Genomic DNA, 288,358 nt, shown 5'->3' on the forward strand with positions numbered 1-288,358 from the left:
CACAGCCAACTATCCTAGCAGCAAGACACCAGCCAATAGGCTCAGAATACTTGCTTAATGAAGCAATCCCCAGCAGTCATTTCTGACTGGCTGACAGGGATCTCATCATCGCCATGGCGGGCCTAAGGGCCGAATGCCTGGACTTGGCATCGAACCCCGAGGCCCGCAAGGAGTACCAGGCCGTGGAATGCGGCCCATAACCTACAGTTTTGATTTTAGAATAGTTGAGGTTTCACGGGACATTTTAAAACATGACGGGTTTAATCGCTGCGAAGCTGTACTGTGATAATTGGGTGGCCCAGTTTTAAGTTGTAATGTTTATTTTCGTGGGGAAGGTATTATAAATTAACTTTAATTTCGTGTGTGGAATCCAGCCTTGTTAGTTATGACTTGAGGGTTGAGTTTAGGTGAACAGCGGGCCTTAACTGTTCAGGTGTCACGTGCTTTTATTTGTAGAGTGTGGTCATCTTAGATTTAATGTGATTTCGATTTATATTTAAAATGTTGATTCAGTTTTGATTGGTTTTAGTTTTGTTGGTGTGTGGCTGGACGTGTCAGAGTGTGTTGTGTGAGGCTATATGTTGTGAGCGTTAGGGCGAGATTCCCAAAACCGTGGGCCACTGACCCCCTCCCTTCAGCGGGAGAAAGGGCTAGGCCGGCGGCACACACGGCTGGCTCGCAGAGTACCTAGGGCGACACAGCACAGCAGTCAGCAGTTCTGCTAGCTGCAGCACTGCGCCGCGCGGGACTTGGTGCAGCTCAGGGCGGCTGCGGCTTGGCGTGCCCTAGGAGTCGAGCGGCCTCCTCTGGAGTAGCAAAGGCCGCCCTGAGAAGGCCGGTGGGGCGCCCAGTGGCCGGCCGAGCGCAGGGCTGCTTCCACCTCCTGCACCGCCACCCCGGCCCTCCTGCCGCCCCGAAGGACGACAAAGTGCCAGGGCGCGCGGTGCCCCCCGCAGCTGTAGCTGGGGCCGCCTCCTCCCCCCTCTCCAAGAGGCGGTCAGCGTCGCTGCCGAGGCAGCCGCCGGCAGGGCTGCTGTCGCACTCTTGTTAGCTGTGCGAACAGCCGTCTGTGTGCCTGCATGCAGGCCTGAGGCTGGGGCGGGCGTCTGGGTCCAGGCGTCCCACAGAGCCGCGGTCTTGTTCGTCTGTGTGCTGTTCAGGCTGGGCTGGGCTGGTTCAGGCTGTGTGCAGGTGTCTCGGAGCTCTTTACGTGATGTATTTGCTGTCGTTGGGGCGGGCTCCTGAGCAGTGGCCGACTCGACCGCTAGCACTGTCTCGTCACCGCGGGAGAAACCGCCACGCGCACCGCCTGTTCGTGAACTATCATCAGAGGCCGGCAGGTGTCAGCGAGTGCCATCAGGGCTCGCATTTACGCTGCGGTTCGCATGTAGATGATTGTCCATTCCGGCCGCGAAGCATATAGAGCGTAACTGAAGTCCCATAGTTGATCGTGGGCCGTCAGTAGCGACAGGAGTTCGTCCCTACTGCGCTCGGGGTGGTTGACCTCCGCGGCGAACAATGGACCCTCGCATCCTAGGGGCGCGCAGGCCTCGTACCTGGCCTCAAACCTCAGCTTTCTCTTGGCATTCGGCATACCTGCGGAGCGGAGAGACAACACGTCTCCTCGCGCTGGTGGCTAGGGCTCGAATGCACCAGCCAATAACATCAGCTGCCAGGTGGTCTGCACGTCTGTCATTGGCCGGGGCGCAAGCATCGCTCCCGCGGGCTGTGGGACGGGATGTGCCCTGCGGCCTTTTGGGTCGCCGAAGGCTGGCAGAGCGCGGGAGCTTGGTGAGCTAACGCGTCGCGGCGCGACCTTCAACAGACTCGTCGTATTTTGGGGGGACAGAAGGTTTGGGACCCCTCCCCCCTCGGCCATTCCGCTGCTGGAGGTGTTGCTGGAGCCGAGACTTCCTACAGGCAGCTGGGTTGGTTGACGAGTACAGTCGCTCGCCCCCAAGGGCGCATGCGCCCTGGTATCGCAAGCCAGGACTGCGCAACTCTTAATAATGCGGGCAGCAAGGCCCAAGTAACGAACCCTTGCATGACCTTGCTTGCTTTAATGCATGTTAGTTGACCACTGCATGGCCCAGCCCAAGTCTTTACCTGTATCTGTGCAGGTTTTTTCTGGGCTTTAGTAGCTAGCATTGGCTAGGGCGACTGAAGGACCATCAGCCATGGCATGAGTGGCGGCCATGACTTACCAAAAACCCCAAGTAGCACAAGATGCACCTGACCTCTCCCGCATGGTTTAAACCCGACATGTTTAAGGTGTACAGGCAATAAGGCTTTATACACGCTTAGGTCCCCAGCTAACCTGGACCCTGCACACTTTTAGGTTAACTTATGCCTTATGCTAAGGAAAAAATATTGTGTCCTCTATCATTCTGTTTGTGCTTGAGAGCGGGAACAGATGTCAGCTCCCGAAACGTCGCAACTGTCGTCTATGGAAGCCTACTGTGTTCGACTGTGTTGTCGCCGTTGTGTTGTCCAGAATATTTGTTTACTTTCATCGCTGGGTTAGCCTGTGCGTCTGTTTAGTATCATCGTTGAGTTCTCTGTTTGTCATTGTGTTGTACAATGTTATTGTTGTCTTTATTTACTGTCCTGGTTGGCCCACTGAAGCTGTTTGGATTGTTATAATTTTTTTTTCACTAATTCCTTCTATGGAATTTTTTGTGCTGTTTATGTTTTTAAAATTTTGAAATCGGCTGATTTTGGCTTGTTTTCTGTGTGTTTACATGTTTATCTTGTTTTGAATATTCATCCTTTTTGTCAGTTATTGAGGTTTCTTATGACATACAGTGTAACCAGCAAACGCGTTTGTAAAAAAAATCAACTTTCCTCATTGCAAGAAAAATTCAAAGAGCTTGTTATTATTTATTGTAAAATTTGTATCTCCGAAAGTTTTATGTCAATAGAAAATTGAAGTTGCAGCAAAGCCACGTTTACATTTACTGCATTCCGCTCCTAAATTTTGAAACATTTGGTAGGATATTTCCCAGACTTTCCCCGGTTAAAAATGATATCGGACCATACCGAAAGGTACTAAGCGTTGACTATGCAAATAGTATTAGTACTAATATAAATATATTTTAATAAACCTTTGAAACATATTTTCGTAGCCCGGAAACGCCGACCTACCTTAAGTAGATTGGCAACGAGCTAAGTAAAGTAATTTCTTGTTTTTGTGCCTGCGATTTAATCAAGACTAAGGTATGTTGTTTCTCAGCCTTGTTGAGTGGCAATTATAAGAAAAGGAGTGATGAAAATGTACATTTAAAGTTCTGACAACGACTCTTGTACACAAATAACTATGCCACAAAAATGCTGAGTTCAGTGTGAGGCGAAAAGATACACGATAAGTTGAAAGCGGAACTCGAGCAAGCCACCCAATTTTTCGGACACTTAGTGTACCGTTGTCATTCTCGTAGTTTAGGCACAGATAATTAGTTGAAGAGAAATCTAAAATTAACATTGAAATTCATCTTGCAGCAGAAAATTTTTGTACCATAATAAAATTTTTGTTTTGACAAAAATATAATTTTGTAGTCTTCAGAAATAAATACTAAATATGTGTGATGAAATTGTCATCACAAAAGCCACTTAAAATCACTCACTCTAAAATAAATATAAAACTGTTAAAACTAATGCGAATATATTGAATAACACTGAAAAACTCTTGATACTGTACCATCGTGAAATGTTCCGGAGCAGTTTGTACAGTGTTACAGCGAAATCCCACTGGTTTGCAGTTTTTATAGAAGTTTAATTTTTAATGTTTAATTGTCATTATAAGACAGTTTTGTCGTCAGAAAACCAAATAGTTGGTGTGTTTTACACGGTAAAATTTTTTATGACAGCCACATCGAAGTTTTTTAAGTGAAACTTCTTTACAGTCGGCAGGGTAGGTCGAGGTAATGACGGCATCAGAGTGTAACAAAAAGTTCCGTAACGAGCAAAGTGTAACGCGCAGAGCGCTGTGGAAAGTATAACGATCAGGAAGAGAGTGGCGTAACCGCATTATTTGGCCCGATGTTCGTTCCCCTTACATTTCTACAGCGACACCGAGCAACTGGATGTTGCGAAGCCTTGTGGCTGCGAATTTGTCAAATCTCCATTGCAAATGTTTTTTTTCTGAAGACTGTTAAAACTACTATAAACTGAATTTTCAGGATTGATAACACATTACTTACACATAACCTGTAATTGTATTATTCTAGCACTAACAATAATTTACCTCGAATCGCGAATAAATCATTATGTAGCTATCAAGCTATTTGTCGGAAAGACATATAAATGGCGGCAGCAGCGCTGCTACAACACGTCTGCGAAGTTTCACTTGTAACGAGCGTGGTGGCCAGTTGCCCATCAGTTATTATTATTTTTTTTTTTTTACAGTGAACTCGACCGATTGAAACAGGCGATTTTCGCGGCGAGGTTGGAAAGAGGCGGAGGTGTTACGGTGACCTCGAAGCTATCGACCCAATGAAGGGCACGTAATTTCAACCCCTCCCACTTTTGAGCCCCCTCCCTCCTCCCTAGTGGGCCGTGGTGGTGCCTGGCGCCTCCTCCGACACGCCTCATAGGCGCCCTCTCATGGCCGCACTGTCCCTAACGAACTAACACCGACATTCCTGAAGTGAAACACGTCTGCATATGGTGGGGTGAGCCGAGACGAATACTCATCACAGCGTAACGAAAAAAATTGCAATACTTGTAGCACGCGTGGCAGCCGTAGTTGAATGACATAGAGCGAGGACACTTTAACATATTTCCAAAATGTCGGGTTCTAAACTACGTTAATCAACTGACTGCGAAAAATTGTAGTAATATTTTTGCTCTCGGGTCCACGGGCGCTCATGTGGCGAGGGTTGCGGCTTCGAGCCGCACTCCCTCATGAGTCACTTCTATGAGCCTCTGGTCGGTGCTCAAGAGCCCGTGTGGTCGGAGGTCGCGCAGCCTCAAGAGGTTAGGCAAGGTCGCATCTAGCATAAATTACGAGAATATTAAAACAACAATGGAATATGAACGATTTGGCAGAAATCGATGGGGTTGGTTTTGTCGGCTAGATATGTTCATTACGAAGACCTGAATGTACAGAAATAGTCAATACAGTGTATAGCTTAAAAAAAAGGTTGCATTGAATTTTCATAATTGCTTAAGACCAAAAAATACAGAAAAATTAAAAATAAAGCTGTAAAATGATTAAATTTACATATAGAAATAAAATATTATAACAAAAAATATATATTACAATTTTAAGCTAATTTTGATTTATTTAAACATTCTTTAATGCAATTGTAAAAATATCATTGAGATACAGTTCGTTATAATTGTGGTTATCATAGAGATTTCTCTTATTTGATTGTATTAATATTAAAACCAATTTTTTAAATATTTGTTTTAATTTTTTAATTTCAAGACCTTATTTTGTGAAAAATGTTTGAATTATTAAAAAAATCTATACGTTTAATTGACTATTTCTGTAATTGCCGGTCTCCGCAATGAAAATATATATTCGACAAAACCAACACCATCGGTTTCTGTCTAGTCTTTCAGATTCCAATATTGTTCTCATATTCTCGTCATTCATGCTCGATGCGACCTGGCCTCTCGTCTCAAGGCCTCGCCTACCCGGACACACATGTGGCGTGCACATCTTCAGATAAAACCACGTGATTTTGAAACCGCTCAAGATATCCAAGTGTTGTCTGTTTACAAAAAATAACTGAGAATACCCTGAGGGCGGATGAGTAGCACTGTTTCCTGCAGTCGTTTCTAAACTGTATTTTTACGAGTAAAATGTCTGAAACGCGTTTTTTTTTTTTTTTTAGATATTGTTTAGGCATGAAACACCCAGTACAGATACTTGAAAGCACTCAAGTGCAATGCATTGCACCTTTAACTTAATTTTTCCGCTGTATGTTATGGTTACCACTCTAATATCATATTTGCCCTATCAACGACGAGAAGACTGCGCGCACAGTTCAGACCCTTGTGCGTAGAGGCGAAACCATGCTAGAAGCACCAGCGAGCTTCGCACTTAGCCCACCTCCCTAACACAAATACACTCATGACCAGGCAGGCCTCTTAAGCCGTTGTACGTATCTGTGTGGCGCAAAATCCTATCAAACACAAAAACACATAAAACTTTCAGTACCCTATCAAATATGTATCTAACTTTTTGAATTCATATTAAAGTTCTTTAAAAATTTTATCAATTCACCCGGGAAGAATATTATAGGATGTTCAAGTACCGGTGGATCATTTTGCCAAGTTTTTGTAAATACAATTCAGGTAGCTTGAAAAAAACAACATAATATGGTCTAGAAAAATAAAAAATAAATGGTTTCACTCCATTTACTTACATAAAAATCTTGTTATTTAGTTTTCTTTTAAGGATTTATGCCTTTTTAAAAGAGGTTATTAGACGGATACACACCATGAAAAAAAAGGGGGTTGTCTGGAAAATTCGGTTTACGGACGATAATTTTACGTGATAACGTCATAAGAAAACATTGATGAAAAATTGCATTCTATTTAATTTTCAAATATTATTTACAGTTTTGGCAAATTTAATTCAAATAATTTGTTTAAATATAATCCCGAACAATTAGTTAAAAAGCCCGCCTTAACCTGTTTGATATTATAGAATATTTTCCCGCACGGTGGTTGGTCGGTTCTTGCACGCTCGGCTCAGGCGGAACGTGACACATTTTTGTGCGTGCAGCCGGCGTTAATCGATTTATAAGACGTTATCACGTCAAAAAAGTCAAATTACTGAAGAAGCATGACGCAAAATCCCTGTTCGCATTGCGTGATCGAGAACTGAACATACAAGAAACGGATGTTGACATGCTTGTCACTCGGATCCAACGCCGAATTTTGGAACGGAAGGTCTTAAAACCGAACGAAAACTGTTACAGTTTTGGCTCGTCTATCGACTCTCAGCCAATGAATTCTTAGTCGGCCCTGATGTAAATATATAATTTTTATACACCATCAACAGTGCTTTTATTTCAGCCAGTTCATGCACGCTTGGAAAAAACAAACTTTCGAGAGTAATCACAGAACTGATACATGTTTGTTTTTGGTATCGGCAACACTGTCTCCAATTAAATTAAGATTTATAGAAGAGATTATCGCCTACCAATGAGCTTCAAACTTCAGTATAGCACTCGTTCACAGGCGCTGGGTTGGTTTGTTTGTTCGGAGTGTTTTGTTTGCAGACTCCCAAGTAAACTCGTCAGTAGCGAGTTCCAGGATGACGGTTTCAGATGGCGCCTAAAGCTTAGGCAAGTTCAGTTGACGAGTGTTGTGCTGGTTGCCTATAGAGTTAACCGTAGGCAAATCCATTTAGCGATGACGAAAATGTACTACAACTGCAGAAAACTGTAGCATTTCGAAAGGAATTAATTGATGGCTGTAGAAAAAATATGTAATTATATTCACCATCTCACTAATAACTGCTTCTTCTTCAGTCTAATCTGGGACGTAATAATAGGTTAAATATTATTACTTTCCAACAATGCACTTCCAGGTTTAGAGTCTTCAAGACTGTTACGTTAAGTTAAGTTGTAGATAATGAGTCCTTTTGAGGAGGAAACAGTTTTCTGCTGTCTTTCATTAAGATATTTAGTTCTTTTTAATTTTACTGTACTTCATGCAAGCGTTCTTCTCTACGACTACATTTATTCGTTAGAAAGAATTAATGTATTTATAAATGTCCACCAAGTAGCTAGAATTAAACTTTAAACTATATATTGGTTGCCAACTTAAAATGAACATTGCTCATGAAAACAGAATTATCAGAAATATTTCACTGTCTCTAAAAAAGTAAAAGGCTTTTGAACTTAAAATCGAGGTAGTTCAACATAAATTCCTGTGTCCGATTTTGAATGGCAGTGTCACTGTTGTCTAACCGTTTCTTTGGGTTGGGATGAACATATTTCGTTTATATAATTATAAATAAATTTAAGGTTGGTACAATTACCTTATTTTATTGTTTAGAATGGGCATTTATAATGTTTTAGGTATTTAAAAAAAAGGCAGTCATGGGGACTGTCAACAGAAGTGAAAACTTAAAACTTTGTTTTTAAATGTGTAATATGACATCATTTCTACGTCAAATGTATGCAAGAAAATGATTTTGGTATTATATCACTACCATGTCGGTGATGCGAACCCTTAAGTTTTGCCCTTATCAATTATAACTTTAAAATTAGAATAAATTCAGTTTCATCTTTTAAAAAAACTTAACTTCATAGATAATCAACATGGCCATGCGGTTAAAGGCACATGTTTAACAACCCAGAGGTCAGAGCTGTTATGGTTCGAAACACAGCACTTCCAATGTATTTTGTAAAAAAAAAAAATTTAATTTAATTTGTTGCTAAGGACCACAACAACATTAGCGTGTAATGGAACATCGACCTTAAGTACATGAGGAATAGCTATGCTGGCACTCTATTGGAACAAACAGCAGAAACAAAGCTTTATATTCTCTTACAAGAACACCGGGAGACATATCAAGCGTATCGGTGTGCCAAATAAATCTTTTTGATAGCAAAAATATTCTTGAATGATTCTTATGGACTTTAAAAGTCACACAAATATATAGTAGCAACTTTAAAAATAACATTATCATTTTGAGATAACACCACCGTTAATCCAATATTTTACCATTATTTTAGGTCTGTGTATTTAGCATTGGCTGATGCTTGGAAGTTCACGGAATGAAATTCCGTCCACCACATCTTTTTTAAAGACTTTCTTATATGACTCATTATTACATTTTAACATTGTAGTTAAAGAAAATCATGTTATTACTTATTTGTTTAAATAAGTGTTATTATAACTTTAAATACACAGCTCAGTCCGTTGGATTGGTTATTTTACGCTAGGTAGGCATATCACATTATTTTTTACTGACAATAAAAATAATATTATAAATATATTTGAAATGGCTGATTGGGTCTGCGTGAATATTGTATTTACATACATACATACAAAGAATAGTTTTATGTTTGTTTGCATTTTTTTCCAATTTTAAAGTTTTATTTCGAGCTTGATGAAATTTTTCACTCTCAACCTTCAAAACAATAAGAATGTCACATCTGCATAAGATTCCTAAAAACCACCCCCATTACTCTTTCTCGCACCTTAAAGTGGAATTTTGGTACTTCTTGGTGAAATGTTATACAACTGACGATTAAAATAAGAGGAATATCACTGTCTACATCTAAATGTGAAAAAAAAGTGTCTACAACCTGTATGGAAACAAAACTAAATGAGATTCTGAGTATGAACTAAATAATGACGTTACATATCTACATTTAATTATTTTAAATATTAATCCTTTTTTATATATAAAAGTGTTTTAAAAGCTTTTTGTAAATATTAAATACTAATTTTCTAGAATAGTTGGCTCCAAAATTTTTTTTAAAAATTCTGAAAACATCTTGTATTAATGATTGCTAAACAGCGTTGCTATATTTCAAGTAGTTTAACAATAGTTCACGGTTTAGAACAGTTTATACAGTTCGGTTAGCTACATTTCAAATGATGTATATTGTTGTAAATGGTTGGTTAGTTTAATTTAGACATATTAAAAACACTTATTGTTGTTTTCCGGGGCATTAGTACTAAAAAAAAAATTGTGGAGTTTTCATATATATATATATATATATATATATGTATGTATATATATATATATGTTTCATTTGAGCATCTAAATTAGGAAATTAAAATTTTATAATTTTTATCATGTTTTACGGAATTATTAACAAAATAATCGATTTACAAAAATTCAAGTTCAAAGATAAATAAGTTTAATTGGTAAAAGTTGCATGATCTTTCTCTTTCTCATTTTTACAGATAGTTCATTTTCCATGATCATAAAGTCAATATATTTTTGTAGATTATGAAAACTTATTTCGATTATGAATCAATTGTTTTCATACAAATGTATGGAGTGTCAATTAATTACTCCACGACAAAAATATTTCAGACGACAAGATAAAATCTGTGCCGAGATCGCCTATTGTAATACAAGGGAATTTGAATTTCTCGGGCGTTCTTCAGGCTGAGCCACTAGGATCACTGCAGTCGGGTGTTGCTAGCGTTTCCCATTTTAAAATGCACGAGTTTCCTATGTTTTTCTGTTACAATATTTGATATTAGTTTGGTGAAGGTTTTCGCAAACTAGTTCAGCGTTGCAGGTTGTCGCTCTCCGAACGGTCACTTCAAATATAGTTCAAATCATACAGCTGCCTGTGCTATGAAAGCGGTAACAAAATATTGTAGAAAACATGAGGTATGCACAAACTAAACAAACTATTAAGAACTATTTATAGCCAGACACAGAATGTAACAAATTTTTGACGGAATATAAGAAAAAATATTAATAAGTGACAATTATTTTACACAAACAAATGAAGTGGTTGAATATAGTAAAGCCATATATTTACATAATTGGAAAGTGTTTGCTACTACTTTAAGATAAATCATATAATTTGTGAAGTACTTAATGACTTTTCTTCATAATCGACTCGTTGTTGCCAACTGCGAGGGAAAAGTGGGGTAATAAAAGCGAACCGTATCCCTTATCCCCACTCGCGCAGTCCTGTAGTGGGTGCAACTAGCTAGTTATTATTGGCAAATGTCGTGTTGCCCACGCGGCTTGAAGGTATACGTTAGGGTGGCGTGCGTACGTTTTGACTTTCATGAAACATGCCTGCAGATATGCGAAAGGACATTATTACCGCTGAAGATTGAAGTCAGCTAAAATTATTCCTTGTTTGCCACATTTCCTGTTTTGCGTTTCTGCTGCGATAAGAAGCTTGCAAACAAGCGGCGAGAAGGGTTGTTTTAATTCAACTTGGTGGCTGTCCACTGATACGACGTCGGAGTGACTCTTCACTGCTGGATCAGCGGGACGCAACGATGGAGGCTGGCTTGGAACAGCTTGATTAACATTTCATTAACTAAATGAAGATACAACCACCACAAAAAAACGGTAGTCATGTTGAGGATTTATGACGGCATTTATCTATTTTTTAGAAGTTTTTTTTCCACTTTATTATACAGAAAAATGTATGTGTTTAAAATCGTTGATTTTTTAGTTGAAATACGCATGATCATTTTCGAGCTTCATTGGCCAATAACGATGCGCAGCTTCTGCAATAACAAACATTAAAAGTTCCAAATTTCGGAAACTGTGAATATGAGTTTTTCATTTTTCATTTTTACATGTTTCTGTAAATTAACTGTGCTGGAAGTAAATTACAGTAAATTTTTAAATTTCTAACCGTGTAGATCCTTTAAGTGTTTGCATTCAAATAATTACTCGAAATGTTTCTCGTTAATAAATGTATGTGAAGGGGGAAAAAATGGCGAGGGGGGGGGGTTGGTAGAAGTTACAAAGATTCTTCGTATCGACGAGCCCATTTTAAGACAGGAAATCACACTTCTTAGCTAAACTCTAAAATGATCATGTGTTTTACAATGAACATATCCACCACCTTTAAACTCACACATCTTTCAGCAGGGGCGCAAATCTGTAGGATTTGAAAGGGGGCCGCAGCCCGCCGACTTCTGCACGTTGGGTTAACCGATACGTCATCTCTGGATACGGTGCTTGTATGTTGTATACTGTCCACATTTTAGCATACATGCATGCAATAAGCAGAAAACTTTAAAATACACAGAAAGTTTTCCATAAGACATAGTGTTGACGTCATCCCGTTTCTCAGTCGCGCTGTTGCAAGTGCAGGCAGGCCCCCTCAGAGAGGGGCTTCTTCATTCCAGGGGGGCTGCCCCCTGCCCCCTGCCTCCGGGATCGACGCCCATCTTTCAGTATAATAAACTTATACTTTAAAAAACTAAACAAATAAAACGATTTTATTGTTGAATAAACTAAAAATTACAAGATAAAATTTAAAATTAGATTTTTTTTGTCCAACAGCCGAATAATGGACAACAACTCTGTATAAATAAAAGCGAGGGGTGTTATCTTCTTTCATTTTTGTAATGACTATTTCCTAAACTATATCCTAAAAAAAATCTTAACGACTATATCCTAAAATCTTCGTATTGACTATATCCTAAAATTAGTGACAGAACATCTGTTAAAAATAATTTTGTTATTACTGATAATAAATTTAAGACAAATGATATCAATCACCCCATTACTATTTTTTAAGTTCATATTGTTTTTACTTTAATACTATATTAATTTTCGTACATAATACATCCTAAAAAAAAGTGATAGAAAATTAAGACAAATAATATAAAGGTCCCACACTTTTAGTTGTACAGAGTTGGGTGCATTATTTGACTGTTGAACAAAAACCTAAATTTAAATTTAAATTTTTAATTTTTAGTTCTTTCAACGATAAAAGCGTTTTTTTAAGTTGTTCTAAACTATAAGTTTATTTTATTCTTTTTAGTCTCAAAATAAAACTTCGGCATGTTTGAAACAGTTATCATTACCCATTTTGTACTTTATTGTTTACCACAGCATATTAGCACTACAGCACTACTACAGAACTGCCGACATTAACTAATTAATTAAAATTAAGACTACAATGGTTTTAGCTTGCCAGTTAAAAATTATTATTAAATTAAATAGCAAACGTTTATGGTTTTGAAAAACTAATTTGAAGGAAGACTGATCTAAATTTGTGAGTTATAGTTAAAATGAAAGCTCTTGACCGTCTTTCAAGTATAAGTCTACAGGCTTGAAACTCGGCAGGGATATTCTTTACAGTACACACACATTAACTGTGCGTGGTTTTTTTCCTCCCCTAAAATCAGCTTCCAAGGCGGGTTACGGGAGCGTTAAATATTTTAGGGCTTTAACACCACCCCTGCACATTTTCCACCACAACCCGACCTATTGGATCCGAAACACTCCCAATCAAAAAAGAATAAATGTTTAAAATTTTCGAAATTTAGGGTCATTAACCCCTCCCCCCTTCGATGGGGAGAAAATCGATACCCGGGAACATTTTCCACCATAACCCGCCTCAGGAACACTCTAAATGGAAAATAATATATTTAAAAAATTTTTAAATTTAAGGGTCTTGCCCCCCTTCCCTTCCCCAGGCACATTTTCCACCATGAGCCGACCTTTTTGGTCGGAAACACTCCAAATAGAAAAAGCATTGATTTTTAAAAATTTTTAAATTTTGGAGCTTTAACCCCTTCCCCTCCTTTGGGGAAAATGCCCATCATGCCCCGACCTCACTGATACACAAAAAGCATGGTTATTTTACATAGCTTGAAGTTAGGTTCTTTTTACCCCCTGACCCTTAAACACTAAAGTCTTTAGTTATCAAAATACTGTATTGTCACAGATTCTTATTTCAACACATTCAGACGTCGAAAAGTGAGTAAAAATTGAATTTAAAGATTTTATTACATAGTCCATTCATACATACATACATACAATTCAAGCTAATAAAAGCGTGGTAAAAAGGCTAAAAACACCTACTGAAATAGACGAATACCCTTTTAAGTCTTAAACATGTCTGTTATTAGAAATGTAGTCTATTTACTATAAAATTCGTGCGCGAGAGTATTATCTTAGTGCTCGATCGTTAAGAGTGTCGGACTACTGTAGGCCTACATGTTTGGTGGGCGTTCTCGTGTGCCGACCGGTTTTCTCAGGGTGCTCTCGTTATCCTCGTCAGTACATTCGGTCGCTGCTCCGTTCCGTCTCTTGTCCGCCTCTAGTGCCCACGATACGTTGAAACGTATTTTCCGTCGTTTCCTTAATTCATTCATTTATTACTCCGCCAGACGCAACATCAGGCTTCAAAAGATAGGTTTGTTCCTCGCCAGAAGTCATGCCAGACGTGCCTGAACGAGCTTCAAGTCTGGCATGATAACTGAATAAAACACGAAATTACATGTTCTCCACACAAATCACACGAAGGGGAAAAAAAAGGGTTGTTGCCACCAAATATTTTGCGGTATTAAGTCCCTGTCACACTGTCAGATGTTCGTCTCTTAAGTATATTTGACAATAAAGTTGGAAGGGAAACTCGAAGAAAATTCTTCCAATTTTATTCAAAAAATAATGTTGGACAGATAACCTAAAATATGTTTTTAATCATGTCACATCATCAAAGTTTACTTTTAGACTAAGATGTCTCAACATTTTAAATTTTAATCTAATTTTGTAATTTAAGCAATGCATCATAGTACTCGATTGAAATTTTGAAATTCTTGTGTTTTTTGTGCATTTATTAAATTTTGAAACCTCTATAAATTTAACAAACGTTAATAATATTCGTTACATAACGAAAATAATGTTCCGTAAATTTTTTAAGATATATATTATTATTTTTACATAATAAATTATTTTGCATACGACATTCATATTAACATTAGGTATTTTAGTTGTTTCAAATGTATAACCTCTTAAACCACCCATTTTTTCCTTGACATTTTAAAGATTCGTTGTGATGGACACGATTCTGATTGGTTGCTTCTGTCCAAAATCCAATAATTTTATAACCCGTTCTATATGGAAAATATTTGATGAAATCTCAATTCGTCCAAACTGTCAAACAAACGTGGCATTTTAGTGACGTTTTCGGTGACGTCATAACGCTCCAACATTATATGATCAAACATATTGTAAGTCATTATTTGACCAAACATACTGGAAGGTGTCGGAAGCGAACGTTTGACATTGTGACAGGAGTAGTATATAATAGGGCATACTAGATCTGGGTTCTGGGTGTGGATTGAAGATTGTCGGTCCGCCATCTTGGATTGTGACGTCACGGCGGCAAAAATTCCTCAAAATTCCTCAAAAATGACTCAAAATGACTCAAAATTTCCCGTTTTAAGAAAAAATTTCCCGTTTTCGAGGGAAAAGTTCCCGTTTCGAGGGAAAATTTCCCGATTTAGTCCTTAAAAATCCCAACGGCTAGAAATGTCCTGATAGAGGCTTAAGCATCCTTAACTCAAGCCTCAGTTAAGCCTCTATCAGGATGTGACCTTGACCTTTGACCTTGACCCCGACGGCCATCTTGGATCCACCATCTTGGATGACGTCATTTCGTTTTCTCGAACATTCCGGCATTGTGTTATCGGCCATTTTGAATTATGACGTCCCCGTTGCAATTTCCGTTACAGCCGCCATCTTTAAATTTATTATCCGATTTTAATGAAAAAAATTTTAAAATTATAAAAAAATCAAATAAAATTTTTTTTAATAACATATTTAAAAAACAAACATTTACAACATGGAGCTCGGAGTCCTCGGTTCGAACCCGACGAGTGCAAAAAAAATAAAAATGGCGACCGATCCTTCCCTCGTGGTGGGTGCTGGCAGACTGACTCCCGCCACTTTTTATCATCATCTAGTATGACGTCATGGCCGCCATCTTGTCTTCGATGCTGGAAGCCATCATCATTGTATCGTCGGCTAGAGTGCGCCGATGACATGTTAGTTTAATTCGTATCCGCTAGAGTGCAGTAATCATTTATTACTGTGACACCCGCCATCTTGTCATTTGGCCGCCATCTTGAAAATCCGTAATTATTTAGCTAGAAATTCGGGAAAAGTTCCAAAATTCATTAAATAAATCACTCATTAATTTACATATTGATTCGATCGATTCCCGTCCTCGGTTCGATACCCGATCGATGCAATAATGTTTAATCTTATTTAAAAAATAATAATTTCAATATACCATGTTCAACATTCGTAAAGAGTCTCTAAATCCTCTACGACCACCATCCTATCAGACATCAAGACCACCATATTGGAAATGTGTAATTTTAATGCTAGAGATCCGGGAAAAAAGTTCAGAAATCATTAAATAAATTTCCGATCAATATACTGATTGATTAGATCGACTAAGGTCCTTGGTACGATCTAGGATGATGCAAAAAAATTAAATATAACATCAATTTAACATAATAGTAACAGGTTCGAGGAATTAAACACCGCAAGTTCTTTTACAAACATAATATTTATTACATAAATTCTATTCTACTACAGGATCACTTACGAAAGCCAGCAATCTTATAATCATTTAGTTCCACAGCGGTGTGAAATGACTAATTCTTAGCTCCAATCGGTTTATACTAGACAGAGTCCAGCCAGAACCTTTACAGACATAGTCCACCTCTTCTTGACAGAGTTACTGGATACCGTTTTTAACAGTTTGCTTCACATCGTTAGAACTGTAAATTACTGCAGCCGATGTCTTGAATGCACACTTCTCCACTTTGTCATCGAACGGATATGGCTTTCCATATATACAGTCCAACCACAAGTTATATTTCAAAGGTCCGTTTGTTGCTACATCATCAGTAAGCTGATTGATTATCTTCTGTCTGATATCGTCAAGAAAATTACAAATGTCCTTCGACTCACCGAACGTATTTAGATAATAGTAGTCTTTCAACGTTCCACGAAATGCAGACTGCGCCAAGTAGAAGCCATTATCGTTCACTTGTCATGCTCCGAACACAGTCTTAGGTTTAGTTCCATGTGCAGACGTCATAACAATCGGTTGCCGGGCATCTGTTTTTTTGGTTGTACGCTTTCGTGTCTCCAATCTAAAGCGAGGAGTCTAAATGTCGGCAGGTAGTTCAGCAGTAGGAGCACAGACTCCACCTTTACATTTTTTTCGCATGATGTCGCAAACTGTCAATTCGAGTAAACCATTTAAGGCACTCATCACATCGAAACTTCATGCGAGAAGGATTCTTCGTGCATTTGCTCCGCTCATGTCTTCATGCATCATGGGAAAATGCGAACGACGTAACACAGTAGCTGCAAGGATACCGTGGTGATGAAGACGATCCTTTCATACCCGATCCAGATACAGGAGTTGCAACATTAGTACCATTTCCAGGCATTCTCTTATGCACATCGATGCATCGTTGTTGCGCCGAAACCTTTACTTTCTGCCGCACAGCAGGACCTTTGCATGCCTTCATGTGCGTTTTCATATTATCTTTTCTGGCAAACTGCTTATGACATTTCTCACAAACAAACATTTTACGATATAGGTTCTTGGCACATTCGCTCCTCTCGTGCCGCCGAGCATTGCTGTTGTTTGAGAAAATCTTGTCGCAGTAACAGCACCGATGTTCGCTAGTTGTCAAATCAGCATCCATTGAAGTCTCCATCGAGGTCGTATCGTCGATCGTCGTGGTTTCCTGCACATCCAGCTCAGTAGTCATTAAGCTATCTTCTGCTGGTGGTATCACATCTGTTGAAATCTCCTCCAATGTTGACGTCGTCGTCGTTGCCAACGGGATCTGCTCCACCATTGTCGTCGCTGACGTCAAGGTTCCCGTAGACGATGGTACAACGTCCATCGAGTTCAGCGTTAAAGTCGGTAAAGATGCCATCGAGTTCTCAAGAACAAGTAATTACGCGACTTATGCACCAGATGAAATAATCTAGGTGATCCTTACACCGTCGACGACAGTAACAAACTGAGCGACCTGCTGTCTAGGACTCGCTTATATACATGCACCGGATGGAATAATACGCAATTCAAATCAAGAACCATTTACTATAATACTAGAGTCAAAACAACATTAAAAATAGAAGGACCATCAACGAAAAGGCAGCACATTTGGAAGCACCGACAACAAAAAGGCAGCACATTTGGAAGCACCGACAACGAAAAGGCAGCACATTTGAAGCACCGACAACGAAAAGGCAGCACATTTGGAAGCACCGGCAACGAAAAGGCAGCACATTTGGAAGCACCTACAACGAAAAGGCAGCACATTTGGAAGCACCGACAACGAAAAGGCAGCACATTTGGAAGCACCGACAACGAAAAGGCAGCACATTTGGAAGCACCGACAACGAAAAGGCAGCACATTTGGAAGCACCGACAACGAAAAGGCAGCACATTTGGAAGCACCGACAACGAAAAGGCAGCACATTTGGAAGCACCGACAACGAAAAGGCAGCACATTTGGAAGCACCGACAACGAAAAGGCAGCACCGCCAACGAAAAGGAATCACATTTGGAAGCACCGACAAAGAAAAGGCAGCTACGCCAACGAAAAGGAAGCACATTTGGAAGCACCGACAACGAAAAGGCAGCACCGCCAAAGAAAAGACAGCACATTTGGAAGCACCGACAACGAAAAGGCAGCACCGCCAACGAAAAGGCAGCACATTTGGAAGCACCGACAACGAAAAGGAAGCACCTTCAACGAAAAGGCCGCACCGCCAACGAAAAGGAAGCACATTTGGAAGCACCGACAAAGAAAAGGCAGCACCACCAACGAAAAGGAAGCACATTTGGAAGCACCGACAACGAAAAGGCAGCACCATCGACGAAAAGGAAGCACATTAATTTATCATTGACTCCAATATTCATTGGCTCCAATATTCATTGGCTCCAATATTCATTGGCTCCAATATTCATTGACTCCAAATATCCATGAGCTCCAATATCAATTGGCTCGAATAGCTCCAAAAGGTTCCATCAGCCTTTTGGCTTTAACAGTCTTTTGGCTCCGATAGTCATTGGCTCCAATAGTCATTGGCTACAATATTCATTGGCTCCAATAATCATTGACTGCAATATTCATTGGTTCCAATATTCATTGGCTCCAATATTCATTGGCTCCAATATTCAATGGCTCCAATATTCATTGACTCCAATATTCATAATCCATCAGTCATTGACAACTACAGTCTTTTGGTCCCAAAAGTATTTTGGCTCCAAATATATTAGGCTAGAATTCTTCGAGTCTATGAGACCACATGGCTACGAGTCTAAAATGATCTAGCTGGTTACGAGTTATACATGGCTTGCGAGGCTACAGAGCTACGAAGTTTCTAGTACACAGGTTTACATGACTGCGAGGATACAGGACTACAAGTCTGCAAGAGTACTTGACTACGAAGGTACTCGTCTACATGACTCCAGTTATCGCATCTGTCTTCGATGGAATTTTCTCTTTTGCTACATCTACACCATCAGCATTATGTTATAAGATTACAAAACTACTTGCTTACGTAGCTTCAAGTCTACGAGGCTCCAATACATCATGACTACGAGACTACGAGCCATGAGGTTACGAGACTATGCGATGGCAAGTCTTCAAGGTTACGTCATCGCGAGGCTATAGGACTACGAAGCTTCCAGAACGCATGGTTACGAGAATGCATGACTAATTAGCCGCATGGCTACGAAACTTTATGTCTCTAACTGACTACAATAGCACTATTCAGTGGTGAGAGTTAATTTATTTCATGCAAAGGTACTTGCTGCAAGCAGTTCCGCTTTTCAACATCAGATGACGTCACGTTTTGCTTGCAGGTAAAATAATATTTATTTTATGCGGGTTGCGGGTTGTTCACTATCGATCGCATAAGAAGAATGGCATCGATAGTCTTCAAGGAGAAGGAAGTTCATCCTTCCTGCTAGTGCTTCTCAGATTTCTCACGGTCCGCCATCTTGGATTGCGACGTCACGGCTGCCATCTTGGATGGGTGTGACTTTGACCTTTGACCGAAACCGCAGGAATGATCGCAAGCACACGGATTAACCATCATAATATTGGCAAGAATAATCAGGAGCACACGGAGAAAAACGACACATGGTTTCTTTGATATCATAAAATTACAGAAAAAAATATTTAAAAATAAAAATAAATTAATAAAAAAATTTAAAATAAAAACAATAAATACATACACAGATTCTGCTAGCTTGTAAACTTATCATTGTTGAGCAAAGATAGAGTTCTAGTACAATCCAGAATTTTATGTATTTTTTGTTTTTATTTTAATTTTTTTTATTAATTTATTTTTATTTTTAAATATTTTTTTCTGTAATTTTATGATATCAAAGAAACCATGTGTCGTTTTTCTCCGTGTGCTCCTGATTATTCTTGCCAATATTATGATGGTTAATCCGTGTGCTTGCGATCATTCCTGCGGTTTCGGTCAAAGGTCAAAGTCACACCCATCCAAGATGGCAGCCGTGACGTCGCAATCCAAGATGGCGGACCGTGAGAAATCTGAGAAGCACTAGCAGGAAGGATGAACTTCCTTCTCCTTGAAGACTATCGATGCCATTCTTCTTATGCGATCGATAGTGAACAACCCACAACCCGCATAAAATAAATATTATTTTACCTGCAAGCAAAACGTGACGTCATCTGATGTTGAAAAGCGGAACTGCTTGCAGCAAGTACCTTTGCATGAAATAAATTAACTCTCACCACTGAATAGTGCTATTGTAGTCAGTTAGAGACATAAAGTTTCGTAGCCATGCGGCTAATTAGTCATGCATTCTCGTAACCATGCGTTCTGGAAGCTTCGTAGTCCTATAGCCTCGCGATGACGTAACCTTGAAGACTTGCCATCGCATAGTCTCGTAACCTCATGGCTCGTAGTCTCGTAGTCATGATGTATTGGAGCCTCGTAGACTTGAAGCTACGTAAGCAAGTAGTTTTGTAATCTTATAACATAATGCTGATGGTGTAGATGTAGCAAAAGAGAAAATTCCATCGAAGACAGATGCGATAACTGGAGTCATGTAGACAAGTACCTTCATAGTCAAGTACTCTTGCAGACTTGTAGTCCTGTATCCTCGCAGTCATGTAAACCTGTGTACTAGAAACTTCGTAGCTCTGTAGCCTCGCAAGCCATGTATAACTCGTAACCAGCTAGATCATTTTAGACTCGTAGCCATGTGGTCTCATAGACTCGAAGAATTCTAGCCTAATATATTTGGAGCCAAAAGACTTTTGGGACCAAAAGACTGTAGTTATCAATGACTGATGGAGCCAATGAATATTGGAGTCAATGAATATTGGAGCCATTGAATATTGGAGCCAATGAATATTGGAGCCAATGAATATTGGAACCAATGAATATTGCAGTCAATGATTATTGGAGCCAATGAATATTGTAGCCAATGACTATTGGAGCCAATGACTATCGGAGCCAAAAGACTGTTAAAGCCAAAAGGCTGATGGAACCTTTTGGAGCTATTCGAGCCAATTGATATTGGAGCTCATGAATATTTGGAGTCAATGAATATTGGAGCCAATGAATATTGGAGCCAATGAATATTGGAGCCAATGAATAATGAAGTCAATGATAAATTAATGTGCTTCCTTTTCGTCGATGGTGCTGTCTTTTCGTTGTCGGTGCTTCCAAATGTGCTTCCTTTTCGTTGGCGGTGCTGCCTTTTCTTTGTCGGTGCTTCCAAATGTGCTTCCTTTTCGTTGGCGGTGCGGCCTTTTTGTTGAAGGTGCTTCCTTTTCGTTGTCGGTGCTTCCAAATGTGCTGCCTTTTCGTTGGCGGTGCTGCCTTTTCGTTGTCGGTGCTTCCAAATGTGCTGTCTTTTCTTTGGCGGTGCTGCCTTTTCGTTGTCGGTGCTTCCAAATGTGCTTCCTTTTCGTTGGCGTAGCTGCCTTTTCTTTGTCGGTGCTTCCAAATGTGCTTCCTTTTCGTTGGCGGTGCTGCCTTTTCTTTGCCGGTGCTTCCAAATGTGCTGCCTTTTCGTTGTCGGTGCTTCCAAATGTGCTGCCTTTTCGTTGTCGGTGCTTCCAAAAGTGCTGCCTTTTCGTTGTCGGTGCTTCCAAATGTGCTGCCTTTTCGTTGTCGGTGCTTCCAAATGTGCTGCCTTTTCGTTGTCGGTGCTTCCAAATGTGCTGCCTTTTCGTTGTCGGTGCTTCCAAATGTGCTGCCTTTTCGTTGTCGGTGCTTCCAAATGTGCTGCCTTTTCGTTGTCGGTGCTTCCAAATGTGCTTCCTTTTCGTTGTCGGTGCTTCCAAATGTGCTGCCTTTTCGTTGTAGGTGCTTCCAAATGTGCTGCCTTTTCGTTGCCGGTGCTTCCAAATGTGCTGCCTTTTCGTTGCCGGTGCTTCCAAATGTGCTGCCTTTTCGTTGTCGGTGCTTCCAAATGTGCTGCCTTTTCGTTGTCGGTGCTTCCAAATGTGCTGCCTTTTCGTTGATGGTCCTTCTATTTTTAATGTTGTTTTGACTCTAGTATTATAGTAAATGGTTCTTGATTGACTTGCGTATTATTCCTTTCGGTGCATGTATATAAGCGAGTCCTAGACAGCAGGTCGCTCAGTTTGTTACTGTCGTCGATGGTGTAAGGACCGCCTAGATTATTTCATCTGGTGCATAAGTCGCGTAATTACTTGTTCTTGAGAACTCGATGGCATCTTTACCGACTTTAACGCTGAACTCGATGGACGTTGTACCATCGTCTACGGGAACCTTGACGTCAGCGACGACAATGGTGGAGCAGATCCCGTTGGCAACGACGACGACGTCAACATTGGAGGAGATTTCAACAGATGTGATACCACCAGCAGAAGATAGCTTAATGACTACTGAGCTGGATGTGCAGGAAACCACGACGATCGACGATACGACCTCGATGGAGACTTCAATGGATGCTGATTTGACAACTAGCGAACATCGGTGCTGTTACTGCGACAAGATTTTCTCAAACAACAGCAATGCTCGGCGGCACGAGAGGAGCGAATGTGCCAAGAACCTATATCGTAAAATGTTTGTTTGTGAGAAATGTCATAAGCAGTTTGCCAGAAAAGATAATATGAAAACGCACATGAAGGCATGCAAAGGTCCTGCTGTGCGGCAGAAAGTAAAGGTTTCGGCGCAACAACGATGCATCGATGTGCATAAGAGAATGCCTGGAAATGGTACTAATGTTGCAACTCCTGTATCTGGATCGGGTATGAAAGGATCGTCTTCATCACCACGGTATCCTTGCAGCTACTGTGTTACGTCGTTCGCATTTTCCCATGATGCATGAAGACATGAGCGGAGCAAATGCACGAAGAATCCTTCTCGCATGAAGTTTCGATGTGATGAGTGCCTTAAATGGTTTACTCGAATTGACAGTTTGCGACATCATGCGAAAAAAATGTAAAGGTGGAGTCTGTGCTCCTACTGCTGAACTACCTGCCGACATTTAGACTCCTCGCTTTAGATTGGAGACACGAAAGCGTACAAGCAAAAAAACAGATGTGCAGAAACCGATTGCTATGACGTCTGCACATGGAACTAAACCTAAGACTGTGTTCGGAGCATGACAAGTGAACGATAATGGCTTCTACTTGGCGCAGTCTGCATTTCGTGGAACGTTGAAAGACTACTATTATCTAAATACGTTCGGTGAGTCGAAGGACATTTGTAATTTTCTTGACGATATCAGACAGAAGATAATCAATCAGCTTACTGATGATGTAGCAACAAACGGACCTTTGAAATATAACTTGTGGTTGGACTGTATATATGGAAAGCCATATCCGTTCGATGACAAAGTGGAGAAGAGTGCATTCAAGACATCGGCTGCAGTAATTTACAGTTCTAACGATGTGAAGCAAACTGTTAAAAACGGTATCCAGTAACTCTGTCAAGAAGAGGTGGACTATGTCTGTAAAGGTTCTGGCTGGACTCTGTCTAGTATAAACCGATTGGAGCTAAGAATTAGTCATTTCACACCGCTGTGGAACTAAATGATTATAAGATTGCTGGCTTTCGTAAGTGATCCTGTAGTAGAATAGAATTTATGTAATAAATATTATGTTTGTAAAAGAACTTGCGGTGTTTAATTCCTCGAACCTGTTACTATTATGTTAAATTGATGTTATATTTAATTTTTTTGCATCATCCTAGATCGTACCAAGGACCTTAGTCGATCTAATTAATCAGTATATTGATCGGAAATTTATTTAATGATTTCTGAACTTTTTTCCCGGATCTCTAGCATTAAAATTACACATTTCCAATATGGTGGTCTTGATGTCTGATAGGATGGTGGTCGTAGAGGATTTAGAGACTCTTTACGAATGTTGAACATGGTATATTGAAATTATTATTTTTTAAATAAGATTAAACATTATTGCATCGATCGGGTATCGAACCGAGGACGGGAATCGATCGAATCAATATGTAAATTAATGAGTGATTTATTTAATGAATTTTGGAACTTTTCCCGAATTTCTAGCTAAATAATTACGGATTTTCAAGATGGCGGCCAAATGACAAGATGGCGGGTGTCACAGTAATAAATGATTACTGCACTCTAGCGGATACGAATTAAACTAACATGTCATCGGCGCACTCTAGCCGACGATACAATGATGATGGCTTCCAGCATCGAAGACAAGATGGCGGCCATGACGTCATACTAGATGATGATAAAAAGTGGCGGGAGTCAGTCTGCCAGCACCCACCACGAGGGAAGGATCGGTCGCCATTTTTATTTTTTTTGCACTCGTCGGGTTCGAACCGAGGACTCCGAGCTCCATGTTGTAAATGTTTGTTTTTTAAATATGTTATTAAAAAAAATTTTATTTGATTTTTTTATAATTTTAAAATTATTTTCATTAAAATCGGATAATAAATTTAAAGATGGCGGCTGTAACGGAAATTGCAACGGGGACATCATAATTCAAAATGGCCGATAACACAATGCCGGAATGTTCGAGAAAACGAAATGACGTCATCCAAGATGGTGGATCCAAGATGGCCGTCGGGGTCAAGGTCAAAGGTCAAGGTCACATCCTGATAGAGGCTTAACTGAGGCTTGAGTTAAGGATGCTTAAGCCTCTATCAGGACATTTCTAGCCGTTGGGATTTTTAAGGACTAAATCGGGAAATTTTCCCTCGAAACGGGAACTTTTCCCTCGAAAACGGGAAATTTTTTCTTAAAACGGGAAATTTTGAGTCATTTTGAGTCATTTTTGAGGAATTTTGAGGAATTTTTGCCGCCGTGACGTCACAATCCAAGATGGCGGACCGACAATCTTCAATCCACACCCAGAACCCAGATCTAGTATGCCCTATTATATACTACTGACAGGGCCTCAAGAAAAATTAATTGTTAGTCTCATGAAAACCATTTACTAGCGACAAAAAAATATTGCTGTCACTAATAATCTACTTAGTGGACCTTACACAATTGTGATGATGTCAACAAGGAAATATTTGTCTTCACTGAAAAATTTTTAGTGGCAGGAACAAACAGTATTTTTTTTTAGTGCAGCTGCCGAGCACGCCCATGGCTCATGCTGGGATCGCAGCGGCGCGGCGGGCGCGATGCGACGCACGCGACGCGAATTTAATATTTCTCTATCAGGCACGGTCAGCGCGACAAAACCTGGCGGAGACGGAAGTACTTCCTGACTGTAGAGAGGTTTCCTGTGTAACATCTTAGTTCTAGGTATACGGCAATTTTTTTGGGAGTAATTTCGTGAATGGAACGGAAGTCACACGGATTTGAAATGTGTAACCACGGTGCTGCCATCTGTGACAAATGGCGTGAACCTAAGTTCACAAAGCCAAAGAGAAAATTTATACTATTGACTGTTGAAAATCAATTTCAAATCCGGGGTTTAGTATATTGTTTTAAGTCTTTTTCGCTTTTATCGGAACCGTTTTCATGATATATTTTAAACATTTTTAATTGCAAATAGAATGACTCCATAGTCGACGTAGCTGCCCCAACAACGAATTCTAGCGGCTGGTGTGGAAACTACGTGTGATTCGAGTCCAGAAATATAGTTGTAAACACTATTTGCTTATATGTATCATGTCCGGCATTATTTTAAAGAATTCTACGTTAAATTTGATGTCCGAGTTTCGTATTATAAATGTATTTGCAACATGCGAGCTCATGAATTGGCTCGTCACCAAGGTTATATGTTACACATCTCCTGTGTGCTGAAAGACTCGCTCACATTTCTCGCTTTTATTTATTCTCGTCACGTCTAGGGCGCGATGTCACTGGAATGAGCGCGAGAACTTATCCTCGACTCAGGGCTGGAGGGGCGCAGGTTGGGCCGACACATTCCTTTATGGCACCTTCAATATGTCTATGATTTATTTAATACAACAATAAAAGTAAGTTTAGTTTCTATACACTGACAAAAATTTATTCAATATTGTAATTTTAACAATGTAACACAATCAACACAATATTTTTTTATATATTGTGTTTCTATTGAAAAAAAAAACATTATTATGTAATTATATAGACTCAGTAAGTACACAGAGTTTTATATAATTTATATGAAAATTTCACACAAAATGTACACGTTTAAAAATAAACTATACCTGGCAGGTTTCTTGCTGTTAGAGGTTTTTTTTTTTGGGGGGGGGGGGGGGCGTAATGGGGGGAAGGGTGCACCAAACATAATTTGTGTCCTGACTAAGAACAGCCTAAATCCGTTGATTGTTGATTAAACTGGTCCGTCAATATCAAATTATTACTAAGAAATAATTAAGGGTTTTGTTTACTAAATCCATTTGGAAAATCTGTAGAACACGTTTTACGTTCAATGAATTTTCGGAATAAATTTTTAATTGTAGAAATTGATAGATAGCTTCTGTGTATAGGGTAAACCTTAGTAATTTCTTGGCGGTGGTCAGTTAGTGACACATTTAATGCGCTCACGGAAAAACCAACAAAACCCAAGCTCCCAACCCCAGCTACATAGAAACTGTCTGCCCTTGACCAAGTGTTCTTCCTGGACCATCCGTCTAGTCCTGCACTGAACCTGCCTGCTTGACTATCTAACACCGCATGAATGAGCCCTGGGTTTTCCCTGTGCCAACGCATGTTTTATCTGGGCCCAACTTTCTAGATCTAAGATAGGGCAGTTAGTCATGGCATCAATTGTTGCCCCATGGCTGGCCAATCTCCGAACAAAGCACACGATGCATGCTAACCTTTCTGCATGGCTGAAACCCAACATGATTAGGCGTGAAGACTTCGGCCTGAGAGTCTTTCCCAACCCAGAGCCCTTCCAAACAAATACACTTAGTTTCAGTTAGGTTAGAAAAAAAATTGCTCTTTCAATTCGATAGTTCGTTGATAGATAGCGCGGCAGGTCTGTGTCCGGACTTACTAACGCGTGGTTCCCCACAACCGTTCGTTTAAGCAGAGTTGAGTTGTTTTGTCCTTTGGATTTCTGAGATGATGTGAGAAATGCTATTTACGTGTGTCAATGATTAGTTTTTTTTTTTGGAAAACTAACGAAACAAGCAGGTTACTGTCTTATGGTAAAATCATAGTAGGCCTTGCGAATGCAATTATGTTATATACCTATAATTGTTTGTTACTGTTTTCCACGCGGTTGTAATATAAAGTGTTGACAATGATGCGATGCGTGCTGTTGCGTCGCGCTGCCGCGGCTCAGCACTCCGCGGACAAGGACTGGGCTGGGAAGGGGGGGGGGGGGGGGTCCGTGGAAGAAGTTTCCCGACAGCGAGCAGCGCCGTGCGCAGAACGCGAGATCAGCGAATCAAATTGCAAATGAGCGCGCGGCCGCGGTGCGGAGGGGTGTTGGTGAAGGGGGGAGGCAGTGGGTATCCGCCGCGTCACGCGCCACCTCGCTGGCGGTGCCAGCGGCATTCGCAAACCCTTTAGGAGCGTGCCTCACGTGACTTGTCTCGCAGTTCACAGTTCGCCAGAAATGTTGGGAGCCAGCGATAGGGTACGCATTCCTAAACACTGTCACTCGCCAGGCATCGCGTGGAGTTTGTTTACGGACCTCGACTACCACGCGAAGTTGTTTGCAAACGCTGTTGGCAGAACAATAGTAGCAGAAGTATTCGCAGACGACTGGCACTACAATTTGGGAACTGTGTAATTTGTGACAATTTGCTTGACACTGTCTACAAATGTATTTGTAAATACAAAAGTAAATTATACGTACGTTACACTACCACCCGTTAAAGGTATTATTCACGTCATTAATATGTATTGGTAAGAAATTCAGGTCGCAATTATTTCATGTAGGATGAACTTTTCATAGAATCAAAACTTTCTTAGATAGCGTAGTATTTACTTGAATAGCTTTCAATATCATGATTAATCATGGTTATGTGTTGTGAAAATTAAAAAAAATTAAGCTACCTATAAAGTCGAAGCAATGTAGTCATAGTTATTAGCTAATAGAGGTTATAATATTTTTAAATTTATTGAAAAAAACAATATTAATTTTATTCAGTTCTAATATTGAAAAAAAAAATTAAAAAAATTGCATCATTTGATTATACGTATTTGTGGGATATGTATCGAAATAAAATATCTTAATAGTAACTTTTGAGGACATTTCAAGCCTCTAACATTTTTGGAGGACTAAAACGAGAAATTTTTCCTTAAAACGGGAATTTTTCCCTTGAAATAGGTAATGTTTTATTTTCTGATGTTTTGAGATTTTTACGGATTTTTTTTTCCAAACCTGGGAAATTTAGCGACTTTGTGCGAATTTTGGGCATATTTTGTTAAAATTTGAGTCTTTTTATTTTTTTCCGAATTTTGAAGGTCTAAGTCAAAGTTCAAGGTCGTCCAAGATGGTCGCCGTAATTTCACAATCCAAGATGGCGGACACTGACACTAACACCACGCACCAGTACCAGCCGCCGGAGGAACTATTATATACTACTAATGTTTAATTCAAGCATAATGTTATAATTAATTGAAAAGTTATTTTGTGTTACCTTGCTTATTAACATGGGCAGAAAATACTGGAAAGCTATTTAGGGATAATAAATTTAGCCATTTGAGGTGCCTGAACAACCAAAGCATAAATTTCCGGATAAGATACGAACACAGTATTACTGCGAACATTATTTTGAGGTGACACAGTTGTTTTCATGTAAATGCACAAAGTCACATACTGTAAATTTACGTGAATATTTCTTTTTCATTAAAAAAAAATACAGTGTATGTATTTAAACATACATATTTCTCTAACTTAGTTACCAGTATTTCAACTATTAATTTGTTTTAATGAAAAAAGTAATATATTACTGTAGGAAACAGCATACTCAATAAGTCGGTAAGCATGCGGCACGTATTCAGTTCTGAATAAGAAGTATGCGTGAGCTTAAGCATGCGAAGTTGATAATTGTTCAATACGATATGTGTAATTGAAATCAGAGTATCGGACGGATTCTGCTTTCTGATTGCACACGAACAAGTCGTGCTTGAGATGTGATAGGGGTGCTGTCAGACGGAAGTACAGTGAGTCGTTAACACGGGCGTGAGAATCACCACAATTATAAGAACAGCGCCTCAGAGATAACGGTTGCGGAGATAAATATCCTGGAGGATAAACCGACCTGACAGCAGACTTCACAAAGGTGAATCACTTAACCAAGTGTCACGTTCACCATGGCTCGCCATATTCACTCGCTGTCCACCTTTACTGATACGTTTTGTCATGACGGAAGTTTGCAACGGAAATAAACAATTTTTTTGCAAGTAGCTGAGCCCTCGACTTTGTTCGTGAGAATAATTTCAGAGAGACAGGTTCATGAGCTATTTTACATATCGGAATAAAATAATTGTTCTAAATGTTACGTCACGAAATCAAAATACATTTGATAGTTTTTGCGTAATGCTGTAACAATTTAGTAGACAGGCAGGCTAAATGTTTAAAAATAATTGCTTCGGCCTCTATAACTCCTTATTACTGCACTTAAGGAAATGTTTGTTTGCCTCAACAATAAATTTATGTGTATATGGGAAAATAGAAACACACAATTGATTTAAATAAATGTTTTGCTGTAGAAAAGATTTGGTTGGCCCGACAAAATAGTTTTGTCAACTCAACCATATATTTTGTTAGGGGTAAAAAGTAAAATTTTGGTGACCCATCAAATTTGGTATGGCCAACCAAACCTTTTGTTACATCAAATAAATATTTGTTTCGCCATATACAAACAAATATTTGTTTGTCTCAAAATAATCTTCTCTGTGCGAATGAAAATATATTACAAATATTCGCCATTCCGTTACAGTTTTAACATGTATTTATATTATTGGGCTTATGTAAAATATGTCCTACATTTTAAGACACCTACACAGATATCTCAGTTCTTTTCCATAAAAAAAAAAGCTGTCTACGCAAGCAAGTTTACTGACTTTAAGGCTAGACTGTACCGCCGTTTGTATACCCTAGCTGATCTTTTATATGTTGGATGTCGGCACGATAATAGGCTTCTATCCGTGCTTGGGAGGATTTAGTGGAAATAAGGGCGTAGAGGCACACTTTAGACATATGTGTGTGTTCATATATACATTTAATACGATTTTTTGACGTGACGTCTAATAAATCGATGAACGCTGGCTGCACGCACGAAATTGTCCCACTACGAATGTCCCACTACGAATGACCCACTACGGATGTCCCACTACCGATGTCCCACTACATGCGTTTCGAGTCCAACAGAGAATATGCTAGTTAAAAGAAATTCAAACCAATATCGTGCGTGGAATAATATTAATTTAAACCATCTGAATCGATTATTCTCAAAATGGACTCGTGGTCGTGTGGCTAGCGTGGATGACTTCCAATCCATAGGTTATCGGTTCGAATCTCGGCAGCTGCGAATTTGTTTTGTACTTGTAAAAATAAATACGTCACACGCAACATTTCAAAAGTAATAAATATGAATTAATGAATGCAAATAAAAGTAAATTTATTAATTAAATTGTACATTTCATTTCACTCCTTTGTATCCATACAAAATAGTGATAATTCAATAAAATTGATTCAATTTTATACATAAAAGTATGCAGAGGTAGATTTTATCATACAAAAGATGGAAAATTAAAAAAAAATTCTTCCTCAAAGAATATAATATTTTTAATGCCTAAATGGTTTGGTTGCAAAAACCTATTACGGCTCAGTGTCAGGCCGAATATGATATTTCCTTTTCTTCTGGATCAATAATTTCATCAATGTTTTGTTATGACGTTGTCACGTAAAACTATCATCCATAAACCGACTTTACAGACAACCATTTTTTTTTTTTACTTACGCCTTTGAAGTTTTGGACTTTTTGTCATGGAAAATATTCAAGAATGTTTCGTCAAACAAAACCTACTGTGTTCGTCGGTGCTGTAGTCGTTGTGTTGTCCAGAATATCTGTTTAGTTTCATCATAGGGCCCAACTGTTCGACATGAGCTGATTTATGCTAGTTCTCTGTGGTTTTAAGTTTTCATTCTTATTTTTAGTTTCCATTCTTGAATTTTATGACAAACTGCAAAACTAAAATGGTGCAACTATACAAACAATTCTCCATTACGTGAATTATTTAAAGAACGTTTCATATATAACATTCATAAAAAATTATGAGAGTTAAAGAGGTAACCTAAGAGAAAGAGGCTGCGTATAAATTTGTGAAGTAGGTGGGGGAAGAAAGGTAGATACTTGTGATGAATACTTGTGAGGGCATTTGTTTGGGCTTGAACTGCTTTGGATGAGAATAAAGCTGATTGATGGAAAAAATGATTTTTTCACTTGCAAGTAAAACATTACCTAGAAAAATTAAAAGCTATTTATTATTTCACACATTTCTGAGGTCGTGACTTGCTATGAGAAACCAGGAGGAAAAGGGTCAAGATAAAGTAAGGTTTAATGTCGCATGGTAACGCGTAGAAGCTTATGGCATTGAGTCCTTCAGGCTCATAGCGGGCTACCTAACACATGCGCACCAACTCGATGCTCGTAAATTTAAGTCTTGATGGAGAGGGGAGGGTAGGGGGTTGGGATTGATCCTGCGACCCTAGCTACGTACGTGTGTAGCTTTCATGGCTTCCGAGGATATATTTACCGGCAAGGATAAACTCAACATACCAGCGTTTATACGTGTTTCCTCTTTCAGTTTATCTGTGCTGCATTCGTTTGCGATTTATACATTCAAACTTGAGCAATTGTTAGGACAACTTAAAAGGGAATTGGAAATTCTTCAGTCTATGTTATATTATTTATAAGTTAGACTTTGTAATGTATACAATTTAAATCATATTGTTGTGTCTATTCTGGCAATTACTGTACATAGTTCTTGTGAGTAAGCCTTGAATGCTTTATATATTTATGATTGAACGTACATTCTGCTTTAACCTGAAAAGGAATACACTAGAAAATTTAAGATAATACGTTTCACAGCAACTTAAATGGCCTCAGGTTGAGACGCAATAAAATTTACTTTCACAAGTGAGCTGAAAACATATTTCGGAGCTCGCACTATCGTTTAAGATTGAGACAAAATCACGGTTTAAAAAATAAGCGACACATTTACTTTCATTTCCAATTATTTTCTTAGCCTACACTTAAGCCATGGTACAATAACATGGACGAAAATATGTAGGATTCCAGGGGTGGCCGCGAAATTAATTTCCACTGTTGCGATTTTGCAAGCGCAAGCGGACTCCCTCAGTGACGTTATTTACGCCCAGGGACAAAATTATTATGAAAACTACGTTTCTACATTCCTAGCATGACCATCAAACAGCGAAACTTTGTTGCTTAAACCAAATTGCATTGAGTTTAGTGAGATTGACCAAAATATATTATCAACCTACGTCATGAAATGAATCTCGGACACAATCTAAACAAGTGTCTTGGAAGGCGCATCACCCTCAACTAGACATCTGTGTAACTACTGCGACATGCTGCACGAAGGCATGAGATAAGTAAATGTGCGAAGAATCCCTCTTGTAGAAATTTTCAGTGTGTTAAGTGTAAGCTTTGGTGTACTCGCATTGACAAGTTCGAAAAGACACTTGGAAGACATGCGAAGGCGCAGGTCGCTTGCCTGCCGAACAGCTTGTGAATGTTTAGGCGCCTCAGTTCAAGCTAGAGGTTCTCATGCGCACAGGCTCCTGCACTGAAGCAGATCGGCAGTAGCCGTCCGCATCGTCGTCTGCTCATGAATCTACACCTAACACTGTGCTCGCCGCGTCACAGACACATGATAATGGATTCTACTTGGCGCAATCTACATTTAGAGGAGTTTTGAAGGACCGCTACTATCTAAATACTTTAAGTGAGGCTAAAGACGTTTGTACTTTTCTTAGTGATATCGAGCAGAACTTAATAGATCAGCTTACGGATGATACAGCAACATATGAGCCTTTAAAATATAACTTTGTGGTTGGACTTTATACATGGTAAACCGGAGTCGCCCGAGAATCAAATGAGCAAGCGTGCTTTCAAGACATCGGCTGTTGCAATTAACACTCCAGACGACGTGGAGCACTCAGTTAAACAGAGTATCAAAAACTCTGCATGGAAGACGAATAATACATGGGTAAAGGATCTGGTCGGACACTAACTTCGGCGAACCGTCTGGAGCTGATATTTAATCATTTCGACCCACTACAGAAGTATGTGTATATTTATATGCTTATTTTATGTAAAACTATGTATAGTAAATATTTGGTACATAAACATATGTTAAATATGTAATGATTTTCCCTTAATTTTACCTGATTAATATTTTAACTTACAACTGCAGATATAATTTTAATGATCGTAATAAAGTATATTCTACCAAACCTATACTGAAATATGAATCTTTTGTTTGGATGTAAAAAGAGCAAATATACTGACATATGTAGGGATATTAATAATAAAGGTTTGTACATGTATAACACATATATTACTATTACAATAAATAAGTTATTTATTTAACATTATTATGTTTCCTAGTTCAAATGTCAATCGAAAAGAAAATGAGGAACTGGGTTTGAATTTAAATAAAACGAAGAAGTATTTTTTAATTAAAGTTGAATAAATACTAATATAATATTTTCTAATTGATAATTTTAAATTTTATCTGTGATGTCAAATGTTTGGTGCTTATTCTAGTCTTAATAGTTGAGTGGCCTGAGCCTACTACCCTTGGTATAAATTATTTTTAATTAGTATTTAGTATGAGCACGGTTTTAGTCTTTAAGCAAATTATGAAATAAACAGAACTCTTTGGTATGCAAATTCGACTATCGTAAATAACGTACTAAATGATGACTGTCGAACTAACAGTACTAAACAAATGAATAATACATCAGCATACTCTAGCAGGGAATAAATAATAAAAGTAAGGCTTAGCCTATGATTATACAATTCAAGATGGTGGTTGTATATATGAGATGATGGGGAATTGAAATACAAGATAGTGATAGAGTAAATGAAATGAGAGGAGAGAATTATAAAATTAATTACAAGATGGTGTACTTATAAGTGAAATGGGAGAGCATGAGAAAAATATCCAAGATGGTGGATGTATGAGCGAAATGGAAGCAAAAGACTATGATTAATATGGAGAGGTGAGTATGGTGGTGGCGATGTTAAAGGTCAATCCAAGATGGTAGGAAGGTCTAGAGTTCAAAATGGATAGAAATGATTTAATCCAAGAGGGAAGCAGCGATGTCACAGGCTAAAGCTGATGATGACATAGTCCAATATTACTTAGGTTCAGATGACTCTGGTGATGGTGAAATAGTCAAAGATGGCGGTTGGAAATGATGTAATACTAGAATGCTGCATAATAATTGGAATGACATGGCATGAGAAAATATTAACCCAAGATGACAGTAGGAAATGACGTAATGCTAAATGGCCGGCCGGAAATGACGCAATTCAAGATGGCGGAGGTGAAGTCATATTAGTTGGTGGTTTATCTGGTGGAGTAATGGAGAGTATTAAACCATTGTGGAGAGAAATGAGGAGACTTAGAAAATTACGTAGTAAAAATAATTTTAGAGAAATTTCGTGGGAAGCGGAAAAAATTTAGGGACAAATGGGGAATTTTGTGGTGAAAAACGGGAAAATTCTGGGAAATAGGGAAATTTCGGGGAAAGTGGTGACGTCAGAGGTCAAATATCATGTATCCGAAATCCGGATCCATAATCCACTGCGCTTGGACTTACATAATCTAACTATTACTGATATCCGAGTGGTTTCAGTTTATGAAAAGCATTTAAGAATACGCTAAGAGTGTATGGGTATCTCGGTTTCCAGATTTCGTTTTTAAATTGTAATTTTAGAAGAGTGAAAATGACTAATAAGCGTGTGTTCATAAACATATTTTTAGAAACATCCGGTATGGATACTTGAAAGTTCTCAATGAACTTGCATTATATCTTTATATTCATTTCTCCGCCATACCATGTAATGGTTACCGCTGAAACATCATAGTTGCCTTTTTCACGACGAGAAGACTACGCGCCAGTCCACAGCCTTGCACCTAGAGGCGATACCGCGCTAGAAGCACCAGCGAGCGTCGTATCCGCCTCGCTGACACAGATACGCCCCTGACAAGGCTGAACCCTTAATGTCACGTTTTGCAACTGCATCCTTTCTTGTTACGATAGTCTCTCCTGAGAAGTCTTCCTGGAACCGCCCCTGAGCCATGATCGTCAACCATCGTCGTCACACGTGACATGATGACACCTCTGCCACTATCGAGTCTTGTGCACCGTGCACCACGATGAAGCAGTCGTAGTACGCTCATCCGCCATTAGTTGACAGAACCATAACTAAACATAGTTTTCTACTGTTTTTCATTAGTTTCGCATGAGGGTATGAAAGAGTTCTAAATGTTGCATAAGGCATAAACCAGGCCATATTTCTACTAGGCTACTTTATTTTACGTTCAATTTGAACCTATAACTAGTAATAAAAATTACAAATAATAATAATAAATTTAACTCAATCATAATATTTGGATTTCCAAGAACTGTACAATTATTGTTAATATGCACCAACACGGTAAGGTTGTGACGACCTAGATAGCTACCCTCCTCCTCCACACGCGGGAGCTTTTCTGCCAGCTGGGACAAGCAGTGACACTTAGCCACGAGTGTAGGGACTTATTACGTCTCTCCTGGCTACAGACTTCAGGCGACGCAGCCAGTGATTCGCCTGGTTCACTCGGAGCCTGAATGAAGGCTCACAGGCGGCAGTCGCTGGCTGAAGCGCCTCTCCCACGAGTCCACGAGTACAGCGCCTGCCACGGCAACAGAGCTGCTCTAGCGCCCAGACGCGCGCATGAGACCGTTTCATAAGGCGGTAGTTCGCGCCCGCAACACGAGTAGTGCTCACGTGCTGACATAAATCCATCCGTGTCCAAGCAACTCGGGCTTGGCCGTTCAACAATTCAAACTTGAGAAAAGAAATCGAGCTTCAGATATTTTGCTGTTAGATTTACAGGCCTTTAGGCACCACTTTAGACACTTCCATTTTTCTCAACAATGTAATTCTGTTGCGAAAAACTCCTTAGATGAGAGTCTTTAGTGAAAAATTAAAATAATACACTTACATTGTATTTATTGCTAGAGCCATAATTACTTAACAGATTCACTGGGTAGCAAAGTAGACTCGAAGCACGTATATATCGCTTCTCGTTGGTGATTGGACTACAGTGCTCTTGAAACACCCTTGTTGATTCTGAGCTGGTTATAAACAAGATACCCGAACACTTGGAACTCGCCAAAAGGATACGACCTGGTAATCTACTAATGAGCATCCTAAAAAGACTTAAATATCTATAGGCAATTTGAGTCTACTCTGGAGGAAAATATTCGATGCTGTAGTTATTCTTTACATCGAATCTAGTTCATATCAAGATATTCTGACAACTTTTTCCAGATTTGTAAATGGGATGACAATGTCGACTGCCTCCAACAGCTGTTACAGTCATTGGGTTCAAAGTCATATTTGAGAGGAATCTCGCATTGCCTTATCCTTCATGGAAGGAACTTGTGAGAGGCACTTCGACTTCCCAGATATTCGCGCAATGTAAAGTTGGCGAACGTTGTTAGTTACAGGTGGGTTTTATCGGGGTATTCCCATTTGCATTGCTTCCTTGTAGGAATGATATAACGTCCCCTGTCTGGGGACAATGAATGCCCGTCAAATTCTCTCCCTCAATACTTTTTTAGAATCATACCATTAGTTTCCATGCGTTATTATTTTTACTATCTTTTTTTCTGTTCGAAACTCTTGACAACGATGGATGTTAACACTTTACCACATTTTCTTTGTGTAAGGCTAAGCAACCCTGGAAAATATATAATTAAAAAAAGGTTTAATACATTTTCCTCTTGCTGTGACGATCCTACATGAAAAACCAAGATAGCCTCGCATATTCTTTTCACACTAGGCTAGACTCAACTTGCGTGTACATAGCGAAACCTCTTTACAGTGCCCATTGGTCGATATCAAGGTCGCATCGTTTATCATGTTACACATGAAGTCTACGCCTTGTTTCTTTCTGTCTCGTAGTGCTCCAATGCGTGTCAAGAGCACTGTCGATCATTCGCTCTTTCAATTATCTCTAGGATAGACTCCGTGATAATCTATATATTCGGAATAACTACACCTGCTCACTGACTAATGACTCGTGAAACCTGTTAACTGGAAAGCTTGTGATTTGATAACTCCTTCGGCAAGGGTTATTAATTAGCTCAGAGTCCTTCGACCAAATGTAGTTCAATCACTGAAGCAGCAATAAGTGAAACGCGTTTGGATTCTAACTTACAGCAAAATGAAACTGCTAATTTTTACGGTATCTTTCATTGAAGTAACGTGAACCTTTCAAGTCTACCTCGCAACTTAATAAATCCACGAAATCATCGTGACTCTATTTATTGCATCGTTCCGTGACCAAGAATTCTCAACATTTAAATCGCTTGTAAGAGCTTTTTCTATCCCCCATCTGCTTTATAACTCGAGAGAGATGAACTGGATTGCGAGTGTTCAGGGCTGTGAAAGTTGCATGGAGAGTTCTTCTTTGGTCGGAACTGCCCTCCCCACAATGCACCTCGGTAGTTCCGGAGCGAGCCACGGCCAGGGCGGAGGGCTGCTTACTGTTCCGGGTCTCTCTGCAGGCTGCCAGGCGGCGCTTACGTTCCCGGGAGACCACGGCGTTTCATGCAAAACTGTTTCGACAAGGAAACACTCGGAGAAGGTTCCTTTTATTGGAACCATGAACGACCAAGACTGGACTGGGGACATTTTAAAAGCCGCAAACAAACTTAAACGTGCGTACTTTTAAACATATTTGAAAACCACACTCAGTGACCTGCCGCTGGGACAACGCTTTGATCACGACGACATACACACATTTCCACCTTAAAATTTACGGAGAACATTGGTTACAAATTAACTAATTTATCTTATGTTCGTACATTTACAGGTACTAAGTTCACCTACTTTTAATTGAATCTACAGCAATAATCGTAGTATGTTAACAAAACATTCAAAAACTTGTTAATACGCCTGAAAAAACACTGATACTTCTTCCACGTGTGATTTTATTCTCGAAACAAAACTCGGTTTGTTTTTACGAAAATCCAATTATCAGAAATTGAGAAAATCTCTTCGTTTATTTGAGGTGGATCCTTAGTTGAAATGTCCGTAAATTTACTGTAAGTTCTAACAGTGCAGCCTGTATGTGTGTGTGCACTCTAAATCTGAATCAATTAAACGGTAAGATCTGAAAATTATGCCAAGAACTTGTTAGTGGCTGGTAAATCAGAGACTTCGCTGTAAATCTGTGTCTGAAGTGGGGAAAATCAAATTTATAATCAGTGTTAATGACTTATATGTAGAGACCTGCAAAATTCGCGGATTCATTCGGTGATAGGCTAGACTTCAAACACATATACCTCTTAGATAATTTTGCTATTGGCTTACTGTTCATCTGGACGAATCTCAACCAGTTATAAACCCTCAACCAAAGAAGGATCGAATTACAGACAAACCAGCTGAGACGACTTACAAGTCGGCAGCCAATGAACTTGCTTTATTTTCCCGAGTGTACAGGGGTATGTGCAGTCTATCCTGAAGGCCATCGAAACCGCGAATTTTGCAGGTCTCTACTTATATGTGAGCGGAATACACCCAGTTAAATAAATTACAGCATTCCTTAGATTAAACTGAAGCAGTTTGAATAGTTTCGCAGTCAAATTGCACTGCTTGGGAGCGGTTTGAACTGTTTCAAGTAGAGAGTGTGTGTTAGTTTTCGCCGGGAAACGCCCGGACCAAAGTCATATGACTGGCGCAGCGAGGTCCCTCGTGGAAGCCGGTGTCTGCGCAGATCTGCCTCGGGCACACTCTGTGTTCCCGGCCGCAGGCGGAGGACAGACCCGTGGAGTGCGGGTGGCGCATGCTGATGACGACCTCCGAGCTTCTGTGTCGCAACCACGCGCTGTTTTATTTCCGAGGGGGGTCTCACGTCGCCACGTCCCCCCGCGGTGTCAAGGACACCCCTGCCCCTGCAGCCCCGGCCGCGCTCCGGAGTGCCTCGCAGCTTGTTCAAGTCGAGGCCCGAGGAGCCGTCATCACTTGGGCGTGGTTCGAACCTTGGGTGGTTTGTTTTGTTTTCATTATTCCAGATATTAATGGGGAAAAAGCTTCCGAAATGTGGCCGAAGAAGTAAAGTTGTATGCATTTCCCGGGGCGTAACCAGGGGGAGGGGGTTTAGGGGTTCAACCCCCCCCCCCTTCTTAGCCCCAAATCTTTAATTAATTTCTTATTCATCACTCAAACAAATTTCATATTAAAATTAATAAAATTTAAACCATTAGAATATTTAAATTTAAGAACCGAAAACTGCTAAAATAGCACTATTTTACACCCCCGGACCCCCCGCTTTAATACGGGGGGGGGGGCATGTTTCTTAACACCCCCCCATACACAAATCCTGCCTACGCCACTGTGAATTTCCCAGGTACTGAGCGTTCGTACATTATCTAGACAAACATTTTAATCATTTTTTTTTGCATGACGTTGTTACAAATAGTAAATAACTTACTAAATATAACTGACGCCAAAAAAACAGTAATTTGCAACATTCATATCTGATCGCTCATTAGGTATCCTAGCGCTAGTGATTGTTACCTTGTTAATGGAGGCCGTCTGCAAGAGAAGCCATTTTTTTCCTTATTTGGCCGGGCCATTCAGGACGCGTTTACTTGCGCACTGCATGGCTGTGATTGGTTTGTTGACAGTATAACATGTACCTTAAATAAACCCAGACAACCACGAAGCACAGACAATTGCTACACAGTTCTAACTTCTAACTCACAGCTGTTCTGGAAATCTTTTCGCCGTATAAGTAGTTTTGAGGTAGGTTAGTTTTTGAAATGTTTCCCTATGCGTTTCCTGGCGTAGAATAGTGGTCGCTGTCCCACAGCTGAAGCGAGGTGGCGAAACGACACAACATCAAAACTCGCATTCCAGAGGATCCGGGTAACTAGATCCGATCATCCTAACTTCTGTTGTTCTCGGTTCTCGTGAGGTAAATCCTAGGGAGGTGTGCCAAGACGTACAGCTAAGGTAGCGAATAAACACTGCCTTGTTGGGATACAACCGTCACCTATATATATATATATATATATATACACACACACACACATATACTAGCTGCAGTACCCAGCGTTGCCCGGGCTGAACACAGGGTGAAGGGGAACTGTTTAGAGATCAGATGTAGTTAGTAATTGTCTTCTTAATTTGAATGTCAAGTGTGCAAAATAATTAATATCACTTTCAGATCCCGACAGACGTTGTTCTGCTAGTTTATAGTTATTTACCTGGTCTGTATGTAATCTAAACTCTATAAAGCAAAATAGAAAAAAAACTGAAAAATAAGGAATTACAAATATAGAAAAGATTCCATTATCTAGCTAATGCTCGGCGTGCATTGCAATGCCTCATTCAGTTTTGTTTTGTAATATGTTTGAAGTAGTTACACATATACAAATAATCTATCCATGTCTCTAAATATATATTTATCTCTATCTACATCTATAGTCCTATATATCTAGTATCTCTCTATTTGTATTTATCTCTATATCTACATATATACCTCACACTATCTCTATGTATTCTATATGAGGGTACTGATTGCTTCGTTGTTAATATCACACGGGTGTTTTTTACTTGTATGGAAAAATCAAGAATGATGAGGCATCTAGTGCGTGGCAACAATGTTAATAGGCAATAGGAAATAAACTTCTAGCGCCTGCGGCATTGTCAACACACACTTCGTACGTGTACTGCATGTTGTATCTAACCCCCTCCAACGCATTTGATTCTTAATTGGACTTTTAGTAAGGATCCCTAATGTTATTGATAATATAATATAGCCTATAGCCTTCTTCGATAAATGTACTATCCAACACTGAAATAATTTTTCAAATCGGACCAGTGGTTCCTGAGATTAGCGCGTTCAAACAAACAAACAAACAAACAAACTTTTCATCTTTATAATATTAGTATAGATACACTTTAATAGTACTAACAAGAAATAATAGCAATTTAAAAATTACTTGAGTAAATTAGATAAGCGGTTATATTTTTGTGCGATGGTGCTGCTATCTTTAGTATTTTTGCCGTAAAAATTTGTATCGATGGTTGTGAAAGGTTCACTAGAATGCATTGAAACCAGTTTCTAATCTCGCGCAGGGCACCGTTTATTAAAACGGTTGTCGATTTTCTTTTCCTTACTGTGATTCAGTGTGGACACGTTCTGGAATACGGCGCCTTAAAACTCGTCGTAACTTGCCTTTCTTAATTTCAGTAACCCCCTCGTAGTAACTGGGCAGCTCTGTACTCGTTGTCCGACTCCTCTAGCAGGAAAAGCCCCCCCCCCCCCCCTCTACGAGTCCACGGCAGGATTCAGACGTCCCAGGCTTACATCTCCCGGATAAGTCCGCGACATCCAGTCTACACAGACGGGCACACAAGGACTTCACTTCAACTCGCTGCTTCTGCCGCAGACTTTACTATGCGTGTACCATTAATAAGGCACATAAATACCAGGGATTGCCACTGGCATGCATTCATTCTCGTCGGACAACTTCGCATACCGACGCAACCAACGTAAACACGAGTTGCGTAAATTCGCAAATCACAACAGGCTGTTATTTTCATAAACACTCTTATGTGTTAGTCCATAGTCATGTTCACAATACGTAAGCGTAACTGCACTTACGTAACTCGGCGTAAGCCATTCCGGGGCATAGTACTTGCTTAAAGTCGTGTCTAGGGACGCCGCCACCAACTACTGCCAACCACCGACAAGCACAAACTACATCAGCCGCTACCAAACTCTAGTTATGCCCTGTATGCCCTTATGTCCAACCGTATGGGTTAAGTCTCATGTCGTATACTCTGCGGTGACAGAATGGATAAGTCCCACTCGGACTTGGAATTTCTCCAACACCTGCTGCAGTGATTCAATTCTATACATTGATATCAGCTGCATCACACTGAATATAGTTTTATCACGCAGACAAGTGGCGTCACGCCAGGACTGAGTGTTCCAGCGGCGATCGGGAAGCATAAGGACGTGCGGCGAGTCGGAGCGTCGGGGCGGGTAGCGACGTTCTTCTTCGGCGGGCGACTGCCATCCAGCTGCCCTAACAGGGGGGTTATACACTCGCCTTGTCGGCCGTTAGGGAACCTAGAAGCTTCTTTCGAAATATTTTACACCCTCGCTACATTGGCCGCCTTCCGCTGACGTCACAGCCGTTGTCGACACTGGAGCTTTTTTTTTCTCGCAGGTACACTTTTTTCTCAGCCACGTTGCGGGTTGCATACTCCACAGGCTTCCTGAACTGCGCGCTTAAACAAGAACCAGTAACACGGTAAGACTCATCTTGGCAAAAAAAAAAAAAGGGGGAGGTCACCTAAGGAGATAACATATTTATAAAGTTAATTGCACAAATAAATCTTTTCCACACTAATAAATATATTCCAGATACTTTAAATAAAATAAAAGAATTATGGCAGTGTCAGTCTATAGCCTTTACGAAAACTGAGGAGAAGACAAACACAAGGAACGTTACAACAATTACGTAGCGTCACTGATGCGTCATTTCTACCTCTTCCCTGTCGTCTTCTCTTTCGGTTACAACTAACATAGATATAGAGAGAGGAAGGTGTACAGATAGAGATATATATAAAGAGATAGAGTGAGGGATATATTTAGATTTATAGAGATTTAGAGAGATTTATAGATAAAAACATAGATACATAGAGATATATATAGTTATATGGAGAGCTGTATATAGAGATATATAGACATATATAGAGTTATATAAATAGATAGAGAGATTTTTAATATATAGACAAATATAGTGAGATATATATAGGGGCATATAGAGAGATGCTTTGTATATGGGTACCTACTTCTAACAAATTATAAAAAAAAATCGAACGAGGTATAGCAACGCATGCCGGGCATCAACTAGCTTTAAATAAATCTGATTCGTGCCGTGCGTGTGCTGACGACCAGTGTGCGCATACCTTTATCTGGTGGTGCAATGCACGGTCTTGAGTCCAGACTTCTATGCTTCAGCACTTTCTGCAATCCGGCACCAATCACACTCAATTATTTTTTGATTCCGGCTGTTTCCTTGGCCGCCAGGTAGCATTACTGCTGTGCCGGGGTTTTTAGTTCGCTCAGAGTCTATCATTGCTGTCAGTTTTCATTACAGTCCTGTGTTTCCTTTTTCCAGTGGATCACATCATACATTTCACATGTTCAGATTTGGTATTCCGTTTAAAACCATATTGACTTTTGATATTCCGGAAGTTATCGCTAATATGGGATAGATATAGTCTGAAAATGTTGGATTAAAGACATTTCATTGCTTGGCTTGGTTACACACACTCGTACCTAAGAAACCAATGTCTTTCGTTAAATGGCTGCTGCAACATCATACCCTCTTTCCGGGTTGCATATCATTGGCCCGTTCTTTTGAATGATTCTTGCAATAGGGAAGACTAATTAAAAATAATTTCTAGGACACATTCAATTGCTTGTTTACACTATATCTCGTATTAATACCTCGCAAATAGACAACCTGATGATAAAATATAAACACATGAAAAACAAGCCAAAAAGTTATATTCCTAGGCAGTACAGGGAGTTCACAGAAAGTAATTAAGTCAGAAAAGTTATAGCACAGGCGAACACAGTAGGCGGACAACGACGAGACAGTTGCAACAAGAACAGTAGATACAGACAACAAAGCGACGAACAGACGAACGCAAAGATGATACTAAACCCATATTCTGAACAACACAACGATGGAAGCACAGATGAATATAGTAGATATTCTACGACCAAATATTTGCGACATTTCGAGGATTGGTATCTGCTCCCTACATGTGATGTAATTTTGTCTGACCAATTCCTTGCTCGGAATTCACTGTGTAATCTGGGCATTTAACATTTGAAATCAGCTGATTTTAGTTTGTCCTCCGTGTGTATTTGTTTTAATTTGTTGTCCATTCTTGAGGATTTTTTTTGTATTATAATCAGTGTAAAGTGGTGCATGTTCACGTAATTCATTTTACCGAATATATTTGGGTCATAAATGTAATATAATTTTTTCCTTTTTAGCTTCCTGGGTGTCAAATACTCGTGATCCATGAGAGTATAATTTTAAATATGTAATAGTATTGTTACGAGTGACATACAAATTTATTTACTAACAAATAGTTATGCTATTAATTAAATTATAGCAATTCAAATGTTTGTCCAAAAACTAATACCAATGTCATAAGTCCACTATTTACTCTCCCCGCTGGCGCTCGGCTCAACAGTGGCTCTCGCTGCTGTTCGTTTCTTACCGCACACCTCGGTCCCAACTCACTGCTGCGCACTTCTCGCTCGTCCGCGCCGCAAGACCGCTCCCCGATGCACCAATCATCGATGATCCGATCTCCGCTCCCGAAGGCCGTCACTCGTCGCCCGCTATCGCTCGCCAAGGGAGCACTCGCCCTCATAACTTCACTGCCCGAGGATTCGCCGGTGTCACCACAAGCCTCTGACACACTCTCCGCCGGAGTTCGGCGTCGTCTTGTGTGACTCTGAAGTCCCGTCCTGGAAAAGTCTCGTACGTAGCCCTCCCCGACTTAACACTCGAATGTGCGAGAACGATGGCGTCCTAGTTACTCCACTTCACTGGAAACTTGTCGAACACTCGAGGGGGTAGAGAGAAGCCGCTGCTAATCGGATCACCGGGTCGGTGGGAGATGGGCGGGCGCTACCGTCGGCTGCCTGGCCAGCCTTGTCGCTAGCCGCGTCATAACAGTATCCATTTTAGACTAACTACAAATGCTAACGCGTGTTTAGCATGTCTCGACTTAAGATGTAGTGCATCTGTTGTCTTGCCCCTCCGAAAAAGTATATAATAGCCGGTCCGAGCCCTGGAATCGGGAGTGTGGAGCCGGAACCGGTGGCCGCCATCTTGGTTTTTTACGGTACGGCGGCCATCTGGGATGACCTTGACATTAAAATTTTTGTCAAAATTTGCAAACATTAACCAATATGACTCAAAACTTTCAGTTTTTAAGATGTTCACCAAAATATTTGAAAAAAAAATGTGATGATTCAAAAGTGTCCGTTTCAAAAGTGTCCGTTTCCAAAGTAATTTCCCTTGTAAAATCCAGAAAATTTTTTTTAAAAATTTTCAAAGTGTTTTTGCAGCTAAAATAACTTATCTATAGTCCTAAAAGTGGTTTAAGAATCCTTTAAAAAATTAATTCAAGCCCCTGAGCCTGAATATGAATACACTATTTTGAATTGTTAACATTTTTGAGGATTCTTAAGCAATTTTTTTATACTTTTAGTTCTTTAAAATTCTGTTGGAATCTTTGATGGGAAATATCTCCTTGAAAATGGAAATTTTCGAGTTTTCACATTTTTTGAGATTTTTGGTGAAAATGTTATTTTATTTTAACTGAAATTTTTTTAAGTTATACTAGCAATTTTTGGGTCAAATTTGGCGATGTTTTGCAGACTTTGGCAAATTTTTAAGTTCAAGTTCTAAGGTCAATGCCAAGGTCATTTAATAGAGCCACCACGACGACACAATCCAAGATGGCGGTTACCGGCTATGGCTCCACACTCCGACTTCAGGCTCAGACCGGCTATTATCCACTATTCTCCAACACTACATCCCCCATCTTAGCGCCGAAACCTGGGCCGCAGTTACAGACCAGATTCCGAGCTTGCAATCAACACACTGACTCAGCCCTGCCCTCTTAACTCTGAATAACTATTTCGAATCAGTGAAAGAATAGTATAGAATAACCGAAAACTCACTAACAGGTAGATCAGAGTTTGAGGTGAAGAAATTCACTGTGAAAATAGCGGGGATCAGTTGACGATTCAGTTTGTTTAAGCCACTGGATTTAAACTTAGATATTCACATCTTCAGGTGGTTCATTTTGGATAAATTTGGAGCAGTGGTTTCCTTTTTTCAATTTTAGAGTGTATACCTACTCGGTAGCTAAATATTTAACATTCTTTATTTTTTTAACTCAGTATCACATAGCTATTTGTTTTACTTCAATATTTCCACCGTAAGCTTGAGGGTTTAGTGTTAAATGCTGAAGTACTCACTAACTCCACCCTGCTGTGATAAACGTGGCGTGACGTCACCCAAACAAGGCTCACGGCATCGGCGAGATAAGCTCAGTCGTCGAGAGTGTTTCTTCTGGAGTCTCGCAGCTGTGTTATCAGTAGGTACTGGAAAAAAATCGCGGTTTCAGTGATCTCTAGGATAGAATCCGTGATCCTCTATGTACTCGGGAAAATTTCACCTGCTGTTTGGCCAGTTACTCGTGACACCCGTTAACTGGCATTCTGTGATTCGATACTTCTTTCATTGAGGGTCATTCATCGTCTCAGAGTCCTTCACACAAACTCTGGTCCAATCACTGAAGCAGCAAAATGTTAAACCCATTTGTATTCTAGTCATTCGCGAAATTAAACAGAGGAATTATTCCGGTCTCTAGTTTTCAGCGCAAGCGCTCCGAGCGCGGATGTAGAAGGCTGTTCGTGGAAGCGTAGGCGAGACGAACCACTTCCCGGGGGGGAGAGGGAGGGTGAATATTCCACTTCAGCCGCCGCGCCGCCTCCTTCTGCCTGTGTTCCGACAAAAGCCGCTGATTGCTCCTTCGAGAGAAGCCCGTCTTCACGCGTCCCATTTGCAGGCTCCTCTATTCTTACGTCGAGAATTTGTGATTGGCTGCTGAATTTTTCTTCCATTCCAATGAATACTTTTTTTTTAATTATGTGGCTTATTATTATTATCATCCACGGAGTTCAAATGAGCAAAACAAAAAAAAATAATCTGTGTTTACCACATGTCATTGCCAAAAACTGGAGACCGGAAAAATTCGCGGATTCATTTCGCGATAGGCTAGACTCCAAAAACCTTCATGATGATTCAGTGATGGGCAAACCGTTTATCTGAAGGACTCTGAGCAAATGAAAAACATTCAACAAAAGTAGTATCTTATCACAAGAATTCATGGTAACACGTGTCACGAGTCAGTAGCCAATGAGCAGGTGTATTTTGTCGAAGTACATAGAGGATCGTGAAGTCTATCCTAGAGGTAATTCATACATATACTGTAACGTATTGACAAAACCTTCCAGTGTTAGAAATTGGAGCGGAAAAAGTTCAGAACAAAACTTTATTTTCGTGATTCTCGGTACTGTACCTCGCGATACCGTCAGAGATATTTTCGTCAAGGTAACTATTCGATGGACACGATGACTTAGGCTCTGGTATCCGTAACTTAATCAGTTTATGCTTCGGTACTTTGAGGCAGCAATACCTAGGGACTGGTTGGATTCACGGGTTTAGTAATGGGCAGGATGTACTCCACAGTAGTCTGTACACTCGGGCAGAACTATTGGCTGCTTAATGTGTGAGAGCCTCGTTTGAGTTGGGCGTGACTCGGCACTTTTTAGTGGCGGGATTGCTACACTGTAAAAAAATTTGTACTTTTACAAGGAATGTACTTGGAAACTCAGTTAACAACGATATAACTTGTAAAATTGCAAGGCAGAGCTTCGTACCATTTGCAGTTTTACAAAGCTCTGCATTGCAGATTTACAAGTGATATCGTTGGAAACTTACTTCCCAAGGATTTTCCTTGTAAAAAGTACAAAAATATTTTACAGTGTTCTGGCACAGAGATCTCCGATTTCACTGTGGGTGAATATAAATAGCCGCGATAATTTCACGTTTATTAATTTCATAATTTCATTGGTTAGCAAAGTAGACGTGAAGCCCATATACATCTACAAAAATTTGATGATTGGACTACAGTGCTCTTGACACGCCTTCGCGACCTTGAACCAAATACAAACAAGAAGTGGTTACCCAATGAAGTGTAACACGCCAAAATATGTGGCCTTGTTATATCCTGGCGTGAAAAAAAAAAAAATCCCGAAATTTTCGGGAATCTGGAAAGAGGCCATGTAGTAGACAGGTACAAGTGTCTGAATTTTAACCATGGATTGTCCTGCTATTCAGCAATACATGCCTACTAAACTACTATAAATAATCATTAAATCAATCTGTATTGGAACACTGTAAATTTTTTGTTGTACTTGTTACAAGGGAAATCCTAGGACTATCATTGTAAAATTATAAAAGCATTTTTACAGTGTAGGGATCAGACAAATTCGCGTTATTGTTAGCAAGCTGTTATATATTTTGATACCCTTAGATAGTATGAGTCACGTTGCTTTTTTAAAATTTGGTTGTTCGCAATAAGTAATATGAATGTTGTATATATTTATTCTGCCACGGTTATTATGAATGTTTCTGTTTCAATGGAATATTATAACAGTTTAATCTAGACTATTTACAACGAATCATAAATAAAATTGAAGGTAAACTAATCTAGTTTTTCTTACAAATTTCCAATATGTGCACTTTGAGTTGTACGACACACATCCAACTTAAAGTCCAATTCTTTACACACTTTGGTTAACACGTCCAAAGTAATGGAAGCAATAGCCTCTTAAATCCTGTGTCTCAACACTGGCAAAACATTAGATAGCGGCGGAACGTAGACAGTATTTTTATAAAGCCCCAAAGAAAAAAAAATCGCATGGCGTTATGTCTGGTGAACGTGGAGGCCAGCGAAGAGATCTCTGTCGTCTCGACCATTACGACCAATCCAATGGTCATGGAATTTGACGTTCAACCACTCTCGTACAAAGATATTCCAATGTGGAGGGGCTCCATCCTGTTGCCAAATAAAGTTCACAAGTTCACCCTCTACTAATTGGGATAATGACGTTCAGGAGTCGACATTTAGCGTATGTGGCGCTGTAAGCGAGAAAACAACAAAGCAGTACGTGCGCATGCGCTTATCTAAAACTGATCTAACGCGTGGCCACACAGAAAGCTACGCTATGTTCGCGATGTTGTCTATGTTCGCTGCGCCAGGCTGCCAGACAGATCAGTCTAGTTCGCGATGTTGGAGAGATGTAGGTCGTGGGATTCGAGTGGTGAATCCGACGACGATAATATTCTGCTGGCTCTCGCAGTATGTAAATGTAAAACAATAAATGGGTTTAAGAAGTAAATTTAAAAAGAATATAATTTGGAGAATGTCATCATTTCATTAAGCAAGTGGGTGAGCATGAAACCAAATTTATGTATTATTTCATAATAAAAACAAATCAGTTTGATAGCATTTTATTTCTTATTAAGAATAAAATTGAGAAGAAAAATCTAAATTACAAGGAAAGAATTTTAGCAAAGAAAAATTGACTATTTGCTTGAGGTTAATAAACAATGATTTCATTCCAATATAATTCTTTAACGATTAATCGTCAACGGAATAAAAGGAAAATTAAGAACAATGGGAATTCACACCAATATTAATTATTATTACCTTAACACACAACATTAATGAACCTCCTTTGAAATCAATTCCCAATCATCATCTCACATATCTTGCTTTCTATATACTTCTATCGATTTATTCCATAAACATGGATATTTTCGTACTTCTTCAATGATTTTTTTATTCAATATGTTATTAATTTAAACAAACACATAAATACAGCTCAAATCCGCGCGGAAACATGTTTTTGTTTATCTGCGCATGCGCGAATTCAGCGAAGTTATTAGAAAAATAGCCGAGAACCAAACACCTGGCGAGGTCGCCAACGTAGCGAACACAGCGAACACAGCGAACACAGCTTTGTGTGGCCAGTGACACCTAAGATGCAGCTGGCTATATTTTACTCGCGGGAACATAGCGAGCCTAGCGTCCTGTATGGCCGTAGCTTTACTCTTTAATTGTGATCGTGAACCAAAACTCTACAACACTTACTTAAAATTTATGACTGGGACATTATTCTATGGTAACACTGTATTAATGTGTTAATTAATGTGTTAATAGACACTTCCTGAACGACTAGAAACCAATCATACGCTGAACCAAGGAATCAACTCGGAGGGTATAGTGCGAGAGCAGCCACTTAACAAACTATACTGCCCTGGTTCTATTAAATAATGTGGACTCTAGCCTGGAGCCAGATAAATAACACCAATTCCACAGGTCTCTATGTATTGGCTAGCCATCAAATTAGTGATCTGCACAATTCAGGTCATTTTTTTGGTGCCAAGCTAGGCTAGGCTAGGGTCCGCATATTGTGCATAAACAAAACAATGTATTTCTGCATTGCGTTCATTGGCTGCGGTCACACTCTACCTTCTGCCCGAATCGCATTTTGGTTGGGTCGAATGGATTATCGTTAGAGACCGGAAAAATTCGCGGTTTCATTTCGGGTTAGGCTAGAATCCAAATGCGTTAAACGTTTTTTTTTACTACATCAGTGATTGGACCGCAGTTGGAAGGACTTGGAGCCAATGAAGGAAGTGTAGAATCACAAGCATCCCAGTTAACAGGTGTCACGTGTCATTAGCCAAGAACAGGTGTAATTTTCCCTAATACACAGAGAATCATAGAGTATATTCTAAAGGTAATTGAAAATGCGAATTTTTTCTGTCTCTAATTATCGTTATTTTATTTTTCTCTTCCGGTTTTTCAGAACGCGTCAAACACTTGATTCGATGAAAATGCCATTTAAATATATAATAGTAATAATTTTCTGCTGTATCCAAACGCGACGTTTGCAGGTTTACAATATATGTTCTTTAAATGATTCATGCAATGGGGATTTTTGGTTTTAATACAATTTCTTGGACATACGCCATTGCAGTTTTGCACTGTTTTCGTGGGAAAAAATCATAAATGCAAAATAAATTAAAATGAAAACACAAACCGTCAGAAAACCAGTCTAAATTAGCTGATGTCAAACAGATAAACACGACGATGAACCTAAACAGGTATTATGAACAACACAACGACAGCACATACTAATACATCCAAACTTAAATATCAGACAGCACAAGAATTCTGTGGAAGGAATTTAGTCATAAAAAAATAAAAACAGTACAGACGAACACAGTGACAGTTTCAACAATAACAGTAAATGCAGACAGACAACAAAACCTGTACAACGCAGATGTCATGGATAACACAACACCGACGAACCCAGTAGGTTTCCCATGAGAAACAGTGCAAAACTGCAATGGCGCATGTCCATGAGACTGTATGAAAGGTAATGATGGTAGCTCGTTGAGAGGCAGAGTCGTCCCCCCCCCTCCACCCCACCGGTCATGACGGGACTCCATTGTTGAAGGAGCGGCGGCGCGCCTGCCGTCACGTCGCCGATAACACACAATGCAGCGGCGGTTGCGCAAAGTCGGGCCGAGATGGGAACAGTGTTGGCTCTCGTGTCGACATCCCCCCCTCCCTCCTGCAGGCCCTGACCCTCTGGCGCGGTCAGTTGCGCCAAGACGACCCTCGGCGGTCACGTCGCCAGCGGCGCTGCCTCGACCCGGAGCCTCTGCCAGCCGCGCTCGCCCCGATGCAGGGTGTCGCGCTCTCGCACCGGCAAGGTGAGCGTCTGTAGCACACTCTCGCAGCCCAGTGTCGTGTACGTAGTGATGCAAACAAATAGCAAAACTAAGAAACTGAAAGACGCCATATATCTTTCAAAGGTTTTTAGACCATAACTATTTTCTGATTTCGTACAATTACTTGGACATACGCCATTGCAGTTTTGCACTGTTTGTCACGGGAAAAAAATTCACGAGTGAAAAAAAAAATTTCAAAAAATGAAAACATATACCTATCCACAGAGAACAAGTGTAAATCAGCAGCTGGTGTCAAACAGTAAAACCCAACGACGAACCTGTTTGAATGTGTTCGTTCGTCTATGCTGTCATCATTGTGCTGTCCCTAATACTTGTTTAGGTTCAGTGTTGGGTTCTATCTGTTCATCAGCTGATCTAGGCTTGTTCTCTGTGGGTGGGTGTATGTTTTCATTTTTTTAATTCTTATTTTGCATTCGTCAATTTTTTTTTCCATGACAAACAGTGCATAATTGCAATGGCGTTATGTCCGAGAAATTGTATTAAATCTAAATTCGCCATTACATAAATCATTTAAAGAACGAATATTTTCTGTTTAATATGTGTCAGAATGTGAATCTCGTTAGCCATGGAGTTATGAATAGTCAGGAGATGGAATGCTGTGACGTAGTTGAAGTCACGTTCTAACTTCACCATCGCCATAATGTCCCGTTCAAAACATTGCAGAAATGGTGCTTGATAACGTCACGTGATGGTTAGTTAGTATGAATTAGAATTACCTTCTTTAAAAACAGTCACTTTAATAAAAAATAAAGTAATTTAAAACTATTTCCTGAATGTAAACACTCAGTTTATCCAATGTTTTGATCGTTTAACCAATATGGTAGAACAATTACTTGAAGAGGGGGGGGGGGTAACTGATTCACACATTTATTATATAATCATGCAGACATGGCCACGTTTTGGTTAAAGCATAGTGTGTAATTCAATGGAATGCCTTAAATTAATAGTGTCTGTCTGCTTACAAATAGTTTCCACTCTAAAGTCATCGGCGTTTAGAAGACTATTGGATTGATTTCAAGGAATGACTACAGCTGTAATAATACTCTCAATAGACAATATGTTGTGCCATTCTAAAATTATTCTTGATGCGTGATCATTGCCTTAACCGAAACTAATTTTCAAATCTAAGCGAGAAAAAAAATGTATTACATAAAATCTGTTGAAACCAACATGGTGCCCCCCTCCTCCCAATAGTGAACACTAACTCATCACGTTTCAATAATAATTTTGTCGATTTTGAAAGAATGTTCACCTGTTAAAATCTGAATGTTCCTTGTAGCCCTTGTCAAAAAATTCTCACCTTATCGTAATCAGAATGTACTTAAGCAAATCAAATAATTCATACGACAGACACAGAATTATCTGTTTGTAAATTTAGAGACAATGTTTGCCTTAAAAAAATACAGATTGTCTCAAAGTCATTGTATATATTTTCAAAAAAAAATATTTTAATACGTACAACATACTGCATATGTTACAATTTTGATCAAGAAATAGTAATAAAAAATTGGTTTCGTGTTTTTTTTGTAAGATCCAAAATGTATCAAACCGACGTTATTAATTAGCAAGAGTCGTGAGATCGTATTCGGCACGCTGAAAATATTTTCTGTGAAGCAGTTGTGCGCTTTAGGTTTACGTGAAAATATCACCTTTAAGCTATAAGTTATTGCTTTCTCCCTTCTCCCGTTCTTTTAAAAAAAAATTGACACTGATTTGATAGGCATTTTGTATTGTGTTGAACAAATACAGGGAAGGTTATCGAAATAAATGTTTCGTTGCGGGAGAATGTTCGGCCTTTCAAGAACGCGGCTTGTAGCTGAGCCAAGCGAAAGCAGAGTTGCGTGGAGAGAAGTACGCGCGGCTGCGAGGTGGCGACGGTGCCGGCGTGTTGCAGGGCGCATGGCCAACAGACTGGCGGAGCTGCCCCCCGTGGGGGTGGTTGCCGCCCCCGTGAGGGTCACGGTGCACTACCGCCCCCAGCAGGCCGCCCCCCGCCGCCCCGCCGCCCGCTACACGCGCAGCATCTCGGACCAGCTGGACCGAGCCGCAGGTACGTGCGCAGTAGGGGGGTGCGGTCCAGGGGCTGGCGGGTTCGACTCCCATCCCGGGAGTTCTTCGTGCATTCAGGACTGGGAAGGCAATGGCATACTATCGCTGAATCATCCTGAATTGACAAGCACAGGGACGTAACGGCTGTTATCACTGTGGCGTTTCGCCTTAATTTGCCACATTGTTTTTTTACGTTACTACTCCCAAATATTTTAATGGAATAATTATGCTATATCGACAAAATTCGCGGTGGTTGTAGAACTACTTTCAGTTAAACATAATCCATATCCTTAGTGTTCTCTCTCAAATATTTTATTGTTTACAGTAAAATTTTTTATTCTGCTCCGACTTCAAAGACCAGACTTTGGAAGCGCTTAAGTCGTATTAAGGGTTCCAACTAATTTTGTCATGAAGGACCCGCAGTCGAAGTTTGTTGGTCGAATTCAGACTCGTCTTTTATAAACAAATAATTTTTTTTTATTCAAACAAACTTGTTTTTTTCTCTACGGCTCAGAAATTGCTATCAGCGCCACCCGACCCTCCATTTCAAGAGCAATAAACGTATCATGCGTAAAATTGGTTTTCCATCCGTGTACACTAAACGTAAAATTGTAACTTAAATTATATCAAACTCCGTGTACTTACCAGTGTTTAAGTGTTCGTTTTATTTCACGGCCTCTTTGCAAGAATGCCCAAATTCACTAGAAAATGAATAATAAATTAAAACTACCATTGCATACATGATTATTGATAATGAGTAAAATCAAATATTAGTTCATATTGCGTAATATTTTTTATGTGTAACATCGTAGCTCTCAGTATACGGTGCTTGGTAGTAGTAATTTAATGGATGCGACAGAAGTCGAATGAAACGGAAATGTGAAATCACGGTGCTGCCATGTGCGGATGGCACAAAAGTTCACAAAAGCCAAATTAAAACTTTATAGTATTATCTGTTTTAAAGTAATTTAACAGGGTGGATAAAATTAATTGTTGAAAATCAGGTCCAAAGCCGGGGTAGAGTATTTTTTATAAGTCTTTGTCGCTTATATCACAACCTTTTATTATATAGTTTAAATTGTCGGTCTGATAATAAAATATTTCAATATTCAACGTAGCTGCTCCGGCAGCGATTTCTAGCGGCGCGTGCGGATACTAAGTGTGATTCGAGTCCAGAAATTCAGCTGAGAATACAAGTAGTATATAATTGTAGGTCCGAGTCCTGGTGCCGGTACAAGCTGTCAGTGTCGGTGTCCGGGATCTTAGATTGTGACGTCATAGCGGCCCTCTTGGATGACTTTAGTCTTGACCTTTGATCTTGATCAAAATTTCCAATAAATTACTCAAAATTTGCCAAAACATTCGACAAAATTTGCAAAAATTCCAGTTTTTAGGAAACAATTCCTGCAAAAATCTCAAAAGAATCATAAAAATCTTCTTTTTTAAAGGGAAAAATTCCCTTTGTTAGTCTTCAAAAATTCCAGAGGCTTGAAATGTCTTTAAAGGGGCTTAAATCCCTCAACTTCAATCCTCCAAAAAACCTCTGAGGAAATTTGACTCAGATGAATAGGATGTAATGGCCATCATTTTGAATTATGACTTACCATTTCAATTTTCGTTATGGCCACCATTTTGAAAATCCGTAATTGTTATCAGAGAATTTTGAGAAAAATTTAAAATTTATAAAAATTATAATAATAAAAAATGTAATAAAAAATTATTCCGCCATTTTGGATATAAAGTTACGGCCGCCATCTTGAAAATCCGTTTTTAACTATCCAGAAAGAATTATATTTAATAAAAAATATTTAAATACAATTTTATAACATTTTAATTTAAAAACGTTACATACGTCATAGAGTCTGCGGTTCTAACCCGGTGTGAGGGGAAAAAATACATACGGAGAAAAACCAACAAAATATTGACAGAAATAATCAGGATCACACGGAGAAAACCAACAAAATATTGACAGGAATAATCAGGAACACACGGAGAAAACTAACAAAATATTGGTAGGAATACTATTTCTTGGCAACTGGTTTCCAAATGAATCTTTTGTATAAGTACAGACGTTTTTCCTTTGTATAGCAAGAAATGAACCAATAGGAAAGTACATGTAGCAGAACATACATAGTGCTACTACGAATTTTAGCCTGACACGAAGTGAATCCACGAAATGTCTGTGAATCTTATTTAGTTTATAGACTGCGCCGCAGATATCTTGCCACATCATGGGCGAGCCCGGGGCAGTGTCAGCCGACGAGCAGACTGAAAAGGCTTCATCAGGTAGAAATAGAGTAGCTAGTCTAGCCTACAGCGAATAGAATATTCCAAATAGTGGTGGCTTTGCCATCATTAAGCTGGAGTCACAATGCCACGACCAACACGACACGACAAATCCGATTAGGTAGGCCTAATCGTACCAGCACGACATAGGTTAATAGCGTAGAGTCACAACACTACGACAACATATGGATGTCAGCAAATCATTCCAAACCAAATGCGTCCATAAAATGCAGTATATACTTAATGCGCCAAATACAATATACTGTAGACCCTATAAGAATATTTTATTTCCTGTTGATAGCCTCAGTGCATTACAATTTAACATTTACACAAAGTGAGATTAAGTTTATTTTATATACAAGGAAACAATATATAGATATGTTGATAAGGGACAGAAAATAATTCTGCTGTTAGCTATACTAAAATTAAAAATAGGCGTAATAAACAATTGAAGTCACACAACAAATGTGAATGTGCACCCAAACATAAAACGAAATTGGTTTTTTCAGCACAAAGATTTGCCAAGTAGATAAATATTTTTGAAATTTAGTTCTGTAAGGTTTTAGTTTTCTTTTCCGTCGTGCGACACGGCACGACGAAATCAGAAATAGAATCGGCTCTTTGCGGACCGTCGGGACGCGTATTTTGACGTGATGACGTCACGGCGACCTTGTATTTCATTGGCTGCTGAGCGTGTTAGGCCTGTCATGTCGTGTTTGTCGTGGCATTGCGACTCCAGCATTAGAGCCCGGGAAAATACGGAGATTGGCTTCGTGACAGGCTAGAATTCAAACCTTTGAGCTGTTCCTTGATATTTGCATGCAGTTTATCTGGATTAATTTGATACAATTATAAAACCCAGTTTAAAGAAGTAGGCCTATAGAAAAAAAAGCCCCTGAGCTTAGAGCCAACAAGCAGCACATATTTGCTTAAATATTCGTAGAAGTGTGGAGTTTATCCTAGAGTCAATTTAACTCGCAATTTTTTCTACTTACTAACAATCACGAGAGGTAGCAATTTTCCGCGAAACAAACTGAGTGTTTTTACCGGGCAGTTCCAGAACTCGTTAACATCCACACCGAATGGCTTAGTGATTCGTTAGCTGACAGCAGATATAAATCTGAAAGAAACTTAACCGACGGCGAAACACAGGCTCTCCTATAATGTTAGAACGCAAAAAATATCTCGCAATCATCCCGTAAAAATGTTTCCGCAACTAATCATCAAGATGGGGCCTGAAAAATTCGCATTGTTATTGCAAACGATCTTTTTAAATTTACTGATCCTTATTATTGAACTTTTGGTATTAATTCTCAAACTCCCCACAACTTTAAGTGTCAATAAAAAAAAATAAAAAAACACGTAGACCTGAAAAATTTGAGTTAATATTCGGCTGGAATGCATACTATTATACGCTTGAAATGATTTATATTTGGGCCATAGGTAGGGGCAAAACATTTTCGCTAAAAATAATCTGAACGCCTAATAGACTGCAACAAGATATAACCGCACCAGCAGTTTCTTCCTTGTGGTTGGCGGCCGTCTGCAAAAGAAGTCCTTTCCTTGTTTGAACGAGCTACTCAGGACGGGTTTGCTTCCGCAAAGAATTACTGTGACTGTGTTCTAACAATGGACATGCACCTGAAATAAACCCACTCAATAACGAAACACAGACGACGGACAGTGTTTTAACTGAGTCTCGGAATATTTTCGCGAAATGTGCATGCCCCTAGCCGTAGGTAGTTTTGACACGCTTCTAAGGACAATAAATCAATAAAATCACTGCAGTGCAATCCGGCTTGAAAGTATGCAGCCAATGGACCGCATACAGTCTTAGTTGTGTATAAGTTTGTGGAGTTTATCCTGAAGGTCTAAAATATAACGCGAATTTTGCAGGTCTTTACTAGAGAAACACAGGTCCAGGTCATAGGCAACTAGAAAAGAAAGTGTGACGATTACGTACAGGTTTGTGGTCTCATTTCTGGCAACATGAAATAAACACAAAATTTGCAGGTCTCTGATAATCAGTAGCGACATGTAATTTTGCGAATAAATCTGACCGCCCGCCAGACAGCAATAAGTATGGGCAGGCATTTTTCGCGAAAAAAATCTGAACGCATATTAGACTGCAACAATATATTCCCGCAGCAGCGGTTCATTCCTTTCGATTGGCGGCCGTCTGCGAGAGAAGTCGTTGCCTTATTTACCGAGTCACTCAGCACGCGTTTGCTTCCGCACTGAATTACTGTGATTGGTGTTGTAACACTGAACATGGACCTGAAAGAAACTCACTCAATCACGAAACACAGACGATGCTACAGCGTGTTTTAACTTTCAGCTACGCTTAGAATGTTTTCGCGGAGATTGCACGGCCCTACCAGTCGGTCAAGTGAAGGAGGTGCGCAGCTGACCGGGGGAAGTGTCCGGCCGCAGGGCTGAGCACTGGCCCTCGGAGGCCAGTGGCTGGCTGCAGGCCAAGAGCTGCGACTCGCTGGCACGCAGTGGGGAGGAGACTACGTTGTGTAATCGCTAGAGACCCGTAAAATTCGCGGGTTCAATGACCTCCAGGATAGACTCCAATATCCTCTACACACTCGGGCAAATGCCAACTGTTCATTGGCTGCTGACTTGTGAGTCGTCTCGACTGGGTGGCCTGTGATTCGACACTTCTATCAGCGAGGGTCTCTAATTGGCCCTCAGTCCTCCAGATTAACAGTGAACCAATGACAGAAGCAAAACTAAGGTATAATTATTTGAATTTTAGCATAACACGAAATGAACCCGCGAATTTTTCGGGTCTCTAGTAATCGCCACTCTATGTTTCGTCAATATACACCCTAGCAAATATTCTCTGGTAAATATATATATATATTTTTTGGTCTTGTTCACGAAATAATATTGGTGTTAATCATCGACGTACTTTCCGCAGAGCCATAGAGAAGCTAAGGACCCGGGGGCAAAAAAAAAAAACTGTCAGGCCCCCTCCAAATTACTTAAACTACAATTTTTTTTGAAACCTCACAATTAAAAAGAAAAATAATTTAAAAACTGTAAACGTTACTCTGACGATAACTCTAAAACGTGATCTGTGCGTGTAGCTAGGGACCTCTACACACTTGAGTTAATATCCGCATCTTACTGGCTGCTGACTCGAGAGTTGTGGAGACCTTCTAGTCCGTTTTTCGACACTTCTTCGGGTAACCCGTGGGCCAATAGCAGAAGGATCGCGAAGATATATGCATTTGAATTTTAGCCTATCGCGAAATAAATCTCTACTATAGACATATTTGTAAGTTTTAGTAGGTATGAATTATGAAGACAATATACTTGTAATTTGCGTTTTATCAGGATAAACCCAAACATTAAACAAATCTCGAAATTCAACCTTCCCCCCCCCTTCCCACACTGGTGACTGGGCCCGAGGGATTTATTCTCCCCCCTCCCCGGCCTAAAACCCTAGTGGTAGACGCAGAGGGGATAGGGGGATGTATAAAACAACCCCCCCCCCTCCCGGAGTAATGAAAGAATTTGATTTTTTCTAAATATCAATGAAGACGGTATGTTACTGTATGAGAAGCCACGTCGCATACGGCTACTACTGTAGGCCCGTATGTCAGTGTGTTAGTGTCAATAGTAATGTAAGTTTTTTTTTAATTCACATGTCCAAAATATGAATTTTGCATATTTTTATTTAAAATACCGCCGGAAAAAAAATGATTGAACCCACCACTGGTTGGCCTGTGTGTTCGCGGGTTGAGTGGGAGTGCTCCTGTGCAGGGCTGAGGTACGTCGGCGCGCAGGATGGGGCGCGACGCGTGAGGTTCGAGCTCCCGCCGGCGGGCGGCAGCACCGGCGCGGCGCGGGCAGCGCCCCAAGTGGCGGGCGTGGACAGCTGGCTGCGGTCGCGGTGCGGCGCGGCGGACGGCAGTCGCGCGACAGCCACGGCGACGGCGGGCGGCGCAGCGAGGCCGCACCACGACACGTCGCGCTACCGCAAGGGCACGCTGCCTCCGACGGAGCACGCGGCGGCCGCCGGGCCCCTGGAGGCGGCGCAGGCCGTCATCCGGGCGGCGCGGGACGGCGACGAAGAGGCGCTGACGGCGCTGCTGAGGCGGCCCGCCGGACAGCCTCAGGCCGACCTCAACTGCGTGGACAGCAGCGGCAGGGTGAGTGCATCGGGGGTCACTTGGTCGCAGGGCAGCACTCTAGCGCTGTTCCGTAGGGACTCGTCAGTTTTGAAGACCCGGTTGGTCGCAAATCTTTCTAGTTTTGTTATCACATTTATGATTGTACTGCAATTGATTTGGAACTTTTGTTATACAGCCTTGAGTCAGTATGTAATGACTAGGGACATGAATTTTTCGCGAAAATATTTGGGGACTAGCTGAGAGTTAAAATAAAAATAACCGTAGCATCGTCTGTGCTTCGTGATTGGTTGAGTTTCTTTCAGGTAGGTAGATGTCTACTGTTGTCACTCGAATCACAGCTATTCAGTGTGGAAGCAAACGAGTCCTGAATGGCATGGTAAAAATAAGTCAGTAGTTTCTCTTGCAGACTGTCACCAACTACGAGGAATAAATGTTTGGGCGATGTTACCTTCGTATAATCTAATGAGTGTTCGGAATTTTTCGCGAAAAATTCATGGTCCTAATAATGACCAATCATCAGGAAAGTAAACAAAACACCCCCAGCCCACTAGGAGAAAAGGCAGTTTTTTGTACACAATGAAACTATCCAAACGGACTTTGAAATATAATGAATCCGGGGAATTTCCTGTGACTTTTAATAACTGTACGCTCTTACAGCACGCGCCAGCGGCGAGGCGACAGTTTCCGCACGTAGCTCCTTGCAGTCAAACCCCGAACTGCGTTCCAGTTACTGTCACGCCAGCCAGGAAGCGATCTGACACAGTCCGGAGCGACCGGCATTGCTGGCAACACACCGCCAACCCACCTGGACGTGACAGCAACGTTTCAAAACTGCACAGTCTCTCTCGACGCCTCATGCACTCCACGACCCACGACGTCTCTGAAATGCTGGTACAACTTCCCTTAGCCCGGCACTAAAATAATCGACGAGATGCCCACATTTTGTAGTTTCCTGGATACAGTTCCACGTCTCACGGTATTATGCTCCAAGAATCGGGTGTCATACTGTCGGTGGCGGGGGCCGAACCTCTGACCTCGGCTTCCTCAAGAGCTCCTTCGCGCGCGGCTGATGCTGGCCCAAGCGAATTATTAATATTTGTCATTATGACTTTTATTCCTGATCAAGCCCCCGACGTTTCGTCATCACAGCGCTCAAGCAAAACTCAAAGTCTGACTCTCATTTATGCTTTCGGTCATGTAATGATCGTGAAGAAACATCATAATATTTATAGCTATTGGATGACAGGATTAGTCAGAATTAAACCTTAAAACTTTGGCTGAGGGTATTCACTAAAATATTATTTAAAAACTAGGCCCTATACAAATTATGATCTAAAATACTTTCCTAGGCTGGTATACGCGTTTGAATTTGAAGATATATAGCTTTTTTCTTAGATAAAAAAATTAGCGTCGGAATAAAATTTAATTAGAAAATTTTTGACAACATCCGGAAAACTTGTTACTGTTATAAAATTTCTTCATTGAAACAATTGGTGGTAACACCTTTATTTTAAATTTATTTTTCTGCAGTGATGTTAATTTAAACGTAATTAGTTCATTTTTCAGTGGAGGAAGCAACGTTGCTACGTTTAAAGTTTTATTTCTAGTTGAATACAAGTATAATAGGTCTCCGCTGTCACGTGCGTCTGAGTGCACAGGAGGGCTTTGAAGCGCCGCCGAAACCAACCCGACGACTGCTGCGACAGCCAGTTAAAAATACAGCGTGCGGAGATCAATGCGCGCCTCAGAGACAACGTTACAAAGGAATGCAGAGACGAGCTTGTGCCGCGCAGGTGAGCATGACGAAGGCCTCCGGAAGATATTCTCAGAGCCAGACACGTCTATTATTGCCCGCGAGGCGAGGGAATATCCTCTTCCCCTCCCAGACACTTCCAGAGGGTGGCTTTATTCGACTGTCGCTCGTTGGCACGTGCCGTACTCTGTGGAGGAACGGTCTTCTATGGAGGAACAGTACTCTATGGAGGGATTATACTCTTTGTAGGGATTGCACTTTCTGAGGGAATTGTACTCTATGTAGGGATGATACTAGATGTATAGATTGTACTCTATAGAGAGATTGCACTCCCTGGAGGAATTGTACTCCATGGAGGATAGTACTCTAGGAAGAGATTGTAATATATGGAGGAATTTTACTTGATGGAGGGATGGTACTATATTGAGGGATTGTATTCTTAAGGAGGGATACTACTTTATGGAAGAATTGTAGTCTATGAAGGAATGGTAATCTATGAAGGATGGTACTCTATGGAAAGATGGTACTCTATGGAGGTATTGAACTATTTGGAGGTATTGAACTGTATGAAGTGGGAGTTATGACCTCGACAGATATATTTGTCTCTCTCCGGGCACAAACTAATTAATTTTAAAGAATGTAGATCGTAGTATTTCGTGGCCATAGTCACTAACTACACTGGTCAGAATATTTAGATCAGACAAAAATAAGAGACAGTGGTCTTCCCTCACTGTTGTTGCTTGTAGGTGGCATTGACCTTGCCTTCTGCGAACATTTCCTTTTGGAAATGAGTCCATAGACTGGAAAAGACACTTTGCAACACTCATTGGTGTGTGCTACCTCAAGTGGTGTCTGCCCAGCTGCCCTCCTTCCTATGGCTCTGCAATCCCAACTGAACGCTATCGTTACCGACAGACCATTGGAACTGACAGCAGCAGCACACACACTTCCCCGCTGCCCTGTGACGTCACCAGTGTAGATGTTACTTCATGTCTGTGAGCCGTGAACTCGTTTTCGGGGCATTAAACGTTGCTTGTTGCATATACCTAATGCTGCTGAAAACACATCTCGTCTGATCCCCTAATTATGTGCTTCGGATCTCATAATTATTTTGGCCAGTGTACGTCTTGGCTTCTGGAAACGATGGTGTGCTCGACGTCTTGGTCGCCATGTTGCAACTTTCATGAACACGTGCCAGAATAACATGCGTTCAGTTGTTACTCTCTCTTGAATATGGCTGCAACCAGTGCAGAATCGTCGGGCACACTATCATTTCCACAGACGTGTCTACAACCCAGAAGCCAAACAGTACAAAGTGTGATCAAATAATACGGCAAATAATATTATTACGAACAAAGTAATAATCTTACATCAAATTTCAACAAATATCTCCTTCAAAATACTCTCCTTAGCTAGCTACACTGACGTATCTCAATATTGATTCCATTATATGAAGTATTTCTGGAAGTTATTTCGAAAGGGGCATCATCTGTGGCGGAAATGGTGTCCTAAACGTATTCCTTTTAGAACATGCCATTTTTCTGGTCTCCGTTACGCAAACAGAACGTAATGTTAACTCGTTCAAAATCAATAATTAGAGATAAGTAGGGCCATGCATTTTATCGCGAAACGATTTCTAACCATTAAACATCATCTTTGTTACGTGATTCGTTGATTTTTCTCAGGTACATGTGTACTGTTAAAACAAAAATCACAGTAATTCAGTGCGGAAGCAAACTGTCAAATAAGGCAATGGGTTATTTTGCATTCAGCCACCAATTACAAGGAAGAAATATCTGGTGCAGGCATACCTATTGCAGTCTAATGGGCGCTCAGATTTACCCGGGGGAAAAAAATGCTTGCCCCTAGAGATACGGAAATGTCGCGCGTTCATTAGAATGCAAAATATCCACACTCTCGCACTGTGTTCGTGATTTGACCGCAGTTATTTGTACACGCCCCTCTACAACCGTGAGCCAACAATGCCTAGCTAGGAGGGAAGTAAGCGAATCGAGTAGTCCGACTAACGAGGATCAGGGACGTTGGAACGTTTTCATGAGTGGAGGGGGGGGGGCGAAAAGATGTATCACACTTACCTCAGTCCTAGAGCGGGAGGTCCGGGGGCCCTCCCCCGGAAAAATTTTGCATTTTAGATGCAAAATTGTGCTTATTTAATGAGTTTCCGAACCAAAATATTAAATATACCATTCCAAGAATTTGATGACTTAGTATGTATTAGATATCGATTAAAATATCGTGGGTAATGGGTGACAAATAACCTAACCCATTTTATCTACCCCTTAGCTTCGGTCTTGGAATTTAATGTCAATAGATATTTTTTTGGTTCCTTAACCTGTGAACATTGGTAACTTGAACATATTATTTCTAATCAATGTGATCACCAATGCAACGTTTGTAACTAATGGTTGAGAAAAATACTACTAGGACCAAACATTTATTCTGGGAAAAGGAGGGGGGGCGAAATGCTACTCTCGCCCCCCCCCCCCCATGCATAACAGCACGGGGGCAACTCACCCCTGCTGCTCCCCCCCCCCCTCCTGTTCCGACGTCCCTGACGAGGATAAACATTTTCTCGCTAAGAAATCAACCAATGGGAAAGCAAACATGGGTTGAGCTGGACGCACGTTCCCATGGATCCGTGTTGAATCCCAGCCCGGCCTCCCGAGTCCACTCCAGGGAACTGCTGGTATGGTCCTCAACTGTCGGGACTGGAAAACTTCGCGGGTTCAATGACCTCCAGGATAGACTCCCTAGACTCCACAGTCGAGCAAACGCCACCCGTTCATTGGGTGGTGACTTGTGAGACGTCTTCACTGGTTGGTTAGTCTCTGATTCGACACTTCTCTGGGTGAGGACTTCTCATCGGTCCACAGTACTCCTCAAAAACTGCGAGAAAATTGCAGCCGCAGCACGATGGTATCAGTATTTCAGGTCTAGCCAATCGCGAAATGAATTCACGAATTTTCCGGTCTCTAACTATATGCCATCGCTAGTTCATTTTGCAGTATGCCTGGTATGTGTTTCATGGTGACCGTCTTAATTAACTTGCTATCGAAGAGATGTTATGCTTCTATAAGATAGTAATTTTTGCTCGTGATTTTAAGAAATTAAAAATTAAGCGATGAGTAATTCTTACTTAATGATTTTATCAATTTAATTACTGTTTATTTAAAATTTTTGTGTAACTTAAAGGTCAATTTATATTTCAACCCTAGCATAAACAAAGAGCATGCAATCATTTGGTAAACAGTTTTGATCTCACCGCTTGTCGTAAAACTGTTTAGTATTGCGATATCATTCGTAAATCGATAAAAATTCGGTTCCCCAAAAAACCTGGCCACCTGAAATTTTTAAGAGTTTTGAGAAAATCCTAATATTATTATTTATAAATGATCTAATATAAATAACAAGTTTTACGGAAAAGATGGTATAAAAACGGTTAGTTCAAAATTTCTTAACACATTATTCCTTGCTTTCAAAAAATAATGATAGGATTGAAATTTAAATGGGCTATTATGCTTCTCAAAATTATTAATTAACTTTTATTTTAGAGGTAAAACCATTTATATATTTTACTGTATATATATATTATTGATTGAATTAAAATTACCAGAAAAAAAGTTATAAGTGCAAAAATGATTTAGGAAACTTATTTCACCATTCTCCCAAAAAAAAAAAGTACAAAGTATGAATTGCGACAAAAAAATTACCACGTAACGTAATCTAACAATATCCACCAGGATAATACCCCACGAAAAAACTAACTCAATAATCGTTGTTTACATCAGCTTATTTTGAATGTTACTTTGGCATATTGTACGCCAATGATGTGTCTGTGTGCAGAACACAAGACTCTGATTGTGTCATTGATTCTTTAACAATTTGCTGACATGAAATTAACGCCCGCTTGGAGTAAAATCCTCTCTGCTCTTCAGTTCCGCGAACCACAAAATACCTATAATTAATTTATAACCCTGGCAGGTTCGTGGATTATACGGTCGGACTTAATTTTTCTGTGAATACTACATCCTACATCCTTGATCATTAGTTCATTGGCTGGCATCTTTATGAGCTGCACTAGCGATGTTGACTGAGCTGAAAGTAAGTAGACTGTTAATTTGATGATGATGGAAGGGACTGAGGAATTTCGTTAATTCGTCTGGCGACAGGAAATACTCCAAACTTTTCCATGCCAATGACCCACTATCCAATGAACATGTTATTCAAATGTATTTAAAACTGTCTCCAGATCATAACGCAAAGTTTTGTCTCTCTATCAATCGATATGTAATTGCTAGAGGCAGGCATTTTTCGCGAAAAGTGTGAACCCCTATTAGACTGCAACAAGGTGTAACCGCAACAGCGATTTCTCCCTTCTGATTGACGGCCGGCTGCGAGAGAAGTCGTTGCCTTGTTTGACCGGACCACTTATGACACGTTTGCTTCTGCACTGAATTACTCTGATTGATGTTGTAACAATCGACATGTACCTGAAAGAAACTCACCCCATCACGAAGCAAAGTGTTTTAACTTTCAGCTAGTATTGGTTTATTTTCACGAAATATGCATGTACCTAATAATTATATATGTTAACTGGCTTTCGAATTCCTTTTAGACAAGCAGAAAAAAATAAAAATTCATTGTTAAGCATCGTCATTGAAAGCAAGATCAAGGGAAAGCTTTACAAATATAATTTTAATTTACAGAATATGAAAACCCCAGTTAAGTATAACTGTTGCGCCCCACAAGTAATGCATGCAAACGTAAGGTCTGCAAGTTAACCTGTTTGTCTAAGAATTGGAACTCGATTGATATTTTTTCCAACCTAACTTAACCTAAGAATATATGTAGGAGTGGTTCGAGTTAGGGAGGGACCTACTTATGTGTGTCTTAGGCCAAATCCTATACGCCTAGTCATGCTGGTATAACCACGCATGGAGAGGTTCGCATGCATCGTGTGCTTTATTCGGGAATTGGCCAGCCACGGCAGCGATTGTAGCCATGACTTACTCCAATAACTTAAACCTATATTAAAACTATTTTCAGTTGGGTCCAGGAAAAACCTATTGGAACACGGCATAGCTAGAGATCGAGGGAAAAAAAATACGCGGATTGAATTTGCGATAGGATAAAATTCAGATACCTGTACCTTTAAGTGTTGCTTTTGCTATTGGCTCACTGTTCATCTAGACGACTCTGGACCAACGAAGTATCGAATCACAGACAAACCAGTGGAGACTGCTCACAAGTCAGTAGCCAATGAACTTGTGTTATTTTCCCAAGTGTACAGAGGCCTGTGTCATATTTTATAACGAAAGCGCGAATTTTTCTCGGGTTTCGGTGAACAAAGAAGCGAGTACCTCGCGAACTTTCTGCGGGTAGCCTATACCTTTTCTGACGAAGCCCAACGCGCGCCGTGTTAACTTCTTGCCGGCTCATTGGTGCGGCTTTCTTGTGCTGTTCACGTCCGCGGCGGAAGCTTGTACTGCCTCCCTTTGTTTCCAGGCAACTCCAGTCGCTAACTTCACTACTCTCCAACTTCAGCAAAACTTTTTGTTTACCTCTCTCTCTGATTATTTTTGCTTTATTTCTTGGAGCACTGAAAACCCACAAAATTACATTAATTAAAAACTCCACTTTGTTAGTGACTAAGTTACAAACCTATCTATAATAACTGTTTTCATGAAACCATTGCTAGGGCCATGTAATTTTTTCAAAAAAAAAAATCTAAACACTCAGTAGATTGCAATAAGGTACGCCAGAGGTCTCTCTTCCTGGTGATTAGCAACCGGCTGCAAAAGAAGCAATGGCCTTATTTGGCTGTGCCATTCAGGACGCGTTTGCTTCCACACTGAATGGCTGTGATTCGTGTGCCTGGTGTAACATGCACCTGAAAGAAACTCACCCAGTCACGAGACACAGACGATGCTGCAGTCTTTTTAACTTTCAGCTATGCCCCGAACTACTGCTGTTTCCAAATAGGAGGAGAAACTAGTCGTGAATTGATGTCAGAATATTTTCAACGCTAATACAAACTGGTTATTAAAAAATAAATAAATAAAATTTTGGTGGTCATATGTTTATGACCTGTTTACTAGCAATATTTAATTTCTACGCGTTCGTGTCGATTGATCAATTTACAACAATAAATACACTGGAAAAAAAATGTGTAGAGCAGTTGACTGGTTATCCTACCAACTATGGTCACATTTCTACTACAGTGGCCCACAAACCCCTGGAAGGATACAAACATGTAAGGACTGAGCGACTGCTCTTCCTCTAAGGATGCACCGGCGATCCTGTAAGAGTCATGGGAACTATTCAGAAGGTAACAAAAATGGCCGACACCCTTGAAGTTGCCCTTTTATGAATCCTTTAGGCGAAAGTTCAATTTAAGAAGGTATTCGGAAACAGCAAATAGTCCAATATTGATTTCTCAATCTACAGTAGTTCTGTACGGGTAGTGATGTCGTGCTAAAAGGGGTTCTGTCATTCTGTCTCGTCGTTGTCAGCCTACTTTGTTTGTCTGTGCTGTAATACTTTTCCTATTAATTTCTTTCCACGGAATTATCTATGTTGTCTAGGCATTTAACATTAGTTATCAGCTGATCTTGGTTTGTTTTCCGTGCGATTATTAATCATCTTTGTTGTCCATTCTTGAGGTTTACTCTATGTCATACAGCGTTGCAGTATGTGCATAATCATTTTTAAAATCATTCTTACCCATTGCGAGAATAATTCAAAGAACGGGTCTGCCAAGCTATGCACCAGACAAAATAGATTCTTAAAGCGATAATGATTTGAAGATAATTATATTTTTGACACAGTAGAAGGCAGCTTGCTTTCTCCCTACTGAGGAATAACTTTTGCTATTCACGGCTCAGTTAACTGATGGAAAACTGTTGTTGGGCCACACGACGTAGTGAATGTCTTAATGCGTGCTAATAGGTATACTTACAATTTCCTCATCCCCTACCTTTCTCTGCTTTAAAATCATTTCTAAAAAAAGGCAGAAATGTATTTTACTGAAAAAAATTACGACTGCTCTTTTGAATTGGAATTTTCAGTTTTCTTCTTGCAACTAGACATGGGCAAACTGTGAATTCCAAGTAGCGTCCTATTATTGTTATTGCTACCAATTGCTACCTGTGATAAAACTTTTATGTTTTAACAGTTGTGATAGGAAATGACACAGAATATTCATGTGTGGATGTTTCTTAAGATGTTTATATTTACTCTATTGAATTTAAAAATAGGCAATAAAGTGAGCTTTTCTGTTAATAGGAACTACAAGGATCGATTTCTCGGGTGCAAAATTTGTCTATCGTTTTCATTAAAATTGTTGTTGCTGTTTTATATAATTAATTTACAAGTACAAGAATTACTCACATTAATGCACCGAACTTTGGAACTGAAAACATAACCACACTCAATTCCAATGGCAGGTTACCAGTTACAATATATGTTGCCAATATTGGGTAATAAATCGCCTAATGTTTACTCACACAATGCTGTAAAAATGATAGTAGATTACCGTTAACGATTAACTGATACTATTTCACAATATCAGGTAATAGCTATGGGAAAAGCAACAAAGTTTCATTGAGTTGTTTTACAGTAACTGTTATTTACTATATTTTCTTTAACATATTGCCACTGTTATTTTCACATGCATTTTATAAATTAAAATCGTTGAAATTTTACAGCCCATGTATATTTGAAACGTTTCTAGTTTAGTTTATTATGCTCGAGAGAAAGGGGGCCTGTACTCTTGGCTCGTCCAGTGAGATTGTGGTCACTGTCGTACAGATACTAGAGGTAAAGATTTGAAAAAAAAATTCGCGGATTCATCTCACAATAGGCTAGACTTAACCTCGTTCACCGTTATGCTACTTCAGTGGTTGGACCTGATGAAGGAATCTGAGCCACTGAAAATCCTTCAATAAAAGAATTATCGAATCACAAGCATCACAGTTAACACATTTCACGAGTCAGTAGCGAATAAGTAGATGTATGTTTCCCGAGTACATAGAGGATCGTGAAGTCTACCGTAGAGGTCATTGAAAACGCGAAATTTTTCCAGTCTCTATCCCCGACTCTTTTAAAATAGTACTAAGCCCTGTAAAATATGGTATCGCCAACTAAGGAGTAAGATGTGGCTAGCTGGGATGTGTGAACTGCCGAGGCATGTTTCTTTTCACAGAACAACCGTCTCTGTTTATAATCATAATGACAGCCCCTTCAAATGCAACACAGCTCGCGCCAAGGTCGTTTAAGGCGTCGCCTAGTCAGGGGTATATTTGTGTTGGTGAGGCGGGATGATAAGTGCGACGCTCGCTGGTGCTTCTAGCGCGGTGACGCCTCTAAGCGCAAGGCGCGGAGTCTTCTCGTCGTACACAGCGCAACTGTGAGATTGCAGCGGTGACTGTGACATTGTATGGCAGAGAATTGAAGGTAAATCGTTATGCAAGTGCTTTCAAGAATCTCTATTGAATACCTAAATATTATTCTGAAAATACGTCTTTAGCAATTTTCACCCTTTTAAAAATACATTTTTAAATACGAAATAAGGGAAACAGAAGTGTTCATCCGCCCTCAGAGTTTTCTTAAATGTTTTTTGTACACAGACACCACTCGGATATCTCGAGCAGTTTTTAAAACGCGTGGTTTTCTCTGCACACTGTATGTGCACCCAGGTAGCTGGGCCCTTAATATGAATTCCTGAGGCTCTGTGGTTCTGTGAGCTGTGATAACAGCTGTTTATTTAATTTATTTTGTAAAAAAATATATAATTTTAAAAATTTACGGGTTTTTTGTTGTAAAAATGTAAAAAAATATGGTTAGCTTCCTACTTGTTTATATTGCCAGTGTCTAAAGGCCAGCCGACTGAGTTAGTTCCGCGCGCTCCCACGTGTAGCGCGAGACGCAACCGTGCTGCATGTACCAACGCTTGTCTGTGACGCCCACCACGGGCAGCCCACACGCTGCTTCACATATGCGAAGTAGTGACCGCCGAGTGGCGCGCCGTGTGACTGACGACCGCCGGCCCGTCCCTCTGCTGGCTCCTCGGCCGCGGCTCCTGCTACACCCGCCTTCTAATGATATCCCGTGACTGTACTCTGTCAAGCCTCTCCACCTCCCTTGTCTGGACACACACGGGGTGCGCAGAGCTTCAGAAGAAACCACGCGATTTGCAAACTGCTCCCGCTACCACAGTGACGTCTGTTTACGAAAAGCATTTAAGACTGTGCTGAGGGCTGATGAATAGTTCCACCTCCGTATTTCTTTTTCAAAAAAATATTTTTAGAAGAGTGAAAATGGCCGACACGCGTTTTTTCAGAGTAATTTTTAGACATGGAGACGGTCAGGAAAGATTTTTGAAAGCGCACAAAGGGACTTTCATTACAATTTTATATTCATTTGCACACCATTTAATGTTATGGTTTCCGCTCAAATCTCACAGTTTCCTTAGAAGATTGCGCGCCAATTCAGAACTTTGTGCTTAGATAAGACACCGCGCGCCTCACTAACACAAACACACAGATACACCCCTGACTAGGAGGGTCCCTTAATTTATGGATCGGATCATACTCATTACACAAGAACGAAAGTTTCGCTCGTGATTCGAACTCGTCTGAACGAAATGGGTAGGAGCTTGCCCCTTTTAATTGGAAAGTGTCCATGAGCTAGATTGTAATAAAACTCTGTGGATACCCCCTACAATTAGATAGGGAGAGGGGGGCAATACCCCAAAGGGGAAAACTGGACAGTAGGGAGAGCGTGCCGACTCTGGAACATAGGCGAGGGGGGAGCGGGGTAATCCGGGGATTATCCCATTTTTTAATGGTTTTTTATGCATTTTTTATGGTTTTTTATGTGCAAATCCAGTTTTTTATGCGCTAATCCAGTGGCTAATCCGCAAATCCGCAAATCCGCAAATCTGCAAATCCGCAAATTCGTAAATTCGCAAATCTGCTAATCCGGAGATCCGCAAATCCGCAAATCGCAAATCCGCAAATCCGCAAATCCGCCATTTTGTATTTCTAGAAATTTCCACCAACTTCGAATCGTGACGTCATGATTCTGTGTCGTCTGCTGGAGGCCGCCATCTTGATTTCTTCTGGCCGCCATCTTGTTTCGTCTGCTGGAGGCCGCCATCTTGATTTTTCCTGGTCGCCATCTTGTTTCGGCTGCTGGAGGCCGCCATCTTGTGTGACGTCATATAGTTCTGTTGGTCGCCACCAGGTAGCAGCAGGTATTATTTTATTTTAACTAAAATATTTTCAGTGCCGAGGCTGGGATTCGATCCATGGGACGTGAAAACGTCCAGGATGTCGTGGTTACGAGGCGGACGCCTTGACCACTAGACCACGAGACCAATTGGAATATGGTGGAATAAATAATCTATATATGCTACGTACTGACGGCAAGTTTATAATAAATGGGGGAGGGTGTTTTTGTTTTCCTTAATGCATACCTAAGGCGCCACATTTGAAATTAAAATTATTATACAGCCGCCATCTTTAATTCCAGCACAGACTACCAGATGGTGCCAAATTCAAAAATTAGTTGCCAGAGGCGCCGCCATCTTGGTTCTCAAGTTGGCTGGTAGATGTCGCTAGTACCGCGCGCCAAATTCAAAAATTAGTTGTCAGAGGTGCCGCCATCTTGATTCTCAAGTTGGCTGGTAGATGTCGCTAGTATCGCGCGGTAAATTCAAAAATTAGTTGCCAGAGGCGCCGCCATCTTGATTCTCAAGTTGGCTACCAGAGTGTGCCACCGTCGCCATCTTTATTTCATATTTCAGCTGCCAGGGCGCAGCACCATTCGATAGGTCGAATGCTAATCGATATATTTACTTTTATTTCATATTTCAGCTGCCAGGGCGCAGCACCATTCGATAGGTCGAATGCTAATCGATATATTTACTTTTATTTCATATTTCAGCTGCCAGGGCGCAGCACCATTCGATAGGTCGAATGCTAATCGATATATTTACTTTTATTTTATATTTCAGCTGCCAGGGCGCAGCACCATTCGATAGGTCGAATGCTAATCGATATATTTACTTTTATTTCATATTTCAGCTGCCAGGGCGCAGCACCATTCGATAGGTCGAATGCTAATCGATATATTTACTTTTATTTCATATTTCAGCTGCCAGGGCGCAGCACCATTCGATAGGTCGAATGCTAATCGATATATTTACATTTATTTCATATTTCAGCTGCCAGGGTGCAGCACCATTCGATAGGTCGAATGCTAATCGATATATTTAGTAACAAGTGTTGCTACCAGAGGGCGCGATATTTAAATTTAAAAAAATATTACAACCTTTAAACAATTCTCCGCCATCTTGGATTCAACAGCCCCACCATCTTGGAAGCACATGATACACCCAAGGACTCGTTCCAATACATGCACAGAGTGCACCGAAAAGATTGTTCCCTTACATGCACAGAGTGCACCATATTGAATGATCATGATATGTGTTCCTTTATATGCATCAGAAGCAGGCATAAGAAATTTTTTCTTATAGGCATACTTTAGTGTTAGCTTTCCTGTAATGCATTTAATAATAGTGTAAGCTCATTATTATTATTTAGTGATAGTGAATTTATAACTATGATGTGTAGTCTCATTCTCTTCATCTCGACGTGGCGGAAGATTCTCTGGAGTGTAAGCTGAAAAAAAAAAAAAAAAACTTGTGTTTGAATTTATAGTGGTATGCTGCTTTCCACATCACCTTAGAGACTATGTCTCAGGAGGTACAGCATTAGATGCGTTAACTCCTTTTTTTTATACATGGCGAGTTTCCCCGAGAGGCCTATTTTCCATGTTTAACAAGGGCGCAAGCATTATGCTTCACCGTCACTCTCTCCGAAGCCGCTGTCCACTCCATCATCTGGCTCCACTTGCTCTTGAGCCTCCATTACAGCTTCAAAGCATGCTATAATACCGTTGTAAAGGTATGTTAGAAACTCGTATTCCTCTGGAAATGCAGCGAACAAATTGATCGCGGAGACCTCTAGATGGTGTACTATCGCATCTATATTCATGCCGATGCAAGCATGAAGCGCATATTCAATGCAATCGCGCATTTCCTCAAAAGCAGCCATGTTCATTATGGAATTGTCAGAGACAGAATGAAGACTATAGTTGACCTGGTCTTGACGGAAAGATGACATGCAACCCCGATGTCGCGCTACACATTCCAATAAGGCGCCCAGCGCGGGCTGACGTCACAGCTTGTTGATCCCAAGCTGCAGAGTGCTGGGTCGTGTTCAGGAAGTAGTCCACACATTATAAATACATTGCAGGAATAGAATCTCAACAACAGCCCACACAAACGATTCCATAGAATATGCTTCGATTGAGAACAAGCAATAAGGTAAAATAAAATGTGTATATGTAATCTTAAACTCCCATATCCTTTCTCTTTACCCATGTCCTCACGGTATCGGGAAACCCCTTCCAAGACACCTGTAATATTTCACCACGCTTTCGATGAATTTTATTTACCAAGTATGTATCGGGGTATTTTGTAATTTGAATTTCTGAAGCATAAAAAACACCTTGTATTTCATTTCCATCCATATCACTCAAGTTATACACACGCGGAAAGCTGGACCTCATAGCTGTTACTTTAAACACTTCGTGAGACCAATTCGGTGTAAACCCCTTTTCAAAAACTTTCTTGTTTCGTGACACGCGTACATGATCCCCCACACGAGCCTTAGGTTTTCTAGGGTCAATTGTCTTTACATATTTGTAAACACTTTGTAGCAAAGAGTCATCCTTCACTTGATTCGGAGCCATGCCAATGGTGCGGTGGAATCTGTTATTGTAGACACGTAGAACTTGTGGTAAAATTTTAAGCCACTTATAATTTCCTTGAGCTGAAAACTCGCGAAAAAGCAGCGATTTTAGAGATCTATTAAACCGCTCTACCACACTTGCTTTAATCTCACTGTGAGTGGAATAATGATTAATATTTTTTCTTTTCATAAGAGCTCTGAAAGTTGAGTTATAAAATTCTGTTCCCGCATCACTTTGAATACTTTTAAAACTTCCTGCTTCTTTCAAAATACTTCTCATGGCAGCAGTAACCATCACACCTGTCTTTTGTTTAACTGGAACTGCATAAGCACGTTTGCTGTACACATCTATGGCAGTCAGGATGTACTTGTAACCACTGTTCACTTTACTGTATGGTATCATTTCTACCAAATCAATCTGTAGTAAATCATGGAGTCCATATGTTAAAACCCTTCTGCGAGGAAATATAATACGTTTGCCTCGGTGAAGCTCGTATGCAATCCCACGCTGTGCGTCGCTCATTTTGCAATGTATCCTGATTCTTGTAACTCTTCAAGTATCGAAAGGATTTCGTTATTGTGTCCGGTGTGGCCAGAAGCCTGCGAGGCCATTAACAACCTGAGTCGATCTACTATCTCATTCGGATCATTCCAATAAATGAACTCTCGTTTACGACCTAAATCCAATGTTTTATGTAACAATCCACTTCCTCGTTGCTGCGAACCAATATGTGGAAACAGTTGCTTAATGATATCAAATTTCGCATGTGACGTGCTTTTATAGAGATTTGTTGCAGGATCATTCTTTTTAAAATAAGCATTTGTAAGCTCTAGTAGATTACCATATTGTTTAAGGGCCGATTCCGAGTACGTATGCGGCTCTCTGCGAAATAAAAGTTCAAATAAACCAGGAGCAGGTTGTATTAGTTCATCTTTAACGCGAATCATATTGTTATCGTGAAAATGGTTTTTTACGCATTTTTTATGGTTTTTTATGTGCAAATCCAGTTTTTTATGCGCTAATCCAGTGGCTAATCCGCTAATCCAGTGGCTAATCCGCAAATCCGCAAATTCGCAAATCCGCAAATTCGTAAATTCGCAAATCTGCTAATCCGGAGATCCGCAAATCCGCAAATTCACAAATCCGCAAATCCGCAAATCGCAAATCCGCAAATCCGCCATTTTGTATTTCTAGAAATTTCCACCAACTTCGAATCGTGACGTCATGATTCTGTGTCGTCTGCTGGAGGCCGCCATCTTGATTTTTCCTGGTCGCCATCTTGTTTCGTCTGCTGGAGGCTGCCATCTTGATTTTTCCTGCTCGCCATCTTGTTTCGTCTGCTGGAGGCCGCCATATTGATTTTTCCTGGTCGCCATCTTGTTTCGGCTGCTGGAGGCCGCCATCTTGTGTGACGTCATATAGTTCTGTTGGTCGCCACCAGGTAGCAGCAGGTATTATTTTATTTTAACTAAAATATTTTCAGTGCCGAGGCTGGGATTCGATCCATGGGACGTGAAAACGTCCAGGATGTCGTGGTTACGAGGCGGACGCCTTGACCACTAGACCACGAGACCAATTGGAATATGGTGGAATAAATAATCTATATATGCTATGTACTGATGTCAAGTTTATGATAAAAGGGGGAGAGTGTTTTTGCCTTCCTTAATGCATACCTAAGGCGCCACATTTGAAATTAAAAATCATTATACAGCCGCCATCTTTAATTCCAGCACAGACTACCAGATGGCGCCAAATTCAAAAATTAGTTGCCAGAGGCGCCGCCATCTTGGTTCTCAAGTTGGCTGGTAGATGTCGCTAGTATCGCGCGGCAAATTCAAAAATTAGTTGCCAGAGGTGCCGCCATCGTGATTCTCAAGTTGGCTACCAGAGTGTGCCACCGTCGCCATCTTTATTTCATATTTCAGCTGCCAGGGCGCAGCACCATTCGATAGGTCGAATGCTAATCGATATATTTACTTTTATTTCATATTTCAGCTGCCAGGGCGCAGCACCATTCGATAGGTCGAATGCTAATCGATATATTTACTTTTATTTCATATTTCAGCTGCCAGGGCGCAGCACCATTCGATAGGTCGAATGCTAATCGATATATTTACTTTTATTTCATATTTCAGCTGCCAGGGCGCAGCACCATTCCATAGGTCGAATGCTAATCGATATATTTAGTAACAAGTGTTGCTACTAGAGGGCGCGATATTTAAATTTAAAAAAATATTACAACCTTTAAACAATTCTCCGCCATCTTGGATTCAACAGCCCCACCATCTTGGAAGCACATGATACACCCAAGGACTCGTTCCAATACATGCACAGAGTGCACCGAAAAGATTGTTCCCTTACATGCACAGAGTGCACCATATTGAATGATCATGATATGTGTTCCTTTATATGCATCAGAAGCAGGCATAAGAAATTTTTTCTTATAGGCATACTTTAGTGTTAGCTTTCCTGTAATGCATTTAATAATAGTGTAAGCTCATTATTATTATTTAGTGATAGTGAATTTATAACTATGATGTGTAGTCTCATTCTCTTCATCTCGACGTGGCGGAAGATTCTCTGGAGTGTAAGCTGAAAAAAAAAAAAAAAAAAACTTGTGTTTGAATTTATAGTGGTATGCTGCTTTCCACATCACCTTAGAGACTATGTCTCAGGAGGTACAGCATTAGATGCGTTAACTCCTTTTTTTTATACATGGCGAGTTTCCCCGAGAGGCCTATTTTCCATGTTTAACAAGGGCGCAAGCATTATGCTTCACCGTCACTCTCTCCGAAGCCGCTGTCCACTCCATCATCTGGCTCCACTTGCTCTTGAGCCTCCATTACAGCTTCAAAGCATGCTATAATACCGTTGTAAAGGTATGTTAGAAACTCGTATTCCTCTGGAAATGCAGCGAACAAATTGATCGCGGAGACCTCTAGATGGTGTACTATCGCATCTATATTCATGCCGATGCAAGCATGAAGCGCATATTCAATGCAATCGCGCATTTCCTCAAAAGCAGCCATGTTCATTATGGAATTGTCAGAGACAGAATGAAGACTATAGTTGACCTGGTCTTGACGGAAAGATGACATGCAACCCCGATGTCGCGCTACACATTCCAATAAGGCGCCCAGCGCGGGCTGACGTCACAGCTTGTTGATCCCAAGCTGCAGAGTGCTGGGTCGTGTTCAGGAAGTAGTCCACACATTATAAATACATTGCAGGAATAGAATCTCAACAACAGCCCACACAAACGATTCCATAGAATATGCTTCGATTGAGAACAAGCAATAAGGTAAAATAAAATGTGTATATGTAATCTTAAACTCCCATATCCTTTCTCTTTACCCATGTCCTCACGGTATCGGGAAACCCCTTCCAAGACACCTGTAATATTTCACCACGCTTTCGATGAATTTTATTTACCAAGTATGTATCGGGGTATTTTGTAATTTGAATTTCTGAAGCATAAAAAACACCTTGTATTTCATTTCCATCCATATCACTCAAGTTATACACACGCGGAAAGCTGGACCTCATAGCTGTTACTTTAAACACTTCGTGAGACCAATTCGGTGTAAACCCCTTTTCAAAAACTTTCTTGTTTCGTGACACGCGTACATGATCCCCCACACGAGCCTTAGGTTTTCTAGGGTCAATTGTCTTTACATATTTGTAAACACTTTGTAGCAAAGAGTCATCCTTCACTTGATTCGGAGCCATGCCAATGGTGCGGTGGAATCTGTTATTGTAGACACGTAGAACTTGTGGTAAAATTTTAAGCCACTTATAATTTCCTTGAGCTGAAAACTCGCGAAAAAGCAGCGATTTTAGAGATCTATTAAACCGCTCTACCACACTTGCTTTAATCTCACTGTGAGTGGAATAATGATTAATATTTTTTCTTTTCATAAGAGCTCTGAAAGTTGAGTTATAAAATTCTGTTCCCGCATCACTTTGAATACTTTTAAAACTTCCTGCTTCTTTCAAAATACTTCTCATGGCAGCAGTAACCATCACACCTGTCTTTTGTTTAACTGGAACTGCATAAGCACGTTTGCTGTACACATCTATGGCAGTCAGGATGTACTTGTAACCACTGTTCACTTTACTGTATGGTATCATTTCTACCAAATCAATCTGTAGTAAATCATGGAGTCCATATGTTAAAACCTTTCTGCGAGGAAATATAATACGTTTGCCTCGGTGAAGCTCGTATGCAATCCCACGCTGTGCGTCGCTCATTTTGCAATGTATCCTGATTCTTGTAACTCTTCAAGTATCGAAAGGATTTCGTTATTGTGTCCGGTGTGGCCAGAAGCCTGCGAGGCCATTAACAACCTGAGTCGATCTACTATCTCATTCGGATCATTCCAATAAATGAACTCTCGTTTACGACCTAAATCCAATGTTTTATGTAACAATCCACTTCCTCGTTGCTGCGAACCAATATGTGGAAACAGTTGCTTAATGATATCAAATTTCGCATGTGACGTGCTTTTATAGAGATTTGTTGCAGGATCATTCTTTTTAAAATAAGCATTTGTAAGCTCTAGTAGATTACCATATTGTTTAAGGGCCGATTCCGAGTACGTATGCGGCTCTCTGCGAAATAAAAGTTCAAATAAACCAGGAGCAGGTTGTATTAGTTCATCTTTAACGCGAATCATATTGTTATCGTGAAAAAATACTTCCGTGTCCCCTAAAAACCAGCGGTTATGTCGTTTAGATACACCATAGGTTCCATCACCAGAGCGAAGGTTGTAGCTCTGCAAATAAGACTGCACTCCACCTAAAGAATCATCATATGGAACACCGTGATGTTTTAAAGGAATAGCGTTCGAGTCATCACTGTCGCTTGATTCTAAATATTGTTTCACAGTAGCTTCTTCCGCAGAATCCTGCTTCACAGTATCGATAGACTGTGCGAGCGATGTAGTAGGTCCAAGTTTATCCAAACGCGAATTAACAGACTTGAATATTTCTTCATTAATTGCATCCCTCTCCAAACGAGCTCGTTTGGCAAGTAGATACTTTGCACGAACATTTTCTATGACGCGCTCCAACTTACTAGCCTCAAGAGACATGACTGCAGAGTTAGCGATAGCATATCACCCTTTTATATACAACTAGCATCAATACGTGAGTGATCTAGGCATGTCTAGAGCTTGATGGTTTTGGAGGTGCTGGTTTTGGAGGTGCTGGTTTTGGAGGTGTTGGTTTTGGAGGTGCTGGTTTTGAAGATGCTGTTTTTGCAGGTGCTGGTTTTGGAGGTGAAGGTTTCTTAGACAACACACCGCGAGAATATTCATCAGGAGTAATCGTCAAAACACCAACACTGCGATTCATTTGTGAAAGCTGTTGTACAATTCCAGCATTAATTTTCAATACCATCTCAACCATGTTAGCATTTAGTGCATCATTTAGTTCCTCTATAAATGTTTGTGCGAATAAATCTAACCTGCTCTCCAACGAGGTGCACATATCACCCAACTTTGTCGACACAGCTGAAAGACTTTCATTTAATTGAGCAATTAAATGCTGTTCTTTAGCCTCCATATTGCGCAAGAACTCCATAATCCCCACTTGCACATCTCTTGTTACAGTAAGTGATCTGTTGATATCTGTAACTTGTCGTGTCATACCATCAGTCATCGAATGCAAAGCATGTGTAAAAGCCTCGCTTACTGCGTCAACATACTTCTTATTAGCAGCATCACCATCTTGTTTAGGATCACCAACTCTCTTCAAATGTTTCCAGCTTAAGTCGCAGTCCCCTTCACGAGTAAACGTCATGCATGAGTCGTGCGATCGTTTAAGTCCACCACCACCGAACTTTGACATCATGATTCATGAACCTATCACAATAAACTGATCAAAACCACATCTGTAACGCCCTTTATGTAGAGGAAAATCTTTAGCTATCACAATGAAACCATGCTCATTAGGACTGTTCCAACAGTGACCGCAAAGAGTTTTAAATCTCTCAAAGCTCATATCTGTACCGACATGGTCGGAAAACACATGTTTTAGATTAAGATCGTCCATTTTAAACAAAATTATTAGATTACAATTATCTCGCACTAATTGCTTTCGGGTTTGGGTATAAGTTTGTACCAAGTAGAAACAGTCGATCTTGTGGTGTCGCCCCATAGAATAATACTTTTGAACAATGCTTTGTTTATCACAAGCAACATCATCGAAGATTAGCACAGAGTTGGGGAGGGCTTGACTGGGGTCTAAAACATCAGCATTTTCTCGAAATTTAAAAAATTTCACTCCCCCGACATTTTCCAGCACATGGGCTAAACGTTGATATTTTGGTTGTTCTAGGGACTTGCTATATAAATACACATTCTCAAAACGTATCCCATTGGGGTGTTCTAGAAGTGAAAGAATAAGACAAGTTTTGCCAGAATTCGAAGGACCTGACACTATACACCGTATGGTATTTGGTAACAGAGATCCATGACGTTCTTCAGTTTTACTAAACACATCATCATCAATTAGTGAAATTGGTAAAGCGAGCTGTTGTTGAACAACCTCCATTCTTAATACTAAACCTAAACACTATAAAACAGTCATCCTTATAGTGAAACCACTCAGTGTCTTGATATGTCTTGTATGAGACGGAAGAGAGGTTCAGGCTTAGTTAATTCTGTTATAAATAAGCTACCATTCGAGGCACATCTTCCGGGCTACAATTTCTGTGGACCTGGCACGAGACTAGCCGAGAGACTAGCAAGAGGTGATCGTGGTGTGAATGCACTAGACGAGGCGTGTCGTCTTCACGATATTGTGTATGCGAATAGTAATAACTTGGCTGAAAGACATAAAGCGGATAAAATATTAGCTGACACGGCCGAGAAGATTAGAAAGTCTCCCGAAACTAAATTTGGACAGAGAGTATCCGCGTGGACCGTTAACAAGATTATGAGAGTGAAACGTAAGCTTGGTGCAGGTTTAAGATTTTCATCATCATCAAAGAAGAGAAACCGTAAATCTGTCAGGAAAGCCCTGGGGAAGAAGGGTGGTCTATTACCATTTATATTTCCAGCACTCGCTGCATTAGGCAGCTTAATTGGTGGAGCTGCGGGTGTTGCTAAAACTGTTTCCGATGTCCGGAGTCAGGCACGTATGCAAGCGATAGCACGTGCAGCAAAAAACGGTTCAGGACTTTATCTACGCCCCTACCCACAGTCGGGTGGTGGGGGAAAGCGAAGAGGAAGAAGAAGAAAGAAAAATCGCGGGAGCAGGAAGCGATAATCAAAAACTTACCAAAGCGAGCTCTTACAAACCTCGAGTTAATGAAGGCGATAAAAGAATTGAAAATACCATACTTTAGACAAATATACATGCGCGATTCGCTACCTAAGAAACCATTGCGTAATGAAAGTGCTATTTTGAATCTAGACTCATCCAAAGGACCGGGAACGCATTGGACTGCTTATGTCAAGACCGGTCCTAACGTTGAATATTACGATAGCTTCGGAGACTTGCCTCCACCAGTGGAACTGATACGATATTTAAACAAGTGCAACATAACCTATAATTATGACAGGCAACAAAAGTTGCATTCATGGAATTGCGGTCACTTATGCTTAAGATTTTTAGTATCAATATATAAGAAGCATTAGTGTTATCATAAGCCACATATGCGACAGAGTGTTTATAGAGAGACCACACACAACGCGAGACGCAGTGTAAACTAGACAAAATGTCAATAACATTAATTTTAACTGGGAAGAGCTCGATTATGAGAACCTACTACTTCCCTCCCTTGCAATTGGATGGAGAGTGGACAATGGCATTGATCGATCTGACAACATATAACTCGATACCGAACATTGATGAAAATAATCAAGTTTTTCGATACATCGCAAACAATGAACATCATGAAATGAAATTACCAACAGGTGCATATGAAATAAGTGACATGGAAGCTTACATAAAACAGAACCTACCTGCAGATTCAACATTTCTATTACGAGGCAACCCCAACACCTTACAGTGCATAATGTTCAGCAACAATATACATGTGGATTTTAGTGGAAAAAATACATTAGGTGAAATGCTTGGATTTTCTTCTCAAGTATACAAAGCAGGTGAGCTGCATGAATCGACAAATCCTGTAAATATATTCCCCGTGAATGTTATACGAATTACAAGCAATGCTGTGGGACACACATACTTGAATGGTAAATTAAACAATACTATTCATGAATTTTCCCCCATAGTACCTCCGGGATATAAGATAAATGAACGACCTACCACGCTCATTTATGTCCCAGTTACCGTTCAATCGATATCGGAGCTCGACATTCAAATAGTCGATCAGGAAGGACGCTTAGTTAACCTAAGAAAGGAAGAAATAACTCTAAGACTGCATTTGAAAAAACAATGGGAGTGAAATATTTTTCTAAGCATAAATGGAGCGGATCAGGTGTGTCCTTATCCAGTAGACGACGAGACATCAAGCGGCTAACATCTGTTAACGTGAGATTCCTTAAAAAACTTGGATTTAGAGATTATCCTCATGGAGAACACCGTTCTTGAAGTCGAGCAAGCACCACAATTTGAGGATTCTATTTCAAAAACTGAACTGCATATTTACAAACCATACTTAAATGGACCCTATGCCCCCAACTCTGAAATCCGTATAGTGATTCAAAATCATGATGCATACACAAACATCTCAAAATCCTTTTTGCGTATACGTGGAAAACTCGTAAAGGCAGGCGGACGGAAACCGGACCATGCAAAGATTATAAACAATGGTGTATTACATATGATCAATCGGATAGGATTTGAACTGAACGGCGTTCTTATAGATCAGACCAGATCACTAGGAGTGGTATCTACAGTGAAGAATTATCTTTCACGAACTCGTGATGAATACGCCATCATGATTTTTCCTGGTCGCCATCTTGTTTCGTCTGCTGGAGGCTGCCATCTTGATTTTTCCTGCTCGCCATCTTGTTTCGTCTGCTGGAGGCCGCCATATTGATTTTTCCTGGTCGCCATCTTGTTTCGGCTGCTGGAGGCCGCCATCTTGTGTGACGTCATATAGTTCTGTTGGTCGCCACCAGGTAGCAGCAGGTATTATTTTATTTTAACTAAAATATTTTCAGTGCCGAGGCTGGGATTCGATCCATGGGACGTGAAAACGTCCAGGATGTCGTGGTTACGAGGCGGACGCCTTGACCACTAGACCACGAGACCAATTGGAATATGGTTGAATAAATAATCTATATATGCTACGTACTGACGGCAAGTTTATGATAAATGGGGGAGGGTGTTTATGCCTTCCTTAATGCATACCTAAGGCGCCACATTTGAAATTAATATCATTATACAGCCGCCATATTTAATTCCAGCACAGACTACCAGATGGCGCCAAATTCAAAAATTAGTTGCCAGAGGCGCCGCCATCTTGGTTCTCAAGTTGGCTGGTAGATGTCGCTAGTATCGCGCGCCAAATTCAAAAATTAGTTGTCAGAGGCGCCGCCATCTTGGTTCTCAAGTTGGCTGGTAGATGTCGCTAGTATCGCGCGGCAAATTCAAAAATTAGTTGCCAGAGGCGCCGCCATCTTGATTCTCAAGTTGGCTACCAGAGTGTGCCACCATCGCCATCTTTATTTCATATTTCAGCTGCCAGGGCACAGCACCATTCGATAGATCGAATGCTAATCGATATATTTACTTTTATTTCATATTTCAGCTGCCAGGGCGCAGCACCATTCGATAGGTCGAATGCTAATCGATATATTTACTTTTATTTCATATTTCAGCTGCCAGGGTGCAGCACCATTCGATAGGTCGAATGCTAATCGATATATTTACTTTTATTTCATATTTCAGCTGCCAGGGCGCAGCACCATTCGATAGGTCGAATGCTAATCGATATATTTACTTTTATTTCATATTTCAGCTGCCAGGGCGCAGCACCATTCGATAGGTCGAATGCTAATCGATATATTTACTTTTATTTCATATTTCAGCTGCCAGGGCGCAGCACCATTCGATAGGTCGAATGCTAATCGATATATTTACATTTATTTCATATTTCAGCTGCCAGGGTGCAGCACCATTCGATAGGTCGAATGCTAATCGATATATTTAGTAACAAGTGTTGCTACCAGAGGGCGCGATATTTAAATTTAAAAAAATATTACAACCTTTAAACAATTCTCCGCCATCTTGGATTCAACAGCCCCACCATCTTGGAAGCACATGATACACCCAAGGACTCGTTCCAATACATGCACAGAGTGCACCGAAAAGATTGTTCCCTTACATGCACAGAGTGCACCATATTGAATGATCATGATATGTGTTCCTTTATATGCATCAGAAGCAGGCATAAGAAATTTTTTCTTATAGGCATACTTTAGTGTTAGCATTCCTGTAATGCATTTAATAATAGTGTAAGCTCATTATTATTATTTAGTGATAGTGAATTTATAACTATGATGTGTAGTCTCATTCTCTTCATCTCGACGTGGCGGAAGATTCTCTGGAGTGTAAGCTGAAAAAAAAATAAAATAAAAACTTGTGTTTGAATTTATAGTGGTATGCTGCTTTCCACATCACCTTAGAGACTATGTCTCAGGAGGTACAGCATTAGATGCGTTAACTCCTTTTTCTTTATACATGGCGAGTTTCCCCGAGAGGCCTATTTTCCATGTTTAACAAGGGCGCAAGCATTATGCTTCACCGTCACTCTCTCCGAAGCCGCTGTCCACTCCATCATCTGGCTCCACTTGCTCTTGAGCCTCCATTACAGCTTCAAAGCATGCTATAATACCGTTGTAAAGGTATGTTAGAAACTCGTAATTCTCTGGAAATGCAGCGAACAAATTGATCGCGGAGACCTCTAGATGGTGTACTATCGCATCTATATTCATGCCGATGCAAGCATGAAGCGCATATTCAATGCAATCGCGCATTTCCTCAAAAACAGCATCTTCAAAACCAGCACCTCCAAAACCAACACCTCCAAAACCAGCACCTCCAAAACCAGCACCTCCAAAACCATCAAGCTCTAGACATGCCTAGATCACTCACGTATTGATGCTAGTTGTATATAAAAGGGTGATATGCTATCGCTAACTCTGCAGTCATGTCTCTTGAGGCTAGTAAGTTGGAGCGCGTCATAGAAAATGTTCGTGCAAAGTATCTACTTGCCAAACGAGCTCGTTTGGAGAGGGATGCAATTAATGAAGAAATATTCAAGTCTGTTAATTCGCGTTTGGATAAACTTGGACCTACTACATCGCTCGCACAGTCTATCGATACTGTGAAGCAGGATTCTGCGGAAGAAGCTACTGTGAAACAATATTTAGAATCAAGCGACAGTGATGACTCGAGCGCTATTCCTTTAAAACATCACGGTGTTCCATATGATGATTCTTTAGGTGGAGTGCAGTCTTATTTGCAGAGCTACAACCTTCGCTCTGGTGATGGAACCTATGGTGTATCTAAACGACATAACCGCTGGTTTTTAGGGGACACGGAAGTATTTTTTCACGATAACAATATGATTCGCGTTAAAGATGAACTAATACAACCTGCTCCTGGTTTATTTGAACTTTTATTTCGCAGAGAGCCGCATACGTACTCGGAATCGGCCCTTAAACAATATGGTAATCTACTAGAGCTTACAAATGCTTATTTTAAAAAGAATGATCCTGCAACAAATCTCTATAAAAGCACGTCACATGCGAAATTTGATATCATTAAGCAACTGTTTCCACATATTGGTTCGCAGCAACGAGGAAGTGGATTGTTACATAAAACATTGGATTTAGGTCGTAAACGAGAGTTCATTTATTGGAATGATCCGAATGAGATAGTAGATCGACTCAGGTTGTTAATGGCCTCGCAGGCTTCTGGCCACACCGGACACAATAACGAAATCCTTTCGATACTTGAAGAGTTACAAGAATCAGGATACATTGCAAAATGAGCGACGCACAGCGTGGGATTGCATACGAGCTTCACCGAGGCAAACGTATTATATTTCCTCGCAGAAGGGTTTTAACATATGGACTCCATGATTTACTACAGATTGATTTGGTAGAAATGATACCATACAGTAAAGTGAACAGTGGTTACAAGTACATCCTGACTGCCATAGATGTGTACAGCAAACGTGCTTATGCAGTTCCAGTTAAACAAAAGACAGGTGTGATGGTTACTGCTGCCATGAGAAGTATTTTGAAAGAAGCAGGAAGTTTTAAAAGTATTCAAAGTGATGCGGGAACAGAATTTTATAACTCAACTTTCAGAGCTCTTATGAAAAGAAAAAATATTAATCATTATTCCACTCACAGTGAGATTAAAGCAAGTGTGGTAGAGCGGTTTAATAGATCTCTAAAATCGCTGCTTTTTCGCGAGTTTTCAGCTCAAGGAAATTATAAGTGGCTTAAAATTTTACCACAAGTTCTACGTGTCTACAATAACAGATTCCACCGCACCATTGGCATGGCTCCGAATCAAGTGAAGGATGACTCTTTGCTACAAAGTGTTTACAAATATGTAAAGACAATTGACCCTAGAAAACCTAAGGCTCGTGTGGGGGATCATGTACGCGTGTCACGAAACAAGAAAGTTTTTGAAAAGGGGTTTACACCGAATTGGTCTCACGAAGTGTTTAAAGTAACAGCTATGAGGTCCAGCTTTCCGCGTGTGTATAACTTGAGTGATATGGATGGAAATGAAATACAAGGTGTTTTTTATGCTTCAGAAATTCAAATTACAAAATACCCCGATACATACTTGGTAAATAAAATTCATCGAAAGCGTGGTGAAAGATTCCAGGTGTCTTGGAAGGGGTTTCCCGATACCGTGAGGACATGGGTAAAGAGAAAGGATATGGGAGTTTAAGATTACATATACACATTTTATTTTACCTTATTGCTTGTTCTCAATCGAAGCATATTCTATGGAATCGTTTGTGTGGGCTGTTGTTGAGATTCTATTCCTGCAATGTATTTATAGTGTGTGGACTACTTCCTGAACACGACCCAGCACTCTGCAGCTTGGGATCAACAAGCTGTGACGTCAGCCCGCGCTGGGCGCCTCATTGGAATGTGTAGCGCGACATCGGGGTTGCATGTCATCTTTCCGTCAAGACCAGGTCAACTATAGTCTTCATTCTGTCTCTGACAATTCCATAATGAACATGGCTGCTTTTGAGGAAATGCGCGATTGCATTGAATATGCGCTTCATGCTTGCATCGGCATGAATATAGATGCGATAATACACCATCTAGAGGTCTCCGCGATCAATTTGTTCGCTGCATTTCCAGAGGAATACGAGTTTCTAACATACCTTTACAACGGTATTATAGCATGCTTTGAAGCTGTAATGGAGGCTCAAGAGCAAGTGGAGCCAGATGATGGAGTGGACAGCGGCTTGGGAGAGAGTGACGGTGAAGCATAATGCTTGCGCCCTTGTTAAACATGGAAAATAGGCCTCTCGGGGAAACTCGCCATGTATAAAAAAAAGGAGTTAACGCATCTAATGCTGTACCTCCTGAGACATAGTCTCTAAGGTGATGTGGAAAGCAGCATACCACTATAAATTCAAACACAAGTTTTTTTTTTTTTTTTTTTCAGCTTACACTCCAGAGAATCTTCTGCCACGTCGAGATGAAGAGAATGAGACTACACATCATAGTTATAAATTCACTATCACTAAATAATAATAATGAGCTTACACTATTATTAAATGCATTACAGGAAAGCTAACACTAAAGTATGCCTATAAGAAAAAATTTCTTATGCCTGCTTCTGATGCATATAAAGGAACACATATCATGATCATTCAATATGGTGCACTCTGTGCATGTAAGGGAACAATCTTTTCGGTGCACTCTGTGCATGTATTGGAACGAGTCCTTGGGTGTATCATGTGCTTCCAAGATGGTGGGGCTGTTGAATCCAAGATGGCGGAGAATTGTTTAAAGGTTGTAATATTTTTTTAAATTTAAATATCGCGCCCTCTGGTAGCAACACTTGTTACTAAATATATCGATTAGCATTCGACCTATCGAATGGTGCTGCACCCTGGCAGCTGAAATATGAAATAAATGTAAATATATCGATTAGCATTCGACCTATCGAATGGTGCTGCGCCCTGGCAGCTGAAATATGAAATAAAAGTAAATATATCGATTAGCATTCGACCTATCGAATGGTGCTGCGCCCTGGCAGCTGAAATATGAAATAAAAGTAAATATATCGATTAGCATTCGACCTATCGAATGGTGCTGCGCCCTGGCAGCTGAAATATGAAATAAAAGTAAATATATCGATTAGCATTCGACCTATCGAATGGTGCTGCGCCCTGGCAGCTGAAATATGAAATAAAAGTAAATATATCGATTAGCATTCGACCTATCGAATGGTGCTGCGCCCTGGCAGCTGAAATATGAAATAAAGATGGCGACGGTGGCACACTCTGGTAGCCAACTTGAGAATCACGATGGCGGCACCTCTGGCAACTAATTTTTGAATTTGCCGCGCGATACTAGTGACATCTACCAGCCAACTTGAGAACCAAGATGGCGGCGCCTCTGGCAACTAATTTTTGAATTTGGCGCCATCTGGTAGTCTGTGCTGGAATTAAAGATGGCGGCTGTATAATGATTTTTAATTTCAAATGTGGCGCCTTAGGTATGCATTAAGGAAGGCAAAAACACTCTCCCCCTTTTATCATAAACTTGACATCAGTACATAGCATATATAGATTATTTATTCCACCATATTCCAATTGGTCTCGTGGTCTAGTGGTCAAGGCGTCCGCCTCGTAACCACGACATCCTGGACGTTTTCACGTCCCATGGATCGAATCCCAGCCTCGGCACTGAAAATATTTTAGTTAAAATAAAATAATACCTGCTGCTACCTGGTGGCGACCAACAGAACTATATGACGTCACACAAGATGGCGGCCTCCAGCAGCCGAAACAAGATGGCGACCAGGAAAAATCAATATGGCGGCCTCCAGCAGACGAAACAAGATGGCGAGCAGGAAAAATCAAGATGGCAGCCTCCAGCAGACGAAACAAGATGGCGACCAGGAAAAATCAAGATGGCGGCCTCCAGCAGACGACACAGAATCATGACGTCACGATTCGAAGTTGGTGGAAATTTCTAGAAATACAAAATGGCGGATTTGCGGATTTGCGATTTGCGGATTTGCGGATTTGTGAATTTGCGGATTTGCGGATCTCCGGATTAGCAGATTTGCGAATTTACGAATTTGCGGATTTGCGGATTTGCGGATTTGCGGATTAGCCACTGGATTAGCGGATTAGCCACTGGATTAGCGCATAAAAAACTGGATTTGCACATAAAAAACCATAAAAAATGCGTAAAAAACCATAAAAAATGGGATAATCCCCGGATTACCCCGCTCCCCCCTCGCCTATGTTCCAGAGTCGGCACGCTCTCCCTACTCTGGACTTAGAATAATTTTCACAGCCGATAGTGATTGTGGATTGTGTTTAGTTGTGGTGTGCGTCTTCTAGGGCATAACAAACCTTTGAAGATTCCCTGCACGCGGTGTACTACGGGTTCGTCGCCAGGTGTCCTCGTTAATCTACGAGTACTTAATTTTCTTACATTGAAAATGAAATTACAAGAATATCTTGCAGCATTGATGAAACCTTTAAAAACATGTCTAAGTCTACACTAAATACACTTTTATTCTTTCTGCGTGCATGCCTACCTTGTTTACAACGAAACCCGCGACTCGGAAGTCAGAGTCAGTCGCAGTACCTGCAAAAATCCAGGGATCCAGAAGTACATGGAACTCTTGGTAAGTTTTAAGTACTCATTTTTCGTTTAAAAGTTTGTAATGCTACTGTTATTTCTACTTGTGTGCCTCTGTAACTATCGACAGCAAAATTTCTTGCATTGGCTTGGCGACAGGCATGTCCTTCGACGTGAGAGGGGGTGTGGAAAAAAAGGGGGGCGGGTAAGTCCCAAGCACCCTATTTATTTTCAAAATTATTTTTCAATGCAAGAGTTTACCCAGAGAGCAGACGAATTTACATGTCTATTGCTAATAGAATTCATTGTTGGAGATCACAAATATTCGCGGTTTAATTTTACGATAGGCTAGAATCCAAATGCGTTAAAAATTTTTACTGCATCAGTGATTGGACCGCAATTTGTCTGAAGGACTCTGAGCCAATGAATAATCATCAACGAAGGAAGTGTAGAATCACAAGCAACCCGGTCAACAGGTTTCACGCGTCATTAAGCCAATGAGCAGGTGTAATTTTCCCGAATACATAAAGTATCACGGATTACATTCTGAGGTTCATTTAAACCGCGAATTATTCTGGTCTCTATTCATTGGAAACCTTACAAGTTACGCAATAAGCGCAGGTCACATTTGGAGTTATGGCCTCTGTAACGTAAACAGTCTTCATATAAGTACATTAAGTTACCTGTCTGAACATTGAAAAGAAGGGGGGGGGGGGGGGGTTGAAAAACTTATTTGCCTCCGGGCCCTTATTTTTTCTCGGTGGGACTGGCGACCAGTACAACTCAAAAACACAACATGTTTATTTCGAGACTAGTTGCGAGTTAAAAAATTGTCTGTAATTCGTGATTCGTTGAGTTTCTTCCAGGTACCTGACTACTGTTAGTACACGGATCACATCCATTCTGTGCGCAAGCAAACGCCTCCTGATTGACCTATTCAAACGAGGCAATATCTCCTCTCGCAGACGATCATCAGCTACAAGGAAGAAATCGCTGGTGCGGGAATAAGTACCTTGTTGCAGTCGAATGAGCCGGCGGAATTTTTTCGCTTAAAAAAATAGGCTAATAATGAGAAAATATTAAAATCATTTGGCGCAGCCATATGCAATCCGGACATAAGGTAACCATGACATTGTTTTGTTTATGCGCAAGTGTTTGAAGAACCAATAATAAATAAATCAAGACTAACATCAGCGTCAGCCGAGTAACGGTTTTCTTTCTTCTAGGCTGTGGAGTATGGAGTATGACCGGATACCCAACGGCACCACAGAGTTAGCTGTTCTGCGCTTGCTGCCCAGCTCGCGCGCGAGGTGTTATCTATCCGATCAGAGCTCCATGTCTGGCGTCGACCTGGTCGCGGCTCGCCCCGGGTCGGGTGATTGATCGGCGGCCCGCGACGCCGACTTGTTGCGCGGACAAATGAGCCCCGTCGCCGCGTGTTTACGAGACCCCGCTCCGATTTATGATGTCTCCCCCGCCCCCGACACTGCCTGTCGCGTGATCTCCATCGCCTTCGTGATTTATACCTGGTTCGTCGTAAACTCAGCCCGGCGACCCGCCCTCGCGCTGTTAGTGGGTCGCGACCACACGTCACGTGGTTCACACCTTTTCACGTTTATAACAATTAGGAGTTCTCAAGGAGCCCTTTCAGGATTATATGTCTTCAGATATATGTATATATGAATATCAATATATTTTTTTTACCCATAGTTTACCGTAAGTGAAACTATTTTTATTCTGAAAGATCCAATGTGTGCCGATACAATGACACCGATTTTTTAAAATTATTTATTGATAAACAGTATTTAATTACGTTTCTGAACCATTTACGCTTTGAGCTGCTCAAGTATGGTACTGAATTTGAAAACAGGCACTCTAAAATCATTACACTCTATGACGTAGAATGAACTTAAACGAACTTTTGATGTGTTTACAAATTATAAACAGGAACTGTACCAACAATGATTATTTAAAAAAAAACAGTAAATTTGCAGATATTTTTGAGTTTTGAATAAAGTGTCCACATGTGATTGTTGCGCCTTGAGCCGTGGCGCCAGAGCAGATGAACCAATCAGAAGGCATTATTTTGAACCAAACTGATGTGAAGAATTTCATATGTAAAAATAACCTTCTTAAATCAACGACTGAAATGGCGTTATTTGTATGAGAAGCACTGTAAAAACTGGAGAGTGGTAGCCAGCACAGATAACATCCATCATTATTTTGATTCTCAGGGTGTTCTGCAAACGTGTTAGCTATTGAGGTAATAAGGAAAGTACTAGAACGTATTGTACTTAGGTGTGATATATAATATACGTAAGTACCGTAAGCTCCTGACTTTACCATTGGTCTCTATTATTGTGACGGTCACAAGACGCCAATCATAACTGTGACTTGAGACGTCATATCCAAAGATGAACAGAAAACTAAACTGTGCTTTAATTGAAACAACGTAACATTTAAAGTGTGATAGCAATATTTATATTGACATACTGACTTGAAGTTAAGATTGTCGTTCGTAATCACAGTGGTCTTGGTTGGACATTTCCCGTGTTCACCACTGAGCTGGCCAGGCAGCCTGAGTGACAGTATCAGCTTGTGAAGAAGAACCTAATTTCTAAGTATTCCAGTACAACAGAGACAATTGTGTCCAGATTATTAATAAACTAGAGCTGACACTGAAAACTTGGTGATTTTATTCGATACAGTCCACTGTTAACGCAATTTATCAAAAGTTAAATTAGCTAGCTATTTTCATATTAAAACTGATAAATTCTGGGGTGTGTTTTACAGTACAGATCGTACTGGCTTTTGTTTTGTTCACTCTAATTGGTACATATAAATCAGTTCGAATCCCTTATTTGCAAGTCTGTTTATTTTTATTTTGTGTCACTCATTGTTAATTTGGCGAACTCAACATGTTTCTTGTTTGTATTGACATATATATATATATATATATATATATTTGACATATATTAGCGGATGAAATGTTATTGTTTTCAGCACAAATAACTAAAATAATAATAGTATAATTTTCCTTACAGCAGTATATGTGCAGCATTAATAGTAGTGAGCTGTAGCACAACTGCTTTACCATTTGCAAAAGAAACGCAGGTGCAAAGATTATTTGAGGAGCTAAATACTATTGTGAAACATTTACAAAGTGCAAACGCCTAACACAGCTTTGCTGTCAGAGTTTAAAACTAAATAATAACAAATTTACACAACATAATGGGTTAATAATTTTTGAATAACATGTTTATTGCGGAGTTTTATAGGATCCATTAGAACATCTAAGGGCCCCGAAGCAATAAAAATCAAATTAATTAAAGCCTTTTAAAGGAAATTAAGGAAGCGTACGAACCCTGTTTTTTTAAGTTATACTTCTTTAGGCGCGTTATGAAAAAATGATGAGAGTGAAATTTTTAAGATGCAAGCGCATCACTGTAACACAAAATTAACAGGTTGAAGCTGCCCGCTAAGCCGCTAATTAATTCTCGAAAAAAAGTTACCAACAAAATAAAAATAGAACCTCTATTAGTCGCGCAAATTGGCACGCTCGTCGCCTCTGATCACTGTTTTCATATTTATAATATTTATCCACATGTTTCTAGTTTCTACATTCACAACACGTGTTTTAGTTTCATACAAGTGCGAATTATATATGTGCTAATAAATTATATTCAGTAGTGATTTAAATTGAATATTTTGATTAATATTATTTACTATTCGTAAATATTAGTAAAAAAAATGGTGCCTTTATATTTTTCAAGTGCTCCAATATAATTGAGGTTAACTATCCGTATGTATTAATTTATTGATATATATTAAAATATTATTTAATATAATTAATACTAAATATTATTAAATTATTAATGTTAAATATTTATTAATGGTTATTTAGTATTTACAAAATAAAGAAATAAATTTAATAGAACATTTAAAAAAAAATTTGTGATAAAAATTAAAATCGAACATAAAATTAAAAAATTAATTTTTAATTTTTATTATTAAATTGAATAAATAATAAATATTTATAAAAAGAAATGAACAAAATTAATGAAAACTTTTTGATAAAAATGAAAAGTATATATTAAATTAAGAAAATAATAAATATTTAAAAATGAACAAATTTAAATTAAAATTTTGAATTTATTATTAAATTTATTTATTTTCTTTTAAAATATTAAATTATCAATATTAAATATTTAAAATAAAGAATCTTATAATATTTATTACAAATTATGTCACATATATTTATTTTTCTCTAAATTTTTTTATTTAATTTTTCAAATTTAAACTGAACTTTATTGACGATGTTCACTATCTTTTTCCATTCCTTTTATTATTTTATTGTAATTAATTATTTGCATGCAATTAAAAACTATTTTTTAATGATGCCAAAGAAGTATAACTTCTCACGCGCGTACATAAGTACACGCACCCATTTTTTTCTTCTTTTTAGCCTGTACCTCAATTGGTAAAATCCTGCAAAAGTCGCGTTAGAAATCCGGGAGTTTCGCAAATTCGTTTGGCGTCAGGTTAGAATTAAAAGTCTTGCGTGTGCTCAAGCCATGTTTGCTTTCTCATTGGCTGAGTTCATAGCGGTAACATTTTTGCTCTCGTTAATCGGCACTGCCTGATTCCTTTATACCTACTTCTCTCCAAACTAGGCACTGTTGGCCCATGCTCGTAGAGTGTGCAAAAGTTAAGATACAATCATGAAAACAGTGAAAGAATATGAAAGTTTGCATTCTAACTTGCAACCGAATGAATTTTCGACATTTCCCTATCTCTAAGTAACGCTCTCATTTGGAGACAGTCTAAAATGGGCACCACTATACATTCGAATAACATTTTCTTTGGTACAGGGTTCTTTGACGCTACCGGAAATACAGTAAGATAATGAGTGAAGTTATTTCACGGTTTCATTTCACTCCAGGCTATAGACTCAACTTACCTATATGTATTAACGCCTTTTAATAGTGCTAATTGGTTGAGAGCAAAGTCACGTTCTCTGGCGGGTTGCACGGGATTGGATAGCCATAACTGGCTAAGGGTCGCTAATGGCTAGAGACCTGTAAAATTCGCGATTTCAAATCCCTAAAGAATAGACTCCATGATCCTCTATGCACTCGTGCAAATTACATCTGCTGATTGGTTACCGACTCGTAACACCTGTTGACTGAAATGATCGTGATTCGCTAATTCTTCTGTTAAAGATTTTTCATTGGCCCAGAGTCCTTCAGATAAACTGTGGTCCAATCACTGAAGTAAAAAATGTCAAAAGAATTTGGACTCTATCCTATCGTGAAATGAATCCGCGAATTTTACAGGTCTCTACCAATGGCGTGTCAAGAACACTGTAGTCCAATCATCAACGTGAATTACATGTATGTGTGCTTCAATTATTCTTATTTATCCTGTGAACCCGCAGAATAATCTCGGTTATACTAACCAGTAGAGGCATGCATTTTTCGCGAAAATATTTCGAGACTATCTGGAAGTTAACACACTGCAGCGCCGTCTGTGTTTCGTGACTGGCTGAGTTTCTTTCAGGTACACGTCTGCCGTCAGTACACCAATCACATCCATTTATAACGCGTCATGCTTGGCCTTGTCAATTGAGGCAATTGCTTGTCTTGCAGACTATCACCAGTTACAGTGAATACATCGCGGGCAATGGGCGGAAGTCGAGAAAACATCAAATTCATTTGTCGCAATGATGTGCAATCCGGACAGAAGGCGCGAGAGTCTGCAGAAGCGGGGGAGCTGAATTGTTGCCCCTTGGAAGGGCAGCCCTTCAGGATTTTTCTGACAGTGGTTAGTTTAGGTTAGGTTAGGTTAGGTTAGTTTAGGTTAGGTCACTTTACAAACTAACCACTGTCAGAAAAATCCTGAAGGTCAGCCCATCCAAGGGGCAGCATTTCAGTCGCCCCGCAGAAGTGAGCCAGTTGACGCGGACTGGAAGCAGTGCCCGGGCTGTGGGCGGGTACAGACCCGCCGTCGCGGGATGTCGGGGGCCGACTGGGGCTGGCTGGACTCCAGCTCTCGCGTGCGTGCTCTGGCATCATCGGGGACATTCCGAACCCGCTGTTCCCAACGGCACCAACAATGCACTCCTCAGTTTTCAACACAATCAAATCCGAGATCTTTTTTTTTTCATTTTTAATTGGCTACTCCCAATTTTTAACATTCCATCCTGTTTCTAGTCCATCAGGGCGGGCGTTTCACATTAGCCGTGATTCTATGATCAAGCTTCAAGCACATACAAACTTGTAAAGGCATGCGTTCTAGCTTGTCTACAAACTACAGCGCTGATATTGCACGTTTCTAATCATTATGACTAGCAACAATTGTATTTTGTGCTTACTGGTAAATGTATTTCACATACTTTTTTTTTCTCCTTAGGGTATTAAACAAGAAGCGAATATTATAAATAGTTAATTTTTCATTTTAGGTTTAAAAATTCTTAAATAAATGTATTAATTAGTATATAATGTATGCGTGAACATAAGTAATAGCTCGCAGTGGACGGAGTGTACGTGACCAGAAATGGCGGTCATTCAGAAGAGAGAGCGGCGGCTGGCGGACCGACAGTAGCAGTGTTGCTGGAAAAGTCCGGATTGCGTAGCAGACGTAGACTGTTGAAAAAGGGGGCGGGGAGGAGGATTTGGAGTGGTACGAAAACTATCCCAGTTAAATAAGGAGTCCAGAATATCAAAAATAATTGCCCCTTTAATTAATGACGCTTTTGTGATGTCTTGAAATGTATTCATGAAAACTAGAGTTTTGACTGATTTAAAAGAGTAAGTACTACTAGATTTTTTTTAAATTATGCACTACAAAAAATACTAAAAATGTAATAATAATAACTTTTATAAAAAATTACCGACTTCATATCGAAGGTAAGGCTTGACCCAAAGTATTTTTTTTTTTGCTATATCTCCAGTTTTTATTTGTATCACAGGCGGATTATGGGAAGGACTAACACTGAAATCAGAGAATAGAGACAGGAAAAAATTCGCGGATTAATTTCGCGGTTGGCTGCTTTCGCTGCTGGATCACGGTTGTCTGGAGGGTTCTGGTCAATAAAAAAAAACCTCAACCAAGGAACTATAGAATCACAGACAACCCAGTTGAGACGCCTCACACGTTAGCAAACAAAGAACTGGCTTATTCTTTTGACTATACAGAGGACTGTGCAGTCCACCCTAAATGTAAATGAAACCACGAATTTCTCCAGTTCATATCACGGAAGCATAGTGCACCTCACCAAGGCTGCAAGGTGGACTGGGTATACGTGACGGAAGATGACCGTCGTCCGGCAGACCTCGCTCGAAGGCGGACTGAGTGTAGCTGCGCGAAGCGGTGCTGCCAGGCGGACTGGGTATGAGTGACGGAAAATGATTCGAAGGCGGACCGAATGTAGCGACGCGAGGCTAGGCTGCGCGCTGGATCACACAGGCGCCACTCACCGGTGTTTATGGCGCCCGACGGAGCACGTGTCCCGGTTAACCCCACTCGCTTTCCTTGCACTAATCCACAGAACAAAGGCCAGGTCAGCCGACTGCAGCCTGCGGGGATGAGCGTACTGCGAGTACCTGGTGCCGTTAATACCCGTCCTTCCTCTGGTCAAGGCGAACGTGCTCAGCTGCGATATTACACGGCCATAACGGTAATTTAATTTATTGGGTTTTGTGTTTAAAAACCACGAGCAGAAAGGTTAAAGGTATAGTGATAAATTGGTGCTGAAAATTGTTATGGCCAGTTGGCGCCGTTGCGAGTGCTTTCTCGAGCCGAGGTCGAGTTCGTTTACGAGTTTAGCTCGACTCACCATCTGTTGCGCCTTTTGAGATCACCGCTTGACTAGAGACTTGTAAAATACGTGGCTTCAGTGACCTCCAGGATGGACTCCAATTTCCTTTGCATACTCGGGCAAATCTCATCTGTTAATCTCACAGAAGCCGCACAAACGTGCGTATGTTAAAATTTTTATCAATCGTGAAATTAATCTCAAACGCATTTTTAAAATCCGCTCGGTATACGGCACTTGGTGGGAGTAATTTCGTTAATGCGGAGGAAATATTTAACAGGAAGTTGCTGTCGACGGAGCTGCTATCTATGGCGGATGGCGCGAACCAAATTCACAATTACAAAGGGAAACGTTATCGTATTACCTATTTAATTAATTTTTACAAGATGGGCATTAATTAAATAATATTCCTTGTCGAAAATCAGATCCAAAGCCAGGGTTTAGTAATTTATCAAGACTTTATCGCTTTCATCGAAGCCTTTTCATAGTAGTACAAAATTAATGTGTGTGCTAATCGAATGGTTCGATAGTCGAAGTGCTGTTCTCTGCGCATAATGGTATCAAATCAATTTTATTTACCATTACTGCAGCGAATACTAGCTGTGGGTGGGAAAGTACGTTTTATTCACGTTTATAAATGTACCTGAGAACATATTTTGTGTATATTTATCACGCTTCTGGGCAGCCAGGCAGCCAACCACATCGCTCTGAGACCTTCGAAGCGCCGACCTCCATCGCACCAGAGCCACAACCAGTCAGCGCCACACTCTCTACCCCAGGATTTTTGGAAAAGGAATTGGTAAGGGAGGGGCATTCAGAAGATGTCAGTGCTGAATATGTGTGTTTCTATGGTTCTGGGGAGTATGAAATACGCGCGTCTGGGGGATTCTCCCACGGAAAAGTAATAAAATAAAATACAAAATATTTTAAAACGCATTTTTTTACTGCCTGAGCTCTTGAGTGCTTTTATCAAAATAGAAATTGTTAGATAAAAATTCTCACTTTTGAGACGTAGATCCGTACACTACAATTGATAGACGAATTTTACTGTCCTACTACGTGTTTTAAAAAAAATGTTAGAAGGCAACTATCCAATGTTTCATGTTCACTGGTCGTAAAGTGAGTCATGTTTTAATAATTTTAATCTGGTTAAGGAGGTGCATTATTATTGGAAAATAAAATCTCGTTTTATAAAAGGGGGGAGGATTTGCCTCACCCGACTGCGCCCTTGTATGCATGCCTCACGCGACCAAGCGCGGGTACATGCGTGTCACTGCCCGCGTGCAGCGACGGGAGCACGCGACTCGCCTTGTGCAAGGATACGTGTGTTATTGCAGCAACATCTGAAGAGCCGTCGGCTGTCCCTAGCTCCAGTGTTTGCTTCGTCGGCAACTTACTGCCGACACACGTCACTCCCCTCCCCGGGCAGATTGCGTCGGCCCGTCCTTTGAGCACTCCGCGGGCCGTCACTGGCCCGAGGCCAGGCCAAGTGTCGCCCCCCGTTCACCCTGTGTTCACTTTGCACTTACGAATAACGTTGGTTACAAATTATCCATGGGTCTTCGTACATTTATGAGCACTGAATTCATCTACTATCAACAGGAATTATCTCGGTATATTAACAAAACATCCAGACCTTTTTAAGTCCACAACCAAATGACTTTTATTTCTTTCACGTGTGTGTTAGCCTCTCAGGAACGCGCATAATTCTTCCTCCAGTATTGAATGGCCATGAATGACTGGCCACTGAGTGGCCCGCAGTGAAGGTGCAGACTGCGCGTCGCGGGCTCTTCTAGAGAGCTGCCTGCAGTCGCCGGGGGCTCGGGGTTGCTCAACGAGAACTGGCCATGCGCTCCGCACTCGGCACGTTCTCCAGGTTACGAAACCCGATGGCCTATTGTCTGCCCAGGCCTCAAGGCGGCACGTGATCGGCGTATCGTGAGTGGTAGGCATGCATTCCAAACGTTCGTCTCGCCAAGCTACCAGTTCACGTCAAGAGTGAACGATTTTAAGAAAACCGCGCGGATTCGTTTGAAATGCCAAATGTAAATAACCCACGCATCACAGTTTACATCACGTGCCTAGAGACTGGAAAAATCTGCGGTATCGATGACCTTCAGTCCTCTGCATACTTGGGTAGATAACGCCAGTTCATTGGCTGCTTACTTGTGAGTCGTCTCAACTTGTTTGCCTGGGATTCTATTTTTTTTATGGTTGCTCATTACCCTAGATCCATCCGGATTAACAGTGAGCCAATAATAAAAGCAGCTTAAATTCTATCCTATCTCGATTTGAATCCGCAAATTTTCCCGGTCTCTAAACATGACTTTGACAGTTAGAGAGGCAGATCACGAACCATTTGCGTGGGTTCTCACGGAGAAGACGAACACCAGTGTCATCGTCATTAGTCTTCGCCCTCCAGTTTGAAGTACGCTTAGTATTTGGGGATTTGTAAATTGCGGGCTGAGAGGAAAATAACGCAATTTGTGATACAAATTGACTTAATATTTGTAGAGGCGCGAGGTCCGAGAGCAAAGCGGACTCGAAGCACGCACGCACTTGTGTTGCCGGGCTGACGCCGTGGGCGAGCCCGAGTCAGCGACGAGTGAGTGGACGGCAGTCCTCGCTACGGCCTCGGCCGCCGGGCGCACGCGCGACGTGTAGAGCTGCCGCCACCAGGGTCGCGTCTGTTTACGAAAACCATTCAAGAGTACGCCGAGGGTGGCTGAGTAGTTCTGTTTCTGGATTTCGTTTTCTAACTGTATTTTTATGATAGTGAAAATGTTTTCTACAACGTGTGTTTTCAGAATAATAATTTTTAGGCATGAAATATTCGGTACAGATTCTTGAAAACACTCTCTAGGAACTGGCATTACACCTTTATACACATTTCTATGTCACTTAATGTAATGGTTACCACTCAGGTTTCATAGTTGCCCTATATGCACGACCTCCTGGGGTAAAAAGGGGGAGTGGGGGAGGGAGTGGCCAGTTGCTCGTGGGGCGGAGAAGGGCGTATGTGTGCATAAGATGTCTGTCTCATGACAAGGAAATTGGCAATCGAATATTCTCACCCTTAGAGCAATCGCTGAGACTCGAGCTCCAAGGCTCTCTCATGGACTACATATGTATATAGGCGAGGCTCCGGAAACAGTGGCGGCGTGAGAAGTACACGGGCGCCATATTGGCTGTCGTTTTGGTTGATCTTCACTTTCAAAAGTCCCCAAATTTTGACTCCAAAGTCCCCCAAAAAATTACTCAAAATTTGCATTTTCGAGGGAAAAATTCCCTTTGCCAGGGAAAATTTCCCTTTTTTATTTCCCAAAAAAATTTAGGTAGCTTGAAATATCCGCGAATAGGCGTAAAATTTCGTAAAATATGGGCCTTGACCTCAGATGACCTCAACGACCATCTATTTCCATAGGCCACCCCCGGTATACACCACCTTGGTATCGGCCAATCAACACGCCAGAGGGATAGATGATAGTTGAGTGTAACAAGTGTAATACACAGAATAATCGTGCCTCTACTGATAAATGTCGTGTACGAATTCAAGTACATAGCTAAGTAACTGCCACCCCACAATATTCACTTTTCCTTGAGGTTGTAATAGAGTAGTTCTGACGGATCTAAAAAATGTTGGTCTCTAAAAATGGAATTAGCCATCTAAACAGGTTATTAATATCAATTTTCATTCCAATTGAAATATTGTTTCAATCCCAGCAAAAATTACAATCTGATAATGGTCAATATTTTAAAACTTTGTTACAAACTAATGCATATACAGTAGTTTACTTAATTATTTTTTTTACATTTCCTTCATAATATTTGTTGAAATTTCGTTATAAAGCAATATATATTCAGTACATATTATGTTAATACTATTTTTAATTAAAGTGAAATTAATTTAGTGTATTCTAGTTATTTATGTTTAGTAAAATGTAATCTACAAAAGTCTTTTCAAAATGGTGCCGTTCTTCACCTGGAAGTACGTGAAAAGTACACAGATCGTTTTTTTTTTAGCATACCTGCCTACTCCATTTCTAGTTCGGACAGCCCTCGTAATGTAATATTCTGGGGGACAAGCACACAAAAGTATAACTGTCAGGTGAGTTCGCACACGGCCAAACTTTCAATTGGATTGAGGCGATAAAGTCGTACCTACCTCCAAAACGAAGTGTTATGGAGGGACTCTAGTGCTCCAAAGTTGGCACCTCTGCTTGCGGGTGGAGGCACCACTGTTTAGTCCGCGCGCTCTGCTACCCTCTGCTACCCTCGACTTAGGCTGGGTTTACAATAAACAATAATAAGCAAATACATAGGAGGCCATGCACACGACTCTGCCCACGACGAGTACGAAGTATGTTCGCAATTGAAATATTACAGTTAATTTTAGACAATGAAATTTCGTGAAGCATCCGACTATTATTTATTTCCTTTTTTTTTACAACTTTGATAATAATTCACTAAATTAAACAGGAAATTTAGCACTCACAAAAGCAATCTTGTGTGTGAGTGCATCTAGTCTACGTGCAGTATTTTGACTAATGTAAACATTTTAAAAATGTAACAATTGACAAATAAATAAATAAGTAAATAAATAATAACTTTAAAAAACTTACATTAGTTCTTATAAAGTTGAAAGATAAAATTTGCAATTAATTTAAATACGAGATTAAGTATAACATTCTTTCAGAAAAATATCTATACATACACAGAAAAGTAAAACATTTATATTTAAAGGAAAAAGAACAAATTTATAAGTTACAACAGTATAAAGACCTTGCTTAAATGTTAAATAAATCTTATCATCGGTAAAATCAACCAACAAAAAATTGGCATATTTTTTCATTGTTGTTACTGTTTACTGTTGGTAGTATTAGTAAATACCTGCATTATCTTGTGACATCTGACCAACAGTTTGGGAAAACAGTTTTTCAACATATGAAATAATTGGAGTTTTGCAAAAATTTTAGTTAACAATCATAACCACAAAACTTTTTTTTTGTATTTTGATTTATTGCTAATGACTTTTTGTAAGTAATTACATTTATTTATTTTTAAAGCAATAATAACGTGAGCATTGTATTATCTCGACAATTTTTTGCCACAAATTGATTGAAAAATATAAACAGTTCTCAAGTCGCACCAAAATGACACATTATTGTTCTCTCACTGGCTTTTCCCCGGGAAGGGGGGGGGGGGGGCATTTGGAGGAGTGCTGGACTGGCAGAGTCGTTTTTACTATAGATATTTATTTGTCATCTAGTTTTAAACAAAAATATTTGTAATAGTGGAAGTAACTTGTGATGGCGTGTAGAGAAAGTTTTTGGTTTGGTTGCTTTGAGAAACAAAGGTGTGACCCAAGATGAGTTCTTGCCCCGGGCGGAAACTAGCCTAGATACGTCCCTGGTGATGCGTCCGTAACAAGAAGTAAACGAGGATGTTCATTTCCCTCGAGTGCGCTGTTGGGAATCAGTAGGTTCGAAAACATGGCGGCCAAATCTTGTGCACACGGCCTAATGTTACGGTCACTGTTAATGTTATTATTTGCGGAGTGAACCCAGCCGCACTGGCTGTCGACCCTGGAGTAATCGACAGGGAGTAATCTAGTTTCTGTGTTCTGCGGGCTGTCTCTCTGCTGTCGCGAGAGGCGCAGCTGTCAGGAGGGGGGGAGACTAGGCGCCGTGTTTCCGGCGGCGCGGCTCTGTAACAAAGTTTAGCCCGCGTCTGTTTATCCGACCAGAGCACACTTGTCTCGTGATGGCATCACCACTTCACGCACGTGTGCTTGTTTACAAGAGGAAAAAGGGGGGGGGGGGGGCGAGCGGCTTGTCAGAGGTGGCACTCCACGAGTACAGACCGGAAACATTCGCGATTTCCTTTCGCGGCAGGCTAAAATACAAGTATGTACCTGCACCTTTGGTCTGCTTCTGCGATTGGCCCGCAATGTGCGTGGAAGACTCTGAGCCAGTAGGAAAAAAAACACAGAATTGTCGAATCACATAAGTCCAGCTGAGACATCGCTCAAGAGAGCAGCCGATGAACAAGTGGCGTATGCCCGACCAGGTAGAGGATGGTCAGGAGCATGTATTCTTTCACAAAAAGATTTACAGACTAGCTGAGAGTTAAAATACTGTGTTTCGTGATTGGGTGAGTTTATTTAAGGTAAATGTATACTGTAAGGACATTAATCTCAGTAGCAAACGCCCCAAAGGATGGTGAAGTCTATCCTAGGGACATTCTTCCAGTTCGTAGACATGAGCTATAAAACTTTACCACAAAGACGATCATTTTTCGGGAATGTGAAAGCGTTAAACAAGCTCATTTTAACTTTTAACTATTAACTTGAAAAATCTCACGGTTTCGAATATCTGCAAGAGTGATGGACTGGACAGATTTCTGTACCTTACACTTTAAAAGGAAAAATACAACATTTTAATATTGATTGATGGTTACTACATTTTTACAAATTCGTTTCTTCTGCTCCTAAAGGTTTGTTTTTACCTGATAATCATTCAAGACATATCAAATTATCTTTGTGAAATCGGCACTAACGTGCAATATAGTGCAGTTTTATCTGTTGCCAGCATATTAATTCGGGTAAATCATTTGTGATTGTCGGCACTTTGGATTTCAAACTGTTATAAAATGCGTCTTGTGATTTTCTTTGGAACACAATTCTGCGTCAGCACTCTGATACAATAACAGGTGTTTTGATGCACCCTAAAGCAAATTCTCTGTAACTAGGGGCATGCATTTTTGGCGAAAAAAATCTGAACGCCTATTAGACTGCAACGAGCTATATCCACACCAGCGGTTTCTTCTTTGTCAATGGCGGCAACCTACAAGAGACTCCATTGCCTTATTTGGCACAGCGACTCAGGACGCTTTTTCTTCCACACTGAATTACTGTGATTGGTGTGCTGACAGTAGACATGTTCCTGAAAGAAACACACCCAATCACGAAACACAGACGATGCTATAGTGTTTCATTTTTCAGATACTCTCGGAATCTTTTCGCAAAAAAATTGCATGCCACTATCTGTAACCAAGCCAGAAGCATGTTTGGACACGGGCTGTTTTTTTCATTCACTGACCATTCAGCATGCGTTCGAGTGAGTAGGTATCTAGTGTTTACAAGCCTAGCCTGTCAGTTAACAACGCGACTTAAAACCTACAGAATGTATATTTTGCGAAACGCACATAGTTTTTTAAGGGGGTAGTAACCTAAATAATTTTGCTTCTATTATCTCGTATTTTTCCACATGTTTTAAAATAAATTCATTATATAAACATATTTAATTATTATAAAATATTTTTTATAGAGAATATTTAAAGTTTAATGGTTTTTATGCCAGTCCTATAACGTGAACTGAAAGGATGAAATCATGTTGTAAACGAATTTGGATTAACTGTCTTATGTAGCCTCCTTCTTTATTTTTATTATATAGATCATGATTCAATAAAAATTTAGTTTTCCCATATAATAGAAGCTTGGGTTTTTCAGGATTTTTGAGAAAACCTAAGTTTTATTGATTTTCAAACGGTAGGCCTCTACTAAAAATAAGTAGTTTTAAGACGAAGGCTACATACGAGCGGTTAATTCAGAACTCTAATCCACATAAATTCATGCTTTCAGTAAATGCTAGGATTAACATAAAAATTTGCCCTTAAGTTTATAAACAACAGTAGGTAAATAAGGATTTGTTTAGTATAAAAATCTTATATATAATAAATATGGTTGTTTTATGAATTCATCTAAAATCATGGGCAAAAGAGAATATTGTAAGCCAAGTACTTCAGGATGCTGCCCTCCTGAGCACGGGCGAGTCGTGTCACGTGACCTCGGCGCGGTGGGAGGCAGACACGCCGTGGGAGCGGGCGACGGCGCAGAACCCCCTCCCCTCCCCCCCCCCCCCCCCCCCTGTGCTGGAGTAAACACCAACAACATCGGCAACTGCTCGCACGGCTCGTTCCGCGATCGCCCCACGAGCAGGCCTGGCCAAGCCTGTCAGTTAACAACGCGACTTAAAACCTACAGAATGTATATTTTGCGAAACGCACGTAGTTTTTTAAGGGGGTAGTAACCTAAACAATTTTGCTTCTATTATCTCGTATTTTTGCACATGTATTAAAATAAATTCATTACATAAACATATTTAATTATTATAAAATATTTTTTAATAGAGAATATTTAAGTTTAATGGTTTTTATGTCAGTCCTACAACATGAACTGAAAGGCTGAAATCATGTTGTATACGAATTTGGGCCTCGGGGTTCCACCGACAAACTTACACTGCACGTCCATTACGGGGGGGGGGGGGGGGGGGGAACAAACATGCGTTACGACTTACGGTCTGAAGTGCTTACCAAAGGTTTCTATACGCCTTTCAGTTGGAGCTGAACTTTTCTTTTCTTCTCGCAAATAATATATAAAGTATGTCAGGTGGAATCCTAAGTCTTGAAGATGTTAAATTCGACAAAGTTCTACATCCACCACGACATTTGTCGCAGTCAAAGGAGATTTTCTTTGAAATATATGGTGGTAAAAACACTGGTAAATAATGGTTTCTTCTGGAAACATGTTCAAGGTTGTGGACTGTGGATGGACTGAATGACATTGTCCTGACGTCACTGTGGCCATCTTGGTGTCAAAAGTTCCTCAAAATTTCTCAAAAATGACTCAATGTCCCCAAAATTCCTAGAAATGTCCCTATTTCGAGGGAAAAATTCCCGTTTTGATGGAAAACTTTCCGGTTTATTCCCCGAAATTGTCCCCTTAAAGGCTTAAATTCCTCATTTACAAGCCTCCATTAAGCCTCTGAAGTGGATCTTTGTCCTTGACCTCGAAGGCCATCTTGGATGACGTCACGTCCACCATCTTGAAAATACGTTAATATTAAGCTAGAAGATCAGGAAAAAAGCGAATACATTATTATTTTAATAAGTAATTTTTAGATGATTTTTTTTTAAATTCTTCCCGAATATCAAGCTTAGTAAGTACAGATTTTCAAGATGGCGGCCAATACTACCATCGAGATGGCGGACGCCACGGTAGTAAATAATACTGCACTTTAGTGGGTAAAATTTAAACTAATATGGCTCCAGCACTCTCTAGCAGACGAACACATTATGTCGGATCCAAGATGGCGGCATCCAGCAGATTCAAACGAGGTGGTCGTCATGACGTCATACTGGTTGATGTAATATATCCTTGACACTAGTGGTGGGCGGCTTCCGTGGAGGAAGGAGCCATCGCCGTTTTTAATCGAATGACCTCGTCGGATTTGAACTAACGCTCTCATAAGTACGTTTTTTATTAAAATTTTATTAAATGATTTTTCATAATTTTTTTATTTATTCCCAAAGAAAATTTGCATGTGTGTATATACATATAAAATTATATTGCACACAAAACTAGAGTGAAAATGGTAAAAAAAAAACATTGGCCTGAGATATACACCTTTTACTTAGTATATTTAATAATCAGGTTTCAAAAGGGCAGGAATAACCAGGAATTGTTAGGAATTTGGAAAATGATTGGTTAAAGTTGGTCATTTACTGGCACATTTAACTCAAGACATATATTGCACTTAAACTGAGGGTTAAATATAAAGTCTATCAGCGAGAAAAATAGAGTCTTTTTAATTTAGAATACATGAAATTTCAGAATACCAAACGGAAGCACTCTCTTTGTAATTGTTGAACCAATCATGTTTACATGGTAATGTCTGTTTATAGTTTTTGGATTTATTATTAGTTTTAATCTCCTGGGAAATTTGTCCAGTCATGCTTTAGCGAGAGTCCTAATAAATAAAAATAAAAATAAATTTAAATGAATTTCTATAAAAATTATCTCTCTTCACCTTTACAGCGAAAAGGCCTCCTCAATTCATAATATGATTGAAACCCTCTGTATGACATTAAAAATATTCTGACAAATAATAAAGAAGCGAATTTCAATTAATAGTTTATGTTTTGAAACACAATATTTGTGTCGCTTGAATTCGAAGATGAAACTAAGTTGCAACCACTCGTAATATTATACAACTAGGGACTGGATAAATTCACGTGTTCAGTGACTTTTGAGAAGATTCCACAATCCTGTACGCACTCGGGCAAACGTCACTTGCTCATTAACTTCTGTCTTCTGAGTTATGTTAGGGGGAGAGTAAGGAAAAAAACCATTCCTTGGTGTCAACCGTTTTTATGTCATAACAATTTTTAGTTTTTAATGTCGAAAACTTGCTTTCGTTAAGGCAGAGATCACTCATTAAGATATTTTCTAAGACCACAACATAATGCATATTTGCAGTATCATCATAGTGGTAGCCATTTCCAAAAATGAATTCAGTTCTTAGTGCCGATGACTTCACAGGGGAAACTATTTGAGTCGCTAGTCACTACTAACTTCAGGCATTGCATTAAATTATATTCTTCCTTTAAACAAAGCCAACTTTTGAAGAAAAGAAAAAAACGATAAAATTTTTAATGCCTAAAAACGGCATCGTAAAGTAATCACGTGGTAGTAAAAAAACCAACACCCTCCCCCCTAAATAATAGTCCTTATCGAATGAATATACGAACAACTGTTAGAAGAATAGTTACGGGAACGTCGCCTCTTCACCCTTATCAGAGACACAATAAAGATAAAGGTGCTTTTAGAATTCTGCACCGACATGTTCATACTTAAACGGATCGTGAAAACTCCCGTTTAGATCAATGCTATCTACGGTCGCAACGCAAGAACAATAAGACCTATGTACTGTATTTCTGACATCGTAAACAAACGTCTCTCGGAAATTCTTAGCCGTTTTCAAATACCTCGTGATCACAGTTTGGTTCTTCAGACAGCTTCGGTCAGGGAAACAGGTTCCTGAAAGACGGGTGGAAATATTTGAATAAAACCGCTTATTATTCCCGAGCATGTGTGGCATTAAATTTTATACTTCAAAAAATTTTTCTTGCGTCTGAGGTGTATAATTCAAAAATGGAAATTAATACGATGATTTTATCTTTTTATGTTGCAATGGAATCGAACCATCGACCCATCTTACGAGTGTCACGCGGTATTGATCACGGCCACACAGGGACATACATTTAAATTTTTGGCAAAATTTATTTCTACATCTAGAAGTGAAATACAAACTGGCGTGTGAGTAAATTATTAAAGGGTTTTAGAATCTGAACATCGCAGTGGATTGAAGATACAAATAATTTTTAATGTGGCGTTCTAGGCACCGATAAGGCGCTGAATTATCTAAGTAGGTCGGAAGTTGAAGTTTGCTCTTAGCGAACTTAGATCATGGTAGTTCATCAGTGACGCCTTTTATTTTTAAGCCTTCTTCCAACATACGCGTATCATAATATTTTGTCGGTTACGTTTAAGATGTTTACTCCGCTGTTAGCTACAGGCAATTTCCTGGAATAAACATAGAGTAAATCCTAGTATACGTTTGTTAGCGAAACGCCAAACATGCAGACCGTGTTGTACAAAAATACGATTTATGTTTTTTTTTAGATTTTTAAATCACTAACAAATAGTTTTGTTGATGTTTTAGTGGTGGCTACAAACCCGTAAGAGATAGCAAAAAAAAAAAAAAGACATGATAGCGGGAACTAATGTCCCTCGAGACTTGTTTGTGCTGCACGAGACGGCAGCCAAGCCCTTGTTAGGGGCTTATTCCCCCACTCCAGCTGTCTGTGCGGACGTGTTCTACCGCCCGTGAGGCGTGTTGCGGCACACTGTGCCCCCTTCACCCGGGGTGTTCTTCCTGCGCCCTCTCTGTGAGCGCCGCCGGCAACCCAAAGCTATATAACTAGCCACTCCTCCCCACACTTTCACCCATAACCATCGCGGAGAGCGGAGGGGGGGGGGGGGCGTTACAGAGAAGAGGCTGTAAGTGGAGCGCGTCATGAAATACGGCACAGCCTTGAAGTGACGTACCGAGGAAACTCTCGCTAGGTGCGAGTATCAGTAAGTGCATGCTGTTAGCTCACAGCTGATCGCGTGGGTTTGTTCAAACATTGCTCGTGTTTGCGAAACATTGAGGAACTTGATGCGTGCTAGTCTGGATACTTCTCTAATCTGTTTTGAAAACTAGAAAAGCCTACCCGGAAAATTCGTGTTCGCTCATAATTGAGTTACACGTATATTAAATAAAAAATTAGCATAATAATAATCTATTTGTGTTTCTATTTCAGGCAATGACGGTACCTATCGCCACCCGAATAAAAATAAAGCTCGTATAAAGTTATTACTGTGTCTTCCAATAGCACTAGTAGTATGTAAATGGGCATACTGGCACTGGCTTCTGGCTGTGGTGCTTGGTGCTGGTCCGCAATCTTGGAATGTGACGTCATTTTTTGACTCAAAATTTCTCAAAATGATTCAAAAATGACTCAAAATGACTCAAAATATCCTGTTTTCGCGGGGGAAAATGTCCGTTTTGAGAGAAAATGTCCCCAAAAAAATACCATCGGCTTCGAAATTCCTAAAAACTGCTTAAATTCCTTAGCGACAAGCCACTCTAAGCCGCACCTTGTCAATTAGGATGTTATGACCACCATCTTGGATTACAACGTCAACGTTGCAATTTTCGTTATGCTCCGCCACCTTGAAAATCCGTAATTTTTATGCTATAAAATCGGGAAGAAAATTGAAAATCATAAAAAATTTAATTAAATTTAATAAAACTATTTTAAAACACTGTTGCAAATTTTGTTACGGTCGCCATCTTGGAGTCTAGAAACATTACACATTTCGTTACGCTCACCATCTTGACCGTGTATGACATAATCGTTGAGCGTTTCGTTACAGACACCATCTTGGATTCTCTCAAAACGGGAAATGTTTAGAAATTTTGAGTCATTTTGAGTCTTTTTTGAGTCATTTTTGGGGATTTTGAGTCCAAAAATTACGTCATAATCCAAGATGGCGAACCAGCACCAAGCACCACAGCCAGAAGCCAGTGCCAGTATGTCCATTTACATACTACTAGCACGGTGTGGTTAGGAACTGAATAGCTTTCAGTGTAAATAACATTGTAGACGCGGCGTTCAAAGCAAGGCTTGACGTGGCGTTGAAAGGTTCATCTCTCATCAATCATCTTCTTTTACATTTCTTTAGCCACTCAGTCAGCATACGCTACTTCATAGGGAATATATTTGATGAATACGTAAGACGATAAATTCCAAATGACTAGGAGCAGGCATGTTTCGCTAAAAAAAAAAAAAAAAGAACGCCCATTGGACTGCAATATGGTCTGCCCACGCCAACCGTTTCTTCCATTGCAATTGGCGGGCGTCTGCAAGAGAAGCTATTGCCTTATTTGACAGGGCCATTCAGGGAGCGTTTGCTTACGAACTGAATTATTGTGATTGGTGTGCTGACAGCAGACATATACCTGAAAGAAAATCAACCAATCACGATACACAGACGATACTGCAGTGTTTTAACTCTCAAATAGTCTAAATAATTACGCCTCTATAAATGAATGTCGAAGAGTCGTGTTGATGACCTTGTTTGTTTATTATCGATTGGTTTACAAACAGCAGCAACGAGTTTTGTTCAAAGAAACCAGCGACTTCGTTCACGCATTACCTGGTTCCCGTCCACCGGTATTTAAATTTATTTTGTTTCTCTGCTCCTGCCACTGCATAGCATTACAATACTACAGTGTTTTGCCTAAGCTCCTGCTGTTTTTATTAACTGGCGCATTATTTCCTATCCCAAGTAACTTGCACTACCAGTTAAATAGCCCCACGGAATGAGAAGGCGCGGGTTTAAGACAGTGGACTCGCATTGTGGGGAACCGGGTTTGAATGCATCCTGATTTATGTTTTCCTTATTTTCACAATTACTGGAATGGCTTCTTGCAATAGGCCGAGGTCTATCCCTTCCCCCAGGATATCTGGTGTGTAAAGCCTATCGTCTCTGATCACTTGAGCCACGACTGTTCCACGGATTCACTTGATAGCAAAGTAGACTTGAAGCACATATACATCTGCTTCACGTGGGTGATTGGACTACAGTCATTCAGTCAGATATAAACAAGGAGAATAAGTGGTCGCCCTATCACCTGCAATCCGTCAAAAGGGGTTGTTCTTGTTATCAACCAGTGAACGCTCTAAAACGTCTTGGCTGTTTATAGGTGAGTTTAGTATAGTCTGGAGTGTTTCATTTTACGCCAGAAATAATCGTGGTTCTGGCAGTGAGTAGGGTCCGGCATTTTTCGCTATAAAATATGAATCATTTTAGACAGCAACAAGCGGTTTCTTCCTTGTGAATGGCGGCCGTCTACGACGTCGTTGCCTTATTTGACCGTGCCACTTAGCACGCTGTTTCTGTTTCTGTTTCCGCACTGAATTACTATGACTGGTGTTATAACGGTAGATATGTACCTGTAAGAAACCCACCCAATCACGAAACACAGTCGATGCTACAGTGTTTAGACTCCTGCCACTGAGAGTTCCGAACAGACTCGGTGACACCGCGCCCGGGGCTACTGACGACCCCGCTGTCTCCGGCACTTGGAGCTGGGGCGGAGGGGGGCGGGGCGGCAGATGCCGTGGCGGCCAATGAGGAAGCGAGTGGGCGGCCGGCGCTTCTCCCGCGGGGACTCCCTGCGCGCGACGCTCGCTGCTCCTGGCGCGGGCTGCCAGACTTCAGTGGTAACCGCTACAATACATGGCGGAGGAATTAAGATAAAGCAGTAATGGGTGCTTTCATGTCTAAAAATTAATCTTAAATCACGCGTTTCAGTCCTCTTTCACTATACTAAAAATACAGTTCAAAAACAAAACCCCGGAAACAGAACTAACCATCTGCCCTCAGCGAATTCCCAAATGCTTTTCGATAACATACCCCACTCAGATTTCTGAGCAGTTTCTAAATCGCGTGGTTTCTTTCGAAGCTTCGCACGCCGGTGTTTCTCTGCTCATCTTCTGTGCACTATGAAGGAATCAGGCTCGCGAGCCAGAGGCGGCTCGTGCGAGGCGCGCCGTGGCCATTAGGGGCGCGCTTCTGTTTGCCCGGAGCCGCGGAGGGGTGCTGCCGTGACGTCACGCGCGGGGCAAACACCGCCCCTCCCGGCGGGCGGACAGGTCAGAGGTCGGCCTGCGGCGAGTCCATTGCCTTTCTCAACTGCTGTCAGTGATCGCTCTCACACGCCATGTTCGTTTTTAAAATCATTTTCTTATTTTGCTCTTGCTGGAATTTAAACTCGATGATCCGTTGCCTATGTTGTGCTGTCACAAATATTTTCAAAAAAACATCCACCAAGTGTAATATAATGGATGTGAAATCCCGCGCAAGCTATAATAATTACAAAATCTGGATCGGATTTTGCACCTAATATATTTCTCTTACTGAACTTCTGATAAACAATATTTGTGACTAAACAACAGGTTATAGTAATGACAATAACATGGAAAGAATCAACATAGCGTTTGAGACCGAGCCTAAAAGATGTGCTATTGCTAGAGACCTGCAAAATTCGCGGTTTCGATGGCCTTCAGGATAGACTGCGCATTCTCCTGTACACTCGGGCAAATAACGCAAGTTCATTGGTTGTTGACTTGTAAGTCGTCTTAGCTGGTTTGTCTGTGATTCGATCCTTCTTTGCTTGAGGGTTTATAATTGGTAGAGATTCGCCAAGATGAACAGTAAGCGAATAGAAAAAATTATCTAAGAGGTATATGTGTTTGAATTCTAACCTATCACCGAATGAATCCGCGAATTTGCAGGTCTCTAGCTATTGCAAATCCACGTCATTATTTCATGTTTTATTGCAAATTCCAAGGATGTATTTTTGTGCATGCAGAATGCCAAGCATCAAGGGAAACAGGGAAAACCTGAAAAATTTAGGAAATTTTTAATGTATTCAAAATTAGGGAACTGTCAAAAGAGGGGAAAATGTTAATTCAGGAAATTTAAATCATTTAAATTAGATTAGACCATAAGTCGCAAATAAGTTTTCAACTTATTTTGTTGTGATGAACCCGCAGTCGAAGATTGTCGGTCGAATTCAGACTGTAGGTATTTATAGTTCGGTCTTTGTTGCAATGCTGATGTGACAAGTATTTTCGAGAAGAACTGTATTTCTGGGCACGTGGGGCGAACTACATCTGTGACGGTCCTCTGGGTGCGATGCAAGACAAAATCAGTTTGTGCATGAGTTCCAGGATGTTTGTTTGTGTGTGAATATTTTTTCCAAGAATTCGAGAAATCAGTAAGTGCGTTTTGACTAACGAAGTGTTAGTAAGTTGTTTTCTATGGAAAAAATTACATTTTCTGATATGTGAAAAATTATGAAAGCCCTGAAGAAGTCAGGAAAAAACGAAGGCTTTCTGTTTGTGGTTTTTTCTTGACTTTTAGAATAAGCATTGAAAATTACTTTTTGTTGTTAGTTTTTGCACTATATATATATATATATATATATATATATATATATATATATATATATATATATATATATATATATATATACGTTGACCACTGTTTTTAAGAAGTCAGGCAAATGTCCATTAATTATTAATATATTCCCCCTAATTAAAAAAGTCATAGTCAATCGTGAAGTATAAGTTATTTCTGTTTATTTTCACATCTTGTTGATGCATACAAATTTATGTTTATATATTTACATTTTTGAAATATTTATTCATAAAAAATTGCATAAAATAGGGTCTTTTGGCGGCGTTATTACAGCTGTAGTCATTAAAAAAAGTAATTCGATAATGAACGCCAATGACCACTCAGGGGGGATAAAACAATCTGCAGCCGCCAGACACTGTTAACATTGTAGTCATATTTCATGACAAGCCTTGTTTCCAGCAAAAGAAGGTGAATTTCAACAACTCAAAGCTTTACTCAAAGAAAACTTAAAATAAGAACAGCAAATTGTCAGCGTGTCGCCTCGTGGCTGTTATATTCCGCACCGCTGGCAATGTTAGCATGGCCTTCACGTGGTATGCTTTTGTAATTAGTATACTTGCACGGGTGTTCACACTCATCTCGGTTTCCTTGTCCACTACAATCTACAGTGGCAGCCATTTTGACTGATAATCGTGTCTGTAACATCACTTTTTTTTCCGGAGGTGAAACTTTTGGTGTTTTGATCGTTCAGTCAGGCTGTCGGGCTGTCTTCAGATCGCTGCAAGCACACATGCAGCCACATGCTTCACTCATGAAGGGTCCCTCGGTGGTCATGGTAGCTATCGCGTCTCGCTCATACGGTTCGAGCACTCACATTTATGAGCTCCAGCTCGTTTTCTAAGATCTTCAGACTCCGCTATAATTTTGGAGTCTATGTCGCATTAAACTTTTTTGAATGAACGTATGATATAAAAATTAATATAGGAGTTTTAAAGAAAAGTATCATTGGGAAAATTTTTCTGTTATTCACTCTAAAAGTGTTCTTCAGAACAGGAAAAATTTTCGAGTTGTACTTCCACGGGAACTCACAAATAAACTTTATGGACGTTTTGTATTCAAATTGAACCAAATAAAACACACTTTCTTTCTTTGATTACCGCATTTTGACTAGCTTAACATTTTAGATTTGCAGGACCCATACTTCTACCAAAAGATAGGAAAAAAATAGTTTTTAAACAGTAGGTACCTACCAATCTGCAGAAAATAAATTATTGTATAATGAATTTCAACCTATCTTAAATTATGTACATTTATGTTGGTAATAGAAAACAATCGGAAATACATTTGGTTTTTTTTTTTTTTTTTTTTTCAGAAAATCTTTCCTATTAAAATTTTCCCACCCAAATCACTACATAAAACATTTACTTTTTTTCGTTCATCATTCTCTTATTGCTAGAAGCAATTTCTAATTTCAACTATCAACTGTCGACTATCAGACTACCAAGTAGTAAACTACGTCAATGTCTACCGTCTGCGATTCTCTTGCCAGCGCCCAAGCAACTCGCTCGTCCGTTTGTAAAGCCTACTAGAGTGGTCACTTGGCATGCAGATAACCTGGTTTCTCCGAGGATGCCGGAATGACCTTGAGCCAGACTTCCTGCACTCTGCGCCAGATCTGCCTCGGTGCAGAGCGGACGAGCTGCTCCCATCTCGCTAGGGCGATTCGGGTTCGAATCCCGACGAGTCCGATATCGGACGGAAACGTAATGATTTTTCCCCGAGCCAGTAAGCATTATCGATATACTTATTCTTCATCCCTTCCCAACACACCAAATTTCACGGTAAATAGGTTTCAGCATTTTTGACGAAAATAATATGGTAATTAGTAGAGACCTGCAAAATTCGCGGATTCATTGACCTCTAGGATAGACTCCACAGTCCTTTAAATACTCGCGGAAATGACACATGTTCATTGGCTACTGACGCGTGAGACGTCTCAACTAGGCTGTCCGTAATTCGGCACTTTCTTGGTTTAGTGTTTCCCATTGGCTCACAGTTCCCCGGATAAAATGTGGGCCAATCGCAGAAGCGGTACGAAGGTATAGTTGTTTTGATGCTAGCCAATCGCGAAATGAATCCGCGAATTTTTCATGTCTCTAGTAATTAGTAGCCAAACACACAAAGAACACTATAAAACGTTACATTGCATTTATTATTATTATTATTTTTTAGTTTTAAACACTAATCTGGCTTCATTTTCTGATTAACCTAAGTAAATTAGCCCTTAGTCCGGATTGTGATAAACACGAAAGTTCAGAATTAATTTTGTACGTTCCACAGAAATATTTTGGGAAATAACACACAACAATGCAATTATTTTCAAAACAACAAATTTGTAAAGTGACAGCGTGTTTGCTTCATAACTGTGAAATCACAGGGACTGATTCGAAGTTGATTCGGTGTAGATTCCCCCCTTGTTTTCCTCATTTGCTGGCACCGCCCCGCCCGCGACTCCCGCCAGTGTGCAGGTTTACCCTGGGAGGTGCGAGCAGTCGCCGCGGACTGCCCCGCTCCGCCAGTGTGCAGGTTTACCCTGGGAGGTGCGAGCAGTCGCCGCGGACTGCCCCGCTCCGCCAGTGTGCAGGTTTACCCTGGGAGGTGCGAGCAGTCGCCGCGGACTGCCCCACGCACGCAGTTGTCCCGCTTCGCCGGCGTGCACTCGTCACCCCCCAGCAGCCACGTCGCGACCACGTCTCCTGTTGCTCTTCCGACTACATAACTGTTCCCAATGTCGTCAAGCATAAGCACTTTTATCAAAATTAAAAAAAAAATGGTTATATAACGAGCATTAATAAATATCAAAACGAGCCAGTAAATTTTTGATAAATGAATCGAAATCTTAGAAATGGTAACAGAGAATTATTACTGACATTTCCTTTTTATCGTACATTTATTATTTTTAAAGATCTCGAAGTCAGTGACTTTAGATGGAGGACTTAGACTTGCTCCCTTACTTATCCAAGGGGAGGCTAACACGATTCTCAGTTATAACTCCAACCATGGACCTCAACTCTGACCCGGCCGGTTATTTGGTGCTTTTATAGTCAGAAAACCAGATTTGATGTTTTATACTTTTTTTGCCGTAATTCCAATTTTGTGTTGTTTATCGAATCATTTTATCACATGGCGAGAAATTATATTTTCTCAATATTTGATAACGTGTTACACTCTGGCATTCTCTAGAAGGATTCAGTCTGCAAACATCGGTAGGCTGTAGCTAATTATTTCACGGAGGTGCCTACAACTGACATGGCAATGGTACCAGTTCATAAGTTTTGATTTCAAAAAGTGGCCAAAGATGTGGCATCATTACGAAAAATTCAAAATACATTAAAAAAAATTATTTGTATTTTTTTGGTGGGAAGATCATTCGCTTCCCGCTAAGACGGCAGGTAAAAACCCATACATTTCCCAAGAGGAATACGTGGCGGACGTTTCTGTGAGCTGGCGGGTTTTATTGGTAGAACTTCCGTCTCCTAGATCAATGCATATCATTGTTGCTCCATCCCATAACTCCACACCTCACCCGTCCATTAGGACTGGAATGTCGACATGGCGAAAAACCAAATACACTACAGACTTACACCGGACAGCTCCAAGAAAAACCTGGCGTTGTTATCACGTCAGTCCGCTAGATGGCAGAATGGTATGCCCAGTATGAATAATATAGCTGCTTAATGCACGTGGAACCAACATTATGACAACAAAATCAACCTCATTTTCTTTTCGAAAACATATTTTTATTATTACACAGATATATAGGGAAAAATAAACTTCCAGTGCTACAAATTTTTTAAAACGTATTTAATCATGTTTGACACCATAAAAACATATTTCCCAAAAATTTACACCTCTATCCGGTAGGTTATTTCTCACTCTCTCACATGTGTTGTTAGTATAGAACCGTCTGGCATTTAGTTTCTAGTGAACAGAATGGCCATAAAAGAATGTCTCAATCTCAATGGTATATCATAATAGTTTAATTTAAACTATTTGCAACAAATTGAAAGTAAACCAATCTAGGTTTTCTTACAATTGTACAATATGTGCACCTTTAGTTATATGGCACACATCCAACCTAAAGTCCAATAATTCCTACACTTTGATTAACAAGTCCGGAGGAATGGAAGCAATAGCCTCTTCAATCCTGTGTCTCAACTCTGGCACATCATTAGGTAGCGGCGGAACGTAGACAAGATCTTTTATAAAGCCCCAAATGAAAAAAAAAAACGTATGGCGTTATGTCTGGTGAACGTGGAGGCCAGCGAAGAGATCTCTGTCGTCTCGACCATTACGACCAATTCAACGGTCAAGGTCTTCGACGTTTAACTCTCGTACAAAGAGATTCTAATGGGGAGGGGCTCCATCCTGAAATTACAGATTCACTCTTAGCAAATTGCAGAACACAGAATGCCTTACGCTCAGGATTCACCATTTTGAATAGGTGGTGCTGCAAGAGAGAAAAAAAAGCAGTACTCGCGAATGCGCTTATCTAAAACTGTTTGAGTTCATCTTTAATTGTTAAACTTCAACCAAAAATCTACAACACTTAAAGTTGATACTATTAAAATTTATAACTGGGACATTATTTTATGGACCTACTGTATTTAGCTAAATCCTAGTGTATTCAATATCCTCCTTGCGGAGGCAAGATGCAGCCCGCCTGACGCGCGTGCCAGGCAGGTCGCAGCCACGAAGGACCAGCCAATCACAGCCGCGCAATCCACACCTCCATAAAACACATTGCTCGCTATGCAGCTCTCGTGTGTCCTTTTATGAAGTGAAATAAAAAACAATTGCAGAGCGTAAAATGTTTTCTGAAAATCTTCCCGGATGCATGAATAAAATGGTAAAAGAGGATAAATCCGGCAGACAGACAAGTGTTGACAACGCGTATCGATTGTCACGCCAGCCTGTTAACCATGGGCTGGAACCACGTGGTGTTCTAGTTCTTTGTTTACTAGCAGAGCACGCGCGGTAGACGTGACCGGAATCATTCCCCCCCCCCCCCCTCATCATTCACGACAGTGCGCTGCGCTGAGCAGCTGGTCGCAGCTGGTGCTTGAAACACATGTGGATATATGTACACTATTTCTGAAATACTCGGTTTCCGCTGTGTGTAACACGCTCTAACACGTCTTTACTTGCGGAGTGGGTTGTCGCAGCGTCCTGAAGAAAATATTAAATTAAATAATGTATTTTTTTTTATTAAATAGTGAACTTATTGGTTTCAAAAATTCACTTAATTTCAGAATAAAAGATTTACGAACAATACACATAACGCGATGATGTCTGCAGATTTCAGATAGCTGTAGCAAACTTGAATGAAGAGGGCCTAGTGGCGCCGCCTCCCCCACCCATCCTCTTGCTAGCCAATCAGAGATCACCGTGCCGACTTGAGCTCTCCCCAACTGAGTTCCCCCAGCAGTAAGCTCTGTCGTGCTCGTCAGCAGTCGCAGTAAGTTCACGGAGCTGCAGCGGAGAATACGCCTCGAGTGAACAAAGGGTTGCTCGCAGTTGCAAATAACTGAATCTTCGTAGAAACCACCCCAGAACCCGACTTCCTTGTTTTTTCCCATAACCTAACTTAAACTAAGTGTATTTGTTTGGGAGGGGTCTGGGTTAGGGAAGAGACTAGGTGCGTCCCAGTCCGAAGCCTTTACGCCTAATCATGCAGGGTTTCAACCATGCAGAAAGGGTAGCATGCATCGTGTGCTGAGTTCGGGAATTGGCCAGCCATGGCAAAAATTGATGCCATGGCTAACTGCCCTATATTAGATCTAGACTATAACTGGTTAAGTTGGGCCCAGGTAAAACCTGCATAAACACAAGGAAAACCCTGGGCTCATTCATGCAGAGTTAAATTATTGCAAGCTTTAAGCAGGAAGGTTCAGTACAGGACAAGAAGAATGGTCCAGGAAGAAGAGTTGGTCAGGGGCAGACAGTTTCTACCAAGCTGGGGTCGGGAGCTTGGACCTTTCGGCCCGCATTGTAGCTTGTGCACATCTGGATGTGTACCAGTGAAGCATGCGCCCCTGGCGGAGAGCGACTTCATTCGTATGCTTAATTAAAACTATGGAAAGGAAGATGACGTTGAGTGCACATTAATAATACTTATTGTAAGTTAATTTACGTTAATCATCGCGAACTGGAGCATCGGGTCTCGCTCCAGAAGGAATGGAGCGGCAGGTTTCCTGTCGCCAGTAAAAGGCTGTCGGCAGTTTGTGAAATTATCCAGTCTGTCATTGCGAAACTCTAGCTCCAGCCTTAAGCCACGAGTTGTTGTGTCGGGACTTCCTTGCTCTCTGTTCAGTTATTAGCATGGTGGTAAACCTGTACGTGGGAGGAATCTGTAGGCTTAACCGTATTCTAGAAGCATGTATTTTTCGCGAAAAGATCTCTAGACTTGCTGTGAGTTAAAACACTGTAGCAGTGGCTGTGTTTCGTGGTTGGTTAGTTTCTTGCCGGTGCGTGTCTGCTGTCAGCACAAGCATCACAGCAGAAGCTAACGCGTCCTGAATGGCTCGGCCCAATAACGCAATGGTTTCTCTCGCATACGGCCGCCAATCACATGGAAGAAACCGCCATACATTGTTGCAGTCTAACGAGCATTCAGAATTTTTCTGTAAAAGTACATGGTCCTAAGTATTGTTAACAGCCTGAAATAATTCTTATGATTTTTTGTTCAAAGAAAGTAAACTTAGTGTCCGTAAATTTACGAAAATATAATTAAATGTACTAAGATCACTGGATAATTTGTAACACGTGTTCTTTCTTAAATTTAAAGTGAGATTGTTTCTAACAGTGTAGTAAGTGTGAGAAAATTTGGCGTTGGTGAAGGCTAACGTTTATAGCACTGCATTACAAAAATTAAAATAATTTTAAGTTGAACCTGGGGTTGGTTAACTAAGCATCGAAGATAAAAGTTGGACAGAGGCAGCCTTGGAATACGCTGTTAATGAGGGAGAGACGAATATTAGCGCAGAACAAAAGGACGTGGTATGTTGCGACCAACCAGTGGGTCTAAAGGGACGATGACTCGAAAAGCCTGCTCATCACGTGAGGTGCTCGTATTTTTACTTCTCGATGGTTGGTAGGGTGACCTGCTGGCGGGGACTTCAAAGAGGACGCGGGGCAGTACTCCAGACGGTTGTTCGGGATTAGATTTACAACTGTCGGAAGGTCGGCTTCGCTGTCTGCTGTTCGGACAGTGAAAGGAACTTTTACTGCGAGCATGCACCTCTCTCTCCACCATCCTTAGTCCTGGTTTCCCGCCGTCTGCTCGGGAAATGGCATGCTCGTAAAACTGCAGTTAAGTAGTGTGCGGACTATACAGGGCATCAGCCTCTCACTGCTTCGAGCGCTTAGTAAACATACCGCGCGGTCGTTCTAGCGCAAGGATTGTTTACTACGTGTTTAGAAACGCCTCGTGAACAAGCAGCTGGCACGACATTACTGATGCGTGGATTGCCTAATATTTCTAATGTAAATGGTATATTATGTATTTTTTTAATTTGCTATATTTTTTTTGCTTCGAACATATACTAACTGGGTGTTCATTTTTTTAATATACATTTAGAAGTATGGAAATAAAGTTTTCCTTAGGGAAACGGTTGTCTTTATCCCAATAGTTTCGGTATTTACATAGTTAGGGCAGTGATATTTATATTTAAAAAAAATGTAAATCCTGCAAAATTTATCATATGATCGTCCTGTAACTATGCAACCACTGATCTATTCGTAACATATGTTGGGAGTTTTTGTGTAACTAAGTGCCTTATATTTTTTTAAGTGAACCTCAGTATGATTTAAAATATATTGCGTCAGACACTTTTTAATTTTATTGAATACAATATCAAAAGTTTTTAACAATTCTGGTAATCATCGTAATACGATTGAACAAGTTATGAAAGTTGTGCGTTGCTAGTTGTTACTCTGTATATAATGAAATTCAGGTCGTATAATTGAATAAGTCCTGCACGTAATGCATTGTCAGTTGCAGGTCTGTTGGTAATTCATTTTACTTCTGCATTAAGAGGATACATCACACACGGAAACCCAGAGTATAAGTAGCAAGCTACGAGTGCTTTGGCGGAAAGGGCAATTCCTCCGCCCAGCTCGTGCGTAGGCCTGGTGGCGGGTCCGCAGCGACCTGACATTCACCTGGGTTGACCTGGCGGCCACTACTGACGTGGGCACAGCCCCGCCCCTATCCAGCTCCCCCCTCCCTTACTCGTATCCCTCCCCCTCCCGTTCCCCGAGCGAGAAGGTCGAAAGTGCACTCACAGCGTACCCATGGAGGTCACAGTCCGTCTCATCCTTGGATTGCAGTGTGCATTTAAATTGACATTTACTTTCTGTTTTCAGTGCACAATATGTGTTACTAGCTGCAGTACCCGGCGTTGCCCGGGCTGAACACAGGGTGAAGGGGACCTTTTTAGAAATCAGATGTAGTTAGTAAATGTCTTCCTAATTTAAATATCAAGTGTGGAAAATAATATACATATATCACTTTCAGATCCCGACAGACGTTGTTCTGCCAGTGTATAGTTATATACCTGTGTGTATATATATATATATATATATATATAGATATAAATTGGTGGTCTGTATGTAATCTAGACTCTATAAAGCACTATAGAAAAAAGTTGAAAAATAAGAGATTACTAATATTGGAAAGATTCCATTATCAAGCTAATAATCGGCATGCATTCCAATGCTTCATTCAGTTTTGCTTTGTAATATGTTTGAAGTAGTAACACATATACAAATCATAAATCCATCTCTCTAAATATATATCTTTATCTACATCTATATATATCTATGTATCTCTCTATCACTATTTATCTCTTTATATCTACATATATGCATATATACCTCCCACTATCTCTATCTCTTCTATATACTTAAATCTCTATATAGCTCTATACATCTATATATCTATTTATCTAACCCATTTCATTCTCTATACCTCGCTCTATCTCAACTTATCTCTCTGTCTCTCTCTATCTCACTATATATCACTCTATCTCTGTCTCTTTTATATTTAAATAAATTGTGTCATGCGTGTGCACTTATACAACAAAAACAGACGAAGTGCCGTTATATAATATGAAATAAACACATTTTTTGAAACGATTCGTGCTCCAACTATTACAAAATAGTTATACCGTCTCAGAAACCTTTCATCGCAATCGGATGAATGGTATAGGAACGCATACGGTACAAACAAACGAATATTAAAGACATGACAAACGCATCAAACGATGGTGCGTTAAAAATTCAAGGCAACTCTATCTATTGACGAAGTTAAGAACAAAACTATTATTAGCGCCTTTATTTTGCTAGCCGCTGCGAGCTCCACTAAGCGGGCTGGTCTAACCAAGGAGTAAAATATGAATTTGCCAGACCTTACTTTGTGTATGATCGTGTGGCAGACATAGAGAAATGACACTCACTATTTGTATGTCTATGACCTATGATTTTTTTCTGTTATAAAATGAAATTATCACTTTTTCACTCCCTTAGAAATGGAATTTCATATAATATGTGGTCTATGTGTTAATCCAGGTTATGAGCTCGTTGTAGGCCAAATTTCATCCAGATCCGTTCAGCCGTTCTTGCGTGATTAAGTAACAAACATCCATCCATCCATCCAAACTTTCACATTTACAATATTAGTGGGATTACCACTGTCCTTGTTTGAGTGTGCTCTGTTGCCATTTATGTATATCCAAAGAGAACAAAAGTTAGAGACAAAACTTTATTATGCAATGGAAATTTTTAAAATATATTTAAAAAAATGTATTTTGCTAAGGAAACTTTGAATGAGAATTTTAAAACAAATTTCTTGTATTTTTAATTAATTAAAAGCATCAATCTGATGATATACCATTCTTACTTCTAAGGAAACGTAACTTATATACGTCATCTTAGTTTCTATCATTTTTGTCATCAAATTTTTCAAAATTCTTTAATACAAAAATTTTAACTGTTTGTATACAACTTCAATAATAATGTCAAAAGATACGATTTTACGGTGTATGAAATTTAAAAAATAGTAAAATATAAATTATATTAAATCTTATAATAATTATCGTTGATATAAGCAACAATAATTTGAAAGTTAACAAACCAGGCAGTATAAATCTGGTAACAGTGGGTGCCGTCTACTCAATACTGCAATCTAAAGTGAAACAGACGATAGTTAACTTACCTTTCGTTTTGATACAGCGAATAAAGGTTTTAAAATTGGTCCTATATTTTTCGTTAATGCAGGAATCACAACAGCGCAACGTACGCGAACACGTCAGCAAAACACAGCACGCGTTTTTCACCCGCGCGACCAGCCAAAATAAACGATTATATACAAAACGTTTCTGGTCATTACACGTGCATCACACATACATTTTTTACGAGTTTCCTAAATATATATATTTGAAAGAAATATGTTAAATCCAAACTATACATTTAAACAGGGAGAAAAAATCACTGATAGATTTATTAAACAAAACCTTTATAAATATACGAATACTAATCATATGCACCAGTTATACAATTCAGACACACATTTCAGTAATCTCGCGCTGGATGGATATATAAAATATTTTTAATCGGAAAGGCTGTCGCGCCCGCGAATTTTGTCACACTGACGTCACAGATGTGTCGGACGTGATTGGCTGAGAACTTGTGTTATTCGCGTTGCGCGCGCGGCAATATGCGATTACTCGCTTGCACTGCTGTGTTAGGCAGATTTCGAAGAAATACTACCTATTGTAGCCATTACCATGGTCCGACTTTCGGAAAATAGTTATATAGTTTTTCGTTTCATCATCCATGGACCCCAAAACCACCGTGAACAAAAAGTTTATATATACGTGGTCGTATAAAATTTTTCTTTGCACCAAAGTTTAAGATAATATTAAGATGGTTTAAAATAAATACAAACTAATTTTATACTAGGAAAGTTTTCAATTTTTTTAAATTTCAACCCATGTTTTTACGGTAATAATTCGTTTCATCAAAAATTGTTTCAGCTAAAGTTTTAGATGAAGATTAGTATATGATAGTATATCTATTTTTAAAAAAAGTAATGATTATTTTTTACTTTCAAAAATTATTTTCACCTCTTGCTGTATTGGTTGGGTAAACAAAAATTTAATTTAACATTCATTTTAGTAAATATTTAGACACTTAAACAAAAATAAGAATAGGTTCGATAGTGAACCGAGTTGGGAAAGTTTTATTTATTTTCTCATTCCAACCCCAGATTTTTTTCAATCCCTTGCAATAATGGATTGTTTTTACAAAAAATGTTTAAAATGTTTATATAAAAGTTATCAGATTTACAAACAATTCGAACGGATTTGATAGTGTGCCTACTAAGGGAGTTATGAATTTTTTTTTTAATTCTGCTGCTTATTTTTTCAATCCCTTGCAGGAATGGTTCGTCTAATCGAAAATTGTTTCAGGCAAAATTTTTAGATAAAAATTATAAGATTAATAAACAATTTGTACAAATTCGATGTTGTGCCTACGAAGGAAATTTATTTTTATTTTTTTGTCCTCCAGCCCTTTTTTTTCAACCCCTTGCAGTTATGGTTGGTAGTATCAAAAACTTATTTAGACAAACGATTTTGTCATTACTCCTACGAGTTATAATACGTTCAAACGGATGTGATATTTTACATATTATGGGAGTTACAGCGAGTTTTCTTTTTTTTTCAATTAATTTTCCCCATTTCTACCTTTTTGGTCGGATATTGCCCATTAACAAACTCGACCGAGATTTTCACTGCTAGATTTTATTTTATCAGTTTGGAAGTAATTTGTGAAATATGTCAACAGTTATCGTGTCCAAAAAATTGTAATATATATATGTATGTATATATATGTATATGTGTATATATATACACATAAACCTTAGATTTGACGATGGTTTTGGGGTCTATGGACCATGAAAAAAAAATTATATAAAAACATTTTCCGGAAGTCTCACCATGGTAACGGCTACAATAGGTAGTATTTCTTTGAATTCTACCTAAAAACTATTATATTTGCGCCAAGGACTCAGTAGCAATGCTAGGAGGAACAGGTTAGCAGAGAGAAATGAAAACGTTTCACTGTAAGCGCATGAAAACTGAATTCATACAGCGTTACAGAGTCATTCAGTGAGTCAGTAATGAGCGTATGAGACCACGGGAGTACATTTTGAGCAGTCTATTGATAGTTTTATATTTCTGGAATTCAAATCCCCCAATGGCAAACTCTTCCCTCGCTAACGGACTTGCTCCCTGATGACGGAACACGTCTGTGACGCTGACGCGCACAGCTGGTTGCGCAGGTAGAATGTTCCTACGCGGTGGCTGGTTTGCCGTAGCAATTGGAGCCCGGCGCAAACACGGTCGCCTCGTGACGTCACGCCCACGTGTCCCCGGAGGGCGAGGGAGGGGGGGGGGGGGGAGTTTGCCGATGGCATTACCGCGGGCCGCGCGCCCTGCAAACACTCCTGGCGAGCCGGGAGACCAAAGGCTCACGCCTCTACACTACATCATAACCTACTGATGCGTGAACCTCTTAGCTCCCGGTGCACGGCATTTGGTTGGAGTAATTCCGTGAATGGGAACGGAAATGTGTAACCACTCCATCTGTGACGGCCAACGCAAACCAAAGTTCGATAGAGACAAAGTAAAACTTTATAGTATGACATGTTTAGTGGATCTGAACACGATGAGCAGTATTTTAATAAAATTACTTGTCGAATATCAGGTCCAAAGCTGAGGTTTAGAATTTTTTTTTCATGTCTTTTTCGCTTTCATCGGACCCGTTTCGTTATATAGTTAATCCTTTCATCTGCAAATCGAATTAAACTGTAGTCGACGTAGCTGCTCCGGCAGAGAATTCTAACGGCGGTGGCGGGTGCTGAAACTACGCGTGATTCGCGTCAATAAATATAGTTGAAAACACAGTTCTCGTATATTCATCACGCTCGGCATTATTTTCTAGAATTCTACGTTAAATTTCGTGTCCGAGTTTAGTTTTATAGGTTTATTTGCTACATGAGAACACGCGAATTTGCTCGTTACCGAAGTTAGAAGTTCACATATCACTGGCGAGCACTGAAAGACAAACTCACTTTTTTTTTTTACTTTCAGAAAATTGGCTTTTCTCCAGATCAACCAATGATTTAACCAATAGTTATAAAACTTCAAACGAAATACAACTCATACATACTAATATTATAAAGATGTAAAGTTTGTTTGTAAGTTTGGATGTAGGTGGTAATCTCTTAAACTACTGATCATATTCTGACAATTGTTTCACTAATAGGAAGCTACATTATCCCTGAGTTATATAGGCTATTTTTTATTCTGATAAAGATATGTTTTCAGTAAGAAATCACAATAACTGTAATTAAAGTTAAAAAAAAATAGCCGTCTCGTTAATTTGTCTATATATATAAAAATGAACCCCTATTTCTCCTGGTCATGCTACAACTTGAGAACGGCTTTGCCGATTTCATTCATCTTTTTTTAAAATGTTTTCTAATACTTCGTAGAAGGTTCTTACATTAAAAAAAACTAAGAAAATTGCGCAGAAACTTAGAAAATTTAAGAAAACTTAACGATTACCTTTATTATAATTTTTTTTAATTTAACCTTAGCCCCAGATTTATATACTCTTTGCTCTTTGGAAGGCGGTCGAACAGCTCATTCAACACTAAAATTGCCGTTGAACATGCAAGTTAATGAAACTCCAACTTACAACCTTTCGAGGAATTCTGCGATGGCCAAAGTGTTTCAGCAAAATAGATTAATCGTTTGGGATGAATGCACAATGGCACACAAAAATTCTTTGGAGGCATTAGACCGCACAATGAAAGATTTACGAAACAACCAAAACCGGTTTGGTGGAGCGATGATTCTGTTGGCAGGTGATTTTCGACAAACATTGCCAGTGATGCCTCGATAAACGCCAGCCAACGAACTTAATGTATGTTTGAAGTCGTCCATTTTATGGAAATACGTCAAGACACTAAAATGAAATATGAATATTCGAGTCGTATTACAAAATGACGAATCTGGTGAAGTATTTTCCAAACAATTGCTCGATATTGGTAATGGCAAAATTCCTGTTGACACATCGTCTGGAAAAATTACATTCCCTGCAAATTTTTGTCACTTTACTGAATCAAAGACCGAACTCATCGAGATGGTTTTCCCAAACACTTCAAAATTACAAAAATCATGTTTGGTTAAGTGAACGTGTTATATTGGCTGCAAAAACGTTGATGTCAACGAAATTAATTTTCAAATTCAAAGTAAGATAGCTGGCGAATTGATGACGTACAAATCGGTTGATTCCGTTACTAAACAAGATGCTGTTGTCAACTATCCAACGGAGTTATTTAATTCCCTGGAATTGCCCGGACTACCACCTCATAATTTGCAACTAAAAATCGGATATGTAATCATAATGTTACGAAACATAAACCAGCCACGTCTTTGTAATGGCACTCGGCTTGCGTTGAAGAAATTAATGAACGTCAACGAAGCCACAATTTTAAAAAGGAAGTATAAAGGCGAAGACGATTTGATTCCACGCATACCTATGATTCCGAACGACATGCCATTCGACTTTAAACGGTTACAATTTCCAGTACGGCTTGCATTTGCAATGTCAATTAATAAATCGCAAGGGCAGTCGTTAAGTGTTTGTGGCATTAATCTTGAAAAACCATGTTTTTCATATGGCCAACCGTATGTCGCCTGTTCCCGTGGCGGAAAACCATCAGCATTATTTATTTACGCGCCAGGAAATAAAAATAACTATGTTGTGTATCAACAAGCATTACAATAAACAATATGTTATAGAGATAATAAAAAAATACAAACATAATTATACAATATCAAAATATACAACAATAGAAATAATTATTATTAGTAGATATAGTATTCCAGTTTGAATTGAAAGAACAGTACAACAGTAGTATAGGATAGCCGGTACGGGCACAGGCGCTAGGCGCTGGTGTATGGTGGCGGCTTCTGCCTTGGAATCTACATCTCCGATGACGTCACGGTTTCTACCATTTCTCGAAATCTGATTTGTAAATAAAACTTATAACTTAAAGGTGTAGAAAACGTCACCACTGACAGCCAAAAGTATAATAATAAAGTCATGTAATTAATCATGTCAAGTTCGATAAAAAATGTCATTGAGATCAGTTGGAGCCAAATGAAGATGGAGCAGATGGAGCACTTGGAACAATTGGAACTTTGGAGCTCTTTGAGCAATTGAAGCTTTGGAGCCAAAAGACTGTTGGAGTCATAGACTGATAGAGCCAATGACTATTAAACTTTGGAGCTGTTGGAGCTGTTGGACATGTTGGAGCTTTCGAGCTGTTGGAGCTTTGGAGCTGTTAGAGCTTTGGAGCTGTTGGAGCCGTTGGATCTGATTCAGCATTTGGATCTGTTGGAGCATTTGGAGCTGATTCAGCATTTGGAGCCTATTGGGCATTTGGAACCGATTGAGCATTTGGAGTTGATTCAGCATTTGGAGCCGATTGAGCATTTGGAACTAAAGACATTTTTATTTTTCTTGAGGATATCAGGCAGAACCTAATCAATCAGCTTACTGATGAAGTAACAACGTACGGACCTTTAAATTATAACTTGTGGCTGGACTGTTTATATGGTAAATCGTATCCGTTCGAGGACCTAGAGAAGAAGTCCTTTCAAGACATCGGCTGTTACAATTTGGAGCTGTTGGAGCTGTTGGAGCTTTGGGCGCATTTGGAGCTGTTGGAGCTTTGGAGCTGATGGAGCTCTTGGAGCTGTTGGAGCTTTGGGTGCATTTGGATCTGTTGGAGCTGTTGGAGCTTTGGAGCTGTTGGAGCTTTGGAGCTGTTTGAACTTTGGAGCTGTTGGAGCTGTTGGAGCTGATTCAGAATTTGGAGCTGTTGGAGCATTTGGAGCTGATTCAGCATTTGGAGCCGATTCAGCATTTTGAGCTAAAGACATTTTTCTTTTTCTTGAGGATATCAGGCAGAACATAATCAGTCAGCTTACTGATGAAGTAACAACGTACGGACCTTTAAATTATAACTTGTGGCTGGACTGTTTATATGGTAAATCGTATCCGTTCGAGGACCTAGAGAAGAAGTCCTTTCAAGACATCGGCTGTTACAATTTACATTTCTAATTATGCGAATCAATCTGTTAAACACGGTATCCAGAAACTCTGTCAATAAGAAGAATACTACGTCAGTAAAGGTTCTGGTTGGCCTCTGTCTAGTATAAACAGATTGGAGCTTAGAATTAGTCATTTCACACCGATGCGGAACTAAATGTTTTTGAAATTGTTAACATTTACAAATGTTTCTGTAGTAGAATAGAAGATATGTAATAAAATGTATATTGAAAAATAACTTGTGCTGTTTTATTTTCGAACCTGTCACTATTATGCTAGATTAATGTTATATTAATTTTATATCGTCCAGGGATCGAAACAAGTTTCGTATCAATCATTACTTTAATGAGTGAATGTTTTGATGAATTTTGGATTTTTTCCCCCGAATCTCTAGCATTAAAATTACGTATTTTCAAGATGGCGGACATGACGATAATTGATACAGTGGTGACATAATTCAAAATGTCGGGTGTGGTGTAAGATGTTTTTATTACTTTTTATTGAGAATTTTTTAAATATATTAATAAATTACTGGTTTACTCCCGCCGGAAATCGAAACGAGGACCTAAATCGTTTAAATAACTAAACACTTGAGGTAGGCAATTTTTAAAATATTATTTGGAATTTTTTCAGAATTACTAGCATTGAAATTATGGATTTTCAAGTTGGTGGCCGTAACGAAACATGCAACATTAATAGGATCCAATATGGCGGACGTAACAATAAGTGCAACAGTGGTTTTTAAGTAATATTTTATTAAAATTTTATTATTCAATTCGATTAATTAATTTTTCTAATGATTTTTAAAAATTTTCCCTTTTCTAACATAAAAATTACGGATTTTCAAGAAGGCGGACATGATGTCATACTAGGTGACGATATATATATACTTTAACATAAGTGGTGGGGGTCAGTCTGCCAGTAACCACCATGGAGGAAGGAGCCTGTCGCCATTTTTTTTTGCACTCGTCGGGTTCGAACCGAGGACTCCGAGCTCCATGTCGAAAATGTATGTTTTTTAATTTTTTTATTAAAATTTTATTAATTGAATTTTTTTAAATTTGCAATAGGTGTGGGGCCTATTAAGGGTTGGAGGGAGGCCAGAACCTGGCTAGGACTGGGGTTTACGTGATTGGAGCAGTTAGGTAAGCAAGGTAAATGGTTTCAGGTACACAGACATTTTATTCAAATTCAATATTAATTCAAAATTCGTATTACGTTAACATTTCTGATAATGTTAAGCTTAAACAATGCAAGGTTGAATACATAAAGTGAGAACAATTTCTGACAAAGCGAGTTAATGGGTAAGCCGGCTACACAGTAAACGATCCAATCAACGATCGTCAAAAAGAGACATAATTTCCACGAATGAAGTTATATTACAAAAATTGAATTTACCAAACTACTGCAAAGTGCAGGTACAAGAAAGAAATAAGTTACATTATTCTTTAAAAAACTTTAACAAACAAATACGTGCGACGACGTCTCAGGGGGAGACAGTTACAAACAGAAAAACGGAAGCGAAGGTTAAGTTAAATTTAAAGCAATAATCCAAACAATTTTTGATGGTGGCGGCCGAAAAGGAATTTAGACAGAACAAATTCAAACATAAATGATTCTACATTAGGGTGAGGGCCACCGCCTCAATGACGACTGGAACCAACTTACATTTCTCCCCTGAGGTCGCACACGCACGAAGATTAACTAGAAGCTCTCGGACTACATGCTAGTGAAATAACAACAGGTCAGCTACTGCTGACAACCAAGCCTGACAAAGTCAACCAGTAGAAGAAGGCCCTCTACATGGCTGCAGCTGAATTTATAAACTCGCGCCGCAGCGCGCGCATGCGCATATTGAAAGGGTGGGGGAACGAGTACAAAACGAACAAACACTAGGAGGGGGGGGGGGGGCGAAAGGAGGGAGAAGGATGAGGGGAGCGGAGTGCCGGAGGCCCGCGATGACGCGCGCAGTTCAAACTTAGCGGGCCTAAACGCTACAAATTTTTAAATTTTTTTCATTAAATTTGGATAATAAATAAAGATTTTAAATATGGCGGCCGTAACGGAAATTGCAACGGTGACGTCATAATCTTAGATGAAGTCAGAGGCTTATCGGAGGCTGTAGACATGGATGCTTAAGCCTCTTTTAGGATTTTGTGTTATTTCTAAGGCAAAAGACTTTTGAGGTTTTTCGAATTTTTGTGGAAGAAAACGAGAAAGTTTTCCTCTAAACGGTAATTTTGTAGTCATTTTGAGTCATTTTGGAGTCATTTTTTAGTCCAAAATGGCCGCCGTGACGTAATCGGAGATGTAGATTTCAAGGCATAAGCCGCCACCATACACCAGCGCCTGGCGCCTGTGCCCGCACCGGCTATCCTATACTACTGATGTCTCTCGCGTCAGCTCTATACTATAAATATGAAATCTAAAATTTAAATTCTCGATGCTCGAGCTGTTGATTTTAGGTACCTGAACAGAAAGAGAGGGAAAAAAAAAAACGAGGAGAAAATAAAAACCGAACATGTACGAACGCTACCTCGGAATTAAATAAGCAAGTACAGTTTTTGTTGCATTTATCTGTTTTTTGAAATTTAAAAAATTCTTGAAGTTATAATTTTCATGTTTTTATTTTTAATTTTGACTTTTTTAGTTATTTATTTTTTTACATCTTTATGAAAGTTGTACATGTTACTTATAACATCCATAAAAATAAATAATACTCAAATTTGGCATATATTATTACATTTCATTTACCAAAACCTTGTTACTGAAGCTACTTAAAGTTAAACTAACATAACTTTTAAAGCAGGGATCCAAAAGTGAAAAATAAGATTATAATGGATTTGTTTATTGCATGACTAATAATATCTTCCTAGTGATGACATAGTGTCACATTTGAATTTTACCTTTTGTCATTGTTTTATTATTACAATGCTATTTATAAAAAATTTAAAATCTCAATGTGAAATTTTGAAAGTCTAATTTTCTTATACATTTCACTGTGATTTATCAGATATTGTTTACTTTTATTTACTTAGGTACTTTGTTTTTTACTTTATGCTTTTCTAGTAGGCCTATATGTAAATAAAACATGCACTAAAAAACACCAATTTTTTTATGTATTTAGGACTTACATATTTGTTTAAATTGTTCATACCAATGGCTAAATTGGAGGTTTAAAATTTGAAACTTATATTTAAATAGACAAAATAAATACTTTGGGCGAATTTGATTGCATTTCACGTCTTGACTTGCATTTTGGTGTTTGTATAGCAGTTTTCAGGAGTGTACACTAACTAATTCATTTACTTTGCTCACTGTCTGCTTTGAAATTCCTCCCATTTATTCGTGGTAATGAGAGATTTTTAAGAACTAAGTGCTGAAAAATAAGGGGGGGAGGGAGATATTCACCCATCTTTCCAGCCACGTATGCCTTTGTTGATTTTATCGCTATTCAACATATAATCTAGTCTATGGTACTATAAAAAAGCTTTGTTGGTCTAAGGGTGCGGTTAGACAGAATGCCAAACTACTTCCAGTGAACATGTTTAAAAAGGTGAAAGTGTATGGTTACACGGTAGTTGGTATAATGTGTGTTCAACTCCAAAACCAAATGTCTACTATCATCGAATGAATGTGTTGTGAATCCTATTTATTTTAGGAAGTGTACCTCTGTTAGAGAATTACCGTCAGCATCATTTTAAAACAATAAAATATTTACCTGTTGATCCTTACATTCATCAGCTTGCATTTTTTGCAAAAGACTTTTCATACTCTCAACACTCAACAGCCAATCAGAGGCTTGTATAGAAGAGATATCATTTTGAACTACTTTGCCAACATGTTTAGGTTGAGTGAGAAATTGCTCCAAACCAAACATGTTGAGACTGTATGTAACTGCGTACAAAAGTTGAACATGTTTACCTGAAGGAGTCCTGTGTGTGTGACTTTGCAGTAACTCATCCCCTATATAACACCTTCCAACTAAAATGACAGGCCAAGTAATTGTTGCAGACGGCGGTGAGCCACGCGGCGTCCTTCGGCTCCGTGGCGATGCTGGAGGCGCTCCTGCGAGTGCCCGGGGTGGACGTCAACAAGCCTGACAAGGAGGGCAACACGCCCCTGCACTTCGCCGCGCAAGCAGGTGACCGCAGCAGCCGCGCGCGATTGGCCGGCGCTCAAACCACCACTTCCAACTCCACCTGTGTCCTTCCACTGCTCGTGGACACAAGCCTGGGTCAGGAGCATACGCAGAATTTAATACTGTGAAGGGAGATGATTGGATGGGGGATAGAACCATTGTTACCTCTATTTGTCTATTTGCTTTTAAATTCTTTCCATTTGGTGGTAGGAAAGATAGATTTTTATAGGATTTGTTTTTTTTTGGAGGGGGGGGGGATAAATCCTCCCATTTCCCCACTTCCCTGTGTATGCCACTAGCCTGTGTCGAGTAACTTGTGTTCACAAGTCAACTGTGTGAAACTTGGGAGTTGTTACAAAAATTTTTGCTTAATTATCATACTTTGTACGTGTTTTATTTATAGAAAACAAATACAACGAAATTTCATCAGTCACTTTGAACCAGTACCATCAAGAGACACCACGGACCTGAGGGAAAATAAATTTGTTTAAATCCCTACAGTTAAATAACGGGGATCTGCTCCCCCATCCCCCCCCCCCCCCCTTACTTGCTCACTCTCCCTCTCAACAAATTTTACAACTTTAAGAACTCATGAACATTTTTCAGTCACTGCCAAATTGAATGAATGTATATTAGATAGTTTGAGTGGTGAAGACTTGAAATTAGTCTGTTCCATGTCTCACTGGCAACATCTTATCTCTTAGTGGAGCAAAATGGCTCAGAGGTTAGGGCGTTCATAGAATAAGCCAACTTTATTTCATATTTCATGAATTTTATAATTCCCTGGTCTGTATGAATGTTTTTACCGTCACTGAACTTGCTGTAAAAGATGAAAAATATATATAAGTAATATGCATACATAAATAATATGGTTGAATGTACTACAGACTAATAAAAATATAGATTTATAGTAAATCATTTTCAGCAATCAGTTTTATATTTGGCCATAAACATATGTGGTGAGGGCGTACCGGTGTTAAGGTTTGAATACTGGTGGAAAATAATGGGCGCCACCAAGTGAGTGGGCACGTGGACCCAGCTTGAATCTCTAAGGGCACTTGCACACGCTCCGGCACAACCGGAGCCGGAGTTGGCACCGGCACCGGAGGACTCACAAGACAACAGTTCCTTATGTAGTGCCGCACACGCAGTCCGGGCCGGCAGGGAAACGGGACCTCGATAATCCGGACTACCTGCCCGGCGCGGAGCTGGGCAGGGGAGTGGGCTGCCGTCACAGCAGGTACCTCAGTCGCTCGCACAGTGCAGCAAAGACTTGTGAGATGGCAGGGTTCAGGTACGACGCTGTGACGCTGATTGAATTGGTAGAAACCAGACTATGTTTGTGGGACAAAACCAGCGATAGTTTTAAAGATCGCACAGAGAAGCAGAACGCATGGCTGGAAGTGTGCGCTATTTTGGAACCTAAATTTCATGACATGGACAGAAAACAGCAAATAAAAATAGGTAGGAAGTACAATATGTACAACCTCCTGTTCCAAACAGGGCACATGTTTCTACAGCGGATGCTGAAACCAAACTACCGGCTTGCTGGTGCGTGTGCAAGGACATCACTGCCGGCCAGGGCGTTATGTGGCCCGTGTGCGGCGAGATATTAGCCCTCCTGATTTTAACTGCAACACCTATTCCTAACCAAGCCCGCTATTAGCGTCGGGCACACTTCTAATTAACCGCAGTGGGCTCTTAGGGCGTCCCACATGCCACTGACTGGTTAAGGACACACATGGCCCCCCGAACACAAAGACACGTGACTCAATTAAGTTGGTTTTTATTTACACACGTTACACGCCCTTACACAATCCTTCCTTGATACTGTTATAAAACGCCCGAGGCACGAATCGAATTAGGTGAGGAGGCGAACCACGCACGTGGTCGCCTCAAGTTCTTACTTCTTACACGGATGACTAAAAACTCCGGAGAGTAAATAACTATTAATTAAGCAGTCTCTCCGACCGAGAGAGGCCCCGAGGATAAAAAAATAAAACGATTTGAATAAATTACTTAACAGAACTACTTCTCGGTGAAACAACGGTGATGTCCTCGGGGTGTCTGCAGAGACGTCCGCTCTCGGCCGGCTGTAGAAGGAGACTGGGGAGAGACAAGGGCTTGCGGAAGGCAACATGGCGCCCTTCGCGCCGAACACAATTACCGTTAACATCATAGTTATTGCGTGCCCCGGGTTATTATTGAAAATAACATGAACTCTTTATAAAAATTAGTACATCACATCCATGACCAGACTGTCTGTAATTAGTACTTATAAGTATGGTAGAAAACAGTTTAAATCAAGTTGCATGCTAGTTCCTCCGTCGCCCGCTAGGGAGCGTCCTTGTCCGTGCTTGCACGTATTTTATTACAAAAACATCATAATTTAAGTAAACAAAAGACACTCGCATACATAGCCGTCGTGACACAATTTTGGGGCGAAAGAAAAGGATTACAATAATTATTAATACATATAGGGGTGCGGCGCACTGCAGCTAAGCGCCCTCTTGCTGTAGTTCGTGGCGCGCAGTTTGAATCTCACACGGCTACGTACGTCACGACACAAATGCCGGGTAGGAAAGGTGGTGGGAAAGGGAACGGAGGATGATCAGGCTCGTGGGGCGAAGCCCCGGCTGACGTCAGTGGAATTACTTTTCGGTTGGGGGTAGAACCTTTTTGCCTGCTGGTTGCTTTCAAATTCTTTTCTTTTGTTGGTGGAAATGGTAGATATTTTATGAGATTTTAAGATTTTGAGGTGGGGGGTGGTTATATATCTCCCCCCCCCCTTCCAAAACACATGCACCTGTTTTTGGGGTACATTTTGCCAATAGATTTATCAAAAGCAGCTGATGCTATTAGCCATGATGTGTGTGTTTGTTTACAAAACAGTCCCTACAGACGTGTGCTTTAGTTGTAATGTGTAGTTTGTTGCACAGTTTGCGAGTGGTCAGTGTACGGTCCGTGCTGGAGGAGACCGGGATGACAAGGTGTGGTTTGTGCGCGCAGGGCACGCGGAAGCCATCAACTTCCTCCTGAGCCGCTGTCCCGGCATCGAAGTGGACGCCAGGAACAACCTGGGCTTCACCCCGCTCATGAAGGCAGCACTGCAAGGTCGCACCAAGGTCGCCAAGCTGCTGCTCTACGCCGGTCAGTACTGCCAGCGTGGTCTGGCATCACTTGCAGGGTTCATTGTTCCACAACATCCCGTACTGCCAGCAGCGAGGATGGTTGTGAGTGAGGGAAGAGGGAAAGGTTGATTGTCGTAACTAGTTGCTATTAACACTACATTTTTAATTGGTCTACAGCTTTTTGCCAATGACCAGATGTAGTTTTAGTTTCCATTATTATCATAGTTTTCTGAATTTTTTTTAAAGTAGTAATATTATAACCATGCCTTACCAAGAAGCTCTCCAACAGAAAACCGGTGTGTAACCGTCTGTGCCACAGAGGCATTGGCATAGCTGTGTTCATAAAGTTGGGGGGGATAAATAATGATTTTGATGTCATGGAAACCCATTCCCCTCCTACTAAGACGGCCGGGGGTCCTCCACCGGAATATTTTGATTTTAAAAGTGCAAAATAGCACTTTTTAAGCAGTTTTTGTATCTAACCATTGGATACATCGATGTTAAAATTATTATTGTTTCCTTAAGATAAAATTTGAGAGTGAAGGAATTACAAATAAAGTTGGGCAGTATAATATTATAAAATAAAAATATCACAGTCTAGAAAGTTGGAGGGGACAGTCCCCTCCACCCAAAAAGTTTATGGGGACACGTCCCCCCTGTCCCCCCCCCCCTGGTGCCTACGCTCCTGCACGGAGGTTAGCATTATCACTAAAGATTGACATTTAAGAGTGAGCGATAGTAAAAATTTTTTCTGCAGATTGGAATGAAATTTTAACAAAAGTTTTATTTAGCTACTGTTGTTGTCTGTACGTAGTTTCGAAATTTTTCATAACATTTTAATTGAGATATTAAACATTAAGTTTTAATAATTCAAAGCAGTTTTATACAGAATTTTAAAAAGTCTCGTGTCTGACGCGTTGACTATATATGCATGTAACCTTCTTGTTTACTAAAATAAAATTTCGTGTTAATAGGTGCATAAATTCTATCATAAAATAATTAAATTATAAATATCTGCATAATGCAGAAGTGCAGTCTTTTATGAAATCGCCTCTTACACGTTACTAACATATTGTAGAGAGATGGGATGAAGCCCTTATAGAGACAAAGCACCATGGATATTTGTTAAGGCTAAAATATGTCGGAGCTATATCTGGGAAAGCCAAACGAAGATCAGTTAATATTACCAATTTTTCACACGTAGCGAGTGCAGACGTCTGTGAAACTATTTCCACATAAGTTCGTATTCGACGAATCAAAATGTAAGTTAAACTATTATACAGTAGAAAGAATACTGCATCGTTTGATACCTAACATATGTCTGTGCACTGCCTGGAAACTCTAATCGAAGGTTAGTTAAAAGTCCAATTTCGCGTTGTTTTTCGAATTTTACACGCAGCCGTTTAAAAATAATACGCGCTGAAGAGCCCTGAACAGTGCTGCTAAGGATTGAGCAGCGGGAACTTCCCTGAACCAGTTACTACCTGCTCGTGGTGGGGTCTGGCGAGACCGCGCTAAGCCGCTTATCTCTCTTCAAGATCAGGAAAGGGGGCAGTGCCTTGTTACCTGCCTCTTTCTGACCACTGAACCATGGAAGTGCAGAGTGTATCAGTGCTGTCGTTCAAGTTCCTTGTGCCAGCTGAAAGAAACTTGCATCAACAACTTCTATGTTCAATTAGATAATTAGTAATCATATTGAATTATTTATAATTAATTTTTATTAACGTTACCTTATTTTTCCCTGTTCACTTACAATTTTGTTTATCTCACACGTCTGCCTCCCTACTCTCAGTACGCCTTCATGGCCAGTGACAGTAAACCTTGTTATCATTAAAGCCCGTTATGTAATGACACGGAAACGTAATCAAACCGAAACGCATCTCGTAAACGCAAGACGACCATTTACGGTACTCCGTCAGCTCGTTCTACAGAGTACGGATTTCACAGAACATAACAAAACTTGCGCCAATAAGCGTAAAAAATACTGACGTCAGCAACATCATTGTAAACAAGATCAAACGTGAAATTTTAAACATGCATCGGTTTTTATGTTTAGTTTGCGTTGAATTGTGCATGATGACTTCTGTTTGATGCATTTAACTAGTATAACGGCTTATAATTAGAGACGTCTGAATTTCGCGAATAGATTTCGTGACTGGTTGTATTGCATATCACTGCATCTCATATTCACGTAACTGATTAGGTGCTTGTTACTCTCGCGCGTCTGGGCACTTAAATATATATATGTCAAATATCGTACCACACGTACGGTAATGTATGATTAATCACTTACTGTAATTTTTACATCTCGGAATGCATTTATACACAACACATTCGGCTTCTTTTTGATAAAACTTAAACAATTAGCTTGTTTGTATTTCACGGTAAATTTATCACTGTACTGAAATGTCACTTTTGGTTTTAAATAAATAAGTTTTATATATCACACTGTATAAAAACATAAAATTGTGTGAATTAGCACATAACAAACAAGGTAAACAACCTAGATTTCATAAAATCATTTCTACATCCACCGGTTTTAAAGTCACGATGTATGTAGACTAACCGACATGCCGAAGGCATTACTTGTTGGAATTTCGCGCTTAATCTAGCTCTAAAACTAAATATTTCCATTCGTTAAAAGTGTGCCGCAAATATGCTTCTGTTTGTTTATTGACTTTTTTTTTTTCACTTGAGCCATTATCATTACCCAGCCTTTTTTCGCCGTTCAAAACTGGTATTCCCGAAATAGAGGTGTACACCAAACTAGACTTTTTTGATATTCCAGACAGAAAAAATTACGTCTTAAATAATAAAGCGGAAATAACTAGCAAATACATAAATATCGTATGGGGAAGGTACCTAAGGGTAGGGTATCGTACTCCGAGTGCAGACTTGTTATTGGGCGCCTGTAGACATCTGCGTGCCCTAAGGGATGAAAGCAATGAAGCCCTGCAATGGCGAAGCGCTTGAATGAGTGGGGCGGTGGAAACGGGAGATCCCCGAGAAACCCCGCCAACCACGAAATCGGAACGATTCCTACGTGCGAAATTCCGGGCTTCTGCCCCGCTGGGATCGAACCCATATCGCTTAGGTGGGAGGCGAGGGGTCTGACCCATCGACCACCGCGGACCCTAATATTCAAAAACAAGAATAAAATGGACATGTACATGGTATACGTAGTGATAAAATAGTGCATTGCTATTAGCTGCATGGAAGAACGCATGTACAAGAGTTCGGCATTGCCCATTTCTCCATCTCTCTTACGCTTGCGGATGCGAATATGTGTACACTTACGTGTGAATGCTGAACGAACTTAAAGGGTCTTACGTTTCCCTTTTCGTGATACGTATACGTTTGCGTGTCACAGTCAAACGGGCCTAATCATTACTTGCATAGCTGTTTCATAAATAAGTAGTGTTTCTACTAAGGGCGCTTTATGAATTATTTTTAATAATTCGCCCTTATTTTTTAACCCCTTTCAGAAAACGTTTCTCTAATCCAAAAATTTTTTAGACTATCTGACACGATTTACACTGATTGTTAGTAGGTAAATTTAAAGTAAATGCTACCTTTTGTAGCCGAACCCACGGTGTGAATTATGGGAAATTTTTATATAGTTTTCCGTTTCATGGTCCATAGACCTCAAATACAATTTGTGGACACGATAACTGCCGCAATTTTTTACCAATCACTTCTAAACTGATAAATAAGTTCTGACAGTGGAAATTTTCGATCAAGTTCGTTAATAGACAATATCTGACCAAAGTGGTAGAATTGGGGAAGGTTTTCCTAAAACCCGAAAAATCGCTATAACTCCCATAATATGAGAAATATCATATTCGTTTGAACGTATTAAAATTTGAATTTTGGTCTTAGCTATTTTTTTATACGACCAACCATAACTGCAGGGGGTTGATAAAACAAGGGTTTGAGGACAATAAAAAAATCATAGCTCCCAATGTAGGCACAACTTCGGATCTATGAATTTTTGTATTATTGTTATGATTTTTATCTCAAACGTTTGTCTAAAAAATTTTTGGATTAGAGAAACGTTTTCTGAAAGGGGTTAAAAAATAAGGGCGAATTATTAAAAATAATTCATAAAGCGCCCTTAGTAGAAACACTACCAAATCCATTCAAATCTTTGTTAATCTTTTAATTTTGATCTAAAAATTTAGTCTAAAGCATTTTTTGATTAGACGAACTGTTTTAAAGGGGTTATATAAATATGGGTTAGTTATAAACAACCATTACTCCCTTAGAAGAAACACTATCAAATCAGTTCAAATTTTTTGTAAAACTTATAATTTTGTTCTAAAATTATTTTTTACGAGACGAGCCAATATTGCAAGGGGTTAAAAAAACAAGAGTTGGAGAAGGAAAAAAAAATCATAGCAAGGGCACAACTTTGGATCCGTACGATTTTTGTATTAATTTAATAATTCTAATCTTAAACTTATGTGTAGAAAAAATTTTGATTACACAAAAATTGCTGCAAGGGACTGAAAAAAGAGTGGTATAATTAAAAAAAATTACAGTTCCCTTCTTAGGCATACCATAAAATCCGTTCAAACTGTGCTTAAATCTTATAATATTCATCCAAAACATTTTGTCTAAGAACATTCTTGATAATACAAACCATTGCTGCAAGGGGTTTTGAAAACTTTGGTATGGAATATGAGAATAATTAAAAGATCTTTATCATGTACTCTATGGAATTAATTTTTGTTTTTGTTTACATTTTTAGTGTTGCAAATCTAATGACCTTGGTTGCAAATATTTTTCTAAGTAAATTTTTGTTACAAACCATTACTGCGTGGGGTGGGAATAAAAACGATAGAAATATAAAAATGTTATTACTTTTTTAACAAATATTTTTATAAAACTTTAGAAACTTTTCCTAAAACGTTAAGCTGAAATAATTGTTGATAAAAAGAACAATAAAAACCGAAGTTGGGATTATAAAAAAAAAACCTAACCTTAATAAGTATCAATTTAATCGAATTTTATTTTTATTACCTTTTTTTAATATTACCTTAAACCTTTGTCCAAAGGATATTTGTGTACGACCACGTATTAGTGGCAAGGATGAAAAGTAGTGTTTGAAGGTTGAAAACAATTACATAACTACTTAGTAGGTACAATATTAAATTTGTTTAGACATTAAATGCTGAATGTATTGAGTTGTGAAAAAACATTAAAAATAGTTTCGCTGTCTGGAATGCAAGAAAATGTTTAGTCGGACATTTTTTAATATTGGGTAAAATATCTATAATAGGATGTTATGCACATTAAGGTTTTAAAATGTGACGTGGCCGGGGGTTGTTGTTCGGATGTTAGGCGGTAATTTAATGGGCGCCACCACGTGTAGGGGCACGTGGACCCGGCAAGACTCCGATCCCAGGGCGTGACGTCGCCCGTGTGGAGACGTGACTCGTTTCCCCCTAATACTGCCTATGTAATAACCAGACCTATAGCCCGCTCTCAGCGTCGGGCACGCTTTAATCCCTACCGTGGGCTCTTAAGGCGTCCCACACGCCCCTAGGTACTCGGGTAACACACACGTGGCCAATCACAACACAAGGTACGGATCCGGGTTTTTATTGGCCCTGCATACACACAGACACGATAACTCCTTACACACTCCTAGTCTCGTCGTTTAACAGTCAAAAGCCTTACGGCGCAATAGGCTTAGGTGAGGCCGGCCACCACGTGGCCGTGCTAGAATGTTCGCGAAGGTTTCAAGTCCCGTTACCGGAGTTAACAGCTATTAATCAAGCAGTCGGCCCCGGGGATATACGAAAACGTTTTAGATTACTTACGAGTCGACAGAATTACCGGATCAGTTGAATATCAAAGTTAAAGTCCCCGGAGTGCGGCGTGCTTCCTACCTCGGTGAGCAATGGCCGTCGGGGTGGCTAGACAATGACGGAGGGTACCGTTATTCGGGCCGTATTGCGCCGAGGCTTACTCAAGAAAACCCTAAAAGCTATTCTTTAATTTCTTACATATAATTATAAAATATAAGAATTACATTAGAAATTTATTATATAGTTCTAAATAAAAGATGAAGATCGGTTTTACATTATGGCCTCGGCAAGTCTACGTCTCTGGCGGCCTGCAGGATATTTCATCAATACACTTAAACTTTACGTTAATTATTGAAATGACAAATATTATAAAAATAACAGGGGTGAAAAAGAAAAGCGAATTACAAACATCCAATTACTAATAATTTAGGGGCACGAAGCACTGATTCTACTGCGCCCTCTTCCTGTGGTTCGCGGCGCTCTCACACGCACACACACAAATGTCGGCGGGAGATTCAAACGTCAGGGAAGGAGTGGAGTGGTGGGGTGTGATGGCATATCGAGCTGGGCGTAGCCCCGGACGATGTCAAATGTTCCAGGAGTTTCTAAAAATCTTCAAATCACTTTCACTTTGAAATCTACGTACGCCTGTAGGCTTTGTTGAAATAGATTGTTTATATCTATTTACAGATGCACACGAGATAGTAACACAACTGAATCATCCAGTGTCAACAAGTTACCAATTCCAAATTAATATGTTTCAAAAGGTATCTAATATCAATACAAACTTTTAATATATTATCTTCGAAATATATCTTTTGACTTTTTTTTAAATAGATGTTTCCTAATGCATAATGATAAACACAATAAAAACAAATTTAATTGGAAAATTAGTCAATTCACTTTGAAAAAGTTAATGCATAAAGTGGCTAACTTACATTCTGCACTTAACGATTCAAATGTTGTTAGGTGGTTTACATTACCTGGAAGACATATATTAATATTATACAAATTGAAACCAAATAACAAAATTTGCTTCTTCGTTTTGCAGATGACGTGCCTCATAACGTATATTTTCTTTGAAATTCTATCCAAATCGGCTGCAACAAAAGACCTAACTATAAAATGTGTTCAACAATATTTTTGTTTTAAATTACAGCATTTTAAAACAGATGTTGAAACTTATAGATACATCAAGTCACGGTTAGCTTTTTTAAGGCCTCGTAGGTTTATTATATATATTTAAATGAAATTATTTACATTAAGAAGATTAACGGATATTATTGTTGGCAAAACAGTTCACAATTATACTGACAAATTTGGACGTCGTTTGACTAAATGGTTTTTGATTTATGGCGAGTTGAGTTTGACAGATCAGAAATAGCGGACGCGCAAACACACTCCTTGCGCCTTACACAGCCCAGCTACGTCGCAGGACGAGTTCGCTCCCCCCTCCCCAACCTTTCCTGTTTTGCTCTTCATAACGGCCCAACCCTGCCCCAACCGCTCTAGCTAGACACAGTGACGGCAGCTAATCCTGCTTGATTGACAGCAGCTACCCAGCTACGACAGTGCCCTCTATGAAAAGATTCTGGAACTGTTTGCAAGTCTATTTCGTGGCCTCCGTGGCTCCTCCACGATTTTGTCATTTCCTCCTTCCGCCTCCGACCAGTCGCTCACTCTTAATTAATGATGTTATACATAAAAAGAGTCACCATTTAGTTTTTTTTTTAAATTTCATGTTCAATACATACCTTTGTTTCTATTATAGATTACTGTATATCAAGAACATAAACTAGTCACACAATTCCAGGTCGTGTTTTACAGAAAGTAGGGATAAGCTGCAGATGTACCGTCAGTTGGGGTAACATTAGCCCTTTGAGGGTAACTTTGGCCCAAGACAAAATAAATGTTAAACCATGTTACAACTCTTCAAAATATTTATTAGATGTGATGATACATATGTTACATATACAAAAAAAAATGTTAAATCATGTTACAACTCTTCCAAATATTTATTAGATGTGATGATACATATGTAACATATGTAACATATGTATCATCACATCTAATAAATATTTTGAAGAGTTGTAACATGGTTTAACATTTTTTTTTGTCTTGGGCCAAAGTTACCCTCAAAGGGCCAATGTTACCCCAACTGACGGTACCTAACTATTTTACAGTTCAAATAAATCATTATTCTCACTTTAAACCAGGTCAAACCATAATGTAATTATCAGTCAGTAGCTTTTGTAAGATAGTCTCATCTGGCCCCAGCAGCTATTAAGTTCATACTAATCTCCTTTCAGTTCACACACACACACACACAATTTTATGTTTAAAATTTAATATGCTGTTTTTGGGTTCATAGTTTTTAATATTCCAATTGTATATCACTCTCAACAAGTAATCATTAAGTGCAATTATTTATTGTATTGCCTACAAGTCATTTAAGCTATTAAAATACAAATGCTACAACGGGAGATAGAGGGAAAATGCTTAATTTCAGCATGGCATATTGTGAATTCACTTTATCTGGTTTACAGTGTGCAAAGTATACTGATATTTACATGATAAAACAGTAAAATAATAATTATTAAAAATAAATTTTTAAAAAATGTAAAATTTCACATTTACATTTGTTTGATAAGCATTATTAAAATTCAACTTTTTTTATTTTTAAAATTCACAACTTACATAAAAATTTTATTTCTTCTAAATGTACCTACACTGTTTATCTAAATTAAATTGGAATGTTGTTGAACCAGAAACAATACTTGGTTCTTGTATGGGTTAATGTAGGTAAGAGTTAGCGATGATGAATGTAGAAGGTGACTGCCGCAGGAGCGTCTCCCACGCTGAGGGACACCGGCAGAGGGCTGCGCGCGGAGCAGTGGGCTCGCTTCTGCGGGCGCTACGTGTGCGCTGAGGTGATAGAGAAGCACGCGCGCCACAAGCTGCTGGACCGCTCCACGTCGTACGGGCGCTGGGGCAGCGAGCCCGAGATGGCGGCACGGCTGCTGATGGGCGCCCACGACCCCGCGCCCACGCGCCCAGGGTTCCGCTCCAAGCTGAAGAAGGCCTTCAGGCCGGGCGCGGCGGCCGCGGAGACGCCGCCGAGGCGCGGCTACTCCCTGGTGGGGCAGCTGACGACGGCAGTGCTGTGCGCCGGCAGCGCGGCGCTCCCGCCTCCCAGCGTGCCGCCCGCCATCAAGTCCGTGATGCGCCCGCTCAGCGTGCCACGCCTGCAGGTGACACTGGCTGGAGGCGAGGCGGTCGAGGCCGTGGAGGAGAAGCAGTTGGCGCCGGCGCTCGACGCCAAGAGGAGGAGCAAGAAGAAGAAATAACAGTTACTGGAGCCGCCACGCGTTGCTGGGTCTGCACACAGACACTTCCTGTGTTGACTGCCCGACACACACTCAACCACGCGCTCCGTTCCACAACACTGCTCCTTGTCCCGTCATCCCTAACTCAGCATTTGTAAACATAAACCAATTCTCTTACAGGTACCAAAAGTTATTACTAAGTTCATTAGACATCAGAAATTCAGTGCAAAAATGTGTTGAATTATGTATTTTCACGTAGGTACCAATATACGTATATTATTTTCCACTTTTAACTTAAAATATGACACACACCTACCTTGTTATAAAAATCTACATGATCCCAGGGAAAACATACAAGCATTTACAAAGCATATAAGAAGTACATCAGTGAAAGGTCTGATCGCCGGGCTTTCTATGGTTAAACTCAGTCTTTTATCAGGCATCACCCAGGCAGCTCAAGTTTAGAATTTTCTGGGTGGATTGCAGCGTTTACCTTGACCTTCAGCTCACATTACTGCGCAGCGAGCAATTTTACTTTGCTCAGTGTGTATCATTGCTGTCTGTATTCATTTTAATAGTGTTTTCTGTTTTGAAAAAGGTTTACTTTACACATTTAGTACTCTCGTTGAAGCTATATTGACTTTCGATAATCCAGCAAAATCACTAATCCTAATCCATTGTGGCCATTGTCTCGAACATGCTGGATTTAATAGGTAACTTCCCCTCAACAAGTGATGTGTCAGTCCATAAGCGTATTAAGTAGATTTTTTATTTATGGAAAGAAAACGTGAAAATATAGATTATTGGTTTCTATGTGACATAGTGTTTTAATTGCTGAACATGGTTTTAAAATTAAACTTATTTCATTTGCTTAAAATGAAATCAAAAGAAATTCTCCTCTTTAAAACTACTATCATATCAATGAAATTACATGCATTCTTTATTCAGTTTTTACACCCTGCTCAGCTTCTGAGTGAGATGTGATGGAAAAATAATATTTTAATTAAAGTGACCTCAAATCAAATTTATCCCAAAAATATTCAACCATACAAGAACAGACTTAAGTCTTTTGGCACATAAATTTTGCTCTCGAATTCAGCTATTGCTTGAAAGTGTTACTAAAACTTATCGCTATCTGTGTATCGCACAGCCTCTTTACTACAAAATTCTGAGTTTCAAGAGAAATAACTTAAACATGTGTCCTTAGCTATTACTAGGGATGAATTTTTCTGAATTTCAATAAACTGAAATAACTACAAAATTATCATGTCAATGCACCACGTAGCACTGAAAAGCAATAAAATCATGGAATTTTAACAAAATTTAATTTAAAACACAAAAGTATAAACTTTTACTATATTAAATTCAATGAACGTTATTTATTCGTACAAAGTTTTAACAAAATGTAAGGAACTAATAAATAGGCAAAAAATAATAAACTCTCTTGGCTTTTGAAGTGGAAGCCACATTGAAGTGGTTAAGTAGTTTGTACATGCGGCATTGCGGAGAGGAATTTTGGTACAATCTACTTCAATGAAAAAATTAATTTTTAATTTTTAATCTTTAATTTTTTATGAACTCATATTTATTTACATTACCATTTGTGGATTTGTCAAACACATAGATGTTTACAGATTTAGTTGTATAATTCCTAGTAAATCTGTCCTAGACATCCAAATTATTATTCTTTATATGAATAAAAAAAAAAAATCAAAATTTTGTTTTTAAATATGAAATCAACCAAATAATTCAAAAAACAATAAAATCTCTTCTACAGCTGGCTATCACATATTTGGTACTTTTCAAAGGATGAACTAGGACAGGCTTTCCTTGAAACAATATCATTATTGAGAAACAAGTTGGTGTGTGTTAGGCAACGAGAGTGTCAGTGGTCGCTCTGTGGTGAAAACAAGTTGCATCTCGACAATGGGCAAGACCGATGGACAAAGTTGAAGTCTTCTTGCAGTAACTTTGTGAAAAGCAACAGCTTGTGGCTCGCAACAGGAAACCGGTTTGAAACACGGTTTATTGAGTTTCAGAAACGTTGCAGCTATTGCTTGTTCACAAACAGTAGTGGACTTTTTATGATAAACTTTTAAGATCTTGCATTTAAAACCTTTAAATTAACATGTAATCAAGGTATTTTGACTGTATGGAGTAATGAATTTCTATAAACATTTAAAAAATGTACAGTAATAAGATTTGGATAGAAGCCAGATATTTGTGTACAGTTTGTGATGGAAATCTCAAAATGCACATCAGAAATACTGTCAGGATAACTTAGATCTCACAGAAATGTTCTCAAGTCATTTTATTAGTAACAATTTTTTTAAGTTAACTTTTCAAATACAAAAATACCAAATAATATAAATTCTAAAATGTTTTTTGCAGGTTTTCATTATTCCAGATAATAAAACTATCCACACCACATTCTCCAACACCACCATTAACATTAAATACTTCCACCAGTTTAAACACCTTAAAATCCTTCCATTCTGCCAGATTCTGAAATAACATAGCACTTGCACTAAACATTTAGTGAATGTTACGACTGCAAATAAGGACCTTTTCTCTCTTTGAAACCACAAGTGAAAATGTTGAGAATAAGAAGCTGAATATTTCTAACATCTCAAAAGGAACAAAAAAAAAGTTTAAAAAAAATACGTTCCTTTAGAAGTAAAACTGCTCTGTTATGGTATGCACAATCATTACTTGATTCATTTAACAAAGGAATTAAGGGACAAAACTATAAACCTACTTAAAAGTAAAAGGTAATCTTGTACATGCCACAGTATTTCAACATGGCTCACCAACTGCAGTCAACTACCAAGCAACGTAAAAACATTTGAGTGTGTGGTGAAACAAACAATGTTTGACTTAATGTATTCTACTCTTGATGTATATAAATTTTTTTCTAACACTGAACATAGTTATTCAAAGAAAACCTACTTTCTGTAAATATTAATGCACATTTGTTAATGTTACATTCAGAACAACTGAAGTTTACTATTCATACGTATGTATTTTTTATATTATGCATCAAATTTTGCATAAAAGTTAAAGTTTTATTCTAATGTGTGAAAATTTCTACACAAAATGAATGTGAAACAATTTGAGTATGTATTACTAATAGATATATGAAGAAATTGTACGGCTGAAAATGTATCTTTTCTATGTTGTATACTATAAAAGACTGTATTAAGACCATGGCTCTTCCTTAACTGAATGTGTTCTAATTTATTTCAAACCATTTGATACCAAATTATATTCCAGCATTTTATTTTACCATAAATAGTCAAACAGCATTGTTTTGGAAGCTGTTATGTCGGACTGCAAACAGCAACTTACTGCGCAATACAATCCATTTCACAAAAAAATATGATTTTTTTTTAACACAGTTACCATAAAACAGTAATTAAATGAGCTTATACATATTTAAAACCTAGTTATTCTCACATCTCGTTCATGGTAGACAGGTAAACTGTATTAGTGTATTTTAGTTAAGCAATAATACAAACAAATTTTCTGCATATTTACTCTGGAAACCGGAACCATATTTTACAATTGTTTATTTTATTTTTGAGTTGCAGCATCTGTTTCATCACAGATTGAGATTCATACAGCACGTAAACTGCTACTGTGTCACGTGATGGAAGATTGATTGTTATTTGCCATTGCAACTATCACGTTCACTTCTTTCAATGGCCATCGTGTGACTACATGTGATGAAATGAATACAAATAATAGTTTGTTTCAAGTTCAAATGTTGCAAATAGTGTTTTGGATCATACAAACAATTTTTTCCCGCCACTCTTTTGCAAGACAGTAGTGAAATAACTTTGAATACTAGATGCATGTTTAAAAGGCAGAGTATTGGTCACATATTTGATTATGCGGTCCCGTTAAAACATCTAAATTAGGTATATCACACAAATGACTTATCCTAAACAGTGAATGCTGGTATACTAAACACTCGTGAGGTATGCTATGCTAAATGTTGGAAACCGATTGAATATTCTTGAATATTCATTATTTTTATGTGTTGGTATTTGACATTGAAATGAATAATAAACTATTCAAGTTTGTATTCAAAAAACTGAATATTCACACAGGCCATACTATAACAAACTGACATTTTAAAACTAAACAGACAAGTCTGTATACTGCATGGAATTCTGGGAAACTATGTGATGTGTCGGTTCTACTTTTTTTTTTTTTTCCAGTTATTGGTTTGGTTCTTAAAAATCAGTTCCCAGTTCTCGGTTCTCTGTTTTAGGTTAATCTCCACAAAATTTCAAGTCACACCAAAGATACAGTATGGCCTAATAAATGGTGTATTTGTATTTTTTAACATGACTCATCAGCACCATACTTTACCATAATCAGACCATAAACAAGCCACCCAGCCCCAAGTAGCACAGTTGTTTCTCATGTCACTAGATGCAATTATATAAAAAATAAACAAATCCCTCTTATACCCTACTTACAAAAAAATATTTTCGGAGAACCAAGCTAATTTTAAGACCTATTTATAAATATTTAATAAAAGCAAGTAGATATTTATATCAATGAAATAATGAAAGGATTCCTTGTCTTGCAAAACCCAACCCCTCAGAATACCAGAATTACTTATTATTATTCTCATTGGGTCATTTCAATAGCACATCTGTGGCTGGAAAAATTTGGTTGACTGGGTTGGAAGTGCTAAGACTGGTGTGACCAGGCGTGTCAGAAAGGCATATGAAGGGAAAAACATCTTATTGGAGAAGGGGGTGGGAGTGACCATATGTACCAGTCTTGTGGCCTTGAAGGCTTTTAGAGCGAGAGCAAGTGGACAGAACAAAGGAAGTTTTTGTTTTTGAGTGCTGAATCAACATGGGCCTCCAAGATATATGGATATATTTTTTCTTTTTTCTTCTTGCTTGAAGGCAGCTTCTGCCATTCAGTTACATCAGTTATAGTTATTTTGATATGCTTTAAAAGTCTTGATAATCTAACATGTTTCATAACAATGAAACACAAAGAACAAGTAAGTTATATCATTTTTCAAATGCTCGTCTGAAACCGACTAAAATATATCTCTGCATCCCACTGTCGTTCCAGTGCTACGGTAATAATCTGCTGTTACATACCAAAATTTTAGGTAGAGCATACAATAATCTGTATTACCAAACACACATAGTGTACCATATTATTTGATGCAATGAACTATACATATGGTTCAGCATACCATTGCTATGATGCATTCGCACTTGTGTTAAGATTAAAGAAAAAAATTAAATAACTAAACTTTAGCGGATATTTGTGAATAGATATAAAAATTCGGGATTAAAATCAGTTACAAATAAGTTCCTGAGTGAATCCAAAGTCAAAATACCTTTTAAATCATGTTTAATTTTCATCAAAAACATTCCTACTGTTTAAAAGTGTTTGGTGATTTACTGATTTTTCTCAAATTCATCAGACACAATATTGCCAGGTCTCTATAGCCTGGCAAGATACTTGTGAACCTGCGCAGACCCCAATTCGTGGCGTGACGCACACTACCGTCACGTGATAGCCGCCAGGGGAAGTGGAGGGGATCAGTTCCGCGCTTCACTCGGCTGCGTGAGGATTGCGTCAGCGCGTCATGCCGGGACCTGGATTACACGGTACAACAAGCGAGCCTATCCCATCAACCTCGGGAATTAAGTCGAACCTTATTCCAGGACGACCCTTGCGAGGACAGGCGCGTGAAATTGTATACAACGTTGCGACGCATCTGAAAGAAAAGAAGTTGCTGTACGGTTTAAAATACAATGTTACTGAAGCGACAAGTGCTGCGACGGGTGTGTCTGAATCAACGGTAAAAAGGATTTTGGCTGAGGGGAAAGTAAAAAGTAAAATTGGTCTGAACTTTTTAACACCTACTGGCAAAAAAAAAAAAAAAAAGAACGCAAAAAACGGTTAGAAGTCGACGATTTTACGTGTGGTGCTGTGAGGAGAAAAGTGCATGAATTTTACACTGTCAGGAAAACTGTTCCAACTTTAAATAAATTAAAGACGGCTTTGCGAGATGATGGTGTTTTGAACTGCAATAAAGAATTTTTGAGAAAACTGTTAAAGAGACTGGGATTCCGTTGGACAAAGTGTCAGTCAAGGAGAAGGATTTTGATTGAGAAGCCTGATATAGCAGCATGGAGGGGGCGTTTCCTACAAGAAATGCGCAAGTTTCGAAACGATGGTCGTTCAATCGTTTATGTAGATGAAACGTACATCCATGCTACCCACAGCGTTAGTTCTTGTTGGCAATCGGACAATGACCTGGGTGTTACAGAGCCAATCGGGAAAGGCCAGCGTTTAATAATTGTGAATGCAGGAGGAGAGGAGGGATTTGTACAGAATGCATTGTTGATATTCCGGTCAAAACAAACAACGGGAGATTATCATAATGACATGAATTTCGAAAACTTTTCGAAATGGGTTACACATAAACTGCTTCCAAATTTGCCTGAAAACTCCGTCATTGTTCTCGACAATGCAAGTTATCACAATGTACAGACAAATAAGAAGCCGACTTCTGCTAACACCAAACAAGTGATTCAAGAGTGGCTAAAAATAAACAACGTATCTTTCGCCTCTGACCTAACAAAAGCCAACCTACTATTACTTGCGAAACAAGTGCCCACTTCCAAAACTTACAAAATTGACGAAATCATTGAAATGAACTCCCACGAAGTAATCAGGCTTCCACCCTATCATCCTGATCTCAATCCGATTGAGTTAGTGTGGGGATATATTAAAGGATAAGTGTGCGAAGAAATATCATCCTCACTCGAAGACAAGAAGAAATTATGTGAAAAGCTGTTTAGTAGCTATTCTAAAAAGCAATGGAAAGCATGCTGCCGGCATGTGGAAAAAATCGAGAATGAATACTGGAACAGTGATAGGTTATTAGATACTGAAATAGATAAGATTATTGTTAATCTTGAAGATTCTACAGACAAAGATTCCTCTAGTGAAACGAAAAATGCCAGCTTCACATCAGACTCAGATTAGGTGAATAACATAATATAATAACTATCTAACTATTAAAATATTACGTTGGCATCTTAAAATTATGTATCTATAATCAACACGCGTTTTTGCATCCAACATTAGTGACGGAAAAAGTAGTGACAAAACGCAAATGTTCTGTATTTTACCTTTAAGAAAATGCTATTTTTGCAGAACCCTTAACCAAATGATAATTTGATAACCAAGCCTTCAAAGAGAGAGAGTAATTTTAACACATGCAGCATTTTTGTTTACGATAATATAGTTTTTTTCACAGAGAGGTTTTTATGACTGCAAACAAATAGCGTGACTGTTAGCATGCTGATGTTCTGTTAACTTGATTTATTTTTGTAAATAAATATGTATGTGTTTGAATGATTTGGACATGGGTTAACGATGTAGTGTATTTTCCAGTTGTGATTACATGATGCAGTTCATGTGTTATAACCCTTGTGTCGCGTTCGTGTAAGACGGGCTGACACTCCATCGCCTTGATTTGGAGGGGTCGCCACGCCTTCCCCTCCAGACACTGTCGTTGCGCTAAGGGGTGGTAAAGGGGAAGACAGCCCATGCGCGCAGCGATAAGAGAGACGGTTCAGATTTAACTTTTCCCCCTATAGTTATAAGTGATATAAAGCTGCAAACGTTGAAGGTAATGCCTACAGTTAATTAGTATTAGACAACTATAAATCATGGTATTTTATTTTTCTGATAATTTTTAAAAGTTTATTGGACCTGTGTTATTTTTCTATAGGTCTACTTTCATTTTGAAATGATCATCCCTGTCTGCTAGTGAAAAAAGTGACAAAAAAGGTTTGGGATCTCAGTACAAAGAACTCTGTTTAGGTACATTCTGAAACTTCCTGTGGGCTGCCTTTCCAACTGGGCAGGCTAGCGGCTAGAGCAAGGCAGTGAAGGAAGGGAACTGACGACTGCCCTTTTGTCGGTGTCGCCTGCAATTTTCAAAAATTTACCAACCATTATCTTGTCACATGGGGTTTCAAGTGGAATTAAAAAGACGCATGTGTGTTCGTTGCCCTCGATATACCAGGAGTCTATTGTATTTTCACTTTTATGCTTTCCACGGCACCAGTACTGACATTCTTTTTGCAGTTCTTGATGCCAGTTCGCAGAGATCCGGCAGAACCGAGAACGACCCATCACTAGTATAAGCATACGTAACTATTTAAAACTATCACTCTACCTAACCATGTTAAGTTTACATTCATTTGACACAACTAATCACTGAACCCTAATAAATGTGTTTTGTTGCAAGAATTTTCCAGTAATTTTCTAGTAAACTCACATAGAACATGTTCTTTAAATGATTCATGCAATGTGGAATTTTGATTTAATGCAGTTTTTTAGACATACGCCACTGCAGTTTTGCACTGTTTGTCATGGAAAAACATTGTCAGACATCAGCTTATTCAGTCGTTTTTTCTGCAAATTTTTAATCTTCATATTTCCTATTTTTTTTTTTTTTCTCCAGAATCCTTCCATGACAAACAGTGCAAAACTGCAATATCATATGTCCCAAAAACTGCATTAAATAACATATAACTAGGGCCCCCTGAAAGTGGTAAATAAAATTTTCAGATTTCGTCATTAAAAATGAGCAAAAGCGGTGTTAAAATTCACTTAAAAACACAAAAGCGGTGCTAAAATTCGCTTAAAAACACAAAAGCGGTGCTAAAAACGTGAAGAAAAAAAAAGTGTGCGTGTTACTGTAAATATATGTGATATTATTTAAGTTAAATAATTTTACTTTAACCTATTCATTACTGAATACCCTAAACAAATAGGTTACATATATTTATATGACAAACTTTTGATTTGGTCACTGTGGAAAGTTCTTTACATATAAATTAAGTCTTGTGAATGACAAATATTGTTCACATAATTCACAACAAAGAAATTAAAATATGTATTTTCAACTTCACATTAAAATATTCCAAGTTTCTGTTAAAAACAGCAACGCTTTAAATGTTTGTGCCGAAGTACTTGGCAAGCATCAATTCAATATTGCTGGCTTTTAAACCAGTCCGCAAATCACTAAAAATGTGTCCATATGCAGAGAATGCCCGCTCACTGTCCACATTTGATGCAGGAATCCACAGCACTGAAACTGCTTGTGTCACAAATGTTGGATGTCGCTCACGAAGACCTTGCAAAACTTTCAGGACATCAATGGTATGCCCTTCTGCCAAAATTCCAGCAACTTGCTGCTGAAATGAAAGATAACCTTGCAGAAATTCTGTTTGAGTTAGTGTGTTCATCAGTGGGATATGCTGTGTGCATGCAAACAACTTTTCATTGACAGTGTTAGTGGGAATGTTTTGAACACCAAACAATTTGTCGATGGCACTGAAAAAAAATTTAGCAGTATCTTTGTCCTTCAGACTTTGAAGTTTTGTAAGACACTTCAAGCCTAAGCTCTTGAGGTCTTCCTTCACAGTACACTGTTTAACTTGTGTTGGAAGTTTATCAATTGCAGCAGAGGTTTTTTCCCTGAATATGCCTCTGCTAACCAGCAAAAAGTTGTTCTCCAAGTCGGCCAACATTGAGTACAATTTGTGACTGAGCAAATAATGGGATCCTTCAAGTTACACAATGTTCTCAATAAGTGTGGAGCAGTGTTCTACGAGGAACTGTGCAAAGCATATCACAGTGTCACGCATTGTGATACTCATGTTACTGAAGTATTCTGCAGCACTACCACCATCATCTATCTGCTTGAAGAACTCAATCAAGTCTTCAAGGTACTCTGCAATGTACTCAACCGAATGGAACCATGAGTTCCACCTCGTCATTACTGGTAATGGGAAGAGTGTAGCTTTCTTTTCACCGCCTGGATACTTATTCTTAAGGAATGATGAGTATCTATGTTTTTTTTTGCGTGCATTAAGAAATGCATGCTTTGCATTTTGGACACACATATTCAATTCGGGGAGTGATGTGCTCCACAAACTAGCAATGATATTAAGTTTGTGTGCCCAGCACTGAACATGAACCATACCATCTGAGAATATTACCCGTAACGAGTCCATGCACTTAGTCATGTAGCGGGCAGAGTCACTAACAACAGCTACAACATTTTCATACTTAATTTCGTACTGTGCCACTACAGACAAAATTGCTTGTGAACACTCCGTTCCATTCGCATTTTCTAATTCTTTAACTGCTCCTACAAATATACGCTGTGTACTGATGTCCGCAAGAATACGTATCAATACAATGAACACAACACCCCATTCTGTTTGTTGTTTCATCACTCATAATGACTATCTTCTGATTTGCTACAGCTTGCTTTACCTGTAGCGAGAGCTCCTCACTGATTTTTGGTACATAAGTTTCTCTTAAAACTTGGGCAGATGGTATGTCACCTGAACCTGAAATTAAAGTACTGAATATGGAAATTGTTGACATAAATACGTAACTATAAAGTAAACATGTCTTGACATCATCCCTTCATATAATTTTAAATACAACCTAATTTATATTTTCGAAAATATACTACTCCTAACATCAAAATTAACAAACCAATTGACATAGCATTATTTGTAAGTGCAAAATTTAAACATACCTGGAACATATTTATGAAGCCAGTTTTGCAGGCACTTGTTATCAGCCTTTTCAATTGGAATATTGGTTTCCAGCAACATGTTGGTGAAATCAACAATAAATTCCTGTTTATTTTGTTGTAATGTCTGGCCTTTATCAATTGAGCTGACAATGCTCAGCTGTTTAGGAGTAGTATTGTTTTTGAGATGATATTCTTTCTTTTTTTTGTGAGAGTCACCATGTACATGCTTTTTGCATGTGTCTTTGCGATGCCAATCAACGCGACTGTCACAATACTTGCACATCATTATTTGGTTTTGTTCATCAAAAATGAAGAAACCATCACTTTTGAATTCCTGTGCTCTTTCATGTAATGAAAGGAATTTCGGCATTTTGTAAAACTTTTCACTATAAAAAATGTCAACATATAACAACTGCACAGATTTAAAAAAATGCCAACTTGCGAGATATTACAGTTCGCCCGATAATCTGCTTGATACCACGACGCTGTTCCAACTATATGCCAGCGCCCCCGGCTGACGTGATATGGCCACTCACGTAAGGCTGTTCCAAACACCGTTCGCCCATCATCTGCTTGCTTTTGTATTTATCCGGTGACGCTGTTCCAAGCTGACGTCAGTGCCCCGAGCGTTGTGCGTAGGCTTTAAACTTCGACTTTTTGACTTATCTATCGAAACATTAAGCCGGAAAGGAAAATAAACGCTGTAGTTTTGCGTATTTTTACAGTATATTTTTGGGTTTAACATTTTAACGTGAGCGTGTGTAAGCTTTTGTTTGCTTTAGTGCATTTATGACTAATGTTCACTTGCGGCCATGTTGCGGTGTTTGTTTACCAGTGACGAGAGAAGTCTTTTTTTTAAACAGTATTTAAATTTCGCGTAAAAACACTGCGATTTCGCGTTTTAATACTACATTTCGTGTAAAAACGCTGTGTTATGGCGATTTCGCGTAAAAACTGTATTATACTAAGATTTCGCGTTTATCGTCGTTTAATCGCGATCACGAAAAGTACAGGCCCCTACATATAACACATTAGAAATAAAATATGCACAATAAAATAAATACTTTTAATAAACAAAACAAATATAAACAGTGTATAAAAACCACCTTAAGTATTAAGTACAATAAATTACTACAGTAAGGTGTACTAAAGGAACATTATATAAAATACATCAGGACTGAAGTCGTTCATCACTCATATAAACAACCTGATTAAATGTTTAAAATAAAAATGTACTGTTATTAAATAAATTATACCATCATTCACAAACTATTGTAATAAAAACACATAGCAGAGTTTATGGAGGAATGCATAAAACTTCCAGATTAAAAAAAAAAAAATAGAAGACACCAACGAGAAGAACATGAGCATTTGACACGAATGGGTATGCTTGCAAGGAAACAGACCATCTAGACCAGCTTACTCATTTTGTCTTTTCATGCCCCCCCCCCCTTTTTTTTTCCCCTTGCCAATGTTGAAGCACTGCTCAAGACAGTATATTCCCCAATCAGTCAATGGCCACTCAACATCACGCAGTGTTTGGCAATAATGGGCCTATGGTACAGAAGGTGCTACATGGTACCAAACAGGTAGTCACTGTCACCAATGCTACATGTGGCCACCAGGTTAGACTCCGAAGTCCAGACATGGAGTACAAGTAGGTTTACTAGCTGTTGCTCTGGCTCTAAGTCATCAAAAAGAATAAAAGCTCAGATGTCTGAAGGAAATGCTGAAGGTAAAATGTACTGTGAAATAACATGTAGTCTACAAACGGGGGCACTGGTGTCTGGTAAACTGTTATGCTGGCTGAAGAAACTTGGCAATGGAGCTTATCTACTGTGACCCACCACAAAGGAAAACAATGGCTCCTATATGAACATCTATGACATTTAGGTAACAATAAATGTATAAAAAAAATCTGTTAACACGGTCATATTTATGATAAATACATTACTATCCACCCAAATCAAATGCATACATTCTTTTATGGCTCATTCACACATGCCATGTTATTTTTACATTTTCTCATCATTACTGATATTTAAGGGCTCTTTCTGAAACTCCAACACAATACCACTCTGGCATTTGCAGTTCTGTCTCCAATATTTTTAACAGATATTCACCAAGTGTTAATATTATAAGTGTAAAAAGTATTAAAAGTTTGTGTAATTATTATAACTTGAGTGGCTTTTACACCCATTATATTACTCTTGGAGAATATCTGTTGAAAATATTTGTGAGAGAACAACAAATGCAAGGGAGGTATAGAGTCAAGATTTTAGAAAAGCACTTAAATAAAAGTAATGACGGAAAAAAAAAAATCAGCATGACAAGTGAGACCGAGTCCTAAGAACAGCTATTTGTGGAATCACAGAGGAAACAGATTTATCCAGGGAAATGTTCGATGACTACCTCCAGAGAATAAACAAGATATCTCCAGAGAGTTTTATTCTGCAGCTTTCAAAACTGACAATGACATCGCTACTCACCTCGCTATATAGTAAGTCTTACAACTTGTACAACTAAAAGACTAAAGTAAAGTTTCAATTACACAACGCTCTCTAACGGTAGTCAATCATTTATTTGGACACTATTGACGTCAACCAGGGCTGCACCCTCCCTTGAGCCCGATGTGTCCCCTGTTCCGCCAGCGCCACCACCCTCCCACCATCACCCTCTGTTTGAACCGCCCGCCACGGTGACGTGTGAATGTGTGTGTGTGTGTGTGTGTGTGAGCCGCAAGAGGCATTAGAGGCAGTGTGACGGCCCAGAAATGTAAAATAGTAATTAATTAATAAGTAAAGAAATAAAGGGCTATGTATTGTGTGTTTTTATAATTTTGCCCAGTGTTTTGTCTTAAGTCACAGGAAGGACAGTGCAGCGCCACACGTGGCCGCTACAAGAACTACCGATGAATAATCTTTATACAATAATTAATTAAGTATACTGTTATGAAATCAGATGGAAGTCTCAGAAATTGTCGTGTAATTATTACTAATATTTAAAAGGGTAAACTATGTTAGTAATTAGATTAACTATAAGTTAACAAGCTAACGGGAACTCGAGTGTTGGGAGACGCCATGACACCCTGTTGTCCGGCCAGTCTTGTTCTTCCGCCACCCGGAGTGGGACGCTCCCGCACCTCGTCGATATCATTGTTTGGTAATATCTGATCCGTTAGCATCCGTTTTGCATATATTAATCTAAATCGCTTTCTTTCTGTCTTCGAGGCCTACTCCGGGTGGTAGACTGTTTCAATAAGAATTTAAGCTCCTCGAGCATTTTAAATTCAACTTTGTTGCGTTTCTTTGGTCAGGCCACGTGGTGACCTGGCCCACCTCCTAAACCGATTGTTTGCCGTTGGCTTTTTATCCGCTTCTCATGAACAATGTAGAGACGAGGAATGTTTAATAAATATCAGATGTGAATCTCGAGTGTATATTATTTCGGTCACGGGTGCCCCGGTGTAGTCGCCTGGCGTGTGGGACGCCTAGAGCCCACCTAGGTAAAGATTAGGGCATTACACAAGTGTACCAACGTGCCCGCCGCTGAGAGCGGGTGTTAGGGGCCAACGAAGCATTATTAGGGTTGTATGCCTCGTCGCACTTGGGCGACGTCACAGCCCGAGAAAGGAGTCTCGCCGGGTCCACGTGCCCACAAATCACGTGGTTGCGCCCAAACTCAGTATCCGCCTCCTTAGACAACCCTGTGCAATAGCACTATAAAAAACCCTATAGTGATGCAGATATTAACCTACCTCAACGAACTACATACAGTAAAACCCTGTTGTTATGACCATATTTATTAAGACCACCTCTAGATTCTGGCCCCTTTTCGAGGAACTGCTAAAATTTTGTTTAAAAAAGTAAAAAGTTTGAAGGAAATCTGCCAATAATTAGTTGGAAGTGTGTTGCGCTGTGTTTCGCTTGTAGAGAACTGTACCACACGTGACCATCCTCAGACAATAATAGATGACTCCAGTCTCCAGATGTCACAAACAATGCCTAAGGATAAATTATTTACTGGTTCAAATCATTATAAAACAATAGATATTCTACAGCTACACTTAAGTCCATTTTGAACTTAGAAGTCTTAATTTTTGTTTAAGATAGTGTGGAATTAATTAATTTGTTTTTATTTGAGAACAAAATGATGGAAAAACACAATTTGTAATATGTTAGAATTTGAATAAATAAATAACAGTTTATCAATTGAAACATCTAAATCAAAATTAATTACTATATCTATGAATACAAAACATCTATGATAATTATCTATGAATTATCAAAGTATAAATATACAGTAGCATAAAAAAGACTACAAAATCTATACAAATTCTATATAAAAACTTAACTACACTCTTCATGCACAGCTGGCTAGCCTCAAGGACAACATCTAACATTCACGGCCAGCCCAGAGAATGAATGAATAATGAATAAATGAATGAATGAATGAGAGGATAGAACGGTGGTGGGGTGCAATTCCATCCACACTGCCCATTTGCAAAAAAAAACATAGTCCAGACCAGCCGAGATTCAAACTTGAATTCCCTAGAGTAAAGGAAGTAGGTTGAGCAACATAAAAACAAAAATAAATATAAGTCTATACTCACTTAGCTCTAATTAAATAAATATTTTTACTTCTTTCTCAACATTAGTTTCAACTGAGATTAAAAAAAATCAAGACATTCGTCAATGTTTTCTAAATGTTACATCCCTGGTTGGTCCCGAAATCACGTTATCTTGACAACCCTGCCCTGGCATTGGCCACTAAAGCTCCTTCTCGTACTTCTTGTTGCGCCGACTCCTCCGCGACTTGATCTTGGAGATGGTCTCGTACGCCTGCGACAGCTCCATGAACCTCTCCTCAGCGGCCCTCTTCAACGCAGGGTCCTTCACCTTGTCGGGGTGGTACTGCTTGGACAAGGCCCGGTACTGCGCACGGATTTCTTCCTCGGAGGCTCCGCTCGACAGATTCAGCACCTACGTGGAATGACGTAAATTGTAGTTGTAAATTATGAGGGCTTAATAGTCAATTACACACAATCATAAAATATGTCTCCCATGACAATCTCACATCAATAATGTTGTTTAACTTAATGAAAAACTATGGACAGGATTACAAATATGGTGAATTGTGATAAAACTGAAATAACACCGAAAAGCATGATAATACATCATAACACCGAAACCATAAACCAAAAAGCAAAATGCAAGTAAAGTCATGACACTAGTCAGCATTTTCAATCAAAACTTAACTGTGATAAGAAATACGTATACTTTAAAATATTAAATTCAATGAAAATAATTAAATTAGCATGAAGTTTGAACCCCAATTTATGTGTAAATGATTGGAAAGAGTTTACTTTTTTTAAATCTTGCAACTGTTATTAGTTTCTTAATCTATTTATCTAATTTGTTCAGAATAGTTAGACATGCTTATTAAATCATTACATATATTCATTGTAAGAGTGAATCATGTATCAGTCAAACTGACACTGTTTTGGAGAAATTGGCATCAGGGAACACTGAGTGTCATATGCTATCATTTTTAATGAACAATTTCATAAAAAATAAAAACAATACCACCAAAATGTCCTGTTTAAAAACTAATTTGGCCTGAAAATAAACCCATAAAATCTAGTCTCTATGAATAAAATTAGTTTTAAAGATAACATGATTACATACTATTGAGAGAGGTCCACTGAATAAAAGAGTGCTTATTGAATGGTTTCTAAGGCACAAGTAAAAATCTGCATTTATATTTGTAATGATGGCATAGTGCGTACAAATAAGAATGTTCAGTACAGTATACAGTCCATTCCATAGTGACGATACAGGTATACTGAAAAACTGGCAATAAAAATGGAAAGATTTTCATCTAGTTTTTATTTAGACAACGCTAGTAAGAAATTATTCAAAATTATAACTAAATTTACAAGAACAGTTAAAAGCTTCAATATTTTAATTCATGGGATGGTTAAATAACAATGGAAGACTTCTACTTATGAACTATGATTTCAGATAATCTGAAAACTTTTGAATCAATTTATTGAGTTTTTCTTGTTAGCAACTGCACCTGTATCACCTGTCTTAAACCCGTGCTAACTGATGACATATTAGGGCAAATAGTCAAGCGTGTGACGGTTAGCTGAAACGCTGTAGGTGCGCGAGAGGCAGGCGGACCTTGTAGGCGTTCTGCTCGCCGTGCAGGTCGGAGAGGTCCAGGATCTGGCGCCACGTCTCGAGCCAGCCGTGGTGCCGCGCGAACGCCCAGGTGTCACGGAACGACTGCTTCACGTCCAGCCAGTACGGGGACGACAGGAAGTTGCGCAGGGCCTCGTGGACGGGAACCTCCTCCCCTTCCGTGTCCGTCAGCCTCGCGTTGAAGTACAGGTAGCTGCCCCACAGCGACACGTACAGCAGCGCGCACAGAGACAGTGTCACCACCCGCCTGCAACACGGTTCCCTTCGCAAGTCCTCACATGAAGTTAGTCGCTGGTTTCCACGTCCTAACCCGATTCTGCACTTGGTAAACATTTTATTCTCCCACATCTACTAATTCCTTAACACATTCAAAAATAAATTCATCTACTTCAACAACTGTGGGAAATCATAGTAGTAAAATGTAGGACTCATACTGTTTGGGAAGACCCATGTTTGATTACCATCCACACTGTATGTTTTCTCTGGTTTCCCAATAATCACTCCAGGAAAATGCTAAGGTTGCCTCTCTCTCTAATGGCCAATCAGAATTTTTATCCATTAGTGTGTCCACACAAATCTATAATAAAATTTTTTGGTATTTTCCCTGACCAAAATTTTAAATTTCTCTGACTTTTTTTTTAATAATCTACATATTTTACATATTTTACAGTGCTTTGAAAGAAATAGACAATCCAGCCTCTCCCATTCCTATATTTGGCCCTGAATTATATAATAAAAATTAAAATTCTAAAAGAACTTTACACACGCTATTGTATAGTATTTATGACTATGCATTGAAACATCACAGTCTGGGTGATGCCAGACTGGAGAATAAATACATTTTCCTTGCAAATTACTATCACTGGGCAATTGCCATAACTTTTCCAGGATTTCCAGTAAATTCCCTGAAATTCCTAAACAATTACAACTTCCCTAACTTTTAGAATACAGACACACTGCCAATCACATCGAATTATGTTTTTATACATCTCAGTCTCTAATTACCTTGCTGTGAGCTAGTAGTCAAATAAATAAAGTAACAAGTTAAAAATACTGCTTGCATGTATTTCTCCTTCTCAAATAGATTAATCCTGAATGTCTTGAATTATATGTAACTGGTCTCTGTACAATTGTGCATAATAGGTATTTGTTGAATAAAAATGTTTACAACTAACACTCACGTAGGCCCGTAAAAATTATTATTTATTTATTTATTTATTTATTTAAATTTGTTACATGCCCACCGACAGTCTTGAGACTTTAGAGGTGGGCACGACACAAAACAAGTACAACACAAAACAAGTAAAAACAAACACTATCACAATAGAGACAGCACAGGATAAACACAAAACATGAAAACAGAAATGATATAAATACCAAAAGGACAAGATAACATGACACATTACTTAGCGAAATGTTAATTACATAATTATTAAACTATACACAAAATATATAAAAAAAATGGATAATACAAAATATAACATGTGAGTAGAGGACAAGTTAAGAGGATAAATTTTTAAGTTTAGACAATTGATTATTATTGTGATTCCTAACTAATCTGTATATTATGTCATTAAAGTTATGTAGAGTACAATATGTTTGGTATAAACGAGAATTAAATTGTGGTATTTTTAACCCAGTGGTTTCCAGGAGATAAGTACAGTTAATTTTAGCGTTAAAACAATTTTCAACAAACAAAGAATCTAAATATACTCTACGTGCACCAAGAGGAGTTAAAGCAGGTGAAGGAAGGTTTTTTAAGTTTATTATTAATTAATTTTGTTTGTATACTTTCTAGTTTATTTGCATCGGCCGACTTGATGTCATTCCAGATTACTGAACAATATTCTAATTTGGACCTTATTAAGGCAAAATACAGGGAGAGAATTGAGTCTGAATTGGTAGCATAAAAAGTAATAAATTTGATCATAGCAAGGGTTTTGCGGGAAGACATGTATAAATAGTTTACATGATTATGGGAAAATAATTTAGAATCTAAAATAACACCAAGATCCTTAATTGTTGAACATTTCGTGATTACAGAGTTTTCTAAAATATAATCAAAATTAAGTGGTTGATATTTCCTTGTAAAGGATATAACAAATGTTTTGTGTTTATTTAGTGTAACCAGATTAAATTTACACCAATTGTTTACTTGGGAAATGTCATTTTGTAATAAAATACAGTCATTCTGTGTCATTATATTCCTAAATATTTTTAGATCATCGGCAAAAAGTACTCCTGTAGAATGGTTGAGAATTTGAGGTAGGTCGTTTATATATAAATTAAAAAGAAGAGGCGATAATGTACCTCCTTGAGGGACACCAGAAGAGATACTAAACAGGGAAGAATTGTGGTTATTAATTGTAACATAAAAACTTCTATTAGTTAAGTAATTAGAAAACCAGTTCGTAAAATTTTGAGTTAAACCAAAGTTAAATAATTTTTTAAGAAGTATAGAATGGTTCACAGTGTCAAAGGCCTTGGCTAAATCAAAATAACAGGCATCCACTTGCCCTCTGTTGGTAACCTCTCTGTGTATAGGATTTAAAAAAGTAAGCAAGTTAGTGGTGGTCGATAAACCTTTCCTAAAACCATGCTGACTGTTCGATAAACTGTTCTTAAGCTGGAAATTTAAAAATCTAAAAATTATTTTTTCAAATATTTTAGAAAAACCATTGAGTAGAGAAATAGGCCTATAATTGTTAACATTCTGTTTAGAGCCTTTTTTGTGGATAGGTATCACCTTAGCAGTTTTCCATTTCTCCGGCAAAACAGAGGATCAACAAACACAAGTACCTGAGCAAAGACTTTGGCTTTGAAGGTCTTCGCCTCCACCGTTTGGACTTGGCATCAAAAGCATACGCTGAGGCGAATGCTATCAACGAATAGGCTGTGGAGTAGTCATCCAGGTAGAAGTAGAGGGGGAATGTAGCATACGCAGCTCCCAAGGCCCACCAGATGGTTCCTTCCTCACGTCCAATGTTGCCAACAACCCAGACACCTGCACCACAATCAACACACATGCTTTGCAGGTACTAAGTTTTTGAATAATATTTCAATTGCTGCTTAAGATGAATATTCAAAATTACAGTATGTATTCTAATGAAGGTAAGAGTGAAGGCTATGAGCGAAACAAATCTGACTCTCAAGTGAAGATGCCAGACAACCCCATGCCTTACATGAGTTTAAACTTGATCCCCTGCATATCATAGAAAGGTTGGATTCCATTATACCATGGCTGTTTATAAATTTAATTAACTAAAGCATTTAGCCTATTTTTTTAAATACTCCAATTAATTTGTTCATGCATAAATAAGGAGTTAAAAATACCAGTATAACGAGGCAAAATAACCTGCACAGACCCCACTGTCAGCCAGTGGAGGGGGTCAGTCAATCAGCTGCCTGCTAGCTGAGCACATCGGTTGCGCGGTCAGAGTTACACTATCAGATTCATGGACTGGCTTCTTTGTCGGAATTTAAATTGCGTATTAAATTGGGTACACCACTGCAGGGACAAGCAAGGAAGATAAAGTTTACAATGCTGAGACACATTTTACCTAAACATTTTGACATATGATGTTGCTGAAACAACTAGTGTTGCAACAGGTGTTTCAATATCGATAATAGATTGAAGAGGGAAAGGAAAGAGCAAAACCAGTTTGATTTTTTTGACACCCTGAGGTAAAATAATCAGAGCACAGGAAAGTAATTAAAGCAGATGGAGAAAAATGTCTCTAAGAGAAATAGTCCCTACATTTAAAAAATTGAGTGAGTCTTAGTACTCGCTAGTGATGTGTAACATCAACCTTGGTAACGAGCAAAATCCTGGTTACATTGAGTAGAGTTACGAGCTACTTTTTTTGGCCCTACTCATCCAGTTTGCAATATTTCCTTAAGCTTATGCTGCCTGTATTTTCACATGTACTCTGCTTTTGTTTTACCTATCCTTGAAAATTAAAACAATTAAAAATTACTTATTGATATAGGAGATTATATTTAAGGAAATTGTTTTTTGTATAATTTGTTAATTTCTTAAGTACCAATTTCAAAAGGATTAATTATCATAGCATTAAAAGGAATAAACCTAAAATTTTAAAATGGCATTATAATATCAATTACAAAACTTATTTATTAATAATCACTTTATACAAATAACTTCCTGAAATGAATTATTATTATTAAGTATTAACACAACATGTATTTCAATACAACAATTATAAAATTAAAACCTTTAAAAATGGTTCACACAGATAAACGGAAGGCTGCCTCAGAAAACAATGGAGTTGAAGTACATAGGAAGAAGACCCCAAGGAAGACGAAGGAGGAGGTGGGAAGAGTAGATAGATAGATAGATAGATAGATAGATAGATAGATAGATAAAGGAGAGCAGGAGAGAGGAGAATGAAAAAAAGTGAGAGAGGAGGAATGGTGCAGGGACACAGGAAGATAGAGGCATTTTACTTTGCTAACCCGGCCACAGGCTGGAAGCAGCTGATGCTGATGATGTCTTATGAAATCATTGACTTAATTATATATTATACATTATTATTTCACAATGTATTTATAATGTATTAGAAAAGCCACATGGCAATGCATTCTACTTTTCAAGACGACTGTTAACAGAACAACGGTAAACAGCTGTATCTCTTATCTCTCTCTTTTCAAATGCCATGTAAATGCAGTTTGCTGATACACTGCAACTCAAGCACCAACTGTAGGCTGCACCAAAAAAATTAATGGTGTGCGCTTCTCCCTATTTCCTGTTAAACATTCCCCTCGCAATCACAAAATTACTCACATCAAATGCCTTATACTAAGAGCTAATACGTTACACAATAAAAAAATAATATAGGGGTGTGTGTACTTATGTACTGACTTGGCGTAATAAAAAATTAACTTTCATTTGCATGCAATTAATTAATAGAAATAAAATATCAAAAGGACCGGAGTGATATAAATAAGGTTGGTAAAGTATAAATTCGACCAAATAAAAAAATTTAAATAAATATTCAGAATTTAATATAAATATAAACAGATGTATAAAATTTATTATTTAAATCAATAAAAATAATGAAGATAAATTTTAACTATTTATTTAAATTAATGTAATAAAATATAATATAAATTTATAATTTATAATATAAATTAGACATATAGGAAAAACCTCCCTTATATAAATACAATTGAAAAAGTTTATAATTACAGTACACTCCCGATTATCGGCGAAATTAAGTGGCAGGGCCACCGCGGATAGTGAAAATTGCGGATAATCCGCAAAAGAGTAGAAAATGGGAAACAAAAAAGGAAACATTAATTTCAACTTAAAAATCTAAACATTTATGTACAGTAAAAGTTACAATTAACAGAAATTTTTTTTTAATGATGCTAAATTTTAGTATTTTACTGAATAATTAACATTCAATACATTTCAGTAATGTAAACATAAAAGTGCTCAACCATACGACTAGAAACAAAGTGTGACAGAGACAAAAATAGCAAAGCATGCCAGCCTACTGCGCGAGTTCCGAGAAGGCCTGTGGCGTTTTACTGTATACTGCACACAATACACTCATCAGTAGAGTTCAAATTTGCTCACTTGTAATAAAATACAGATTTACATATGTGCTGTATTTTTTCGTAGCATGCGCGGATAATCCGCTAAAGTAGATATAACAATTTTTTTGTATGTAGCCTTTTCTTCATTCTGTGAAAATTATGATGCATGGTGTGCAAGCATTGTAAAAATTCACTCATCATTTTTTTCACTACTTACCTAAAGAACTATAACTTAAAAATAATAATGCTTTGCAAGAAGAAAACTGCAGAAAAAAACCTGAGAAATTTGTTGCTTGGTTTTCATTGGAAAATATTTTGGATTAGGTACCTATATTCTAAGACTCAAAAACATCTGCTGAAAATATTGTGGGAAATTGTTCTTTGTTACGTATTCAAGTTTATCTCTTGATCCTGATGGCATATACCTATAAACAGTGATCACTTGTACACAATTCTTGCTGTTTTAATTTAGTAAGTCGAAAGATCCTGCACATAACAAAAACTTGTGATATAACAATGAATAATGATTGTAAGTTGATTAAAAAGGAAAATAAATTTTGTATTCAACTTATGATCATTATTCATTGTTATATCACAATTTCAGGATCTTTCAACATACTAAATTAAAACAGAAATGATCATGTAACACAGGATCAATATTTATAAGAACATGCCATAGTAACAAGGGATAAACTTGGATAAGAGATATGGAACTTTTACCCTATTTTGCAACATATCCATTTAAAACAATTATACTGCCACAAAGCAGAATGAAACACAAACTAACCAACTGATGGAATTACAACTTTTTTTCCCTTCATACCTACTGCCTAAGTTTGGCAGAGTGGTAGCATTTAGGTCGCCATGGGTTAAATTTTGGCAGCCTGCACTACGAGATTGTTTTCTCACACAGTTGTTTTCCAGTTTCATTCCAGGCAATTCCTGCTGCAGTAACTAAATGTTTAACTTCTCCATTCCTCACCCATCACTAGCACTTGACAGATTAACAGTGAAAACTCTGGCATTCTTTGGTTCTGCAGCAATTGAGCTGCTGCATTCTGATTTCTTAGGGGGGAGTAGTGTTTGGAATCCCACCACAAATGAAATAAATAGCATGAAAAATGATTGACTGTATTTTCAATAGCTAACAACTAAATAATTGAGAAAATAATCAATTTGGAAACTGTAGTCATTGTGGTTTAGACGGCCTAGAAGGCTGTGACATCGTGCAGAATGACTTATTTTTTCCAACAGTTGGCTCTGCTAGAGTTGCAGATAACTGGATGGAGCATGCACATAATTTATTGCCGTATACGTGAAGTTGATTGGACAGTTTGGAGACCAGAAGATACTTAAATGAATCTGTAATCAAATAAAAATTTCATGTACAGTAAAACTAAAACTATATTGATGTTAGTTTATGCTGCAAAATTGCTAATCCGGCATAGCCGCAATCCAGTGTTTTACCAGGGAAAGTATTAATTATCTGTTATACTTTCCGTAGTACCGGCACGGGTATTGACATTATATCTACAGTTCTTGTAGTCGGTTCATTTGCTGAGAACTGGCAGAACCACGAACATTGAACCACATAACTATACTGTACTAACTTATTTGTGGGGTTCTAAATAATTATTGTGCACAGAGGCTGTGTAATGACTATGTGCTCACTAATCTGCTGGGATGTTGGAAGAGAAACCACAACATTCTATAAAGTGCACCTGAAGACTTTGAGCTCCAATCTCCTAGGCACATTGTTGTTGTCATATTTTTCCCTCTCACCCCTATCCAGCCTTACAATCGTTCCCTCTTTGTTTTTTGACTGCTCCTCCAGGAAGTTAGTTGTCTTCAGGTATGTGCAAGATTGGCTTACATGCCAGATTTACATACATAGGGTTAAAGCCCCTGGTTCTTCACACGAGAATAGTTCTTAGTCGTCATGGTGAGGTCAGTCATGAGGTGAGTCATGGCAAAATCTTATCCTAAATGGTATTTTCTCATTTGTGTGTCGTTTGAAGTGGTCAAATCATGAAGTAGTTTGTAATTTTTTTAAAGTTCTTGTATAAATTCCTTTCTGCATCCAACATCTTAATTTTCTTCAGTTTCGTTGCTTCTCGTAGCAAGCAGAACAGCCACACTTTTGAGTGTTTATTCTTGACATGGAGAGCACCTAACTTAGTGCTGATCGCTTCGCCCTATGCCTTTTACAGGATGTAATAATAAATACTTCCTCTATTTTGTTTGGTAGTGGTTTTTTGCTCAATGGATATACCGTTTTTATTTAAGTCTTCCTTGAACAGCGTACATGCACTAACATGCAACCGTGCGTTTTGCATATCTAGTTGCTCAAATTGTAACCTTAATCTAAGTTTTTTCTGTCTCAGAATGTTTTGTAACTTTATAGACATTAGTTAATCATTTTTTAATACTGTGTTTGCTCTCAGAATTTATCCTAACTTTGAAGTTGTTTAGTCATTGCTTATTAATGGTATTTTGGAAGTTTGTAACGTTTTTGCTTGCACCTTTTGTGTCGTGTGCAAAAATTAAATTGTTCATGAACACGCTTTGTAGTTACATCTTGTTTGATTTTTTTAAAATACACAGGTACACACTTTCTGTGATGCCTGTAACAGAACAGGATATTAATTTAATTGTTTCTTTTATTTTATTTTATTTCCCTGTTGTATTTATAGCAGGATTGCAATTGACTGGTGTCCCAGTGTTCCAATGCATTGCAAGAGCGCAATGTGTGACGGCATGGCCACTCACCCAGGGCGCAGGCGAGAGGCACCAGCGCGACCAAGAAGCTCCAGCTGACGCCTGCGACCGGCTCCTCTGGGATGGCATTGGCCACGACGGACATCCAGATGAATGCCACGATGATCATGCCGAAGAACCTGGTCATAGAGCTGGGTGGCTGGGGAAAACAAACACCACTAACTTATGTGAGAGAGTCTTCCAGCACTCGCCAGAGATGTGCAACATTTGACCTCGGTGACGAGCAAATTCACATGTTATTATTTTGCAAATACACATGCAATACAAAAGTCAAGACACAGAACTCTTTAAAATAATGCCGAGCTTGATAGATGTACGAAAACTATATTTTCAACTACATTTCTTGTTACGAATCACACTTAGTTTCCGCATCCACCACTATAATTTGTTGCTGGGGTAACTACGTCGACTATCAAATCATTTCATTTGCAGGACGAAAAGTTAAACTATATAATGAAACGGCTTTGATAAAAAAAAGAAAAGACTTTAAGAAATACTAAACCCCAGTTTTGAACCTGATTTTCAATACGGAATGTTGTTAACATACCTCCCATCTTATAAAAAAAATTCATTAAACAATTTATACTATAAATTTTTCATTTGGCTTTGTGAACTTTGGTTTGTGCCATCCGCTAAATATCAGCACCATGGTTATTCATTCTATTCCATGCTACTTCCATTCCATTCACGAAATTACTCCTACTAAATGCCTTATACAGAGAGTTAAAATGTAACACATCAAAAACCTGCGGGGAAAAAATTGAATTTTAGTATTAAATCTGAACTCTGTGAAGGTCCTTGCAAAAATATGGTCTGTCCTTTGTAGCCAATCCAGAAACCATGAAAAAGAGAATAGAAGGGCAGTGGGGAACATAAAGGGCTAATATCATTAATTAATATTTTCCTTGTGTTTTCAAGAAAACATAATTTATCTAGCGTAAGTTGCAATCATAAAACGAGGCTAGGGTTTCAACACGTCAAACTTCTCCTGCCCCCTGATCAGCCATTGTCTGTGCTGAAGCAATATTTTTATTTACACAAGAAATCATAAGCAAACAATATCAACATAAACATAACAAAAATAACCAATAAATGTTAGTTATATTTCACACATATTGGAAACCCCTTGAATTGTATTTGCAGCAACTATGTATGTTCACAAATAAACGCAGTAGTAAGAGGAGAAGTTTGGAAGTATGACTGCAAGAATGTAACATGTGATATTTATTACATAACTTTACATGACTCTTAAAATCTTTTTAAATTGCTCTGTAGGTAAACAGCAGCATTAACAGTAATCTAAAATGACACAATCTTTCTCTGTTCTGTTGCAATGAAAATGTGAGAGTTGTCAACTTGTAAAGCTATAGCGTAAGAGCAAAAGGATTGCACTTGACAGTCACAAAGGGTAGATGTGCTTAATTAAAAAAGTGCAATCAATTTTGTAATCACCTTAATGTACCGTAAAACGGGGTGAACAAGAAAATTTTTACTCTGTTCTAATAGTTCTAATACATAGTTCTGTGTATAATTCTTTTCTGCTATTATACTGTGTTTCAAAATATGTTAAAAACTTTTGATTCTATTAACCCCTCTGATCTTAGTCACCCAGTTTTATGATACAAGATTTTGCTCAACTTCTACCAACTCTTAAGCTATAGAGTGATTAACAACATGTGATTTACATCTTGCTGAAATAATCATAGTATGCTTATAAAATTTATTTAAACCAATGCCAGGTACTGAGGTGTATTTTATGATGAAATTTTTATGTGGTAGTTATCAGTGACTAAATCGTATAAGAACAGTTTATTCTGCCATTCATCAATAAATCTTAGGTTTCTTCTGATACCATGGGTTTCATATGTGAATTTTATGTTACCAGAGTACATTTTCATTATCATGCAAAGATTAACATGTTAGAATGAACATCCTTAAATAGTATGTTTTATAGATTTTCTCTGATTAACTCACAAATTATATCTACTACAGCACAGGTGAAGATTATGTTAATATTAGGATGTGCCATTGACAATACAGTGCTGGCAACTTCCAAGAACACCCATCAGTATCACAGGCATGCATACAATTAAACACAAATTAAACACTATGAAGTTTGTGCTAAATATTAGACAATACAAAATAATCAACACCACTTACATACAGTAACAAGTAATTTAAAAATTACACGTTAGCAAACCACTTAATAATTAGAAATATTAAAATAGGGATTCACATTATGTTAAGTACTTTACAGAAGATTAACCTTCTTATTACAAAAGATAAGTGAGTGATATTTATCAAACAAAACACTGGTTTTGAGACGTCCTTAAGTTTCTCTGTTCCAAATAAATACTTCTTACACACTTGGTATTTCAGTAACTGGACATCTAAATCAGTAATACTTACCGAAAATCAGTAATACTTGGCAGCACTGACATTCACACATTATTAATGCTGTCTTAAATCCATGTTGGTTAAGAAGTAGGTACTATTATTTTTCGGTTCTCTTGCATTTTACAATTTTCAAAATTATTATCACATGTGCAACCTTCTTCAGCTGGAAAATAAAATTTAGTAAATATAGTGACGTCGACCGGGGCTACGCCCTCCCTAAGCCCGATGTGCCTCACGCCATCGTCATCCCTCTCCTCCCACCACCACCCTCTATATCAAACCTCCCGCCCCGTGTGCAGGTGTGTGTGTGTGCGTGTGAGGCGCCAACAAGAGGCGGGAGTAAAGTCTGTGCCACGACCCCTTTTATTTTATTATTCAATTTTTAGGTTTACCTAACTGTCTTTTCTTTAAATAATATTCCCTAAGTGTTTATGTTTTAAGTGCTAGTTGTAAGGACGGCGCAGCGCCCCACGCGGCAGGCAATGGAACTACCCGCAACTAGTGTGAACCATAATCATAATTAAAATAATCAATACTCAACTTAAATAATTAAGGAAACTTTGTTATAATTTTATTATGGAATTTTTAGTGTAATTGTTTTAGTTAAAATATGTTTTAATAAATAACAGGAGAGACTAACGGTAAATCCAGCACTTTCTGGCCGCCATGCTGCCCTGGCCTCTTCAGTCGCTTCCGTTCGTCACCCGGGGTAAGATGCTTGGTGAGCACCGCGCAACTTCACATTTTTCTTAATCAACTGATCTTTTAACATCCGCCGGACATTTTATCATTCTTAAACCTTTTTTTGTATCTGCGAGGCCTACTCCGGGTGGCCGACTCGTTTTAATAAATATTTAAGTTCAATTCGAACATTTAATCACGAACCGCGTCCTAAACTAACGAGGCCAGGCCACGAGGTGACCTGGTCAGCCTGTAAACTTATTCTCTCCCGCCGTTGGCGTTTTAACAGTTTCATAGTGTATGTAGGTGTAGCGCGATTGGAGACGTGTTGTACCCCTTTCTCGGGGTACCGTTTTACAAGGAAATTAAAAGGAAGTTTATATTATAGTTTTCCTTTAGTATAGTTTATTTGAGTATTGGTGTTATCCGTACGGCGGTATTTTTGAAATATTGGTAACGTTTTTCAGCGCTAGTGTCGCCCGGGAGCACCTGGTAACAGTTAGTGAGAATATCATTAAATAATTGTGTTTATTAGTTATATTTATAATGTAGTTATATATTTGCATTTGTAAAAAACTATTTTAATTATTAATGCGACATAGCAAAGTTGGACAAGTGGTGATCGGGGTAAAATGAAACAAATCACGAGCACAGCGCGCATACGCGCGAGGGAGACAGACTTTTTCCCCTCCCTTCTTTGAAGGAGGGGAGGGGAGGGAGGCGATCAGCTGTTCTGGACGACGGGCGGTAGTGTGTGGTGGTCCGAGCAAGCGGCCTCGCAAAAAAAATGACTTTTGCGAGTGTGGGTCCGGCTTGGGCAGCAAAATAACTCGTTGGTATCTGTGTGCAAGAGAAGCTGTAAAGCTCGTCAAGAAGATGGTCGCGGTACTATCGCGGCGGAACGAGGCTCCTTCCGGCTAGTATAGCCGTCAGCACCGACTGGCCTGAGGACCAGTGGGGTTTAGCGAGGATTCGCTAATCCAACGGAGACGACGAGCCGATACGTGAGTGACTTCCCTTGTGATTCCCCTTGTGCAACGAGGTTATGCTGCAAGAGATTGGTGGGAGAAATAATTACGTCAAGCCTGAGTGTGTTATTTTACGTCGGAGGTCTGTTTTTCCCCAGCCACAATTAACAACTTTATGATATGGACACGTGAAGTAAATAATTGAAACTTATGATGAAATTCAAATGGTAGAGACTCGCGTTGAACGTTTTAAGGGTACCCGTCCCCCGAACACTTGAGCACGTCGCGTAACAAGGAAGGTGTTAACTAGCTTGAACTTGGTCTATCAGAGATTTTAAATCACTATAAGGTGTCTATTGTAACTGATGTTAAGTAGGGTATTTTTATATTTCCTTATCATGTGCTGGGTATGAATATATATATATATATATATATATATATATATATATATATATATATATATATATATAATTATATATATATATATATATAATTATATATATATATATATATAGTTTATAGCATCGGGCCCGATTTAGTTAATATGTACCGGCGAATGCTTATATTCTTTTAATGCTTGTAATAGTTTGATTTCAGAGGTTCAGATTAATAAATAATGTTTTGTCGTACTTGCCGCAAAAGTTGTGCTTTCTCAAGCAAATTCCTTTCTTTCGCTGTTTAATTTAAGCCCTGATTTTTTTCCGTGTTGAATGCCGAGAGGTTTGGTGAACTGTGTGCCGTAACCTATTTTTCTGATATGTCGGATGGCGATACACTATACCAGGTAATTCCCGGCAGTTGTTCGCGGTTTGCGACGCTCCCTTGGGGCTTACGGGGGCGTCAGTGTTGTAAAATTGCTGAAATAAAAGGAGTACGTCGAGCATGTGATTTTTAGTCGAGTGACCACGTGTCCCTGCTCCTGAACCTCGAGGCGTGTGGGACGCCTGAAGAGCCCACTGTAACGATATCGCGTGCTAAGGGAACAGAGCCTAGCCCTACACGGGTCACGTCACGCCCTGAAGAGAGTCTTCGGCGGGTCCACGTGCCCACATCACGTGGTGGCGCCCACTCCGACAATTAATTTGTTCGTTCCCTTACATCCCAAGTCACGACAATAGGTGAGAAAATTTGAAGCCCAAAAGCAAGAGAACTCTACACTTAAAACTGTTAAATAAAAATATCATTCTTCATCTGGCTTTTTGAATTTTCTATGGGAATATATATGAAATTCTCAATAATTTTATTTAAAAGCATAATTGTTTGCTTTTACTGTGTAACAGCCAAGTTTTCCAACGACTTTACAAAAAATAAAGGCAGAAGCATGCCAATACCCAGCCTTAGGGTCTATGTTTAAATTAAAATCCTAAGTAAGAATAGTGGGATCAGATTAACTGTAATAGTTAATATGAGTTACATGTGCATACAGTTCAAGTACAAGTAACTACTTACTCAGGATGTTATAACTCTGTTTTAATTTTTTTAAACAGTGAATCGGGCTTAAATCTCAGCTAACATATTCAGCCTATAAACAAGTAATTTTTACAGCATTTTTAGGTCTATTAACAATGCTTTTTCATAACCCTACTTACCTTTTCTTAGAATGTAGGTAGGGGTACTGAACTTCCATTTTGAAAATTTATAACAAGGCAAATGCACAAACATATAACAATTATCCGTGACTACCTATTTGAGTTATGAGAATGTGAATAGACTACATGACCTACTTACTTTTTCTTGCGTTCGTATCTTTCTTTTAAAAGTGTCTGAGTAGGTGACATCTTCATTGGCATCAGATACGTATTCAGGGATTCTGAAAATATCTCGTAGCCACCCACATCCAGCGTAACCCCCCAATGTACAAAACCACAAGAAGGCTTGTGAATCTCTTCCCAGATAAAAATGATGCAAACCAAATATACCGCCTATCAGCCACAGCACATACGTAAGAAATAAGCTCTTTTTCGCCATAAGAGCGAAAAAAATGTACGAGTATTTATGTTTCTAGATAAAGTAATATTAACTATAAAATAATGCGTACACACTAGTACATCACTGAACCGCATACACACTACCGTTATACCGTCACCGTTCGTGCTCTTACAACGCGCGAAAGTGTCACAGCTGACAGGTCACTCAAAAATTACGGGACTTTTTACATCCGGAAACATTTAACCAACTTAACAGAAAAGAAAAACATTGGCCAAGAGAAATTTTTATTTTGAACAAAAGAAAACTAACATCTCTTTATAGGCCACCTTCCCTATTTTCTTGTTAGCACCAAGGATATTAATAATTATATTATACGTTATTAATTATGTGACAAGTGTTCATAAACCAATATAATGATGAATATTTATTGTTCACATAACATTCGCTAACTTGACGTCGTACCTGCTCTTTATTAAACCAAAAACCCGGGTCACAATCCTGTCCGCGGCGCAACACTCCAGCCATGGCCATGGTAGTGCCCCCTCTCATCACCAGATGGCAGTTGTAAATATAAAGAGACAATGTATTATAGTTATTTTATATATGTTATTATTGTAAATATTTATGTAAATAATTAACTGTATATTGTAAATATTTTCTGTAGACGTGTAAATAATATTGATAAATGCAAAAGATCAAAAGAGATAGAAATATGTAAAACTTTAACACAAATGATTGTAGACGAAATGTGTATAAATGATGCAGGCTAACAAAGAGAACAGATATACCGAGGAGCCCTTTGTCCCGACCTATACATTTAAATTGTGGTTCTTGAAAGGTAACCTGTGCACTAGTGATGGGCAGAACGGTTCTTTTGACCGAACCGGTACTTTCTAGAGGTGTAAAAGTAACGAAAAAATGTGTACCCGTATGTATTTGTTACTATAACAATTAGTACTCGTTACTTTCGTATCGTTACTCGTTACTTCTGATACCGCATGACATGGCACATGCTATGTTATGTAACAGCATCGAATCGAGTCGTATTTCGTACGCGTACAGTATGACGTCGCGTAAATAAAAATAAATCGAATATAAACAATTAAAAATATTTGATAATTAACAGCTTTTGTTAACCAAGAAACAATTAACTCTCATTAGAGCGGCTTTATTATAATATATCTTTTAAGATAAGAACATAAAACGTGAAAATACGCGATTATAAAAAACAAAAACATACATATTTATAATTTGTAAAAAATACTTTCTTACGTTGTTATTCGAATCTAAAACTTTGTCTACACACACAATACCTTTAATAAACAGTAAAAAACTTGGACGACGAATTTCCAAATTATACTTTTATTAATAAACAAACATCGTTCTTTGTAACGAATACGCGCGCGCATGCGTGAAACATACGAAAGATGCGAGTAACGAAATGCATTCGTGTGTAACGTTTCGTTACTCGTACTAGATGCCGCACCCGTTAAAAAATACTTTCTTACGTTGTTTCTGTTCGAATCTAAAACTTTGTCTACACACACCTTTAATAAACAGTAAAAAACTTGGACGACGAATTTCCAAATTATACTTTTATTAATAAACAAACATCGTTCTTTGTAACGAATAAGCGCGCGCATGCGTAAAACATACGAAAGATGCGAGTAACGAAATGCATTCGTGTGTAACGTTTCGTTACTCGTTACTAGATGCCGCACCCGTTACTCAGTAACGAATACATACGGTTTGCTACAGCTCTAGTACTTTCGGATCAGTTCCGTGAAAGATTCGTTCAGAACGATTCGTTCATCTCGGTCATTTCGTTCTTTTCTGTGAATAGGATCTGGCTCTTTTATCAGGTGTCGTAACTCGTTCATCCTTTAGAGTATTGGCTACGTGTTTGCTTCCAGCCTCCCCTCGTTATCGCGTGACCCGATAACGAGAGGAGGCTGGATCGCGTGGGTGGTTATCTTTATCTACTCTGCATGGGTAAATGAAATTTCAAACGTCTAGTTGTATACTGACTGTTATAAAATTATTGACTGTTGATCGCTGCAAATGCTTCATGCAGTGATTCTATATAATACGGGAGCATTAAATCTAAGAATGTTAGGTACGAAAGTGATCTTTCTTAACTTTAATTTGTAATCGCACTATTATAGCTAGTACTTGAACATTGCTTTTCGTAGCCAGTGAATCACAGTTGCGTATATGAAACAAGATTATTTATATTGTATTACTTTTTAAGTTACAAATATTAATATACAGGCTATTTACACTCTAGAGAGAGTAAAGTGTTTACATGTAGACCAACACATTTAGAGAAAAAAAGACAAAAATTGAATACTACTACTGCGATTCAGTATGAAGAGAGAAAAATGAAGTAGGTACATTAATTAACACCTAAATGGTAAGTGTGAACATTTGTAGTTACTTTCCCTGTTATTTTTAATTCGTGTTTTTTCCCCCCCCAAATTTGTGTATGTGAATGTGAAAACGCAATTTTAAACCACTACTTAACAGTTGACATTTTCAGGTATAGATACTTTTCATGTTACCCTATTTTATTTGATCAGTTATCGTTTGCTCTTATGAACATGCTCACGCTGTGATTACTAATTCTTCAGACTCCTGACGTCATGAATCATTTCACGAACGAATCAGACCGGGCGCGTGGCCGGTTCTCTCATCTCGTTCTCTCGTTCTCTCCGCGTTTTCGTTCTTCCGAATCTTTCAAGGTACCGGCTCTCAAAGAGCCGGTTGGTTCTCTCGTTCTCTCCGCATTTTCGTTCTACCGAATCTTTCAAGGTACCGGCTCTCAAAGAGCCGGTTCTTTACATCGCGAACGAATCGCAAGATTTCGTTCTCTCAAAGATTCGTTCTTTTTGAACGAATCGTTAACGAACGACCCATCACTACTGTGCACTCGGTGTGCGCAGGCTAGGGATGCAACATCGCTTTTAAAAACATCGATATCACGAACATCGATGTTCAAACGAAAAAGCATCGATGTCTAAAAACATCGTTCTGACAACCGATACATCGATGTTTTAACCGATGTTTTTAAATATCAGGAAAAACATGCCAAAATTATTTAAATTATAGTATGTAGCCAAAAACCATACCTACTACAGGTTCCTGACCACAATATCCACAACCCATTTACAGTCGTGTCTCATGCAGAACAAAAACATGTATTAAAAGCAATTGAAAAAAAAATTAGGGAAAAAGCATGAAGTGTATGTGCAGGTTTTTAATGTAACATTAATTTTCTCGATAGAGCTAGCGAGACCGTATTGGTACCAATCAAAAGCTTGTATGTACAACAAGCTATGAAATTGTCTATAAAGTCTCGCTGCTTTTTCCCTATATTTATCAAAATTGAAAAGAAAATTCTTATGTAAACCAGTTTTTTAAACGTTATTTATTTTTCCCAAATGATCAGGGCCGGCGCGTCCATATAGGCGAACTAGGCAACCGCCTAGGGCGCCAAGTAGCTGGGGGCGGCGCAGCACGACACATAACAGCTGATATAATATGTTTAACGATTATTGAAACTAGATGAAAATTGTAACAGTTTGGAATATTTATATTGATATAAGTAATTATTTAAAGTCCACGGTGACCTGTTTATGATTTGTAATAAGTAAAAAAGTAAAAAAAAAAAACACAAGCCTGCTTACATTTGATTGTTAACAAAATCTTAGGCTTACGTGATGTATTTTGAGGCAAGGAAAAATTTTTTTGGGGTATCTGGCGAGGGGGGGGGGGGGGGGTGTGTGTGTGTGTGGAAATTAAGGTTTTTCGCCTAGGGCGCCAATTTACCTTGCACCGGCCCTGCAAATGATTTTACACATCTTAAAGTACTGGAAAAAAAATTGATACTGAAATCAACCAAATAGTTCAGTATTTACAACATTTTTGATACCTACTTAAAAATGTAGGTTTTTATAGTAAGTATAGACAGTTTAAAAAATTGTATCTTAAAAACTAAATGTCGTATCGTAATGTTTTTTATATATTCATTAAATATTCATGAAATATAGCCAAAATATTAATAAAAACTAGGGTAATTTTAATGATGAACGATGTCGATGTTTTTGGACTTTTTCATCGATGCATCGGCGATGTATCGCTCTTCAAAACATCGATGCTAACATCGATGTTTCATGAACGATACATCGATGTTTTGAAAACATCGATGTATCGTTTGCATCCCTAGCGCAGGCCAGTAATCTGAGCTATGGTAAACAGATAAAGGTATTTTATTTATGACGAATATCGAGCCCTGTGACACCTGGGGAGTTAGATCCCTTACATCCTAGCCTGAACCCAGCTAACTTAGTCCTGGGGGACGGTCAGTGGGTGCGCTAGGGTGTGGGGCACATACTTCATAATGACGACTGAAATCGACGAAATGATGTCCTCCCCTCAGGAGGGAATGAATGACGGTGACTGGCAGACAGTCGCCACTAAGAAGGCAAAGAGGTCGCACCATGAGATGGCAGCCTCTACCTCCGACCAGCAGGTGGGCCCCGCCCCCCACCCCCTCAACAACTGCCTGCGGCAGCGACCAAGGCTCCTCGCGTCAAGCCACTCTTCATGTTTCTTGACCAGGGGCACCAATACCCGCATGTATACCATGCGCTGAAAAACTTTACATGTACCAACCGCGGTAAAGACGAACTCATGGTGCATACCGCCTCCATCGCGGACTACGCACGCGCGATTAAGGCCCTTCAGGCCATTGGGGCACAGCATTCGGTGCTCTTGCAACAGCACGAAGTGCCGAAGAAATTCGTGCTGCGCGGCGTCCACCGACACACGCCGACGGACTTCCTGCAGGAGGAGTTCGCCGCACTAAACCTGCCTGTCCAGAACCACTGGTTCCTGGAAAACAGGCAGCGGCAGGAAAAGTGCGACGCCCTCGTCATCGAGGTCCCGCAATCGTGCGACATGGCTCGCATACAGGCTCTGCGCGAGTTCGCAGGAATGCGGATTCGCGTAGACGACTACCGACGTCCGAAGGGCCCGGCGCAGTGCAGCAACTGCCAGTGTTTTAATCACGTCGGCAAGGGCTGCAGTGCGGCACCAGTATGCCGATGGTGCAGCGGCCCGCACAGCGCCACCGACTGCCCTAACGGGGCAAACAAGAGCACAAGAAGTGTGCCCACTGTACCGAGCAGCACTGCGCCAACTTCAAAGGATGCAGTGCCTACAAGAAGGAGACGCGGAGGCACCTTCCCCCCCAAGAGCGTAAGAAGCGGGAGCAGCAGTCCCGCCGCGACATGCGCGACAACATGCGCGCCACGGACCAGCCCCAGCCACCTCAACAGCAGGCACCACAGGGGTGCCACGCCCCCCCACGACACAACCCCTGGGGCCCACCGCCGCCGTGCTTCGGCGACTATCTGGCGCAGGCCAGTGGGAGCCGGTTTGCGCCCCTGAAGCAGCACTGGGGGCCCAGCCACAATGAGCTGGACTACCCAGTCCTTGCCATCAACCCGTGGCAGAGGAAGAAGGGGTTCAAGAAGAACCCCACGGGCCACAAAAATGGCCAAGGAAAGCCCCCGCGCCCCGCCCAGGACAGGCCCCGACAGCCTGCCCAGGACAAGCTGGCAGCCACCAAGCCAGCTCCAACACCGGCGAAGAGGACGCCAGCTTCCGCACAGCCGCAGGCTGCACCTGAGGCTGCCATGGCTGTTGACACAGCGCCAGAGCTGCCAACTGCCCAGCCGACACCCCCCACCAGCGCACCGGCGTCGCAGCTCGGGGACATCCAGGCGGTCATCTACTCCCACGAAGCCATTCGGGGAGACGCCCGACTGCAGAGCGCCATCGGCCCTCTGTGCCAGCTTCTGGTCATCTGGCTGGACACATCCAAATTCATGGCCGACAAAATATGAGCCACCATGGATTGCGTATGTGCGCTTGCTGGCGTCATAAATGACCAGCCTTAACTCGGCCCCGAGTTGCAACACAACCCCGGCCACCAGACATAAGTTACATTCCCTCCTATTCTGGAATGCACGCGGCCTTAAAAATAAATTACCGGAACTTATTAACCACCTGGATAAACATAAAATAAAAATAGCAGCGATCAATAAAACCCATTTAAAACCGACAGACAGGCTGACAATATTAAATTATGTCATACATAGGCGCGACCGAGACGCACGAGGCGGCGGAGTAGCCCTTGCTGTACACACTAGTGTGCAACACACTGCCTGCCAGCTCCCTGATTTCCAACAACTGGAGGCTATAGGAATTAATTTAAACATAAATAGGCAACAAATTAAATAGATTGCAATGTACGCCCCACCAGGCAGGTCCCTCAGTGAGGCAGATCTGGATACTTTATATGGAGCGGCCCCGAGCTTCCTTGCTGTAGGCGATATAAATGCCAAACACATAGAGTGGAACTGCAGGCGCGCTACAGCGAACGGCAGACTACTCTACACTCACCAACTCAACAAAAACTACACTGTACATGCTCCCTCAGAGCCCACACATGACTCTGGTCGACTGAACGACATGCCTGATATTTTAGATATCGCCCTGAACAAACGTGTCAACTCGGGATTCGAACTCGAGGTTGTACACGACATGTCATCGGATCATTTCCCTGTTCATTTAATATTCGATGACACAAATATAGACTCCAACCAGCCACGAAAAACCAGGGACTATAAAAACGCGGACTGGCAACAATTTAAAAACTACTTAACAATAAATCTCCCCGACGCGGCCGAAATAACCATTGAAAACAGCGATAATTTAAATTCCGCGATATTAGAACAGAAAAAAATCCAGGATGGTATTAGCCAGTGCATCCCAGAAAAGGAGGTTAGGTTAGCACACGACGAGCTGCCAGAATACATCCGCAGCTTGATTTCACAAAAAAATCGACTGCGGCGTGAATACACACGGCGTCGTACACAAGAGACGAAACGCCGAATAAACGAACTACAAACAATCATTTCAGACGAAATCTCGCTCTGGCGAGGCAGCCAGTGGGAAACTAAAATCGCGCGACTCGACACCCAGGACGGAAGTGCCTGGAAAATGACGAAGCGGATTTTAAATAAATCGGACAAAATCCCGCCCCTTGAAACAAACAATGGCGTAGTTTTTCAGCCCCATGATAAGGCACAAGCTTTCGCCGACACACTGGAAGCAGCATTCCAGCCCAACATGCAGCCCTGCGATAGGATATTCACGGCGCAAATTTACCGCGAACTCCGTGTTAAATTGCGACTGCCCACAACCTCTGAGCCATTACTTACACAGGCGCAAGAAATAAAGCGTGCGATCAAAAAAATGAAGCCGCGAAAAGCTCCCGGGAATGACGGCATACAGGCTGTTGTTCTCAAACAACTCCCGAACAAAACACTCGAATACCTAGCCGAGTGCATAAATGCAATGTTTCGGTTAAATATTTTCCCCTCACAGTGGAAAGAGGCTAAAGTTATAGTCTTCCACAAGCCAGATAAAAATAAAACACTGCCACAGAATTACAGACCTATCAGTCTGCTAAGTACTGTGTCTAAAGTCGTGGAGAGTATTATACTACACAGACTTAATGTACACATTCACGAGAATAACATACTGCCGAATGAACAATTCGGCTTTCGCAGTACACACTCGACAGTACATCAGCTCGTGCGCCTGACTGAAGAAATCACAAGCGAATTTAACGTACAGGATTACGTAGTCGCTACTTTTATAGATGTAGAGAAAGCCTTCGACAGAGTATTCCATGCGGGGCTAATCTACAAACTCTAACAAACAGGATTTCCAGACAGTTATATTAAACTAGTCGCGTCCTATTTAGCAGACAGAACCTTTAGAGTATCTACTGAAGGAGCTCTATCAGACATAAAACAAATAAGAGCAGGTGTACCGCAGGGAAGCATCTTAGGCCCTGTACTCTTTAATATATATGTCAGTGACATGCCACGCCCCGCACACCGACTAGTAAAGCTAGGCTGTTATGCAGATGACACAGTGCTGTATAGCAGGTCCCACAACCTCCAGCTAGCTACCAACAGACTGCAAGTCGCGCTCACTGAGTTCGAACAATGGTGCACGACTTGGCATATAAAAGTAAATACAACGAAATCAGAGGTTATTGTATTTACTCGTAAAAATCTCCCGCCTGTAGAACACAGGCCGCAAATACGTTTGTTTGACGAACAAATACTGCTGACGTCGTACCGACCGAAGGCCATTAGCCCGGCCTCAGCCCGCAGTACTGGCTCCTGCTGGCGGAACGCACCCCTCGCCAAGTCTTCACCCAAATGAGACGAGTGGCGTAACCTTGGTGCATGGAGGGAGTGTCCCCCCCCCCCTTCGCACGCCAACCCCTGAGGCAGTTCTGATCAGCTCGCGGCCCGGAGCGGACGTGCGCGTACCGTGGGGAACCTTCAAGTTTTGTCTCTGATCCCTCACGACTGGTAACTATAGTCATCACCGAATACCTTTTTCAACGCAACTCCCCACGCGACTCCGGGTCGGTTTTTTTTTCTACGGTGCAGGGATTAACCCGGCCGTCGCTACTTTCCAAGTCAAACCACCGAGTCTAGGGGACACGCTGGGGCCGATCGACCCACTCAGGGTTAGACAACAGAGCTAGCCTGGCGCCCTCCCGGAAAACACCCCAATTTTCACGTACAGCTCCTTAGACTCGCCGCGGGAATCGCACCCGAAACCCCGGCTGATGGCACCGCATAAGGATGTAGTGAAATATCTAGGTGTTCACATGGATAGGAAACTACTCTGGCGAAATCACATTGACACTAGGCGAGCGCAAGCGCAGGCTAGGATCAGTGCACTCTACCCAGTAATGAGTAGACGATGCGGCAGCAAGGTTAAAACCGGCCTACTGCTGTACAATGCTCTAATACGCCCAATAATTACGTATGCAGCCCCAGTCTGGGCAATTGCTGCCCCCACACACCTAATAAAACTGCAGCGGATTCAGAATAGGTGCATTCGAATCGCCACAGACGCCCCACGATACTGCTCTGTAGAAGCATTGCATCGTGAAACCGAGTCGGAGACTTTGCAAGACTTTTACACTCGTACAACACAAACCTTTAACGATAAATGCGTAAATAGTTTAAATCCGCATATTTCCTCACTCGGAAATTATGATCCCGACGAAACACAAAAATACAAACGCCCGAAATCCATCCTGGCTCACCGACCACCGTAGTGTCCCGTGATTGGCTGTAAGCTCCGGCCAATCACAGCGCACCTGCGCTCAGCTGAGATCCGACCCCAACAGCGCGGTTGCGGACTGGCGAGAAAATTCTGCTTAAGAATCGCGCAGTTTTTACACTCGTATTTCTGGCACGTCCAGACTTAGTATTAAGTATTTTATTTTTTTAAGACATAACTTTGCCGTCGTCCGGGGTCTCGGGCTCGAGTCCCGGTGTGGCTCCTAGTGGGAAAAGGCGGTTCTTGATCTGTGTTGTCCGGGTGGGCGCCAGACTAGCTCGTTTCTAGTCGTGAATTTGGGGTCGTGGATGTATGTGCCCCTGCGTGGCCCACTAGGGCCAGCGGCGGTGTTGCGTGAGATGATTTTAAATAAGAGACGTGGAGTTGAGGTGGTGGTGTCGTACCTTTTATTCAGAGGAGCGAGTCGTACACAATACAACACTCTACAGAGGTCCCCGGGGGGTTTTTACTTGTTATTCCGTGGCGCCGTATTGTTTGTGTTCCGCGTTACGTGGCCTCGGATGCTGTTATGTCTCAGACGTCTCACTGGGTACGCAGGTAACGTAATTTCGTAACACAAAGGCGGGACACAAAATACACTGAATTAAGGGGGCGCGTACAGGTTACGTGGCACTCGTTACTCGGGTAACGTAAGTTAGCAATACCAAATACGGGATACAAAAATACACTGAATTAAGGGGGTGCGCACAAGTTACGTGGCACTCGTTACTCGGGTAACGTAAGTTAGCAATACAAAACACGGGATACAAAAATACACTGGATTAAGGGGGCGGGCGATTGGAGACGGCCAATCCCGTATGCAAATGTCTCGGCGCGGGTGTTGTGCCCACTGTGGTGAAACACGCACCGCAATTAAGTTTGTCCAAGTTCCCTTGCGGGTTTGTGGTCAGCGCTGTGCGCGTGACCTTAAATAAAGTTCTGTACGTTGCGGGAGACGGCCCGTGCCGTATGCTGAAGAGCAGCCCCGTTGACCAAGTGTGGTGCGGGGTGTCTTTAAATTGATGCGGCCGGATTAGGTCCTGGACCGAAAAAAGGGACCGGGTACTCACGGAGAGGTTAAGTAATAAAAGGGGTTTTGTTAATTAGTGACTATATTCACCGGACGTTACTTTCAGTGTAGACAAAGGATGTTGCCTCTCCGTGGGACGTAGGTCCGCCCCGGTCCGTGAGCTGCGCTGAACTGCCGAACTGGCATGGCGTCCGAGGGAGGCTCGGCCTCTCTCGCGCCAGGCGTGACCTCATTACGCTAGACTCCAAACGGGTGTCTCTGGAAGAGATTTTATTGTCGCTAAAATCCTCATTTAATGTTTCAGGAGGAATGGGTACGGTTCTTCTCTTGTCTACTCAGGTTTCCGCGGCTTTGTCTTTAATTGCTGTTCGGGTCGCCTGACTCGGGTGGGCCATGGCCAGGGGTGTGTTCCGTTAGCGGGAGCGTATACTGGCGGGTGCAGGTCGGGCTCTGGGGTGGTCGTCGGCCAGACGACGTCAAACGCCCCCCCCCCCCCTGTGAAGCCCGACCTTGCGCCGCTTATGGTCCCGCTAACATGGGGCCACCCCTAGCTCCGGCCGCTCCATCCCGGCGTGGTTCGCGGCTCAGCAGCTGGTTGGCTCCGCGTACTGGACCTGGTGATCAAGGCCGACTGGGCCAGCGTGCGCGCCGCCCCGGTTGCCGTCGTGGCAGACGTGCCGGGGGCGGCGTCGTGGCGCCTGGGCGGGGTCAGCGGCTGATAGGGTCATCGCACTGGACCTGGTGATCGTGGCCGACTGGGCCAGCGTGCGCGCTGCCCCGGTTGCCGTCGTGGCAGACGTGCCGGGGGCGGCGTCGTGGCGCCTGGGCGGGGTCAGCGGCTGATAGGGTCAGCGCACTGGACCTGGTGATCGTGGCCGACTGGGCCAGCGTGCACGCCGCCCCGGTTGCCGTCGTGGCAGGCGTGCCGGGGGCGGCGTCGTGGCGCCTGTGGGGGGTCAGCGGCTGATAGGATCAGCGCACTGGACCTGGTGATCGTGGCCGACTGGGCCAGCGTGCGCGCCGCCCCGGTTGCCGTCGTGGCAGGCGTGCCGGGGGCGGCGTCGTGGCGCCTGGGCGGGGTCAGCGGCTGATAGGGTCAGCGCACTGGACCTGGTGATCGTGGCCGACTGGGCCAGCGTGTGTGCCGCCCCGGTTGCCGTCGTGGCAGGCGTGCCGGGGGCGGCGTCGTGGCGCCTCCTAGCTCCGGCAACAGCCCCACCCGGGTGGTGCTCGCGGTGGCCGCAGTTGGTAGGGCCCGAGCACCTGTCCCGGGTCGTCCCACGCCGAACATCCGGGGGTCGACTCATCGAGGTGGCCTATTGACGTTGGCCCTCAGCGTCTGGTACGGCGTGGATGGGTACATCCTCCTCTCCCGTTCCGGTGTGCCGGGCGGGTTTGGAGTAGAGGCCTCCTCGTCCCCGTCGTCCAGTCCATCATCATGAGGGTGGTGTCGGCGTGGTCGTTGTGCGGTTGTGCCCTAAGCACCTCCCCGGACTCGTTCTCGGGGGGTGACAGTGGTTCCGAGTGTGGCTGCGGTGTCTCGCAGCGAGCGGCGGTGCGGTGGTGGCCAGGGTGCCGGCCGGCAGGGGCGGCGGCGACCAAGGTCAGGTGGCTCTCGGCAGGCGGGCAGCAAGCGCGGGCGGCGCTCGGCACGGCCCGGCTCAGCCTTGCTGACATGCGGGCATTTCGCGGCTCGTCTTGCCAGACGGATGACAGGTGTCATCGGCCGAGTGACGGTCACGTGCGGTGGTGGGGCGGTCGGGCGTCCAGGTGCCGTGGCGTCGACCTGCATTGCGTCAGGCAGATGCAGGGAGCTCAGGCGACCCGGTAGCCGCGGTGACGTCACGGTGTTGTGGCGCGGCGCCTGTGGCGACTTGAGCGCGCGTCGCCTCGGCGGCTGCTGTGGCAGGCTGACCGAGGGGCGGCGTCGTGGCGCCTCTTGAGGGCAGAGTGCTCGTCGCCTTGGCAGCTGCTGTGGCAGGCTGTCCGAGGGGCGGCGTCGTGGCGCCTGTGGCGGCTTGAGTGCGCGTCGCCTCGGCGGCTGCTGTGGCAGGCTGACCGAGGGGTGGCGTCGTGGCGACTCTGGCGACTTGAGCGCGCGTCGCCTCGGCGGCTGCTGTGGCAGACTGTCCGAGGGGCGGCGTCGTGGTGCCTCTGGAGCACAGAGTGCGGGTCGCTTCGGCGGCTGCTGTGGCAGGCCGGCCGAGGGGTGGCGTCGTGGCGCCTCTGGCGACTTGAGCGCGCGTCGCCTCGGCGGCTGCTGTGGCAGGCTGACCGAGGGGCGGCGTCGTGGCGCCTCTGGCGGCTTGAGCGCGCGTCGCCTCGGCGGCTGCTGTGGCAGACTGTCCGAGGGGTGGCGTCGTGGCGCCTCTGGCGACTTGAGCGCGCGTTGCCTCGGCGGCTGCTGTGGCAGGCTGTCCGAGGGGCGGCGTCGTGGCGCCTCTGGCGGCTTGAGCGCGCGTCGCCTCGGCGGCTGCTGTGGCAGACTGTCCGAGGGGCGGCGTCGTGGCGCCTCTGGAGCGCAGAGTGCGCGTCGCCTCGGCGGCTGCTGTGGCAGGCCGGCCGAGGGGCGGCGTCGTGGCGCCTGAGCCTCGAAGCCAGGCGGGCACCGCGGGGCGAATCCAGGCGGCGGGGCCTCGCACAGGCGTCTCGGCGTCGTGGCCCTGGGCGTTGCCTTGTCCAGCTGCTGTTTTGAGACCGCGTACTCATGTGGCAGTGAGGCCGGCTGCATGATGTTGAAGCTAGGCGGTGGCGACGGTGTGGCGCGACGTGTCGTTGTCGAGTCTGGTGGCGTCCCGGATGAGGCGTGTGTCGGAGACGATGCGGGTTGCGTCGGAATGGTCCTTCGCGGCACGGTGACGGTGGTCAGGTGCGGTGGCGAGGCCATCCCGGCGTCGTGAGTTGTCTCCGACACGAGGCGGGTTCGTGACGTCGTGACAGACTGCGGTGGGACGGTCGGCGTCATGCGTCGTTCGGTCGGCTTCGGCGGGTCTAGCTTCGTCACAGTCATGTTGAGTGGCGTCTGGTCTGCGAGGGGTGTTGAGGCTGGTGGCTTTGGGCCCGGGGGTGGAGGGAGCAGGATTGGCGGCGAGAGGTTAACGAGCGTCGGCGTCGGGACGGAAGGCGTCCTTGGTGAGGCGTAGTGCGTCGGCGTGAGTGGCGTCAGGTTGATGAAGCGTGGTCTCGCTGGTGACGGTGTTTCCGGACTTGGGTCGGGAGGCGTCAGGTCTACGAGGGATGCCGAGGTTGGTGGCTCCGGGACAGGAGGCGACGGGAGCGGGATTGTTGGCGGCATGATGAAGGTCGTCGGCGTCGGGACGGTTGTACGTGACGGTGCGGATGTCGTCGGGGCGTGAGTTCGTGATACGTCATGCGTCTGCGTGAGTGGCGTCTCGATGTCGTGAATTGTCGCGGCGTATCGTAGGGGAGGAATTAGTAGCGCTGCTCCCGAATACTGCACTTGGGTGGCTCGTTCTGCGGTACATCGCGCGCACGTGAACGTGAAGGACTCGCGCCTCAAAGTACCTTCACGCTCGTTGGTGCAGTCACGATGCCATAGGTCGGTACACTCGTCGCAGTGGTACCCATGCTACTTCCTCCAGGACACGACCGGCTTCCACACATCGTCATCCCGTATGTGCGATACTCTTGACAATAGCCACACTCGTACCCCGCGGCGATCCTGCCGTTTAAGTACCATCTCGGGTAGAGGTGGTAACACCCGCTGCATTCGTCTGCATCCATCTCTTGTTATCGTGCGTGTTCAGCTGTGTCGAGTCGTGTTTTTCACTCGTGGCTCTGTGCGCGCTGTGCAAGTCTGCGCGCAGGGTCGCGCTCGCCGGCTAGGCAGGTGCCCGGACAGCCGCACAAAACAGAGGCCGAGAATGGCCGCGGCATGGGCGGGGGTGCGGATGGGCGTGTGAGGCGATGGCCGAGAGCGCCCGGACAGCCGCACAAAGAGGAGGCGAAAACGGTCCGCGCGGGGTGGGGGTGGTGACGTCGCTCCGTTGCTCGCCTCGCCGTGATGACGTGTGGAGGTGGGGGTGGTTGGAGTGTCTTTTGTCCGCTCGCCTCGTCGCGCCGGTCTGTCTGGCCTTCGACCCTTCCTGTGTCCAAAATGGCCGTTTCGTGTCTCCGCTGTCGCCTGTTGGTGAATTTATCTCGAAAATGTCCAGGAGGTGGAGAAAAAAAAATTTTCACGTTATTTTCTGCCCCACGCAGCGGGCGCCAAATGCCGTCGTCCGGGGTCTCGGGCTCGAGTCCCGGTGTGGCTCCTAGTGGGAAAAGGCGGTTCTTGATCTGTGTTGTCCAGGTGGGCGCCAGACTAGCTCGTTTCTAGTCGTGAATTTGGGGTCGTGGATGTATGTGCCCCTGCGTGGCCCACTAGGGCCGGCGGCGGTGTTGCGTGAGATGATTTTAAATAAAAGACGTGGAGTTGAGGTGGTGGTGTCGTACCTTTTATTCAGAGGAGCGAGTCGTACACAATACAACACTCTACAGAGGTCCCCGGGGAGTTTTTACTTATTATTCCGTGGCGCCGTATTGTTTGTGTTCCGCGTTACGTGGCCTCGGATGCTGTTATGTCTCAGACGTCTCACTGGGTACGCAGGTAACGTAATTTCGTAACACAAAGGCGGGACACAAAATACACTGAATTAAGGGGGCGCGTACAGGTTACGTGGCACTCGTTACTCGGGTAACGTAAGTTAGCAATACCAAATACGGGATACAAAAATACACTGAATTAAGGGGGTGCGCACAAGTTACGTGGCACTCGTTACTCGGGTAACGTAAGTTAGCAATACAAAACACGGGATACAAAAATACACTGGATTAAGGGGGCGGGCGATTGGAGACGGCCAATCCCGTATGCAAATGTCTCGGCGCGGGTGTTGTGCCCACTGTGGTGAAACACGCACCGCAATTAAGTTTGTCCAAGTTCCCTTGCGGGTTTGTGGTCAGCGCCGTGCGCGTGACCTTAAATAAAGTTCTGTACGTTGCGGGAGACGGCCCGTGCCGTATGCTGAAGAGCAGCCCCGTTGACCAAGTGTGGTGCGGGGTGTCTTTAAATTGATGCGGCCGGATTAGGTCCTGGACCGAAAAAAGGGACCGGGTACTCACGGAGAGGTTAAGTAATAAAAGGGGTTTTGTTAATTAGTGACTATATTCACCGGACGTTACTTTCAGTGTAGACAAAGGATGTTGCCTCTCCGTGGGACGTAGGTCCGCCCCGGTCCGTGAGCTGCGCTGAACTGCCGAACTGGCATGGCGTCCGAGGGAGGCTCGGCCTCTCTCGCGCCAGGCGTGACCTCATTACGCTAGACTCCAAACGGGTGTCTCTGGAAGAGATTTTATTGTCGCTAAAATCCTCATTTAATGTTTCAGGAGGAATGGGTACGGTTCTTCTCTTGTCTACTCATGTTTCCGCGGCTTTGTCTTTAATTGCTGTTCGGGTCGCCTGACTCGGGTGGGCCATGGCCAGGGGTGTGTTCCGTTAGCGGGAGCGTATACTGGCGGGTGCAGGTCGGGCTCTGGGGTGGTCGTCGGCCAGACGACGTCAACTTTAAGTACTAATATTAGCATTAAGTAATAGAATCCTGAACATGTGCCTGACCAAGTCCTGCAGTGCAAATAATCAACATTGGACTAGCCAATGATTGACATGCCCAGGCTGGCAGCACAATGTGTCGGGCATACATGGCCGTGGTAACTGGGGCAACCTGGGTGCTGCGGCCATATAACTTATAGTTGTAAGATGTACCTTTTCTTTTCTTTCAGCTCACCTGGCTGGCTGGCAGCCTGGCGGGAAACGACGAAAGTCGCCCCCTAAAAACCAGTCATGCCCAAACCCCCAAATGCGGACAAAAATGTCCAAGTGCCCGCTCTTGCTTAGTAGATATTTTCTACTCTTCCAACTCTTCTTCCTGAGCCATCCTTCTATTCCCGTAGCCAATCCGCATGTAATTAATGCATGAAATTTTGCATCCCGTATGTAAGTGCCCAGGGTTTTCCCTGTGTCTATGCAGGTTTTACCTGGGCCCAACTTATCTAGTTTTAGTCTAGAATAGTCAGTGAGGGGAGTTAGTCATGGCGCCAATCGCTGCCATGGTTGGCCAATCCCCTCCTAGCACACGATGCATGCACCCTCTCCCGCATGGCTAACCCCTGCATGATTAGAGCGTATAGGCTTCGGCCTGAGACGCACTTAGAGTCTGTCCCTAATCCAGACCCCTCCCAAACACAATTAGTTTTAATTTAGGTTAGGAAAAAAAAATCGCCTAGACAGCTATCCTTTCCCAGCCAATCTGGGAGAAAACCACCATTGTAAGTTCTCCTCTCTCCCAGCCAATCTGGGAGAATAAATATTATCGCAAGCAAAAGTGGTATTATTGGTATTATTGGCTTGCCTTCCTCATTTTCCTTTCCTCAGCTAGCGACTCTTAGTGAGACCGCGGGCTTCCTTCTCTCTCTCATTCTACCTCTCTCTGCCCACCCATCCGCTAGCGACTCTTCATGAGTCCGCGGGCAATCCTCTACTAGCTACTCTTCGTGAGACCGCGGGCATCCCTCTCTTCTACACCCAATCTTCCTGCTAGCTACTCCTTGTCAGCACGTCCTCGGTCAGCTGCACTGGGCCGAACGGTCCACTCCCGCCTCAGAGTGTGAGGCTGCTCTACCCACAAGGTCGGTAATCTGTGTTTCCAATATGTAAATAAATCGCAATTGCCAATTGCCATCTTGGCGAGTTTCCGACCATGCCTTGATTTCGGGTGGATGGCACATTTCAATGATGTCCTTCCCATAACCTCTTTGTGGGACCAATTTCGATTAATCGAAAATTATGCCTTGTTTATGCTTTTTGCACCTGCACTTTATTATTTTTTGCTGATGATTCATTCGCGCACTGTTGTTGCTTTCGCCATTGATTCTTTTTATGTTCTGTATTTATTTTTCTCTCTAAATGTATAGTCGTCGCTCTAGGAGTGCCTCTAACATGTCCTGTTCCTCCAATTCTGATGATGATGCTCCTTCGCGCCTCGAGGACCTTCTCACTGCTGATTATAACACTCGCCCTGCATCCCAGGAATCGTTTCTGCGCCCTGATGTCTGTGCTACTGTTTCTGCCGTTACCGGTGCATGCATAACTACTGCTTGTATATCTGTCGGGTCCCATTCACGTTCTGGGAGCGTTGTTTCTGACGCTGAACTATCTTGTCTGATCCTTTGGAGCGCCGAGCCGATGGCCCACGCAGCCGCACCAAAGTTTCCCAGCGGCGCCCACCGCGGTCCGACCTGGGCGCTGTCGTGCCGGCCGCTGACGACCCGTACCAGGGTCCCGGCGTGGCTGCCGCCATTGTGTCCAACTGGGCTGAGTCGCTGCCAGATGATGGTGTGCTTGGCGATGCTTCCAGTTCCTGGGTATCTGCACCGTCTTGTCTCTTGTCTGGTGACACCCGGGCTACGCCCGGCGCCTCGTCAGCTGCTCCCACCGTCAGCTGTGCCACCTATACTCTGCCGACGTGTAGTGTCACTGTCACCAGCTGTACGACTGGCACTACAATGTCATTGTCTGCCCTCCCTGCCAACCAGCTTGGTTTCAGGGCCACCGCCGCTGCTGCTGCCGCCGCTGTCTCCTTCGTTGTCTCCTGGTCTGTCGCTTATTGTGCCGCCACCGCCCCGGCATCCCGCACCTTCTTTGTCTTCGGGGGTGGTGCGGCTGGGCAAGAGTAAGTTGCGGGAGGACTCTGCACCCACTCCCGGGCCTTCGCATGGTGTTGCCCCAGCGGGTTTGTCTCGTCCAAGGGCCCGTCTAGTTGTGGACTTGCCGCCTCCGCTTCGTCGTGCTCCTACTGGGAAGCGGTTTAAGCGTGACTCCTCTTCGGAGTGCTTGCCGCCGTTCCAGCGCGCCCAGTCATCACTCTCGGTCAGCTCTGTTTCCTCGCAGGAGTGGGATGCCCGGGTGCGGGGCCCTGCTCATGGCGCCTCCGCTAGTGCCCCACGTGCGCCCGCTAGTTCTTCTGGTCGTCCTGCGGCGCCGCCTGATGCCGCCCCTGCGCGCCCCACGCCATCGGCGGGTCACAAGTCGTGGCCCCCCGTGATTGTGTGCCGTGGCGGTCTGGCGCCTACCGCCATCAAGGATTTTAAGGACATGTTGGGAGATTTTTACGCTGATTTCGAGGCCAGGAATTATGTACGCTCTGCCACCTTTCAGATGAAGAACAAACATGATTTCGAGCTGATGCGGGAACGACTGCGTGCCAAGGGGGTCTCGTTCCACACGTGGGCCTTATCTGAAGATTGCAATGCCCGCGTGGTCATACGTGGTCTTTATTTGGATACTCCCACAGATCTAATTTCGGAGTCACTGACTGAGCAGGGCATCAAGCATTCCAAGGTAATTCGCCTGGGCAGTCGCGGCCCTGATCCTGTTGCGTGGCTGCTCTTTCTGGTAATCCTGGATGGTGTATCGCAGCGGCAGCAGGCCTTGCAGCTTCGGCACTTGGGCCACATCACGGTGACGGTGGAGATGTTTCGTGGTAGTCTGCGGGTGTTGCAGTGTTTTAACTGTCAGGGTTTTGCACACTCCAGCCACAACTGCAATCACCCTCCTGCCTGTGTTCGTTGTGGCGGTGCTCACCGCTCCAGCACGTGTCCCCGGGATGCAGCAGATCCGCCCTTCTGTGTCAATTGTGAACAGGAACACCTGGCTAATTACTCCAGCTTCCCTAAGCGGCTTGAGCATGCTGAGGGCCGCGCCGCCCGCCGCCACGCTGCTGCGCCACGCCCTCCCCCGGGCTTTGATGCCACGCAAGCTGATCAGTTCCCTGGCCTTCCTTCTGCCCGGCGGTAGCGTGGTGATTATGCCAGTGTCGCTGCAGGGGTTGCTGGGCCATCGTCGGCTGGGCGCTGCCGGTCGCGGGGGTCCTGCGGGTGGCCGCCATAGTGTTGCCGAGGATGCCCAGGAGATCTTCCAGCTTTTGAAGTCGCTACAGCTCGGTAAATGGCTCAGCTGTGTTCGGCGCACCTTGTCTGCACTGGCCCAGGCCCCGACTCTTCTTGACAAAGGGCTGGTCCTCTTTAATGCCTTCATTCAGCTGTTCGGTGGTGACGACCAGGCTCCAGAACGCCGCCCGGGGGCCGCCCCGTCTCAGCGCAATGGCTAGTTTTCTGGTGTGGAATGCCCGCTCGGTCCTCTTCCACTCTCATGAGCTGCTGGACTTGTTGCATCGGTGGCGCCCTGACCTGGTTTTCTTGTGTGAGACGTGGCTCAAACCTTCCATGCATTTCGACATCCCGGGGTACGTTTGCCACCGGGCTGACCGTCTCACTGGTCCTCGTGGTGGGGTGGCCTTGCACGTCAGTCACCGGGTTCCGCATCACCGTCGTGTTGTCCCGCCGCTCGATGCTGCAGAGGCGGTCGCGGTGCGCTTGACGTTTACCAACCCGGCTGTCACTGCCATCTCGGTTTATCTCCAACCGAACCCAGTTCTGCCTGATCATGATCTGCACTCTCTAGCCGGCCTGGATGGTGTCACTGTGTTGGCGGGGGACTTCAACTGTCGGCACACGAGGTAGGGCTGTGCCGATGATACCTTTCGGGGCCGCGCTCTTCTGCGCTTTGTGGAGGGCTGCCGCCTGCAGATCTACGCGCCGCCGTCCCCGACGTATTTTCCTGCTCGGGCGACTTATCGGCCTTCTGTCCTCAACCTGGTCCTGGTGCCTTCTACTCTTGCAGCCCATTCACTGACGGTCCTTCAGGACTTCACGTCGGATCATCTGCCGTTCACGGGGCTTCTTCGGGTGCAGCGTGGCGCTAGGCCCCCAACCCGGCGTCCGGACTTCCAGAGGGCGGACTGGCGTCTGTACCGCCAGCGCCTGGACGAGCAACTGGACCTTTCACACACTGTGGCGGACGTGGATGAGCTGGATGACGCGGTGGATCGCTTTGCTGCTGCTGTCCGCCGTGCTGCTGATGATGCTGTGCCTTCCTGCCGGGTGCGCCCCGGGGGAAAACCTTTTCCACCCTTTCTCCGGGTCTTGGTGCGCTCCAGAAATGCTGCTCGGCATTCTTGGCAACGTTCCCGCTGTCCTGTGTCGCTGGCTGCTTATCGGGACCTGAAGCGTCGCTGCTGCGCGGAGGTCTCTGCGTGGGTGGCAGAACAACAAGTCACTCTTTTGCGTCGGCTCTCTCTGCAGTCGGGTTCGGTCTGGCGTTACGTGAAGCAGTTGCGTCGTCGTGGTTCCAGTGTGCCCCCTCTTCAGAATGGGCCGGGCTTTGTTGACGATCCCCGTGCCAAGGCGGTACTTTTGGCGGGCCACTTTGCTGCTACTTTCACCCCACATGCTGTCCCCGATGTCGGTCCCACGGCGTGTTTCTTCGAAGAGTTTGTCCCACCTCTGCTCCCAGCTGCTGATGGTGCGCTCCTGACTTCGCCACGTGCTGTGGCCAAGGTGATCGACAAGTTGCAGTTTGGTAAGGCCCCGGGCGCGGATGGCATTCATCCTGTCATGGTGCGCTCTTTCTCCTGCAAAGCCGTTATCTACCTGGCCCGGCTGTTCAACTGGTGCTTTTTGTTTTGTTATTTTCCCCTGTCGTGGCGTCATGCGATTGTCGTCTCCATTGCCAAGACGCATCCTGCACAGCCTACTGTTGCTTCCTATAGGCCCATTTCTCTGCTCTCCTGTTTGTCCAAGGTTTTTGAGCGGCTAATCCTGCAGCGGCTTCAGGTCCACCTCGAGGCCCAAGACGTTCTGCAGGATTTTCAGTTTAGCTTCCGTCGGCGGCACTCTGCCCTCCAGGCGGTGGCACTGGTAGTCGACACCATCACGACGGGATTTAACGATCACTCCCATTCCATCTTGGTGCTCTTGGACTTGAAGAGGGCGTTTGATTCCGTCCACCACGCCGCTTTGCTTCACAAGCTTCGCCGGACCCAACTGGATGCGCATCTTACTCGATTACTTCATTGTTTCCTCTCCGATCGTACCTTTGCGGTGCGCGTGGATGGTGTTTTGTCGGGGGTTCACCGTGCTGCCGCTGGCGTGCCCCAGGGTGCGATATGAGTCCTGTCTTGTTCGCTGCGTTTCTGGCCGATCTGGCCCCGCCGCCGGGGGCCGCCATGGTGCTCTATGCGGATGACACGTCTCTCCTGGTCACAGGGGAGGACGCCCAACTCCTGCAGGCTCGGGGGCAGGTGCCGTCCCCCTGCCCGGCTCACGCTGCGAGGGGTCCCGCTGGCGTACTGTGCCCAGGTGAAATATCTGGGGGTGCTGTTGGACACAACGCTGACGTTGTAGCACCACATCGCGGCCTCCGTGCAGAAGGTGTGCCACATCCATCGGCTGCTCCGTCCTGTGCTCAGTGCGCAGAGTCCTGTGTCCCTGCCGACCCGACTTCATCTCTACAAGGCCTACGTGCTACCGGTGCTGCTGTACGCTGGTGTGGTCTGGGCGTCCCTGCCGCGGACCTGCTGGCGCCCTCTCAACACGGCGCTTCATTACGGCCTGCGGATGGTGCTGGGCTTCCCAATGTGGACTCCCATCGATCTGCTGTACGACCTGTCGGGGCTGCGGCGCCCGGCGGAACTTGTGCGTGACTTGGCTGTGCGGTTTTATCGTCGTTGTGCTGTGCATCGCAACCCCGTGGTTGCCAACATTGGTGACTATGATGTGCATGAAGACCATCCTCACCGTCGCACAGTAGGAGAAAAGCCCAAAAACCTGGCCAAAACCTCAAATGACCTTTGACGGGAATGAAAATTGGCTTACAGGGGTTTTCAAGGTCGCTGATTACGAATCTGAAAGCCAAATTATCGTAAACAAAATGGCCGATCCAATATGGCTGACATGAATGTTAAAAAGTTGCCAGATGTCGACAAAAATTGGTATTTACGGATTTTCAAGGTCGCTGATTACGAATCCGCAAGCCAAATTATCGTAAAAAAAATGGCCGATCCAATATGGCCGACATGAACGTTAAAAAGTTACCAGATGTTGACAAAAATTGGTATATACGGGTTTTCAAGGTCGCTGATTACCAATCCGATATCTATTGTTTATAACTTGCAACAAAGAGTTTACAGCAAATTGTTATAAACAAAATGGCCGAGTATCCTGCTAAATAGATACATTAATATATTGAAAAAAATCATCATAATAAAATAAACGTGAACAGTGTATTCTACGCAATTATTATTTTTTATTTCCAAAATACATACGGAACGTTTCAAAAATAGAATATTTTATTCTTAATCAAAATCGTAATCGGAGTCAGAGTCGGAGTCAGAATCATTATCCGAGTTTGTATCTATTACAACTCCCGGCACGGCTTCAATCTCTGCGCAAAATGCGTCTGCTGCAGCAGTCACTTTAGGAGCGATCAACATCGCTACAGCTTCCGGCGACAAACTCTTTAGCTTCTTCTGTGGTAGTCTTCTGACACTTGAAATGTACGGATCAGAAGTAACTAAGAGCCGATGAAAAACATCTTCCATAGTTTTAACCCTGGAACTTTTTCGCGCAAAATCTTCTCGATATCGTTTGATGTCTTTGTTTCGAGCTTCCTGAGCATCTTCGGATAATTGGCCGATTGGTAATAGAGCATGAGTTATTATCACTGGACCATGAATTAATAGTTTGTGCACCGAAGTAGGCATGGAGTACCAAGGGTATAATGCAACGGTCTTTCTTGCCGTTTCAATAGCATACTGTTCAAATCTTTCACAGTTTATCTCGTGGCCACACGATATAACTTGTAGGATTACGTACAAGCGTTTAATAACTTCTTCGTTGACCCCCGTTATCGCAGCGGAAACCGTCGAATTTTCAAAGAATCGCCGAGCTGTGTTGCCATCATTGCTGCTGCCGTATCCAGGCTTTGGGCGATCGATATTTAGACCCAATTGCTTCTTGAATCCTTCTTGAATGGCCCTCTTGCGTTCCAGGGTAATTTTATTTTCTTCGGCACTTCGAGCTTGCCATTTTTTAATGCCGAGTTTGTAAGACACGTGTAAGCAATACTCGAAGCACCGTATCCACGCGTGCAGCGTCGACAATCCGAACTTCAAATTTGTTTCATTGATTTCCCTTTGCAATACAGTGTCGATGGCATTAAAATCTTTGCTGGTTGCTCCACACAAATAGCACCGTTGAGCAGATTTCGTCAATGATACAGTGTTGCAAACTTTACCATCTATCATGGTGAACAACAACTTGTACATTACGGAGATTTCTTTTCCATCTATTACACTTTCGAATGGACGAAGTGACTGTATTTGTTCTTCAACAATTTGGACTTCATTAAGTGTTGACTCTGTGTCTTCGCGTAGAAACAGTAGTCTAAGCGGTCTACAAAATCGTGGAGACGAGGGTCTGGGGTTCTTCCAAACAACTATTTCTTCCTTCGATTGTTGATCATAACACACGAGTTGTAATGGCACGACTGAAGTAAAGAATACATGCGCATCAGATTTGCTGTCATCACTGAACGTCTGCTTATATTCACTTTGCCCAGAACTTCCATCGCAACCCCACTTGCAAATCAAGTCCATTTTACGAACATTATCTGGAGTCAATCTTTGAATGAGTACATTTTGGACGAGTAAAATATGTTCAACTGTATGATCTAATAGTGCCTGTAGTTGGACTTCTGCACTACTCTCTGTAATCCTGATTGCATCACGTGGTGGATAACAACGCTTTTTTGCTTTCATCACTTTTTCGTAAGACGGATATAGCTTACAGTTATTTTCCTTCCCTAATCTTCTCATTCCCTGGTAAGTACTCTTGGAGAATTTATATTCAATCATAGCGGAAAGTGCAGCCTCTTCGGATAAAGTAATTTCATCCGTTGCTGAGTAAGCTTTACGATACTTGGAAGCTCTTAAAGGACTCGTCATTGTTACGTCCTTAATAACTTTTGCGGCGTCGGATTGTCCTGAAGAGCGAAGGCTCATCTGAGTAGCGTATGCTAACTCGACCGAGTTGAACGATGTACGAATATCTTGGGTCTTCCTTCGTTTAGATCTTTCACTGGACATTGTAAACTCAAGGGACGGGCGGCCGCCCGTATTACCCGGGCTTGTTACTACAGTGTCTGTAGGTGCGGCAAAACATACCTGCTTGCTAAGCCATTCACCGTTATTCTTGAAAAATACACAGGATTTTCTGTGAGCTTGTTGCCACCTCGTTCTCATTTGATTGAAGAGTATCGAAAAAGTCTGTTTCGAGTCCTCAGGCACTACAACTGTACGTCCGGTGTCCTTGGAAATTTTTTCTACCATAAATTCGATCAAGGAAGCGAATTTATCGGATAAATGCTCGCTGATTATCAGAAATACTTCTTTCCTTGTCAGCACCAATTCTTTGTAACCGGATCCTGTAATAAAGACATAAAATTGTAGAAAATTGGTGTTAAAGGAAAAGATAAAATTTTCAATTAATACAAAAACTTGAACAATGTACATTATTTTACCAAATAAATAACCGCAATAATTGAAATAATTTTAAAAAAATTAGACAGAAAATATTGACATGGATTTGGTTAAAAGAAAGCTTTGCTTACTATATAATATATGTATATTCAAATATTTTATTTGAATGTTATAACATGTCATTCATATTTAAGACATTTTTATGTGGTTGATTTTAATATGTGTATATATATATATATATATATATATATATATATATATATATATATATATATATATATATATATATATATGCATACGTATATATCACAATTAAATCACAGAAAATTTATATATATATATACACATACATATATATTAAAATAATTTATTTCAAGCGTATAACAGCCGTCTTGTCTGTTATGATGCTACTTCACCCATTCTCAGGTAGAGGCGCAGAGGCTGCTCAATAGTGCCGCGTGCACGCTCGGCTACCGCACGATGCGAAAAAAATCATAACGGACAAGACGCACGTTTTCCGCAGGTAACTCTTGTAAATTTCGAAAGCTTATACATTAAACTAAAGGCCGAGACTAGGAGCTTTGCAAAATGTGACAAAATATATAACTTTTCGGACCGTTGAAAATATAAGTTTTCAAAATTATTCAATTTTATTTATGCCGAAGGCTATACTACATTTCAATCATTTATACATAAACTTTAGATTCAACCGATGTAAAAACATGTTCTAAATACCTCCAGAAGTCATATCCATGTTGCAGAATTGAAATTAAACCCGTCACTTTAAAGTTATGGGTTTTTGAAGTCAGCGTTATTTTCGTCTGTTCAGCGCGTGACACGTACACTCTTCACGAACACTAGCTGCCAACTGACGCTGCGGCGCAGGTATACACTTAAAGGGCTTCCCCTTCCACAATAGAATTCAGTTACTAGTCCTCTACCTGAATGACTACTCAACTGACCCTATTTCGAAAATTTATTTTTTGGGGTTTTGGCCAGGTTTTTGGGCTTTTCTCCTACTGTGCGTCGTATCCGAGACTTTCTTCTGTACGAACCTCCATAAGGTTGATGTTACCCTTTGCTGTGCACCCTCTCTGTGTATTTTAGGGGGGAATAAAATGTTCTTGTGAGGGTTGTTTTATTTTAGTTGCGTGGTACTCTGCCCTTGTTTGTGCTTATGTTATTCTTGTGCTTATTGGTTGTCTTGCCCTTCTGGTAAGCGACACTGTGTTTCTTGCCGTAGCGTTTCTGTCTATTTTAGTCTTGTTGTGTGCACTAGCCTTTTGGGGGCCACTCTGGTGCCCTGCGCCTGACAGGTAATGGTTTGTTTATTTATTTACTTTGTCCGTATTATCATTCTCAATACTTATGGCTTAGTTGCTCATTTTTATCCCTTACTTTTAAGCTTTCTGTTTTGATTTAATGTTGCAATCTGCAACCAATATGGCCGCCACAGTTATTTAAATTTTTACTTTTTCGTGCCTGTTATCGGTAGCGGCGCATACCTTCTTTTCGTCCTGTTTGTGGCGATGGCACTTTCTGCCCGCTGGATATTTCTTATAGATGACTGCACAGTTGCTCGCCTGCCTAATGTTTTGTTCGTTTCGGTATCCTTATTTTCTTTTTATGTGCTTTTTCGCAGGCGATAATTTAAATTCTTCTTTACTCACCTGTTTACGGGCACGAGTGCCGCTCGGTAATTCTCCTGTGTTATTCATTGTTTTTATCTTCTCGCCTATATATTTTTGTGTTTTTATTCTTATACTTTTTATAGCCATTGTATATATCTAACTTGTGCTTTTCAGTTGTAGGGTTTTTCAGTGTTTTCCCTAATTGTATCATGTAATTGTAATTTTCATTTATTATTGTGTTATCTTTATAGAGGTCTGTTAGTATGTAAGAGCTTTTTAGTTGAGGCATGTGTTTGTCAGTTTGTTGTTGCTCCATTTGGGCTTTTATGTATTTATATGTTCAATAAACCTCTTGAACTTGAACTTGAACTTCCATTCTCCTCAGCTAGCGACTCCTCGTGAGACCGCGGGCTTCCTTCTCTCTCTCATTCTACTAGGGATGGGAAATATAGTTCTTTGGAAAGAACTAGTTCGTTCGGAACTAGTCACTTCAAAGACTAGTTCTTTAGGAACCGTTATATTGAACTACATCGGTCGCGGACTGTATCGCGTTTTACAATGTTTAAACAAAATATTCCATACATGACACCAACACAATCGTTACAGACTTTTTGTTTTATGGGCATTTCTTTTTCTATTAATAAAAGAGGCACACAGTAATCCGATACTTGTAAACAATATCTCTCATTACAAATGAACGATTATCATATTGTTTTTCTTTCACACACTTCTTATATAAGTCATCGGTCTTCGACAGAGAATGGATTTAAAGTCTACTACTTTCATTGTTCACTGAAATGGTTTGTAACATTATAGACTATAATTCTAGCGTAAAGGCCATTCATTTCCCGACACACCGTATGTATTCGGTACTGAGTAACGGGTACGACATCCAGTAATGAGTAACGAAATGTTACACACGGCTGGATTTCGTATGTTTTACGCATGCGCGCGCATATTCGATGAATTTACGTTACAAAGAACGATGTTTGTTTATTAAGTAAAGTATAATTTGGAAATTCGTCGTCAAAGTTTTTTACTGTTTATAAGAAAGTATTTTTTACAAATTAGAAATATTTATGTTTTTGTTTTTTATTATCGCGTAATTTCACGTTTTTTTGTTTTTATCTTAAAAGAGATAATATAATAAAACCGCTCTGAGATTTAATTGTTTCTTGGTTAACATAAACTGTTAATTATCAAATATTGTTAATTGTTTATATTCTATTTATTATTATTTACGCGACATCATACTGTACGCGTACGAAATACGACTTGATTCGATGCTGCAACATAACATAGCATGTTATGCGGTATCAGATGTAACGAGTAATGTAACGATACGATAGTAACGAGTACTACTATGCCCGGCAGATATCTTGGCGTCTGAGCTCCCTAGTCCTGTCTGGGGGGGAGGGGAGGGCGAAGAGGAAGCGATACCCTATTGTCAAGGTCAGCGGCCAGGTTTGTATTAGCAGAACAAAATACATTCGGCGCGTGACTTCCTACACTACGTAAGTCTGTATCCACGCCCGTGGGGGCCCCAGGGCGGTAAGGCCTTTTGGCTAAGAGCGCTGGGTTACCAAACCAAAAGTGAGAAATCCTATGAATTGTACTTGTATTACATAAGTGTAACATTGTGTAAATTGCAGTTGTATGTGATCGAATATTTGTCCTCATCTGTCAGGAAAAGTAACAAAATATTATCTAAACCTGCAACGTTTTACTTTGTCCCATTAAATATACTTACGGTGTCTGCTAATTATTATGATAACCAAAATTAATTGAAATGTTAACTCAGTAACTAGCGAAAACCAGACACGATTTATTTTTGGAAAACTAGGTCACTTAGTATGTAAAATAAATTTAAAACTATGCTTCTCAATTCATTGTGTTCTCAAAGTTAATTAAAACAAAAATCTTACAAGAAAAAGCAAACGACCAAAACATTACGCAATTGTAGCTCTCCGCGCGAAAGCTATCTCACAGTTGATGACGCAGGAGCCAGTCTAGCCCTTATCGTTCTCCGGTTTCCGTACCTAAAACGTTCAATTTAGCGCTGGATGTACATTTAAGTAAACATGGAGCTTGTTATGTTATATTTGCTGCTTTAACTTCATGTCAGTCGTTCAGGAAACACCTGACTACCAACGTTAATGGCATTTAAAAAATGCTTGTGTATGTGTGGCTTTATATTTTAATGCACCTATAATCGATTATTTATTATAAATGTAAATACAATTCGCATTGTACTTCCACTTTAGAATGCATATTATAACCTTCAAAACCTCATATATATTATATGATTTGTTTAATGTAAGTATGAAGTTCTCTTTCCATGATAATTGATTGTATTAGGTGACGAAAAACAAAATTAAGTTAAAATTAATTACTATTATTACTATTCTTATTACTTTATCTAGGTACTCCCGTTTTCCCCGTTCTGTCATTTCGTCAACGCTTCATACTCATCATTTCTCCACAATAGGCTATCAAGATCTTACTTGTTAATAGCCGCCCAACTCACACACACCCTAACTGGCCAAATATTTTACTCCACTATACACTACGTAACAGTAACGTAGTAAAGATATATTTCCATTGTTTATTAAATACTTAAAATATATGTTTTTTTCCTGGCGTAGTCTGTGGGTCATGTGTCTGTTCTTTGCTGACTTTACGAATCCTGACTATAGACCGTTCACTCACAACCGTGTACTCCGCTGCTCTTGCCGTCTGTCTCTGTAAAGGCTCGAGCAGACATTTATTTTTCGCTTCTTCATCACAAAACTGCATCACGGTTTTTATTATTTCCCGCTCTCCGCTATGTATCACTTTACCGCGTCTCTGCGAGCTGCCACCTTCGCCTTCCATTTTCGGGTATACACTGAAGGGCGATATTTTCTTAACAGCCACTACACGGCTCTGGGCTACGTATCGCCTGCTTACCCCCTCTTCTTTCTCCGGTCCCGCTGTCCCCGCACCCCCGCGCTGAGACACGCCAAGATAACTGCCGGCCACAGTAATTATTATAGTAACGAATACATACGGGTACGCTTTTTTTCGTTACATTTACACCTCTACAGCCAAGTAGCCGGGCTTTATCAGCCAGACAGCCAGGAAGCGGCTGAACCCCCTCCCCTGCTGAACGCTCTCGTCACGTGATCCGCCGCTGACCTTGGGACCTGCGCATGCGCAGACTCCTCGGAACTAGGGATCTAGTTCCCATTGTTCCTCTGTGAGAGCGCTCTTCCGAACTAGTTCGTTCGAAAACTACATAGGGATCTAGTGCCCATAGTTCCTCTGTGAGAGCGTTCTTCCGAACTAGTTCGTTCGAAAACTACATAGGGATCTAGTGCCCATAGTTCCTCTGCGAGAGCGCTCTTCCAAACTAGTTCGTTCGAAAACTACAAAAGACTACCGCGAAATGAATACATTTCGGTAGTATCAAAGTGACGGGTTCGCGTTACAGTTAAGTGGTGTTATACATTCGTCTCGGAAAATGTCACCTCGTAGAACGAGTGATATCTGGAATCATTACAATGAACTGCCAGGTAAACAGAAAGCGAAGTGTTGTTACTGTTCACGAGATATTAGCTTTGTGTCTGGAAGCATTGGAAATTTCTGTAGGCATTTAAAAACCAAACATCCTACAATAAACTTTGTTAGAAGAGAGTTTGTGAGTGGGCCAGCAAACAAACTTATTGAAGAACAGAGATGTGACGATGTTTCTACACGATGTGAAAATAATGTAGTTGTAATTCCGACCACTTCACAATCTGCTGTAGCATTGCCACCTACTTCACAACCTGCAACAACAATTTGTTCAGCACGTCAAAACCAAACAAGAATCGGCGAATTCATGACCATTAGCAAGCCTCTCGCGTTAAAAAAATCCATGCAATTTGATGAGCAGCTTACAAAAATGGCAGTGAAAGGATATCACCCATTCAGCATTGTAGAAGAGGAAGAATTCATAAAATTTGTACAAATGCTTTCTCCTGGCTATCAGTTGCCGACGCGAAAAACTGTTTCCCAGAGCCTTATTCCGAAAATATATTTTTCAGTGAGGGAAAAGGTGCAGCAAAAATTAAAAAATGCCAATGCTGTGTGCCTGACAACAGACAGTTGGACTTCCCTTAACAATGAAAGTTTCGTAGCTGTCACTGCCCATTTCATCGATGGTGAAACGAATCTAAGTTCACATTTGCTGGATTGTATTTCATTTAATGAGAGGCACACAGCAGCCAATCTAAGTTCATTCCTGAAAACTCTGGTAAATGAGTGGGAAATCAACGATAAAATTGTCGTTGTTGTAACAGACAATGCACCGAACATCGTGGCTGCGATTAAGTTAAGCAATTGGAGACATTTGTCATGTTTTGCCCATACTGTCAACCTAATTGTGCAGTCATCTTTGCAAGAAATTGACGCAACCATTGCTAAAGTGAAAAGTATTGTTGAGTATTTTAAAAGGAGCTCTAGTGCTATGTCAAAACTAAAATCAACACAGGAACAAATGGAATTGCCACCCCTGAAACTAATTCAAGATGTAATCACCCGGTGGAATTCAACATATGAGATGATTTCACGACTGCTGAAAATAAAAGATGCTGTTATAGCCACACTAGCCATTATTCAGCCCGAACTGAATGTTGTAACAACGACTGACTGGGACATCTTACAGAGAGCGACTGATATTTTGCAAATTTTCAACGAAGTAACTGGGGAAGTTAGTGCCGAAAAGTCTGTTTCGACGTCCAAAATAATAATATTTTACAAATCAATGTACAACCATGTTCAAGAATGTTCTGCTGATAGGCAGCCAGTCCCAAAGGAAATAACAAGCATGTGCACTAAATTAATGGATAACCTGAATAAACGTCTGAATGACTGTGAATCAAATGAATTGTATTGTCAAACAACTCTTCTGGATCCCAGGTTTAAGAAGTACGGTTTCATACAAGACAAGAAGTACGAAGAAGCATATGCGCTAATACGCAAGAAAGTATGTGCGATAAGAGGTCCTGTTGAAATTGAAAGTGACGTCGAGTCGTCTGCTGCTAGAGCTACAACAACTTCACAGTCATCATTGTGGAGAAGTTTCGACACAACAGTGAAGAACCTTTCACCAAAAAACCCGACCGCTGCTGGAATCGTCGAAGCCGACAAGTACATACAGGAGCTGCTACTAAACAGGCTCGAAAATCCTTTAGATTGGTGGCAAGAGAGGAGGTATGTATACCCTCGCCTGTACACACTCGTCCAAAGACGGCTTTGTATTGTACCAACATCTGTACCCTGCGAAAGAATATTTTCCAAAGCTGGACAAATCCTCACTGAAAAAAGAAACAGGTTGTCATCTTCAAAAACCTCGCAACTTGTGTTCCTTTACAGCAATATGAAATAGACTACAAAGTGTCTTCAAAACAGTATTAGTTATGTGAAACATTTTTGGATGTGTATTAATTTATTTTCTGCAAGTTAAGTGCTTATTTTCACATGTGTACAAAACAAAATAATGATATAGTGTTTTCTCATCTGTGACAACCTAAGCTGATTTTTTTCGTATTAGGTAAGTTTTATTATGTTTCTATATATTTTATTGTAGTTTTGTAATGTGTGGTCTACGTGTAATTAAAGTTTAATTTCAGATTGTATAGGCTATCTGAAATTTAACGTAATTACACTTATTTACGTGACACGTTTTTTAATGCCATTATGTAATGTAAATGTCTAAAGAATATTAGATAAAAATTAAGAGTTCGCGATCGTCAAACGATACATCATTTCGCAAGAAAGAACGAAGCGAAAACAATGACCGACAGCCTAACTACGCAATTAAACAAACTTACTGTGTGAACTATCTGGGTCTTTGAACTAGCTAGTTCAGTTTGTATATGTACTCCCTTTCTCTTCAGTCTTCGTAGTTCAGATCCGTACTTGGAACTGACGAAGCGATGGGGAAATAAAGGTAAAATAATATGGACAGTGACTGTCGATAAAATGATGGGGGAGGGGGGGAAGAGACCAAATAAAGAACAAACGTAAGAGAGGGCAGAAAGAAAGACGTGGCATATTGGGTGATGGTGGAAGCGGGGGGGGGGGGGAACTTTCGCGCATGCGCAGTAAGGACCAAACAGAGTAGGAGACGATCTTTCGCGCATGCGCAGTAAGGACCAAACAGAGTAGGAGACGATCTTTCGCGCATGCGCAGTAAGTACCAAACAGAGTAGGAGACGAGAAACACGCAAAGAACGAAAGAACGATTGTTTTTGGTAACAGCGAACTAGTCACCTAGTTCGTTCGTCAGAACAGTTCAAAATGAACTGGTAGTTCGCGAACTACCCATCCCTACATTCTACCTCTCTCTGCCCACCCATCCACTAGCGACTCTTCATGAGTCCGCGGGCAATCCTCTGCTAGCGACTCTTCGTGAGACCGCGGGCATCCCTCTCTCCAGCTTCCATCCTTTCCGCTAGCGACTCTTCGTGAGACCGCGGGCATCCCTCTCTTCTACACCCAATCTTCCTGCTAGCTACTCTGTGTCAGCACGTCCTCGGTCAGCTGCACTGGGCCGAACGGTCCACTCCCGCCTCAGAGTGTGAGGCTGCTCTACCCAAGAGCTGGCGCCGGGCAAACAACACAACAACTGAACGACCGAGCGACGTTACCCCCGTCTCCACAGCTTCACCAGAGACGAGGCCGCGACATTTGGCGCCCGAACATGTGGCACTTCATCATCGAGACTACCAGAGTTCACGAACAGCCAGCAGCATTCGGCGACTCGAACTGTATATTTACTAAACAAGTGTAGAAGAATGGGTGCAGGACAGACAGTGTAGAAATTCGTAAACAATGCTACCGCACAGACTGACAACCACACGCGAAACAGGTCAACCACCAAGGGACTTTGACCTAATGACAGGAGAGGGACCATGGCACAACACATCTGAGGGCAAACTAGTGAGATCAGAGTTACCAACTGGTACATTGGTTTGGGATACAATAGCAACACCAAGGCCCACAGAGGCACCAACACAGAAGGCAGGGGCAAACCTCATAGACTGGGAGGTACTTGCAAGCCCAGCAGTGCAACCAAACGTGCATATGGGGCGGACAGCTACCGCAACAGTACGCATAGTGCTACCGGAGTTCAGTGGGCTAGCGCATGAGGACCCATGCGAGTTTGTGCAGTGGTGTCAGGGACGGTTGACACAATGCGGGGTGCAGATAGAAGAATGGACACAACGCACGAGTGAACAATTGCGCGGGCAAGCTCGTGAGTGGTGGAACCTGTGGGGACAGTCATGAGCTGTAAGGCTCGCTTCTATGGCGAGACCCAAAAGGACTCAGAGTCAGTAGAGCAGTTCGTGGCAAACAAGCTGCGGCTGTACCGACGCATAGCCCCAGGAGAAGACCCCGAGCAAGCTTTGCCAGAAGTTACTGCATTAATGCGAGAAGATTTGCAACCATTCCTCTGGCCATACTGCAATGGGACGGTAGAGGACTACGTACGACAGGCAACAGCTACAGAAGGCAACCTACGACAACTCCTGGGACGTCGGACCGGGACAACTATCCCCGAACAAGGACCCAGACATCAGGTTGGAGCACCGGCAGGGACAAGCAGGGCCATACCGCAGGAACGTCCATGGCGGACAGCAACACAGGCGATCGAGGGCCCACCTGGTGGGACAGACCAAAACACATCTCCAGGATGGCGGAATGCAGGCAATCGGCGCGATGGAGGCCGACCACCACAGTGCCGTCTTGGATGCCCACAGGGCACGTATCACTGGCATCAGGACTGCCAGAGACACCAACAGCATCAACAACCGGCGGGAAAACGGGCAGTAGGGGGTGTAGGACCTACAGACTTAACCCCCGTGCCAGCCAATCCCCTGCCGCAAGCCACAGAGAACAAAATTGAACAACTGGGGCAGCTCACCACGATAGAAAACCGACTGATGCGGATCCCCATCACCCTGAATGGGAGACAGAATGCCGCACTTATAGACACAGGGGCGAGCCATGTATTCGTCGCCCAGCACTGTGTACCACCCGCAGATATCACACCCAGACGCTGTGCCCTGCGCCTTACTACGAACACTGGAACCGGGACAGCCATTGGAGATGCCATCATCACTTTGGGTATACGGGAGATGGTGACCCAAACTTCAGCAGTCGTGGTAGAAGGACTCAGAGAAGATTTGGTACTCGGACAGCCATGGTTGGTAGAGCAGGATGCCTTGATTTCACCAGCATCAGGCCTGGTAAATTTAGGTAAACGTAAGCGCCTGGCAGTATATACACTAGGAAGCATACCACCTTCCCACAGGTCACACGACCACAGGCCAAGAGACATGACCTGTCGCCTTCTCACTGTGGGAGATGATGACCCACCTCCAGCGGACCTGATCGAACCCAAACAACGAGTTCTCGACGCCCAACGCACCTCCTCAGATGCTGAGCGTCGACGAGCAAAGCAAGCAGAAGGACTGGATGAGATATGGACCATGCCCGGCGAATGGACGGCCCACGAAGTGACAGATGAAGGCGAAGACCCCGAGGATCGCTGTCGGCGGCAAGTGAGTGAGCTGACAACAGCGCGAGAACACCAGAGGGCCTATACTCAGCAGATAACCCCGCAGACCACACGACAACCACCGGAGCTACAGCCCGGTGACCACGTGTATGTCCGCACACATCCCCTGTCCAATGCAATTAGGAACTACTGCACTGGGCTGAGCCCCAGGTGGTCGGGACCACACCGCATCCTGAAGCGGCTGAGTCAAAGCACTTATTTGGTGCGCCGGGGTAGACAAATGCGAAAAGTACACCGGGACCACATCCGGAAAACAGCACTCCCGGAAGGGGACAATGCCATGGAGGACCCTACTCCAGATGTGATAGGACCGATGCTGGACAACCACCAATCTGTCACACCCCAAGGGATGCAGCATCTGTTCCAGGGAACACCAAGCCCAAGGACAAGAATTGAGAGGCCTGCAGAAGCCCCTGCCACGACCCCGAGGCGACAGCACCGGAGGCACCCAGCATGAATTCAGATCCTTGATGTCACGGGGACACCAGAGGCGGCCGTAAACACCACAGAGGAGCAGACCCTGGTGACAGAACCGGAAGACATTGAGACAACAGAACCACCCTCCCCTACCCGAGGTGGGTGGGGGCATGGAGCCTCCCTCGCCGATGCCGAATTCCGGGTCAACGTGGAGGAACCAGCTGAGGACAACCAGAGACACCTCCGACGACGCCGCCGGCCCCCACTGTACCTGGCAGATTACGTCACCGGCCGCGAACTGGACACACTGGTGAATGGCGACCCAGGGAGTCCGGAACCGGCAGGCCCGCCCTGACGCTCGCAACTACGAGGAGAGAAGGCATCATGTGCCTGCTGGAGGGCGCGCGAACGGCCTAGACCCGGGCTTTTCCAGGGGGGGGGGGGGCGTCTGACGTCGTACCTCCTCTTTATTAAACAAAAAACCCGGGTCACAATCCTGTCCGCGGCGCAACACTCCAGCCATGGCCCTGGTAGTGCCCCCACTCATCACCAGATGGCAGTTGTAAATATAAAGAGACAATGTATTATAGTTATTTTATATATGTTATTATTGTAAATATTTATGTAGATTATTAAGTGTATATTGTAAGTATGTTCTGTAGACGTGTAAATAATATTGTTAAATGCAAAAGATCAAAAGAGATAGAAATATGTAAAACTTTAACACAAATGATTGTAGACGAAATGTGTATAAATTGTGCGGGCTAACAAGCCTAGACAGCTATCCTCTCCCAGCCAATCTGGGAGAAAACCACCATTGTAAGCTCTCCTCTCTCCCAGCCAATCTGGGAGAATAAATATTATCGCAAGCAAAAGTGGTATTATTGGTATTATTGGCTTGCCTTCCTCATTTTCCTTTCCTCAGCTAGCGACTCTTAGTGAGACCGCGGGCTTCCTTCTCTCTCTCTCTCTCTCTCATTCTACCTCTCTTCCATTCTCCTCAGCTAGCGACTCCTCGTGAGACCGCGGGCTTCCTTCTCTCTCTCATTCTACCTCTCTCTGCCCACCCATCCGCTAGCGACTCTTCATGAGTCCGCGGGCAATCCTCTACTAGCGACTCTTCGTGAGACCGCGGGCATCCCTCTCTCCAGCTTCCATCCTTTCCGCTAGCGACTCTTCGTGAGACCGCGGGCATCCCTCTCTTCTACACCCAATCTTCCTGCTAGCTACTCCGTGTCAGCATGTCCTCGGTCAGCTGCACTGGGCCGAACGGTCCACTCCCGCCTCAGAGTGTGAGGCTGCTCTACCCAAGAGCTGGCACCGGGCAAACAACACAACAACTGAACGACCGAGCGATGTCCACCCCGTCTCCATAGCTTCACCAGAGACGAGGCCGCGACAAACTTAAAACAAAGTAACATATATAAAATTCAAGATGCCATTTTGTTTTCAAAGTTTTTTTCATGACAATTACCTTATTATTATTCGTTATTAAAAATTACATTCGTTAAGGCAGATGGTACGGACGAATAGTTTAACACAATTGTAAAATAATAAATATCAAGGCTACTTTTTTTATTCCATGAGCATTCAAGAAAGTTATGGAGTAACTTAAAACTTTTAGCATGGATTGTTCCGCAACTCGTAACCCGATTATCTATAGTCATCAAGGCCCATCTACAATTGCAATGTCCTTAATTATGTCCTACAGACACTGATTACTGATTGGTCCACATAACCTTGTCACGTGAACAGTGGCGAGGCGTGAGGTTTACATGAGGGGAAGCAACATCTCTGTTCACATCAAAACTTTTTTTTTTTTGGGGGGGGGGGGGGGTCCGGGGATTTCAAGGTACAAAATGGTGCTATTTAAGTAGTTTTCTTAACTGAACATTGACTATTCCACAGGTAGAAAAATTGACATTTTTTTAAAATAAATTATTTAAAAAAAATTATGTTTGATTTACATTATTCTGATAGTAAAATACCTACTCTACATTACTTATGTACTAAGTGGGAGTGTAGTATCATCGATTTCTGGTACAACATATATAAACAGACAACACATGGCAAAGTAAGTAGGTACTTAAAATAAAGAGAAGAACCCCATAAAAATGTACTAGAATAGTAAAAATTAAATCTTGGTATTTTTCGTACCAACACAAAAGAAATTATCTTCATACATGATCAGAAACTCTGTTAACTGGTACGTGTACCAAGAAACTGGCACATCAATCATTCCTGAAACGCCACGATTGTTTTTCCTAGCCTAAATTATTCTAAGTGTGTAAGGGGAGGGTCCAGGTAAGGGGAGGACCTAAGTGTGTCTCAGGCCGAAGCCTATACACTCTACCATGCAGGTTTTTAACCATGCAGGACAAATGCGCGTGCATCGTGTGCTATTGGGGTTTACTGGCCAGCCATGGCTGCGATTGGCGCCATGACTGACGCCCCATTGGTCGCCTTGCTTAAAAGCTAGCTAATGTGACCCAGGTAAAACCTGCATAGACACAGGGAAAACCCTGGGCCGGGTCATGCGGGGATCAATTAACATGAATTAAGCAAGCAGGTAACTACTGGACAAGAGGGAAAAAGGGTCCAGGTAAGAAGAGTGGAGGGGCTGAAAAATCAACCATGCTGGAGTTGGGTGCTTGGGCCTTGCGGCCCGCATTTAAATGTTGGGTACTCCTGGGTTATTATTAACCAGGGGTGCATGCGCCCCCAGAGGCGGGCGACTTCACTCGTCAGCCCAGCCCAGCTGCCCAGGCAGCCACAGTTAAACCAGATGTGGGCAGACGAGCCAGTAAACCGGCTCGAACTGCGGGCATACGGGGCGAAAGGCAGCTTGACATTGCGCCATCTTCATCTTCCTTCTTCCAGTCAACAGCCAACAACCTTTCAAGCCAGGGTGGGGGTAAGTCGTTCAGACGAATTAAGTATCTTGCGAGTCGGACCCTCTTGTCCTCCAAAATCCCGGGACGGTTGAAGGTCGCGCCGTCCAGGCTACCACTGGCTCCAACAGGGCCCCAACTTAAAGGCACCGCCATCTCTTCCTTCAGAGTTACGATGCTGTTCAGTTCCGTTGCGCGCGCGGCAGTTCACAGCTCCGCAATTTCCAGCCCGCAGTTCGTCTACACTTCGCATCTAGGGCACATCGAGCTCCCCTGTGGTGCCTTCGCCGACACCGACAGAACTGCTTTCTGCCACGCGCCGAGCTGCATTCAGGCTACCTTTCACCCCGATAGCCGTAATAACGACTCCACAGGCCGGCCATTGGTCCGCGGACTGCTATTGGTTATTCACAGTCACCCCAGCGAGATTGCAACTCTCGAGCTGGGATCCCGTATCCACCACCCGCGGGACGCGTACGCCCACAAATCCCCCACGCACTGCCAGCCAACAGCCAGGGGGAGAGATGCGCGCGCCCCGAGAGACGACCGCCGACTGAAACGCGACTTCGCCACCTGCCCTGCCGAACTGTAGCGGACATAGCCGAAGCAGTCGGCGGAAGAATTCCACCGTATGCTTCAGCCATGTTCACTTCAGTTCGGCAAGAAAGCGCTACCTTCGTAGCTTCTACCACGTGTTTTTACAGCCAATTCCCTCCCTGAACCTTTGTACCATGCCACCCCCCCCCCCCTTCCGAAAGGAAACTATTGCGGCAGCCTTCCTGCTGAAAGCGGTCCTACCAGCGCTTCTAAACCTAGCAACGCTTCTAAAACAGCATGTTTTGTGTGTCAACGAGTTCTTTTCTTATAGCGCACAGCGCACAGTACTGGGTCCCAAGAAGATAGTGTAAAACATGCATACACCTAACGGCACGAACCAAAGTAAAATACTATTCTGAATAAAATATGTATTTAAAAAATACAATGTCTGGAAACTGCCTGGGCAAGCACTGCTTGCCTTGCTTGCCCTGACGAGATGCCACTGCACGTGAACCATTATGGCCTCGGCCGACATTCAAGGCAGAGAAACAATTTTGATACCTACATGGCCGCCTCTCCAAAGCAAGCAGTGTCCCACAGGCTTCTGTACTTAAGCCTTGTGGTCTAGGCGACGATTGGTACCACAACCAAACCTAGATGACACCAATCGTTATTGCCATTTGTTACAGTATGTATGTGTTGTATATTTGATGTACGATGTTAAATGCTTGAAAGGGCTATGTGGTTTGAATTTGACACCGTCCCCCCTACCTCCATTGAGTTTTACGTGATTTTTATATGGTTCGAGATCTCAGGGAGGGTTCGGCCTTGTGGCTAGAGTCAGGGTTAACACAGTAGGGCCCCCAAGCTTTTATGGACACTCGGGACGCCTGAAGAAGAACACAAAGTCACTGGATGATGCCTGATGAATTTATTACGGCACAGCCCTGCCGTCGTCCGGGGTCTCGGGCTCGAGTCCCGGTGTGGCTCCTAGTGGGAAAAGGCGGTTCTTGATCTGTGTTGTCCGGGTGGGCGCAAGACTAGCTCGTTTCTAGTCGTGAATTTGGGGTCGTGGATGTATGTGCCCCTGCGTGGCCCACTAGGGCCAGCGGCGGTGTTGCGTGAGATGATTTTAAATAAGAGACGTGGAGTTGAGGTGGCGGTGTCGTACCTTTTATTCAGAGGAGCGAGTCGTACACAATACAACACTCTACAGAGGTCCCCGGGGGGTTTTACTTGTTATTCCGTGGCGCCGTATTGTTTGTGTTCCGCGTTACGTGGCCTCGGATGCTGTTATGTCTCAGACGTCTCACTGGGTACGCAGGTAACGTAATTTCGTAACACAAAGGCGGGACACAAAATACACTGAATTAAGGGGGCGCGTACAGGTTACGTGGCACTCGTTACTCGGGTAACGTAAGTTAGCAATACAAAATACGGGATACAAAAATACACTGAATTAAGGGGGTGCGCACAAGTTACGTGGCACTCGTTACTCGGGTAACGTAAGTTAGCAATACAAAACACGGGATACAAAAATACACTGGATTAAGGGGGCGCGCACAAGTTACGTGGCACTCGTTACTCGGGTAACGTAAGTTAGCAGTACAAAATACGGGATACAAAAATACACTGAATTAAGGGGTGGGCGCTTGGAGACGGCCAATCCCGTATGCAAATGTCTCGGCGCGGGTGTTGTGCCCACTGTGGTGAAACACGCACCGCAATTAAGTTTGTCCAAGTTCCCTTGCGGGTTTGTGGTCAGCGCCGTGCGCGTGACCTTAAACAAAGTTCTGTACGTTGCGGGAGACGGCCCGTGCCGTATGCTGAAGAGCAGCCCCGCTGACCAAGTGTGGTGCGGGGTGTCCTTAAGTTGATGCGGCCGGATTAGGTCCGGGACCGAAAAAAGGGACCGGGTACTCACGGAAAGGTTAAGTAATAAAAGGGGTTTGGTTAATTAGTGACTATATTTACCGGACGTTACTTTCAATGTAGACAAAGGATGTTGCCTCTCCGTGGGACGTAGGTCCGCCCCGGTCCATGAGCTGCGCTGAACTGCCGAACTGGCATGGCGTCCGAGGGAGGCTCGGCCTCTCTCGCGCCAGGCGTGACCTCATTACGCTAGACTCCAAACGGGTGTGTCTGGAAGAGATTTTATTGTCGCTAAAATCCTCATTTAATGTTTCAGGAGGAATGGGTACGGTTCTTCTCTTGTCTACTCAGGTTTCCGCGGCTTTGTCTTTAATTGCTGTTCGGGTCGCCTGACTCGGGTGGGCCATGGCCAGGGGTGTGTTCCGTTAGCGGGAGCGTATACTGGCGGGTGCAGGTCGGGCTCTGGGGTGGTCGTCGGCCAGACGACGTCAAACGCCCCCCCCTGTGAAGCCCGACCTTGCGCCGCTTATGGTCCCGCTAACATGGGGCCACCCCTAGCTCCGGCCGCTCCATCCCGGCGTGGTTCGCGGCTCAGCAGCTGGTTGGCTCCGCGTACTGGACCTGGTGATCAAGGCCGACTGGGCCAACGTGCGCGCCGCCCCGGTTGCCGTCGTGGCAGACGTGCCGGGGGCGGCGTCGTGGCGCCTGTGCGGGGTCAGCGGCTGATAGGGTCAGCGCACTGGACCTTTTGATCGTGGCCGACTGGGCCAACGTGCGCGCCGCCCCGGTTGCCGTCGTGGCAGGCGTGCCGGGGGCGGCGTCGCAGCGCCTGTGCGGGGTCTGCGGCTGATAGGGTCAGCGCACTGGACCTGGTGATCGTGGCTGACTGGGCCAACGTGCGCGCCGCCCCGGTTGCCGTTGTGGCAGACTTGCCGGGGGCGGCGTCGTGGCGCCTGGGCGGGTTCAGCGGCTGATAGGGTCAGCGCACTGGACCTGGTGATCGTGGCCGACTGGGCCAACGTGCGCGCCGCTCCGGTTGCCGTCGTGGCAGGCGTGCCGGGGGCGGCGTCGTGGTGCCGGTGTGTGGTCAGCGGCTGGTAGGGCCAGCGCACTGGACCTGGTGATCGTGGCCGACTGGGCCAGCGTGCGCGCCGCCCCGGTTGCCGTCGTGGCAGGCGTGCCGGGGGCGGCGTCGTGGTGCCGGTGTGTGGTCAGCGGCTGGTAGGGCCAGCGCACTGGACCTGGTGATCGTGGCCGACTGGGCCAACGTGCGCGCCGCCCCGGTTGCCGTCGTGGCAGACGTGCCAGGGGCGGCGTCGTGGCGCCTGGGCGGGTTCAGCGGTTGATAGGGTCAGCGCACTGGACCTGGTGATCGTGGCCGACTGGGCCAGCGTGCGCGCCGCCCCGGTTGCCGTCGTGGCAGGCATGCCGGGGGCGGCGTCGTGGTGCCGGTGTGTGGTCAGCGGCTGGTAGGGCCAGCGCACTGGACCTGGTGATCGTGGCCGACTGGGCCAGCGTGCGCGCCGCCCCGGTTGCCGTCGTGGCAGGCGTGCCGGGGGCAGCGTCGTGGTGCCGGTGTGTGGTCAGCAGCTGGTAGGGCCAGCGCACTGGACCTGGTGATCGTGGCCGACTGGGCCAACGTGCGCGCCGCCCCGGTTGCCGTCGTGGCAGACGTGCCAGGGGCGGCATCGTGGCGCCTGGGCGGGTTCAGCGGTTGATAGGGTCAGCGCACTGGACCTGGTGATCGTGGCCGACTGGGACAGCGTGCGCGCCGCCCCGGTTGTCGTCGTGGCAGGCGTGCCGGGGGCGGCGTCGTGGTGCTGGTGTGTGGTCAGCGGCTGGTAGGGCCAGCGCACTGGACCTGGTGATCGTGGCCGACTGGGCCAACGTACGCGCCGCCCCGGTTGCCGTCGTGGCAGGCGTGCCGGGGGCGGCGTCGTGGCGCCTCCTAGCTCCGGCAACAGCTCCACCCGGGTGGTGCTCGCGGTGGCCGCAGTTGGTAGGGCCCGAGCACCTGTCCCGGGTCGTCCCACGCCGAACATCCGGGGGTCGACTCGTCGAGGTGGCCTTGCGGCTGACAGGCTCTGCGCCCTGTTCCCAGGTCGTAGTCGGCCAGGCGAACTGGAGGTCTGTGGGCCCGTCTGGGTCGTTCCGCGGGCTCGCTGGCGGGTTCGCTTGTCCCCAGTCGATGTCCCGGTCCGCGGAGGTCCTCCTTCGGCGGCGGTTGACAGTTCGTGGACTGGTACGGAGTCCGTTCCCGTTCGGGTATGGCGGCTGATGCTGAGGCGGCGATCTCCGAGTCGGTCTCTCCGGGTTGCGTGACGATCGGCGTTGGCCCGTCGTCGTTGCATGCATCGGATTGACCTATGCTGTGCGACAGCTCGGCGATCTCCACGGCCTCTTCGTCCTTGCCCCGTGGGTAGTGATGCGGTGGGGGGCTCTCGTACACCACGCTCCCCTCCCAAGGTACCACTGCCGTCTCCGGTGCGTCCTCGTGGACCTCTTCCGGCTCGTCTGGCACGTCGTGGGCGGGGTCGCCCCCGGTGTCCCCCGTGGCCGTGCTAAGTGCGTAATCGTCGAGGTACGTGGGCGGGCGCCGCCACCGCCGTGGTTGTGGCCTCGCCTCGTCGTCTGACGCGGCCTCTGCGGGTGATGTCACGGGTGTGTCCGCGGGTTCGTCGCGGGGCCTGTTGGACGTGGTGTTCGTGAACACCAGGGTGCGGTATGGGCGCGGTTCGGGTCGGCTCCTAGCGGGGGTCGCTTCTGGCGAGTCGTCCTCTTCCTGGACTACGTCGCTCTCCGGCGTACGGCGTCCGTTTTCGTCCGGAGTGGGGGGTCCTGCGTCTCCGTCTGGGTTCCTCTCCCCAGGTAGGGCGGTGAGCCGGATGTCGTCCCTGTGCACCTTCTTCAGGCGCCGTCCCTCCGTGCGGACTAAGTACGTCGTCCTGCCTAGTCGTCGCCGTACCGTGTATGGCCCGCCCCAGCGCGGGGCCAGTCCCGCGCAATAGTTGCGGGGTGCGGCTGAAAGTGCGTGTAGTCGCGCGAACACCTGATCGCCGACCTGCACGGCGGGTGGAGGATGATCTGTGGTTGGGGTGATCCGGTTGGCGTACCTCTCCTGTCTACGTCTTGCCTCGTCGTGCAGAGTCACCCGTCGTTGGTCACGTTCCTCCGTCGTCTCGTCGGGGTGTGGAGTGCCGTGTGTGGCCCATTCTCCCGGTAAGGGCAGGTTGTGGCCCTGTATCATTTCGGCCGGTGCTCGGCCGGTTGCGGCGTTGGTGCGGCGTCGTACACAGAAGAGGGCGTCAGCCACGTGCAGGTCCCACTGCGTGTGGTCCGCCCCCAGCCGGATCCGGAGCTGTGCCTTCAGTTCCTGGTTCCGGCGCTCTGTCGGGTTCGCTCTCGGGTGGTAGGCGGGCGTCGTGTGGTGCTCGATCTGGTGTTCGTCGCACCAGCCCTTCCAATGTCGCCCCAGGAACTGACTGGCGTTGTCCGTCAACACCGACTGGGGGTATCCCCAACGTGACATGAATTCCCTGGTCAGCAGGCTGATGATGGTAGGTGTGCGCACGTTCCCGCATGGATACGCCTCCGTCCACCGCGTGAAGAGGTCTGTCACGACGAGGAGGAAGCGTTTGCCGCGCGGCGTGCGGGGGTAGGGGCCCATTACGTCTAAGGCTATCGTTTGGAAGGCGGTGGTGGGTTCCCTGGGTCGTTGTTGCTCCTCGCCGTCACGCCGCCTCGCTTTCCTCGCCTGACAGACCTCGCATTCGCGCACGTACGTACGTACGTCGTACGTGACGCGGGGCCAGTGGTAGTGCCGGGTGACTTCTCGTCGTGTCTGATCGGTCCCCGGGTGTCCAGCGAGGTCGTGGTCGTGGAAGAACCGAAGGACCGCTTCTCGGGCTTCCGTGGGGACGTAGGTCCTCCAGTCTTCCTGGTGTCCGGGTGTGTGAGTCTGAATCAGGTTGTCTTGCACGCGCCACGCCTCATGTCCGGCGGTCGCTTGCTGGCGGCGTCTTGCCGCGTCTATTGACGTTTCCTGTGCTCGACGTACCCGGTCTTGGACGTCGGCCACGGTGTTGGGTGGGTCTTCGTCCCCGTCCGCGTCGGCCGTGATGCGCGCGCATGCCGAGTCGTGCGATGCGTATCCGTGTGGTGTGTCCGGGGGTAGAATCTCCTCCCAGTCGTCCTCGTCCGTCAGCTCTGTTCGGTCGTCGGGTTCCCGCGACAGTAAGTCGGGGAGCTGGTTCTCCGTGCCGGGAACGTGCTCGACGTCGAAGTCGAACGACTGGAGGAATAGCGCCCATCGTATGAGTTTGCCTTTCCGCCCCTGCATCGTACGCAGCCAGGTGAGGCAGCTGTTGTCCGTCCTCAGTGTGAAGCACTTCCCCTCCAGGTGGGGCCGGTACTTCTTCATGGCCCAGACTACGGCTAGGCACTCTTGCTCGTTGCTGTGGTACCGGCGTTCGGCCGGTCCGAGCTTTGCGCTAGCGTAGTCGATGACCTCGCGGACCCCATTCGGGTCCGTGTGGAAGAGCACCGCGCCCACACCGAGTGCGCTGGCGTCGGTCTGGAGGTAGAGGTGGCGTCCGGGGTCTACTCGTGTGAGGGTGTGACAGCGAGTGAAGGCGGCTTTTATTTCTTCAAAGGCACGTTGCGCGGGTTCGCCCCAATGGTACCGTGCCCGTGGTGACAGGAGGTCGGACCGCGGTGCGATGGTACGGGAGAAGTCGGGAATGTACCCCCTGAGCCAGTTCACTAGGCTGATAAACCGTTGGAGTTGCTTCCTCGTCCGCGGTGGTGCTGCCTCAGCGATCTTGCGCAAGTGAACGGGTTGGGGTCGGTTGCCAGCCGCGCTTACTAGGTGGCCCAGGAATTCGACCTCCTGGGTCCCTATATGACACTTGTGGTGTGCGGCCGTGAGATGGTGTGTGGCTAAGCGTTCTAGGACCAGCGCCAGGTGTCTGGCGTGGTCCTCCCACGTCTCGGAGAAGACGATCACGTCGTCGAGGTACGCGATCGCAAACCGGCGAAGGTACCCCTCCAACACTCGGATCATCATTCCCTGGAACGTGGCCGGTGCGCACTTTAGCCCAAAAGGCATGGCGCGAAATTGAAACTTCCGCCCGTCTGGTATCGTGAACGCGGTTTTCCCCCTGTCTTCCGCCCGTATGGGCACTTGCCAATACCCAGCCTTCAGGTCGAGCGTACTGAAGACTTTCGCGCGGCCGAGTCCGGCTACGGCGGCGTCGACGCTGATTTGAGGTGGGGGTGAGCTAATCGTGATCGCGTTTAGCAGCCGAAAGTCGACGCAGAAGCGTAGCGAACCGTCTTTCTTTGGGGCTAATACGACGCAAGCATTGTAATGACTGTTGGACGGTTCGACTACCCCGTCGCGAAGCATGTCAGCCACTTGCTCCCGGATGGCCCTCTGCTCCCGGAACCCGTAGCCTCTCGGGGCCTCGTGTACTGGGTTGTCGTGGGTGGTCGGGATGTGGTGTTCGGTGATGGTGGTGCGCTTCAGTGGGTCGGCTACCGCGAAGACGTCCTGCCTTTCTGCCAACACGCGTTCCACTGCTGCTCGGTACTTGTGGGGGACGTTGTGGCGGAACTGGTCTAAGGTTACTTTCTCCGCCTGACTCTCGGGGGTAGTGCCTATGGCGTACACCGTGAGCCGCTCGCGGGTGCCAATGTAAACTCGTCTGGGTTTCATTTCGATCACCGCATCTTGTCTCGCTAACCATGGTTGGCCTAGTACTATCCCTTCGTGTAAGTCTTCTACCACTAGGGCGGTTACCGTGGTGACGTCGTCCCGAATGCGTACCTCGAGTTCGGCTTGCCCCACTGTCCTTCCCGGTTGCGTGCTGGTTGCTAACCGTAACTCGGCTTGGTGGGGCTGCAGCGCGCCGGGGGGTACCAGGTGGGGGGCCACAAACACGTGGCTCGCGCCCGTGTCTACCAGGGCCGCTGTGGGTTGTCCGTTGACTTCCACGGGGATGCGGAGTAGGCCATCGCGGGGACGGACTAGCTGGTTTAGTTGCGGTGTGGCTATTTCCGCGGCGGGTGTGGGTTGGCTCGGTTTGCTCGGAGGCGCGGGTTTTACCGCCGTGCCCCCGGGTGGGCGTTTCCCGACGTGTTGGTGACGTGTGGTGTTTGCCGGCGTGGGCAGTCGACATGCCAGTGGCGGGTACCTGCGGGGCAGCCCAACTGGCATCGCGGTAGTGGGGGTTCCTGCTGTGTCGATGACCCATCGGGCCTACCAGGTGGTGGTGCGTCCTCGATGGCTCGTCGCGGGCAGTCGGGTGGGTAGCCCCCTGCTTCCCGGTTCTGGACGCTGGCTATTCTCTGACCCATTGGGCGTCTGGCCAGGTCCCGGTCGGTGTTCGGGGGGTCGTAGTGTCGCAGTCCCCGGATGTTCCGTTCCGTGTCTATGGCTTGTCGGACGTAGTCCTCAACTTCCTCTGCGCGGTAACACCGCATGAACGGTTGCAGTTCATTGTGTAGGAGGGTGGTAATGGTTGCGAGCGCGGTGGCTGGCGCGGCGCCGGGTGCTACTCGATTGAACAGTGCATTTTCTTGGCCAGAAACTGCTCGACGGGTTCGCCGTCGCGTTGGCGTTCGCCATAGAACTGTGTCGTGCATTGGACCAGTGCGTGTTCCGTGTCAAATCGGCGGTTGAACGACATGGCAAACTCCTCCCAGGGCATGCCGAAGCGTCCCCAGGTGTTCCACCATTGGTGGGCGGTCCCCTTCAGCTGTTCGCTCGCTCGCCCCGACCACTCATCGGTCGGTATTCCGGACCGTGCCAGTCTGACCTCGCAGTGTGTTAGGAAGTCTCTGGGTACTTCGTGCCCTATTCCGCTGAACTCGGGTAGTGCTAACTTCCCTGTGTAGCACGGGTTGCGTGTATGCATCCCCGTGTTTGGTCCGGTGATTGCGCTTGGTGGTGGGATGTATTTGGGTGCCGGATTGGTCCGCGCACTCGTGAGGCCCATAGTCGGTAGTATGCCTCCCAGTGTGACGTTAGATTATGCCTCCGTCTTAAGTGGTGCCCATGACCACGGTAATTGGGTGTGCGGCTCGCCGAGTAACGTCTCGCTCCAGGGCTTGCCCCAGGTCTGCTCAGTGACGTTGTCCCGGGTGTTCGCGCATTGGCATGTCCTGTACCACGGCAGTGATCCCGTCAATAGGTCTATTTCCCTTGGTAATAGGCAACGCGTGCACACGAGGTCTGTAGGTGGTGCCTGCATGTTGAGTTGTATGTTGTACGTTCAAGTTCGCCGTCTGTGACGGGCTGTTTGTAGTCTGGGTGCGTGTTGTAGCGCGCGGGTTTGAGATCGGCGGCGGGCAGGTGCCCGGACAGCCGCACAAAGAGGAGGCGAAAACGGTCCGCGCGGAGTGGGGGTATCAGGATGGTTGCCCGAAGCGGAGAGCGTGAAGCGGGGTGACGAGGTGGGGGTAGGTGCCCGGACAGCCGCACAAAGAGGAGGCGAAAACGGTCCGTGCGGAGTGGGGGTGGTGACGTCTCTCCGTTGCTCGCCTCGCCGTGATGACGTGCGGGGTGGGGGTGGTTGGAGTGTCCTTTGTCCGCTCGCCTCGTCGCGCAGGTCTGTCTGGCCTTCGACCCTTCCTGTGTCCAAAATGGCCGTTTCGTGTCTCCGCTGTCGCCTGTTGGTGAATTTATTTCGAAAATGTCCAGAAGTGAAAAAAAAAAAATTTTCACGTTATTTTCTGCCCCACGCAGCGGGCGCCAAATGCCGTCGTCCGGGGTCTCGGGCTCGAGTCCCGGTGTGGCTCCTAGTGGGAAAAGGCGGTTCTTGATCTGTGTTGTCCGGGTGGGCGCCAGACTAGCTCGTTTCTAGTCGTGAATTTGGGGTCGTGGATGTATGTGCCCCTGCGTGGCCCACTAGGGCCGGCGGCGGTGTTGCGTGAGATGATTTTAAATAAGAGACGTGGAGTTGAGGTGGCGGTGTCGTACCTTTTATTCAGAGGAGCGAGTCGTACACAATACAACACTCTACAGAGGTCCCCGGGGGGTTTTACTTGTTATTCCGTGGCGCCGTATTGTTTGTGTTCCGCGTTACGTGGCCTCGGATGCTGTTATGTCTCAGACGTCTCACTGGGTACGCAGGTAACGTAATTTCGTAACACAAAGGCGGGACACAAAATACACTGAATTAAGGGGGCGCGTACAGGTTACGTGGCACTCGTTACTCGGGTAACATAAGTTAGCAATACAAAATACGGGATACAAAAATACACTGAATTAAGGGGGTGCGCACAAGTTACGTGGCACTCGTTACTCGGGTAACGTAAGTTAGCAATACAAAACACGGGATACAAAAATACACTGGATTAAGGGGGCGCGCACAAGTTACGTGGCACTCGTTACTCGGGTAACGTAAGTTAGCAGTACAAAATACGGGATACAAAAATACACTGAATTAAGGGGCGGGCGCTTGGAGACGGCCAATCCCGTATGCAAATGTCTCGGCGCGGGTGTTGTGCCCACTGTGGTGAAACACGCACCGCAATTAAGTTTGTCCAAGTTCCCTTGCGGGTTTGTGGTCAGCGCCGTGCGCGTGACCTTAAACAAAGTTCTGTACGTTGCGGGAGACGGCCCGTGCCGTATGCTGAAGAGCAGCCCCGCTGACCAAGTGTGGTGCGGGGTGTCCTTAAGTTGATGCGGCCGGATTAGGTCCGGGACCGAAAAAAGGGACCGGGTACTCACGGAGAGGTTAAGTAATAAAAGGGGTTTGGTTAATTAGTGACTATATTTACCGGACGTTACTTTCAATGTAGACAAAGGATGTTGCCTCTCCGTGGGACGTAGGTCCGCCCCGGTCCATGAGCTGCGCTGAACTGCCGAACTGGCATGGCGTCCGAGGGAGGCTCGGCCTCTCTCGCGCCAGGCGTGACCTCATTATGCTAGACTCCAAACAGGTGTGTCTGGAAGAGATTTTATTGTCGCTAAAATCCTCATTTAATGTTTCAGGAGGAATGGGTACGGTTCTTCTCTTGTCTACTCAAATTTCCGCGGCTTTGTCTTTAATTGCTGTTCGGGTCGCCTGACTCGGGTGGGCCATGGCCAGGGGTGTGTTCCGTTAGCGGGAGCGTATACTGGCGGGTTTAGGTCGGGCTCTGGGGTGGTCGTCGGCCAGACGACGTCAGCCCTATACATAGTGCTGCCCATTCTGGCCGTAACGGTTGTCCCAAATCGAATAGTCACACGCGCAGCCCACTTCCTCAGTGGCGGCTCACGATTAAACTACGCGTGGAGGACGTACTCTTGTACACGATGCGGCAGTTACAAAATAAACTCTAACATGACAAATAAAACACTTCACTATTACACATTACGTATTACACTGGGCTAATGACACGTAGGCCCGTATCTCCGGCGACTCTACGTGACTCTTAGACGTGTCCCAGAGACTGACTCGTTAATAAGTTTGGTGGCATGTGTCACCTACTGGCTGCCCCGTGCGGGCTGAAACTAATTAGCCGGTAAGCTAGGTTGTTGCGTGAAGCGCCGACTTAACGTCTCGTAGACTCCCCACAGTACTTACGTAATATGCTGAACACTCATCTTGGAGCACTGATTTATTTAAGTGAAACACCTCATGGTAAATTGAGGCCGACCACGGAACTGTACGTAAAAGATTAAGAAAAGAGTATAACTATTGAAACTACATGTCGGTGAAAGCAAGAGTTGATGGTTCCGCGTTGCGCGAAGGCTGCCGGCCTATCCGAGCTCCTGAAGGACACTGACTCTCTCGCAGCGCACGACCCCCCTTCCCCCCGCCAGCCCTCCCGCGGAAACGTGTGAATTTCGCGGGAAACTGAACCGGCCAGGTTCGGGACAAGGCGCACAGTGAAACATGATTTTGAAAGGACTGAAATATTAATTGATGAAAATAATGTCTAATAAAAACCTGTGGAAAAATATACATAATTTCATTTGTTGTAGTTCGGCGGAGGGATATGCCACACCCGGCCGATCCTTCCGCCGACGTAGCACTCGTTGCCTGGCGTTCGCCTTGTTGCACGAACTACACTTTGTTGCGCGCACGAGCGCGTTCGGTGCACACACCTTTGCGAGACGTTGATGAGGCATAGCTGTCTATTCGATATAGAGGAGCATTGGCAGTCGGCATCAAATTGTTAAATAATGACCTTGATTGCTGGTTGCTGGCTGACAGATGATGGCCTGTTTTTGTAATGTGTCCCTCTTGTATCAGTAATTATTGTATGGGGGAATTGTAAATAAACTTGGTATAAACTTGATTAGCCATTCCGAATTAGGTACATGTAACTTTTAAAGCATTACACAACCTACCAGTGCACACACAGGCCTGTGTGTCATACTTATCCCACAAGACACGCACCCCCGCCATCGATTCAAGTGGTTCTTCACCAGCGTGGGGTGCACCTGATTTACTATGCACTTAGCGAGTTATAGAAACTTCGGTTTCTGGCCTCGCCCACGCTTACTGCCCCGGATGGCAATATGATGAATCGGCGGCGGCGGCGATTAGCCATTGCTTTGCACGAATTAAATTAGCTTTAAAACCTTAGGAAGCAGTTTTGCAGTGGAAAATTAATTATGCATTCATCCTTACCATCTTCTTTAGTCCTATCTCTGGAGGGGCCTTCGGGTAGATGTGGGTTGTTACAGCAATTTTCGGTATCAGTACCAACCAGTTACTGATACAACTGGTTACAAGTTGTTGATACTTCTGTATCAGCCAGAGTAGTAATGGTCCCATGAAGCAACAAGGTATCAGCATTCTCGTTATAGGTTACACATCCTCCATCCCATCATCACCAGTGTAAAAAGGTATCAGTTTTCTCTTTCCATGTTCTTCGTAAAAAGGTATCAGTTTCTCATTCTACATTCTTCGTAGTCGTAAAAAGGTATAAATTTTCTCATTCTACATTCTTCGTAGTCGAAAAAAGGTATCGGTGTTCTCTTTCCACGCCTTTCGTAATCGGAGTCTTAAATCTTTGCAAGGAGCACGCACTGCGCACTGAGCGTACTTTGATGAGAAGCCTAAGATGTACATCAAGCTCTGTCTCTGCCCGAACACGCCCGAATATTCACCTTAGGCCAACCTCGGGATTTGTTTTATTTTTGCGCAGGAAAAATTAATTCAAATATTAAAAGTGGTCGGTTAGGTTAGCTACATTAAAACACTTTAGAATACTATGGACGGTTAGTTAGGTTAGTATAGCTACATTAAAATAAACAGAGAAATATAAATATATATAAATAAACCCGAGGTTGGCCGAAGGTGAATATTCGGGCGTGTTCGGGCAGGGACAGAACTTGATGTACATCTTAGGCTTCCCCCTCACCTACTTTCTTTCCCTTCTTTATCCCTTATTCGTCGTGCAGCTCCGTCCCCTTTCACAAGCTCCGCCCAAGTGACCGTCATCTGCGATCGGGTTCTGCGCACATTGGCCGTGGTGTTGTTTCAGGTGAATTCTAAACTGATACTAAAGTACTTGATACTTGAATAGTGTACTCGTTTGCAGTACTTGATACAGGTGTGTATCAGTTACAAAGTAGCAGAATGATACTCTGCAACCCACCTCTACTTTCGGGAGCTCGCTCCAGAACCCCTTCCCCTGGAGTGGCCTTCGGGAGCCCCCTCTAGGATTCCTACCTATCCCCCCCTCTCCTCTTGGAGCGCTGACGGCCGACCCGCCGCTGCAGCCCCTCTCAGCCAGGTGCGCTGCCCGCCTGCAGGAACTGTTCGGCGACGACGTGTGAACACACTATGCCCAGGGAGGGTTTCACCCCCACCTGAGAATTCCAGCCTTGTCCCCTAGTTGGGTATAAGACAACCTTTTGATGTCATGCGATGTGGGCGATGGTCCAAATCTCTGTCGTTCTAAAATGGTGCATTGTGTTTAATGGGGAGCAAACTAATATCCATGATAAATAATGCTCGGGCCGACCTCCAGTTGTAACTGACGAACTTAAATCAAGTATTGAGGAAAACAAATCAACAGGATGGCCAGGAACCACTATGGAAGTAACAACGAACTGAAAGAGGACTTTAATGAATAGTTCAACAACTTGGCAATGTGCAGAAGGAATAGAAAAGCTGGTGGTACGGTATGAAAAATGTTTCACTGTGTATGGCGACTATGTATGTGTTGTAAATTAAAATATCGCACATAATAACATCTAGAGAAACAAATATTTATTTTTAGAATGACCCTCGTAATTTGAATACATAGTGTGCAATGCGACAAATTTTTTGTTAAATGTTACTTTCTTATTTTACTTATTGTTGTAGAATGTATTGCACTAGACCTTAACTAGGGCCAAGTTTGGGTCTAACATTTAAATTTACACAGAATGTTTAGGGTCCGTATGAAAACAGAGGACATTTATAGTTTGCTGTGTGTGTGTGTGTGTCTGTCTGTCTATAGATTATGTAGTTTTAATCTAATGCTCTGTTATGTAATCAAGATGTAACTTGACATTTTTGTGTACACAGTTATTGTACTATTTATTGTATTATCGGGTTGTATTTCATAATAACATCCTTGGATAATCAGTACAGTAATAGTTGCTGCTTGTATTTTTATTCATTTGGTAGTCTTATTCTCAACGAGCAAGGTTTTCTATTTAAATCCAGAACTGCTAGACACAGAAATATAAATAAAATCTATAGCAGAACAACTAAACCAATAAATATTAAATTGTAAAAACACTTGAAGCAAAAAAAAACGCAAAGTTAACTAGCTTTCTGTGTTTAAATTAGTTTTTTCACTTTTTTTTCCTCAATAGATAAGAGATTGTGTTTAACATCTAAATGTAAAGCTGAAGATAACAACTTGAATAAAATATTATTCCTAATATTAGCACTATTTATCACTATTAAATATCCTGTTCTGTTTATGGATTCAACACACATACTGATGCCACTCCCGCTGCCTGTTTAAGTTTTGGAGTAATTATTAATCTGAAAATGATCTCAGGGGGCAAACACGGGGATTCGGCCTCGTGGCTGCAGGCAGGAGCGCGTCGCGGTTAAAACTACCCGGGTTGTTTAGGCCACCCAGGACGCCTTGTAAATAAACGGTAAACGGGTTGAAAAGACACTGCACTTTATTAAGACCGTTACACTTGCTAGTCCAATGCCTGGCCGTGTCTGTTGTCTGACCGTCGCTGCACGAGAGTCTCTATACGTAGACGATGCGCGTGAACAGGATAGATGGCAACATTGTATGTAATGCTTTCTCCTGTGGCCGATACTGACGTGAAGGATGCGGCAAACTATCGCGGAGCTGATAGGTTGCAACGATCTATGCAGTGAATGACGTTCACATGTAATACAGCACTATATGATTAAATGTTCTATTTGCAATTTAACCTACTACAAGATGCGAATGCTTCGAAATGTACGTAAGCCCGGCTAGATGAGAACATATATGAGACACAGTCACTTATACAGGTAAACAAAGTTATTACTCGGTTAGATTGCATGATGTAGGGCTATATTATATAGTTAAATAAGCTAGATTGAAAACACGTAGATTAAAGAGTTAGTGCATGACACACGAGGCTTGCTAGGAGCTCTTGACGAATAATGATTCGCTGGCTTCGAAGCATGGAAACTGCGTATGACTCAAGTCCGCTGTCCGAATACTCAGGACGTGAAAATTACGTAGTAAGTTGAATATCCATGTTGGGATTAAATGAATTAAGTTAAGAGTCGCACGAAAAGACGTACGACAGAGTGGGGTCGGCGCAGTGCTAATGAAAAAGGATTTGAATAAACTTACAACTATTGCGATGACCTGGACGTGGCGCGAAATCTGTAGGCTCTGCGTTGGCGGAGCGACCGACCCCGGTGAGCTCCCGACGGCAACTGGCGAGAGGCCGCCGCGCGACCTCGCGCCAAGACACGTGAAGCGCGGGAAAACAGCTCCGACCAGTTTTGGACTTAAATGATATGTATGACATTATATGATTATTTAACAATTGTACATCATTTTAACATTATTACAGTATCATTTGATAAAGATTTCCATCGCTTATAATAAGTGTAAAATAATATAACAAACATGTTACTGTAAGATTAATTGTCAATTCAATACCTTAGAATTAATATTGTATTTTATCTTTTACTAAAAATTAAATGACTGCAAATAAACAATTTATTTATCATTGTATTTGAAATTAAAAAAATCAACAGTGAAAATAATAATGTATGGTGTTTATATGAAGTGTTGTCGGAAAGAGTTTTGTATGCCTTGTATAAACTAGCCTAGTTACATCCCTGCCAGTAAATAACGCTTCTGAATAAAAAAAAAATGGCCATAGTTTCCAATTTGTAGGTATGTTTTAATTTTTTTAAATCTCCACCTAGCACAAAATTATTATTATTATTATTATTATTATTATTATTATTATTATTATTAAAACTATGACAAAAACCTTTTTGCCACACAATAATAATCCACCCTACTTTTAGTAAATCTTCGAAAGAAAATCAAACATGCTATAATTTTTAGGGAAGTGTAGGCTACATGATTGAGGGCATGGCCCGTGCTAAATGCCAAGTATATTACCCCTCACGCCACTCACTCACTGACTGATCATTTTTAATGCTCGAAAAGACAAAAAAATAATAATAATAGAAAATATTTATTTTCAACCCCCAAAATATTTAAGAATTTTGATGCACCATTGCTGTGGGTGCCAATTTTAAGAGATCCACTGTAGTTAAAAAGTAGGACCATCAAAACACTGGTTGTGCCATCGTATTGTATTTGGCTAGGTCTGTAACGTGGGTACAGGGACTCTTTATCATATCTCCATCCGTTATACCTCGGATAGAGCCACCTATTCATATCAAAGGGAAATTTTTAAATATTTTTACGAATGTTTTTGATTATATTACACACTTAACGGTCAGCTTCATTCTTCAAGCGCGGCAGGCAAATACTACTACTACTACTTTAATACCATGGCGTTTTGCCTTAGATTCTATCAGCAACTTTGGTTTAGTGTGTATTTTTACACATTATTTTACGGTTTGCCATGCTTCGATGGAAAAGTTTATATGCTTATTTCCGTGTTAGAAGCTTAAATTTATTGTAAATTTTCAAACGACCGGTTTTTTTTTACGTAAATTCAACTGTTACAAAAAATTATTACATTTATCGCACATACGCAATATTTTCACGATGTTTTTGCTATTTTCATCTTTCATGTTAGGTCTACTAACAATTTCAAGCACATTTCTGTTCAACAGTCGAAGGTCTCTATGCTAATCCTCGCGAAGACATAACATTTTTAACCCTTTTGAGTTCATGTTACATCAGCAGCACAATATTTGCCTTTTTTAAAAACCTATTTTTGTGTGTAATAAAGTTTATATTAACGCTAATCACGCGATGATGATTTGTTAGAATTTTTGTTTGGCAAAACTCACTTGCTATTTTCTGTACATATTTTATTTATCGGTCTTCGTTTTAAAAATACCCTATACTGTTCATTCGTCCATTAATATTGTTTTCCGAATCAACTGACATCAAGTAAGGATGTGTAACCAAACTGCAGTAAACGCATGCGAACAACATCTTGTTGGTGTCAAGAAGCTTGCAGGTCGTCGCTCTACCTTCTGGCTTTGGGGTTGAGCCTCTGACTTGTGACTAGGACCTGGGTTCGCGGCTCGGCTCCTCCAAGGCGGATTGTCTCAGGCAGATGGTGGCATTTATCTGATAGGAATACAACCCCTTGCAACAAGTCAGGCTACCAAAGAGGTGGGTGGAAACAAAAAATCCAGCTACGAAGGCTTCCACACGGGGAGCATGTTTCCTTGTTAGTGTTCTCCATGCAGAAGTCATGCCGAGGTGTCTTTCCGGGGTCGTGGAGTTTACAAAATAATCAATGTGTTCCGTTTTTCTTCTGCTTAACCGTTTTTTTAATGTGTATGTGGTGTATGGGATTAGGTAGGAATAATTTCGTCAATGAAACGGAAGTCACATGTAGTGGAAGTGTGCAACAACGGTACTTCCAGCTGTGGCGATGGTACAGAAATCTCGAAAAGATGGTGGACCCTCGTGTTTCATCCGTATATATTGCTTCCGTGAACATCATTGAATTTTACAGCGCAATGGTATTAAAATAAACTTATATTAGTATAACTATCTTTCAATTTAATACCTCATGTTATAATTTATAGTCATAAAAATACAACTTAAAAATACATTCGAATCCTGGCATTACTATTTTGACAATCATTAGTTAAAATTGCCTGTCCAATGTGCTTCTGCTTGCATAGTTGCCTTTTTTTAATTCGTAATTATTTTATTATTTTTATAAAAGACTTCATGAAGCAGTTCTTAAGAAGAAGCAGTTACAGGTTGTATCACTCAGCAATGACAAGCTGAGATATATGCGTCGAATTGATCACATGTGAATTTTTTTACTAGGCTGCTTATCGTAGATAGCAGAGTTTTCTGATAAGATGAGACATTTATCACACACCAATACGTTGCTAAAATAATTACATGTTATTACGGCCAGATTTGTGGTGAACTGAACTTAGCCCTGTTGTGAGACTTTATTAAAAAATTTTAGAAGGTGATTTTCAAGTGGAAATCGGTGAGTTTTCAAGCGAAGTGTATGTTTTATGGTAGCCTGTATAGCTGTTGTATGGGTTCGACATGAAAGAAACATATAACTGCATCATTGGCCGAACAGTGAAAGTAAAGTCAATATCTCCTAGTGATTGAGGTAGGTCGCAGAAAGCTAGTTTTGTGTTGGCATTATTTTGAAGAAGACTTCATTCATCTTAGTCTTTGGTTTTCATCGGATATTCTTTCTTCCTTATTAAAGTTTGCGTGCATCTAATAACATTTGATCATTCATATAACGACAATTCCACGCCAGTCTTCAACCACTGTCATCTCAAAAACTTTCTCGAGCCGGCGAAGGTTACACAAATTGACACCTCAGCAGAGTTTGGATGGAGAGATTGCAGTCTTGGCTTTTTTGGTCGAAGCCGCGTTATGTTTTTGGAGTTAATGGACATTTCGCTGCAACTTGCAGCCAGTATCGACAGGGTGGCAAACAATGCCATGAAAACGGCCGTGCAAGTCTGAGATAATATTTTATGTATGGGAGAGTTTAGTCATAGTCGATCAGTTGCCTTTCTTCCTTTCCACGAACTGGATTCTAATTGAGGCTGGTCACACCGGGATGCCGAAAAACCTTCCCTATCACACAAATTGCTTTACTCTGAAATTGTCTTTTTGGCAGGAGACCACCAGTCTACAAATTATCCAGTCAGATGTTTTGTCATTTTATATTGTAGGTTTTCTTAGAATGATAAAACTTGCAACTAACTCCCTCTCGTTTAATTTTTTTATCAGCTGGTTTTATAGGACACACCTGTTTCATTCGTCAAGGTCATTGCAGTGTTAGGATCACTCGTGACAGTGGCGTCCTGTATTTCCTCCAATTGTCGATGCCGAGAGAGAATAAGGGCCAGGAGGTCGACTCCTCACCTGGAGGCGCTTGACAGCCCCGCGGTGAGTGCTCGACTGTTACCTGAATATACCAGGAACTGCATCAATCCCCACTCCATGAACGGCAGCTCATTCTGTGGGTCTTTGTCTCTCTCGAGTGTCTGCTCATTTCGCTTGGCAAGCCGAGAGTCAGGGAGGAGTCCTCGCCTGGTTGGACACCAGAGTCAGATTTGCCAGCGCGGCTGCCTTTCTGCCGCATTCGTCGAAAAACTGGTTGTAAGGTGGTCCACGCATGCTCTCTGCATGAACACTGCGTGAAGCCACTTTGCGTCCAGCTGATGGTCTGTTCCATGTTTTAAAAGGACTATATTTTATGGAACTGACTGTGTTTATGTTGAAAATTCCAATTCATATTCATTTACCATCAACAACCATGGTTAAACATCATTTCCACAATGTTTAGGGTGTTGTAATATGGCAATAGTGGGGTGGATGCTGAATTAAACTACATCACGGCATGCCATCTCCTGAAAAATCCTAACTACATGTGTAAGGTACGTACTTAGTACCTACAAGTATATATAGATAGAAAAATGTTCTGTAATTTTTCAAACGATTTCTTTGAAAATCAGTTGCCAAGAAATAGTTTGTAATACAAGAAACATATTGTAACACACAGGTATAGTTATTTTTGCATATATGAAATACGTTTTTCGAGATTATATTATTTATTACGGAAATAGGCTCATAATTATATATTTTAATTGATGTTTCATTCAAGTAAGTATAATTATTTTAAACCATGCTAAAGATAAAAATATTCAATAATTAGGCTTTATTTGGTTTTATTAAGCTTATTAATGTGAGCAGTTAATATGTACTGAAAAGTTATTCAGGGAACGGTTTACAAATAACTTAAATTATTGGAGGTACTGGGACAACACAGGATAAATGCCCGTGTTAGAATCCGAACCTAGTATTAATGCAAAAACTATTTTGTAGTTGTACAAATGTTTTTATGTAAATGTAGAAAGTTACAATTACAAATATGTAGCTGTAAATTTACATGAATATTTCTGTTCCATTTACAAAAACATCACAGAGTATCATATAGTCTTATTTTTCTCGATTTTTTCTCATTGATTTTTCATAGGACCCGAGGCGAATAGTATTTAATCCTATAAGGTTGGATTGATATGTGATCGTAACAATAGACAAAAGTGTGCTAAATATTAGGGGGCTTTGGTGTCGGCAGATCAAGATGGTAGCACTGGCAACACTGGTGATACTGGCGTGTGTTATCCTGGAACAACTATGGCTGGACGAGGCGGGGACGTTCGAGCGCATTCTAGCGGCCGCGTCACCAACTACGAGGCAGTCGGCGATCCAGGAGACCTGGATTACCCAGCGACTGGACCACTTCAACCCCGCCGACACCCGCATATGGGAGCAGGTTCGTGTACTAAGTTAATGAACTTTGAGCTGACTGACGTTCCCCGAGCCAGGATTACATAAATGGTAAAGAGAAGCTAACTCCTCACGGCTTTCTTTACTAACTCTACCATATTTGTGTTTAGGGAATAACTCAAAAACACTATTTTTGAGTTTTAATGTTTTATGGCTTAATTTGTGACAGTAAATTGAAAATAATAATGTCTAAATACCGAAAATTTTGTTTAATCTGTCACTATAAATTAATTCTCACATGAGGAATTATAGTTTTTGTTGTTATATTCCATTTCAGAAAACAATAACATAATAAGTAAATTATGGTATTACAAAATCCTTTTAAATTTGAATAAAAACTTAATTCCGAAATAAAATCTTACTACATGAAATAAGTGCTTTCAAATAGATAGAGATATTTACTGGTATTTCGTTTTTATAAAACAATTCCCTTGATTTAACAAGCATTGTACGTTGTGCATTGCGAATTACTGATCTCTCATTGAGCATAAAATCGTTCGGATACAAATTAAGAAAGCGTTACATTATCTTATCAAAACTTAGGTACGTTCCTGTGAAGTTGCGTAAATACGTCTGAAACATCTCGTGGTGTTACTGGAAAATATTGGTAACGTTCATAAACAGGTACAAGTATACTTCGCTATCAAAATGATACATAATTATACTTGCAAAAAAGGTTTTAGTGCCTGAAACATCTATGGGATACGTGCTTTGCACTTGCTGACTTCTTCTGTACAAAGAAACCGTTTACTTCGCATTGATGATTATAAAACACCAGATTTCAGAAAGTGGACTTATGAACTTGTTCAGCATAATAAATTCTGTTCTTTTACAAAAAATTCCTTTGGAAACCATTTGCCAAGAAATAGTTTGTAATACTACAACCACGATATTGTAACTTTGTACAACACATACTTTTTGGAGATAGTACTCAGTATTTCTTACGGAAATTGGAGCATAATTTTATATATTATTGATGTTTCATTCAAGAATACATTTTTAAACAATGGAAATATAATCGAATATTCAATAATTTGAATTTATTATGTTGTATAATGATTATTAATGTACGCCGTTAATACTGGAGAGATATTCTGGGAACGGTTTGAAAGAACTTTAACTGTTGGAGGTAGTGGGACAAAAGGGTAAGAATCCAAACTCACTATTACTGCGAACACTATTTTGTAGAGATACGGTTATTTATGTAAATGTAAAAATGTACAAATATATGTAATTTAATATTAATATTTCTGCTCCATTTAATTTTTAAAATGGGTGTGAGTGTTTTATGTAAGCGCATTAGAAATAATACTTAGATACTTGGTGTAATGAAAAACTAACTTTAATTTCGCAAGCAAATAATTAATAGAAATAAAATTATAAAGGAACTGGAATGATTTTATGAATACTAATGGTAAAGTATAAATTCAATCAAATTAAAAATTTAAATAAATACTCAGCATACAATATAAACATAAACATGTGTAGGTATAATTTGAATTATTTACTTTAGTCAAATAATGGACATAATTTTTAATTAATTATTAAAATCAATATTAATGCTGAATATATTTATGCATTAAGTTTTAATTATTTATTAAATAATAATGTAATAATTTATAATGCAAACAATTTATAAATATGAGAACAAGACATCACTTATATAAATACACTTGAAAAAGTTTATAAACAATATATATCACTAATATTCACAATGAATAAATGTTTCTATCTAATTATATGGACCAGTATTCAATATCAATAACTGAAGTATAAGATTTAAAAGCACATATATAATTTTTATCTGTGTGAAACCCTTTTTCATCCTGTGAAGATTTCGTTGCATAGTGCGCGCGCATCGCAAAAATTCACACTCTCCCCATGTTTTCATAACGCGCCTAAGGAATTATAACTTCTAAAAAAAACAGTGTGTGTGTTGCGCGGCGATGCACTTGACCGGTGCTGCGACCTGCCGGTCGGCAGAGGTACTTCCAGAACCTCGAGCACCTCCGGGAGGGCGGGCCCTTGTTCGTGTTCGTGGGCGGCGAGGAGCCGACCAGCACCGCCTGGCTGCAGGACGGCCAGATGATGGCGCTGGCCAGGACGTATGGCGCGGCCGCCTTCCTGCTGGAGCACCGCTTCTACGGCGCCAACAGACCCACGGAGTGAGCCCCGCTCCATCACACTAGTGGTCACGTTGGGAAGCCTACAACTCACGTTGTTTCGGTTCCCTGCCAGAATTTCCGAAGATTTCCGAAGTTTTGCGTTTTGGTATTAACGCCACTTCAGCCGCTAAATCAGAAGTTTCCAATGAAAACAAGCATGTTGTGAATGACCTAACATAACCTAACCCTTCGATTTTTTAAATTTCAATTTTTGAGAGAAATCCGAAGTTGCACGAACGTGGTAGGGAACCGAAACTATGTGAGTTGTAGGCTTGCCGGTCACGTTGTAGTGCGACCCAAGTGTGTCAGCACCTTCATAGTCCTTGACGGGGAAGCTTCCTCAATTATTTTACTTATAATATTTTTTTTATTTTTAAAATATATATAATAATACCATATTCAATTGTTTATAAAATTATTTTTTACTTAAGTCCTTATTTAATGGATTTTTATCAACTTGAAGGCAAATTATTATGTCAGTCGTAGCATGCACTGAAAGCATGAAATCATGTGGTATACAGTTTCGGATTAAACCATTCGTCTTTAACTATTTATTATTAGTATAGGCTATCATTCATTCAATCAATAAAATTTAGGTTTTCCTAAAACCGTAGAAATTTGAGTTTTTCAGGATTTTGGGAAAACCTTTTTTTTTTATTTAACGAATTTTATACTAAAGAAAAGAAATGAATTGCAGTGACAAACTTTTATAAACAATTAAATTTGGTAATATTATAAACATTTTAAATCATCTGCAAAAACACGAATTATCAGAAACGAAAAAATTTAGAATACTGCCATCTTAAAGGGGCCGCCTATTCTGGGACGTATCACTGTTAGTGAAGCGGGATGATAACTGCGCCACTTGCTGGTGTTTCTAGCGCGGTATCGCCTCTAAGCGCAAGGCTCCGTACTGGCGCGCAGTCTTCTCGTCGTGCAGAGGACAACTATGAAATTTGAGCGGTGACCGTAACATTAAATGGCAGATAAATGAACATAAAGGTATAATGCAATTGTACAGTACTGTCAAAATTTGATCCGGTTATTTTATGTTTAAAACTTTCCCAGAAAACACGCCTTTTAGCCAATTAACTCTTCTAAATATACCGTTTAAAAACCTAAAGTGGAAACAATACTTTTCGGGCCTCAGCAGTAGTATATGAATAGCGGAGCTGGCACAGGCTTCAGGCTGTGGATTGAAGATTGTTTACATTGTGACATCACGACGGCCATCTTGGATGCGTGTAACGGGACACCGCGTAACGGGACACAGCGTAACGGGACACAACGTAACGGGACATAACGTAACGGGACAAGTAGATCACGGCGGCCATTTTGGATCCGCCATCTTGGATCCGCCATTTTGGATGACGTCATTGTGTTCTCGAAAATTCCGGTGATGTGTTTTCCGCCATTTTGAATTATGACGTCAACGTTGCAATTTCCGTTACGCCCGCCATCTTTAACTTTTTTATTTATTATCCGATTTTAATGAAAAAAAAATTAAAATTTATAAAAAAATTCAAATAAAACAATTTTAATAAATTATTAATAAAAAATTGTACTTTTACGACACGGAGTTTGGAGTCCTCGGTTCGAACCCGACGAATGCAAAAAAAATTAAAAATGGCGACAGGCTCCTTCCTCAATGGTGGTTGCAGGCAGACTGACTCCCACCACTTTTTTTCAAAGCATATATATCGTCACCTAGTATGACGTCACGTCATCCATCTTGAAATTTGGACGCCATCTTGAAAATCTTTATTTATTATCCGATTTTAATGAAAAAAATTCCAAAATTCATCAAAAAATTAACGTATTTGAATTCTGTTTGATTATATCGATGTACGTCCTTGGTTCGATTCCCGGCGAGAGTAAACGGTCGATCCTTCCTCCATGAAAGCTACCTAGACTGATCTACCACCAACAATACCAAGGTATATATCGTCAACTGGTATGACATCATGTCCGCCATCTTGTCTTCATCCGCTGGAGACAACCATCTTGTTTTCGTCTGCTAGAGTGTGCCGATAACATGTAGTATAATTATCTGGTCACCATACTTTTGTCCTCAACTGTTGACAATGAACATTGACCTTGACCTTGAACATTGACCTTGAAATTTGACCTTGACCTTGAAATTTGACCTCGACCTTGAAATTTGACCTTGACCTTGAAATTTGACCTTGACCTTGAAATTTGACCTTAAACTTGAAATTTGACCTTGACCTTGAAATTTGACCTTGACCTTGAAATTTGACTTTGTCCTTGTCGACCATCACGGACCCGACATTTTACGTTCAGTAGATGCTACCAGGAGCTACCACCTGCTGGAGTATGCCATCTTGTGTGTGTACTCGTATTATAGAGTACATTTACATCTGGATAATTTTATTCTAACCCGCTAGAGTGCAGTAATCATTTATTATTACTGTGACACCCGCCATCTTGAAATATGGACGCCATCTTGAAATCATGTAATAATGTAGCTAGGAAAGTGGGAAAAAATCCAAAATTCATTAAATAAATTAGTAATCCATATAATGATTGATTGGATCGACTAAGGTCCTTGGTTCGATCCCTGATCGATACAAAACAACTTTAATTTTAAAAAAAATACTAAAAAAGTGTTAGGTTTGAGAAAATAAAAACACCACAAGTTCTTTTAAAGAAATTTTATTACATAAATTCAATACACTACTACAAGTACAAAAAAAAACACTGACAAATTACCAAAGCCTTTTGGATTCCTCGATTCAAACAGTCTTCTTATTGTACGGACTAAGCCTTTTACATGACTTTAAATGTCTATCCGATCCGTTCATCACCGCAGCCAGAGACGGACTGAAGTTCATAGCACTTATATATAGTCTCATTAGCCGGTACAACACATGAGTCAAATAAATAACCATGTTCATTATACGTCTCGGAGCATTTTTTATAATGACGATATAAGCTATCGAGACGTGAAATTAGTTTATTGCACTTATTGCACTGAAATTGTATTCTTTGAACATTATTAGAACAACCGCTTCTTTCATGTCTGCAAGCATTTGAGGTGATAGTAAATGATGCACCACAGTATTTGCACTGATGCGAAGTACGCTCTTCATTAATTGAAGTATTCAATGCTGATGAAACTTCAGCTGATGGTGGAACAGCACATATCGAAGTCTCCTCCAGTGTTGTCAGAGGCGTTGTCAACGGGATCTGCTCCAACATCGTCGGCGTCGACGTCATGGTTCCCGTAGTCGATGGTACATCCTCCATCGAGTACGACGTTAAAGTCGGTAAAGATGCCATCGAAGTCTCAAGAACAGGCAATTACGCGACTTATGCACCAGAAGAAACAAACTAGGTGATCCGTACACCGTCGACGGCAGTAACAAACTGAGCGTCCTGCTGTCTAGGACTCGTTTATATACATTAACCGGTTTGAATAATACGCTAGTCAAATCAAGAACAATTTACTAAAATACTAGCGTCAAAACAACATTAAAAAAATAGAAGCACCATCAACAAAAAAGGAAGCACATTTGGAAGCACCTTCAAAAAAGGAAAAACAATAGGAAGCACCGACTACGAAAAAACAGCACATTTGGAAGCACCGTCATCGAAAAGGCAGCACATTTGGAAGCACCGACTACGAAAAGGCAGCACATTTGGAAGCACCGACTACGAAAAGGCAGCACATTTGGAAGCACCGACAACGAAAAGGCAGCACATTTGGAAGCACCGACTACGAAAAGGCAGCACATTTGGCAGCACCGACAACGAAAAGGCAGCACATTTGGAAGCACCGACTACGAAAAGGCAGCACATTTGGAAACACCGACAACGAAAAGGCAGCACATTTGGAAGCACCGACTACGAAAAGGCAGCACATTTGGCAGCACCGACAACGAAAAGGCAGCACATTTGGCAGCACCGACAACGAAAAGGCAGCACATTTGGCAGCACCGACTAAGAAAAGGCAGCACATTTGGCAGCACCGACAACGAAAAGGCAGCACATTTGGAAGCACCGACAACGAAAAGGCAGCACATTTGGAAGCACCGACAACGAAAAGGCAGCACATTTGGCAGCACCGACAACGAAAAGGCAGCACATTTGGAAGCACCGACTACGAAAAGGCAGCACATTTGGAAGCACCGACAACGAAAAGACAGCACATTTGGAAGCACCATCATCGAAAAGGCAGCACATTTGGAAGCTCCATCAACAACAAAAAAAAGGCAAAAAGGAAGCACAAGTTACGAGATCTAAGTCTTAGTTAGAAATCAGAATACAAGAAATAAAAACATTAAATTCTTATAATTTAAATTATTTATTTTATTGCTTTACATTATACAAATGCAAGTAAAACAAGCCATTATTGTATGTAGCCAGCATTCCTCAGTTCCTTGAGTATGAAGGATATTTCTTTGATGCACGAATAGTTTCCTGCACAAAGCGAACCATGTAGAAGTCTTAGCCGGTCAACCAATATGTTTGGATCTTTCCACGATGTGTAATCATTCTCTTCTACCACCATCTTCCTTCCACCTTTATAAATATTATGATTTCTGGTGTCTTCCGTTTTACCACCAACCTCAGGGTAACTTTCATGTTTGAGACGAAGATCATCACAAGCTTGATCAGATTTATTTAATATATCACGTCGTTTCCACCGTTTCGGTCTCAGAACACCGCCACATTCTTCGATCTTGGCAGCTTTAGGTGCTTCATCATAGTCTATGTCTTTGTCAACAGCCTCAGAGTCACTGTAACAATCACCGTAGAAGTAATCGTCTTCACCCAATTTACCGTAATAATTCTATGTTGATGATGTTGAAGTGTCTTCATCGTCTTCATGCTTCCTTTTTAGGAGTCCATAATTTTTACAAAGTAGGAAAGATCTACTTGAATTCGGCTGGAATATATTCTCACTTTTCACGTTAAGGATTCTTCCATTGTCTTCATTCTTCCGTAAATCATCAACCTCCTTCAATTTAAGTTGTTTGTCAAGATCGGAAGAGCCAAGAAAATTATTGTCGTAATGCAGATCACTCTTCCTTAGGCTAGTAGATTCATCGTTGTCCTCTAGCTTGTACGCAGGCTTGGCGCTACAAGTTCTGCCATGTCTTTTTAGGCTCTCTCTCCGCGTAAACGACTTGCTACATCGAACACAACTTATCATATTGCGCAGTGGATTTTTAACACAGTCATTCTTCTCGTGTTGTCTTTTATTCTTTCTCAAGATAAACTCTTTACTGCAAAACTTACACCTATGTTCTTTCGATACAGCGTCAGATCCCAAATCAGAATTCATATTAGTTACTGAGACTAATGCCAGATACCAATTGAGTGTTTTAAATTAGATCCAATACTTAAATAGAAATTTTTTCATATTTCATCAGCGAGAATTAATATATCTCATGCAAAAGTACTTTATGCATGTAGTTCTGCTTTTCAACAACAGATGTCGCCACATGTTGCTTGCAGGTAAATAATATTTAGTTCTTTTATGCGGGATGCGGGATGCTCACTAACGATCGCAAAAGAAGGATGGCTTCGCTAGACTCCAAGGAAAAGGAAGTTCGTCTTGCATGTTGGTGCTCCACAGATGTCTCATGGAATAATATTAATTTGACTGAGTAATGATATGTGTTAATTCCACCTGATAAAAATATTGCAAGTTTTGATTTAGTAACAGAAATTATCGAATTAAATGTAACTCGAAATAAAATGACATGTCTCAATAGAAAAAAAAATCCATGCAGAGAGCGGGATCTCAGAATAGTCAGAAACACTTGAAGAAACCACAGGAATGATTACAAGAACACGGGAAAAACCATCAAAATATTGACAAGAATAATCAGGAGCACACGAAGAAAACCACCATAATATTGACAAGTATAATCGGAAGCACACGGAGAAAACCGCCACAAGTTTTCTTTGTTATCATAAAATTACATAAAAAAATTAATAAAAAAAAACACAACAAATTCAAAAACTGATTATGCTAGCTTGTGAACTTCTCATTGTTGAGCAAAGATAGAGTTCTAGTCCAAGCCAGAAATGGCGGATCCAAGATGGCGGATCCAAAATGGCCGCCGTGATCTACTTGTCCCGTTACGTTATGTCCCGTTACGCGGTGTCCCGTTACACGCATCCAAGATGGCCGTCGTGATGTCACAATGTAAACAATCTTTAATCCACAGCCTGAAGCCTGTGACAGCTCCGCCATTCATATACTACTCTCAGCGAATTCTTAAATGCTTTCCGTAAACAGACCCCACTCGGATATCTTTGAGTAGTTTTCAAATACCGTTGTTTTTCCTGAAGCTCTGCACACCGTATGTGTGCCCAGATAGGCGGGGCCTTATGTAAGTGTTCAAAACAGTGCGACGTAAAACCCATAATCCTTACTTTCCTGAGGCCACTGCGCAGGCGGGGTGTGGTCGAGTGGCCAATCACTGTCCTCCTTACAAGGCAGTCGTGTCCGAGTGCCGGCGGGATTACACCCAGATTCTTAACATGTGGGGAACGTGGCTGACATTGCTGCGAACCGGCGGGTTTTCTCGGGAGGCTCCTGTTTTCCTCTCCAGCGCACGCATTTCGTCTCTGCTCTGTTTCCTTCATTTCAATCCCCATCGTCTCTAGTTCCCTCGTCAACGAAATGTTAAACAAAAACAATGAAGAAAAAACAGATTTGTGGCCGCCTCTAAATACTTTGTGTTAAAAATAAAATAATTTTCTATTGTCCATTAAGTAGCGTTTTAGAGCCAGCAATGTTTTGTAATCAATAAATGGTTTTGTTGAGACTACAACGGTATAGTTTTGTCACCGCAATATATTTGGTAGGTTCTGTATTGACCAAATAATTTCGTGGTGGTATATTTAAATTGTCAATTTAGCAAATAAATACATGGCTGCCTGGTCACAATAAACGCTAGGAGTTACACTGCACGTTTAAATCATCCATTTGATCGGAAAAACAAAACATCAAATAAACTACTTGAACGATAACACTAAAGACTAAAGTTCACACTGTGAGTTGTACCAAACATGGCTACGAGGAACCTGCAAGGAGCTTACAGTTGTCTGACTCTCTACCTCTATTTTACTCTGATGAGTCATAGCCTCGACTTGCCGACTGCAGTTTCACTTTAAAAATAAAAAATAAAAAAACTTGACGCTTTTGGTAAAGGTAGCGGATATTTGGCCTACGGTCTAGGAACCTCGCAGATTTAACAACATTGTTAGCTCACAAACAAAACAGAAAAGTAATTAACAAATTAATTCTAACGCAAAATCTTTCAAATAAATTAAAACTACGGTAGGAGGGGCAAATAAGGCCCACTTACATAATAATTGCTTGTAACTATTTTAATATTGGATATTTAGAAAAATATTTCATATAAAAAACGCTCGCAGATAATATTGCTACATGAGGGTTGTACAAAAGGGACTATAACATATATAATGGAAATTATATTAGAAGAAATGTAGATAAGTGTAACTGGGTCATATTACCTGTACCAGCGCATGTATAACATCAGAATGAAAACTTATAGTGTGCAGAAATATTTGTAAATACTTACATTGGTTTGACAAACAAAATGTAAACATAAGGATAAAAATAATAAATCAGGACTACTTAAATAAAATTCATAACGGACAAAATGTGTATGTCCGCATTATTTAATTTAATCTTATCTTAACACCCAACTTGGTGAGAGTTAAGGATACTGAACTTAAGAAAAAAAACTTAAAAAAAAATAACTATTGACACTTTAAGCTTAAACCATAATACAAATTTAGAAATAAAGACAACATGTAACACAGTTATGGTAAGTTAACAATACAAGCTAACAGCAATAAATTCCATAGTTACTCATTACAATCAAAACAAATGAAATCTTCATCATCAATTGTGAGTCCAACACAGTCCTCGTGGACCCAAGTAATGCAGGAACGGCATGCCCGCTTGTCTGCAATAAAATCTTATTGGCAGACACCACACAGCCATTGCTCTTGGGTAGCCCCTTCATCAGCACCAGCATTTGAAGTGGACGGTTGAGCCATGGTTGTAGAATCATTTTGCACCAACAATTGGGTAGAATTTTTTCCAAAAAGGTTTCTTTTCAATGTTTGAGCTTTGAAGTTGACAGCCTTTTTTCGTTGGACTTTGCTACGTTTAGGTTTGATGTTAGGTGTACCCATAAGTTCTTGAAAAGGCGACTTGCTAAGTTTTTCCATTCTTTGAGAAAGAGACATGTCATCGTCTGATGTGTCTTGGTGTGATACAAGACTGGGCCCAAAAGCTTCATCAGGTATCGCAGCACTGTTAAATTGCCAAAAACCTGTTGCTCTAGAACCACTGGCAATGTTAGTTAATGTCATACATTTACTCCAAACAGGAGTGAATACATGAGAAAAATTCTCATTAGTAAGCTTCCTATTTGGCTCCTCGGGATCTTCTTCCCAAATCAAAAGGAGCTGCTGGTCCCAGTAGTGTTCAAAAGACCGGAACACTGCCTTATCCAAAGGCTGAAGCTCGTGAGTCGTGTTGGACGGCAAGCAAAACAGAGTAATCTCATGTTCTTCAGCTTTATTGACAATTGAAATGTCAAGGTAATATTTTGCTCGATCAAGAATGAGAAGTGTAGGGCCGGGAGGTTTGAATTTACTGAAATGTTCTAAGCATTTAACAAACACTTGGGTTGTCATACTAGCTTTTCCTGTCATTTTTACAACTGAGCTGGGTGGCAATCCATACCTAAAACTTTGTTTGCACCTTACACCCTTAAACAAAATCATTGGCGGTATCACTTGGCCTAAAGCACTCGCACATGCTCCAACAGTGACGTTTTCCGCATGTTCTTGAGCTTCAAGATGCACTTGCTTTGATCCTTTTTGTGCCAATACTGACGATGATGTAACGTAAGTCTAACCCCTTTCTCGTCCATGTTAAAAATGTTTTGCGGCTAACTTTTTAAATCTAGATTATCAAGAGTGTCGGCAAGCTTAGTGAAGTAATCGTCAACAATCACACGATTCAGTTTTTGTGCTTTAGCTGGATTTAATGATTGTGCTTTTCTGTTTGCAACACGTGGATTATGGCGCATAAATGAACGGTACCATTCCCTACCTGCTAGCTGCTTTTCTTTTTTGAATGGGTATGGAATACTGTGCTTTTCAACAAATTGTAAACACACATGCGTAGAATTACTGGTGTCAGTGGGAATCCAATTTCACAGAAGCGTATAATTCTGTTCTCTAGGTCACATTCTTGATCATTCGTTAAAATGCTTCGTTTCCCCAGCTTATGCTCAGATGACCCTGATTTTATGTGATTCCTCAGGGATCTGCGTGGTATACCCAACTTGTTTTCCACATTTCCCGTGTGATAGTAACCTCAGGGCTTCTTGAATCGTAGATTGGTCCCACTTTGCTCTCAGTCCTCTGCATTTCTTGCCCATTCTTAAATAATCTGGGACAATTTTATTTTTGTTACATCTGTCGTCGTCCAGGCTATTCCCCGGGAAGGGTGCGCTGCCCGACTGCTCGAGGTAGAGCGGGTTCAGGCCTCGTGGCCTCCGGGGGAAGCTAATCTGGTGCTCGTAATGACAACGTCCAAGTTCAACGGGCGACTGCTGATTTTATTGACACACTGACCCTGATACATGGGGCTGACCCCATCCCCGCCTGTGCACGTCTAAGGGGGAAGCCCGGCTCCGTGAGCTGTGCCACGCCGATCTGTGCCGCACTGCAAGTCAATGCGATACTGGCTCTGACACGAAGTCTACTGGCTACACGATGTTCAGGATATGCTCCAAATCTCTGTGGGTTGCGGGACGTGTCTCTCGCGTCTCACTCGTGACTGTCAGGGCGCCCGCGCCACGAGGGCCACTCGCGGTTCTCACAACACACACACACACACACACACACATATTTATACATACATACATACACACACAAAAGGCCTATCCTCGTTCTGACCAGCGACGCTGAGTGACTATGCTTACCCGCGAAAACCTGCGACCTCTCCACCTCTCCACTCCCGTAACCGACCGGGCGCATGACTCGCTCGCGACTGCCGCTGTCCGCGCGCGGCGCTACCCTTCCTGACGCGTCTACCCCTCCCCTCACCGTCTCCCCATCATCCTCATCGTCTCCCACGGAGTTCGTGACGTGTCGCAGGCGGGGCGGGACCTAAGTCGCCCAGTGCACAATCAGAACAAGACCCTTCAAATAAAAGTAAAAAAATATATACAAATTCAGTTTCTTCTGTGATACATAAATTGTCTGCTGAAAAAAAAAAAAAACACATCGCCCTCGTCGCCGGGAAGTACTGTCGTACTTGTTGTACCACTGCGCCTAACTGGCTCCCCCCCCTCCCCCGTTTTAGCCACACTGCACCACACACGCATAACTGGCAGGAGGGGCGTTGCCTCGTCATAACGGCCTGTAGGGCCTGTAGCACTTGGTTCGACGTCACATCAAACAATAAGCGTTGGTTATAAGTTATTTTCTATACATGTTGTAGAGGATAAAATGTGTGGCCACTAACAAGAAACATTTCCTTGCGGCTAGTGATTAGATATTTATTTGAAATTCATTTTTAAAATAAAAATTGATGTATAGCAGAAGTATTTCCTTTACACTCTACATTTTTAAGTAATTGAAATTCATGTACGTGAAGTGTAAAGTATTTTAAAACCAATGACAGGTAATAAGGCCCACCTCGAATAACACTGGGCCTTATTTCCTGTTAGCTCGCCATTTTTGTTTTATTCAACACAAAAAAGAGGAATAGTCTTAACCCAAATTTTAACGCATGGTTGCATTGTTTATAAAGTGCACTAATACACTCTATAGTACTATAACTTATTGGGAAGCCTACTTTTCACAGATGAGAGAGCCAAACGTCCGATCGTGCATCTTCGGTTTTTTATTTGTTCATTGTAACTCATGATAACTAATGGTAAATTAGGTTAGGTTAGCTACATTATAAATACTTTAAAACATTATGGACAGTTGATTTGGTTAGGATAGATACATTAAAGATACTGTGAAATCATGTTAACGGTTTCCTAGCCCTGGATAGCTACATATTAAAAAGTTATTTGCTAAGCAACCATAAAATGATTTTACAGTATTTTTAATGTAGCTATACTTACCTAATATAACCAACCATTCACAATGTTTTAAAGTATTTATAATGTAGCTAACCTAACCTAATCGACCGCAAAATTTAATGTCACACCGGTTTATACAATGAGATAGAACGGGGGAAAAAAGCGAGCATGAACTTAGGGGAACTTCGGGTGTGGCTCTCTCGTCTGTGAAATGAAGGCTTCCCATAACTTATTATTAATATATTGATTAAAATGTAGAGCTTCTTTTCTGTAGAAATGTTATAAAATAAAGCAAACACTCACCTCCCGTTTCTTTGACCTGCTCTATACTGAACACAACGAATACTACAAAGTTGATGAGTTAATTGTTAGATAGCACTACTAGTAGCTTCATGACGGCACTCTCAGCGTGCAAGATTTTTGGCGGGATATATTTTAAACAATAACTGGGCCTTATATCCTTGTGGGCCTTATATCCTGGTGGGCCTTATAGCCGCAACCACCTTACAATAACTATCAAACTGCACAGTAAACAACGTAATAATTTTCCAGCTATAAACTACCACGAATTAAATTCTTTAATTACTGTAAATTTCCAATTTTTTTGTCAGTCCTAACATGAACTATGAGAATGCTATCGTGTTTTACCTATACAATTTTAAACTAAACGTTTGTGTTTAGCCTTTGACATGCGTTACTTGATTTGTGTATATAATTAATAAATCAATACATTTTGGATTTCCCAAAACTGTAGTAAAAAAACAGGTTTGTATGATTGTGGGGAAAAAAAAAAAAACATTTTTTGTAATGATTAATTAATGATATACATAAAATTAAGTAATACATGTCTAAAACTGTATAAAAACGATCAATTAAAAAATGTATACAACACGATTACATGTAAAAATAATTGCACTTTAAGTTGTTTCTACAAATTAAAAAAAATGAATACAAATAAAATTGATAAAAAAATTTATACACAAAAATGATAGTTATATAAAAGTTATGATCATGCAATTTCGCGAATAATTCAGTGCGAATGCAAACACGTCCTGAATGGCCAAGTCAAATAAGATCTCTTGCAGACGGCCACCAATCACAAGGAAGAAACCGCTGGTCCGGGTACACATTGTTGCAGTCTAATACGCGTTCAGATTTTTTTCGCAAAAGATGCCTGTCCCTAATATAATGAGTATGACGAGTAGTCCTGTAAGCGAGACAGCGTGGGACACCGCGCTGAGCTGATGGTCTCCTGCAGGGACGTGAGCACGGAGAGCCTGGCCTACCTGACGACGGAGCAGGCGCTCGCTGACCTGGCCCTGTTCGTGGCGGCGCTGCGGGGGCGGCACGGCGGGGGCGGCGCTGCCCCCAGGGTCGTGCTGTTCGGGCGCTCGTACGCCGCCTCCCTGGCCGCGTGGGCGCGCCTCAAGTACCCGCACCTGGTGGCGGGAGCCGTCGCCAGCAGCGCGCCCTTGCTCGCCAAGGCCGACTTCCGCGGTGATTTTTTTTCCCTAACCTAACTAAAACCTTTGAATATATATACTGTATAGAAGTCGCCAACCAGGTTAAAATTTCTAATACGCTTTTGAGGTAGTTGGTTAATTCACCGCCGCAATCGCCACCATCTCTAGGGCATCGACTTGTGGTGGTCCCTAGCGGACAAGTGCCGAACTCTTCAAAAACCCCTTCCCCCTCCTGTGGAACGACCTGGAGCTGCAGTGAATGATAGGTGGGGGGTGCGGGGAATGACAGCGGGCGACAGTGCTGCACTCTAACATGTAAATAACAACTAAGACGATACAGGGCGTTACGGCAGCGCACTGCAGCGGTGAAGTTCCCAACCTGCTCATCATACGCTTCTGAAAAACGTAGAGTAAATCCTATCCACTCGCGACTTCTATACAGTATATATATTCAAAGCTAAAACTAAGTGTGTTTGGGAGTGGTCCTGGCTAGGGGAGGGACCTAGGTGCGTCTCAGACAGAAGCTATGCTGGGATTAGCTATGCATCGTGTGCTAGGAGGGGATTGATGCCATGACTAACTCCCCTCACTCTTAGCTCTATACTAAACAACTATATAAGTTGTGCCCAGGTAAAACCTGCACACCTGGGCCCGACATATCTATCAGTTTAGTCTAGAGTTAAGAGTGAGAGGTGCGGTGAGCTTCCTTCCATCCACGGAGTCCCCCGAACAGTTCCGATGTTTACCGAAGTGAAAGGTTAGGTTAGGGTTGGTCGGTGTAAGATCCGCCCTACAATGACTCGGAAACGCAGATGAATCTCACGGAACAGAGTTTCCACAATAGGACGCAGTCAGACATGGATTATATGGGCAATAGGTACTGAACTCTTCCGTTTAAGTTGCTCCGTGCGACCAATAGAAGCCGAGTACTTGGCTGCGATTGCAGCCAAGTTTGTTAATGTTCTAAATACGTTAGTAATTGTGTGAAGTATCTAGTGTTCTGTTATAAATTTGTAATTTATTTTTAATATATATTGAAATTCAGCATGTGGTATGATCTAGAAGCAAAATATTGTTTTAAATTTAAAAAAAAAATCGTAACGTTGAAATTCAATCTCAGTATTTGCCATTTGTTACGTTTTCGTGCATTGTGGAAGCATCAGACCTAATGGTGAAATGTTCCGGAAGATACGTATTCGCTGACGTGATCCATTTACGTTACCATGTCATTGGAGAGCTGTCCTAATAAATAAAAGTTTTTTTTTCCGGGAGTGTACGTTAAATTAGGTTAGGTTATCGTAACTAAAATTCAAGGTTGGTTTGGTTAGCATTAGCGTTATTTAAAATTCTCTATGACCGTAAAATATATAAAAACTTGCAATATGGTGTTTTTTGTCACGACGATCGGTAATATTGGAGAACTTTGGAACTGTTCGGGTTTGGCTCTGATCCCTGTGAACGCTGGTTAGCTACTGAAAACAAACTGTAGTTTGATGCCAGGCGTTTATTTAATAGCCTCTTAGAAACTAGCTAGGAATAATCGTATTAATATAATCACGACGTGAGTGTTTACAAGGGTAACAGATAGGAACCGAATGGCGCCAAGTTGGTTTCAACAGTTTTTACGCCATAACTATTTTTTTCCCCGTTTAATATTGACAATTAAATTTTCCGTTAAGGAGTTAACAAAGACCTTAACTTATTGTTTATCGACAATATTGTAACAGTTATTAATAAAATTTAATTTAATTATAAACGCGAGGTTACGTATTTGTGGCAGTAAGTCACTATAAACTTCAGAAATTCCTATAAATTACATATTATGCTTTAACGAAGCCAAACATTTGAAATTAAAAGATAGAAAATAGTTATGATCTAAAAGCTGCTGTAGCCAAGTTTGCGTCTTTTGATTAATTTCCCCCCGTTTAAAATAAAAAAAATGACGTAAAAAACATATTCGTAAATAATTTGCATTTAACATAATTAAAACCAAATTGATTCTTTGCTAGCTAAATGGGAAATGAGTAGGTGGTAGTTCTAATTTTGATTTAAATTATTAATGGTGCAATATTTACAAACCACTCCCTAACTTTTTACCTCCATGACCTCTCCCTCGCTGCTGTTACTTCCAAGGGCAATCTGCAGCCATCTTGGGTTTTGAATTTATATTGCTGTATTTTAGGTCGAGATCATGAAAGAGTACTAACCTATTGTAGCCGTAACTTACAATAAATGTTTACCTAGTTTTTCGTTTAATCAACTTAAACATTTATGTATAAGTAGGGGCATGCATATTTCGCGAAAAGATTCCGAGACTAGCTGGAAGTTAAAACACAGTCCATCGTCTGTGTTTCGTGATTAGGTTGGTTTCTTTCAGGAGCAGGTCGATTATTACAACACCAGTTACAGTAATTCAGTGCGGAGTGGCTTTGTCAAATAACGCAACGACTTATCTCGCAGATGGCCGCCAATCACAAGGAAGAAACTGCTGGTGCGGGTATGCCTTGCTGCAATCTAATAGGGGGTTCAGATTTTCCGCAGAAGATGCCTGCCCCTATAGAATAAGTAGATCACATTTTTATGGACACGAAACTGCAGTAAGTTAATCACAGATTACTTCCATACTGATACACAAAACATAGAGACTGAAAATCTTGGTGAAATTTGATGGGCAAAACTGGGCCGGAGAAGTAAAATTGGAGGATTTTTTTTCAAACCGACAGCGAGGTAATTAGAGAAGTTAACGCAAAAGACACAGAACAGGGATTTCTAGAGAAGCTATCGGCCATCTCTTACAACGATCCCAGTGTTTGCCCGAAGTCATTCCGTGAAACCAGGAGAAAACCGACAGACCGGTATTCTAACCCGAGTCCTCTGTACTGTGAGCTGTATTTCATCACTGCGCCCCTCGCTCCATGATGAAACAGTAGCTAATATGTTTACTAAATTTATCTAAATTTGTGGCATGGCAGGGGATACTATTTTATTTCCAAAGCTTGTATACTTTCTTACAACTGGAACCGCAGGGAGAAAACTGTTTATTTTACGGGAGCAACTTCAACTGTCGTGATTATTTATTTATTGATTCGTGACATTCCCGTAAACATTTCACAAAAACATACATACAAATATACACAATCGCAAGGATACGCAAGGGTGATAGAAATACAAGTGCAATAATACAATCAATGGGACGCCATCTAGATGAATGATAAAGTGTCCAATGCCAAGCCCTATCTGTGGCGTATCCAAGAATAGTTGCAAGGGAAAATCTCCGTTGAATGTTTGGCTTCAATTTTTAATTTATTAATGCTAGTCTATACTTTTGAGTACCTACACGTGTCACTTTTAAGTTTGTTGATGTTGTCGCTGAAAAAGAAATAGTTAAAACAAAATAGCAATACTATTTTATAAATTGTAAAAACATGCGTGTAGGATGATTCGGCGGGAGCGATTGGTCCAGATCCTTCACCCGAATCACCGTTCCACCCGCGAGGAGCTCTGTGGAACGGCATGGCGGTTCTCCGGTGTTGCAGAGTTCCTGGAGGGCGTGGCGGTCGTGCTGGGGGACGAGTCCCCGGACTGCGTGGCGCACATCAGGGCCGCCACGGCGGAGATGAAGAGGCTGCTGACCGCCGACGGCGGACCCCAGGAGCTGACGCAGCTGTTCAGGTCAGCGGCCTCCGAGTTGTCCCTTGCTGCTGCGTCTATGCTGCTCTCACATAACCGTCCCGACTTTAAACCTTATAGCAATCAGATTAATGATTTGATTTTGTCTTATACCACATTTCAAAAAACAGTTGGTAATCTTTAATGTAATAAGCTGTAAAAATCGGTTAAGGAACGATGTGAGTGACACCAATGTAAGTGTTAACATACCGCGTTGTAGCAGTGCTCTGCGTCAGACGTATGCCTCAGATGCTCTGTAGGGATTGCCCCTTAAACCAGGCTTGTTTTTTTGCGATATACCATCAGAAAGCCCCGAGAGCGTTAAGGGTGACTCTGGTGAATACACTATATGCCTCTTCAACTCTTTGCGTGAGGCAGGAAACCGGCACGCAGCCTTCAATTTTGTGGTTACGCGCCTCTAAAAGTTGCGAATAAAAAAAATCATCAATTTCTTAAGTCTGTATTCCAAGACAATCACACACACACACACACACAAAGGGGGTTGCATGTTGAATATGCTGCACCTGTACCCTAACCGTATTTCTAGTGTACGATAGGACACGGCCAGTCGTTTTTTTTTTTTTTTTTTTTTTTTTAGTGGTGTCCTATCCGTTGCCGATCTGTTGCCAGAATTCCGCGCATGCGCAGAGATTATTTTATAATTGATTGCATCTGGCATCATTAACTCGTATATAGTCAGTTTCGTGAATATCGGGGACTTAAACGTATTGGTCTGCCAAATGCAACTTTATATTAGTGAGACTAACCTGGAATAAATTTTGTACACTGTAATGGCCACAAAACAAAATAATCGCAACTTAAAAAGTACTTGAGAAAATTAAATAGGAGGTTCTATTTTTGTGCCTTGGTGGTGCTATCTCTAGAATTTTTGACTTAACAATTGTATCGATGGACCGAAAAGTCCGCTAGAATGCGTTGGAACCAGTATCTAACCTCGCGCAGGGCACCGTTCATTAAACCGGTTGTTGATATATTCCCTTATTGGGTTTCGGTTTGGGCTAGTTCTGGAATACGGCTCGCGAGATAGATTACGGTTGTGTACCAACAAGGCAGTACGTTTTCGCTACCTTAGCCGAACGTCACGGAATTCCGCCCTTAGACCTAGAACACACGTTAGAATTCTCTACATACTGGGGCAAATGGTCGCTTTTTCATTGGCTACTGACTTGTGAGATATGTCTTACCTGGATGCCTGAGGTTCTATACATTTTTACCTAGGGTTAGTCATTGGCTCAGAGTACTTTCGATGAACTGTGATCCAATCGTAGAAGCAGCTCGATAATAATCGGGTTAAATTTCCATATTTTCGCGAAATAAACTTGCGAATTCTACTGGTTTCTACCTACCCCTCTGAATATTTGGGGCTTTCGCATAGCATGGAGACTGGGAAAATCCGCGGATTGATTTAGTGATAGGCTAAAATTCAAATACTTATATTTTTAAACTGCGTCTTCAATTGGCTTGCAGTTCATGTGGAGGTGTCAGGGCCAATGAGGAACCCTCCACCAAACAAGTATCGAATTACAGGCCACCGAGCGGATACGCCTCACAAGCCAGCAGCCAATTTACAGGTGTAATTTCCCCCGAGTACGCATGTCACTGAACCTCACTCTATGTGCAATCTACTTGTGAATGGATACCCGACACTCCAGTGTTGAGGGATAAGAAAGTTGAAAAGTGTTATTTTTTGGTATGGTTCCTTAAATTTCACGTTGCCCGCGCAGCATGCAACTAAAATTAACAGGATGAAAAATGCTACATACAAAATAAAAAATCATATAAGTGCTTCTCGTGTATTTTCAAAAATATTTATTTAAGTGAGGTTATGGCCTCTACGTATAACTGTGTCAGGAAGCTTCCTTGTGAGGTTGTGTTCCCGTTGGTATAATTTGTTTGCATTATAAATAATAACTTTATTATTTAATAAAAATAAATTAATAAATAAGAATAAACAGTCCTCATATTTATTGATATAATTAATAATTAAAATATATTTATACTTTTACCAAATAAAATAATTAACTGTATACACAGGTTTATATTTATATTGAATACTGAGTATTTATATACATATATCTATTATGTCGATTGCATTTATACTTTACCAACAGTACCTATTTATAATACCACTCCAATCCTTTTTATTATTATATTAATTATTTCCAAGCAAAATTAAACATTTTTTATTACGCCAATTAAGTATAATTTCTAACGCACATAAGTACCTACACGCACCCATTAATTTTTGTAGCACAAATAGATGTATAGAGAAAATTTTTTAACTTGGCAGCTTAAAAAGTGCTATTTTATGTCAAATGTAAGGCAAAGAACAAAAATTACAAAAAAATAAGAGTTTAAAATGTGATCACATAAACAAAGTGTGCCACTATTGCCTGCGCCAGTCTAACCTGTGGCGGTCACATGAGAGGAGTGATGGGTCTATCGACACCCACTCCCCCTCCGTAAAAACCTATAACTGGAAAAACTGAAGCGATGACAAAAATAATTTACTCCAGACCACACCTGATTTCGAACTATGTTTGATTATTTTTGTAAAAATGTTAAATTCTATATTTTCAGTGCTGCTCTACTTACTGTGTACAATTTTTGATGTGTAACATCTTAGCATTTGGTGGGAGTAATTTCGTGAATGAAACGGAATTTGTGTAACCATGGTGCTGCCATATTGGGCGGATAGCGCAAACCGAAGTTCAAAAAGACAAAAGGTAAAGTTATAGAATAAACTGTTTTATGAATTTTAACAATATGGGCAGTATAATGAAAAAATTCCTGTCGAAAATCAGGTCCAAAGCCAGGTTTTAGTATTTTTACAAGTCTTTTTCGCTTTTATAGGAGCCGTTTCATTATATAGTTGAAAATTTGTGTGCAAATCAAATGATTCAATAGTTGACGTAGCTTATCGACAGCGAATTCTAGCAGCGGGTGCGGAAACTACTTGTGATTCACGTCCAGAAATGTGGTTGATAACACAACCATCGTAAATTATCAAGCTCGGCATTATTTTAAAGGATCCTATGTCAAAATTTCGTTTCCGAGTTTCGTGTTTGAAACATGCGAACACGTGAACGTTTTTCGTTAAAGAGGTTATAAGTTACACACCTCTTTCAATTTTGGACTTTCCATTCAACTGGAAGGCAGTCCATGCCACCTGACACCCAGGGCCGCAACTAGGGGGGTGCAAGCGGGGCATACGCCCCGGGCGCAAAGCTGTGGGGGCGCCGAAATCGCTTGCATTGTAATTCCTACTACAACTGGTAACTGGTAAAAAGTTTTTTTACTTGCATGCCAAGAATGTCTAATCTGATTTACAATATAACGTCTAAACACATTAAATGAACAAGTCTAGTGATTATACGGACTACTTTATGGACATAGTGGGTTCATGCATGGAAGGTACAGTAGCACAGAAACTGTTACTGTAGGTATGGAAAATGCTTAAATAGCACCATTTTTCCGTACCCCCCGCTTTATTGGTGTGGTATGTGCAAAAAAAGAGGGGAGGGTTGGGGGGGGGGGGCATGAATCCATTCATGCCCCGGGTGCCAGAGACTCTAGTTGCGGCCCTGCTGACACCCTGCCGAGAATGGAGACCAGGTGCACCACTGAGGGTCCTCCCCCCTCCGCCAGCCTGTGCAGGCCGCTGAACGCGTCCAGGAGCCACGACGTGGCCAAGCTGTTCGGCAGCATGGCGGCGCTGGTGGCGACGGCCGTGACGGACAACGCGGCGCTCGCCGACGGCCGGGACAGCGTCGCCTCGGCCTGCAACCTGCTCGTGAACGCCTCGTTCGGCGCCACGCCGCTGCGGAGGTACGCCGGCGTCATGGGCCGCCAGCTGAGGCTGTCGTCCTCGCGGTGCCTGCTGGTGGACGAGGACGCGGTCGTCGCGAGGTACCGCAACACCTCGTGGGGCAGCCGGCAGGTGGCGTCCGGAGGTACACGCTGCAACGGTGAAGGGCTGGGAGCCACACCCGAGCACTCCCGAACTTCTCCGAAGTTGGTCGATCTCTCGCGAAAAAAAAAAAAAAAAAAAAAACACAGTATGGCAAGGATTTCTATATTTAACGGTTATTTAAAATAGCGTTAACCTAACTTAACCCAACCCATGGCGTTGTCACGTTTGTATGATTACATGGTAAATGTGTGAAGCCTTTTTTTTTTCTTTAGCTAATTGTTGCGCCTTGTTTGTTATACGCCCAAAACATTGGTATTGTGGAAAGAGTTTTAAATGTCTATTGGTATGAAAGTGACTGTTTTTAACACCGGAGCTTCTTATTCATACGTACTAACCATCATCTGACGTTATCAAGCACCATTTACATAATGTTTTGGGCGGGACAATGTGGCGTGGGCGAGGTTAAAAAGTGACTTCAACCACTTCACAGCTTGCCGTCTCCTGGCAATTCCTAACTCCATGACCTAACATACCCTCGCGGGAAAAAAATATAGAACTATTATTTAATACAATCATGTAGTATTACACTGACCGAACCTAACCTAACCTTTTACTTCGGTAAACTTCGGAAGTTCGGATTGTGGTTGTGGCTTTCATCCCTGTGAACTGTAAGCTATTCGAAAGTGAATCCAAACAAACTGGACTGTTGTTAGGAAACTTCCGAATAGTTTCCATTTTACCATGGTGGTTATAATATCCACGCATGCCTTCTTTTGGCTTCACCCCTTTGTCTTTAATAGTCTGGCTTTATGCTCCCCGTAGTGTGCAGACAATGAACTATACAAACTATGGCTAGAGGCCGATTATTGTTTTCTGCGCATGATGCAAAAATTGACTTACGAGTTTCCATCACATACATCAAAATCGTTTATTGCAAATATTGACATATGCTTTGTTTACAAATAATACTTCAACATCTTGCTAGAAAATTATTTTTTATCTAGTCGTAACTATGCGCAGAACATATTAAAATTTACATGAAGGGGTGGAAATTGAACACTAACTGCGTTGAGACTTGTAAAAACAAAGCGATATAAAGTACCGGCTTTGTCCACCGAGAGACGTGCGAATTTAACAATTAGGGCCTACCTTGGAAAATAAGCTGTTCAATAATGAACTCAATTTATTTTTACTTGGGCACGCGTAAACCATCTGTATTTAGTACGAAATTGGGTGCGTATTGGAAGGGTCCAGATGGAGCATTTGTTGGCGAGAGTGAAGTAGTAACATGGTCTGTTCAAAGTTAACATTACTGATTATTGACAGCACGGATAGAAAAACCATGTACATCACCACTGTTGCAGACTACCAAATGGCCAATAACAAAAAAAAAACACATATTATTTTCGCGAAAACTGTTCACCCATATCCGCGTACCCCGACTTTAGTAATCCGCTAGAAAAAAATTTCCCACAAGATGCTCCAGATTCTATCTGACTTTCGGAACAAAGAAATGACATGAGACTGCGAGGACGTTTTTCACACCAACCACACAAAGCACGCATTCCTGGCAAACAAACCAGTAACATTGATTTTTTTCCCCCTTCCCGAAGACGATGAACTATAGAGTGATGATGGCTATAGACCGATTCTTGTCTTCTGCGAACGAGGTCAACATAGATTTGCAACTTTACACATCAACGTTAAAGAAATAACCTCTGACGTGTTGGTCATCATCGCCTACTAGGTTACTGTGTCTCTGAAGACGGCGATTGAAACGTCAGTCGAAACGTAGGATATTATGGCTTCGTTCACGAAGCGGCTAAAAAAATTTGGCTTACTCATGAACGCATAACTTTGCATAACGTCTCGTCAACTCGGGGTAATTAGAGACAGTAAGGGATGGTGAGGTGAAAAATTAGCATTGAAATGACTCAAGGGTGGGGGAAAGCGGAGTTTCCAGCCCGAAAACACTCACTGAGTTTAGGCCACGTTCATTATGCCTCGCAATGACACAATACAATTAAGATGGCTGTCTGTCCTGGTCGCCAAACGGTGCACAGAGCGCAAGGTGTTACCGCACCATTTACAAACCACTCGAGATTAATTAAAAATGTCTGATTACGAGTAGCATATAAAGGCATTGCTTTTCGTTCAATGGTTTCATCTATAACATATACTTTTTAAATAATGATAAAGGCTAAAAAAAATTTTCACAGACAATTTTTGGTATGAAAAATTCAACATGGTTTAGGAATTCGCAGGGAGCCTTTATTTGTAATATTCTGTCATAAAATGATAGGGTCACCGCTATACGTCTCATAGAGGCGCGTTACCACGAAAAATCTACACGCCAGTTCCTTGTCTGCCGCGTAGAGGCGAAATCACGTTTGATGCGCGAGCCAGTGTCGCCCTTAGCGCCCCCAAGCTTCTAGAGCTCGTGCGCCCGACCAGGCGGTCATCTGAACCCTGACAGGAATGGAACCCGAATTGCCTTTGTTGGAGGCGAGTGGCCTTGACACGCCAGGTCTCCGTCATACCTGCACTTGGCATGCAGTCAGGCTCTCGTTTGGAAAATGGACATTGTGCGTATAAAAGGAAAAATGTTTAGCCCTGAAAGATCTCAACGGCCAATGGGAAAGTTCACCAAGTTTCCCACAATGAAGGAAATCCGGTTTGACACCTTCCGGAATTGAGTTTGATTCACGTAGGCGAGAAGCGAGCTATCTTGTCTTCTGTACCACGGTGGGCCACTTTTAGTGCCTAAATGACGAATATCAGAATTTTCTTTCAAATGCAACAATATTTGACTACTTTAGATGCAGCATTCTGTAGTCCGAATATTGCATTTGAGATACAAAAACTAACACAACCAAAATAGCAACAAGAGTTTCTTTTAAATACGAGTTAAACATTGATATTGTGCATTTTTCATACCAGTTATCTATGTCAAAGAAATCTAGTGTCATAATGTTTATGAAAAGCACCATCCCCAATAGTTTCAGATAACACTGCACAATATAGTTCACTATGAAAATGCCACACTTGTTAAAAATGGAATTGTCTCTTGAGCGCGTATGCACAAACAAAATTTCTTGCTCTGTTTTTTCAGACCGACAGTGGCTGTACCAAACATGCACACAGTTTGGATTCTACCAGACGTCTGAGTCTGTGCTGCAGCCATTCGGAGTGGGCATGTTCCCTCTGGAGCATTCTCTGCACCTGTGTTCTGCGGTGTTCGGAGAAAGGTACAGTGACACTCTGCCTCAGAATCCTGGTAATGTTGCTCATTTATGTCCCTAATTTGGTGGTGTGAAATAGATTTCTTCATCTAACAGGAAGAGTCTGTGACCAAAATGGTGGTACTCATTATTTACTACAATTGTAAATTTAACTCTCAAATATTTAAAGGTAACACTTTGCCCTGATTGTCTTAAGATAAAAAGTGGCTGAAAGTTTTTAAATTTTCCCCATAGCCTCCTGATATGTATTGCGTGATGAACACAACTAAAATTGTAGTATTTACAGTTATATTTTCTAAAATGTCTTAAAAATTACAAATAGTCGTGGTTTACATGAACCAATAAGTATGCTTATATTTAACAAATGACATCTGTATTGTTTTACTCAAGAAATTGACCTAGGAACTCAAACAACAGCAGCTGGTCCCATTTACGGTTTCTATTAGGTAGATTTCAAAAAAATACTACATATTGTAGCCGTTACCATGGTGCGACTTTCGGAAATTTTTTTATATAGTTTTTCGTTTCATGGTACATAGACCCCAAAACCATTACCATAGGCCTGATCCATTCACTATGTGGCCCTTGGGACCAAGACACCGAGGTTTGACATTCTAACCCCCTCAGAAAGGTTTCAATCGCATCTGCTGTTGCCCGCAGATTCAGCCCATTCACCATTTCTGGTCCCATACTTGCAATTGAGGATGCACTGCGGCAGGGTTACGCCCGGCAATGTCTTCTTTAGTTAAGGCAAGGATATGACCAGAGGTTGAGGCTACCCATCCCAACATGGTCACCACGATTTGCCCCCAACAGCGGTGCCCACGTGGAGGCAGAGGATTGCCACTTGGTGGGGAGAGGCTATCTATTCGCATTCTTACAAATTACAAAAACAGCTTCTGTCAGCTTGTGAACTTCTCCTTTGTTGAGCATGGATCGAGTTCTTACACAAGCCAGAATTTTTTTTAATTCTTTATTCATTTTTTGTTATTCATTTTTTTATTGTTCTCATTGTAATTATAATTATTTTATTTTTAATTTTTTTTCTATGATTTTATGATAAAAGGAAAACGTGCGTTGGTTTTCTCCATTTGCTCTTGATTATTCCTGTCAATATTTTTGATGTATTTTTCGTGCGCTCATTATTCCTGATATGCAAGTATCTGCTGGCAAGAAAATTATTTATTATTTTGCGTTTGTGCCCAGAAAGTTTGAAATACTTTTAAAATTTTAAAATAACAAGTTCCTCGGAGGAGGAAAAAAATGAGTTTTGAATGTCTAGCAAAATAGAAAATTTTATGTTAACATATTTTAAAACATCTTATTTGTAATAAGAAATTATTTAGCCTTAACAAACTAGGTCCAATAATTATTTATTGTTTTGTTATTTTGTTTATTAAAATACGTTGTACTGTTCGGCCTTGTAGTTTAGAAATGTAAGGAAATTAGTTATGTAAGTTAAGCTTAACGGCGAAGGCGAAGTCGTTAATAGCTGCGGCGAATCCTGGCGCCGGCCACACTGCATTAAACTGCTGATGCCTGCGCTGTACCTGACAGATTCACGAAGGACCTGCTGGAGGAAGGCATCGCGAGGACCAACCTGCTGTACGGCGCTGTGACGCCCGAAGTGTCCAACGTGGTGTTCCTGTACGGGTCGATGGACCCGTGGAGCTACCTCGGGGCGCAAGGCAGCCGCTCGCAGGACACATACACCATCGACATTGAAGGTACAGCCCCGCGGCGCTCGAGAGACCGGATCACTCGCCTCCCAACAAGGCGACACGGGCTCGACTCACAAAAAAAGGGGGAAATCCCTCGGGTCTCCTGCAACCTATGTGATTGCTAGTGTATGGTATAAGTTGGTGGAGCCCTCGCTGGACAACGTCTATGTGATAGCTAGTATATGGAATGAGATGACGGAATTTTCCCTTAACACGTCTATGTGATTGCTGTTCTAGGGAATGAATTGACGGAATTATCTCTGTGCATCGTCTATGCGATTTGTATTCTACGGAATGAGTTTACGGAACTCTGGCTGGACATCGTCTATGTAGGCCTAATTGTGATTTCTAGTATATTTTATAAGTTTATAGAACTCTCGCTGGACATCTTCTGTGCGATTGCTAGTCAAGGGAATGAGTTGAAAGAACTTCCGTCTATGTGATTGCTAGTCTATGAAATGAGTTTTTGTTACGATCACTGGACGTCGGTTATATAATTGCTAGTCTACGAAATTAGTTTGCAAAACTTGCGCTCGACACCATCCATGTGATTGCTACTCTATTGAATAAGTTGACGGAACTCTCATCTGCGCGATCGCTGGTCTAGCGAATGAGTTGAAAGAACTTTCGCTGTAATCGTCTATATGATTTCTAGTCTAGGGATTGAGTCGCGAGAACTTTCATTGTAATAGTCCGTGTGATCAGGGGCGTGTCTAAGGGGGGGGGGGGGTTGGGGACGAGCGGGACCGGACCCCACCCCCCCCCCCCAGGGCTAAAAATATTGTAATTTTAAATTCATAAAATGAAAAAAATAAATATTTGGTATGATATTAAAATTAATTCAATGACACAAGCATAAATGTTTAATTAAACAGTATTTTTAGATAGCCTAAATCAGCAATATTGAACACGTATTTTTCAAAATTTTCCCGGGGGAGGACCCCAGGCCCCCCGGAAAGGCCCTAGCCTTCTGCCTGACCCCTTTCCCCCCCCCCCCCCCCAGAGCAAAATCCTGTGCACGCCACTGCGTGTGATTGCTAGTCTATGGATTGAGTTGAGGAAATCGTGTGAGTGCCAGTGCAAGGAACGGGCTCGGCTGGTCGCAGGCGCGGCCCACGCGGCGGACATGAGCGCGGCGAGCGCCGCCGACTCCCCCGACCTGGCGCAGGCGCGGCTGGCCGTGGAGGACATCGTGGGCGACTGGCTGGCGCGGGACGCGGAGGAGCCGTGGCTGCAGCCCGCCGACATGGTCGTCGACGTCGAGTTCGACAACGACACGGACACCTCCTAGCCTGCCCGCGCCCTTCAGCTTGCAATGTTAGGGCCCAGCTGCACTCACAACGTTGAGTTGTTTTGCTGATTGCATATTTTATGAATATTTTTTTTAATGTAGATTATAAAAGCACATTCGTATACGTGCTACCCAGTTGTGTAAACCATAAAATAAACTTCAAGTCAGTACCAAATGGAATTAGGCAGGCAAAAATTTTAATTATAAATATTTGACTCTTTTAAACAATTTTTTTTATGAAACGTAGCATAATATATAACTGGCAAAATTCATTACTTATAATGATACCCGAAAAATTTGTCGATATAAAATAATGGCACTGGAATGCAATAATCCAACATGGCGAGTGATGAAGAGCCTTAATAATCAGAGCAATGATTGTTTCGCAGAATATTATCGCTGCAGATTATACTGAACTGTTCTTCACATAATTATGTAAACAGTACTTATTGACTGTTTTCAAGATCAGGCACTTTCCTTCCTGGGACTAAATCTCAAATTTTTGGGTCAGCATATTTTTTTTGTTGGGTCATGGTTGTCATATGGTGCGTCAAGTGAGTCGACCATCACGGTAATGTGGCTGAATGAATTGGTGAAATCTTCGTGTCTATTGATAACTTACAATTAGCAGCTGGTCGTTTCATTTCTTTCAAACATTTCCCACAATAATTAAAACACGAACCTAAAAGGAAGTGTTGGGATTTTTGTAATGGTATTCTTGTTTATAATATGAAAATCAAAATGTATTATCAATTAATAAAGGTATATGAACGATTTTATGTAGTATGTCTAAAATGTGCATTTATTATATTAAATCTTCCAGAAAATTAAAACGTCTCCAGAGTTTCTGCAGCAAAAGGTCGCAATATTAAATAAATTGTTTTAGTAAATTACTATTTGTAGATAGTTTTAAAGTTTAGATTTATTAACGAAATTTAAACTGTTATCCACCCCTTTGTATGCAACACAGAGACTAACTAAATTAAATAAATCCAGGACATATTTTACAGAAGTATATAAGCGTTTAAAAAAAAATGGCCCAGTAGCCAGCCCTCCATATTGGAACAACAGGAGAGACAAAGATCATAAAAATGTATCTCGATTTTTACTAAATTAAATAATTCATTGTATAAATGTGTTGTAATCAGTCAGACGGTTTACAGTTTTTTTTTGTTTTATTATCTTTATTATTGTTTTAAACTAATTCGCATGATTTCGTGGTTAATCATAATTAATGCAATAAATTTTTTATGTTAGAAGAACAACCACTTGACAGTCATATAACACTACATCTTATCATACATATTTAGTTTCAGGGTCTTCTGAATTATTATTCCTTGGAGTGTTATTCATTTTGCCATAGCTTTACACACACATTGATGTTTTATTATTATTATTTTCACCTCCCAACTGCCTTGCCATTGAGGAAGGACTGGTAAAATCTTACAGCTCTTTGGTTGCTGTGAGCAACCAAATCAACAGAATTTTTCTGGAAGGAAGGAATAGGGAGAGAAGCCTTCGGGACTGCTGGGGGAAGATGTATCTTGGGCTGGAGCTGGCCAAATCCTTGGTTGCCCGCTCGAGTAGTAGAAGATGCGCGTCATCCGCGATTGAATTAGATATAGGTTCATATTCTGAAAGTCTCGAGCTAGCAATTTCTGACTTTGAACGTCAGGAGATAGGGAGTTACGACGCATTGGCGAAAGTCGCTTTCGGCCATATTGTGCTTCAAGATGACGTTTGCAGATCTTCACTACGAACATTTCTGACGTTTTGTGAGATCCAATTTGATTATAAACTTTTCAGGACCTAGAGGGACGTTGATCTTCGATCCAGTTCGTCATCACCATAGTTGCATTTTCAGCAAAACCGTATAATTTCCAGTGTAGCTGAGTACCACCTGGAGGTCCGACTGATACATGACGATTGCTCCAGACTCCACACAGCTAGTTCCGGAAATTTCATTGTGTACCCTCTGGCCCTTTGATATTTCAAAGTTACAACAATTCAGTTTTACAACAAAATGAAATTAAAATCAAATTTTAATTGTTTTGTTCTTCTGTGTCTTAAGGTTAATTGAAATACCTAAGTGAAATGATATTTGCATTATTCGCTCTAGAATTATACAGACATTGCCAATCGAATAAACTTAGTATTATTTAATCAATTCTAATTTATTGAATATTAATTGGATTATATAGACCTGGCAAAACTTTATGCAGGGATAATATCACTCTCTCTCACACAACTTCAGTGGCGTGCTAGCTGGGATAACAGTTTGGTAATTACACCAGCGGAATCTCGACCTGACGCCAACGAGGGAGGAGAGACATATTCACACAACTACAGTTTGGTCGCCCAACACGGGCCATATTCAAACTGTATCTATAGTGTTTATACTAAAATAGAATTCTAAGTGTTTATTTAAATTTTTTGATTTGATTGCATTCATATTTACCAACCGTACATAATATAACTCTAATTCTTTAAATATTTTATTTCTATTAATATTTTGCACGTAAAATTATTTTTATTTTTTTAATTTACCAAGTAAGTATAACTTCCAACGCGTGTACTTACTCGTACATACATGCCTCTATGTACACGCTTCCATTTTTTTTATTATGGAGCTGGATGCAGATCGATTAGCTTGTTTAGTACAGGAAAGAGCTATTCTATATAATCGATCTTTGAAGGAGTATCTCGACATGTCTCATTAGACAAAAAAAAATCCATGCAGAGAGCGGTTTCTCAGAATAGTCAGAAACACTTGAAGAAACCACAGGAATGATTGCAAGAACACGGGAAAAACCATCACAATATTGACAAGAATAATCAGGAGCACACGGAGAAAACCATCATAATATTGACCAGATTAATCAGAAGTACTCGGAGAAAACCACCACATGTTTTCTTTGATATCATAAAATTACAGGAAAAAATATTTAAAAATAAAAATAAATTAATAAAAAAAATTAAAAAAAATAAAAAAAAGCATAAATTTCTGGCTTGTACAAGAACTCTATCTTTGCTCAACAGATAAGTTTACAATCTAGCAAAAACTGTTTATGCATTTTTTTATTTTTATTTTATTTTTTTTATTAATTTATTTTTATTTTTAAATATTTTTTCCTGTAATTTTATGATATCAAAGAAAACATGTGGCGGTTTTCTCCGAGTACTTCTGATTAATCTGGTCAATATTATGATGGTTTTCTCCGTGTGCTCCTGATTATTCTTGTCGATATTTTGATGGTATATTTTCCCGTGTTCTTGCAATCATTCCTGTGGTTTCTTCAAGTGTTTCTGACTATTCTGAGAAACCGCTCTCTGCATGGATTTTTTTTTGTCTAATGAGACATGTCATTTTATTAAGAGTTACATTTAATTCGATAATTTCTGCTACTAAATCAAAACTTGCAATAGTAGTATATAATAGGGGCGCCGAGGACAGGCGCCAGGCGCGTGGTGGTGGTGTCGGAGTCCGCCATCTTGGATTGTGACGTCACGGCGGCAAAAATTCCTCAAAATTCCTCAAAAATGCCTCAAAATGACTCAAAATTTCCCGTTTTAAGAAAAAAAATTCCCGTTTTCGAGGGAAAAATTCCCGTTTCGAGGGAAAATTTCCCTTTTTATTCCTTAAAAATCCCAGCGGCTGAAAATTCCTAAAACTGGCTTAAGCATCCTTAACTCAAGCCAACGTTAAGCCATTTATAGGATTATGACGTCACCGCTGCAGTTTCCGTTACGCCCGCCATCTTTAAATTTACTATCCAATTTTAATGAAATAGAAAATTTTTTAAAATTTATAAAAAAATTCAATTAATAAAATTTTAATAAAAAATATTTAAAAAACATACGTTAACGACACGGAGCTCGGAGTCCTCGGTTCGAACCCGGTGAGGGCGAAAAAAAATAAAAATGGCGACCGATCCTTCCACCACGGAAGTCACCTACAGACTAACCTACCACCACCAATAACAAGGTCAACTAGTATGATGTCATGTCCGCCATCTTGTCTTCGTCTGCTGGTAGCCATCATCATCTTGTTATCGTCGGCGAGAGTGCGCTGACGCCATGTTAGTTTAATTCTTATCCGCTAGAGTGCAGTAATCATTTATTATTGCTGTGTCACCCGCCATCTTGTCATTTGGCCGCCATCTTGGAATCGTGTAATTATTTAGCTAGAAATTCGGGAAAAATTCCAAAATTCATTAAATAAATCACTCATTAATTTACAGATTGATTCGATCAGTTTCAGTCCTTGGTTCGATACCCGATCGATGCAATAATGTTTAATTTGATGTAAAAAAATAATAATTTCATTATTCCATGTTCAACATTCTTAAAGAGACATTAAAACCTCTACTGTCATCATCATCCTATAAGCCATCAACACCAACATATTGGTAATTCATAATTTTAATGCTAGAGATTCGGGAAAAAGTTCAGAAATCATTAAATAAATTTCCAATCAATGTACTGATTAATTAGATCGACTTAGGTCCTTGGTACGATTCTGGACGATGAAAAAAAAAATAACAATTTAACATAATAGTGACAGGTTCGAGAAAAAAACAAAAACAACACAAGTTCTTTCACAAACATAATATTTATTACATAATATATATTCTACTACAGGATCACTTACGAAAGCCAGCAGTCTTATAATCATTTAGTTCCGTAGCGGTGTGAAATGACTAATTCTTAGCTCCAATCGGTTTATACTAGACAGAGTCCAGCCAGAACCTTTACAGACATAGTCCACCTCTTCTTGACAGAGTTTCTGGATACCGTATTTAACAGTTTGCTTCACATCGTTAGAACTGTAAATTACTGCAGCTGATGTCTTGAATGCACACTTCTTCACTTTGTCATCGAACGGATATGGCTTTCCATATATACAGTCCAACCACAAGTTATATTTCAAAGGTCCGTTTGTTGCTACATCATCAGTAAGCTGATTGATTATCTTCTGTCTGATATCGTCAAGAAAATTACAAATGTCCTTTGACTCACCGAACGTATTTAGATAATAGTAGTCTTTCAACGTTCCACGAAATGCAGACTGCGCCAAGTAGAAGCCATTATCGTTCACTTGTAATGCTCCGAACACAGTCTTAGGTTTAGTTCCATGTTCAGACGTCATAACAATCGGTTGCTGGGCATCTGTTTTTTTGGTTGTACGCTTTCGTGTCTCCAATCTAAAGCGAGGAGTCGAAATGTCGGCAGGTAGTTCAGCAGTAGGAGCACAGACTCCACCTTTACATTTTTTCGCATGATGTCGCAAACTGTCAATTCGAGTAAACCATTTAAGGCACTCATCACATCGAAACTTCATGCGAGAAGGATTCTTCGTGCATTTGCTCCGCTCATGTCTTCGTGCATCATGGGAAAATGCGAACGACGTATCACAGTAGCTGCAAGGATACCGTGGTGATGAAGACGATCCTTTCAGACCCGATCCAAATACAGGCGTTGCAACAGTAGTACCATTTCCAGGCATTCTCTTATGCACATCGATGCATCGTTGTTGTGACGAAACCTTTACTTTCTGCCGCACAGCAGGACCTTTGCATGCCTTCATGTGCGTTTTCATATTATCTTTTCTGGCAAACTGCTTATGACATTTCTCACAAACAAACATTTTACGATATAGGTTCTTGACACATTCGCTCCTCTCGTGTCGCCGAGCATTGCTGTTGTTTGAGAAAATCTTGTCGCAGTAACAGCACCGATGTTCGCTAGTTGTCAAATCAGCATCCATTGAAGTCTCCATCGAGGTCGTATCGTCGATCGTCGTGGTTTCCTGCACATCCAGCTCAGTAGTCATTAAGCTATCTTCTGCTGGTGGTATCACATCTGTTGAAATCTCTTCCAATGTTGACGTCGTCGTCGTTGCCAACGAGATCTGCTCCACCATTGTCGTCGCTGACGTCAAGGTTCCCGTAGTCGATGGTACAACGTCCATCGAGTTCGGCGTTAAAGTCGGTAAAGATGCCATCGAGTTCTCAAGAACAGGTAATTACGCGACTTATGCACCAGATGAAATAATCTAGGTTATCCTTACACCGTCGTCGACAGTAAAAAACTGAGCGACCTGCTGTATAGGACTCGCTTATATACATGCACCGGATGGAATAATACGCTAGTCAAATCAAGAATCATTTATAATACTAGAGTCAAAACAACATTAAAAATAGAAGGACCATCAACGAAAAGGCAGCACATTTGGAAGCACCGACAACGAAAAGGCAGCACATTTGGAAGCACCGACAACGAAAAGGCAGCACATTTGGAAGCACCGACAACGAAAAGGCAGCACATTTGGAAGCACCGACAAAGAAAAGGCAGCACCGCCAACGAAAAGGAAGCACATTTGGAAGCACCGACAAAGAAAAGGCAGCACCGCCAACGAAAAGGAAGCACATTTGGAAGCACCGACAACGAAAAGGCAGCACCGCCAAAGAAAAGATAGCACATTTGGAAGCACCGACAACGAAAAGGAAGCACCATCAACGAAAAGGCAGCACCGCCAACGAAAAGGAATCACATTTGGAAGCACCGACAAAGAAAAGGCAGCACCGCCAACGAAAAGGCAGCACATTTGGAAGCACCATCAACAAAAAAAAGGCAGCACCGCCAACGAAAAGGAAGCACATTTGGAAGCACCGACAACGAAAAGGCAGCACCATCGACGAAAAGGAAGCACATTAATTTGTCATTGACTCCAATATTCATTGGCTCCAATATTCATTGGCTCCAATATTCATTGGCTCCAATATTCATTGGCTCCAATATTCATTGGCTCCAATATTCATTGACTCCAATATCCATGATCTCCAATATCAATTGGCTCGAATTGCTCCAAAAGGTTCCATCAGTCTTTTGGCTCCAACAGTCTTTTGGCTCCGATAGTCATTGGCTCCAATAGTCATTGGCTACAATATGCATTGGCTCCAATAATCATTGACTCCAATATTCATTGGTTCCAATATTCATTGGCTCCAATATTCATTGGCTCCAATATTCAATGGCTCCAATATTCATTGACTCCAATATTCATTGGCTCCATCAGTCATTGTCAACTACAGTCTTTTGGTCCCAAAAGTCTTTTGGCTCCAAATATATTAGGCTTGAATTCTTCGAGTCTAAGAGACTATGAGACCACATGGCTACGAGTCTAAAATGATCTAGCTGGTTACGAGTTATACATGGCTTGCGAGGCTACAGAGCTACGAAGTTTCTACTACACAGGTTTACATGACTGCGAGGATACAGGACTACAAGTCTGCAAGAGTACTTGACTACGAAGGTACTCGTCTACATGACTCCAGTTACCGCATCTGTCTTCGACGGAATTTTCTCTTTTGCTCCAACTGCTCCATCAGCATTATGTTATAAGATTACAAGGCCTCTTGCTTACGTAGCTTCAAGTCTACGAGCCTCCAATGCATCATGACTACGAGACTACGAGTCATGAGGTTACGAGTCTATGCGATTGCGAGTCTTCTAGGTTACGTGATCGCGAGGCTATAGGACTACGAAGCTTCCAGAACGCATGGTTACGAGACTGCGAGGCTACAATTCTACGAGGTCCCAAGAATTAAACTAACATGGCGTCAGCGCACTCTCGCCGACGATAACAAGATGATGATGGCTACCAGCAGACGAAGACAAGATGGCGGACATGACATCATACTAGTTGACCTTGTTATTGGTGGTGGTAGGTTAGTCTGTAGGTGACTTCCGTGGTGGAAGGATCGGTCGCCATTTTTATTTTTTTTCGCCCTCACCGGGTTCGAACCGAGGACTCCGAGCTCCGTGTCGTTAACGTATGTTTTTTAAATATTTTTTATTAAAATTTTATTAATTGAATTTTTTTATAAATTTTAAAAAATTTTCTATTTCATTAAAATTGGATAGTAAATTTAAAGATGGCGGGCGTAACGGAAACTGCAGCGGTGACGTCATAATCCTATAAATGGCTTAACGTTGGCTTGAGTTAAGGATGCTTAAGCCAGTTTTAGGAATTTTCAGCCGCTGGGATTTTTAAGGAATAAAAAGGGAAATTTTCCCTCGAAACGGGAATTTTTCCCTCGAAAACGGGAATTTTTTTTCTTAAAACGGGAAATTTTGAGTCATTTTGAGGCATTTTTGAGGAATTTTGAGGACGTCACAATCCAAGATGGCGGACTCCGACACCACCACCACGCGCCTGGCGCCTGTCCTCGGCGCCCCTATTATATACTACTTGCAATATTTTTATCAGGTGGAATTAAAAAATATCATTACTCGGTCAAATTAATATTACGCCTTAAGACATCTGTGGAGCACCAACATGCAAGACGAACTTCCTTTTCCTTGGAGTCTAGCGAAGCCATCCTTCTTTTGCGATCGTTAGTGAGCATCCCGCATCCCGCATAAAAGAACTAAATATTATTTACCTGCAAGCAACATGTGGCGACATTTGTTGTTGAAAAGCAGAACTACATACATAAAGTTCTTTTGCATGAGATATATTAATTCTCGCTGATAAAATATGGAAAAATTTCTATTTAAGTATTGGATCTAATTTAAAACACTCAATTGGTATCTGGCATTAGTCTCAGTAACTAATATGAATTCCGATTTGGGATTTGACGCTGTATCGAAAGAACATAGGTGTAAGTTTTGCAGTAAAGAGTTTATCTTGAGAAAGAATAAAAGACAACACGAGAAGAATGACTGTGTTAAAAATCCACTGCGCAATATAAGTTGTGTTTGATGTAGCAAGTCGTTAACGCGGAGAGAGAGCCTAAAAAGACATGGCAGAACTTGTAGCGCCAAGTCTGCGTACAAGCTAGAGGACAACGATGAATCTACTAGCCTAAGGAGGAGTGATCTGCATTACGACAATAATTTTCTTGGCTCTTCCGATCTCGACAAAGAACTTAAATTGAAGGAGGTTGATGATTTACGGAAGAATGAAGACAATGGAAGAATCCTTAACGTGAAAAGTGAGAATATATTCCAGGCGAATTCAAGTAGATCTTTCCTACTTTGTAAAAATGATGGACTCCTAAAAAGTAAGCATGAAGACGATGAAGACACTTCAACATCATCAACATCGAATTATTACGGTAAATTGGGTGAAGACGATTCCTTATACGGTGATTGTTACAGTGACTCTGAGGCTGTTGACAAAGACATAGACTATGATGAAGCACCTAAAGCTGCCAAGATCGAAGAATGTGGCGGTGTCCTGAAACCGAAACGATGGAAACGACGTGATATATTAAATAAATCTGATCAAGCTTGTGATGATCACCGTCTCAAACATGAAAGTTGCCCTGAGGTTGGTGGTAAAATGGAAGACACCAGAGATCATAATATTTATTATAAAGGTGCAAGGAAGATGGTAGTAGAAGAGAATGATTACACATCATGGAAAGATCCAAACATATTGGTTGACCGGCTAAGACTTCTACATGGTTCGTTTTGTGCAGGAAACTATTCGTGCATCAAAGAATAATCCTTCATACTCAAGGAACTGAGGAATGCTGGCTACATACAATAATGGCTTGTTTTACTTGCATTTGTATAATGTAAAGCAATAAAATAAATAATTTAAATTATAAGAATTTAATGTTTTTATTTCTTGTATTCTGATTTCTAACTAAGACTTAGATCTCGTAACTTGTGCTTCCTTTTTGCCTTTTTTTTTTTTGTTGATGGAGCTTCCAAATGTGCTGCCTTTTCGATGATGGTGCTTCCAAATGTGCTGCCTTTTCGTAGTCGGTGTTTCCAAATGTGCTGCCTTTTCGTAGTCGGTGCTTCCAAATGTGCTGTCTTTTCGTTGTCGGTGCTGCCAAATGTGCTGCCTTTTCGTAGTCGGTGCTTCCAAATGTGCTGCCTTTTCGTTGTCGGTGCTGCCAAATGTGCTGCCTTTTCGTTGACGGTGCTTCCAAATGTGCTGCCTTTTCGTAGTCGGTGCTTCCAAATGTGCTGCCTTTTCGTTGTCGGTGCTTCCAAATGTGATGCCTTTTCGTAGTCGGTGCTTCCAAATGTGCTGCCTTTTCGTAGTCGGTGCTTCCAAATGTGCTGCCTTTTCGTTGTCGGTGCTGCCAAATGTGCTGCCTTTTCGTAGTCGGTGCTTCCAAATGTGCTGCCTTTTCGTTGTCGGTGCTGCCAAATGTGCTGCCTTTTCGTAGTCGGTGCTTCCAAATGTGCTGTCTTTTTGTTGTCGGTGCTGCCAAATGTGCTGCCTTTTCGTAGTCGGTGCTTCCAAATGTGCTGCCTTTTCGTTGTCGGTGCTGCCAAATGTGCTGCCTTTTCGTTGTCGGTGCTTCCAAATGTGCTGCCTTTTCGTAGTCGGTGCTTCCAAATGTGCTGCCTTTTCGTTGTCGGTGCTTCCAAATGTGGTGCCTTTTCGTAGTCGGTGCTTCCAAATGTGCTGCCTTTTCGTAGTCGGTGCTTCCAAATGTGCTGCCTTTTCGTTGTCGGTGCTGCCAAATGTGCTGCCTTTTCGTAGTCGGTGCTTCCAAATGTGCTGCCTTTTCGTTGTCGGTGCTGCCAAATGTGCTGCCTTTTCGTTGTCGGTGCTTCCAAATGTGCTGCCTTTTCGTTGTCGGTGCTTCCAAATGTGCTGCCTTTTCGTAGTCGGTGCTTCCAAATGTGCTGCCTTTTTGTAGTCGATGCTTCCAAATGTGCTGCCTTTTCGATGACGGTTCTTCCAAATGTGCTGTCTTTTCGTAGTCGGTGCTTCCAAATGTGCTGCCATTTCGATGGCGGTGCTATCTTTTCTTTGTCGGTGCTTCCAAATGTGCTGCCTTTTCGTAGTCGGTGCTTCCTATTGTTTTTCCTTTTTTGAAGGTGCTTCCATATGTGCTTCCTTTTTTGTTGATGGTGCTTCTATTTTTTTAATGCTGTTTTGACTCTAGTATTTTAGTAAATTGTTCTTGATTTTACTAGCGTATTATTCAAACCGGTTTATGTATATAAACGAGTCCTAGACAGCAGGACGTTTAGTTTGTTACTGCCGTCGACGGTGTACGGATCACCTAGTTTGTTTCTTCTGGTGCATAAGTCGTGTAATTGCCTGTTCTTGAGACTTCGATGCCATCTTTACCGACTTTAACGTCGAACTTGGAGGTTGTACCATCGTCTATGGGAACCTTGACGACAGCTACGACGGAGAAGGTGCATATCCCGTTGGCAACGACGACGACGTCAAAATTGGAGGAGATTTCAACAGATGTGATACCACTATCATCTGAAGTTTCATCATCAGCAATGGATACTTCCACTAATGAAGAGCGTACTTCGCATCAGTGCAAATACTGTGGTGCATCATTTACTATCACCTCAAATGCTCGCAGACATGAAAGAAGCGGTTGTTCTAATAATGTTCAGAGAATACAATTTCAGTGCAATAAGTGCAATAAACTAATTTCTCGTCTCGATAGCTTACATCGTCATTATAAAAAATGCTCCGAGACGTATAATGAACATGGTTATTGATTTGACTCATGTGTTGTTCCGGCTAATGAGACTATATAAGTGCTATGAACTTCAGTCCGTCTCTGGCTGTGGTGATGAACGGATCGGATAGACATTTAAAGTCATGTAAAAGGCTTAGTCCGTACAATAAGAAGACTGTTTGAATCGAGGAATCCAAAAGGCTTTAGTAATTTGTCAGTGTTTTTTTTACTTGTAGTAGTGTATTGAATTTATGTAATAATTTTTTTTTTAAAAGAACTTGTGGTGTTTTTATTTTCTCAAACCTAACACTTTTTTAGTATTTTTTTAAATTAAAGTTGTTTTGTATCGGCCAGGGATCGAACCAAGTACCTTAGTCGATCCAATCAATCATTATATGGATTACAAATTTATTTAATGAATTTTGGTTTTTTTCCCGCTTTTCTAGCTACATTATTACATGATTTCAAGATGGCGGCCGAATTTCCAGATGGTGGGGGGCACCTCCATAATAAATGATTACTGCACTGTAGCGGGTTAGAATAAAATTATCCAGATGGAAATGTACTCTATAATAGAAGTACACACACACAAGATGGCATACTCTGGCAGGTGGTGGCTCCTGGTAGCATGTACTGAACATAAAATGTCGGATCCATGATGGTCGACAAGGACAAAGTCAAAATTCAAGGACAAAGTCAAATTTCAAGGTCAAGGTCAAGGTCAAATTTCAAGGTCAAGGTCAAGGTCAAAGTTCAAGGTCAAGGTCAAATTTCATAGTCAAGGTCAAAGGTGTGGTGACCAGATAATTCTACTAACATGGTATCAGCACACTCTAGCGGACGAAAACAAGATGGTGATCTCCAGTTTCTTGATTAAAATATGGCGGCCGTTACGAAAAGTGCAACGGTGGTTTTAATGATTTTTTATTATTTAATTAGGTTGATTATTTTTTTAACGATTTTTAAATTTTTCCCCGAATCTCTAGCATTAAAATTACGGATTTTAAAGATGGCGGACATGTCGTCATACCAACTGACGATATATGTGCTTTGAAAAAAAGTGGTAGGAGTCAGTCTGCCTGCATCCACCATTGAGGAAGGAGCCTGTCGCCATTTTTAATTTTTTTGCACTCACCGGGTTCGAACCGAGGACGGTGATCGATATTATCAATCAGAATTCGAATAAGTTAATTTTTTGATGAATTTTGGAATTTATCCCTATTTTCTAACATAAAAATTGCGGATTTCCAAGATGGCATCTAAATTTCAAGATGGCGACCATAACGATAATTGCAACGGTGACATCATCATCCAATATGGCGGACAACACAATGCCGGAATTTTCTAGAAAATAAAATGACGTCATCCAAAATGGCGTATCCAAGATGGCCACTTTGATATACTTGTCCCGTTACGTTATGTCCCGTTACGCTGTGTCCCGTTACGCTCGCCCAAGATGGCCGCCGTGACGTCAGAGATGGCCGCCGTGACGTCACAATCCAAGATGGCGTCGACAATCTTCAATTCACCCCCTTGACCCTGTCCGCGGTCCGGCCAAACTTTACTACTTCAGATGTATAAACCAGTCATTTCCGAACATCACGACCTTCTTCATCGACAGCTAATTATATTCAATTAGACCAACGTAACATGTTTTACGCATACGAAAAAACCAAGAGACCTTGAAAAATATTTTACCAACACCAAGTGGTTTTAAACTAGTAAATATTCAGTCACTACAGATTTTACTACGCACAATCATCGAAAAGGCAGAACAATAAGAAGCACAGTCGAAAAAGGGAGCACAATCATTGAAAAGGAAGCACAATCGGTAGCACCATCAAAGCAAAGGAAGCACCATCAAAGAAAAGGAAGCACAATCAACAAAAAGGAAGCACATTTTGGAAGCACCATCAACAAAAAGGAAGCACAATCAACAAGAAAGAAGCAAATTTTGGAAGCACAATATCAAAAAGGAAGCAAATTTGGAAGCACAATCAAAAAAGCAGCACATTTGGAAGCACCATCAAAGAAAAGGAAGCACAATCAACAAAAAGGAAGCACATTTTAGAAGCATCATCAACAAAAAGGAAGCACATTTTAGAAGCACCATCATCAAAAAGGAAGCACATATGGAAACACAATCCAAAAGGCAGCACATTTGGAAGCACAATCAACCAAAAGGAAGCACAATAAACAAGAAAGAAAGCACATTTTGGAAGCACCATCAACAAAAAGGAAGCACATTTGGAAGCACAATCAAAAAGTCAGCACATTTGGAAGCACAATCAACCAAAGGAAGCACATTTAACGAAAAGGACGGGCATTTGAAAGCACAATAAAAAGAGGAAGCTGTGTTACGAGAACTAAGTCCTAGTTAGAAATCATAATGCAAGAAATGAATCATTAAATTTTTACTTTAAATATTTAATTTAATTCTCAACATTATACAAATGCAAGTAAAATAAGCCATTATTGTATGTAGCCAGCTTCCCTCAGTTCTTTGAAAATGAAGGATGTTTCTTTGATGCACGAAAAGTTTCCTGCACAAAGCGAGCCATGTAGAAGTCTTAGCCGGTCAACCAATATGTTTGGATCCTTCCATGATGTGTAATCAATCTCTTCTACCACCATCTTCCTTGTACGTTTATAATAAGTATTATGATCTCTGGTGTCTTCCGTTTTAACACCAGCCTCAGGGTAACTTTCATTATCGAGACAGTGATCATCACAAGCTTGATCAGATTTATTTAATATATCACGACGTTTCTATCGTTTCGGTCTCAGGACACCGCCACATTTTTCGATCTTGTCAGCTTTAGGTGCTTCATCACAGTCTATGTCTTTGTCAACAGCCTCAGAGTCACTGTAGCCATCACCGTAAAAGGCATAGTCTTCACCCAGATTACCGTAAGAATTCGATGTTGATGATGTCGAAGTTTATTCATCGTCTTCGTGCTTCCTTTTTAGCAGTCCATCATTTTTACAAAGTAGGAAAGATCTACTTGAATTCGGCTTGAATGTATTCTCACTTTTCATGTTAAGGATTCTTCCAATGTCTTCATTCTTTCATAAATCATCAATGTCCTTAAATTGAAGTTCTTTGTCAAGATCGGAAGAGCCACGAACATAATCTCTCCAAAGACAAGGTAAATTATTGTCGTAATGCTGATCACTCTTCTTTAGACTAGTAGATCCATCGTTGTCCTCTAGCTTGTACGCAGGCTTGGCGTTACAAGTTCTGTAATGTCTTTTTAATCTCTCTCTTCGCGTAAACGACTTGCTATATCGAACACAACGTACCATATTGAGTAGTGGATTTTTAACACAATCATTCTTTCTCAAGAAAAATTCTTTGCTGCAAAACTTACACCTGTGTCCTTTCGATACAGCGACAGACACCGAATCAGGATTCATATAAAATACTGAGACTAATGCCAGATGCAAACTGAGAGTTTTAAATTATATCCATTACTAAAATAGAATGTTTTTAATATTTCATCAGCGAGAGTTAAGTTATCTCATACAAAAGAACTTGTTGCAAGTAGTCCCGATTCTTGTCAACAGATGACCCCACGAGTTACTTGCAGGTAAATATCATTTAGTTATTTTATGTGGGATGCTCACTAACGGTCGAAAAAGATGGAAGGCTTCGCTAGACAACAAGGAGAAGTAAGTTCGTCTTACTTGTTAGTGCTTCTCAGTTGTTTCATGGTACATTATTTGACTGAGGAATGGATGTTTCATTATTAACTACAAATAATAAAAAAAAATGTTGTGAGACACACAACACAAGGCTACGAGGCTTCAATGATACATGGCTCCAACTGGCTACATTAGATACAGTCAGCGACGAGAGTTAAGTTATCTCATACAAAAAAACTTGTTACAAGTAGTCTCGATTATTAGCATAAGATGTCGTCACGTGTTGTGTTGAGTCATAATTAGTTATTTTATGTGGGATGCGGGATGCTCACTGACGATCGCAAAAGAACGAAGGCTTCGCTAGACACCCAGGAGAAGGAAGTTCGTCTTGCATGTTAGTGCTTCACAGATGTCTCATAGTATATTATTTGACTGAGTAATGGATGTTTATTTTATGAATTCCACCTGGTAAAAAAATTGCAAGAGCTGATTTAGTAGCAGAAATTCACTAATTAAATGTAACTCCAAATAAAATGTCATGACTCATTAGTAGAGACCTGCAAAATTCGCGGATTCATTTAGTGATATGCTACAATTCAAATAAGTATACCTTAGCGCTGCTTCTTCCACTGGTTCACTGTTAATCTGGATTAATGAGGGCCAATTAGAGACCCTCGCTCAAAGGAGTGTCGAATCACAGACACTCAGTCGAGACGACTCACAAGTCAGCAGCCAATAAACAGGTGGCATTTGCCCGAGTGTGTAAAGTGTAGTCGAGTCTATCCTGGAGGTCATTGAACCCGCGAATTTTGCAGGTCTCTACTCATTAGGTAAAAAATCTTTCATGCAGAGTGCGGTTACTCAGAATAGACAGAAGCAATTGAAGAAACCACAGAAATAATCAGGAGCACACGGAGAAAACCATCAAAATATTGACAAGAATAATCAGGAGCACACGTATTGATAAGAATAATCTGGAGCACACGGAGAAAACCATCACACATTTTTTAAATATAAAATTACAGAAAAAAATATTTAATAAAAAATAAATTAATATAAATTTTAAATGAAAAAAATTACAAAAAGATACATAAACAGATTTTGCTAGATTGTGCACTTCTCATTGTTGAGCAAAGATAGAGTTCTAGTACAAGCCAGATTTTTCCCGAATTTCTAGCTAAATAATTACATATTTTCAAGATGACGGACATGACGTCATACTAGCTGACGATATATATATATACCTTGACATAAGTGGTGGGGTCAGTATGCCAGCAGCCACCATGAAATAAGACTCGGTCTTTTTTTTTACCCCCACCGGGTTCGAACCGAGGACTCCGAGGTCCATGTCGTAAATATATGTTTTTCAAAAAAATTTTAAAATTTTATTCATTAAATTTTTTTATAATTTTTAAACATTTTTTCTTAAACTCGGATATTAAATAAAGATTTTCAAGATGGCGGCCATAACGGAAATTGCAACGGTGACGTCATATTTCATGGTGACATATTCCATGATTATGTCAGAGGCTTATCGGAGGCTGTAGACATTGATGCTTAAGCCTCAATATGGACATTTCTAGCCGCTGGGATTTTTAAAGTCTAAAAACGGTAAATTTTCCTTCGAAACGGGAAGTTTTCCCTCGAAAAGAGAAATTTTTAATTTTTTCAATATTTGAGATATTTTGGCAGAATTTTTTTTTAAAAAAAAAGGAAATTTGGGCAATTTTGGCTAATTTTGGGCAAATTTGGGTTAATGTTGGCAAATTTTGGCAAATTTCGAAGGTAAAAGGTCAATGTCAAAGGTCAAGGTTACGGTCATCCAAGATGGCCGCCGTGACCCTGAACCCTGGCGCAGGAGGAACCAAAACATACTACTGATATTTACACATGAACCATTTTGTATCAAAAATGCTCCCAGAGCATTGCAATTTCTGACATCTTCTATAGAGATAAAATAGTCCTTGTTAACTATGTAAACATGCGCTAGTGTTTGAAACTCTGAAATTCACTTTCTCAAATATTTTTTTCGAATCTCTTTTCTTTAATACTAAATCTGCCACATTCTAAAGGCTCGATTATATTTAATGGTTTGACTGGGCAACCCCTTAAAATTCTGTAGGAATTACAAAAATAAACATTAGTCCTTTTATCATAACGAAATAAAGGCTCAAGCGTATGGAGTGTAGTTTCATCAGATGAACATTCACAATAGCATAGTAGAAATATTTTGGTAATGGGTGAAACCAAACTGGTAAGTACTAAGAAGTTTTTGGTCATAAGTTTATTTTGTATACTTTTAACAAAATATAATGAAAACAAATTTTTAGTAATTATAAGATATTACAACAATGTTTAAAGATTTTTAGAGAATATATGATTTTGAATAACTTGAAAGCCAACATTTACAGTATTAGTCAGTATAATTGCACATATACATGCATATAATAAAATACATTTTGTCCTAGCTAAATAAACAACCAGATAAAACCCTACTCCACAGATTACGAAATAATATAATTATCACATCCATCACCACGGATTACTCTTAAGAAGCTAGTGCTTCTAACTGAAGGAATAAATTACAATGTGTAGCAATACTAATCAATCAAGCACTGTGAAAAATTGTTAAACTAAGTGAAGGATAGGCATATAGATCAATATCTGACGTAAACATATGTGATTAAAGTAAGGCCAGAATACATTTTAATCGTTACTTTTTTACTTTCTTCATTCTAGGAAAAGTGAACCTTATGTGGCAAACCTATTTCTCAGCTATAGTAATCTCATGTTGAAGTATTATCTCTTCTAAGTGTCAGATATGAACAATCAGGGTTTATTTTGAGCTAGCAAATCGTCTGTAATCATAAACAACTTTCTTGTTATCATGCTGAAACCGGTTGGAATGTAGATAACTCCTTCGCACGTATGCAGGAATAATCAAGTAATGATCTGTGGTGCACAAACACTATCATTCGCCCTCATAAAAATCTGGTGTTTGAACATTGCGTGTGCATTGTGTGGCGTGGGCACATGCGCAGTAGAAGTGTAGTCTCATCACGCGAAACACTGTGTTCAGATCCCACGCAGACGTGGCCAGTGCTAAGCTCGACTCTGCTTCACATGTACTCAGCAAGAGAGTGACCAGTCTTTAATGGCAAGAAATTGTAAAATCCCGAAGAAACATTTAATATAAGTCACTGGTTTCGAACATTGTAATTTTACTGACCGAGAGAAGCCATAAACTACGATTCTAATTAACTGGGAGATAATAGAGCATGCAAAATAATCAGTGTCGCAAAACCACCAGAACTCTTCGGAAATGAACGGAAAAAGTTTTTAAAATCAGCTTAAAATCTCTTCATTCTGACATTTGGTTAGTTCTCACTGGATTTAGTTGGCCATTAAACATTGCTATTCTATAAATATCTAACTAGTTATGTGATCGTTAGCTGATTAGCTGTTTAACACTTAGGTTAGAGTCTAAATATGTACTAGGTAGTGATACCTCTCCACGAAGAGAGGTAGTCCTAGCAATATCAGAATTTGAGGAAAAAATATTAAGATTTGAACACAAATAGTTATCACAAAAAATAACATTTGGTTCATACCTAAAAAATCTAACAAACTTAAATGGTTATGAATTGAAGGATCGGTTACATCAGACCAGTAAAAAAATTTACATTTTAAAATGGTGTGGCGAACATTTATAGGAAAAAATTATATTAAAGAACAATGTTTTAATTATCCTTATTACGATATAACACGTCCTTCAAATGATTTGTTGCCATTCACAAATCGATCATACTGATAAGAATTAACCCCAATGAACAACCCATAGACCTATGAGTGGTTTCCAATAATTAGTTATCTCAGTCATGTTATTAAGGCTTCAGTTTACACATTAAATCGTTTTGAGTAATTCATAAGGCCCTACCACACGATGAAAGGTTTCGTACAGGCTCTGCTAGAGGCTTCCAGCAAAACTGCTAGCCAAGCCTCAGTAGCAGCAGGTATGGGTGTTTCTATGGAAGAAACTATCACACGTAGAATTGTGGCTGGTGCAGGTCTAGCTAGTGCGAGGCGACATTGTAAACAAATGCTTCCTACTCGACGAAAATTAATTTTAAGTACGGCAGCAATAATTACCGAAAATGAGGTATAACTTCAGGAAGAAGGGTTCAATAAAGGTCTTTCAGTGTACACGAAAGAGTGGATAAAAAAAGAAATGATGGTCGCAATGCATTGACATTGCTGCAATTGGCGTTTAGTTCAGAATGCTTCTTGGTAAATTTTGCATAATATAAAAATGGATTGTTGCATAATGCTGAAACTGCTTCAACAGACCAATGTTTACCGCATTTAAAATCAGTGATTCAAACACTTCAATTACCTCCAAAATAAATTAATGTTTTTAATACTAAGAGCACAATAACACTTATTATTGGCTAACGTTTTAACCTTGTTCGAAACCTTCGAGCATGACCAATTATAAAAACTTCTATGAAAACATCCAGCGCTCTGCAAATTCTGTCACAGAACCATCTATACCAGCTGCCATGGCATACCTTTCAAGGAAACCCCCATCCTGTGATAGGAGGCTTTACATGTAACATTTTTGAAATTAATGAGTTTTTTACGTGTAACTGGATTCTTCGAAGTGACGACTGTTGGGTCGCAATTACCTTGTAGATGAAAAGCCAACGGCCAATGCAGGAATAGACTGCATTCTACATAATCTGGACAAGTGTGGAATATACTTATGACGAAAAATTTAACTTTAAAATAGATTGGTGTTTTCCTGTTCCAAAGAGAAATAAATTTGGACAGTCATTTCAAATTTTATACACTTTCTTGGACATACGCCATTATATTACAAGTTTTCACTGTCTGTCACGGGAAAAATTCATAATTGCAAAATAAGACAGAAAAATGAAAACCATTCCACAGAAAACAACCTAAATAAGCTTATTTCAAACAGATAAACTCAACGGTGAACCTAAATAGGTATGATGATCAACACAATGACGACAGCAACAACGAGCACAGTGTGTTGGGTTTGTCTGTTTGGAAAACTGATTTGGGCTTGTTTTCTGGGGGTTTGTTTTCATTTTTATTTCTTATTTTACAATTATGTGCAAAACTGCAATGGCGGATGTATGAAATGGGATGAATAATTCAAAGAAAGGTGTTTTGAAAAGGCAAGGAAGGCCACGCACAGTGGCTAGCGCGTGCGGGAGGAGAGGAACTCCACCAGCTGGTCGTGGCCGTGGGTCCGGGCCAGGTCCAGGGGAGTGGCGTCAGCGGAGTCCCTGGCCTCCGGGTCGGCCCCGGAGGCCACCAGCAGCCCGGCGAGGACCGGGTGCCCGCGCGCCGCCGCCCAGTGCAGCGCCGTGCGGCCCTCCGCGTCGCGGGCGTCCGGGTCCGCCCCGCGGGCCAGCAGCAGCTTCGCGGTGGCCTCGCGCCCCTCGACGGCGGCCGCCACCAGGGGCGTCTGCCCGCGGGGGTTCCTGGTCGCCGGGTCCGCGCCGCGGTCCAGCAGCAGCTGCAGGGCCTCGGCGCCGCCGGCCGCAGCCGCCGCGTGCAGCGGGGTGTCGCCGCCCACGACCCCCCCTGCGGGCAGCCCCGCGTCCAGCAGCAGCTGCAGCAGCGCGGCCCGCCCGTCCCCGCACACGGCCCTCAGCGGCTGGCGGGGGTGCTTGGAGACGGCGCGCAGCTGCCGGCGAGCCTCGCTCCCCTTGGCCAGCGCCTTCTTCAGGCCGTGCTGCAGGTCCGACCACTTGCCGCCGCTGCTGTACGCCTCCACCTGGCACAAACGCCCGCCTCATACTTATATTCGCTATTTACAGTCACAAAATACCGACACATTCGAATCGCTGACAACTACGAGACCAGGGGCGAATATTCTACGTAAGCATTGTAAGCAGTGCTTACAGTTTGAAAATGTCCTACATATGTGGTAATGCATTCTGAAGTGGCATCTATCAATGATAAACACTTGAATAGCTAACACACAGTTTTTTATCATACCGTCTCATTGACGCCTCGCTGTTTGTAATTGTTAGACAGTGGACACCCCTCCCTAACCGCACGTCATCCCTACAGGATGGCTGAAGCCGGCCGAGCTGCCTACTCGCCCTCTCCCCTCTGCGGCAGCGCGAAAAATGGCTGTCATCGTGGACACCCCTCTATAAGCACTTCTCCTCTTGAATACAGGCAGCTGTGAGCTCTTTATTGGCCAGACCGTCACCCCCTCCCTCGAATGTGCGTGCCAGAGGGAGGGCGGAGGTCCGCTCAGCTGGGCACCCCGTTACCATCCGCCTGTAAGTTGACAACCCAGCCGTGCACGCTGTAAGCAAATAGCTTCCTGCATGCAGCCACTATCAGCCGACTGGAATTTCAGACACCGCTTATCGAAGCGGGGAAAGGGGAAACTCTCCTCTCCGACGATCTTAGCTCCATGATTGACCTGTCAACAGCTTTCTTGTTTTAATCATGTAACATATAGCGATTATCAATAATTGAAA

At 41.5% G+C, this 288,358-nt stretch overlaps 4 protein-coding genes across 5 annotated transcripts in view; 2 read left to right on the forward strand and 2 right to left on the reverse strand.

Moving 5' to 3' along the window:
* The first annotated feature begins 4,899 nt into the window (after positions 1-4,899).
* LOC134531935 (uncharacterized) lies at positions 4,900-150,583 on the forward strand. The gene is made up of 8 exons (XM_063368039.1): positions 4,900-4,971; positions 38,904-39,176; positions 51,411-51,606; positions 53,540-53,695; positions 59,758-60,146; positions 134,966-135,095; positions 138,102-138,242; positions 146,881-150,583. Exons 1-8 carry the CDS (start codon positions 4,900-4,902, stop codon positions 147,381-147,383), a joined length of 1,860 nt encoding a protein of 619 aa, XP_063224109.1. The 3' UTR covers positions 147,384-150,583.
* Positions 150,584-159,041: 8,458 nt separating this feature from the next.
* Positions 159,042-178,720, reverse strand: LOC134539818 (dnaJ homolog subfamily C member 22). Its single transcript, XM_063382108.1, has 5 exons — positions 178,301-178,720; positions 172,518-172,665; positions 166,989-167,193; positions 164,169-164,436; positions 159,042-162,965 (listed from the first exon to the last, which is right to left on the reverse strand). The coding sequence occupies exons 1-5, from the start codon at positions 178,538-178,540 to the stop codon at positions 162,753-162,755; spliced, it is 1,074 nt and encodes a 357-aa protein (XP_063238178.1). The 5' UTR covers positions 178,541-178,720; the 3' UTR covers positions 159,042-162,752.
* Positions 178,721-235,681: 56,961 nt separating this feature from the next.
* LOC134529320 (thymus-specific serine protease-like) lies at positions 235,682-267,503 on the forward strand. Its single transcript, XM_063363264.1, has 9 exons — positions 235,682-235,780; positions 237,902-238,099; positions 240,097-240,278; positions 252,663-252,901; positions 256,404-256,539; positions 260,206-260,510; positions 263,583-263,718; positions 265,270-265,439; positions 266,540-267,503. Exons 2-9 carry the CDS (start codon positions 237,908-237,910, stop codon positions 266,722-266,724), a joined length of 1,545 nt encoding a protein of 514 aa, XP_063219334.1. The 5' UTR covers positions 235,682-235,780; positions 237,902-237,907; the 3' UTR covers positions 266,725-267,503.
* Positions 267,504-284,106: 16,603 nt separating this feature from the next.
* Positions 284,107-288,358, reverse strand: part of LOC134539825 (26S proteasome non-ATPase regulatory subunit 10-like) — a 20,208-nt gene continuing 15,956 nt past the window's right edge. For both annotated transcript variants that reach the window (XM_063382120.1, XM_063382129.1), the window contains one exon: positions 284,107-287,637. In XM_063382120.1, coding sequence (XP_063238190.1) covers positions 287,056-287,637 — 582 coding nt within the window. In that variant the 3' untranslated portion in view covers positions 284,107-287,055. The remainder of the gene's footprint in view (positions 287,638-288,358) is intronic.

Source organism: Bacillus rossius, chromosome 1 (assembly GCF_032445375.1).
Source record: "Bacillus rossius redtenbacheri isolate Brsri chromosome 1, Brsri_v3, whole genome shotgun sequence".
Classification (NCBI taxonomy): domain Eukaryota; kingdom Metazoa; phylum Arthropoda; class Insecta; order Phasmatodea; family Bacillidae; genus Bacillus; species Bacillus rossius.

Bases quoted from the DNA above. Each gene is read 5' to 3' on its own strand.
- LOC134531935 (XM_063368039.1), top strand. From the start codon at position 4,900: ATGAGTCACTTCTATGAGCCTCTGGTCGGTGCTCAAGAGCCCGTGTGG. The intron at 60,147-134,965 runs GTGAGTGCATCG...TAATTGTTGCAG, and splicing joins GCGTGGACAGCAGCGGCAGG to ACGGCGGTGAGCCACGCGGC. The intron at 135,096-138,101 runs GTGACCGCAGCA...TTGTGCGCGCAG, and splicing joins GCACTTCGCCGCGCAAGCAG to GGCACGCGGAAGCCATCAAC.
- LOC134539818 (XM_063382108.1), bottom strand. From the start codon at position 178,540: ATGGCGAAAAAGAGCTTATTTCTTACGTATGTGCTGTGGCTGATAGGC. The intron at 167,194-172,517 runs GTGAGTGGCCAT...ATTGTGGTGCAG, and splicing joins GCCTCTCGCCTGCGCCCTGG to GTGTCTGGGTTGTTGGCAAC. The intron at 162,966-164,168 runs GTCCGCCTGCCT...CATTCCACGTAG, and splicing joins GCGAGCAGAACGCCTACAAG to GTGCTGAATCTGTCGAGCGG.
- LOC134529320 (XM_063363264.1), top strand. From the start codon at position 237,908: ATGGTAGCACTGGCAACACTGGTGATACTGGCGTGTGTTATCCTGGAA. The intron at 260,511-263,582 runs GTACACGCTGCA...CTGTTTTTTCAG, and splicing joins CCGGCAGGTGGCGTCCGGAG to ACCGACAGTGGCTGTACCAA. The intron at 265,440-266,539 runs GTACAGCCCCGC...GGCTGGTCGCAG, and splicing joins ATACACCATCGACATTGAAG to GCGCGGCCCACGCGGCGGAC.